The sequence below is a fragment of the Poeciliopsis prolifica genome, unplaced genomic scaffold, assembly GCF_027474105.1.
Source record: "Poeciliopsis prolifica strain line A6 unplaced genomic scaffold, Auburn_PproV2 SCAFFOLD040, whole genome shotgun sequence".
Taxonomy (NCBI): Eukaryota; Metazoa; Chordata; class Actinopteri; order Cyprinodontiformes; family Poeciliidae; genus Poeciliopsis; species Poeciliopsis prolifica.
Window position 1 is genome coordinate 3,184,375 of NW_026562415.1, and position 288,358 is coordinate 3,472,732.

Consider the following 288,358-nt stretch of genomic DNA (forward strand, 5'->3'; position numbering starts at 1 on the left):
TCATTTTCTTAACCATCAAATATAAATTATACATAGATATCTAATTGAAAATATAGGTATGTTGATATAGATATCTATGTCTCTAAAGGTATCTATATATAATTGATATAAAATGTATATTTGATGGTTAAGAAAATGATTTGTGACTAAATGATGGCAGAGGGGATCTAGGTCTTTGACGTCAATATGACGTATAATTCGGGCTTCGAGTTTGCCACAGGAACGTCACGTGATGCCAGACACCTGATTGGCTCAGCTGGTCATTGGTCACGTGACACTTCTTCGCATTCAAACTCCGAATCTGACGTCACAGAATGACGTCAATGACCAACAGAAGCAGAGCCTTTGAATGTTGGGCCTCTGAGATCATTTGGTCACAAATCGTTTCCTTGTCTTTGCAGTAAATGCTTGCAAACACAAAGCCCATTAGAGAATTAATGGGCTTTAAGATTGGTTTATCCTTTCTTAAGTTTACAAGCTATGCACTGCTCAGGGAAATGTCGGGCCTTGAAAGGCCTGTTTGACCCCTGATGACCGAGGGGTCTGTGTCATGGGACTATGGTCACATGACACAATGGGATGGGAAATAAGCTTCCATACCTAGGTATGGAAGCTTATGGGAAAGCATAACTTATGGTACATATATATATAGATATATCTATATATATGTATAGATATACTCGGGACCTTGAGGAAACCAGACAGAATCTGCAAGTCTCGACTTTCCCATTTTTAATCTTCTGTTTAGTTTTTTTATATATGTCTGTGTGTAGACATATTTAAATTTTGTGAATGCCATTTTTATACTTTCTGTCACTCAAGTTGGAGAAAATGTAAAAAATGTACTATAAATCCCAGAAATACATGTGTTTCAATTCATGAAACACATGTATATGTTGGCATATTAATGTTGCCTAATATGCCAACATTATATGCAGTTTCTCTTACTTGTATCTGTGTGTGATACCAGACGTCATCAAAAAGGGATGATTAGATGACTAAGATATACAAAGAGGATAGTTTCAAAATAACACTAACAAATGGAATTATAAAAAAAAATCAAAATAAACCAAAAATAACAACAACAACAACAAAACAAATGCCTATTGTTATGGTCTGGCTCTAGTACCATAACAAATACTTATTTTCCACCATATTTTGCAAATAAATTCTTTAAAAATCAGACAATGTGATTTTCTGAATTTTTTTTTCTTCCTTTGTCTCATAGTTGAGGTATATCTATGATGACAATTACAGGCCTCTCTTATCTTTTTAAGTGGGAGAACTTGCACAATTGGTGGCTGACTAAATACTTTTTTGCCCCACTGTAGTTGCAAAGGAATTAGATATTCAAAAATAAATCATAATAAAACAAATACACACAAGGCAGGTAAGTGGAAAGTTGTTTGGTTTTTTGTAAAGTACAATCATAAAGTCATTCTTAACTACGATTGCTTATGGTCCTAGAATTTTTTTCTCCTCCATACATGTCAGGAGCATGCTGTCATCTCCTCAAATATTGAACTACCAAACGTATATTGATGATTAAGAAGAAGCTTTATGCTGACAAAACCCAATATCACAAGAACTAAAAACATTATTTATGTTGAATGTTTTTATGTTATTTGACCATTTTGATTTTTTATTTACAGATCTCATGTGACAGATGCAACAGGCGGTACCGCCAAGGCTCAGTTAAGTTCCCACAAAGTCACACAGACTACGGTTTGTTTATAGATTATATGTTTACACCAATCTACTTTTTTACTGACTTTAGTTCAGTGCATTTTTAGTTTTTACATGTGACATAATTTTTCCTTGACATAAATGGTTTTCCAAAAATGACTTATGAATATTCTTTTATTGAAATAAATAAAATAGTGATTTAATTGTTATGTTAAACCAAAATAAAAATTGTTTGTACAAGCTTTACATTTAGCAAGGTTGCATTGACAGATTTATTTCCTTCTGTATTCTTGCAACAGCAATAATAAAGGAATGACTTTTTCTACATAATCAGAGTGATTCTATTGTAAAACTCGTGGGTGTCCAGATACTGTGATTCTCCTTTGTAGAATAATCCACAGAAACAATCGAGCTCTTTCTCAGTGTCGAACATTTAATTTCTTCTCTGCTGCTTAAGCAGTTGTCACTGAACGTCTGGCCCTTTTCCCCATAGGGTCCTTTCAAAATAAAACATTTCCAAAACATTTGACATTTTCATAATTCCAATTTCAGTCTTACACTTTGAACTACTGCTATGAGGTTTATATCAATGGGATAATATTTTAGGAAAATAGGGAGGGCATGCAAACATCGGCAGGCTAATAATAAGCTGTGCAGGCTCAGAAATTAAAATGCATCCCCAACATGAATAGACTAGTCTACATACATCATCAAACACATTATGCAATTCCATTTCTATGCAAATGACACTGAGATTTACACCGAAATAAAACCGAAAGAAACTAACTAATTCCAATGTTTTGAAAAGCTGTGGAGTGATTTTTGACCTGAAGCTATCCTTCAATTTGCACCTTCTTTGAGTTGCTGGAACAACTCACTTTCATCTGTGCAAAACTGCAAAAAGAAAAAAAAAAAGTTAAAGTTAATCCAATATGGAACTCAACTTTAAATTGAGTTCAATCTCAATTTGAAGTTGTTTGGTGACCAAACAAATAATAAAACAGTTCTTGTTTTTTCTTATTGATTGGCTTTCAATCAGTAAGAAAGAAAATATTGATTAGGAAAATTTTTAAACTAAATGGTTTCATGACTAATAATATAAAGGATGTTCAAATAAATATAAACGTATACCCACTGCATTATTTATGTACTGAAAGACTTATCCTTTTGAAAATAAAAGAAGAAAAAATTCACAAAATAATGTAGATTTCCATTTTACATGTTTCTGTCTCCCATACTTTGCGTTCTGGACAAAAATGAAAGTAAGTTTAAAGCTTTTTCAGATTCTGTAACATGAACTCACAAATAAATTATGTACTAGAAATGCAGACTAATGCATTCTATAGTCAATATTGGATCAGGAAGAACCTCTTCAAGCACAAGAAAGTATAATGTAGCAAATATAAATGTGAAAAGAGACAAATGTTCCAAGACATTATTGGCAACTGGTGATACAACATAGCTTATGAAAACTTTCATTACCTTGGGGCATTCAGTTTTAGACTATTCTAACTAGGGTGTATTTTAAGGTATTATTGTCATTCTTTTAAACAGTCTTATCACTTCTTCTATATATCCAATATTGTCATATCAAAGTACCAGTTTTATAGTTGTACAACTTCAGAGATTACCTTTTGCTGTCATCCTTATGTTTAGAGTAAGTTCGTTTTCATTCATCCGCATTAATTAGGCACAAAAAAATCTCTTATTACTTGTCTTAAAAAGTTATTTTTATTTTCACTCACTTTATTTATTTATTTATTTATTTATTTATTTATTTATTTATTTATTTATTTATTTATTTATTTATTTATTTATTATTTCCCTTTTCCTTTTCCTTTTGCATGCCTTGTTGTAGGCTTAGACGGCCACTGGGGGGCGTTAGTCGTCACTCTCTGGTCCATTGTTTCTGTTCTGCACCGGCGGGGCGGACAGAGTTAGAGGAAAATGGCGGACGGTGTGGATCATATCGACATCTACGCCGACGTCGAGGAGGAATTCAGCCAGGTATTACGGCCTAAATTACCACACGTGTTAGGGGACGTCGTATTTTTGGGTTTGTCAGCGGTGTTTTGATGATATTCCCGTCGAATTATTATCAAAATAGCTCGTCTCCGAAGTAGGCCTCTTTCGCCATGCTGCAAGCCTGCAGCTCGGCTTCAGTAGCTCGTCATTTTAAATATAAAGCGATCGATTTGAACATGTATTTTTTGCATACGTATTAACGTGCAACAAAATATTATTGTTTTATCGTAAACACTTTGGAGCTCAGTGTGTATTATTGGGTTTATGGTGCAGCGCACGTCAGGCCTAGCCATGGTTCCCGCGACTAAAGCTAAACAAAAGCAGTTTCCTTAGCTAGCTTCGCACTATTTCAGGCGAGCTATTTAGTAGCGCTGTAGTTTTATTACTTCAAGCTAAATAAATATATTCTTCCGTGAACAATTCTAGAAAACACTCCACTTAAATTGAGTGAAAATACATCTGGCTGTAGCTACGCGCTATTAGCATCTCGTCATGTTTCCTTTTATACACACGCCCCTTTTGTTTACTTCTTCCGTGGTACTTGAAGAGACACCACTAGTTTTATCTAGATGTGGGTTATCTACAAAATGTTTTGTCTGTTGACAAAAATGTTTTCGATACGCGGATGTCTCCTGTACATTTAAAACTAAATAGTATGAGCTTTTCGACCATTATGCCTAATTTTTCTAATGAGGAGAATGCCTTTAAAAAAATAAAAAAAGATATTAATAGTGTGAGGTTTTGCTGTTTTCTTGACATTTTTATTCTAGTTACTGATTTTTTTTTATTGTTGATTCTTATTTTGGGATAACTCTGTTAGACTCCAGCCTTTGGAGGCCATTGTCCAGCAGCATGTGGATTCCAGCACACCTGAACTAAATGACAGGATTAACCCTCTCATTCTGTGCTCTTAATGGCTCAATTTTGTGATTCAATTTTGTGTTGACGCAGAAACTCTTCTAAAAGTTGCAATAGCTTCTTTCCAAGTTTGAGATCTTGGAGAAATAAGTGAATGGGGGGAACCCAAAACTGTATGATTTATTTGGTCTTTCATTGGACATTTTATGCCAACAATAGATCAATTTATGCTCCACCTTGGGACGACATTTAATTCTTTATATAACAATATTTGATCCTAAAATAATTAATTTGCTGCCAGAAAATGTGGCTTTTGTGATTCCTGTAAATTGAGTGTTTAAGTTTGAGCTGGTATGGCTTAATTGCTCCCCATGTTTATATTCATCTAATGATGTTTTATGACAGGAACCGGAATACCCCCCTCATGAGCAGATCGATTTGTACGATGACGTAATATCCCCCTCAGCCAATAACGGAGATGCTCCGGAAGACCGTGACTACCTGGACTCGCTCCCTGCTCCAGGGGGCTCCGAAGGGGGGAAGAGCGCCCCACCCAATGTGGTTTACACCTACACAGGCAAAAGGATTGCCCTGTACATAGGAAACCTGACATGGGTGAGGAACTATTACAGCTCAGATTTATGTTGAACCTCCAAACGTTTGATTTGTGTCTTGAATGAGCCCTGGTATGCTGACAATGCTGTCTTTTGTTTCGCAGTGGACAACAGACGAAGACCTGACAGAAGCTATTCGGTCAATAGGCATCTCAGATGTTCTTGAGATCAAGTTCTTTGAAAACCGAGCCAATGGCCAGTCTAAAGGGTGAGCTCGTTGGTGTCTGATATGTGATATGTCATTAGAAATACTTTGAATCGAAGACGAGTTTTCTTTAAGAAACCATTTTCCAGGCGGTATAAGTCTACGTCCTCCTTTAAATGTTCCAGGTTTGCCCTGGTGTGTGTCGGTTCAGAGACATCGTCCAGAAAGTTAATGGACCTATTGTCCAAGAGGGAGCTCCATGGCCAAAATCCCATCGTCACCCCATGCAATAAACAATCTCTGAGTCAGTTTGAGATGCAGTCACGTAAAAGTAAGTTGGCCATCTGCTCTCTTGGCATGTCTTAACTTTATTAAATTTTGTTTTAGGTTTGTAAAATAATCCTCTATTTGTTTATGAAGTCAATTGGGACGAGCAAATAGAAATATGTGGATTTGTTTTTATCTTATCTGATTGCACAGGTACCCAGTCGGGGCAAATGTCTGGGGAAGGTAAAGCCGGCCCTCCGGGCTCAGGCTCCCGTGGCGGATTCCCGATGGGCAGCCGCAGCAAAGGCAGGTTCCCTGGACCCCCTGGTCCTGGAAATGACCGCTTCCCCGGCCCAGTGGGGCCCGGAGGCCCACCACCACACTTCCCAGGTTGGTTTTGAGGGAAATACTAGAGGTGGTGTTAGGTGTCGAAAACACTTTATTACATGTGTTTTACTAAATGTAGGGGTTTTTTTATTAAGAAAAATGAAAAAAAAAACTTAAAATTTTGCAGTCAGTCCAAAAGATTCAGCCTGATTAGGTTGGCTTTTTGTCACAAGGTTCTGCTCAACAAACACCCTATTACTCAGACTTGCATGGACTCAAAGTCACTCGTACAGTTTTAGAGTTTTAATTTGTATTGCCAGAATTGTGTCTGTGCTTTTCTTAATTTAGATTGTTCTTTGTCTGTCCCACTCTGCCTCCAGTTCCACTTTCCTGGCTGCAGCCCTTCGCTCGCTGACTGATTCCAGTTCCATTTCTTAACTAGCTGTTTGCTTAAAGCTTAACTTGGCGTCTTTTAGCTCTCCACAAGTCTTGTTGCCTGCATAATGCAAGAAGCAGAAGACATGATTGTAGCGCTTTTTTTCTCCTCTCCATGCAATCCTTTTCATGCCTCATCTATTGCTTATTAACTGTTGCCCCTCCCCCACTGGGATGCGTCAGGCCTTCAGTTCGGAGCCAGAAGTTTATGAAGGGAAGAGTGATGGTTGGTTTGCTTTCTTCCCCATTAGGCTCGGGAATGAGACCAGATCTGGTTAGCCACCATGATGGCCCTCTGATGGAAATGAATTTCAATCCCTTCCCGCCGGGGGGCAGGAACGGGAGCTGGCATAGCAGAGGTGAAACACCTCGATTGATCTGAATAATTTGATCAGTTATCTTCCTTCTCTGAAGACTTAGAAGCTTGGTGATGGACCTGTGGTACAAATTGTGTCAGGATAATAATCTTATTTAAGGTTCAGTTTACCAAATACACTCCCAACATACCAGTGCCTTACAAAAGTGTTTGGATCATTTCAACTTGGTCACATTTTGTAACGACTACAAACCTCAGTGTATTTTACTGCCAATTTGTCTGATTGATAAACATAACGCACTGATTTATTATGAAGTGAGCTGAAATGGATACATGGATAAATGTTTCCAGCCTCTTCACAGATCAAAATGTGAAAACTGATGACAATAGAATGTCGAACCACCAGTGTCTTTTTTCACAAGTTTGTTGTGTCCCTTACTTTTCTCCTTGCAAACTTTAATCGACCAAATATGGGTTTTGTCAATTAAGTGACTTCTGAAGGCATTTGGTGATAAATTTAAATGTCCTATTTTTATTTGGAGGAGAAAGGAAAAGAAAATTTGTCTTTCCGCTTCACGTAATGCATTGACGTTTGTGATTGTGTCGTAACACATTGAGGAAGTTTACGTGCTGTTGGTACTTTTGTAAGGCACGTTATCAAATATAAGAAGCCTTTAAGCAAGGTTTAAGTATTCATTCCAGAAATGGTTCCTCCGATGTCATCAGAAGAACCGTTGTCCATTAAATTGTATTTTCAGGATATTAATTATATGAAGCACCAGCTTGCTTTCATCTGTCTGTCATTTGTCTCTGCTTTGCGTTCTCACCCAATCAGCATCTTAACATTTATTTGAAAGATGCTAAGAAAATTAAGGCGTCCTAAGATGTTTTTGTTAGAGTTTTAATGTACTTTATGCTGTTTGTTGTTTTCCCATTTTGTGTTGTGATGTAGGAAAGACCTCCAGAACTTTTAACAACATGCTTATTTCTCCAGATGAGAGCTGTTTGGCTGTAGCCAGAGGTTAAGCAGTTTGCTTTAAGTACATCTCTTCTTCTCCTTGTTGTTCGTTATAGGTGGGATCCAGGGACCTCCTCGTCCTCCTCCGGGCCCTCCTGGCCCCCCAGGGCCTCCAGGTCCTCCACCTCCTGGCCAAGGCCTTCCTCCTCCTCTGCCAGGCCCCCCGAATCGTGGCGACAGGCCTCCCCCACCTGTCCTCTTCCCTGCTCAGTTCGGTCAACCACCACTTGGACCTCTCCCTCCAGGCCCCCCACCTGCAGGTTACGTCCCCCCTCCAGGTCCTCCACCGCCTCATCAGGGCCCGCCTCCCCCAGGCCCTTTTCCTCCTCGGCCTCCAGGCCCTATTGGACCCCCGTTGGCTTTGGCTCCACCCCCACACTTGCCAGGCCCTCCGCCAGGTGGGCCACCACCAGCTCCTCATGTGAACCCGGCCTTCTTCCCTCCACCTGGAGGGAACAGCATGCCCCCCAACGACAGCCGAGGCCCCCCAGGGCCAAACGACCTGTACGGACGGCCTCCGCCATATGATTCCAGAGATTACGGTCCTGGACGAGGGTAAGGCTAATGGAAGTCACGCTAAGAAAAAAAACAACCATCTTTTATTGGCTGCATTGGTGACTGATCTCCTTATTGGCTTTTTGTAGAGACATGGAGTCATCACGGGGTCCTTTGAATGAGGCCGAGTTTGAAGAGATCATGAACAGGAACAGAGCTATCTCCTCCAGCGCCATTTCCAGGGCCGTGTCTGACGCCAGCGCAGGTAACGAAGATACTATCAGTAGCAAGAGAGCTCAAGTCAGTGTTATCTGGAATTTTAGGCAAACAAAATATCTAAATGTTGACAAGCGGTAGAGCTAAAATAAAGCTCACAATTCAAGCAGGAATTAGGATTTGAAGCAGCTTAACCTGCCAACTGTATATGATCACCAAAAAAATATAAAGCAAAATCCACACATTGAACAGGCCTGCTGATGAATACATTTATTTATGTTGTAATAAAATCTCTTTCTTACCAATTACCTAACAGAATTTTCCAAAGTGCAACATTTCAAAGAAAATATTAACACTATCTTGGAACCTGATGCCAAGTTTTTCTTCTCAGTTGAATTGCCTACTACTTTCTGGTGTTTCCTAAATTCAGACAATAAATGTGTTTTCACAGTGCATTTGTCATATATTAAAAAATTAGATTCCCTGTTTAATGCATATCTCCCCCTCCTTTAGCTGATTATGGCAGTGCTATAGAGACTTTGGTGACGGCCATCAGTCTGATTAAGCAGTCCAAAGTTTCTGCAGACGACCGCTGCAAAGTCCTCATCAGTTCCCTGCAGGACTGTCTCCATGGCATAGAGTCGAAGAGCTACGGCTCTGTATCTAGGTAAGAACAAAACAAAGCTAAAGAAAAAGGTTTTATCTTTAAAATGTTGAGTCGACAAGCATTTCATTTCCACCAGAAGAGAACGCTCCCGAGAACGCGACCACAGCCGTTCCAGAGAAAAGAGCCGGCGACACAAATCCCGCAGTCGAGACCGGCACGAGGATTATTACCGAGAGCGCAGCCGGGAGCGCGACCGCCACCGCGAGAGGGACCGGGACAGAGATCGTGAACGAGAGAGGGAGAGGGAGTACCGGCACCGCTAGATGTCAGGGCAGGTGGGTACAGCGTGGTGCTCTGTAGCCATTTTAATTGGATCTGAACCAAAACGTTGGAAGAGGAAAATAACGGAGATATGAAGCCTTTTCCTTTGCTCACTTCTTTGATTATTAAACTCCAACTAAATTGCAGTATACCATTTTACCTTCTGATATTACATGACATAAAATGAGAAACTTTTGGGTAAAGGAAATATTAAGTGAGCAAGGAAAAGGCTTTGGAAACTCAGCCTTATGGATTCAGGTAGGTGGAAAGGTGAGTTACCATTTAGTTTTACAATGTGAGCCATTGCACATGTTGTGTTTACTGTCTGGGAAAATATATGTAATGGCACATTTACAAAAGCTGAAAGTCCTGAAGCTTAATGATAAGTTTTTAGCTTTTATTGTTCAAGCTTATTATAGACTAACATTTCAACACCAGCTGTGTCTGAAACTGATCGGTGAGCTTCAAGCCTGTTCTGCTTTTGCAAGTTTGATGTCCTTCAGCTATGAAGCTCCTGATTGAGTGATTGTTTGTTGGAAGATGCACATAGTGCTTTTATTTTATGCAATAGTCAATGTTTGCTATGCAACACGTGAACTGGAACAGGGTTGCGATTTGTATTGTCAAGTTACAGAAACACTAGCAGTCACTGGAAATTCAGTGTTGGATGTATTTGTTATATTTGGGCTTCAGAAGTTGGTAAATCATGAAGTTCACTGATCCTTTTATACGCAGATATACATTTCATTTTTTCTGAGTAGTTTCCACAGCTGAACAATATTCATCACCTGTGGACTCCTCTGTTGAAGGGATGATATAACTCAGTGCCTCTTAAGAATTGGTTTATTCTGATTGTGCTATATTGACAATGATTGGGAATGTTAAACAGCTGAGTTTTGTGTTTTACCAACAGCTGCAAGCTTAGATCAAATGTGGAGCAACCTTTAGGCTTGAATGTGAAGATTGTTTGAATTTAGACATACTTATGTGCATTTACAGACTTTAACTGTTGGTATTTGGTGTCATTTAATGCCACACATATGATGTCCCATCTGTCCTCATAGTATCTATTGCAAAATCTGCATTTAACCTGACTTGTTTTATTGAGTTAAGTGAAAGTAAAATGCAGGTTATTGGCAGGAAAACATTTTATTAATGTAGATCTGTAATAATGTGAAGTTGACCCCAAGCAATATTAGCATTCGACTGTTTGCATGCAAGACCTGATCTTGTACATGTGTCAAACTTGAGTAGATCTAATGTAGCTTTGTTGAATTTCAGACAATTGAACCTCATTGTAAAACTTTGAGGTGAAATTGAGAAATGAAGGATCCTCACGTTCTTGTCTTTCCTGATTTAATCTGCCATGTATGTTGGTGTGAAACATATTTGAGAAAAATGTGCTTGCTCCAGGTATTTTAGTGTTAAACTTATGTAAAAAGAGATGAGTTAGCTAAGTCAAATGTCACAGTTATGTAAATGTTTTAATATTTTAAATAATAATCTAATAATGTTGGTCATACTTTATAGTAGGGATGGGCATTTCAAACATCTGTAGAATGGCAAATTGGTTAGGAGAAACCTTATAATCCAATATTGACTATAGATCTTGGTTACCAAGACCCTAGAGTACAGGAAAAGTCACAGGATAATAATTATGATAAACTTTAGAGTTTTTACATTTGTATATATAAAATATAAACACAATTAAAAATAACAGACTGTACAGTGAGGGCAAAATTACATCATGACACACTGCAGTTAATTGTGTATTCAGATGCAAAAGATTGCACAATTAGAAAAACACAAAATGACTGGATGTTTTTGCATTGAAAACAGACATTTACAATAAGTGACAATAAAATTGTGCAAACAGTAGAAATACCAAGAGGGATGTAAAAACTAATACTTAGATAGTTTGTTGGAAACAGTGATTGATAGTCTGGTAGCTGATGGGAGGAAGGACCTACTATAAAACTCCATTGCTCACTTCGGATGCAGTAGTTTGTCACAAAGGAGCTCTGTTACGGTTTCCTGTTTTCCTAACATTTTGCACCCACAACTTAATATAAAATTAATAAAAATACAAACAAAAATTTGAAATGAAATCATTGAGATAATGAAAGCCATTTTTAAACTCACTCTACTTTAAGCTGATGCATCGCCCTCTTGTGGTAACAGCAACACACTACAGTCAGGGAGAGTAAAACAAGATGGAAATATCGTACAACATTTTGTTGTTAAAGCCCAATGTAATTACTGTAGCTTCAATAATCAGTGCCCGTCCCTAGTTTGCAGTCTGAAATGAATTATCCAGGTTGTGTCCCAGCATGGTATGTTGTGCTGTCATTTTGGTCATGTCATACTAGTTGAAGTGATCTATTTATTCTTTGTCACCAACTTCTCTAAGTAATTTTTACAATACATTGTTGGTGTTTTGCTTCTCAAATTAATCTGTAACATGTTGAAGCTACTCTTAGTCTTTCTGGGTCACTTTCTGATTAGTGTCACCCATGTTGTAATTGTTATTGGTTGGTACTGTCTACCAAGGCACCATTTGCATGTTAAATAACATGCTACCTTGTGTATATCTTTGCTGTAGTTGAAATGTTGTTTGTGGTGTGCTGCTGCTTTGTTTAAGAAAAAGAAACATTTGGATCTCAATTTAATAATGATTAGAGATCAGTAGGAACATTTGTGGTTTTCCAGACCTCAGAGTCAAATGCACTTGTAGTGAGGAATTATGCATTGTGTATTTAATATATACTATTGCCTTTTTATTAGTGTCCCTATTGTATGCCATGAAATATTAAGCAGGGTGATTTACATTTTGGTTTTGCTGAACTTTAGAAGCAGACAAAGCCCAACATAATATCACTTGGTCACCATTTTACTGCAATGTCCTTTTTAGTGCAGACTTGTGCTGAATCTTAGATCTTAGTATGTCAAACAACTTTGTATTCAAAGTATGTATCCTTAAATTATGCATTATTTATTTCACATAAAAGTACTTTGTGTCCATTGGGAATCCTGTTTAAGATACAAATCATTTAAATTTTCTTTTTTTATTGTATATTGGGTGGCAACAATTAAGTTTAGAAGCCTTGTTAACTGCCCCAGGTTTTTCTAACACCTGTTGCCACAAAAAATTAAAAAGTACCCAGTGGACACAAGACCTGACATTGAATGTATGGACAATAAAATGCATTTGAGTAAAGTTTGAGAACTACTTTATTACTTTGGAAATGGGCAAAACATCATGTCCAAATATGCCCCATGTTCCATTGCTACAAGCCCTTCCATGTAATATTTCAGGAAAAGAGTCAGTCGTGTTATATATGTAGTTATATCTGTTATGGTTTGGCCATCTGTTGTCAAAGTATGCTTTTTACTGTTGGTGTTCATAATCGTGAACTAAGTGTTTTTCAAAGTTTCTTGCTTTGCAATGCCTTTAGACACTTTGCCAGTATAATTACTGAAGAGGCATCGTCAATGTCCTTTAACAAAGAAGCAATTTGATCATGTCAAACCAGTCAAACACTCTAAAAATAAAGGTTGGAACCAACTTGCAGTAACAAAATAAGGTCTATGGGGAATGTACACAGTTACAAGGAGTAGCAGATCAGAGTTTAAAGAAACCCTTTCCTAAGAAAATTTGAGTTTTAAAAAAAAGTTTGGTGAAGTCTGCAATGTCTTCAAATTATTGATGAGAGCAAGTTCATCCGTTTTAAGTCCTAATGCTGTCTGGACTCTAGATCAGGGGTCTGCAATGTACAAAACTTCCACAGTGGCTGCTAGCGTTCACAGGGATTAAAGACCACAACCACCTGCGAATCACTAAAAACACCCAGAATACTGTAGATTCAGTATTCTGTTAAAAACCTTAAGGGTTGCTATATATTAAAAAAAAAAGATTACCTTGCTAAAAGCTGACTTCAGGATCTAAATTTAAATGAAACATCTGGTGGATTTATGAGTTGATGGTCTGGATCTGAAACGTTTTGTGCCCCCTGTTAAAAGGCCTGGTTTGTAAAATGTAAAAAGCAAACCAACATTAAAAGTTGTGAGATGAGGGAGACTGCTCAACCCTGGTTTGACTTTGATCTAATTGCCATTTACAAGCAGACATCGATGCACTTTTCATGTCTATCATTTGTAATGAACCTTTAATTATTCAGCAAATGATGTATTGCTCATAAAATTAGTATTGTGGGATGAACCATCTGCTTTTCCTTAATATTAATAGAACATCTGAAATCAGCGTGTACCCATGAGGTTTTAATGTAGAAATTTGAATCTTTGTCCCATAAAAGGTAAAGCTGGGATTGAAACAAATTAGGTATTTCTGTCATTTTTTATGTAACAATCTTGAAGGGCTTGTAATATTGCAGGGATATACTGACTAAATAGTTTGACTCTATTTACTGCTGCCATACAACCTCTAAGTTTTCTGTTCTTTGCATGCTGCACTTTGTTGTGCTCAGGTGTTGACATCAAGTTTTCCATCTGCTTGATTTGCTCTGTTTGATAGATCTTGATGGGAAACATGACATTTTTGCATCTCGGCATTGTTTCATGTAAAAGAAAAGGTTGTACCTTTTTAAATATCAAGTTCACAGATTTTGGTGGCAGAATGTACATTGCAGAGTTTTAAAAAGTCAGTGATTATATATGTGTTTTTTTATGTTCAAAATTTTTTTAAAGAACCAGGTCTTGTTTTTCCTCCAAAATGCTTCAGTGCAAGTTTAGGACTGGGGATAATTATTTTCTTTTTTTTTTTTTTCTGTGCTATTTAAACAAAAAATTAGTGTTGGTATTGGCAACCAGTGACACAAACACAAAATAATGCTTTATCAACTTTCTGTGATTTGTTTGGAAGTTGCAGAATGTCATTTTTATTAAATTATTAGTTATTAAATACAGTTTTGCACAGCCTGAAGTCCTGTTTCACACGATACTTTGTCTTAGTGGTCCTTTTATGTTTTTATACGCTAATTTTGTCACAACTGGATCAACAGAAAAATCCGAGCACTGGTTCTGAACGAGCTCTGAAGTGTCTTTGTTGGAAAAACACAGATCCACATTTTCAGTGTTTAGCTTTCTAGTCTGTCTACCCAAAGCTGTAATTTTGTAATGAAAAATAAAGCAGGACGTTTTTCAGAAGCATAATAATGAAGCTGATTCAAATTTGAGATGAACTACATGATTTCTAAAATCTTTTTGCTCAAGGTGTGAAGGTAGCCCTTTTAAATCCTATTTTCCTTCTTTTGTACAAAACAATTTTACAATATTGTTGGCTGCAGCTGTGTTTATAAAATAAAACCTTAATAAACCAGGATAGTTTTTGCTGTTTAAACTGTATGTAGCATGTTTCTCCAGCAATTTGCAATTTACTAAAGGCCTCTTGCAAAATACCAAAAGTCAGTCTAAAATGTTGCCTATCTAACTGGAGGTTCTCTGTCCATAAATGTATTGTCCATGAATATAGCTCTTATTCAAGGTATCGACACTAGAATATCGAAGGAACACTTTTAAATGTTCTGTTGTGTCTTCATGCTGAAACTTTGCAAATAAGCTGCTCTGTTGAAATTTGCATGATATTCTCATGTATGCGCTGGGGTTGGGTGCAATTCACAATCAGCTGAGTGCAAAAAGAAAAAAAAAAGAAGTAATTAGCTAAAATAACAGAAACGGTGCCTTGTTATCCAGCATCTGTCGTAATCCCCACACAATGCAGTCTTTATGTTGATGTAAACTTTATCACTGCGACTCAAAGTGATGGTAAATTGAACCCAGCCTCGGCGGACATATTCTGTAGCGTAGAGGTTTATTGGTGAGTGGGGGAGTGTTTACTCTTGGGCTGGCTCCAAACCAAACTGCACCCTTCGTTTTGACACCTTTCAGCTCACGTGGATCAAGGATGGAAGGAAAAGGAGGAACGCTCTCAGTACACCATCACCCCGCTCACCCTGCATGACCGGACAGGACTACAACTACCAGCTCTTCCTGCACCCCCCGTCCATGTCTCCTCTCTTTTCCTTCTCCTCCCATCCCCCTCTCTCTGTTGTCTGCCTGACTAAGAGCAGTGGATGGAGGACCCTCATCTATGTAAGGCTTCTGTCCAAATGTCTATATTCATAACTAAAGATGAAAGAAAACTTTCCAAGCAGTTCTTTTATTTTTGTTTTGTTTGAGATAAAGACTAGTATGTGTGATGCTCTTTTCTTTCTTTTTTTTGCAAAGAAGCAAAGAAACAATAAAATGGCTGTGCAACCCTAAAAATAGAAGATAAGCATCAAGTTCTTTTCATTTGTTGTTTTTATTTGGCTCGCTGTACTATGTAAATTCAAAATAGGCAAGTTTTTATAGGGTTCATGTTTGACGTTTTCTCTCTCTCTCATTCTCATTTCTTCCTGGTTAGTATGTTTGTAAATGTCTGATTTTTGAATGAAAAACTAGATGGTGTTGTAATAAAAAAAATGTTTGAGGTCCACTCATCTGGTGAATTTCTCTACATGTTTGTTTCATTTATATTAAATGTAATTTTGCACTGATTTTATTTTTTTTTATTTTAATTTTTTTTTTTTATAATCCCAAATTTCACCAAGTAAGTGATCCTTTTCCTTGACATTTTGTTTCTCTTCAAATGGATGGGATTTTTCCAAGGTAAGACTTAAGTAGAATGTATTTCCGAATGTGAACCAAAATGGACGCTCCTAGAGGCATTAAGATCATTTTTGGAAATCACGTCGTAAATTAAAAAAAAAAAAAAAAAACAAACCTGCTGCCGTTTGCTGCGCTGCTTCACATGTAATTATGCTGGATAGTTACCAAAAGTGATGAAGACAAAATGTTTGTGGTACATTTTCGTCATAGTGAGCAATACTGTTACATTAATTGATTACCCATTTTCTTTTAGTCCATTGTTGTAAAAACTGGTTAGTGTCGAATGCAAGTTTGAAGAGATGTTTACATTCACTCATTTTCATGGATTGTCATTAATTTGGAGCCTTTTCAGATGTTTTTTGAGCTATTTTATTTATTTGTTTTGCTGTGCTTTTTGTACAACAAAATCAGATTTTGTAGTCGTCCATCAGCTGCTAGCATAATTCTCATTAAATACATTTAGAAGCTCTTACTGGAAATCATTTGAATTAGTTTATTTCTAGTCACGGAGCTTTTAATCATAAATATTTAACAGTGTTCCAACCGAGGCTGAAACTAGCATCTTTACTTAAACTTCTAGCCTTTGGTCTGTTTGAAAGTGAAAAAATTTTAAGGTGGTTATCTATCCCACCTACTTGCAGTGAACCACTCCTGTAACACAATGCCGCCAACACCAGTTCAGCAAGCCATTTATGCTGTAAATAGATACATTTTTCGAGAAATTTGTTTGCTTCCTGTTATTTCCCTTAAAAGTAGTTCACTCTTTGGGGAAAATGCTTTCACGTGTATTGCTAATTCTCCAAATTATTGACATCAATTCCCATGATGAGTGTATGTAAACTTGTGATCAGAACAATATTCCATGCACCTGAAATGTTTTTAAAACGCAATGTTAAAATGGGATTGATTGCCACATACAGCAGCCTCTCTTTCACTTCACCACCCATCCTGTTGTGTTGCATTTGTGTCACTGTGATTGTCAGTTTGTCTTATATAGCTTTTTTTTTTTTTACATTTGAGGAAATGCTTTTAAGAAGTTCTGCTTTTTTTACTGTTTGAGGCCAAATTTTGAATTGCGACGAAAAATAGCTGTATTTGTTTCAATACAGATTTACTTTTTGAATTGTAAGTCTTCACGGATTTTTGAATTTAAGAGAATAAAATTGTAAAAACTGCTAATCCATGTTAAGAATCTAGAGCTGCTCCAACCGTGTCTCAAAATATAATACGTTTTTTTTTTCTTTCTTTTTACGTCACATATCCATATAGGCAGATGTTAAAGGGGGGGGGGGGGGACATTTTTGTTGTATTTGGCTTTTATTCTCCACTTGACATTGCCTACTGTTATCATCTCACCCTAATTTTATTTTTGACATAATCTGAGATCTTACATTTCAAGTGTTATCTGGGGGAAACAAAAGGACATTGAAAGATTGCTCGTTACAATTTGAGCGCAAACGTGTGTCCTGATGATGCTCTTGCAGAATGTTTTTTGTCGGTGTGTTGTATTGTGTTTTGTACTCACAAATGTTCATATTCTATTATGAGCCTGTTAACTCTGTTAATAGTAATGGAGACGGGTGTATTAGATTTTTAGTGAACGGGTAAGTAGAATTTTAAAATTTTTTTTTTTATACTTGCTTCAGAATTTGGTTAATGTTTTTATCGTTTAATTTTGACAACGGCGCTTTAATCGAAACAGAAAATCTTAAAGTGAAATTGTTAAAAAATGATTGGCTTATGTTTTTGTCTTGCTATATTGTATCTAAAGAAAGTAATCTAAAAATTTTTTTAATGTACATAGGCATGGTAAGAGCTATAAGAGAAAAATCCTTTGAGTTTTGGTTAAAATGTAGGTCAGTTTTGTGCCAACCTTTTTCCACAGCTAAAAGGTAAGTGTTGTCAGGTCTGCTTGTCCTGGAGAAGAAGTAAAGAGGAGCCTGAATGGCGGCTGCTTCGAGCAAGACCACTACACAAAACATAAAAAGTAACCTTTTTAATGTTTTCAATTTAAGTTAAATTTAACTTATTGTATGTATGGGATAGTCTTATTTGAACTAACCATGTCTAACAGAATTGGAAAGTAAGTGAAGCAATTTAAAAGCTCCGATTTTCACATGATTTGTTTCATAATACAGTTCAGTTTAGGATACTATTGGTTATTGTAAAACTTAATTAGGATGAGGTATTTGTCAGGAATACAGTGGATTCACATTGCTGATTTTTTTTACCAATAAAATTATTTTGCATTCAGTTTTTGTTTCATTTGTAATTTATCAAAAATGTCTGGAGTTTTAAATATTGAAGCACAATATAGCAACTAAGTATAGTGGACTAAATTGTAGCTTCAAGTAATGGTCGACTACAAATATAATAAATTTAGGTTATTTTTGGCAAATTATATGCAGAGTTGTTGATTAATAAAAAGCATTGAAAATATATTAATTTCTAACCCATAAAAATGTCACTGGCTTGTAATCTTAATTCTTCTGCTTTTGCAATTGTTGGGGATACTGTGAGAATGTTGTGTATCAGTCCCACAAAAGTAATGGAGCCTCTTAGTTCAAGCAATTAGAATTGAGAAAGGAGTTTGGAAACTCATACCAAATTTAATCAAATGTGATTAATATTTACTAAGAGTGTTCATACCAGAGTAAACACAACCACCACATTTGGGCAGCTTTCAACAAAATGCATGGGATTACATTCCACAGCATTATGTTAAACGAAGGTGCAAAGTCATTGTATGTGGTGTGCTCACTACTGAATGATTGTTGGGCACGAATGCAGTATGAAAGGAGTTTCAAACTGAAACATCAAAATTTGAAAAGTTGATTTTTGGATGATAGAGATTCTGAGGTAGAATTAATTTACTCGGCAGTTACATTTAAAGTTCCTAATTGTGTGCACAAGAAGTTTGAGACTCCTGGTTTAGAAAATAAATTAAAGCTTGGTAATATTTAACCAGATTCTGGTTATGAAGCAGGTTTAGGTTTGAAAACAGTCATCAGTTCATATCTCTGTAATGTCTACCTAAAACTCAAAGCCATGGCCTTCAAAAGCCAGAAATGAAGGTAACTAGAACTTAAACTCTTAAGTGTTGTTTTACTACTATCACCTGTGTTAAATTTCTGTTGATTTCAATAGACCACGTTTCTTGATGTGATAAGCGACAAAATTACTTAATAAAACGAGTTATTTTGTGGGGGTTACAATATTAGTTGTTATAATATAAAAACATTTCTGGTACTATAAGATTTTTTTTTTAAAAAAACATCCACAAGAAAATTCATATATATTTACTAAACTGTTTGGTTAGAATCGTCCTACATTTAGAAACTCGGTGAATTATTAAAAATCGTGCAGTTGTCGTTTATATTTCTTTTCATCATTATTTGCGTTGTGGTGGAACCTTTATGTTCAGCCTCCGTTCATTCCGGAAGGTGAACACATTTCCAGCGTCATTTCCGCCTATGTTTGAACGCGGTTTTGTTGCATATAATGCTCGCTAGACGCTTAAATGGCCCCTTAAATGGGTTTGGAAACGAGTAGTGGAACTAGAATAGACGTTTAGAGTCCCACACTGTTCCCTAAAACCTGCTATCGGAATACTATGTTCAAAAAGATGACTGAATTTGGACCAGATTCCGGAGGGCGCGTGAAGGTAAAGATAAAAGGACGAATTCAAATCTGACATGTTAACGGTTTGGGTTTTCTGCTCGATAAAAATACAGTCACTTGGCTCCTTTTTCTAACCCTCGCAGTGTTATTGAGAAGGGATCAGTATTAAATTGTCCATACTCAACTTTCATGGTGTTTTCCTTGCAGGGAGTGACAATAGTGAAGCCCATTGTGTTTGGAAATGTCGCCCGTTACTTTGGAAAGAAGAGAGAGGAGGATGGACACACTCATCAGTGGTCTGTCTATGTGAAACCCTACAGAAATGAGGTGTGGGATCTTTGGAAAAGAAATATCCTCAAATAGTGGTATTTACTGATGTAAAAATGAAGTTATGGAAGTTCATTGATCTTAACTCTCCCAGGATATGTCTGCCTATGTAAAGAAGATCCAGTTCAAGTTACACGAGAGCTATGTAAACCCCTTGAGAGGTAAGACAAAGGTCACAACAGAACATTTTAAAAAGATGATACGGCCACCACCGTGTATCAGAAGGGGATGTTATCACAAATAATAATCTCCTGCTAATGTTGTCATTCTTCTCTAGTGGTCACAAAGCCTCCATATGAGATCACAGAGACAGGATGGGGAGAGTTTGAAATCATCATCAAGATCTTCTTCATTGACCCTAATGAGAGACCTGTAAGTAACATATCCAAGCAGGAAGTAGAAATGTTGTTTGGTGCAGGTAATTACTATAAGAGCCATACTCATGGTTCTCAAACAGTCTTGGGGACTTGCTTTTTACATTTCCCAGGCCTCAATAAATATAAAAAATTATAAAATGAAGACTGAAAAAATGTTATGTTTTCCCCTCTTTTTTCTAACGGGTCAATAAAACCATTTTATGTCTACATTGCATCTTTATTTTTGCTTTTACCCTACAGCTCCCTCTTCCACCCCTTTTTGAACTTGTTGACTAAGCGTAGATTCATTAAGATTTTTCAAAAGGACGGCTATATTAAATACTTGTTTGAATGTCGAACAGCTTTAAATCCAGGATTAATTTGGCTCATTGGTTCTGAAACAGAATCTGGTTGAAACTGAACAAAAACTGATTTCAAGGATACAAAGAATGTAAAATAATATCTACTTCTAGGCTTTATTCCATATATCATTATCAAAGGTTGTTAATATACTTCAGTCCCTTCTTTCCCCCACAGTGATCTCCTGTAACCCCAACCCACTAAAAAAAATCTTACTTTTCTTCTACTTGCTCCTCCTTCCTTCTTTCCTACTATTCTTCTATAGTCCTGCATTTCTAATCTCCTTTTTTGTGTCATTCCTTGTATCCTGGACTTTGGACCTGAAAAGCATAAAATGTTGAAATTGAAAATGTAAGGGTTGCCTGTTTACCAAAAATATATGATTTTGTTGCCAAAGGTTACTCTGTACCATCTGCTGAAGCTGTTCCAATCAGATTCCAGCGCCATGCCGAAGAAAACGGTTGTCTCTGAGTTCTATGATGAAATGGTACAACTTATGTTCTTGGGTGTCATTGGATTCACCTCTGTGTTCCTGTTTATCAATCATGATTATTTTACACTGTGAATTGCAGATTTTCCAGGATCCAACGGCCATGATGCAACAGTTGCTGACCACATCCAGACAACTCACCCTTGGAGCTTATAAGCACGAGACAGAGTGTATGTACTCACATGTTCAATAGCAACAGCTCAAGTATGTGTTAATGTTGCTGTTTCACAGTTTCCAGAGGAAAGTGAAGGGGAAAGTACTTCACATTGCAGCAGTCTTTGCCTTTCTGAGCACGGTCTTTGTTTGTTTTCCTAGTTGGCGAACTGGAACAGAGGACAAAGGAGAAATTGGAAGCAGCAAAGAAAAGAACGAGCCAAGAAATCACTGAGCTTAAAGATAGGCTGAAAGCCAGCAGGGAAAACATCAATCACCTGAAAGGAGAGATCAGGAAGCTCGAAGAGGACGGAGACCATAAAGAGCACTGAAAGGTGTTCAAAAACAGACAAGAATGGTTTGTATTAGCCCTCTTCTCTGAATCCAGAATGAGCCTTGTTTTGGAGACACGTCATCTTGGATGTGAATCCCGTCTTTATTTGTGTTCCCTGTTTTGTTTTGTTTTTTACTCTTTACATTCGGGGACAGACTTCACTTTGCTTAAAAAAAAAAAAAAAAAAAAAACCTTCAGCTTGACAGCTCAAGTACAATCTCAAAAACAAATGAACATTGGTGCTTTTGATTTATTTCCGTCTCTGGAATAAAAATGTGTAGAATTGTTTGCAGCTTAGTCAAGAAGTTTAGTGTGATTTTTAGGGCCTTTTCTATGCACAGATATTACTGGTTAGTAATATCTGTGCATAAAAGGCTCACACCTATGAGTTTCTTTCCTTTTCTGTTTTTTTTTTGTACTAATATGACATTTTTATATAAAGAAACTCTGGTAATAACAAGACTTGTGTTTTTTATTGGTTTAATATAATTCATATCTGAGGTGACCTAATGGGGTCATCAGTCTTTAGGAGACAATTTAATTTGTAAGTTAAATAAACACATTATGCATCAATGTAATTCATTGTTGTAAAAAGAAAAAGCGCATTCAAAGAAATAGTTCAATAGATTTCAAAAGAGCAAGTGAAGTCCAGCGTGGAAGTGACCTCCCAGTGAATAGTTCAAGCTGTGTGGACAAAAACAGACATTTTTCCATTGATGTGAGTTGAAGATCCATAACATACCAGAAGCTTTAATATAATTATCTTACAAACCTTTACATTCATATGAGTGAAAAGGGAGTGATTAAATGGAATTCCTCTCTTTTAGTCAGGTCTTTTCAGAAAACCAATGTTATTTCATTTCTCACCTATAGATAAGGCAGGTTTTATAATTTTTGCAGATTAACCGAAACTTCTTAACTTCCAAAGTGAAACGTCACTATTACTTCAGGCTAACAAACAATGTCCGTTTAAACAATTCATCGAAATGCCCGTACTTTTTTGGGATAGTGTTAAAGTACTCACATTTCCGAACGTCCGTGAATGCTCCAGACAGGAAGTGTAGTAACTTTTTTTTTTGCCTGTCCGGACATTGAACTTGTGTTGCACGTAAAACTTGGTTTCGGTCCAATATTAACGCCATGAAAACGTGCAAGCACGCCGTGCGTTAGAATGGAGACCGCGTTTTTAAAACACATGCGGATATTTGTCTGCAAACGTAAATTCAACCACGCGAGTTCGCCGCGGGAATTCGTAAATCTCGTGAGACTGAGTCGTCTTCAGGTGTCCGTCAGGGGGAGAACGTCTGGGTAAGTTGGGTTTGTTGGAGGAAGACACGTCTGCTGGGCTCATTCCTGGCTCTGTGGCTGTTTTGTTTCTAGGAGGGTTTTCTTGGACTGGGCTGTCATGCAATGACGTCACACACTTCCTGGAGCACAGCTGTACAAAAAGTAGCAACTGGATGTTTGATCAGCTGACAGTGGACTAGTAACTTTTAGATTTGTTTAAAGGTTTTGTAAAAATGACTGCTTTGCTTTGCAGTGTTTTTGCTGGTGTCAGGTATTTGAAGGAGAGAAAAACACATTTATTTAAACTGTTTTTTTTGTTTTTTTGTCACTTCTTGGCCAGTTGCATACACTGATGGGAATAACTTAATCCTGATCACACTGACTTTTTTGTTTGTTTTATGTCCAGTTGTAATCTGGGAGATGTGGCTTGGTTTGGTGCTCTTGGCCATATTTACCCTGAATTCAAGTCAAGCCTTTTTGCATCTAGTTAGAATCAGATTTTTAGTGTAAATATACCCAATTGTGTCCAAACCTTTGCTGATGTTTCTATATTTTCTTTACTTTCAAGTTTGCAAGACTCACCCATTACTTTTCCAATTATATTGATAGTCAAGAAGTAAGGTTGTTCTTGAGCGCAATGGCAAACTGTAATCTGGCTTTGTTGTTGTTGGAGTAATTGTTTCTTCTCAGTCTGGGCTTTCATCCCATTTTTTTTTAGGGGATGTGTTTCACTGCAAGGAGACTCTCCAGCTGAGTGCTACATTTTCACCATCAGACATCAAATTGTTTTTGTTTGAACCAGCTCCCCCCCCCTTGATAATTGTATTTTGTTTTTGTCTATTCTTGATGACACACAAAGCAGCAGTGTGTCTGAGACGTTTCCTTTGCATATACTCCGTTAACTCAAAGGCAAGGCAAGTTTATTGGTGTAGCACATTTCAGCAACTCAATGAGCTGCACATGATGAAAACATTACATTGCAGTAATGAAAAGTTGGAACGCAGACTGCAATTAATAATGTTTTAGGTTTTATTCATTAATTGAAGGCATATTTTTTTATTTTAATTTTTTAGCTTTAAGGGACTTTGAGAATATTTGCCTTTTTTTTTTTTTTTGCAAGTTTGCTACAAGATGTATGTGATAAAACCAGATACTCCTGACCTTAAGGCGCCTGGGTTTGTTTGATACAATGTTAGATTGTATTTTTTTAATTTTTAATTTTTTTATTTTGTATTTCTTAATTCTGACATTAAATTGCTTTGGCAATGTCTAAACTAACATTAATTTATTCATTTACTTATTTGAGTCCAGTGGAACCAAGTGGGACAGAAAACAGAGCGACTCCTTTATTTTACCTCCTGCAGTGAGTTTACACGGTGGTCACGTGACCGCAGCTTTAACGCCGACGTCACAGAAGCGGAGCTGCGTACCGAGTCGTTATCCAACCGCGACACCAAATGCGCCAAAACTCAACCCGCCGTCGTAGAGAAGGACCCTCCGTGTCTTGGCCTGTCAGCGGGGCAGTAAAGTAACCTGAGGGCAGTAGAGTAACCTGAGGGCAGAGTGATGCCGCCCGGCTGTCGGTGAAACGGCGGAAAGCTGGTGGGACAGACATGGCCGCCCGGTAGAGGTTGTTCTGGTCGCGCTTTGATTCAGGTACGTTCTCTGTTCAAAGGTGTTTAGTAGTCTGGAGGGAAGCCTGACTGGATGCTGGCTTTTAAATCATGTGCGGCTCGCGCTTTGTTTCTCGGGCATCTAAAACCTTTTTGTTTTGGTGAGACGAGCAGTTTAAATATATCCACCAATTAATAATTTTTGCGAGTGTTGATGCGATGCTCACCTAACAGGCTAAAATGCAGAAACTGTTGACAGCAGTTCCCTCTCCTGACAAGTTTGTCTGGTTAATGGGTGGAGTTTTAAAACGAGTGTTTTGAGTTTGTTGTTTACTTGACCACATCTGTCTGACCACAGGTCACTCACCCACAAGGCACCATTGTTTTCCCACAGTCTGAGTGTTCAGTCCATTCATGAGGCTGAGTGCATCAGCAGGATGCTGCAGCCTAAAGGCATGGAGAGGGAAAGTGCTGTCCAAGGCTTTGCTTGCATTTCCTGTGTTCATATGTCTCTGTATGTTCAGCATATCGTGTCTTCTCTAATGCAACATGGGTGTTTCCTTTTTAGTTGTTAGGGTGTGTAGGAAACATTGAGCGGTGTGTTGGGGAGTGTAGAAAATAACAGGATAGGGTGTGAGGCTTTGATTAGACTCGCTTGGGTGTTCACTCAAAATGAGCAACTATTTCAAAATGTTGTGCAGGCTTTTCCTGAAGTTCTGAGCGTCCAAAAGTATTTACACAGTGCTTGGGTCTTCCAGAAGTCTATTCTAATTACAAACACAATATGTAATGCATTTTGTTTGGACTTAAAGTTATGTATCAATGTTAAATTGTACATAATGTAGAAGTTATTGAAGGTATTGTTGAGCTGTAGTTTTTCTCCTGGACCACATTTCACATCACAGGCATATATTTTTTGTGTGTGTCTCCATCCTGTCTGGAGGGTGAAGTTCCTACCGATTCTTCTTTGCAACATGAAGACAAAATTATGCAAAATTTCACAGTGGTAGGAAAGCGATGCAGGCAAGATATTTATTGAAATTTGCAGGTGGCGTTTTACAAAACAGTTTTATTTCAGTCAGATTTGATGGGCAGCATCAATAAACATCATTTTGTTTTTATAAATATAAACTTGTTCTAAATGTAGACTTTGTCTGCTTCCATCTAACACGTTTGCCTGAAGCAAGAATTACTTTCTGTCCGACATTTGCAGACGAGTTATTGACCGGGCACCGTTGCTAAATATCACCAACTGTCAAATCTGTTGGGTAATTCGTTGCTTCTTCAATTTCTGCTTCCAACTTCGGCGTCAGCACAGATTTAACAATGGAGGCAGACGTCAAGTTTTAACACAAGTAGGTTTCTGAATTTGAGTGGAAGTAGCATGGCAGGTTTTCATTTGGATACATGCAAAGTCTTACTGCTTAACTGTCAGCTGTAGGTAAATGAGTCAGCGGCGTGAAGGTGTAGTAATGTAATTGTCTGTGTGCTGTACTTTTGAGCAAGGCAGATACAGTGATTCAGTAGATCGATGAAGCATGAACTTGTTTCTGTGTGCTGTTGCAGATGTGTTGCTGGTAGAAACATGGAGAAACCAAGAACCTCAGACGGAGCAGAGCTGGAAGAGTCAACAGGCCTGGTGGAGGTAACCAGCAACGCTTTAATCCTGAACAACCTTGCATGGCAGGACGAGTTTCTGCTAAGTTCTCAACACTTAAATGCTTTTTAAATTGCTCTTTGCATTTTTTATTTTTTTGTCATTAAGGACGGTGATTTGCTTCAAGGTGCTGAAGGTGGGAAGGTGGATTCTCGGACACTGAGGAAGAGCAGCTCCTCCCGCTCTTCCCGTAAGAGTTTCCGTCTGGACTACCGACTGGAGGTACCGGCTCTCCTCCTTCTGTTCACCAACTCCGAACGTTCAAGTGTCTGCAGGGTTCACGTAAGTGTCGCGCTGCGTCTCAGGTGTGTTTATTTTTGAACGCAGGAGGAGGTGACGAAGTCCTGCCGGGATAAACATGGTCGCTGGACAAACCCCTGGCCAACATGGCGCTTCCCGTCGTACTCTATGCTGTTCAGATTTCTGGTGCTGGATACAAATCACAGCAATGTGCCGACAAGCAAAGAGGCATGTTAAACCCTGCAAGTCACTTTATTTTACTGTAGATAATTCAGAAACTTAAAACTTTGTTTTTTATTACAACGTTTAGAGAAAGAAGAACCAAGTTTGCGGTGCTTCGATTTATTTCTGCTTGCTGCTCTGCTGTAATAATTAGTATCACAAGCTCATCTTTCACAGCCCTGAACTAACATGCTGTTATTTATAGCTGCTTCTGGAAACGTTGCTGCTTTCATTCATTGAGGGGATTATCTGGCCTTAAAGGCTCCTTTCACTCAGCAAAACATTCAGTTCTTTATTTGCACCAGTTGTTTGTATATTGTCTGTTTATTGGACTTTATATGACAATTGTGAAGGTTTAGGAAAAAAAATCTTGGTTTTATGAACACTTAAAGTGTGGCATCCATTTCTATTCAAATCAGCTGAGGCAAAACTTTAAAGCAGCTTTTAGCTACAAGGTTTTGTCCTCTGATAGGTTTTCTCACAGTATTTAGCTGTTAACACTTACAATAGGTGGAAAGATGAGCTTGTTTAAAGTGATGCTTTTTGGTTTGGTCAGTCTAAGTTTCTTCTGTCCTCTCTGCTGTTCCCACAGGTCCTGGACAGTGAACTCCCAGTATTGGAGCCCTACTTTGTCCAGAATCCAGACGCGTTGGACTCTCATGCTGGAATGAGGGTGACCTGGCTGGGCCATGCTACAGTTCTGGTCGAAATGGAGGGGGTCAACATCCTGACTGACCCTATTTTCAGCCAGAGAGCATCATTTCTTCAGTTCGTGGGGCCCAAACGATACAGAGGACCCCCCTGCACAGTGGAACAGGTTTGAAGATCTTTGATGTCTTGCCTTTACTTTGTGAACAAACAGAATCCTTTGAATGAAACCTCGCTTTATTCACTCCTCTCCTACAAACAGCTGCCGAGGATCGATGCCGTCCTCATCAGCCACTCTCATTACGATCACCTGGATGCTGGATCTGTTGCCAGCCTTAATGCACGCTTTGGAGGGGAACTACGCTGGTATGTGTCCCTCATGGTCCCACACCCAGCAGCTTGTACAGCGTTCCTGTGAAATACGATGCTTGTTTTAACAGGTTCGTGCCCCTGGGCTTGATGGACTGGCTGGCCAAGATGGGCTGTGAGAACGTGATGGAGCTGGACTGGTGGGAGGAAAACTGCATCCCGGGTCACGACAACGTCACGTTTGTCTGCACTCCCTCTCAGCACTGGAGCAAACGGACAGCGTGGGACGATAACAGGGTACTTGATGTTGTAGTGGGTGGGGTCTGCTGTCATAAACCACACTGATAATCTAAGTGCTGTGATGTTAACGATGGACAAGTGAGCAGAAATGTGTGACAGAAGCACTTTATTGAAGAACGGAGAAGAAAGATGAAACAAAAAGGGCAAAGCTCCTCCATCTCTCCATGGAAATCTTTCTTTCATTTTCTGCTGCACTAAAAACTGCCACCATTGTCGCCATTTGTTTCTTTTCAGTCTTTATGGGGTAGCTGGTCTGTTTTGGGTCCCAACCATCGATTCTTCTTCGCCGGCGACACAGGCTACTGTCCGTCCTTCCAGGAGATCGGACGCCGCTTTGGGCCATTCGACTTGGCAGCAATCCCAATCGGAGCGTACCTGCCCAGGTAGAGAAGCTCCCACTGCCACACCGCAGAGCATTAATGAGCAGTTAGCAGGACTTCTGTCAATTCCTGTCGGTTTCTCAGGGATGTGATGAAGGGACAGCATGTGGATCCAGAGGAGGCGGTTCAGATTCATCAGGACCTTCAGGCCAAACAGTCTGTAGCCATACACTGGGGGACCTTCGCTCTCGCCTATGAGGTAAGATATGAGAAAAGATGAGTTCACGATCACAGTGCAGCACTAGTGATCTTCCTGTGTAGAACAAATACTGTAATTTCCAGACTGTTAAGTGAACCTGAATATAGAAAAGGTGAATTATTCACATTGTGATCCTCAGTGGTGCTGCTGTTCAGTTCACTTTAAGACTAAATGAGATATAGTTTGATGCCACAAATGAGGCCAACTGACTTAAATAGTAGCTAAATGAGACGGGAACGTCAGGCAGTGTTGTCACATGTTACAGGATCATAAACCTCAGTAAGCTTTGTGACTCAGCTGAGCTCAGTAAGCCGGTAATCCTGATCTTCACCACAGCCTTCAGGTTGTCCTGCTGCAAGTTCAGATAAATTAGTCAACAGGACCAGGAAAGGGATTTTTTTTTACCTCTTTCCTACACTATTTTATTTTTCTCTCCTACAGCTTTCCATGATTTAATCGGTTGAAGTTAAATTCCAGCAGCACAGAAAAGCTAAACTGGGGTTCTATTAAAATTTCTGACTTTCCCAGATAAATATTTTCATCTGTTTCTTAATCATGAATTTTTGGCAGATATTTGGTCTATTTACTGAAATTTTACTGGTCACTGTAAAACACTGACCAGTGTTTCACTCTAAACACTGGTCAGTCATTAAAGGTAGTGTAGAAAGAAATAGTATTTTTAAGTCTTAACTAATATGGAAATATTGTTTTCATAAATGCCTGATTTTTGCAGTTCAGTCACTTTTTATACAAACTCTGCCATTTTTTTTCTGGGTGTAATAAAACAACTGGTCATATAATTTAAGTCTAGACTTCCTCACCTCGTCTCTCCTCCATGCAGCACTACCTGGAGCCGCCGGTCCGCCTCAGAGAGGCCCTGGAGCAGAGAGGACTGAAACCAGAGTCCTTCTTCACGTTGCATCATGGGGAGTCCCGGCTCATCGCCACACAAGACAGAGACGTCTTCGATTGACGTCTGCTAAAACAAACCGTGCTCCATATCAAGTTCATTAAAAGACTGAAGATTTGAGCTCAGCCTAAGTAAAAATGAATGTTTTATGGTGCAGACATGAACTGTTTGTACAACAGTTTGTTAAAGGATCCCACTTTGATGTAAGGTGATTCACCTTGAGTCATAAGATAAAATACTATAGACACTATTTGTTAAAAAAAAAAAGAATCCACTGTGAGATTTATTGCAGACATGACAGGAAGAGATGACTTACATGCTCTTTGAACCCTGAGGAGGAAAAATAAAACGAGTCGGAGCAGAAAAGGTTTCACAGGTCAGGAGTTAAAGTTAAAACTCATCTCTTCCCTTTTCAGATTGTGTTGGTTTAAAACTCGAGCTTCACCTTGTAACTTTAGATTCCTACATAAAGCGTGTGGTTCTTTGAGATGAGTGCTGCCATATAGGAGTATTTTTTTGTTGTTTTTCTTTCTGAATGTGCTACAGCCAATCCAGAACTGCTGCCTGTGATGTTTACGTTCAGCTGCAAAGTCCTGATGAGACTTTTTGTGAAAAACGTGCTGATGTTGAGCTGGGCTCAACTGGAAAATGCTTTTGTTGCAGCTTCAGCTATTTGTTCTTTTTTTGTGCTGTGAAAACATCTCACTAACAGGAAGGTCCAAAGAGCCTTTCTCTACAAACTTTTACTTCACTGTCCTCTTATGGCCGTATAACTACAAGTGCATGCCATTTAATACTGCAAGAACTTGTCAGATTTGTGCAATTGGTTTTTTTTTCCTACATCTCTTGTTAGTATGTTGAATTACTTTCAACAGGTCTGTAGTTTGACTAAAGAACCATTTCTGCCTGAAATAAATAGACTGCCAAAACCCTAAAACACAAAGTTGTCAAATCTGGACTAATTAAAAAAAGTCTCAAATCTGTGAAAGCTTTAAGAATGAAAGTTTTATGAAGCTGAATTTCAAAAGTGAATGTTTTCCTTTTTTTAAAATTCTCTTTAGTTACAAATAATTGTATTTTTCTAGGAAACAAACATTTGGGTCTTCAATTGCAGAAATCAAGAGGTCAAAAATAAAATCACTGTTGACTCAGTTGAATGATGCTGCGAACACTGACCTGCTTGGTCCATCTGCGGATCTACAGGGATCCACTCTAACCTGTCCTTATGCTGTATATATTTACCCTGAGAATCAGATTGGATTGCACCATAAACTTTGCAGGATTTGAAACTATTATCATTTTCATAACATGCTTTATAAAGTCTTTTTCCCTGCTAGAAAAAAAGGCAAAAAAACAGAGCCAGAAATTCAATATTTTTTATTTTTCTTAAAAAAAAAAGAGCTCAGACACACAAAAAAGCTAAATATTCAGAGTTTCTGAAAAACAGCATTACAACATTCTGATACCTTTAGTCACGTTCGTATAAGTCAAGCATGTTTTAAAAACAGTAAATCATGCCTCTGCTTTCAGAACATATAGAATAAACAGCCGTTACAAATGTCAATAAAAACCAAACAATACTCAAAAGTATTTCTGAAGGGAAATAAATAAAATTTAAAGCATAGTGCTAAAAATACATTCTTTTCCCAGCAGAGACAAAAACAATTAAATAAGCACTTTGGTCTTCCTCCTCAAATGCTCTCGAGACATAAATGACGACGCTAGCGGTTTACAACTCGAACTTGTTTTTGAGGCTTCTTTCATGTCAGCATCCTAATCACAACTTTGCGTACCACGTAGGATTTCCTTCAGAGAATGATTTGAATTGTCAAAATAGAAAAGTGCGAGCTAGCGCTTACTTCCAACACAAGTGAGGTACATAGAAATGTGACCACGAAAAACATTTGTAACTCTACCCCATAAGATCTGATGTTAAAGTGCATATTTCTCATTTGCATACAGACGTTACTAACATGCGTCGTCTCAGGCCGGCTGCGCGGCAGAGAGGTCTGTGAAATCCAGTGACGTATATAAAAATGCCTTTGATCAACACTGAACATAAAACAGCATCTTTAAAAGGAACCAACTCTGTTCAAGAACCTCAGGAGACTGAAACAGCTGAAGTTTATCTACAAATCATACAAAACACTAAAACGAAGGTTTTGTTGCTCGTTAGAACACACTGTTTTTATTTGTCCTAAACTATATCAGGAGGTTCTCTATCTACACATGTATTGCTGTAAATACTGCAGAGGCCTGAAACAATCGGGTTTAATCAGTGATTGTTTGTTGAAGTGCTGCCGTGTTCTGCCAGGTGAGAACAAGTCGTGGATCCATTTTCTCAGCTCCACCAGACGACGCCTTCGCCGTCATGAACATGTGAACATGTAATGTCTACAACATGGGGTTTAAACTGTTTGCTGCAAATATGTGATCAGCATTAGATAGATACAGTGTCACCCCCTTCATGTTTTGCCTTCGAGTTAAAAAAAAGAAAGTAATGTGCAGCTGAGAACAGAACTTATGTTCAGAACATGTTTTCCAGAAGGCAAATGTAGCTTTGTCTTGTGTCACAGACAGAGAACTAAAACAAAAACTTAAGTAGAAACACTGAGAGGGTAAATAAATAATCTGAATTGCACAAAGTGGAAACATTGAAGTTCAGGAAACTGATATGTCCAGACTGAGACGCAGTTTCTCTTTATTGTCATGATTTGATCTTCCAAAGCTGCGGGAGGAAGAGGGAAACGGATCAGACGACAAATGGCATCAAAACTATTGGCTCTGCAGAAATTATTGACCTTACATCACAAGCTTTTCTGCTTTTTTATCAGAAACTTGCATATTCATAATTAGAATGTTTCAATACATCTGAACATTTACTGTTCCGGCATTGACTAATAATGCAAAATATAAAAATAATTCAGGTTCAGATTTATGCATTAATCTTTGGTGAAATAACTTTTAGTAGAATGCAGAGAAAAAAATGTCAAATTATTAATAATACTCTACAGCTACGACTTAATTGAGGCGTTACCTTGAGATTAAATCCTAGTAAGTCAGAAATGACTCCTGACACAGCAGACAGGATGACGACCTGGGTGATGTTGTAGAGCAGAGGGTTCATGGTCAAACCGTACAACCTGAACGGAGTGTCCAGCTCCTGGACGGAGAGAAAGATCAGACAGCAGAGTAAGAAATCCAAACCGTCTGGATCTAAGGTGAGTTATGAGGCTGAGAGTTGATACCTTAAGTAGCTTGGTAGCCAGTTTCAGAACATTATTGACCAGCGTCAGCTCCTCCTTCTTGTTCGGCTTCTTCTCCATCTTTAGATAGAGGTTGATCTGCGAGAGACGGAACAGGTCGGTGCGACTGTGGGAACAAAACCCTCTGCTGCGTCTGCAGTCTGCATTGTACCTGTTCAGTGAGCAGGATGGAGGTGTTGCTGTACTTCTTGCTGGTTTCTGAGCCCAGAGTGACAAACCTGAGCAGGAACAGAGACAAACTGGTGCACCAGATCACCAGCTCCCAGTTATAGTGGTACTCCAGGAACGTTTCATGGACGTGGAGAAGCTGAAGGAAGACGGAGGCAGATCGGTTGAGCAGAAGACAAACTTGAAGACATTGTTACTGCAACTGGGTTCCTGTTCTATAACTCAAGTTTATCTCCTCCTATCTGCCAAGAAAAAAAACTGACACTTTAAAGGTTAAAGGTTATGTTTTTCAACTTGAGTTTAGACTGTTGACCAGGGCTTCAGAAAGTGTCTAATTTTCTCACCTGGGCACAGCAGATGAAGACTACTGACAGAGTGAGAAGGAAGGCAGAGGACACAATGACGTCCACTGAGCGCTGGGGACCTCGTCTCTGCAAATTCATTCAGATTTGCGTCATGTCTTCCAATAAAACCTCCGTCAGATGGTGAATATGTGTTATTAGCCGTGTACCTTGAGGTAGGAGCGCAGCGACAGCCACATCTTAATGTTCTGAACTTTCTTCAGTCTGAAATGCGGGACTTCAGACTTCCTGGCTCTGCGGGCCGACGTCAGGTGACCAAACAGTTTGGCGAACAGCAGCCTCTGAAATCCAGAGATCAGAGGAGCTGCAAACACCTGAATAACTTTCATCGCAAATGATTCAGGACTTCATTCTCTTACCTGTTTGTAGGTCCGCTCTGCTACGCTGAGCAGGAAGAAGAAGAGCCATATAAGGCAAACGCGCACCAGGAAGCTGAGTGTTACCATGGTGATGACCAAGGCATCAGACTCAGAGCCTCCCCCCAAGACAACAGAGAGTATCTCATTGGCTGAACGCGTGGTGAACTGATCCAGGTCACAGTATTGGATCAACCTGTGGAGGGAGGAAATGTGGACATCAGGAAAAGTTTCCAGCATGAAAGGATTTTAGGAACGTTGGAGTTTGCTGTACCTGTAGACAAACGGTGTGAGTCCAAGTGTGACTGAGACCAGGTTCCCAAAGACCTGGTAGCCAATACCAGGAGAGTAAAGGTTCACCTGAACACAGAGAGCAATGTCAGCGCGGTCGACTCAGTGAGGTGTTCATTTCCTTCCACAGATACTCAGATGGTTCTCACTCTGTTCATGATCATTCCACTGATCTCCAGGACGGACATGTCGGCCTTCTTGCACTCGTTTCCCTCCCAAACGATGGCGCTCACCCTCTCCAGGCCGGGGTTGGAGCTGTGCAGCCAGGGAATATGACTCTGCAGCAAAAACAACAACCGATGACTATTTAACACAAAACTCAGAAAATGTAAATATCACCAAGAAAAAACATAAACACTCAATACACAATGTTTTATTGTGGCCTACAAAATAAACACTGACTCATGCAGCAGGCATCCTCCAGCTCATTGTTGGCTGTTTAAAGAGTTACATAGAAGCATATATGTAAAAAGTTGAGTGGAAGGAAAAAATACACCAGAATAAACAGAGTCCTGACCAACTTAAAGTTTATGTTGTATTGAGTGTAAACAATATAAAGGATCATACATGTTGAAGAAAGAACACAGATTGTAAAAAGAGTATAAATTAAATATAAAAATCCTCAGTATCTGAAAAAAAAAAATAACAGACCAGATTTCTACTACACTGACCTTCAGATCCTCCAAAATAAGAGTTAAAATGCCAAATTCTTAAAAGATATCAGAATAGAGGCACAAGTCCAGCTGTAAATATCTGGACTATATGCGTTCATACCTGATGGAAAGGGTCGTCTCTGTATTCCTTCTTAGATGGAGGACATACAGATGTTCCTCCTCCTTCTCCCTCTGCAGAAACAACAATCGCAGTATAAACCATCATGCTGGAGCCCAGTTTCCCTGAATGTTTAAACCGTCCCACCTGTCTCTGAGGTGCAGGACGACCTGCATTCTGCACAGTGCAGGAAGTCCTCCCACATCAGGTCCTCTGTCTCCGACTCATGCCGAGTGCTCTCAGAGTCCTGGGTTCTCATGCTGGAACATCTGGAGCTGCAGCTGGTGCCGGATTTGGGAACATCCTGAAAGACGAAAACCAAAGGTTGTGATTTTTAAGAAGCCGATTTCACGTGGTTTTTCTTTTCGTCAGACCGCGTGGCTTACCTCCACAGCGTAGTGTTTCTTGTAAAGATGTGTGTTTTTGCGGTTTCTGAGTGTACAGTCGCTGTTCTTTCTCTCGGACGCCCTGCGGAGGGCGCTGTAGGACGCTTCAGGATCCTCCTCGCTAGAAGCTTCATCCGATGCAGGCTCCTTGAAAGCCAAATAAAGGAGTGAGAAATGTTCCCTGATTTCTTTGTAAAACTAATGAAGTCGAGTGAATTTCTGAGTCATTACCTTATTGCCGCCTGGCAGGAGCAGCCCTGAGCTGTGAGCCGCGTGAGAGTTTGAGGGCTGGATGTGAGGGGTCCAGCACGCCTCGTCTGGCCGGGTCAGTGGGTCACATCTCTGCTCTGGGAGCTGAAGCCCCTCCTCGCTGCTGCGGTTGGTCACCCGACCGTCCAGAGACACGTAGCCGTTATCTGTCTCTGTCGATTTATCGATGGACAACTTGGACTTCTTAGATCTACAGAGGAAAGGAGGCGAGTGACCAGAGACATTCGGTCTTTATAGGACGCATCAAACACAACATTAATAATACAGAGGGTCATGTGTTATATACTGAACTGGAGGTGAATCCACATACTGCAAATATGGAATTACTGCAGGCAAAATAAATTATAGCAAACTTGTTGAATATTGGTTTTAGGAATGGGTGAACAGGTAAGAGAATTATTAAGGGGCATATATCCTTTTACAGCCAAACATGCTAAAACACAAAATAATTTTTTCCCATCTGGAGTCATGCTTACTAAACCAGATGTGTTGGCATTTGCAACAGTACAAACTGGAAATTTCACACTGTAATCACTGGAGGATTAATTGGTTCAAAAAACAATTTTACCATCGGATTATAAAGTAAATATTTCAGATTCCAGCGTAGGAACAGAGAGATGAGATTTTATGGTAAAGATACTACTATCTAAGATACTGACTACTAAGTAAGCATAAAAATTCATTAGGTAAGAAAAGGCTCTCATTTTCCTTTGTGCCTGAGCCAAGTGAAGGACAGAAGAGTGAATTTGTCTTCCATCCACCATTGTTTTAGTATAAAACATGTTTCTTCTGAAAAAGTTGTTTATAAACTTACTGAGACCGAGTCACATGACAGGATGTTTTGACTTTTACATTATTGTAGCCTCTATTTCCAGAATCTTTACTGTACTGTCTTTCTAAAATATTCAAGCGCTTAGGAAGCTGAAATAAACGCATTGAGCTGATGTTTCTTACAATTTTTTGCATTTAAAAAAAATTGTTACATGCCCTTTAATAAGAAAATCAAGTGAGATGTTCAAGTTTCTTTTCACTGGATGAAATGACACTGATGCACAAAATAACCCAAGATTGAAATCTTATTAGAGGAAAAACATGGAAGGGAGGAAGGACACTTCATTTAAACACAACCTTCATCAGCAGATTAATCGCAACAAAATTAGCTGCAAAATCCTTCAACTGCTCAACAAAACAACTGATTTGGTGCTGCAAGAAATCAACAGAAACTTTGGTTTTAGAGCAACTTCATTTCTCAGAAGGTGACAGTAAAGGATGTTGCAGCTAAAGAAGCACAGCAAAGTCTGAGGCGAGGCTGGCTCTTATTCCGTTTAAACTTTACTGCCAAATTTCACATTTTGATAAACTGCATTTTGTGTGAATAAATAAACCAGATATTTTTTTTATTCCTTTTTCCAAAGCGCAGCCTCATCTCTTTGCATCGTCTCATCACAGAAACCAGGAGAATGAAAATACACACCCAGCTTTACAGATATCATGCCAGAAATCTTGGAAGAAAGCGCCCAGGCTGTATGTGGTGCTGGCTGAATGAGAGTGTGGCGCCCCCTCCTGTGTGTTATCGGTAGTGCTAGACCCGTCTCCTTCCCTATGCACCTCCATCTGAGATGCCTTCCTCAACTTCCTTCAGTTTGGAAAAAACGGAGATTAAAGAAGAGACTTAGAGAAAAATCAAGAGGCCAGAGATGGGAAAGTCTTCAGAAAAAGGCTGAGACAAGATTTAAATCATTAAAATAGACCTTCACATCTGCAAAAGTAGATATTAAAACAAGGCATCATAAAAGTGGATAGATGAAATTTGAAATGCTTATTTTCTCCACTGTTACAGAATTAACCCTTTCAACAAATTATTCCAAAAAAGCCACTCGGGTCAAAGAAAATGTTGAACAGATCTAAAAATCTGATTTTCTCATTTTAAAGTCAAGATAATTATGTTATGATCACCGATAGGAGAAAAGGAAAAGTGTGATTTACTGTTATACAGAGTCTCTGCTTGAAGGTTCATACTGGATGTCACAGTGACGTGTTAAAAGTAACATATCAGTAAATAAAGATATCACTGAAGAGTTAAACTCATTTAAATAACAGTACCATTTCTGCTGGTTTTGTAGCCAACAAAAATCTAAGGTTAAGCAGCTCAAAAAGTGCATAAAATCATCAACATCCTCAAGGATGGTAGGCCGTAAAGAATGATTTCACAGCATGTTGATGGGAAGTTGAGTGGAAGGAAGAACTATAGTGGAAAAGGTTTAGCTCCCAAAAGTAAAAATTGCAGCCTTGAGAGGATTGTGAAGACATTTTGATATTTGGAGGAGATTTGCGAGGCATGAATTGTGGCCCAAGTCACTGATTTTGCAAACATGAGCTACAAATTGGTCTTATGCTCTCATTACTCAGGAAACCAAAGTTTGGATTTTATTTCAGCTAAAGACTATAATCAGCTGAATTAGCAGTTCGAATATTTCAAAATGTACTAAAATCAACTTTTCAATGACATTCTGATTTATTGAGATGTATTTGTAGTAATGAACTGAAATGAAACTGGCTTTAAATCTCATTCTACTCTGCTCTGATCCCCTCTGGCCGTCCTTCAAGTGAATAAAAACTGCTGAAGAAAGACAGATAGATGTTTTATCCCTTTCTAAAACAGGATTAGTTTTCTTCTGGGGTCGGAAAACTGGCAGCTGCATGCTAGAGAGCATGAAGCCAACAAACTGGAAACACTCCAAACACAGCAAACAAGCACACCACTACAAATCAAGATTCATGTTTTTAACCTCTTTATCAGACACAGATGTCCCTACATCACTTTACTAATAAATGAGATATGACTTACAGCAGATTATTTAATCAGCTGGGAAAAATTTTTGTCATTTTCTTCTTGTTATTTCTCTTAAAATCCTTTCTGTCACCCCATTCCTACAGCAGCTCACCTGCGTCTCTTCCCCCCGCTGCTGGAGGAGGGCTTGGGGGTCCTGGTGGAGACGATCTGACAGTGGACGGTTCCCAGCAGCAGCATGAGCCAGATGGCTCCGAACACCTCTGTGGCTGGGATCCCATGAGGCTGAGAGATGGACACATACAGGGCGGCTGCTGCCACTGAGGAAAACCAGGAACAAACAACGATTAGTCTGGTTCAGTTCCTTCTTCGGTCACAATGATCTCCATCAGGCCAGCACAAGACCATCCAACTGTTCATAGATATTAGTTTTTCTGCGGTATTATTGCAGAAAAACTAAACCCTTCTTGACTCTAAAGTCAAGAAGGGTTATAAACACACTTCTGAAGTATGAAATTTAGTTTTATTGTTTTCAATGTCTGGATAAGCAAGGAAAATATTCATTTTTTCAGATGTGTTCCCTTCCCCATCTTCATTCTTCTTTGATTTGTTACTTTTATCCCCTTGTCCGGCCTCCTTTACGCCCTTTTATCCTACTTCCCTTCCTGTCCCATCATCCTTTGCATCCTTCCTTTCTAACTCCACTCATCCTTTCCTTCCTTCTTTGTGTCTTTCTTTCCTTTTGGGGGATTTTTCTATATGAGAAAACATGTAGGAACATTTTTAAATCAGCATCTGACCGATCAGACACTTGCAAATAAAATCCTGCAGGAAGAGTTGATGGTACTGGTCATTAAAGAAAAGAAACATACTGGCAGCTGATCACTCTGTAAAGTTTGTTGTCACATAATGCATAATGTTTGGGGGGAAACAATAAAAAGCAACACTGTACTTTGTCTAGCCTCGTTTGGTGGAAACCAAACGAGAGCAGACCAACATGTCTGCTCTGTGACATGTTGGTGTGTTGGGTTGGTGATCGTTAATAGCTGGATGGAGACTAAAACAGTGTGTAAACCTGACTTAGGAACTAAGTCTATGTTCAAAACATCAGCAGAGTGTTTTAAAAAAAAGAAGTGAAGTGCAGCATATTCTACTCAAGCAAAGGTTGACCAATGTCTGGCTGCTGGAAGCAGATATTCTCATCCCAGATGATCAGACTACACTCTCCAGTTCCTCTGCTGTACTCTGTTTTACCTCAAAAAGGATTTTAATTGAGTGAAGGTGATCAGGCTGGATTCTCTCCACCGTTTATTCTGCTTGTCATTGCCCTGTTGAAGCATCCATTTAAGGACATTTTCTCTTCTGCATGAGGTGTCATGGTCAAGTATTGCAATGTAGTTACGCTGCTCTGTGACATGTAGAATGAGATCAGAGGTCAGAGTGAGAAACGGTCCCGCACCATGACGCCTGAACCACCGTGCTTCACACCGTGGTGGTGGGATCGTGTTTAGGTCAGGTAATGTGCCCTCTTCAACCCCAGCACAGAGGAGTTTTGCTGATATCTTTCATTAACTTTGGGTCCTAAATTTGAACAGTACTCACAGGCATCTGCAGACATTTGTTGAGTCCTGCACAATTTACACTATTGGTCTCAATTTAGTATGTTGGAGAGAAATGAGGTCAGTCCTACCTTGCAGCAGATACAGAGCCAACAGGAGAAGGAAAATGCCTTTGGAGGTGACCTGAATCCACCATCGGTAGAAGAACGGGAAGAAGACGACTCTGACGATGCCCTTCCTGGTCAGGGACGTCCACGGACTCTCTGGCTTGGCCTTGGCAAACGCTGAACCTGAGAACCAAACGGGTTTCAGCTCATTGTCTTTCAGCAAAGCACAGAAGTGTGTGACCGTGTGTTTCCAGTTTCGGTCGTCACCTCTGACTAAATCCACATCTATCAGATCTGGTTTGAGATGTCCAGTCTTCTTTGGCTTGTTCCTCAAGCCCTGCAGGGGGGAGACAGAGACACTGTTGAAGCCTCACATACATGGAAATCAAACTCTTTAAACTGAGGTGTTCACTGGTGGAATCAAGAACAGGTTCTAACCTTTATCTAGTCACTTCTAGAGGGTTTTTCAATACATTCAGCAGCTACCGGCTCTACTCAGCAGCTTTTATGGCTCCTGAAGGTCTCAGTCGTTAAAAGCGAGTTGTCAGTGTGTGTGCCAGCTGTAGAGCTGGACAGGGCCTTGGGAATACACCTCCCCCGTTCTCGACTTCCTGCACCAGTGTGTCACTTCCTCTTGTGATGCAGCAAGTTGGTTAGAGTGTTTACACACAGATTCAATGAAAAGCTGGGCTGCAGCTTTACATATTATAGAATTTGAATATACTCTTTAAAGTCTAGTATGCATGCTTTTGTATTCATGTCTGAATGTTTTTTATTATTTTATACATAAAAATGGGGGGGGGGATATTCAACTTAGCTAACTTTGAATCAAGTGTTTATTCTGACTAGCAATGAATTCTTTCTTGCTCTAGTTTGCAGAACTTTATTAATTAACAGCATTAATAGTTTTTAAATTTTGCCACAGTGTCTAAGTTGGATTTAATTGGATTTAAGTGCAAACTTTGACAAGGCGTTTCCAAAACTTTTCTTTCTTTTTTATTTTGGGAGTGATTTAGAAGCGGATATGGAAAATTGTATTTTCTGTTTACACAAGTTGTCTTAATCTGACATTTAATTAGTTTGATGATCTGAAACATTTAAATATCAAGAAAAAACTAACTGAAAACATTTTTTTTAATCATGACACCGTACATTTATTTTTGGCTCACACCCTGGATCAATTTTTATAATTGAAAAAAAAAGTGGTTAGGGTCAGGCTAACATTTGCACAAACTTATCGCGTCCTGTTATCAGTCACCAAAGAGATAATGGTCTCTTTATCTAAAAACAGCTCACTCAACAAGCTAAATCACTGTTTGCAGAAAGTAATGAGGGTGTAAAGCTGGCAGGAGCTGATCAACAACTTCCAGTTAGATTTACTGCAACGTAGTGCTTGATAAAACCTGCTGCTCTGCGCTATTTAAAGCCTTAAGCAAATGTTCCCACACTGATTAACTCAGGAATATCAGTTTTCTGTGTCATTAATAATCTAATACTCTACATTTACTAATAAAAATTGCTATTAGCTTTATTTGCTGAAATTTATTAAAATAAAATGTAATTTTTGATTTTGCCAGCAGGAGGCTTTTGGGTTGAACCGTGAGAAAAGTGTAAATCATAAAATGTTTTCTCTTCAAACAATAATAGCTGTAAGTGAAATAAGGAGTTTTTTGGCATTTACATCACAAATTAAAGGGCTCTAAAGCATCAACTATTCTGCCATTTACTTTTTAAACATCTTATTTATTTACTTATTTACTTTTTAAACATCTTATTTATTTTATTTATTTTATTTTAATAAATAACCAAAAGAGCACATGTACAACATGTACAACATTCTTCACTGAAACACCTCTAAAACTAACAGTGGAACTCTTCACATATTGTCTTATTTTTAAACATTTGTCAATGTTTGATAGCTTGAAAACTGCAGTAACAATAACGGAAGATGTATTGTGCTAAAAATAGAGCCACAGTAAAGTTACATCAAACAACTTCTCTAGATTTATGAGTTTTTATTACCCTGTAAACAGCTTAATTGCCCCTTGGTAAGGGTGAAAAGGAGACAACGCTGGTGCAGGAGTGACAAAGTCTGCCAGCTGCAGACTTCGTCAAATGTTTGAGAGAGCCGAGCCAAGGTCAAACTCAATCCTGTGAGAGGCTCTTCAGGTCTTTGTGTTTTAGAGAAGATGGTGCAACGGTTCACTATCGCCACAAAACGATTTCATTCTGAATACGGTCCTGCAGCACCACAGTTACGCAACAGACCTACAGCACCTTGCAGATGTTTTCATACTTCCTAGCATTACATCCACACACTTCTGTGAATTTTACTGGGATTTTATGCAACAAATGACCACAAAGCAGGACATAATTATTAAATTAAATGAAAATCTAATAAAAGAGCACATGTACAACATTCTTCACTGAAACACCTCTAAAATTCTGTACAATAAATCACCTTTCAAAGACATATCATTAGTAAACCAGCCAGAAAAATATGGCCGTATTCAAGTATTTTCGAACTGAAATGAATTTAGAGAAATGTGTTGAGAAAGCTTTTAGTTGCGTCTCCAAAAACCTGATCTGTTAGAAGATCAGAAGAGACCAAAGTGTGGAGGAAAACTGCTACTGCACATTACAGCACAAACACCATGGTGAAACACGGTGCTGGCAGCATGAAGCTGCGGCAAAGCAGGTCGGAGTTGGAGATCAATTCTGGACGAAAAACGCTCCAGCAGGACAATGACGAGTTAAACTCCTGATCTGAATCAAACCGATTCACATCCCAGATGGCTAGCAGCTGTTTGAAATGGGGGGGGGGCTGCATAGAAAAGCATGCCACACTTTTCAGATTTTTATAGGTCAAAATGTTGAAACCCATCTATCATTGTTTCAATAGCCAATAATGTAGCACTTGATCCTGATAAAACACAATGAAGTGTGTGGTTGGAATGTGATTAAATAATTTAGCAAGGCACCATAGGAGGGGCTGATTCCCAGCAACAAGATGAACTTTCGTGCACAACACACACACACACACACACACACACACACACACACACACACACACACACACACACACACACACACACACACACACACACACACCTTTCCCTTATTACTCTGCAGTTTAGGCCTTTAACTTGACACCATCGTACGATCCTCCGCTATAACACAGTTTTAATTACACAAACACACAGCATTATTCCTGTTATTAAAGAGAATAATATTTTCAGCACAAATGAAATGTGCTGCTTTTAAATTAACAGATAGAATAATTTCAAACCTCACTATTCTGGTAAATCATTCGTTCCACTTCTCCTCTGTAACCTTTGACCTGTCCTCTGTGCTGTTTGACTATCGTTAAACTTTGCTCGGCTGACACAAACCAATTCAAGAAAATGAAGAGTAAGATTTTTCTTGTGTGTAAATTAAAATGACCGGAACACAGGAAATGTGCGATCCTAAAACATTTTATTTCATTTCAGTCGTCTGTGGCATTTAAAGAAAAAAAATAAAAATAACTTCAATTGATGCCGCTCTGACTCCATGACTCATCATGCTGTGATCCCACCCAGACAACAACGGCTGCATGTTAACCTTCCTGCAGCCATTTTTAATTCATCAATCTGAACGCAGGATGGGTTAGTGTGCAACACTGCAGCTGACGTCAAACCAACCACATTCTAAAGCTCTATTGCGAGGGTGAGAGGACATGCACAGTGGGGCGCCCTGCTGCGTACTCACCAGAGAAATAAACTGCAGAGAGGAGGAGGGGAGGATGGACGGAGGAGGAAATGGCGAGAGAGGAAAGAGTTAAAAGAAAAGCACCGGAAAAGAACTGATGGTGCAGCGACATGGAGTCAAAGGAGTGAGAGTCAGAGAGCGGAGAAATAAAAGCAGACAAATGAGTGGAGACTGAGAAAAGGCAAAGAAAGACAGAAGATGAGCTGGAAATAAAGAGTGAGATAATTAAATATAAAAGCAACAGACCTTTATTTCTCTTTGCTCCACCGATTTCTCCCAAATCTGCTGGTCATAGGCTCCAATCTGCAAAGATAGGCAACTCTGTGAGTCACAAGGAAGAACGCGCTCTCTGTGTTAACCATCCAAACAACAACATTGTCAACGTACAACACATTTCAATTTGTTCAGCAAAAAAAAGAAAAAGAAATGTCCCCTGATTCAGGGATTCATGACAAAAAGGGAATGGTTACCAATTTGGTATAAAATGTGAGATGTAGGATGACACCACCTAAGCAGATCGCTGCACTCATGCGAATGAGCTTGTCACCCATTCATGGAGTCTGGGTCAAGCTTTGAGCTCGCCAGTGGAAAGTCTGCATCATTAATGAGTCTTCATTAAAGATTGATGGAAAGAAGAGAGAGGGGTCAAGGACAAGAACACGAAGAAACAGAAGGAGAGGAAAGAAAGTTCCTCTAATGTGGGATTGTTGCACTGCAAGATGATTTAAGGAATGCAGGCAGCAGTGAAAGATGTGTGCATGCTAATTTTAAGCAATAACTAATCTCCAGTAATTTATATATTGTTCAGCTGAACTAGTAGCCTGGATGGTTTTGATCTTTAGCTTTCTGGAAAATTCTTAAAATGTTATAAATATATCAATTTGTTTTCCCTGTAAGCAGATGACTCTACTGAAACTACAATAGGTTAAAACCAAATGTGATCATGTGTGAATATGAGTAAATCAGGTGTCAACTTATCACAAAATTTAAAAAAAAAAAGAAACCAAAAAATGTGACTTAACGTCACAAAAAAAAAAAAAAAACACCAAACAGCTATTTACTCGTTACTCTTTTTTTTGTACTTTGAATCTTTGGTGGTCAAAGGAAAACTGCAGCTTTAAGAGGTATTAATTAACCAGCTGCTTGACCGCAGTCTGAACCTCCACCTCTCTGCAAAACATTGTGATTGGCCACAAATTATAAATAATCAGACTCTCATTTCCTTCTTCAAATAGTTGGAGATGCCACTCATTATTCAGCATCTATATTTGTTATGACCGAAAAGCAGAAAAATGTCACACTTTTTTTTAATAAATCAAACCAGTATCACAAATTGCGTGTTTCCATCTAGCAGCCTTGTTAATTACAAGCAAACTACATTTCTGATGAAATATTGATTCACATCAATTCATTCAAAATGTGAGAGCAAGACTTCAGCAGATAACAGGAAGGCTGAATGAAAAGAGTGCAGCAAAGTTCCTCTATTGGATTGGAGTTTAATACTGAAGACAGTTTAAAATAAATTAGTTTTGTCTGTTTTAAATTAGTAAAACCCTGTTGTGCTTAGATCTGAGTCGGAAATTGTCTGCAATAGTTTGCTCAGCCCATATCCATTAATGATTCAACATTCACTGTTTCCACTCAGCATGAAAACTCTGTCGCATAACCAGCTCCACTCCCAGATCTCACACACTGTAAGTGGAAGGCTACCGGCAGCTCTGTGCGTTCATCACATCCTGGATGTTGCTACTGGATTTTCCTGTTTAAGGTTCTACCTGATGATTTTCATGACGCTCGACTCAGCCAATCCGACGTGAGACAATCGACAGCCAGGTCTGCAGGTTATTGACACGATGCCAAACCACTGCATCAAACAAAGCAATTCTCCAGAAACGCTAGAGAATCACACCCCAACAGTGCACTTTAAATCTACAGATATATTCTCTTAATGATAAAATCTAGATACATAAGTACACAATGTGAGATGAGCAGAGAATATGGAGTATGTTGTGTGTGGAAGTAGAGGACAGATAGAGGGCAAACTTGACCAGACTACAGAGTATGCATATGAAGGAGGGGCTTTGCTGAGGACAGTAAAAAAAAAAACAACCTAATGTGTCATTTCATCATAAAGTCATGAGGTAACTGAGAACTAAAGTAAATCCTCTTATCCTCACACACACATCCCTGCATCACTTTCAGCTCCTCTCAAAATAAAGGAGCCCTTTGCTGCCAGAGACAGCATCTCTATATAAACAGCAGCTTAAGAGGAAGCTGAATATTTTAGCCCTGATCAAGTCAAACAAAGGATTGGTGTAGGTCCAAAGAAGATAAATCCCAGGCTTCAGTGATTTGAGAGGCAAAACATCTGCTGAAAGTGAAAGAAAGACGACCAGGCGGAGAGCGGCGCTGCTGCAGCACGGCTGGTGGCTTTATGACACCAGTTGGAGGGCAGAGAGAGAGAGTTGCATAACAGCTGTCTCTGAGGTGCGCAGGAACAGGTTTACTGAAAAATAAGCTCTTCGACGACAAACAGAAAACATCAAGCAAAATTGCCAGCTGTGTTTAAAACGAGCCGATCACCGAGGTCTAATGAGTTTATTTTGTGGACAAGAACAATCGAGCATCAGGTAGAATAATCACGAACGTGCATTTTTTTCCAGCGCAGACATGCATCATTTTCACTTTGATTCACTTCTTTTCTTTTCTAAAGACTGTAACTAATTTTAGAAAAAATGTTTGTCTGTTATTGTGGTTTTGAAATCTACAGAAATTGTCCATGTTTGTGCATCCAAGTGTCCCTACCCAAGTTAATTAAATCAAAAAGTAAATCATGACATACAATATAAAAAAGTACAAAAAAAAAACAGTAGTTCTGATCTTTTATGCACCTCTCAGTTAAAACACTGTAAATACAAACATATTTTGCTGTATTTACTTGAACTGTCCAGCACTTTAGTCAACATCTGTTTCGTTGCGACATACATAAATAAATTGTGAGCTGTTTTTAAAAAAAACTGTTCAATTCTCAGTCTTGTACACTCAAATTAAACAATATCTCATATTGCTTGGATATAAGGAAAAAGAAAACATTCCTTGCACTTATATGGAAAGTAAAACAAACAATAAGTTTTACCCAACTGTTTTTTTTTTTTTTTGCAGCTGAATGAATCATAACAAATATAAAAGGCCCAAATCAACATTCCCATCATGAATAACAAACGCTTCAGTGCCATGTGGATGACCTCTTCTTCCTGCTTCCTTTCAGTCTTAATACCTCCTATTGTCAATCAGTCACCCATTTATTCATATTTCCATGTGTGTGTTAAGGTGTGGTCACATGCTGTGGGAGCATGTGGAAATTTCACACTAATAAAATGCAATGATATTAGATTATAAATGCCTTTTGCTGAATATACTTCTCATGTCAAAGAAATTAGTGTTTTAATTGTTGTGTTTAGAGCTAAAATTAATCATAAAGTGATTAAATATAATTACACAAACAAATTGTTTTTATTATTAAACTCTAAAAACTAATTTCCATTTTAAAACGGAAGAAATTTGACTCCTAAAGTTGTTTTATAGACAAAACATGTAAACGGAAAACAACAGCATCATAGTTTTGTTTCTGTTTTCCCGGTTTAATGATTTCCTGAGAAATCATAAAACAGGAAGGATGAAGAGAAGCTGAAGTACAAAGAGTAAACCACATCTGACATGATTTTCAAATTTTTGGTGTCATTTATTTTCACTTGTACATTTAAGGATATTTTATTGGTGGAGGAGTTAAAAGCAGTCAAGAATTGGCTCTCTGTGTTTGTGTAATTCAGCAGAACCCACGACTGAAAGCTTGATACTTGATTTGTAAAAGTTCCTCTCTGGTCTAAATTTAAACATCCTCCACAAACATCCCACTGAATCCAGAGAGAATCTTCACACCAACACTTTGGATTTATGTAAATCCATTAACATTCACAACTCTCACCCACAGACTGAAAACCAAAGCTGTTTGGCTTCACTTCACTCCTCAGTCTTTAAATTCTTCAGACAAGCAGAATATTTCGATAGTAATTGTGGAAATTAAAGACATACTACCAATCAAAACGCTCACAATTATGATAATTCATCTCCAAAATAAACTGAGAAAAGGCTTCACTGCTTGGCTGCACAGACATATTGCTATCTGGCACCCAGCAGACTCAGAGTGCATGACCCATCACTGTGATCTAAGTCTGTAGCCTAAGAAAAACTGCTTTCAACATAGCAACGATTCAAGTCTATTTGCAGCAAGCGTCCAGACAGAGTCAGGAATACATTGTGACTCATCACCTGTGGCGCACACAGAGGCTGCAGATGACAGAATCAGTCTGAAATATGAAATGAACTATTAAGATTATTGACCAAGGTATAAGTCTGAGTAGTCTGTATAGCCCAGTTCAACATGCCAGGCTATGGATCTTCCAATTTACACACCTAACTAATGGAAAATACAGATAACTTGATACTTATGTGACAGAAGTTTGTTTAAAAGGAGCTCAATTAAATAATTCAGCAGTTATTCAGGCTCTGCAGGATGATTCACTGAGCTACATTGCCTCAATTGTTCTGAGTAGGTGTGTGTACAGGTGCCGCAGAACATACCTCCTGTATTTTCCACATGTGCGGGCAAAAGATGTCTGAGTAGGACAGATTAGCGCAGCCAGACTGCTGACTAGATTTATGCAATAAAAGCAAACACTATGATTAAACCTTAATGTTATGCCATGTTATTTCACAAACAAAAATACAAATAGCCAACCATCATGGAGTCAAAGGGAGTTTGAAAATAAAGCAAAAATATTTCCCCCCTTTGAAAAACAATTTATTTGCAAAAAAGAGTTAGTGCTCAGAGGTTTCCTGCAGAAAACGTCATGAATTTGATTTATGACTCATTCAAAATATTTTGCCAATGTTCTTTGTCTTAATGTTGGCTGACAAAGCAAAAATCCCTCACCAAATATCTCAAACCAAGCTTCTCCATCTCCACCTAATGGACCCCTGACATGTTATTGTTTACATTTGGAAATTTTGCACATGTGCACAATTCTGGAGGGCAAAAATACTACTCTTTTACACGCCATCTATAGCTGCACTGCTGCACCAGAACCAGGTTTCACTCAACTAATGAAACCTGAACTAATCCTGCACCACAAAAAATGAAACAATGCAAAAAAAAACCTGTTGAAGCAACTGATAGCAACGCCACGACATGTTTCAGGATTCAACACCAATAAACGCTCAAAAAACAGAATATTTGTTTTTTAGTCTTGATGTGTAGTTTGCAATTATTATTAAGTGATCTTTGTGGTCGATTAGCTAATTCAAACACCTACTTTACTGATTATTTGTCAAAGTTTGGGGTTTAAGTCGCCTGTTTTTTTTGGGTTTTTTTTAACTGCACTGAATTTCCATCACATCTACAGACATGTAGGTGTGATGTAGATGTAGACAGTTGTCAAAGCAAAGCAGGAATAATTGAACTACTTCCCTCTCTCTTGTGATTTTTTTCTTAAAACTTTTCCCACCTGTTGAGGCTTGCATAGCCCTAGGGCTATGCAAGCATGAGAATTTCCTAAAGGAAGTTTTTTTTAAAAATTAATCTGGCATGGCTTCAGCTCTTCATGTATCCTGTTTCTCTGCATGGCCAACCCAGCAAACTGAATGTCAGTCTTTGCTTTCCAGCACCTGCCAACAGCATGCTGATCACAGCTAACTTTACGACGCCTTACCTTGATCCACAAACATTACTTTTGTTTGCATTTTATTCAGGTGTTCAAGGTGGGGAAGATGACAAGCAACTGAGTGACACATCTAGGAAATAAACACCCTGACAACAGGTGTTACTTTTTCTTAAAAATGTTCATTCACTCTGACTCAGTGGCTGTCGTCCCGGGTGATGCTTCTACCCAGGCAAGCTTAGTTTGACACGAAACTCACGTAACAAGATCCACTGAGAGTTACAGTATCAGCTAGATTACATGTTATATTATGTAATATAATTTAGGATTTCTCATCTAAATTAAATTCTCACTGTAATTATATCAAGACAAATTAAACTTAAGCAAAAATGCAGTTGGAGAAAGCTGTATTAGAGAAAACGGTGCATATAAACTTGTAATTAAAGTCTTAAACTCGAGAGTTATGTTTTGTTTTGGATGGTTTAAAATACAAACGGGACCTCAGAGAGGAGAAAGGACGGAAGACGCAGGCAGAGGTTTCAGAGTAAAACCAAGCCGAGCAAAGAAGAGATAGATGAGGCTGGAATGACAAGAAATGCAGATGAGAGTGTAAGCTGATGAATGCAGGAGGAACGGTGCAGGAGTCCAGCAGAAGATCAGATATCCGAGACCATGGAAGAAGAGGACATACAACACCAGCCTGGCACACTCTGAGCCGGACGACCCGAAACGATTTGGCTTTCCGCATGTGTGCAGATGGAAAAGGGACAGGAAAGTCAGCAGCAACCCATCTCTACGAAAATGTTTTTGTCTAACTTCAACAGTGGTATACTTTATTGCTTGTGGTCAAAAATAAAGTGTATTTTGTCCAGCTAACATAGTTCAGCAATAAGATACCACAGCTTTGAGAAAAAGATCAAATGTTCTGCACATTTTTGAAGCAAACTTGATTTTAAGAGCACATTTTCTCTGCCTCGTGCTTTAAATCTGAATATCTGCCATGCTGTCTCTGCAGACTTATTACAAATCTTACAAAAAATAATTTTCAAATTAGAAAGAATGTCTGAAACAACAAAACGACTTACCTTTTTCTGGTACCAAACAACAGCATCTTTTACTTTGGAAGCCATTTACATTTCTTTCTCCCGCCTAGGGCATCTTAGGCTGAAACCACAGAGAGACACAGAAGAAGACAGCAGAGTGAGTGGCGACGTAATGAGGAGGCAGAGAGGACGGCTGAGATCTACACCTGGAGAGAAGGTGTGTCTTGAGATCTAAAAAGAGTGAGGGAGGAGAACACACTCATGTATTTCCTAAATAAAAATGAAAAGGTTTTCTTGGAGCAACTCCCATCTTTCTCTGAGTAAAGGTCAAAATGTCTAAACTAAATGTCTAAAATTTACATGTACCTTCACCGACAAAAAGGAGAATTAAAATTCACTGGGAAACATGTAGAAAAAGAAGAGGTAGAGCAACTCATTACACGCAACAAATCAGACTTTTTCCAATAAACGTAACAGTGGAAGTGCAGCTGTTGCCCATGTGATTAGCAGCTACACAGAAAGCAGCTGAAACACGAGACAGTGAAACAAAGAACATGCTAATGATAGCCTACCACTCTAGTTCACTGGTCTATATGAAATCAATATCAAAACTGACATTTTCAAAGACTAATTGTATGAAGTAGGTCAATATTTAAAAAGAAAGCTATTGGCATATCAACAAAATATCAGTACTAATGTGATTTCACTGAATTTTAAAGCTGAGTTTTCAAGCATGTGTGTTGGTTTCTCAAAGTTTCTCAACAAGTTATCTGTGAAAGAAGCTGCAGTAGTAACATCCATGGGTGAGACTTTGTGATAAATTATAGAAATAAAACATTACATGAGGAGACAATTCTATAATTAACTTTTTCCAATCTATAAAACAGTAGTCAAAATTTTAAGAGAATTGAAAAAGGTTTTCTGCCTCATTTTGATGAAAGGTTAAATCAGGAATCTGAAGCATTTCCTCAACATCTCATGTGTGAACATTTATGAACTGTTTGCTTGTAATTTACAGCTCATTTGTCAGAACGTGAAGCTGATGTGAACTGAACCATTAGTCACACAATTAGTTGGAAGTCTGCTACGTCACCTGAAGCTCTGAATGTTGTTCAAAGACTGTCAAACCAGAAAGTCAAAAACAAAATTACTGACACCTAACATTTGGTTTCTGAACAGCTATTTCAGGGGTGTCAAACTCCAGTCCTCAAGGGTCACTGTCCTGCAGTTTTTAGATGTGCCACAGCTACAAAACACTGGAACGAAATGGCTTAATTACCTCCTTCTTTTGTAGATAAGATCTCCAGAGCCTTAATGACCTAATTATTCTACTCTGGTACAGCAGAGGGACATCTGAATGTTGCAGGGCAGTGGCCCTCCAGGACTGGAGCTTAACACCTGTGAGCTAGATATCACAGAGACTACATCCATATTTTATAGATAAACAATAAATAGGGCTTCAGTTTCACTTAACTCTTTTTTTTTTTCAACAAATATTTCTGTATTTTATATAGATGGGAGAAACTTGTCACTTAAATGCATTGAAGATGACACACACAAAGTCATCTTTTTGTGTAAAAAATAAATGGTATTAAAAGAATATGAATTGAATGTTTATTTTGACATTGCTAATGCACACACACATATACACATATTTATGTTTTGTTGAAACATAAGGTATCTCTGATTCATTGTAGCAATTCTCTTTCATACCTTCGACAGCTTTTACATTTTAAATCAGTTTGACATGAAACTTATCTTTTATTTTTTTTACTTTTGTTTATGATTTTGTCTGGTGTGCAAGTAAATAAATAAAATGTATTATTCTCATCAGTGTAGGTAACGTATGAATAAAAGATGTGGTTATTGAACAACTGTTCAGATAATACTCAGAGGTTTTTGTGGTTAGCCACTATCCTTTCCTTCATAGCCTGTCTTAACCCCCCTTCCTTCCTCATCTTCCTTTGAGACTCTTTGAATTTCTTTATTATTCTGTTACGCAAGTCTGGTATTGTCTGGCTGAGTGAAAGGCTGGCCCTGAAAGCAGAGCGGCTGAAGGGACAGTTTCCTCTTTAAGTTAAAGGTATTTCATGTTATTTTCAAAATTATTGTAGTTAATGACAAGGGGGAAAACTAAATTTGTTCTTTTATTGCACTTCTCCCAATAGTACTATTTTTAAAATCAGTTCTCGTCCAATTCAAGGTTTGTAAAGTAACAAAAGTATCTCTTGTGCTTCTTTTCTCAGAGTTGAACTCTTGGCTTCAACATATTCAAGTGAAGACGTCCTGTTCTACATGTGAAAACTCGACAGCGCCACAGTCAACATCTTACAGAGTGCTTCTCTGTCAGTACTGAACAATTTTGCTGCCTGTTTTGAGGGGCTGCACTGCCCAAAAGCGGCAACATGTGCAAGGGCTAAAAATAAAAACCCCTAAGATTATCTCATGAGGCAGCTTGGTGACCATCTGCAGCCTGTGGCTCAAAGAAATGAGAGATCAGTTGATGCCAGCGTAGAGTGTCGTCCAACTACCAAACCACAAAATGCCATGTTTATATCAGTGATAAAGCTATCACTTCAGAGGCCTGCTAGTGTGAGCGCCTGATGTGTGAAAACAAACTAAACCAATGTAAGAAATGTGTGAGAAGTTGAAACTAAACTGTTCAAGTTTCTGTACACATGCATGCAGTGTCAGTATGTATGCATGCTGTAAGTTGCTCAGAGACATTATTGGAAACAGGAAGGAAGTCTCTCTCTCTCGCTGACAGCTAGAACTGCCATCACACCTCCCTTCATCCGTCTCACCTAACATTTATTTACATGCATGATTCTGAGGCAAATCGATGCAAAAAGAAAGAGATTTACTATCCCAAAACAAGAACTAAGTTGACAGAAATTATTTTGTTGCCATTTTGACAAGCGATGACTTAACATAATTTTCAATAAACTTCTGAAAGGAAATGCGATTATATAAATCAAATGAACAACAATTGCTCAGTCATTCTGTCTTCATCTGATATTTAATCAACTGGTCCAGCAACAAGTAGAACAAAACAGAACATATGACAAAATCCTCTGATAGTATTAAATTAATTAAAAGATTTAACTAAAATATGAGCATTATTTTAGTTAAAAATCCTAACTTCCAGCATTAGCACATAAACAAAGTGGTTTTGTTTATGGTTATAGAAATAATTTGGCAAAATTGAGGCACAAATCAGAAACTAGTTGGAGTATCAGTGGAGGTCTTTAAATAAAAATGGATGTAAAGATTATAAATTTAGAATTATGTGGTAAATTAACTATCAGAAGTTTAAAGACCTTCGTAACAGTTTTAAATGTTGAAAAAAAATTCTATTTATATTAATTATTGTTTTGCTGCAGGCTAAATTATATTTGCCTTCAAGTCTTTTACCATCTTTCAAGTCAAAGAAAAATTGTCCGACAACAGGATCTTAAAAAAAACTCTAAAAACACACATCACCATGAGGTATTCAGGAAGTACAGCCATGTAAACAAACCCAAATGAGCAACACCCGACCATTACTGGAGTATGACACAAACTCTCAGATTGGCAACTCTCTGACCACAAATCCTCCTCATGCAGAAACAGTGACAGGAAAAACAGCGAGAGCCTCTTTACTTAAAGCCTTTAAATCCTATTTTCAACTTCACTGAGATTCTACACACATTGTTAGACAAAAACAATCCCAGAGATGCTCATTATTGCCTAATGCAGCTTCAAACATCAGCCTGAGTTTGAAGTGATGAGGGGTAATTACCTCTGTGATGAAGAAACATATTTGTTAAAACATTGTTTTCCAAAATATATGAGGGTCATCCTCTAGGATTATCATGAAACGCAGCTTAAAGAACCGACACAAACAACACTTATTATCCTAAGATGGTTACAAGAGGAAAATCGCACAAATTCAAGAAGTGATTTATAACAAAATCCTACATTTATGAGTCAGCTTTAGGCACTGATGCAACAAAAATCTGTCTACAGCTAAACTTATTCCAAAAACAGCTCTTAGAGAAGATTTTCCATATCCATGTTCACACAGCCTGCAGCCTTGAATCTTGCCAAATCTGTCTGACCAGCAGTCTGTCTGAACTGACCTATTTACAGAGAGAGCAGTCAAGTCGGACAGTCTGCTCTAAATAGGCCATGGTTTAAATGAGGGTTATTGTGCTCATGGCATGAGTGTCTGAACGCATGCAAGCAGCCGGTGTGTGTCCAGAGGTAGGTATGAATAATGACTAAAAATGAAAAAACAGATAAGCCCAGGGGCGTTTGTTGTTTTCCACTGGGCGGCTTGCCTGCACATTGATACCATAAAAAAACAAACACCTCGCTGAACACTCAAACATTGGGATTTTCCATGAATCAAGGACTAAAATGAATTCACCGTAGCCAAATCAGAGCCATGACAGTGGGTGTGGTAAGTGAGCATGGGTGTAAATGGGTGTGTTCGTGAAAGCCATGCGCCACTCAAGGGTTTTGCTTTATACAACTTCCAATTTCTTTCTTACCTTAATACAAAATGGCATTGCCCTACCCTCTGCAGCTGTAACAGCTTCATATCTCAACAAAATGCTTCATATTCGTTGAAGCATTTCGTTCACAAAAGGAGAATTAATGGTCAGATGTTCATGGGAATATCTGACCATTCTTCCAGGAGAGGTTTAATGAGGTCAGGCACTAATGTTGGACGAAAAGACCTGGCTCATAGTCTACGCTCCAGTTCCCCTAGCTGGTCTCAGGCCAGCCTTAATATTGAGTAGTGAGGGAATTTGGCAAGTTATTTCACCTTTGGCATATTATCACTTAGCTCCAGAGAGTAACACATTCTTTCATAAACGTTTGAACTGTGGCCACAGAAGTGGTGACTAAGTATTATTACATAATTAGTCAAAACATTATTAATCTACTAAGCCTGGCTGTCGCAATAAACAATCTTGTAATAAATTAAAATTAACTCCACAATTTCTATTCATATATTTAATATAAGTTTACAGAGACTTTATAATCAATTTAATTTATGGTTTTGCAAGTGTGTAGTTTCATTTTTTGTTTGTTTTGTTTCTTTCTGCTATATTAAAAAGTTGTTTACGTTATTTGGCTGGCTTGAGCTTATCCAAATGCAACAACACCAAAGTGATAAGCTTACAGAACCAGGTTGTTAGCAGAGTGCATCTTTTGAATGTACAAAAACCCTCATCACTCACCTGCTGTGGTTGTCAAATTAAAGCTACAGCAGTTTCAGATGTATTCAGCTTGATAGAAATACAAACTGATGTAAGTGAGGGGCAGATATCCTTCATGAATCTGCGATCTCGTGGTGTGTAACACAAGCTTCTCCCCTCCATCTCTGCTGGGTGGAGGCATGTATGTTACAGCGATTTAGTATGTTGCCTCCCAACAGGAAACCCGAAACTCCAGCCCAGGAGGCGATTAAAGGTCAAAGGACTGGTAATCGGTTTAAGAGTGTTTATCAGTAACAAGATGATGAAGACCTGGTTTGCATCGAGCAAGAAGATTCTCCTACCACCATAACTTACACCAAATGATCCAACAATGCACTTTAACATTTGTAAAAGTGGGGAAGAATTCGACCGCTGGCTGCATCACAAGGACATGATTTTTACGCCAGCCAGGCATAACCAATGTTTTCAAATCGGCTCATCATAAACTCACCGAAGCAGGACAATTGGGATTAGAGAAATGCAGCCTCCCGTGATCAGTCCTGATTTCTCCCGAGACATTCGGATGCCTCACCAAGCTGCAAAAATTGTAAACAATAGCATAACCAAGAGAGAATGCAAAGCAGCTAGCAGTGCACAAAGGTCATGTAAAACTAGACTGCTGCAGTTTGCTGGGCAGGAACCAAGTAACCGCAGATGAACTGAAACTTAAAAAAAGGTTTCTGCTGCTGCTGACTGTAGGCCAGCATTTGCAGACAAGTGCTAAAAATAAGAGCCCTGAGTTTGCGTCTTATGTGCGCTCCCAAAACAGGAAGTTTGTTTTCTAAAAGCACACTATTATTCCTCCATCTGTTTCCGTCAGTTCTCGTAACGGGTTGCTGATGTGTAAGCAGAAAGGTTCTGAACACATATGCCTGCGTGTAGGCAGCTGACATCCTCATAGCAACAGATGAAGCAGCTAAAACATGCAGCAGCGGAAAAACAAGAACAGTCTGAAGGGTTTGTGGAAGAACCAGGACTCACTTCTGGTCTGGCCTCTTAGCTGAGTGACGGTTTGTCCTCACGACCAAAGAGCTGCACAGAAAAGAGAGAGACAATTTAGGAGCAACGCTCTTGTTGTACATATGTAAATACTGGCAAAAAGATTTCTGATCCTTACAAACACGATTACATCATAATAATAATATATATAAAGGGAAATAATTACAGAGCTTCAGTTCTTCCATCAAAATCCTCATGTAACAGAAAGGTTTGACAAATTTATCCACGTAAAAACGTCATACTTCGATCAATATTCCAGAGTTATTCATCCTTTATCTTCATTTTAAAATGTGAAATACAAAAATTTATAATGAATTGTTAGCTGATATTTCTACAATGAAAGAGCTTTAAAAAAGGAAACTGCATAAAACAAGAAAAGAAGGCAGAAAGAAAAAAAAGGACAGGAACAAAAAGAAGGAAAGAGTCACAAGAGAGGAAGGAAGTAGAAAAGAGAAGTAAAGGAGGAAAGGAAAAAACTCAAGAAAGGAAGGAAGAATGGTATTTAAGGAAGGAAAAGAAGGCTAGAAAGGAAAGACAGGAGGAATGAGACAAACAACAAAGGATTAAGAAAGAAGGACAAAAAGAAAAATTAACAAAAAGAAGATATGGAGGACATAGAAAGAAGGGCAGCACTTGCAATAAAAGGAAAGAAAGGAAGAACAAAAGACAGAGAAAGGATACTTGAGTTAAATTTTGGGGGACGACAGAAATGTCCAGTCTCCTGCAGCTTTTAGTTTGTAGTTCAACACACCTAAGAGAAACAGCTGATCCCAGCTCAGTATGCAGTAAAGGAGTAATAAATATCCAGCTTTTTAAGACCTAAAGTGTCTCCTTTTGAAGTGGCTGAAACAGGAGTTTACGATTCCTTATTCTTTGTTTGTTGTCTACGTTATACTGACCCAAAATGACTTAAATTAACGCGCTGAAGGTGGTAAAAACTGAGGCTATAAATGTAGTTTCATAAGTGATGCCAATTGGCAACAGAAGTGAAGAAACGGTGACTCATTTCAGAAAGAGTATCAGAGTTATGCAACGTCTCCTCGTCATATGGAAAGGAATAAATTAGCTTGTTTGAATGAACCAAAAACAGCTTTGCACTGATTACTTGAAGAAGTTTGTCTGCTTTTCAGGACATTGCGAGCAGATACAGGCCAAACCAATTATAGCATTAGTTGTTATTAGCTCACTGCTACCAAGAGAAACCCCACAAGTCCTCAACAAATGGAAGAGCTCCCGTAAACCTACAGTAGGTCAAATATTTAGCACCGCTCTCGAGTTCACTGGAAACAGAGACCATGTCCATTAAACCCTTGACATGCTTCCACATTTGCAAGCTCAACTCATTTGAACTTAATTTGCATGCCAGTCTTAGTTAGTAAACAAATTACACCTCAAGGGTGTTTTTCAGATGTCAAAACAAAATAAAACCAAATGATAAAAAACGGCATTTAAAAGTTTGAATCTGCATCTAAAATTGCAGCTGCTCTGTTTACTCAGTCACTGCAGTTTCATATAAACTGTCAGTGCAAAACATGCAAGAAGCCACTTCAAGATTCATTGACTGGATGTAATGTTTAATCTTGGGTTGGAACATTGTTCTTACATTAACTCTGAAATGCATTTCAAAATGAAGTGTGATGAACATTCAACCAAGAAAAATAGCAAATCTGTTGGCTTCTAGTCAATGAATGGATTCATTAACTTCTTCTTTAACCAACGTAAAGAGCCACACAAAATCAGGATTTTTGCTGCAAATATTCCTAAATCTGAGTAACAAATATCCAAACCAATAAATGAAGACAAAGTTGGTTATAGAAAAAAAATGTAGAAACACAGATATTGTATACATTTTGGATGTATACAGTAAGCCTTGATTTTCACCACGGGAAATCTAAAATATGATCCACTAACAAACAAAACTGAATTAAAAAGAAGATGTAGACTCTCTTAATACACAGGTCCTTTTTATTGCCACCAGTTCTATGCTTTAAAATACCTGTGGTGTGCCTGAAAGGGAAATATAAATAGGGATGTCATTCCCAGAACTTACTCCTGAAAGCAAACTAAAGTACTTATTTTTCTATTATTCTCCACAGTCATCGTTTTGCTGATTAGATCAGACTGACACTTGATCTGCTTATGTCGAGTTTACTTTGTGGGATTATGGATTGCTGCAGACAAAAATCTTTCATCCTGACAAATTTCTAATTAGATCTTAGCGTTGCGTTAACGTTGGGTGTGACACACTTAACAGCTGATGTACGCCTCTGACAGCTAAATTCAGATTCAAACATATAGCAAAGCAGAAAACTTTCTAGGAAAATTTGCTAAATGCAACGATCATTTACTTTTTTCCAGAATCCAAGCATTAAAGGAGAGCTTTATTGCATCTCCTGTCTGGAAGTAATGTTGTTTTGGAGTTTCCAAGCCAGAGTACCAACTTGAATCTGAGAACGTGTGGAGGAACTAAAGATTAGGGCAAAGGCAAATTTGACTCTCATTTCCCAGTTTCATTATCTTTAGAGAGATACCAGTGACCAAGTCAGATTTCTGGAAGGTTGACAAGATTCCCAAACCCAAAATGTTCGATAACATGAAAGCTAAAAAAGGTAACCCTGAGCCACTGTGCTGTACTCTCTTCAGCCTTCTTCTTAGCCAATATAGGTCTCTAACATCTTCCTTCAGTAACTACTTCCACAAAGTTTCCCTAACCGTGTATTTTTGAGTTAAAAAATGTTTAAAGTTGACAGGAAATTTGAAAATATCACTTGATAATTATGTATTATTGAAAGATTAATACCTGAATGCCAACTGTAAAGTCTTAAAAAAATGCAAACATTTTAAAAAGATTTCAATAGATAAGCAAGGTTATCTATTGCCAGGCTTATAATACACTGGGGGAAACTCTGGATTTAATTAGTAACAAGTAGAGAATGTTGCATTTGTGTCCCATTTGTTAAAGTCACCACATTTGATTTGGAGATGGCCTGGTGGAGACGTGTTTTCCATAGAGTAAAAACACGAGAGCAAATAAAACAAGACTCAGGTTGCAACACAATCAGAATCCACTCCATAGTGAATCAGAGCATCAAGGCCAATAAATGTCACAACTCAGAATGTTTTATGCTTCTGTAAAATATACAATTGCCCAGCAGGCAATTGTATATTACCTGCTGGGCAATTTTTCAGTGGAAACACCTCTGTGCTTCCACTGAAACAAAAAATGACAGCAGTCCTATGTGTGATGTAACCATACTGCAGCTGGTGACGTAACCAGCTGCAGTATGGTTACACGGCTAACGACACAAAGCACACCACTTCACCATCTTCTGAGACAGAGGCAATACAAAGAGTCCACATTAAAGTACAACATATGAGCACTCATTTTAAATGCACTGACGGATTTTGAGCCCTTTGACAAACTGATGCACTGCTATGCTGACAGACAGGTACTACTGAGGACAACTGTCTCAAATATTTCCGCTCAAAGATGCAGACTCTCACTTCTTATCTACATAGTGTCATTTTTGACAAAACATGCTTGACCAGAGCATGAACTCTGTAGGAATACAAATGTTGACTTTTCCTCTGGTGTTTAACCTGAACTTAGTGATTGAACCCTATTGTTCGGTCTTGAAATGCTAAGTTTCCCAATAGGGTCAGAAAGTACCAAAACCTGAAAGATCTTTGTGCTTTACTGTAGAATATTAATCTCTTTTTTTTCTGTATTTGCATACAGAGCAAATAGAGCATATTTTACCTGAAATATCACATATGTTTAATAAAATATTTCCAAAAAAGGACTCCTTACAAAACTTTCTAAAGGGGAAACAGTCACATCTGCCAGCTGTAGCTCCAGATCATCTTGAGAACAATTGTTTCTATTAATTTCATTATTTTTGGAACAAGATTGTCATGTTAAATTTGGTCTAATATTAATATTTAATACATTTGTTTAACAAGACAGAAAATAATATTCAGGAGCAAAAAGAGCCATTTTAGATTTTAAAATGTAGGACAAGTATGATGAATAATTAAATCTCCAGGTGAAACTGTGAATGACATATCTATGCACTGATATGTCATTCACATATCTTGTGCTTTTTTAACTAAAAGACAATGTAGAAAAATAAAGCTCTACGTTGACTTCTTCAAAATGACGAGAGAAGCCGCACCTTTTTTCTTCATTAGTGCCTCTATAGATCTGGTGGTGGAGACATTTCTGTTCACACTGAAATTTGGTGTGATATTTCCTGCGTCAGTAAAATGCACCAACTTCTGCACCATGGACAGAGCTACACAGCTATGCTGTTAATCGCACTACTAGGTAAAATGTCAGTGTCTCAAATGAGATAACTCATCCTTCATATGTCAAAAAGTGAAAAACAAGTTTTTTTGTAAATATTGATTTAGCCAATGGAATTGGAAACACCCATGTATTAAACATACTGCTAATTAAAAAGCAAATTGTTGGGATTAAACAGCAGCTCAGGAGCTTCCTTGTCTTATCAAAGTAGATAAGACATTCCTTTGTCTTATGAATGGAAGCCAAGCATATTACTCTACATGCATGTCAGTCTTTTGTTGAGTTACTGTTGAAAAGTGTTCATGGAAAATAGTTGTAGTAGAAGTCACACACCAGCTCCAATACATGTCTGAACCAATTAAGACAAACTACATTCCAGACCAGAGCTGCATCATCCTGCAGCTAATTATTTCCATAGCAGTCAAAAGTTTTAAAAACAAACTGGAATCTGCTCAACATGTTCACATCTATTTGACAAACTGTAAACATGCAATACTTTTATTTTTGACACATAGAATGATAAAATAATGGCAAAAATAAGTCCATACAAGGTGCCCACATTACTGTGGTTTTTAATTACGCATCGTTTCTTGTGGTTGTATTTTATTTTGGATATTTAAAAGAAAAATGTCCAATTCCAGTGTGGAGTCTTCTCTACAAAGTAACAGTTTGATAGTATTTGAGAGGGTCAACTTGAAATATACTACTTGAAAATGGTTTCAAAATGACAATATTACTGTAATAATTTTTAGTTACAAAGTAGTTACATTTTAGGATATTTCAGCCCACTGTGCTGCTATTGCTTGTGAAATTCTTCCACAAAAAGAAGTACAACCCTGGTAATCTGTGATTCAACGAAACAGGACCAGGCTGGTTTGAATAGTCTTCAACAAGTGACATTCTAATTAAAAACCTACATTTTGTATTTACTTTGGTTATCTTGACCTTGTTTGGTGTTAAAATTTGCTTGATTATCTGAAATGTTTAAGTATAAAACACAAAATATTTTTTCCCAGTCAGGTCTATAAACATAGGCTTAGGCTTAACCTTATTTTTTTGTGTGTGTGTTTCTATGGATCTTGTGGTGGAGACATTTCTGCTGACTGACAGTCTTTTTGATAAGATATTCTCTGTCTCATATACCATTCAAAGGAGAAAAATTCACCAGTGCAGATAACGTCTGACCTTCCTGTTCTCAAACCAAGTTCATTGTTCACTTAGGACAGAGACACATTCAACATATTTACATATTTAGAAACTTAACTACTCGCTAATATACTCTGAATAGATTTTTGTATGAGCCCTTAAATACTGGGTAATGCATTAATAGCGTTACATGCTCGATTTTGGTAGTTAAGTACTCCAATCTTTTCATGTTAAGTCCAAATACAATGGTTTAACTTGTATCACATAAATACTTATATCAAGCCAAAAGCTTCAATAAAATAGAAAAACCAATCTTTTCTACAGCTTTGATAATAATTTAACATGTTCAGAAAATTGGATGCAAAACGCAGGATGCATCTATGCTTCACATTGTTAAAGTCAAAATCTTGGCCCATCATCTGAACATTACAAGTGAAGTTTAGACTCGGCAGATTGCAGGATTGATACTTGATGCTCTTTACAAACCATCTGCTCTGAGATCCAATGAGTTTTGTGTTCCTGAATGGTTTTCTGCACTGGATTCCTCAGTTATCGAGCTGTTGTTGCCTTTCTATGATCTTGAACCTGTCAGACCATTCCGCTCTGCTGCTCACAAGATATTTTTTTCTTTCAAACCATCCACTTCAAACAGGAGGGATGATTAAGCATAAAATCCCTGCAGATCAGAAGTATCTGAAATACACAGCCAAATTCAAAGTCACTTAAATTCTCGTTTCTTTCTCCTCCATTCTGATGTTTGCTACCTGTGTGCATAAGAAACTGGATAAAGCACTGCCTAATTCTACATAAAGTCTTTGTCCGAAAAATAAAAACTAAACCTTGTAATTCAACATAATTTTTTTATCATGCATGACATGCATAGAACCTTCTGTATTGTGCAATGGCAAAACTGTATCTTAAAAAGGACGCATTGCTTGGTTTACTGAAAGCAACTACAGTTGAGTGAGCAAGAAATATTTAAACCCAGTAAGTCATCCATCTCCTGCACCATGTTGAAAATAAACATAACCAGCAACCACAAATCAGCCACACGGTTAGTGTTTTTGTATTAAATTGAACTAGTTCCGCATTAACCCTTTATTATCTGCTCTCTGCATATGTAGCCGATTTTAAACGTTTAGCTTAAAGGGTTAGTTGGATGATTTCAGTGCAGGAGGGGGGGAAGGTCGTGTTACTGCATTTTTTCAGTGAAACAAAAGATCGTAACCTTTGTGGTGCTATAACGGCTTGTCAAGCAGCTATTTTTAAAAGCTAATTACCATGTATTGGGGCGCAGAAACTGTTTCCCACCAGGGTTCTTTAGCTCAAGCCGAGCTACCCGGTTAGCTAAGCCACCGGCGGCAGCCACAAAGAGCCCGCACAGCTGCACTTAAAATCTCTCAACGAGCATAAGCTCCGTCTTACCTCCTTTTCACGCCGCAGTTGTTCCAGGTCCAACTCCGTCAAACCAATACCTGTGCTATCTGACGGTAAACTGTGGTTCAAAGAGTTAGCAAGCTTTTCCCACTGTCTGTAGGAGATGCTCAGAGTCCTGCTCTGTGATGTTTGAAACGCTAGCTTTTCCCTTTCTAACGCTCAGTGTGAAAATACTACTTGGAGCATACTACCGTAAAGCTTCGTGAAAACGTGAATTTACATTTTGATCCACTTAAACTTGGCCATCAGTTTATACAACGAATTGTATGAATTGAGTCGAAACAATGTTTAAATGAAAAGTACAAATCCCGCTGTTTTTGCTTTCAGTAGTTGCGCGTAAAATTGGATACAACAATAAACGTATGAAAAACACCACCGCCATCTAGTGGACGTCTAACCTAACCACAGACTGTGCGCCTCTACAAAGCCTTTACGGTTTGACGCAAAAATGGTTACACATGTTCTAGAGATGCAAGAGAAAACGGCTACCGTGAGGGCGTCCGACATATTGTGCCTGGCACAGCTGTTTAACTTCGCTTTGAGACCAGGGTTTTAGTATAAAAGAAACATCTAAGTTTACGCATAGAAAGTAAACAATTGATAAATTATAAAATGTAGAAAATTTGCTCATTTTAGAACTAATGGTGACCATTAAAATAAATTAAAACAAAAATGAAAAATATACCCAAGAACTAAATTTAATTAACCTAGTTTTAAATGTATTAAGTTCGGCTATTTTGTCAAAAAATATTCAGGAGTGGCGGCACAATAATGTTTTCAAATGTACCAAATTTATTTGTGGCTATAATAACAACCAAACCGATTTGCAACTCAAAACATGGCGGTGACGTTGACGTACGCCGTTCAACTTCTAAACTTTTACGTCTACGGAACGTACGACCAACGTAAAGGAGGGGGGAAAAAACAACCAATCGTATTCTTGGATGGGCGGGACAAACCCGAAGATAACGGGACTGTGGTCATTATTACTGTTGTGGACGATAATAATCTTAATATAACTGACAGGCAACGACATTATTTTGATTATCTATGTTTGAGGCGCAGAGAGAGACAAGAGGATGCTTGACATTGAGTTGGGAATACACTAATGTAAGTCAACTAATGGATTAGCACAGTGCTATTTGAGCTAGCCGATAGCAAACCGTTGCTTACAATGAATGGAAAGCTTTAATTGAATACATTTAGATTCAGTTTGCACTGTATCAAATAAAGGTATTTTTCTAGCAAGACTGTAACTGACAGGCTTATTATAGTAAAGAAAGGATCCACTGTTCTTCTTAGCTTCATACAATTCTACTATAAATAATAAGCGATGATCATCATTGATAAAGCAGTAGCTTTTTGCGTGTTTACCATGGATTTATTTCCTCCTCTGATGTGTCCCTGCATAGTGAGATGTCTCTGGCCCAGAGGGTGTTGTTGACCTGGGTCTTTACCCTGGTGTTCCTCATCATTCTGGTGCTCAAACTGGATGGGAAGGTAGACTGACCTCTTTGTGTTTTAATTTTAGATTCAACAAATGAAAAAATAATAATAATTGTGGTGTGTTTTTGTATTCATTTGCTCTGATGCAGTACACCCTGGTAGAATTACAGAACAGGTATTTAACAGCTAGTCTGAAATGGTTGCAGTAGCTTAGACTTTCAGATGGGCTCGGAACTAACCTTTGACTAGACCATTGGTATTCTTGGATCTAGACCCGATCCATCATTGGACTGTTTAAACCTCTACCTTTTTCTACTGAGACTAAATATTCACTATTAATACATTAGTATTAATAGTGCAGGGTATACCAGTGCTCTGTAGGCTGGTATACCCTTTTCACTGGTTACTGGCCTCTCTACTGCACACTGGGTCACTCCTAACTCCGGAACCATATAACACGAGAGGTTCTGACAGTCAGTATCATTGGATCAGCAATAGCCCATGGATGTGCAGCGTGCTGATCCCGGACGAGCCCCCACAATCTGTTACAGGTCCCGAGTGTCAGGACTGCTGTGACAATACAATAGTTATATTTGTTTGGATTGGATTTTATTTTAGGGTATTGGAGTAAAGGAGCCTGAATACAAATGGGCACCACACTTTTCAGATCTGTACTCATTAATTTTCCCTTTATTTCACAACTATTCCATACCTTAATCATGATTGTCTCCTCTTCCTCACTCCAGGTGCAATGGAACTGGTTCCTCATCTTTCTCCCAGTCTGGGTCTTTGACGGCATCCTCATCCTCATGCTCGCCGTCAAGATGGCGGGGCGCTGCAAACTCGGGTACGACCTGCGCAACGGCTCGTCGTCCCTGCGCCTGCGCACCTGGTACTTGACCGCCATGCTGCTCAAACTGGGCTTCTGCCTGACGCTGTGCGCCAGGCTGGAGAAGCTGGCCGACGTGAAGCTGACGTTTGTCTGCATACCGCTGTGGACCATGCTGCTGGGAGCACTGGTGGAGCTGGGGCTGAATATTTGTCCTGAGAGAAGAGAGGCTTGAAGCAGTGCAGAGAACAGGCCTCTGAAAGAAGCTGCTAGTTGATCAATCAATTCTTTATTGAAGAGCAGCTGTTTGTTAATCTACTGTGAAGCCAACACTGAAAAAAAAATTCTTATGATCAGTATTGTTTTTTTTTTAGTATTTAAATTGTTTACTTTGTAATTGTTACATGTCCATGCTTCTTTCATTCCTCAGCTGGCAAATTTGGGAGTTAGCTTATCTGCTAGCAACCACCATCCTGTCATTTATCCTCTGGCTGCTCATGGATTTCTACAAGCTCCTTTTTCTACTCCATACTTAGTAACACGTCTCAAACTGTCGCCCTCTTTGCATGCAGATTGAATTCATATTAAATCCTTTCTACCAGCAGTTTATTTGTGGATTGGATCTCAGTCGAATTCATTCTTGTACCACTAATGTTTATTTTGTGCCAACAATTGCTCCAAACACTTTTTCCCCCCAGTGTATATATATATATATATATATATATATATATATATATATATATATATATATATATATATATATATATATATTTTGCACTTTAACTAAAAAAAAAAGAGAAAACACTGTTTAAGACTGTATGCATGTGATGTAATTAATAAATGACTGATTTCTATTACACTGCGTGTTTTTTGTTTTGGTTACAGTTCATATTCATACTTAAGAATTTACAAATGTAGGAGGCTCACTTATTAGGAGATGATAAAGCTAAACAAGACACAATCTGAAATAGTCTGAGGAGGAGGAGGCACACCGCCAAGAGTGGCTGCCCTTTAAAGGAAACTTCAGCTCATCTGACGTGCAGCCAGATGAGAAAACATGCAAAAGTTTTCTCCAATATTACACAACACTTAAACATTCATAAGTCGACAGAAAGATAATAACTGCAGCAGGAAATGATTCTCAGCAGAAATCTGAGAAGAAGGGAGAAAATTTAGTTTTGTGGTGAATTTGAGCCAAAGCAAACCAGCACTGAATTATGTAGCCACAGCATGAGTGTGTGTGTGTGTGTGTGTGTGTGTGTGTGTGTGTGTGTGTGTGTGTGTGTTGCCTGCCTGAATCACAGTGGTGGTCTTTGTGATGCAGACTGCTGGTGGTGGGTGGTTGCATAACAGCTGTAAAAAACATAGAGGCAGTAAACAGGAGAAAAATAACCACAAAGCAGACATGCATTGAAAAAAATCTATTTGTATTGAACATTTTTTTTTTGCTAAAGTGTTAAGTTGCTTGTTATGTATCTTCTACAAATATGATCTGCTGCTGCCATTCATTTTCAGTACTTTCGTTTTTATTTCTGCCTGGTTGAGTTATTGAGGGTTTTATTCTCTTTCCTGAACAAAGCCAACAACAGACCTGTTAACTGCATTTGTGTCCCACAGAGAGTAAAAATGTTATTTCTCTTAGAACTGGACTATTTGTGATCACTTGTTCTAAACTCACATTAGTCATTCACTGTTTATTAGCTGTGTGTGAACTGATACCAGCTGGTTTGTGGAGTTTTATGTGAACTTTATTTTTATTAACATAATCTCATTAACAGAGAACGCTGATATGTGTTTAAGGTCTTCTACTATCAGTAGGTCTTTTGCATTTAGCTTTTATATCACATTCCAGTGACGCTGGCAGGTCTATGGTATTAGCATATAGCTACATCCAGCCTTTTGTCTGGGTGTGCAAGCCCAAGAAGATAAATATGTCATTTACTCTGATTACTTTGCTCCTGTAATCAGACTAAATGCATCATTTTGTTACGATTTTAACTGAAATACGACTTAATTGGATAAGAATTTGATCCTTTTTTTCTTTTTAAATTGTCTTAAAATTGAGGATTGCAAACGAGAGAACAGAAACGTACAAACGGTTTTTATACTTTGAACCTTTTATTAGTTAGGTTCATATTTAAAGTAGAAATCACACTACAAGTTTTTTTCCTCTTTACAAAAACCTCTTATGTACACTACAGTGCTGACAGCTGAAATAACTAAAATGACAACAAAAAAACAAAACAAAAAAAAAAACCAGACAAAAAAACGTTGATATAAATAAATCCTGTGAAAACAATGCTAGCCCCTGAGGACATCTGTTTTCAACCAAAGGTGGTGTTACAATTGTACAAAAAAATAAAATAAAAAAAGTTCCTGTCATGTTTCTGTAACATTTAAACCCAAAAAGCACAAAACGAGTTGCAGAGGGCCTTACGACTGTTGATCAAGTGCTTCGTTATCGCCTTTATCTCTCCAGAGTAAGGTCGCCCAAATTGGGTCGTCTGAGGCAGGAAAGAAAAAAAAAAAGCTAAGGCGCCATTCTTACATTTATCTGGATTTCGCAGGCTTGTGGTGAGACTTAAGAGGAACAATTCAAACCCTTCTTTGAGGGTAGCAACCTTTTAAGTCTTCCCTATTTGAAACATAGATATTTAGAGGCTTTTCAGCTGATGTGGGAACCCAATTTAAGGCGGTGCTCTCGCACTTCAGAGAGAACTTCAACTGCGACTCATAAAAGGAAGAAACTCCCTGCACTGAGCGCCTCTGGACCACTGAGGAGTTCACAGTTAATGACAGGCACTGGGGAAATGTTGAGGGCTACATTAGCAAGAGGGCTGTACTCTAATATAGACAGTGAAAATAATTTAAGAAAAAAACACTGGTGACAAAAAAAACAGTTGCTGTCATTGTTTCAACGTCCGCAGATGTAGGCCGCACCCAGGTCCCTTCAGTCTCTGCCTGATCAATAAAAATCTGAATACTGGCAAAAGTAGACCGGTAAACCGACAAATAATGCTTTGGGGATGAGCTCCAGACTGATAAAGTGTCAAAAAATATAAAACGAAGGACTGAATACATTTTACATGTCAGTCTGGGAAGAACCTGAAATATCCGTTAATTCATAAGAATCCAACACTTCATCAGAAATATCCGTTTGCAAGCAGAAGGAAATAAATGTGTTTAGTAAGTAAGTGATGCACACATGAGAACTGTTCACCAGGCACGGGTCGGCAACGATTATTCCTACTGCCTCAAAAACATCATGTTGATTATTACAGCTAAAATCAAACCTTCATATAAATTTGGCATTTACTTTAACACTTAGACAGAAAAATCAAATCTGAAAAACTTTGTAATTTCTTTTCTTCAGTTTTGTTTATTTTGTAATTGCAAATAATTTCCTGGAGAAAGGTGTTTGCCTTATAAGTGTGCAGCAACAGGTGTCGGAGGGGGCAGCAATGTATAACTCTATGTTCCATACAGCCAGAAAAGAAATGACTTAAAACCATAGAAACACAATAACGGTGAGTTTTAATGCAGCCGTTTAATCCTCGGTTCCACTCTGTTAACCGGCCCGTGCCTGGGTTTGACCTCCTACGTCTTTGTATTGCTTTCTGAATTCAGTTTTCTAGTATCCAGAAGTCTGAATGTTCAACAGGAGCTTCAAATCTGCAGAAACATCAGTCAAAACGTTTACGAATCGACTGCGTGAAACTAGAAACCCAGCAGGAAAACCATTAAAGTGAGCGTTTCTCTGTTTTTCTCTTTTGATGGAAGTGTTTTCCTGAGACCGTCTCGGCTGCGGTTGAACACACTCCTCAACCAAAACTCATCTAAACAGCCAGAAGACATTAAAAATGACATTAGCTCTGCCACTGAAGGCAAACGGTCCGACTTTACAATTCACACGGAGCCTCCAGTTGAGTAGATAACATTCCTTTTTGAACCAATGAAACGCTTGAAAAGTTTAGAAACATCTATTAATTGCACTCCTCATTATTATGTTCCATTGTCCACTTAAAAACATGAGTAAAACGACAGACACAGGTTTGTTTGATATTTAGCGGGTTATTGCTCTAAACACAACATGGTGGAAAAGTCCAGCCAGTATCCGTGTCGACTTATACCGATAAATACAGAGGACGAAATGATGCAGTATTGCATCAATACACAACTGAATTAAATAAACCCCCTGAAAATGGAAGCATTAGCTGCAAGTTTCAATAAAAAACAGTTTAAAAAGCTCTTTTAAATAAATAAGTTTTCTTCCTATGACTGATGGTGGGCTCTGTTGGCTCCGGAAGGATGAAAACAGAGCCGGACAACACACCTGCACACCAGGGGCCTCGTTTGAACCATGACCTTGCATCATTCGGGGTTAAAAACATGGGTTCACCCTTCACTTTCTAAAAGCAACAGCTTCCTGCAAATGAAATGAAATGTGAAACAGTTTTATACTTCAAGCCTCAGTAAAATCTGAGCCAGTTTAGTGCGGCGGGTTTAAACAATGCCTTTCATGAGGATTTGCACCCACAGAGTGAGACGTTTTCTTACGTTAGACTCATAAACCTCAGTGCATTCTACTGTGACTTTAAAGATTTGTTTTTAAAAACACAAAGTAGTGCATGATTGCGAAAAGGGAAGAAAATATGTCCTTAAAGGGTTTTGTCTGCAACCGTTGGCTCCGAAGCCACAACTGACTATTTGACTAAAAATGATTTTTTTTTTTAAATGCAAGTTTTAGCTGTTTTTCAGTTTCATTCTGGAATAATTGTATTTCATTTCCACAACAGAATGAAATTAAAGTAGGACTGAGGGCAAAAGTGGCTCTTTGTAAAAGTTGCAGACTCCCATATTAGAACAAAACTACCAAACAAAACGAGAGGGATGAACTCCTCGCCCTCCACTGCAGGACACGGTGGAGGAAGCAACATGATGTGGGAATACTTTTCTTCATAAACAAACTCCAAAAGCCTTCCAGCTGTAATTGCAGCTAAAGGTAGTCTTAAAAGTTTTAAAATTGTGTAGCATTTTTCTTCCATTTCAAGATTATAAACATCTTCCTGCTGGTCCATCCTATAAAATCCTGGTAAGATGCACTGAAGTTTATTGTTGTACGGTTACAAAATGAGAAATTAAGAGTACAAATCCTCATGAAAGGCATCATGTTTTAGTCTCACTCTGCTCATTAACAAAAAAAAAACTTTACTTCCTCCCACCTCACTTCCTTTTTACAGCTTTACAACAGCACAACCAAAACAAAGCCTCCTACATGTACAGTTATTTAAATTTACCATCGGTATATACAAATACGCCCACAAAATCTGTTTCTGCTCGTCGTCATGCCTCGGGGGGAGTGGGGAAGCTGGAAGGGGAGGGCTGAGGCAAGGGGGGAGGCGGCAGGAAAGGGGGAGGGAGCGGCGGCAGCGGCGTGGAGGACGGGGGAGGCGGGGCATGAGGAGAGGTAAACGACTGCGACAGAAGCAGCTGGGGCTGCACCGGTGCTGAGGTTTGATACTGTGGCTGCAGAGGGTAAGAAGCGGGCGGCTGCGGGAGGAAGGACTGATGAGGGAGGAAGGGGTGAGAGGGGAAGCCGGGGTGCTGGGGAGGGAAGAAGGGTTTGGCGAACTGGTGGTGGTAGGAGAAATGAGGCGAGAGCGACTGGGAGCTGGTGAGGGGGGCGTTTGGCTGAGATGGGGAGGAGGAGGGAGGGCCCATGAAGTAAGGCTGAGCCTGTGTGGTGAGGCTGGACGGGTGGCGGGGGTGCAGGTGGCCCAGCTGAACCGAATGGGGCGGCGCCGCCTGACTGAGGAAGGAGTTCATTGGGCGCTGCTCATGAGGACTGGAGACGGGCGTCTGGGGAAGGACATGAGGCTGAAGGTGGGAGTGGGGGGGGAGGAGAGGTGGGAAAGGAGGGGAGATCATCTGTGGAAGGTACTGCTGCATGTACACCCCTCGCCGTGTCACATCTGGCGCCAGATGCTGCTGCACATCGACACAAGTCCTGGAGTCTGAATCTGAGCCGCGAGTCCTCGTCTCCGAATCGGAGGCGGTTTGTGTCCGTGTGTCCGCCGCCGGGCGGTTCCAGCGCTCTGCCGGGGCGGAGCGACTCTGTGTATCCGCCGCAGGTCTCCCCTCTGACGGCGTCCTGAAGTCAGACAGTGCCGGCGTCCGGGCGGAGTCCTTCGTGCGGGAATCGTCGAGTTGCTCCGTTTGGGAAGACGAAGGCAGCTGGAGGGACGAGGAGACACTGGAAGGAGGAAGAGTTTTCACGAGAGCCTCTGCTGCAGACGTGGGACTCGTCAGAGCGGAAGAGGAAACCGACGGAGACGGGGAGGTAGAAGACACAGTGTGCGAGGAAGTGAAGGCGGCTCCCGGTGGAGGGGTGGATGGCACGTGGGCGGAAGACTTGGAGCAACCGGAGGGTTTCTGAGGCAAGGAGGAAGACGCCGTCCTGATGTCAGGGTGACTGTAGAGGTGAGGTTTAGCTGAGGCTTTGGATTTCACATCCTTATGAGGAGAAGCAGGGGGAGGACGATGAAGAGGAGAGGGTGATTTATTCTTGCAGGGAGGAGTAGCTGGAGCTTCTTTCGTCGCCTTTTCAGGAGGAGAAACCCAGTGAGGTTCTTCTTTCCTTCGCATCGCCTCCTCTCCGTCTCTGCTGGCATCCGAGATGTCATTTGAGGGTTGATACGACAGAAGACGATCATCGCCTTCTTCCTTTTTATCAGTGAGCAACGGCTGTTTTTCTGCCACATCCACCTCCTCCTCTTCCTCCTTTATCCTCTCCTTCTTCTCTCCACCCTGCTCCTCAGCCATCGTTGTCTCCTCCTCCTTCAGCCGAGCCTTCTCCTCCTCCTCTTCTTCCTCCTCCTGGTGGTACTGCTGCAGGCGTACGTGCCACGCCAGGCTGCAGACGGCCGACACCGTCTTGAACTGGTGGACCACGTTGCGGGGGATAAAGTAGATGTCGTCGTGGCAGAGCTGGATGCGGGCGTAGCGGATGCCCTCCCTCCGAAGCTGGTTCAATTTGGCATCGTCTACCCACTGGACGCACTGCGGAGAGGACGAAGAGGGTGATTAGACACAGGATATTGAAGAGCTGCAGTCGAAATAAACACAGTCACTCGATGCAAAAAGAGGAGTAAAATGTCATTTAATCAGCGGCTATTTATTTAAAATGTTTCAGTTTTACCCAGTCTATATTTGTTATTGTTGCATCTTGAACTTTGACCTTAACTGAGGCAAAAGGAACATGCTGTTCCTTCCATGTTGCTCTGGCTTTTTTTGATAACCTCCTGGATTTTTTAAAATTTTTTTATCCTCTCCTGGAATAATTTAGCTTATTTCTTACTTCTAATCATCTAGCAGTAAACAAGCGTTTGTGTTTACGTTTGGGAAATCAGTTCAATTATGATTCAACAAGATTATATTTAAACAAGCAGCCAGGTTGCTTTGTATAGGTTTTTCCTGTCAAACTGAGAAAATATCATTTAAAAACAGCTTTTTGTATTCAATACATTATGTTTGATATTGAAATGAGTTGAATGATCTAAAACATCTAAATGTGACAGAAAGCAAGAACAAAATAAAACTGTAAGAGGACAAGATGTTTGGTTTTATAATAAGGTATAAAAGCAAACATCCATTTCAACAAAACTGAAACAAATGATTTGCATTTTGTTTGAAGATGAGTAGCTTTTCCTGAACTTTTAGTTTTGTTGTAATGGTTTCTGAAGCTTTTTGATTATTGAATCATTGATTATTGTTTTGTTGCCTTTTTCTGCACAAGTCATTGAAGTTTAGTAAGCTTTCTTGGAAAAATACGACACGTCTGGAAAGCCACAAATCAAAGCAGCAACCATCTGGTTATGTCTGATATCAACTTTCCATCTCACTCGGTCTTTTTTTAAACCACTGACCAACATGATTATGAAAGTCTCCTCACGGTATCAAAGCGGAAATGATTACACTTTTTCCACCAGATGGCAGCATTGATCCTCTGAGTTGTGTATCATTAACGCTGCAAGGGGACACATTCTGTCTATCTGGAGATGCTGCTGTGTGGTCATTTATTTGCGGTTGTGTGTGAATGAACACCTGAGACAGCGGCGGTTCGTACAAGTCCAACTGCAGCCTCTGAACGACGTAAGGGAAATCCCCAGCATGGAAACAAACAACGTCTTTGGTTACATGAGGCTGCGCCGACCTGAATAAGGCAGAGAGGGTAGGTGGAGGAAAGCTGAGCTGATTACACTATCTGTCATGGAGTGAGTTGTGTAAACATTGAGCGTGTGTCACCTCCAGGCAAACTGCCCTTAAAGGTGCATTTTTTTTTCTCTACCTTTCTACAGTGCAGACAGCCTTCAGCACTCCCACGGCCGCCGTGGTCTGGCGCTCGAAGCCCTGGCCGATGTGGTCGGCGTGGGCGCGGGTCCGGTCCTCGAACAGAACCTCTCTGGGCTCACTGGTCCGGGGCATCGACTGGAGCAGATTCTTTACCTCGTTAGTGGAGCTAAGAAAGAAAAACAAACAAACAAACAAACAAACAAACAAACAGTTTTAGGCCTGCTTCCCTGAAGTGCAAATAAAAGGTAAAAGTGAGTGGGATGAGCTTTGTTGTCTGCTATTTTATAACAACAAAAAATAAACATTTTCAGGTGACAGAGGAAACTCAGAAAGAGTGTAGGTCTGGCAGTCGTCTGGTAAATGTGTGTCAATGTGTTTGATTTCAAACAGTGTGAAATACGATCATAAATAATGCATAATTGATTATTATGTCTTGATTTATATCTGGAATGTCCATAAATAAAATACTAAAAGCCAACTTAACCATATTTATTTGCTTTTGGATCAATCTGCAGATACAGAATATACATATATAAAGAATATCATCAAAAAGTTACTTTATCTCAGTAATTAAATTAAAAAGTGAAGCTTGTAAATATACAAATTTGTTACTGTTTATAATTTTGGCTTACAACTAACTAAAAGAAATATTCTTATTGCACTGTGTGTGATGTATCTCTTAGTTAATTTCTTTTAAAAGTCACATTAAAGTAAGTTACCTCTTGGTAGATATTTTAATTTGTTGAGCTGCACCATTAAATTATTTAATTCTGTCCATACAAAACCCTTCAGTGTTAAAACTTTACAACTCAAGACTTATTTTATTATTAACTAATATTAACCTGACAGAAAAATGTTGGGTTTAATATTATAAAATCAAAGGCAAATGCATGTAATAGGAAAAAAGAAATAACACTTTGCAAAAAAATAAGGGTAATGCATCCTCTTAGTGAATAAAAATAAATAAATAACTTAATGTAGAGTAAGAACAGCGAACCAGTAGTATAATCTGCTTTACTTTTACCATTCACATTACAAATAAGATAAGGCACAAGAAATGCAGAATATGTACAGTATGTTTACACTGGATTTTGCAGGATTCACCCCAGAACCTGACGAGTAAAAGCATAGAAAAAACGAGCCATTCCGCCGAACAATAGAAGTACTGCAGTCAGCTCCCTGCTAGATCAGTGACTCACACCAGAGCTGCATTCAGGTTCAAACGGGAGGCTGAACACGCATGCAGGAAATCTGCGAGAATCCTTCAAGAGCACAACACACAGCGCACGCATACGCACAGACCGACGAACAGCTAGACAATCCGTGCTGTGCTCATTCATTCAGAGATAAGAAGAAAGATGCATGAGCTGGTGGAGAACGGCGGGAGGGAAAAAAAAGAAAAAAACTGAGATGGAGGAAAATATTGCAGAGCAGAGGGGCAGATAAAAGCGAACACACACAGCTCTGAGAGCATGCGTGCGTGCACGGGTGTGTGTGTGTGTGTGCTGACTGCAGCCTGACAGTAATAAATGTAAAAGCAGGAAAGCTGATAAGGGAAGCAGCCGGGAAGGACTGCAGAGAAAAAACCCCAAAACATTTAACTTAAACCCTAAAATACCCTCTGCATGTGAGGTCCTGTTTTTTGTTTCCATGCATGAGAGTGTGTTCCCCGTCAGGATGCAATTCTGTATATCTATGGCCCGATAACGTGGGGATCAGGGGAAGAGAGGAGTATCTGAGGCACAACTGAGAGCGCTGTAACAGTATGGAGATGATGAAGAGGAGGAAGAGACTCGGGGGGGTAAAAGAATCACAAGATAAGGTGATATGAAATATGGTAGGAATGGGCAAGAAGGGGTATTGGAGTCAAATCCAAGAAAAATCTTTACCTATCCCATTTTATTCCCAACAAATTTATTAGTTGAGAAAAACAAATCTGCTTGCATTTTTGTTAAGTATTACTGTTATGCAACAACATTTTTGTGCTGACTGTATTTTATTTGATAAAACACAGCTATAGCAGAGTAGAGAACAGAGAATGGGTATATACTGTTCAAAAATTCTAGTGTGGACCGAAGAATCCTCGTTATCTCTACCACCTGCTGCTTTCACTTTTCATTTGGCCTAAAAGGAAGGTTCCAACATTCTTCATTCATATAAATGCACAAAAAAAAATAATTAGTAAAATGTGGCTTTCATTCATGGATATAAACTGAGCAAAAAGTTACCAGTTACAACTTTTACCGTGGCGTAATTTCCACTAATTACATGAAAGAAGAATGAAACGAGTTTAAGTTTATTTGTGTCAATAAGACCAGGCAGAAGGCAGTAAAAGTAAATGAAGGATAATTTAGCCATCAATTACAACAGTCCTCAGACTAAATATACTTCAGGCTTGTTCAAAAATGCGCATGTGTAAAATCCTTTGCAGTTAAAGTTAATAGAAAATAAAAGATCAGACTATTTTAAACTTCTGACTGCAGGGCAGTGGCTTTATTCTGGAACGTTATACTTAAACATAGACATTTTAACTAAACTGTAATATTAATATTGAAAAGGACTGCGGCTGTCGTTACCGACCAATAATGCAGTCAGGACGCCCATTGACTGAAAGCTGAGGTATTTGGGTTTATTTTCAAAGTGTGTCACTATAATCAACTCAGATTCTCAGACAGAGAGTCTCAGCGCTGTGAAAAATGCTCCAAGTCTTGACCTTTTCACCGAAACCGCCAACCGAACAGCACGAGAGCCCACGAAGCCATGCAGTTACTTCCTTCAAAACAAAGTCTAGAGAAACCACAGCCCAGGGCTAACTGCCAACACGATCACATTCACATCTTTTTCTGCACTGTACCACTTTCCAATATTACTTGCTTTTCTGAAACATTTTTTTTTTTTTGCAACAGCGGCTGCATACTGATGACATTTCCAATATATGAGCTTTAGCATACACTATCTGGGTTCCTGAAAACACCTGCATAATAGCTCTGCTATAAATCAACTTAAAAGCAGTAAGAGGAGGTCAAGAGGATGAAGCTGAAAAAAAGATGGAAACAGAGAGATAGTGCTGATGTTTACACGTCGCAGGAGGACAAGGACAGAAAGGAGAAAGACTGGAGGAAATAAAAGAAAACAGTGGATGTCAGTTCTTAATAGTAATTAATAAAAATTTATTATTTCTTGGTGGAAAGAGACAGGATATTCATTAATATTACTGGTAATAAGTTATTGTTTTCAAAGGGAATATCAGCCTCATGTATAAAGTATACAGTGTTTTATTAGCCGACAGTATTTTAAGCACAGTTAAGTGCTTCAAATGAAAAACAAAAATACAACTGAAGAATGAGGTGAAATAAATTGGGTTCAACAGGAATGAGTGCAGTGTGTGTGTTGCCCCCTGTTTGCCTCCCAGCTAGGAGAAGCAAGAGTCTGATGCAACGATGATCTCATTGGAGCGGTGAGCCACACACCGCTAACATCACAAACGTAAACACTCGCTGGTTTCCACCCGTCTTGCTCACAGACGCCGCGCGCTCGAGCATTTGAGACGCCGCCGATACGCGAGCAACGGCGACACGGTGACACAGGCAAGCGGAGAGGGTAATTGCCTCATACATCCCTTCTCAACAACAAAGCTTCATGCTGTTACCGCGGCTGCTGCTTGAAATTGGTAAGGGTTTGATATAAATGTGTGTGTTTTCTTTTGTATGATAAGAGCTCTCAAGCACCATGGAGAGTACAGAAGCGAGTCGGCTCAACAAGGTAGAAACAATGCATCTCAGGATTATTGCAAGGGGTTCCAGCTGGACTCACCGCTTTCTTTTAAAAGGAGACTTTGGTATATCGGCTACAGGTATCATCTGTTCTCCTGGTCTGACCCACATTATTGGACCGTCGTCGCTCTTTGTTGGACTCATGTTTCTGAGGCTGGAAAGCGTTCCCCATGGAAGAGTCCGCTGCATTAAAACAGGGAGGAGGAAGTAATGAGGAACAGCAAAGCAACAGGCTGATGCAAGGGCTGCAAGGAGTGATTGTTTTAGTAATAGATTAATCAATCAAAAATTGGTATATTCTGCATATCTCTCAATTGACCACTTTAGCCTCTTTTATAAAATATTAAAAATACATTATGATATGCATATAGCCAAATAACTCAGTTCTTTTTTTAAAGTAAGAAAAACTTTTTATTGCCTAAAATGCAATAACATATCATTCCTTTACAGAATTTGAATATTTGGTTTGAGTGTGTTGTTCTTTTATGACGGTACCTTTTTTTGAGTCTCTCCAGGTAACAATTATTGATTATTAAACATTAATTAATTGATTACTAAAGAAGTTGATGATTTTTTTTCAATAATCAATTCATCACAATTAATCGCTTCAGCCCTTGTTAAGACACCTTTCCAATGTTCATCAGCTCTTTTAACAGTCTTCTCTTCTATTAGTCAAATACAAGGACTGAACGTGAACATCTTTTGATCGGGTTTCAAAAATACAAGATTGACAGAGAAAATCCTAAAACACTTGGCCTGTTTGGAAAGCAACTTCACCCTGAAACCAGAGTTCCCACACTAAAACCTGGGAGTAGCAGCATCATGCTGAGGGGGATGCATTCCATCGTTATGAACAAATGCTAAAAACAATGAATCATTTCCCTTACACTTCATTCTGCACTACTTTGTGTTGATCTATTACCTTAAATCCTAATAAGACAAATAAACTTCTGTTTTCAATGCGACAAAAGGCATTAAAAACCCAGTATTTTAACAAGGCTGGATCTGGAATAATTTTTCATCAGAAGTGTATAATTAAAACAAAAACAAGTGCGACTCTAATCCACTTAAGGGTTTTAATCTTTCACAAGGTCTATGTCTTCTGATGCAGTCCCAGATAAAAACCTTCTAAATGTTTTGAGCCGGTCTCAATCCTTTTATCACTTTTCAAAGCTCAATCCATTTGTCTGCTGAGTGTTTTGGATCACTGCCACACGTCTGCTGCAGCAGCCTCACCTTCAGGAAGGGGGACTCCTCCAGCAAGCTGAGGAACTCTGGGAAATAATCCCCGACCTCTTCATCCACGGCTCCCACCAGACTGATCTGTCTCATCGCTCCGGCTCTGTACGTACCGTGGCTGTAAGTTCTCTTCACCTGGTTTAGGAGAAAGAGGCAGACATGTTCAAGATTTGACTGTGTTTTTTAAGCAAGTGGTAGAATCCTATAACAAAAACCGTAAATGTATTAAAAATACAATTATGAGTATAAATTCAAATCAAATTGCAGGACATATTTGTCTTTCAATGGAAGAGAGATGTTTTTTTTTCTTTAAATGCCTAATTTTTCAAGAGATTCTCACACACAAAACCGATCTACAGCTAAATACAATGCTTCCAGAGCTACCAAACCACGAGCAATGTTTATTCTTTGTTCCAGTGAGTTTCAGGGGAACAAACACCAGATGCAGTAAAGTCTGAACTGGAGAGAAACAAAGCTACATGGAAGCTGTAAAATCATCACTGGGTGTCAGAACAGACACTGCATGTGTGAGTGCCGGTGGATTTACTTTTCCGTTTCTGCTCCACTGATGTGACTCAGACGGTTTGGGGCTTTTCACTTGGCTGACGGAGCATTGCGTGTGTGTGACAGTGCATCTACCCGTCTCTCACAGCTTTGGCCCCTCAACAGTCCCTCTGTGTGTGCGTGCCAATGCAGTACGTGCAGCATGTGGCCTGCACGCTGTACTCTTGGCTTATTTTGGATGCGGGCGGAGTGAGTGCATGTGTGTGTGTGTGTGTCCGGGCTAGCCAAATCCTTGGCTGCGCGCCTTCAGTGAGTCACCACTTGACAACGAGGCAGAGATGGAGGTGGAGGGGAGTCAGGATACCCGGGAGAGGAAGAAACAGGTGGAGGGAAGTGAGGAGGAAAGAGAGAGAGGCTGGAGGGTGACATCACCACAGAGCAGACAGAACATGGACAAAAAGGAAAAAGAATTGAAATACAAAAACAGCCTTGAAAAAATAAAATCTTGATTTTTTCAAGATTTTGTCACTTTATAATCTCAAGCTAATTGCACGTTGTATTCTTGTTTTAAGAAAAAAAATATTTTGTACAGCATTATTTGATGTTCTCTTTTTGCTTTGCAGTCCCTGAATAAGGTCCTGGACGTCTTTTGGGCAATATGGGTCAACTAAATGTTTATTAATTGACCGATGGGACTGAGGATATGAAATTTGAATTTTATCATGATATTTTGTGGTACTCTTGTGTTAATGATAGAAAATATGATGAAAACTCTCATTTCATTATTTGGTAACTGTATGGATGTCACTGCTTGGCGCAGCCTTCATAGTGCCACAAACAATTAAAGTTGTTGAAAAACATTCCCATTGGAAATAGGCATCTTTGGGACACCACTTTCCTTATACAACTAAACTGCACACAGTAATTGCATTTAATTATATTTTCTAATGTGCTAATTAAATTTAATTTCTGATTAATTTCCTAAAATGTCTGGTTTGTTTGCAGAGGTATGAATGCAGACCAAAAAACTCAAGGTCTCTGTTCAGTTTTCTGGTGCCGTTTGAATGCATGATGTGGATGCAAACAGATCAGAGACCGCTCAAAAAGCAGGAAGAAGACTATATTTCAGGGCATTCTGGGTAAATACAACCAAATCAAATCAAGCGCTGGCAGAGGAAATGGCTTGTGGTCTTTTACCAAAAACACAACACAAATCTGATACCATTGTATTATTGTTTACATTTTGTGAAGAAGGAAGTTGAGCTCAGGGTCTTCTTCTGAGGTTTTTGTGTTTGTTCCTTCAGTGGTTCTTGGTGCAGCGGCACCACAGACAAGGGAGTGAACAAGTTTTTCAAACCGCACTGGCTGAAAAGTCTGACAAATGTTGCAAATTTAGGAATTTCAGAAAACAACTTTAATCTCAGTTTAAATGCAGCTGTTCTCTGAAAGCCTCAAAGAAGTTTGTTGATGGCAATTAGTGAACAAAAAGACCAACATGCCAGGTTTGGTTAAAAACAGAAAAAGAAAATGTTAAAGAAATGAAGGATAGGTAATAAGAGTATAAAGTATAACCCGGAGAAACACTTGAGGAGAAAGTGCTTGACAGCTGCCAGGAGCATCTCTGGGCATGGTGCCGGACCCCAAACTAAAGCTACTTAGAAGCGGATCCAAAAGAGCATTGAGTACATGTAGCCTCCAGACTGCGGTGTTTTCCACATTACTGTTTACCAACGGACCTAACGGTGTGTGTAATTTATAAACAAGCTAAATATAAAACTATCTGACTCATTCTGTTTGAGAGGCAAAAAGCAACATGACTATATGTTGTGCTTCTCCCACTTCATTAGATCTGTGTCCCAACACTGAAGAGGATGTATGCCAAGGGCTTGGAAGATTCCTACCCACCCACACGCACACACGCACACACACACACAAAACTTTAAAAGTGCCACTGAGTCAATGACCCAAATATGTTTGTACACACATGGATTCATCATAACATCCACATATGACTTCCACAGTGTGCGTTTGTGAGTGGATGTATTTGTCTGTGTCCCTGGTTTTAATTAGCCCCACTCACGAGCATCTATTTATCCGTGTTTGTGTGTTTACATGTGCATAATTTAACAGCTGAATAACCTCCGTGTCGATTGCAAAGAGCGTTATTAGGAAACACTATCCGGGCCTCAAATAAACAGATGCGGTTTACAGTCTGCGGTTTGCTCGCTGCTTGGGTCTATATTAAGAGAAGGAAAACAGAAGGAAAAGGGAAATGCGGCAGACTTCCTCTTGAGCAGTTATCAACGAGATTCTCCGGTTCATCGCCTCTGTTTACGTGCGCGCTAACACATCGTCTACTCTGCGTTTGACTCGTCTCACTTTCTCTATTGTTTTGGTCTCGTCTCTCCATCAGCCCCTCCTTCCATTTCCTTCATAAACTTCTGATCCCAGCTGGAGACATAAACTGTTCTTCTGCTTGTTAATTCTGCACCAACATCCCTTGCCCTAAATCAACTCATCCTGGCTGAGTTTACGCTAAGCCATCGTCTCACTACTCTAGCTGACCTTTCTGCAACCTCTGCGTCTGCCTGTGTCTCCCTCTTCCTCGGCTCTCAGCGTCTCTCTGTCTCAGTCATTAGGCCCGGCCCATCTCTTGACTGCTAAGTCTATTAGTCCATTACTGTGCCTGCGTCACAACAAAGCTTCAGACTGCTGACTTGGGGGCCTCACACACAACTGGACACACTTTTGGACAATAATCTCTCCCCTTGCTATCTTCAAAGTGAAACAGATGAAGGCAAAAGCTTAAATAGACATAAACTGTGTCTATTAAACACTTAAGAAAATAAACGACTTATCATTTTGCCTGTAAAGCTTTTTTTTTTTTTTTAATGGTGAACACACTTTAATTTTTCACTTAGATCATTGCTGTCCTCTTAGGCCCTAGCAATATGGACTGAAAGTAAAGATGTTGTTATTCCGGATCTGATTTTAATAATTTTCTCTTGCTTTCTTTTAAAAAATAAAATAAAATAAAAATCACATGACAGGAAATAATTTTAAAACGTGTTTTTATTTCACTCATCTCTTCTGTGATTTGGATGACGGAGTATTAGGGCCTGGCTACAAGAATTTTTGCTTAATTATGAAAATATAGTCATATTAGCAGACTAAAGACACATTAAAATCAAATGTGAATAAGCTTAATCATGCAATAAGTAATTAGAAAACATGCTTCGCCCTCATCATTCTACCACTTCCTGTCGTTTTCTTCATATCTTTGCATCCAGTTGTTAATCACATGACGTGTGTGGTTTTGTGAAATCAACAAATATTTTAACAGCTGAAAAACCACCTCAAAAACATTTTAATCAAAAGACGTGAATTTTCAGTTTCCATCCAGCAAATTTATTTCCGTACATTTGTATGGCCAATGGAAACGCAGCTTCTGTTGGCAAGCTGAGCAACAGTTGAGCAGTTTATAACTTATAACTGACATAAAGGACGCTTGAAAATCACAGTAAAATTACTAACATGTCATCCATAACATTATCAGAATGGTTGTAAAATGTTTTTAGCAGCAGTAGGAAGTTTTCTGAGTCATTGCTTTACCATTAGTAGCTGCTATAGTCAATTCGGTTCCATAAATTTTTGAATTCCCCAAACCTACATAAGTACAATATGAGATGATGATTAGTCCACCTTCTAAAGGTTGCACTGTGTTCCTGCTCGCTTATCACCTGATGTTGTGACAACATTCCTGCTACCTGTGACTGAACAAGAGACCAAATTACTTCTTAGTACAGGCACATCATGCATCAACTGCTAGGCTCTGCCTACCCTGAGAAAACGGAGAGCTGTAATCTTCTATAATCCTTCCCAGCAGTGAAAATGGCTTTAGTCAGGTACTAAATTCAAAGAACACCCGACGCACCAACTTCGGGTCCTGCACGCTTTCACAATTCGAACATTGCAAATAAACCGTGAGCTCTTGAAGCCAAAGTGAAAAACCTGCACCAGCAGCTTTTGCTTTTTCCCCTCTCTCTCCCTCTCTCCTTTTACTCCTTCCTTTCTGCCCTCACGCCATATAAAAGGCAGCAGTGCAGTCATTCATGACTGGAACACAGAGCTACTACACAACTGAGCAGAACCGTGGAGAACGGGGATAAAAGAGACACTGAAAGACTAACAGAGTGAGGCACACAATAAAAGAGAAAGAAAGGGAGAGAAAACTGTGCCCGATACACCATTAATCCATGTGTGTGTGGGCATGTTATCAGTATGCATGCTCACATCTGTGTGTATGTGCAGACTGTATATCTACATCCCAAGGTCACTGCTGAGAGGTACGAGGGAGGAAAAAAAATTAACAAGGCCAGTGGACAATGACGTTAGCCCTACAGGGAACATTACTCTGAGAAGCAAGACAAGGGGTTTAGTTAGATTATATCAAATGTAGAAAATTAACTTAGATATTCTGGGGTTTTTCTTAAAATTTTCTTAAAATTTTTCTTAAAAATTGTGCAGATTACAAATGTTTTTTTTTTTTTGTTATTGTTAATGCAGGGAAGCTCCAAAGAAAGACCAAAAACCAATAAAACGTTTAGGTTATATTTTTCAGTTCCAGTAAACCCAAAGGGAGTGTTGTAGAAAGAAAAGCCCCTCACACGCCCCCTGCAGCATTCACACGCTTCCACTCAAAAAGAGCAGGCAGGTTCTGACTGCCGACCCACTCAGGAGGTCTGAGGCAACAAAAGGCTTTTCATTAGTAAACTGTAGGCCTGAGACGAGTTGAAATGAAGAGGTGCATCTGTGTCACCGGGCTCTGGAGACCATCCGGACACCCCCCTACGCCCCCCACACACACGTTCCTCCCTTCAGCCATTCGTCCTCAAACGGTTGCGCTCACCAGGTTTCAGACTATCAACTGCTGCAGCACTCAAGCGTTTTAAATAGCGAAGATGAAAAACACCTTTTTTTTTTAAGTGGTTTTTGACTCCCAGCCTGACATGCTGTGAACCGCTGCTACCTGCATTACAGCTTTCATCTCTCACAGCCTGGTAACGCCACTTCTCATTTTCTACCATCACTTGTATTTTCTTCTTTCTTTCTACAGTTTTTTTTTAAATGACCACTTGTTACTTTTGAATTTAATTTCTCTAGAAAATGAAAGTGGGTACTTACATATACTGCATAAAAAGCCTTTTTATGTTTAATAATAATAATAATTTACCTAAATCAGTAAAGGTATTTAAGGTCAGAAAGTAAGAAAAAAGGTTTTCAGTTCTCATTTAAATTGTATTTCGATAACTCTGACATAAAAACTGTGCCCAAATGTCTATTGTATAAAAGTTTTGACATTGTTGTTACTGTTCAGTCTAAAAAAGATTTAGATCAGATTTCCAGCATGTTAATAATGCAGAACAGATGGAGGCAGATGCTTTAACCAGATGCTTAGAACCTCAACCATACAACTCGATCAAGCACTCAGCAGTTAAACAACAAATTTATTCCTTCATTTATTAACCACTTGAACGTTTCATTCGTATCTGTGAATGTATAACGAGGCGTGCATCTTCAAACCTTTCTCCAGCTTACTTGTTGGGGCTTCGGATTGATGTACATCATTAATTGCTACCTTGGGCAAGCACCGAGTGTAAAATGCCATTTTCAATAGACCGGAAACAACCGAGCCGCTTTTCCCCGAACGCAGAAGCTGACACGCAAAGAGCCCATAGAGAGAATCGTAAAAAACTTGCACCAAAAGAGCCCTGCTCAAATATTTATCTTCTAAAAGAAACCACTGCATGGCAGACAGGCTATTTCAAAAGCCAAAAAGCATAAATCGTGGACAATTTGCTCCAGTGAAGTTAACATATTACTGTATCCTGTCATTATAATTCCAATAATCTGTACAACCCTGATCACAGCTTAAACCTCTCAGTATCTTAGGTTCACATCTTGTGCCTTGAGAGGGAAACCACAACCATATTTTATATGCAATTCTGCTCATAAAATATCTCTGTGAAAACTCTTCAAAGCATGTTCTAACTTCACCAGCCAAGGCCATTTTCACTTGCAACGACATCTTCCCTGCTGCAGACCGCAACATGCAACTTGACTCGCTAAAGAGTAAATAGACATAAACAGGTCGGTGAGCGTGTGAAAGTCTTGGTCTCTCTTGGTACGACAGAAAACGACAAGCTTCAATTTGCAGGCCTCCGCCTCTTCCTGTGCCTGCAAGCCTCCATAACGTGAGACAGTTTAAAGTCTTAAATGCCGTGTTGGCATTCGTTACTCGGTTTATTTCTGCTGCAAGTGATCTTTATCTAAGTAGGACCTACACTGCTTGACTGTTTTCTAAACAAAGATCTTCTCTCCAACTAAAGAAGGAATTAAGCAAAACTATCCATGCCTGTTCTTCTGCACATTTTATGCAAAACACATTTGGAGTCTTCTCACGTTTTTGTCAAATGTTAACCACACCCCTTTGTGTATTTTACAAAGATATTTTGCAATAGACTGCAAAAAAGTGGTGCATGTCTGAAGTGAAATGAAACAGATGTGTGGTTTTAAGTATTTTGTTAGAAGACTTATAAAGTTAATCCTCTGCCTAGCTATAATTTAAAAAAAAAAAGGTTATTCTATTTGCAAAAAAAAAAATTTCATTCCATTTAAAAATTATTGCCTCTTTGTCAGTAAAAAGGTCGTGCTAGAATGTGACAGAAGGTAAAAACATTTCCGCGTCGGTCCTTTTATTTTGGCCCCGTTTGTTCTTTATTTTCTCTGAGATTGAGTTCAACCTACCTGAGAGTAGAAATTAGCCATACTGGTTGTTTCTATGTCCTTCTTTCCGAGTATTTCCATTTTGACAGGAGCCGATGGGAACTTGGTTGAAAAGTAATCCAAGAAGTCGGGAAGGTTCTTGGCTTCTCCGTGAACAATTCCCATGACGTAATGAGCTGCCTGCAACAAAACAAAGGAAGAATCTGGAATGCGATTCGGAAACGAATGATTAGGTTTTTAGAATGAAACGTGCAACATTAAACGCGCTCTTAAAAAAAAAAAAAGCAACTTGAAAGGTTATTTATTTCTCAGAGGCACTTTACCTTGGACTGGTCCTCGCTGAACGATAACGTGACAAACTCCTGGGCAAATCTCTGCCTCTGGTCCACAGAGAGAGAGGAGAGCTGAGATGCATACGCATGAGCTACCAGAGCCCCTCCATTCGGCTGGTTTTCGATGTAAATGTAGGGTGCAAACTCGAGGCCTGCCATTCCAGGATGGATGCTCTGCGAGTTGTGTTTTGTAGAAAAGGGGAGCTTTGAGTTGGAAGAGTTGAACAGCGACTTGGAGGCAGGAGGAGGAGAAGAGGGCTTGAGATTGGAGTTTTTGTTGTTGGACGTCAGGTAAACTGGTGGAGGAGACTTGAAGGGCGATGCAGAAGAGTTGTTTGTTTGCTCAGAGGAGGAGAAGGAGTTGGCGGATGAGGAGGGAGGAGGTGGTAGGAGAAGCAGGCCGGCGCAGATGGTTTGGCAGGAGCGGTGGTACATCTTCACTCTCTTGTGCTTCTCCCCGTCTTTGTGTTTCTTCTTCTTTTTCTTCTTCACTTTTTTGATTTGCAGCTCCTCCAACTTGATCTTCGCTTTCTCGTTTTCTTCTGCACGGGGCCAACAGAAAGAAAGGGAGATCGAAACTTCAGTTTTCAAATATTGATAAGCAAGTTCAAGAATTATTTTAAAGCAAAGCGCTGCATTTTAATAATTTCTCTAACTTTCTGATCTCGGAATACCGTGGAAAACAACAAATAATAGTAGAAGAAATCAAAACATCCACATTGAGCCTTTAACAATCCAAACAAGGCGACTACTTTAAACAAGCATTTGAAGGAGAACACTGAAAGAAATGAGCACTAACTATTTTTAAACAAGAGCAGACAGATGAGTCATCGCTCTCCCCAGCTGACATGCGTCTCCCCGTGGTGTACATACCAAATAAATGGAAACAGAATCCCTCGAGAAAAGCAGCTCCGACTAAGTCAGGAAACAGTTTAGTCAATATCTGAAGAGAGATTAAAAAAACAAAACAAAAAAAACTGCACCTCGGTTCATCTCCTTAAATCCCAGAAGCGAGACAAATTGGAACGTGGAAATTTCTGCTCGCCGCTGTTTGTGACTGCATGTGTGAGGGAAACAATTACCAGGTTGAATCTTCCAGTCTCTGAAGATGATTATTTCTTACTCTCATTTTTATTTGTGTGCATATATGTGTGTGAGCGACGCTGGAAGAGCATGTTCTTCCTGCCAGACGAGGGAGGAAGGGGATGCAGAATATGAAACAGCAGAGGGACAGACGGTATTAAAGAGAGCAGCAGAGAGACGGGGTATTTAGAGTACAATACTAGAGCTACTAATCCAAAAGCTCTTTAACACAAAAAACACCCCTCCCCCCTAACTCAAACTAAATATGGACACAAACAGAAACACTTCTGTGAACAGATGTGTGAACCTTGTGAACCTTCATCACACCAGCCAGATATTGACAAAAATGCATGGATCATAATCAGTCTGGTGGAGATTTCTGTTAGTATTTTCCAGGACTAAATTTAATAAACGCTCTAAAGCTTTTTCTTATCCACAAGCATTTCATTTTATGTGAATACAAAATTTTGCCTCAGTTGTTTAATCTTTTAAAGAATAAACGTCTGAAAAGTGTGGCGTGTGCTTGTCTCACAACCCAAAATAAGAACGAGTCGCCTCTCAAAGTCTGGCCGTCTGTCAGCAGAGTGGCAAAAATATTTCTTTACTCAAAAAAAAATTAAGACGCTGACCTCTACCTCTGGTCTGGTTGTGCTTTAACTAATATTCCATGTCCTCATATTTCTTACAATAAACATAAAGTTGCTTGTGTCGTTACGTTATTTGTTTGCTGTTTTCAGTTTCTGTTTGCACTAACCTAACTTCATGGTGAAGGATTGTTCGTGACAAAAGTACACAGGCTGGTGTGTAGTCCTCCATTAAGTATGACACACGTATGATCAATATTAATAGAATGACCCTTGAACAGGTTAAATCTTTGCGGAGGCTGTCTCAACCAAAACATGAAAAAATTAAATAAAAACTCTCCGTAGAACGGCCAAATAATTTCACACAGAAGAGAAGTCGGCCTTCACAGTTGTTACATAATTATACATTTCTGATTATTTGGGTTAATTAGGATCACTCATATAATTAGGCTTATACATTTCTAATCCTTAGCCAAGTCATAATATGCTGTGTAATATTTTCACATGGCTTTCCATTGTCTGACCGACTGAAACCTTCAATGAACACTATTACTGACTTATCAGGCTGATACCTATTCAGGTTTTGAGGTCTAACCTTTCATTCTGGTCAATCAATGAACAGGGCAGATAAACTGAAGATCCCATCACTATTATTTAAATCTAGTAAAAATACGTGTGCAGGTTAAGCAGAAAGCTCTGAAAGACTGACGCTGAAACTAAATACAGACTGAAAACCATTTTTTAATAAACAACCACTCCATCAGTTAATTCACTGCAACCCTCAATGTTATGACAGCCGTAATAAAACCAGTGGAGCTAGACCTGACAGGAAATCTCCTTCTGTTCCCCCTCCACCGCCTGCTTTAAAGTTAAAGCACGTCTAATGAATAACTAAAATTCCTTGTGCCACTCGGCTGAACAGTCGTGATCTGTTTAAGGTCAGATAGGTTTGCAGTCAAATCCACACACAGGCCCACAAACAACCTCAGCGGCAGTAAAAAAAAGATTTACTGTCAGAGTGGTCGTTTGCTGCTTATTGATTCCCTATCCTTTCTTCCACTGGCTGCCTCACTCGCTCTCTCTCTGTCTCAATTGTAAACTTAACACTCTTTCGCTGATTAGATTTCTAACTTTCTCCTCAGTCTCTATGTCACTTGCAGCATTTGTAGGTTGAATACCCTGATTTAACACCGCAGTACTTTCCTGCTCTTGTCCGCTAGTAAAATGTTTTTTTCCCCCCTCCTTCAAAAGATTCGAAATCTCACGGTGGATTTCAGCGTCTCTATTATCCTAAACACACATGATTAAATACCAGACTCCCGCGCAGGGTGACTGCAGGATTAGCGCTCACTCTTACTCTCGGTCTCTCGCCAGACCAGTCATCTCCCAAGTCTTCATAAGTAATGAGAAGATGAATCAACATTACGAGGCTGCACTTCCTCTCTCCAGAGAGCAGGAAGAGTGACATATTACAGATAATCTCTATGTAATTTCCATCTACAGCCAGTGGTCATGGTGTGTGGTTAAAGTGCAGTTAAGTCCTTGAAATGTCACGGCGCGGCCATGACATTATGCTATGGAAGACTGCCAGTCCGACTGTAGTTTCAGAACAAATCAAATCAATGGGAATAAAGCGGTATTCATTGAGATCTACACGCCTGTGTGATGCCGATTTAACCCTGTAAGCTTCACTCAACGTATGTTTTTCCCGACTGGGAAATAAAAAAAACCAAGAAAATATTTTTATGCTCTATTATGATACAAATAAAATACAAGTTGGCTGGGTAGTGAGCAACAATATATTAATAAATAAATATATGCCAAGTTTAGCCTTCGACAGGCAAAACGAGAGGCATTGAAATTACATAATTTTGATGTATATATGCCTATACATCATACAATTGTCACTGTCTGAGCAGAATTACTCAAATAAATAAATTGATAATATTCTAATATGCACGTGTTGTCACAGTAGGTTTTGTTTGTTATCAAATGATTGAATCTAAAAGCATGCCACCATTTTAAGATTTTTTTTTTTGGCACAAAGCTTCAACAATCTCATATTGTTTTCCTTTAGCTTTGCTGTTTTACATCAGCTTATGACTTTTTATTAAATGAAATCAAAATAAATTTTAGTTTGTTGTTGGCAAAATAGGAAACCTTTTTGCCAACAGAGGGTTTTAATGCATTGGTGAGACAAAAAGAGCAGGAGAAGAAACAAATTTATAAACCATAAGCAAAAGTGATCAAAAGCCAAACAGGAGTATTTGGTTTTAAAATCAGAGTGCAGAAACTCACAGAAAGTCAGATGGTCCGACTAAATAAATCATGAGCTCCGTTTCATCACATGGCAGGAAGCCGTCCCAAAGGTCAACCTAATGTCACAAATGCTATCCTTACACCTTCAGCTTTCTGCTGCCAGCCCCATTACTGCGAAACGTTTAGATTTTTACGGCACCGTATTAGGAGTTTTTATAACCTCTGAACATTAATCTTGGACTAATGATTAACTGCACACCATCTTGTGGAAGAAAGAGTTTGAAATATGGAGCACATTCATTCTGATGTCTGACATTACAAACATTTTCATTTTTGAATGTCAAAGTTTTGTGCTACTTTCTGCCGTTTAGGCTCTGATCTAACAATTAAATTTCTCTAATAATTAATTTAATTAGAAAATAATTATTTCAAAAGTAAATAATTGGTTTGAGGGCATTTTCAGTTGGACATCTTAAAATACCACTTTCACCAACTGCAGCTTAAACAGACGAGATTTGTTTCCCTCCCGCTCATCATTTGGTATGCATGAGTGTTTCCACCAACCTTTAATCGGCTGCTTGACTTCGCCGTTCTCTCTCTTGATCTCATTCATCACTTTGTGCTTTTTCTTCTCCTTCTCTCGTTCTTTCACCTTCTTCTGTTCGCGTGCCTTCATCTTGTCCTTGTTGGGGTTTTCTGCAAAAATGGATGAGGTGGGTTTCATTATTTCAGGCTACACAAGTTGATGCGCACTTAGTCCAGGTTAACTTTTTAAAAATTTGAATATTCCTCTTTTGTTTGCTGGAGTGGGGTTTTTTTATGTGGAAAGGCACAGCAAGGACGCTGACTAACACCCTAAGTTCCCGGCTGTGCAACGAGCCTCCACCTTTCTTGATAAAACTTCCAAGTTTGATCCGATCTTTTATTTCTCACCCTCTTTGATCGTTTGCTTCCTTTCACTTCCCATAAAAAATTCATAAAAAAAAACTGATAACTTTCTTCTTTGAACCCTGTCAGCAGAAGCAGCTGGTAAAAAGGAAGCTGTGTTTTCATACTGCGGGTAGAAGACCACAGTCTGGCTCTGCTCACTGTTTGCAGGATCAAAAATAAAAGAACCCTTGCAGGAGCGGAGAAGAATAATAAGTGAACTGATTCGCTGGTACGATATTCACACTCAAATAACGCCAAGTAAGCTGGTTACTGACATCTACCAATTTTCAGCTTGACCAGCTGACCACAAAAAATTCCAATCTTCTGTCTTTTCAGTGAATGCACCGTCTCTCCACATGTGGGAGTTGTTACTGAGGAGGAAAAGACTCTAAGGTATTACTATATCAGAATCAGTCTTGCTTTAACAAAAAGGAGCAAACATGTAAGAAAATAGTTAGGCGGTGTTTGCTTCAATTTTTTGTCATTTTGGTCATCATCATCAGGTAGAAAAAAAGAGGCATCCATCACAGTATGTCAACTCATACTACAGATGGGTAAATATCGGTATTGTCCATAGAGATTTCAGGGAAATAAATCAGTGGAGGTGACCATTTAAGATGTGAAACATTGTTTTACAGAAATAGTGTGACGTCAGCTCTGATCCAATCATAAATAATGAATGACAGCTCACACCAGAAACTGTAGAAAGAAAGAAACATTTCAAGGAGGTATCAGGATTTTAAGAAGAGTTTTAAAAAGCAGATTTTTCTCTAAAGTTTTGCCATCTACCAGAAATCTCTAATGTCTAGTAGCGTTTAGAGCTGGATATCGAATATGCTTGCGATGGTGGCAGTTTTGGTAAGCATATGTCTACTTTCTTTGCTCCTGTATTTCTTATTTGTGATTCTATTTCTCTGTGACCTTTAGCATCTGCTTCTGAAACTCTGTCTAACTGTCTAATTAATATATTAACAAATAAAATGCAAGTTCATAACATTTGGAACATATGAGCCAACAATTATCACACTCAGATTTTGAAATGTCAATATATTGTGCATCCATAATAGAGTGGTCCATCAAAATTTAGCAAGGGAAAACTAACTCCTGTGCCACATTTCATAAACTGAACATCAAGAATAAAATAAATGTCAGATCACTCAAAGAAATTAGGAAAATAAAAGCTTCAGGTTTCATATCAATTTTGCTTAACAGGAAGCAGCAGGCTTTGGTGGACGGAGCCTCAACTTTACTGCCAGATTTATACAAAAATGAACCCTGGTCTGTTCCTGCGTCTAGAAGACAGCAGCCCAGGTGGGTTACCTAAGCTCAACTACACTGAAAAGAAAAAGAGAAAGAGCAGACTGCATCACGGCTCAATACAGGGGAATTCCCCACAGAAATGAACAGAAACTTTCTCATAGGCTTCATTAATTGTAACATACAGACTTCTGTAGAAAGAAACGGCACCGTACTAAATGATCAGAAATGAATGTGCAGCCCTTTTCTGGTTGTTTTGTTTTCTGATTTTGCTGCAGCCATCGGTTCTGAAAGGGAGCGCAGCGGGCGGTTTTCACCATTCCGATGATCACAGGAAAGACGCCAGAGGCAGGCGGCTCGCAATCTTCAACTACACCACCCATTGCTCGCATCCAGCGTCTTAAATCCAGGGGAACAAAATGAGAAAATGAGATATACGCATATATCAGTGGGTTTTTGTTTGATGTTGTCTGTTGGGGAGGGAAAAAAATGCCATTTAGAATGAAAAACAGCTTTATTCTTTTACTGTCCGTGCTCAGTTTTGCTCTCATTTCACTGGTGTTCAAAACTTGTGTATTTTGCAGACATTTCTGAGCAAACCTGCTACAGGGTGACCCCAGTGACCTTTAAACACAGGAGAACATTTGGTCCTAGAGCAACATAATATTGCTACTGTACAAAATCTTGATGTAGTAAACTAATACTGACAAACAGCTTCTTTCAGTTTCAACGTCTGACCATCAATATTAAAAAAAAGCCTTGCACTTTTTTCTTTTTTAAACAGAACACAAATGCATGAAAGAAAAGAAGCACTATGCTTAGTTTAACGGGAGACTCAAACAAGCACAAACACTGTGTACCCAGGAATGCTGGGAAGTGTAATCCATCAAGCCTGTCGCATTCTTAAAGTTATATAAGTTTTTTTTTTTTTTTTTTTTAAAGGAGCTAAATGAAGACCATATTTTTTCCAGAAGGTCCATACTGTGGATCTGTCAACACCATCTCAGCACACACATCGCCCCTAAATGAAACTGAATTTATTCATAATAAAAAGGTGCATGAAGTCAGATTTTTGATTCACAAATAGCTATAGGGCAGAAGATATCCTTTATTTCCAATGAAAGCAAGCCGAGTACACAGACGTCTTATAAAGGAAACCCCCACATCAATATGCTACTTCTGGTATAGCAAGTCCAGGCTTCTCAAAAAAATAATATCTAATAAGGGAAACTAAATTCAACCCAGGCGTAGACTTTGTCATAGATGTCAGAGAAGTTGCCAGAGTAAACAGACTTTATGGGTCCATCTGTTTTTGTTTTTTCCAAGAGTCAAATATGGAAAATATTTCCTGAGCAAAAAACAATACATGATACCGGCAGCATGTTGATGAAGCAGCAAACTATAGCTTCTACCGGAGCAGACAGCATGGCTAACGAACCTGCTAGCATAAACTTGTTGTGATGATTTGCTTTACAGAGTGGAAAACAATAAAAAAATGTATATTCTACACAATAATCACTCAAAATTTACTCTGAAATTTAATAGCTGTTTTTGATGAGCATATGTACTTTTAATTGTATTAAAAGTAAAAGAAAAATGTTTAGGTAACAATTTATATCACTTTAAAAGCATTAGGAATATTATTTTTTCTTTTTGTTTAACAATTAAATCTCAGTATAGATATGCTTTACATGTTCTTGGTCACAGATTATGTGATAGTCTGTGACCAAAAAATATTCTGAGACATTCTGTGACCTCTTATTTAAATCTGTTGAGTCATCTCATACTGGCCAAGGTCACTATTAGACATTTACATCAACACAAAGTAATTTTTTAACTTCTAAATAAGCCCTTTGACTAGCCAAGGTACAAACACAAGTCAGATTTAAAGGGAAAACTAACAATCGACAGTGGGCTGAGGATGTTTTTAAAGCTACTTAAACATTAATTATTGCTGCTTTTTTATTTGCTTAATAAAAGAGTAAAAATTTGCTCCACTTCTTTCTTCACAAAATTTTGATTTGTTTGATTCTGAGAATTGTCTTAAAACATTTACATTCACTATGCCGATAACAACCAACCCTTTTCTGTTGCAGAACCAAATGCAGTCAGCAGTCGCTGTTCCTTCAGGGAAGCACCAACACCAGCTAACACTAATAATATTACTTGATGACCTGATACTGCTTGGATCCTCATAGGAAAATTCTTGACCTTCAAGAGAGAGTGCAGTGCAACTTTAAGAAAGTGTTTCTGAACCTATTCGTCTCCATGCTTAAACTACATCTGAGAAAAATGTTTAAAACCAATGAAGGGAATATTACTAGAAAATAATAGTTCATGTTGCAAACCATAGATGTCAAATGAATAGCATTAAAGGAAATCGTTACCTTGTTTTTAAAGCAAGAATACACAGATGTATTCTGTGTATTACATCTGTGTAATACACAGAATAGGGTAGAAGATATGTAGCCTAACATTTAATGTTAGGCTACATTAAATGGTAGCCTAACATTTAATGTAAGGCTACCATAAATGTTGGTAGCCTTACATTTATACCATTTTTTATCAATATTGTAGTTTTTTAAAGTACCGCCTGTAAGGTTTTTTTTTTTCTTTTTTACACCAACAATATTAAAGTGTTGCCCCCACCCCCAAAGTCTGTTTACAGCACTGCATCTTCCAACCTTTCTGGGCAACAACATCCTATCCTAGTGTCCAATTTGACAGCAGTAGTTGTTCATGGTGTGTCATGACCTCTTAAACTGACCAACTGGAAAAGGGTGACATCATGCGCTCACACACACCGACATGTGCCCACCGGATCTCCCCGCTGGAGTGAGAGCACTAAAAATGTTCATTTGTGAGCAGACAGAGGCACACAGAGAACAAAACACGGATCTGTGTAAAAATGTGTCTACCCTGTACGTTTTTCACATTACAAACAGACAGCAATGTGTTTTATCAGGATTTTAAGTGACTTACCAAAAGAATTAAATGCATAATTGTAAAGTGGAAGGAAAATTATACATTGTTTTCAATGTATAATTTGTTCTCGCTGTATACTTCACTGTCGGGATGGGAAAATCACCTTACTTTTCTCCCACGCAATTTGGATGTTGGTCACATTGTTCATCCCTAGTCCAGTTTTACCTGAACACCTTGTCGTGTCCCATTCATGCCTTTCAGCAAACTAAAAACAAGATTTATTTCCACAATAGCTCTCTTTTGCCAAATCTTCCATAGAAGCCAGATTTGAGGATGATGAAATCATCCACAATATCAACACTTGGGTTATTGTTTCCTAACCTAATCCAACTTTAAACTTCTCCAAAGCTACAAACATTCTCGAGTCGTAGGGTGAATGCCAGTTTGCATCCCACATAGGGTGGAAATCATGAGTTTCAAAGGAGATTTCTCTTAGATAAGAAATTATTTGCACTCAAGATCCAATAAAAAGCATTCATGTGACTTCATATTTTAGTCAACTATATTGACAGTAAATTTAGTCATAAAACAACAACAGATGGATAAGCTGAATAAAACAAAACTACATATTTGTCAAAAGACTGACTAAAAACTTAAAGTAAAATGTGTGACTCAGAATTAATAAAAATTATATTCACTCTAACTTGAATAAATGTGGAAAAGTAAAAAGTGAATGAATACTGCTATACTCTGGCACTCAACCTGCCACTAAAATATAATAAATAAAATATAATAAATAAGCTGCAGAGTTGTTGTTGCAAAAACAACGTGGATTCAATATTTAGAAAAGCTCATATTATTTTGGTAGCCTTACATTTAAACTCAGCTTTACAATATTATGCTTGGCCAGTCTAGACGGATGCTCTAGCACTGCTTTTGTACACTTGTTAAGATAAAGTAGGAGATTGATTCAACCAATGACATGATGTAGAATAAATAGAAGAGGTTTTTTTTTTAATTGAGGCAAAATTAAAATAAAACCTTACAAATATATTAAATTACTTTCAACATGCAATGGTTAAGTCATAGAAGGGTTGAATAGTTTATTTAGGTGACTATATGTGACAATGTTATTGTTGCTTCTCAGAAAGTAATACTTAACAACACAGTTGCCCGTGGTAACACTTTAGCAGTAAATCCAACTAATGTGAAACAAACTGTGCTAATTTCTAAATTAATTTTTGCCACCTTCCTAATTGTTTAAGCCGTCTAACTGCTCGTCAATACCGCCTGAGGTTACAGAGGGGGGCGTGGTGCACTACCAAAACAACACTTATCCCATAATGGCGGGCGGCTGTCATATTGTTTTGACAGAATGAGCGTGAGCTCACAACTCGAAATAAAAATAAAGCTTAGAACGACAAAAAATAAACAACTCGGCTTGAGTTCTGGGTCGACATTTGGTCTAGTTTAACTATAATTGTCGTTTCCTACTAAAATGTGTAACATTGTAGCCATACGTCGTAATTACGTAACTATTCCGCCGCAGCACGAGAGCGGCTGACTATAATTCCAACTGCCAGGTCGCGCGACGGACCGATGCTCTTTCTAGAGCTGGAGGGTTCACGCGCGGGTGAGCGAGCGACAAAAAAAAAAAAAAGAAAAGAAAGAAAACTGGCAGAGCGCAGCCCGTAGACACGTCGATCAAACTGAGTTTAAAAATCACTAAACAGGTTGTAAACATTCCCCCTGGCGTTCCAATGTCGACTACGGAAGCGCCGGGCTCGTTTGTGTGAGATTTCACGAGTGGTGATTTTGAAACGGGAGCTAAAAGCGGGACTGCTGGGATAAATGAAAAGGCAGACACTCTCTGGGTCAGGGCCACATGTTCAAACGGCTGAATCCACCAGCCAAGAAGCTATAAAAGGGCACAACTCGAGACCGCTTATTAGAATCATGAAAGTTCTGGTGCTGAAAGCCGTAAAAGAAAATTAGAGTGGCCTACCTTTAGATGGTAACAGGACATCTCCATTTTCTCTCTTCGCCGCAGAAACGTTGTTAAACCCTTTAATGTCGTTGCTGTTAGTAACATTATTCCCAACTCCGGAGGTCACCAACAGTTTATGTTTCTTTTTGTCCTCCCCGCCTCCTTTCCTTTTTTCTCTCTCCTCCTTCTGTTTATCTTTACACTTGGTTTTCGAGGAAGGCGCCTTGTGGAGGAAGAAATCGTTCTGTTTAAAGACTTTGAGTGGCTGGGATCCGTCGGTAGCAGGCACCGGAGGCTTGCTGCCGCTCGTCTTAACCGGGCTGAAGCTCCATAAGCCCGCGCTGCCACTGCTACGGTTCTGCTGCTTGGTGAGCTGCTGGGTTTTCTTTTTCCCGCTGCCGTTGCTTCCATCACCGCCGTCCTTGCTGACTTTCTTGGGTTTAACGCTCCTCTCCTCGACTCGGACCTTCTTGGATGGCGGTGGGCTAAAATCTCCGGAACACTGCGGGCGGCTGTCAGCGGCTCCCTTCGACTCGGCTGCCTTACCGAGTCCGTTTTTGACCGAAGCTCCGCCAGCGGAAGGAGAAGCAGTAACACCCGGAGCTCCGGAGAGGTGAACAGAGCCCTGCGAGTCAGCCATCTTGAGGCTTCTCCCTCTATTTACTCTCTTCCCCAACGGCCGCCGATGCTGCTGGGGGTTTTTTTTCCGCGACGTGCAAGCTATGTGGGGGCGGGGCTTCGCCTTGATTGACAGGTATGGAATCGGGGGCGGAGTCTAATTATGACTGACAGCAGTGGGCGGGGCTAGCCTGAATAAATAAGGAACTGTTTTTCCACATCATTGAGATATTAAAGTAATCTTAACATCTTAGACACTGAATGATGTAAATTGCCTCAAGTAATTATAAAATAAATGCATTTACAACTACATCAAAACTCAATTTAGTAAACTATTTTTGATTTAGTAAAGCACATTTTGCTACATATTGATTTTGAAAATGATTTAGAAGTCAGAGCCTTTACACTGAAAAGAGTCTAAAAGTGAATCTTGACTCATGATTATTCATCCCAGTATAATTAACACAAATCAAGCATAGGCTGAATTTCCAAATTCAGTAGATGCAAAATGCAGTTTTCATTTTATGTATTAGATGGGAGAAAAGTCCAAATCAACTTGGTCCAACTTTTCCTAGTCAGAGTCCTGACTTAAATCTGACTGAGATGCTGTGGAAGTATGTTAAACAGGTTGTTCATGCTTAAAATGCTCTGGCGTGGCTGAAATAAAACGATTCAGCAAAAAATTCCTCCTAGCTGATTTAAAAGACTCGTTAGCACAAAGTGGAGCAATCGCTTTCACATAGCATCAGGTTGGTTTGGATGTCTGTTCTCTCTTGACAGATGCCAACCAGTCTGATTCAAAGCATTACTCTAAAATAGTTTTAATTAAGTCAGTGTGAATGTGGTCAAACAACAGCCTGTTATTAAAATAGTAAACCGCATCAGACGTTGAGATTAGATGCAAGCATTTCCTGCAGGTTTTCTATTGTCTACATGTTTTCAATCAGAGCTGACACAGTTTGCAGTGTCTTCAGACGCCAGTGCATCCTGGTGCTACAGCCACACATGCTCAGCTGAAGCTGGTTATATTTATAACATTACATAACAAGTTAAAACGCTCTTTGGGGGAAACAGAGGTGGCCCAGTTAAGGCAGCAACCGGGCTACATTTGAAACATTTTTAATTCATATTGTGCCAAATAAAATATCAGAGCTTGGATCAGTCCCTCTGAATGTTTTTCCCAGAAAGAATGGTGAGGTTTTTTTGTTTGTTTTAGTTATGCACACAGTTCAGTCTCTATTTAGTGTAAAAAAAAAAAAAAAAAAATGCACATTTGGGTAAAGCTGTGTAAGATTATTCCAATAGTTTTATGAATTATTCTTAATCATTAAAACATACAGATCAGGGCATTCAATAGTTGTGCATTTGGATCACAACTCTTAACCTCTAATGTATGACTGTAAATAAGAAACATTAATGATTTCCGGATTCCTGATGAAGGATGCTGTTCATGCCTAATTAATTCCCTGCCCTTAAGCACAACCGACCCTTCATTTTCACTAATTTCAATCTAAATGAGATGTTATCAATTTGCACGAATGCAATTTCTCTTCTTTCAGCAGAATTTAGTTACAGTAATGCACTTAAAAAAAGATGGATAGTCCATTAGCAAAGGCTCTAAAGGAGCATGTGGATCAGAGCTCTATTGTTTAGCACTAAGAGGTCATGCGTTTTATAATTTTATGTCTTGCGGGGCACGTTGCCAGATTTTTCACTAGTGGTGAGGCCGATTCAGAATTCAGCGTGGGAACTGTCCCCCTCGCAGGTCTTCTTGACCCTTTGCCCCCCCCCACCAGTCCTTGCCAACCTAAGCACTGCAAAGGGTCTAACAGTGAATCTTGTCTCATGATTATTCATCCCAGTGTAATTAACACAAATCAAGCATAGGCTGACTTTCCAAATTCAGTATTTTTCCCAGTTGAAATCGCTTCCATTTCCCTGACTTAAAAACAAAAAAAGAAAAAAAAAATGTTGGAATGCATTATGCAACAAGAAAATGTGATAACTATTTTGTTTGTGAAAATAAGCTCTGGACGACATCTTAACCACACCCAGTTTAAGGATGACTTGTGGAGTTGAAAATTATGATCTCTTGTTAACGTCTACGAATTAGCCGTGCCTTATCTCTTTTACAGGGAAAAAAGCGCTTGAAAATATTTCTAGGAACAAAAACAAGCAGAAAACTGAACACTGTTGCACTTCAGAGAGCAGCCAGAGCACAAATTAACCAGCTTTTGTAAATATGTTAGACTTATGTTACTCTTTAAAGAGCAGAACGATAAAAAACCTTAACTATTTTTGCACAATTAGCACAAGAAAAATATTACAGAACAAAATGTTTCTTGAACATTTTTGGCTAAATTATTTTATGGCTTGGTATTATTTTATATAAGAGAATAAATTCTGGAAACTCAGCGCAATTTTCTCTTTCTAATTTTGATGTTTTTTCCCTTTGCCCATAAAATGATTTCCCTTCAAGCCTGCGTGGAAACACCATGGTGTCTTCATGACAAATGTTCATTAATCTCCCTCCAACAGTTCACTTGTGATCCATTATCTAGTCATCATATTGTAATTTATTCGACAGAATTATGACTTCATAAGTCAGAGTGAATTATTAAGTGTCTTGTCCGCATCCTAAAACGATTACCATCCACGCACACCGTTATTCATCCAACTGACAAAACCTGAATGAGAAACGAAACAAAAACAGGAACATGTTTACTTTAGGTTCATCTTTACTGATTGATTTCTGCAACATACAAACATTTGGGTCTGTGTGTGTTTTTGTGTTACGGTGGAGCAAGAGGCAGCGAATCAACTCGCATTTTAGTTAGACGACGATTGAAGGAGAGGCTGGAGAGGATGGGAGGCGTTCTCGCTTAAAGGCACAGTTGGGCTCCTTTCTGAGTTTGAGGTTTGCATAAATGAGTGAAGCGGAGACAGGAAAACGAGAAAACGAAACAGTTAAATAGCCCGTGTCTCTTGTCTGTGTTTTCTTTTTCTGTAACTCTGAACGGCCAACAGCTTGCATCTGCTTAATTGAAGCGATCAGTACAGTATCACAGCTTTAAGAAAAATGTAAACCCTAAGACGCCAAGTGAAAGACGAAAAAAAAAAATAATGTTATCGCACAAATTAACTGAGGGGGGAAGTGGAGATTTTATCAAATGGAGAAGCTGAGTGAGCATGTGGGAAACAACTTTGTGTACAAAAATAACTTTCAAAATATCATGTACAAAAACAATGAATTATTATTTCCATCAATAATGTTATTAACATTAATACAATCTTATCCAGAGCCCATTGTAGTCATCGTTCAGGGCCCAGTAGGCGGTCTGTCTGTGCTTCCTGCTCTGCCCACCAGTTAAAACATTTATTAACCTGTTAGCCATAAAGTCTGAAAACAGCAACAACAACAAAAATTAAACCCTGAACATGTTCACCATAAGATATCAGAATAACTTACATTATCTAAGGGGGAGGAATCATTATCATCATGCACTGAACTTCTTACATCTTCTGTTAATACAAATATTTAAAGAATAGCAAAAAGAAACTGGAAACATTACATATCTAAACTGCTCTGTACAGTTCTTTATCTTTATAGAAAAAACTGTGCATATACTATATAGCAACTGTTGCTAAAAAAAAAAATAATAATAATAATAATAATTAAAAAAAAGGTCCTAGGTTTTTATAGCTGCTCCTGGTGTGTTATAGGATCATTAACAGGTACAGGGGTTTGCCTGTGTGTGTGTGTGTGTGTGTGTGTGTGTGTGTGTGTGTGTGTGTGTGTGTGTGTGTGTGTGTGTGTGTGAGAGGAGCAGCTGGCCGTTTAATATTTCTATCAAATCCCAGCTTCAAGTGTTTCAGGTGTAACATTCAGACTCTGAAACACAGATACATCGTGAGAAGCCATGAGGAGATATTTTTAGGAAAAGGACAAAAACAGTAACACGATTTTGGCCGCAGCTACTGACACCCCTGGTGAAGATGTGGAAAAACTGTTCAAATGATAATAATAATATTCATCTTTTATTAGAGAAACAATTTCTTACAGAGAAATGTTGAAAAGTCCAGCATGTAATGTCAGTACATTTGTTCAGGGAGGGGACCAAAGTTAAGATTGTTTTTAAACAAAGTCACAGCTGGAACAATCGTTGGTCCCTCTTTCAATTAACTAAATGCAACTTAAGCATGTCATAACTTACACTTTACCATTATTTTATAATTTACTAAGTTTCTATTAGCTCTAGAACAGTGATCAGAAGCATTTCAGTCAGGCAGGATTAATATTAAGCTTTTCAACATTAATCAGTCCAGGTGGGTTTGGTGTGAAAGAATGAAGATGCGGTTTTGTGCCTACTGTTAAGTACAGTGGTGGATTCGTGATGCTGTGGGCCCGTTTCTCTTCCACAGACAGTGGGAATACTGAAGAGAGTACAAAACAACTAGAGGTCTTTCTGTTAACATTAATTAATAGCAGATATTCTTAAATAAAAATCAGATTTCAGTGTAGGATTGTGCTAAGTAGAATAAAAAATGAATTTAGTTTCAGGCTTTTGACACATCTTTACCAGGGGGCCCGAAAAGTGAAACCAGAAACATACATTTTCTTTTTTCAGACTTTAAGTTCTAATAAATAAATGATTGATCTTTTCAATTTTGCAAACGACTTATTATGAATTTTCTGCCGTTTTAAAAACTCCCCGTCAATCTTGCAGCCCAAGCTACATCTAACCGAGTGGTCTGAAAGATTCAGTGAAAAAGAAGGAAAAAATAAAAATAAAAATACTTTCTGTACTCGTGTTTGTCACTCAGTAGGAAATAGATTAAAGCACATAAGAAAGAAAGCAAATTCTCACACATTAGTGACTTAAAGTCAGATTTAAGGGTAAAATCAAGCTCTTTGAAAGTAGGTGAAGGGTGTCATTATTCCACAGCGTAATTAGCAAATCCTGTTAGCAAACCGACGCCAACAAAACAAAAAAGGGCATAAAAATGGAAAACAGTGGAACCCAATAGAAAAACCACGATAAAGTTGGCGAATTACTGAACGGTGGTAAACCCTCAGTGCTCCAGTATCTATCCTGATCTCGTGTGAAGTAGCACCAGAAAGAAGAGACAAAGAGAGAGACAGCAATACAAAAGAAGTCGGAGAAAGTACCCAGGCAACCTCTGCATACCCAACTGAAAAGGTTGCATCATGAGTACGAGATTATCCAAGTTCGCTTTGAAGATTGTTCGTTCAGCAGGAGGCAGCAGAACCACATCTGGGACAGAGATCTGCTTCCCTGCTCTCTAGCTTTTCCTGATGAAGTTGCTTTTCTTCTCATTTGGCTTGAAACTAGTTTGAAAGTCTCTTAGATCTCGCTTCATTTAGTGTAAAAAAACAAAAACAAGAAGAAACAGAAGAAGAAACTAGGCTCTTCTTTTAGCCTGCTATCAGTTTAACAGAAAGAAATCCCACAGCTTCTACGAAAGTCAACAATGTGAGGAGCAAAAACTTAGGAATAAAAGTCTCTTATTATCTTTTCCTGTGTGCCTGTTCTTTTTGTTTTGTTTGTTTGTTATTTTTTTTGTTGGGCCAACCAGTCAGGACTCCGTATCCTAATAGGGAAAGCAGCCGATGGTGGATGGATCCTTCCATCATGTCCACTTCACAGGGGGATCTCGAGGACCTTTGGGCTGAATGCAGCGGTTACCGAACCCTGAAAGGAGAAAGGCTCTTAGCTGGGATTGCTTTTCTTTGGACGGAATAAATGGCATCCGAAAGTTTCCCTCCATTCTGCCTGCTCTTAAAGCCAAATATTTCCTGCACATGCGGTCCAAAGCTAGATTTCCCTTCAGCAAAGGCAACGCCACACATCAAAAATATGTCCGTCAGCAACATTCTCTGCAAATGTGCTGCGATTCTTTTTTTTTTCCTTTACTCTCGTACCCCTAAATTCGTATTTTGTCACATTCCAACCACAAACTTCCAATGATTTTTACTGAAATGTATGTGGCAGACCAACACAAAGTAGTACATAACTGTAACGCAAAAGAAATGATGAATGGTTTTCAAATGTGTTTAGTTTTTTTTTTTTCACAAATAAAAACCTGAAGTGGTTTGGATATATTTTAGGAACTGCAGTGTCGCTGAAATTACAGCTGCAAGTCTTTTAGGTTGCCTCTCTACCAGCTTTGCACATCTAGAGACTGAAATAAATTAGTCAATTTATTTTTGTAAAATGGTAGGTTGTATGGCGAACCTTTGAACATCAATATTCTTTATTTAATTTAGGTCTGAACTTTTGACTGTGTCATTCAAAAACACTCATATGTTTGATGCTATTCTGCATTGCACACCAAGTCCAAGAACAATATGGAAAAATTGAAAAATGTGGAAAAGGAATATGAATAATTTGTGCAATCCACTGAAGCGACCAGTACGTAAAATATATTAATGAAGGTTGACGGCACACTTACCCACCCAGGTCTACTTGGCTAACTCCTGCTGTGCCGCCGTCTGATGCAGACACCACCGGCGATGCCTCACAACAATCAGAGACATCTGGACATAAAAAACAAAAGACAAACAAAAACAGATTAATTCAAACCCGCTAATACAAATGTTTTGACAAGCTTCGCTTGAGACTTTTCAAACTACTTAAAATGTGGATAAAGCCACAAGCATTTGCAGTGAAGATCCTTCATGCTTCTGTGAGACGTTCTTCTGTAAAACGTTGCAAAATTTAACAGAGCTGCTATAAGGAGGTACGTCCCATGAAAGACGAGTGCAGATTTAAAGTTTTAGATTCAAAGTAAATTAGTCAGACTGGAGATATTTTTATCCGATCTCAGTTACTGCTTGGGGTCGGATCTAGACTTTTATTTTTTGTACGTGATTATACAGAAAACCTTTCCTTCCTGTACTGTATGTCAGCTGCAGTCATGGTCTTAACCTGCTTTTATGAACTTTTATTATTTTGTTAATCTAAGCAATTATTGTGCTTTTGTACCCTTTACAATGACATTCAGAGTGAAACAGAGACTATATTAGCTGCTGCATCTTCATGCAACTTGTTTTGCACTACGCTGTTTCAAAGTGATCTCCAGTTCACCAAGGCAATACCTCCCTGGTTTGGGACTTGATGGGACCAAATAAAAAGAAGCCTCTTGATTTTCTTAAAATTAAATTTGCACTCAGTGAAAACACTTCCACGTCGAAGAGTAATTCCATGTGGATGAAGCCGCAGACCTCCACCAGAACCACTGAAGCAGTAAATTGGCACCAACAATCATTAAACAATCCTCACAGCACTCATTTTTATTGCACCTCTCTGCAGAGTTGTTTTATCTCTCCCTCTTCTTTATCCGCTTTACTCGCACTCTTTCTCTAACAGCTGCCCCTGACTACTGCTGTCATGATTATCGCTTGGCGGCTAATTCATGAAAGCTTTCCATTTCCTTCTCCGCTCACCTCTGTGAGCACTCGGACAAACCTGGAAGAAGCTAAACGGAGACGATCGTTCCTGTACACGACGAGGCTAAGAGCCAAAAACAACTGAGGAATGAGGGAATCGAGGTCAACCAAAGTGTTTGTACCTTTTTGTGAGCAGCTCCATTCAGCTAAGGATGATGTTTTCACTTCCAGAGGATCTGAGAGAGGAAGACGATCGGTCAGTTTCAAAGTTTTATCCACGGACACGTTAAGAGAAAAGAGGAACATGCTGTCACACACTCATTCCACTCATGCTACTTTCAGATTTTACCAACCATCTAAACTTTCACTCCGAAGTGGATTTTAAATTCTTTGTCTGCTGTCCCGTCATATAAACCCACGTTGAAAAGATGTTCCCACAACTTCAGTTCATCTTCAATATAATTTATTGCATTTTTTTTTTTTGCTATAGACCAAAATAAAATGAGGCATAACTGGAAGATGGAAAGAAAAGGCAGTTTTCTTTTTTAAATCTGCAATTTGAAAAATGTGGCTTCCTGTTCTGTCCCCTTGACTCTGATACACCTAAATAAAATTCAAATAAGACATCCAGATGTCTTCAGAGTGGTCTACGACAACCCCCAAAACACCAGTGACTGTAATCAGGATTCCTTCACAATTGCAATGTCAAAAAAAAAAAAAAAGATTTTTTTCAATCTCAAACCTTAAAAGTGTCTGGAAATCTATGTGTTTTTTCTGACACCATCAGGTGTCAGAAATCCAAATTAATCAACGCCAACTAAGCAAAAGCTACTATATAAAGTTGTGTATTGTCCAGAAATCTTTCTCTTTTAGACAATGAAAAACTCCAAAAACATAAAAAATAAGTGACTTTGTTTTATTCCCATGTCATCTAGACATTAAAAAGTGTATTTCTATACTTTTGCAAACTTTCAGAGGGCATATAAACCATTTACTATAAAATCTAAACCATACTTTTGGGACTTGTTTGAAGGAAAAACAAAAAACAGCGTATCTATTTTCTTTTATTTCACAATGATGCCCTACTTCCTGTTAGTCCATCACATAATGTGGGCTTAATGAGATAAAACCAGAAAAAGTGTTTGTTGTGTGAATTCACTGGACTTGTGGTCAATCCTGCCCTCTAGTGTTGCAACAGTGGTAAAGACTCAAGGAAAACCACTTCTGCTCCGACTTGTTCATTTGGATTTCAGCACATCACAAAACATGAGGAAAACATCAGTACCTTTTCACACACACTGCTAAAATTAATCACGGATTAATCACAACCCAAAGAGCGTCAGCCAACCACTTGGATCTTTGTCAAGCACGACTCAACTCTTCCGTGTTTCAGCCTCACAGGTTCATCCAGCTCGGGAAAAGATGGCCGACAGCATGGAGGCAACCCAGTAAATCTGCGCCACCACAGATTTACCCACCTGACGACTGTGACCAACACAAACGCACCTGTGGCCAGTATGAAGGACTCGGGGGTTCTCTCAGGGAGAGGGGGAGGAGAGTCGTCACTGTCCCAGCAGTCTGGGTTAAGAGGTCAGAGGGCAAACGAGAGGGAAAGTCAACAACTGGCCGAGAAGAAAAAAGAGAAGTGAAAGTAATTTGCTGTGATTTAAAATGCTGCTCTTGTTTCCAATATAATTTATTATTCCAGAGGGGTTGTGACATAATAATAATCCAAAGATTGAGTGCTACAGTGATATTTATGTGTGTTTTCTTTCACCCTCCACAATATTAACTTTCCAAAAGAAAAGCTCTTCCTCCACCAATATCACTGCTGTTTTTGAGGCCTGGATGACAAGCAGTTCACATCTTAAAATTTTATGCCTGCACACTGTGTAGGTTTGAAATTATATTAATTTATTTGTCTGTCTATCATGTTAATATTTTATTGATGTGTGTTCCGGATTAGTCGACACATTTATAGCGAGGCTGCAGATTTACTGCTGCTCTAGCTGGGTTGTTTGATGAAGAACGAGTTTGAGGTTTCACCCGCTGGCGAGAGCCCATATATATTTCTTGAACAGAGCATTTTCGATTTGAGGGAGAAAATGTAGCTTTGCTGACACTACTTGATAATACATGTCAAAATGAGCCTTTGATTACTTTATTATGGAAAACCACAGCTCAGTTCTTTATTCACTTTTGCCACAGACGTTACAACTGCTTAAACATTTGCATGTCACTCCAAACATAAATATGCTCAAAGGTCAATTACAAGAACAATAGTTGTAACATAACTGTACATAAACAATTTTATATTTAATTTATTATGATCTGCAGGCTCCAGCTGTATTTAGGCACTACACTGGATTTTTCAAAGAACAAAAATGATCAGAGCTAGTAAGAAATTGTATTAATCTTCTTAAAATTGGTCAAATTGAACAACTAAAAGGTTTAATAAATGCTAAGACATATGTTTGTGGACCTGGACTAGTATTTACAATAATTTCTAGTTGATGTAAATGATGATTTCCTAGTTCAGTGTCTTCTGTGGATTTTAGTCATAATAATAAATATGTTAAACAAGTAAATCACAGTGAATATGCTTGTTTAGATTAAAATATTTGAACAGTTGAAGTCATATTTTTTCATGTAGAGAAATAAACCTTAGAAAATCTGACATCTATGCTCATAATCTTCAAGTTTCTTATCAGTGCCAATCCTGATTAGAGCGTTTGAAGTAACTTACATCTTCTACTGTTAGTTATGAATTCAATATTAAAGTTCATCCAACCACCACAGTGCAGCAGCTTGCTCAGCGCGCCTCATTGACAAGCAGCCATTAGATCATTGCAACAACCAAACAGCCGCCGTTAGCCAGTGGTAAATAAAACCGCCGCTGCTGAAAAGAGTGCCAGAAAGCGAAGCAGGCCAAGATGCTCAACCTTATCAGCCCTCGTTACAACAGCGAGAACAAACATCTCCACCACCATAAACCAGAATCTTAAAGTAGAAATAAAAAAAAGAGAATCAATGAAAGATCAGGAGGAATTTCAGCCTTTAAACCACCAATTGACTGAACCCACATCCTGTCGTCATGGCAGCAGAGGACAAAACGAGCCAACAGGGTGACCCTGCTCTGTTCTGCCCCGCCGTGCACAAATGTGCCACCGATCAGTATCATGCAGTGTTGATCCTTAGCCATCCAGCGTGCACTCCGGTTCACACACACCCACAGGATTTCTCTCATTCCCAAACCAATCGCTTGGACAAACACAGACAGGAGGGACGGAAAGAGGAGGGAGTTTGGACAGATGTTTGGCTGCAAATGTTTGCAGCATTCCTTGCAAACCAAACCAATTAGTGAGAAGTCATGCTTTAAAGCAAGACACATGGAGTAATAGGGCTGCACATTGTTCCCACTGCTTTTTCTTGTAATTTTCCTTCATGTCTTATGAGTCTTTTTTTCTTTAACTAAGTTAAGAGAATTTGTTGACATTTACAGTATCTTGCAAAAAAATGATCCTTGAATTTTCTCACATTTTCAAGCAACTAAAGCACAAACTTGAGAAACTTAGGAGACAGACCAACACAAAGTAGTGCATAAATGCGAAGTGGGAGGAAAAGCAATTTTATAACAAGAACGCTTAATACATTAAGACTAAAGAATGATATCAATTTGTTTATTAAACTTTAGATTTTTAATCAAGGTGAAATTACCATTGACAATTTTTATGCAATGGAAAATGTTAAGTACGACAAAGTATTTCTATTTTAATTACCAAAACTTTAATAACAATATAACTCCAGATGCTTTTACTGAAAAGACAATGCCGCACCCAAATCACTTTTATTTCATTTCTTAAACTTGGATAAATTTAGCAAGCATAGTGAAAGAAGGTGACCCAAATCCTATTCTTATATTTGCTAAAAAAAAATTATTTAACCATGCCTAAAAGAATATTAAGGCATGGATGCTTAATATAGATGCTTTTTCATTAACAGAGAAGTTTTGGATCTACAACAAATGACATTCCTTTTCAACAAAAAATAAATAAATGAGTATATAGTATATATATAAACTAGCAGCTGTAATATCAGTGAGAAATTCACACCATGTTTTCAGATGTGACATTTTCCTTCCACTCAATTATTATTATTCCCGTCACAATAACAAATTTTGCTGGACGATAAATTATCCCAGAAATTATTGTGATAAATTACAGCATTGCCATTTTGAGACCATATTCAACTAATGGCATATTAATGCAAGTACACCCAGTCAAAGATAAAAAAATGTAATGATTTCTAAACAACACTTAACTTAATAGTTGTTCACTTTAGGCAGGGAAAACAGCCAAAGTAATGCAAACTACTGGGTGTTTATCACAATGGCGGCTTTTCAAATGGAAATGATCATTTTAATTCATCATGAAATTAACTGATTTATTGCTTATTTATTGCGACAGGCTTAATAATTATGCAACGACTTGAGTTGGTCTATGACACAAAATTCTAACAGAATACATTTCAATTATTTAATGTGAAAAGTGTGTAAGTGGACAAGCAAAAGGGTTTTAAGAGAATTAGGAGAGAAATTAGAAAATGCAAACAGCTTGACATACTTGCTGGGCTTGCAGAGGGTGTTGAGATGGTCTGTCCCGCGATGGACATGGGCAGCACCTTTCTGACGGTCTGCTGGGTTTCCAGGTGAGGCGAGGTGGTCACGATGCCTGTTGCAGTGGAGACATTTTTATGATAACCCTCCTTCAGCTCGGACATCTCCTCGTTCCCCTCCTCTTCAGAGTTATCGGAGTGCAGGGGGTTGGTGAAACTCAGGGCAGTCCTGACAGGAGTGGAGGAGGACGATGACGATGAGGAGGAGGATATGTGGGACGAGGAAGAGGAGGATGGAGCGGCTCTGTCCGAGGAGGACGAGGAGGAGGAGGTTTTGGGAAACGGCTTTTCGGGACTGTTGCAGGAGTGCGTCCACGTCGCGTGGCCGGGTTTCGCGTCTTGCGTCTTCCCCTTGCTGTCTCTCATCACGGGAAGGTGGTTCGGTCTGGTTAGGACGCCGTCGTCCGAGTGGCTCTCTCCGCATCCGCCCGACCCCCCCTCCGTCCCGGAGTCCTCCGACAGAGAAGAGCTGGACGTCAGCAGCGTTTGACCGGACCGGGCTTTGAAGGCGTGGGCCCTTTGCAGCGTGGAGCCACTGTTAGTCGAATTGTTGGCTCCCGTGGAGGAGGTGGAGGTGTCGAAGCTGCGAGGTCCTTCCTGCAGCGGCACCTTTTTGATCTCTATGCTGAGCTTCCTCTCGATCCGAGGGGCACCGCAGCATTCGACGACCGGCGACAGGGGCGAGGAGGGCGTCGGAGTCTGGCTCGGGCCCGATTCGGACTTTGTCGACATTGACAAAGATTTGTTGTAGTTGTCGTTGAGATCCAGGTGCGAGACCTGGGTCTGCTGATTCTGGCTTTGTACATTCAGATCTCTGGGCTCTGATTGGCTGGCAGGTTTGTTGAGACTGGATTCGGACTGGTTCTGCTGCTTATTCACGTCTTCGTTCTGTAATCAGCAAGAAATGAGACATGTGATCTCTATTCCGAAAAAAAAAAAAAAAAACATCCAACAAAGCAATTTTTGATTTTCTTATTTGATATGGGATGAAACAATCCTGGATTTAACTTGATAAGTAGTTTTTAAAAAGCACAAATAACTAATTCTGGAACTTATTGCTTCTTTTCTAGGAAGTCTGTTTTACAAGAGCTTGTTCTCATTTTGTACCATTAAAAAAAAAACTACAAATAAAAGCTAATAGGAAAAACAAGAACAAATCAGCTTTTATGGTGAAGTCAGCATTTGTTTAAAATCACTTATCAAGCTGTGAAACAGTAACAACTTAATGTCAGTCAGACTTAAAGACAATCAGTCAAACAATTACTAGAGCAAAACCTAAGCTGCTTTGTTTGAATTCATGACTGCATCTCATTCAGGAATTATTTTGTTGATGGGCCATTAAGTTAATCTGGTGAGAATCAGGGGACGGAGTGTAAAAAACCCCAAATGTGGTTCATGGGGACTTTAAAGACAAATACAAAACTTTTCTGTGACACATTCCTACAGCACACATATTTTAATAAATGGTAATAGTTTAGTATGTGGTCTATTGTTGTTTTTTTGTTTTTGTTTTCATTTTCTGCCTCTGGTGTTTTCCAACCACATTCCTATAGTTTATGAGATCTACACGTTGTAGTTCCCTCATATCCTTGTTTAAGCTGAGCCACGGTAGAGTTTCTTATTGCTTTGTGGGAGAAGAGATGAAAATCAGACCTTGAGGGAATTTGTTCATTTTCTTAAATCACTTTTTATCCAAAGTGATTTAAGAAAATCACTTAAATCACTTTATGTAAATAAAGCCTCAGTCATATAATTTCATTTTGGATGCACAACAAAGCTTCTACAAACAAACTTAGTGTTCAATTAGCATAAAATTACCACACAAACAGGCTTCATAACTTTTTAAATTAACTTTACTGAAATGCTGTGCTCTCTGTGAGCTTTCGCACGTAAAATGAATGAATAAATAACACAAATATATCTTACCTCTTTCAGGCTACGCTGTGTGGTATCCAGGACATGTATGACTGGTTTGGGATGGTAGCGGTCGTTGTCCTGCCGTACGTTGGTGACGGTGGGGAAAGCAGACGGGGGAGACGGGGTGAGAATCGGGGGGACGGGGTGAGCCTCGGGGGGCTGGAGAATCTCCTCCTTAACGTCACCTTCCACCTGCGAACTACACCAAACCACAGAGGAAGTAAATGATTAGTTTCTGGCAACAAAGTTGCTAAATGTAACTATCATTCCATTTGTTTCACAAACTGTTTAATGGGAAAAATAATATTCCTCGGATGTGATATCACCACTAGAGGGCAGGCTTTTAAAGAGTCTGCCACTAAAGTCCAGAGTTGCTCTGCTGAGACAAATTACATGTTCCCAGATTTCAGGGTTCGACTCTCAGAAAGTTTCAGCCCATATTTTGTGGATTTACAGTTAAAATAGTATTTGAGCAAACTGAAAAACATCCTCAGAATCTGATTTATTTCTCTTTCACAAACTTTACATTCATTACCTGCAAAGAATAAATAAATTAAAAAATGAAAGAAAAAGAAATCTCTAAAATGCGCAAGTAGTCATGCAGAGCTTTAAATGTTGCACGGATTCAGCTGCATATAAGTGTGAATCTCACACAGGATACAAAGTTACACACCAAGGCTTCATTCCACTCCCCCAAAACAGGCGTTTACATGCTGGTGCGCCTGCAACGGCAGCGATGCGGAGAAACAACGAAAGGATGTGGTGGTGTGCTAATTCAAGAGCACATGACTGAGGCTAGAGCTGAGGCAGGAGTGACTGCACATGATGCTGCGTGGATCAAAGGCAGACAGACAGAAAGTCAGACAGGCTAGAAGCACAAGGGGATTTCCTTTCTTTCTGTGCGGCAGTCGAGCCATAAAAGCCTTTGTCATTAAGCCTAAATTCTGGAGTACAGCTGTCACTGGCTCATTCTTTGAAAGAGGCTGCGAACTGCTGAGCTTTTCATTGTTTATTTGTCTCTGTGTTACACTCAGCTGAGGCACGCTGAAGCTGTTAAACATTGAAGAAAGTAAGCCCAAGAGATGTTTCGCTTTCTTTTGTAAATACGGTAACAGTAGAACGTGGAGTTATTAAGATTTGTTTTTGAAGTGCAGAGCTTTTCGAGCTGTAATAATGTCCTGCTGAATCCCAAAAGTCACCGATTGGAAACTGTAGCACATTAGGCTAAACATTAACCTTTTAATTTATTTAATAAAGAAAAACTACCCCAGAGGAGATCTCTTTTTTTTTTTTGTATTTGTTGCCTCGAGATGCAAAAATTATGTTTCACAATAACAATGACGGCTTCCACTGACACTGACTGCTTCTATAGGGATTTGGATTATCTGTATAAACTGCACAGGATTAAACTTGAAACTTGAATGATTTCTTGGGGAAGGAAATTATTCTGTTCTCTAGAAATGAGCGGCACCAACATCAAGACCTAGACAAGAAAACGATTCATTGAATTAATCATAATGAACCTGTTTCTGAAATAATCATCAACTAATTTAAGTAATTGATCTATTGCTAAGAGGCCATTTGCAAAACAATAAATAAATAAAAACATACTCAAAGCAGTAATTAAGCAAAAACCATACAAATAACATTTTGTATTTTTGAAGTCAATAAAGTAATGTTACGTTGCTGCCTTTTAGGCAATAAAATGTTTCTTTCCTTATTTCCAAGAGGAATTAATTAGAATCGTTTTCTAACTTTCTAATATTGTATGAAAACGACTCAAGTGGTTCAATGAAAACTCTATAGAATGTGCCAATTTTTTTCAATCGGATAATTGTCGGAATAATCGATGGAATACTTGATTACTAAAATCACGGTTGGCTCTAGCCCTGCTTATTATTATTATTATTATTACTAGTCCATCAAAGTGGTCTAAATAACCTTTACAAGCCTTCTCTGGACTTCAGTTCCTCTTTCAATCCGTACTAACTAAATTGCCCCCCCCCAAAAAAAAACAACAACTCAATGTCATATTATTAAGAAAGGACAACCATCAGCTTATTGCCTTCAGTATCTTTTTCAGAATCATAATCCATATCTCATGATCTCAGTTCAGGTTTGGAATACTAGACTGATAAATCACAAACTTGTTTATTTTTTGGCATTCACCTCGACAGACTGAAGCAGCAGTCGCTTTCCTCATTAGAAGACAAGTGGTCTAACTCCAAAGAAAAACTGAGAGAGATTCAGAAACCTCAGAGAACCACTGAGAAGATCAGCTTAAAAGGTTAGGAAAAAGGTTTGGCTGCTTAGAAGCGGAATGTGAAGTAGCGAGGGACGATTCAAACACTTCATAATAAGATTAACAAAGGCATCTGTTAAGTAACTCCTACATGTTACTCCATCCAGCTCCTCTGCTAAGTTCTCCTTCGAGAGCGCGTTGCATTTTAAACAGTGGCACGGTTTCTGCTGCTCACTTTCGCAGACGCTCCAGATGGGAAGGTTAGAAAGACGTCTGCGTGTCCCCCGTTGCATTTCAATAGATTCACACTGACAACCAGGAAAAGTGGCAAACAGTACGTCCGGGCCACAGATATTTAGGTCGCTCCGTCACTCTCAAGAGCCGGACAAGTAAGGCCCTTTCTTTCAACATTTAAGATTCTCTGAGTGAGAACTGAAGAGCTATTGAGGACTAAAAGCTGAGTGTGTGTAAATAAGCACGTGACAAAGCCATGACTCCATTCCTTTACACTTCCTGCTGTATCTCCCTCCATCTCTCTCTCACAGACAACTATAATTTCCCTTAAACACACACAGTCACCAAAGTGACCCGGTGGGAGTGCGGCTGGCAGAACGTGGCTTATCTGGATAAAAATAGCTCGTACCATCAGCAGATTAGGCTTGCATAAGTTCTTCACATCACTTCTTGAGAGACAGAGGAGGCATACTGAGATGTCAGAGTACAAGAGGCATAAGAGACACCCAGAATACCCTCTTCTGTCCCACTTCCAGGAAATCTTGCTCTCTTGGCTGCGTCTCAAACTTCAAATTTGTGTGTTTTAATAAGAACAGGAAAGAAACTCTTCAGTAAACAGCTCACTTACAGCTACATCCTAAAATTAGGAGCTCTGGAAAATGTTTCCCATCAAACCAGTTGGTTAAAAAAAAGGGGGAAAAAAATACAGAAAGTAAGAGTAGAAGAGTCTGAATTTGATAAGAGAAAGCAATAAAAAGTAGATCGGATGCTGTCCTATTTGTGAAACTAGAACTTTGGTTGATTTTGTTTACCTCAAAAAAATGGTTGGTGGTAACGGGAAAATATTTTTCTGACAAAAGAAACAGCAGAGACAAATGTTTGTGAATGTGAAATTTCTCTAAAGACAAAATCTGGGCCTTTACAGTGACTTTCACTTTCTAATGTGTACTTTGTACAAAAACATCTGCTAATATCCATTGATGTTTTTAAACTAAACTAAATATGTTTTGCTCATAATGAGCAGTTGCTCTTCTGCCTTGTGCTTTTTTTCAGTGTCTGAGCCACATGAATGACAAGTTACAAAACATGAATATTCTGACTTTTTATTACCAACATGTAATATTATCCAGATGTTACGATTTAGGTTGAAAGAATGTAGACTTGCATTAGAACTTGAGGGCTGAGGGAGACAATGAACATAGTTAACTTGTTGTGACTTTTAGCTGCTTCCCTTCACTGGTTTTTACAAAGCAACTGGACAGCTTGTTAATTTGAAATATTATGGGAAACAGATGCAAGGAGAAATGTGGGATCTAATGATGATACTGGTCAGATAATTGATGGACAAATCGCTATGTCAGTTTTCTCCTTGGGTCAAAAACTAGTTCTGCACAATTCCTATAATTTATTTAAATCATTTTAAAATATTTTTCAACTTTGAAAAATGGAAATGGAAATTAAATAAACCACTGTAACCTGCCAGCCTGATGCTAACAGAAATAAAAGCCACAAAAATGATGGCAAGACTTTAAATTTAGTCGGCGAGTTTAGACCTAAGACACCATCTTCAACAATAACGAGGCTGTTTTGCTGCAGCTGCATGTGCAAACAGTGAATTCACTAAATGCCATAAATGATCAAGCAGAGAAAGAAACACCACCCAATATGGTGCTAAGGCAAACATTTCTTGTCAAAACTTTATGTAACAAGATATGAAATGATATATTGCCTCCTGGCAAGAAGACATCCTCTCAGACATTAAAGCTTTAGTACCGAGGCAACTTTTAGGCATCCTTCAACCTTGTTAAAAAGTTGTCAAGTGTTATATATGGCTGCAAGTAAAGGGGGGAGGGTAATGCATTCTGTGGATAGACTGTAAGAAATGGAGCAGAACCCCTGGTGGGCACATACTGCACAGCTGAAGTAGAAAAATGTCAAGTGAAGGAAGGAGAGGGGGGGAAAATGAGCAATAAACAAGATGAAAAAGAAACAAAGAGAAATAATATATTTATATATTTAGAAAAGAAGATAACTATGTATTTTTATAAAAAAAACATATCAAAGAGTTAGTGTCTGAAACAAAGCGTCTGGATGCGCTTTAAAGACTTTTTGTTTACAGAGAAAGATGAAAAGTTTAACTCGCCTTGGGTTGTGTTATATCCAACGTTATGTAGAGTTGCACAGTGTTGCAGCGAGTTGCAAAATGATTTATAGATACAACTTTGCCTCTGGTAGCCATAACCAGCCAAACAAAAGCTTACTCAAAAACCAAAGGCTGGCTGCATCTGTGGGCTGATTGAGAGCACAGGAGCCAGGAACTGCTTCTCTTTCGTCAGGTCATGTATTCGTCGCTGACGAAAACGTACAGTATTGTGATTTATTTTTATCTCCCAACATAACACCACCTCTGCCACGTTCGACAGCGTTCCACCTACTTATCAACCCGGGGATGAACCTGTTAATTTATCTCTGTGGAGGATGAATGTGACTCGGTTTATTCTTCACGCCGTTTAATGGTTGAGTTTAACTCGTTTGGAAAAATATTAACAGAAAAACACGAGAAGGATGAAGTATTACCTGCGAATGCGAGGAGGTTTAGGCGGTGGAGTGTCCCATCGTTCCTCGTCTGACTGAGTGCTTGTTTTCTCCGGACTGCTTTCATTCTGGACAGACAAAAAATATATATACAGGATTGTTTTTATGAGGGTTTTATTTCTTTTCTCAATAAATACTTATAAATAAGACATTACTTATAAATTACAGATTTATCCTCAACTAAAATCATTTTTGTTTCCATTATTCTTGGCTGAATTGTGAATGATCTTTCAGTTGAGTGTCCCAACGTGGCTGAAAATAACTGAAGGAAATCTGAGTGTGTATGGGTTAAATTTCTTAAAATATAAATCAGAATTTCTCAGAACAAAATTTATGTTTACATCTATTTAACTCTTCACTCTCTTAATGTGAGCCGCCTTTCAAAACCACTTGTTTCTTCTCCAATTGGACTATCAGTTCTCTCAGCATTAAGGTATTTCTCTCTGAGAGGTTAGTTATCCAGACATTAGCAACAGACTGGAAAACCGAAAAATGCTTAAAGTTAAATAGATGTAAACATAATCTATTTATGATTATGTATTGTTATAGGATGGCTACCGTCCAATAACTATAACTGTTCAAAACTGAGTGATAAAATAAGTTATGCTACACAGGGCTGCCGTATGGGGGGAAAGTTAGGACAATTCCAAGGCCCCTGACCAACAGGGGGCCCTCCACAATTTTTTTTTTTGCTATTAATGTGATGTTTTTAAGGGAATAAAGACTGTTTCTGTTTAGTGTAGAATTATTGTTTTGGAATCATCCACACATCAATCCTGAATGTTTCCGGACACCGCTGTGAGATCCGGGGAGGGTAAATTAAAATCTGGTGGCTCAGAAGTAGCGGAGGCATGTGGGAGCGTCACTGTCATCAGGATGTGATCTCTGCAGGGAAACAGTCTGATCAGCTGTTTCCAGCAACATTGTTTAATAACGTGTGATAGAACTTCATATTTTCCAGTCCCTTTTTCTTTTTATAAAAGGTAAGACAGTATCTTATGTTTAGTAAGATTTTGGTTCAACTTTGGAGTCAAAGATGCACAACGGAAAACAGATACTCTGTATTTTTAAAGACTGAAAGATTTGTTACCCTTTCCCAATGGACTGGTGTCTCTTTTTAGAGTCAAAGTGCATCGATATCAGAGCTTCCTGAACAGGAAGTCATCTGGTTTTCTGCCAGAACTCTCATCATCTGTGGTTTTTAGACATTACAATCTTCCTATTGTTTGTGGAGAAGCAAAAACAGTTGTTGAAGAGATCACTGCGGAGAGGACTCTGAGCAAGTTGTGATAGTATTGAAATCATGTGGTAATCTTACCAAACCCTGCAAGCAGACATTTTGTCAGATCTCACATTATGTCAGCTTTAAAAAAAAAAGAAAAAAGCATGATAGGGTGCTAAAAGAGCTTGAACTTTTTCACATTTTCTGACATTAAAACAACCATCCCACCTACATAGCAACTGGGGTTGTATGTCCTTGTCTTACAGAAGGTATTGCATAATTGTAAAGTGGAAGACAAAAAAAAAAAAAAAAAAAATCATATGATTAAATTGTCAACAAATAACAATCTGAAAAATGTGGGCTGCATTCATTCCATTTTATTCCGTTATCCATAAATAAAACAAAGTTTATTTGTTATCCACGTGTTGGCTTACCAGAAACCAGACATTTTTCTGGTCAGACGGACAAAAATGAAACTTTTCTTTGTGCAAACAGCTGTTTTGCAGAAAAATCAGAAGAGCACAAAGTTCACATTTTAAAACACAACATGGGAGCATGAGAAGTTTTCAGTAGGGAAGCGGGTTTATAGGAAGATTGTGTGGAGTTACAGGTTTGAAAATCACCTATAATCACCTAGTTTTACTCATCTCGATTTTGTGAATTTGAGAGAAGTGTTGAGAACTTTTTGACTCAGTATTCCCTCTGAAACAATATGAGATCGGTTTGTATTTATGTTTTCGGGATGATGGAAGACAGCATGAGGTCAGTAGTGGCAGACAGAACAAAAGTTTTTGTTTTCCAACAGAGGAGCTGTTTGGCATTAGCCTGAACGAAAAGATATTTTTCCTTCAGGCACAATCCCTCCTGATCTTCTGAGTTTTTAGACAGCACTCTCCTCCATTTCTCCTTCCCTCTATCCCCCCTGTGACTAATTATTTGGCTTCTTCCTACTCCAAGTGTTACTCAACCACATCCTGTCTCTCAAACACCAGACGAAATCAGTACAATGTGAGCGTGTCGTACCATGCCATCATGTATCTGCGTGCTGGTGGGGCTCTCCAGAAGCTGCAGTTGTTTCTCAAAAAGCTGAGCGATTGCTCTGTGAACCAACTCATACTGCTCCTAGACGGAGAGATAAAGGCAAAGTGAGGGAGGCCAAGCAGACGAATAAAATCTGAGGAAAATGAAATGTTGATGATACAATTGAAAAATTCAGTGAGTCGGTATAAATTAAAACACTCATTCATCTTGAATGTTTCTCTTAGTAAGGGACCATGAATCTAAAGCATCTTAGAAAGAAAAAAAAAGTCCCATCTGCACGGTATGAAAATTTATAAGAAACGAATTTGGAAATACTGGCATAACAAGAATATCATTCAAACAGCCTAGAGAAAAAGTCAGACAAGAATCAGGAAAGAAGACCGCAGCAGACTGAAGCAAATCCAGTCTGTCTTAAAATGAAAGAAATCGATGTAACTGGGTCCAACTTGCCTTATACCAATCAATAATGTTATAATAATAAAATCATAACAAGGGCATTTTTTCCTAAATATTGATGATCTGCATAAGGAAAAAAGTGACCAGTATGAGATAGTTTTGAGCTAATGAACTAGTCAGAAACTAAAATGAAAAACAAAAGAGAAAGAATCCGCTCTTCGTCTACGTCAATAAAAAAAGAAAAAACGAAACAAAAAAGAAAAACAATGTGATGTTTTTCATTCAACAAATGCATATTAAGCACATTGAACTCCAAAAGCACTTCGATGGCAAAGGTAGGAGTGAGGGGAGGATGCACAAAATATGTAAGACGCGGTTTGTTTGTTTTTATTCAAAGAGTTAGTCCAACCTCAGCAGATGACAAGAAGCCAACAACATCAAAGTCACGAACCACCAGTATTACAGATCATTTGAAATAAGTCTAGTGATCATTTTAAATGTTCTGTAATATCTTTACTAATCACTTCATCACATTTTGTGACATCAGAAGTGATGTCATGCCCCTCTCAGGCGAGAAAAAAAGAAATAATTTTGGATGTTGTTAGAAAAGAAGTGAGAACAAACCTTTGTTTGAACAGCAGAATGCCGCTGCGTCCTCATCTCTTGGATCAACCGGAAAACGTTAAATTGCTCTGGAATTTTCTAGAAAGGACACAAGGTATAAAAACGAGGACAGATTGGACCGGACATTGGATTTTAAGGTTAATGTGAAGAATACGTAAAGATGGGTGTGTTGCAATGAGGTATGAAAGGTTCGTATTTGTTGCATACCCCAGCTTTCAGGAGGTTCCACGTGTAGTCAATGGCACAAATAGCCCCCGTCCTCCCACAACCTGCACTGCACACACAAACAGATCCCATCAAAGAACACACTCACACACAAGAGATTTAATCCTACAGCTAAGATGAAAACTCTCCAAATGCTAGCTCTATTTTCTATAAGTTGCCAGGAAATATGCACTCCAAATGCATGTTTCAAAGCACAGCAACACCTTCTGCAGACAGGAAGGCGACAGAAGCTATAGAGGCTAATCGCTGCTTATGTATGAAATCATAAAACCTGATCTCATGCTGTCAAACAGCTTGCTGTGACTCGAAAGAGCCGGCTGTCTCCACATCAGCCCACACAAAGCATCTTCACAGAAACAGAAACGCAGCTTTGAGTCCTGCTGTGTGACACAGGAACCCGGAAACGTCCCCAGGCTGCTCATTACAGCTTATTACACACACATGGAGGCAAGCCTGTGCGCTTATGAGTAAACACATGTGCAGCAGTGAACTTGAACGCTCAATCCGTTCATGCAATCTCTTTAATAATTATCTGCTCTTAATAATTGCTGTTATTTTGATCAGTACAATAGTAAAAGATATTGTGAAATGTCTTATAATAATCACAAATTTTGCTACTGCCTGAGCTTACCTGCAGTGAACACAAATAGGAACGTCATCGTTCTCCTGGTATTCCCTCATTAGTCCGATCATATCCAATATGGAGTCAAACGACGAGGGGACATCGTGATCAGGCCAGTTGATGTAATGGAACTGAGATATCCTCCGTGTTTCCTGCAAGACCACATTTTGAAAATTTCTTTTATTATTTTTTTACTGGATGTATGTAATAAACTGAAACAAAGCAGAGCAGAATTTGTCGTTTTTTTCATTTTACAACAAAAAACCCAACTAAAAATCTGAAGAGCAGAATGGGTGTTCAGCTCCCATTAGCCAACACTTTGTAAAACCGCATTTTGCTGCAACAGCTGAAAGTCTTTCAGGGTATATCTCTGCCAGCTTTGCACATCTGGAAACTGAAATTGTTGCAGCTTCTTTACTAAGTATCTCAGTTAGAGTGGATGGCGAGCATCTGTGAATGTCAATTTTCTCAGCTGGTTTTAGGGTTGAACTCGGACTGGCAGTGCGTACGCCCGGCTCAAAATGATTGCCCTTTAAGCATTTTGCCATGAAGACCAAAATGTTCAAGTTCAAAGCATTGTTGGGGAACAGAAATTGGATTTTTATTTATTTTTTTCTATTTAATCGGGCGGTGAAAGATATTCTTTTGAGCCACCTAGCTCAACCTAAACATTCTAAATTTTGATAAAATTCCGTTTTTGTTTCTTTTTTTCCAAGAATAGACAGGCGACATAAAAAGTGTTCTGATTCTTCTGTTTCTCAGTTCAAGTTTATTTTTTGTGGTTCAAGTTACTAAAAGTCAACCTCCGCCTCAGTTTCAAGTCTTTAGCAGGAGTGTTTTCTCATGGCTGCCCTGTATGTAGCTACACCCACCTTAACACTTACTCTGACCACTTCCTGCATAAAAAATGCATCCGCATGATGCAGCCGCCACTATGCTTCATCATAGAAAGTGTGTGCATGGGTTGATGCAGTGTTAGTTTTCCACAACACACACAGCCTCTGAGGCCTTCACAGAACAGCTGAGCGTCTACTGAGATTATGCAACACAGATTGACTTTTTACTGCTGTATTTAAGGCGACTGATTACACTGAATTTTATTTAGGAGTGTTAGAGTTAAAGAGGCCCAATAGGAAAGTAAACAGCACTTTCAGGCTTTACTTAAAAAACATAAATCTCATCCTTTTTGTTCAATTTTATAATTAAGAACAACTGCAATACACAAACAATTGAGATCGTTTGTTCTTTTACTACTTACGTTATTATACTGCAACGTCAAAGTCCTGATAAAGTAGTCTGTTCTTTGCTGCTCGGATTCCTTGAAAACAAAGGTAAACAACATTTTAATATTCCCTGACCGAAGCCACACATCATAACACAATCTGGGAGATGAATGATTCTCTTTATTTCAACACACGTCTGTAATATCGCACATTTCTCGACTTACACAGGAGATTCTGAAAGGGCCGAAACTCAAGGGCTCCTCATCTCGTGATGGAAAATACCGCTCGCATTTTTTCTAAAGCAGAACAGAGAAGCCGTTACCACAAAGGGAGATGCCGCTGCTTCCTGCACACACAAACCTTTGTAGTCTGAAGTACACAATCGAAGTGACAGGCAGAACAAAGGCAGAGAGAATTAAAGCAGAAAAAGACAAAACTAAATTTTGACAAGCAAGGACTCTCAACTGTTGAAGAATGTTTGGTGAGGGAAAAACTACAGACAAGACTTGTGATTAATTTATATATTGATCAGTTGTTGTTTTTTTGTTTGCCTTCATTTTCTCTAACACAAATATTAAATTCAGATTTTATATAGTGACATAACTGTTCAGATTCTTGTCTTTATTAACATTTTTTAATTGAACCGAAAAGCAAAGACAGAAATCTTTCAACTATCCTCTTGAAATGGTCTTCTTCTTTTATGTAATTTAAAGTTTTCTTGCTTTAATTAATCATGCATAAAAGCTATTAAAATATGCATACGCTGTGCTTGAACAGATTAGAAAGATTTTTCAAATCAATCTAAAGAAACACAATCAAATACACAAAGTCTTTCTCCCACGGCCATAAGCTGCTTATTTAAATATCTTCTTATCAGATATGAGCATAACAGTGTACCATGAATACTCATGAGGAAATACGAGCAATTTATTCCAACCCAAATGTGGATCAATTGAAATTTATTCGAGGCTATTTAAGAAGCTTTTTATTTTTTGTATAAAGACGTTCCAGTACATGGCGGAGAGACAAAAACATCCACAAAGAAACGCTAGAAAATCTGAAAATCTTCAAGGATAAACAACCTTCAACAGTAATGCAAAAGAATGAAACCTTGGAGGGAAAAAAATAATTCTTTTAGATTTTGTTGAAGGTTGTGCAGAGACAGCGTGCTGCAGCTTTGATGGAGGCAATAAAAACACAGATATATGTGCAAACACTTTGCCTGAATTGACACGAGTCACAGCCTTACCCTTCCCATCTCAAATTCTCGGCAAGCCATTACAATAACCTGCAGAGACACAGACAGGAGGAATTAATACAAATCAATACATGCACAAAGCTGAAAACTGCATGTTTGGTAAGAGATCCTTAATATCATCTGCGCATGCTGTGTTTGTGCAGGTTTTAATACGAGGAAACAGCTTCCAACACATTTCATGATGCCTGTAATCCTGAATTATTTTAATCATAAGTTTCCCAAACACTGTTTAGGAGGTTGCTACAACTTTACAGAAACATACATATAAATGAGTAAATACACATAGAAATATAAATACAGATACTTGAAGTATTCAAATAGTTAATAAAATATTGTGATCCTCGTTTGGCCCTAACACTGAAATTCAATATTGCTGCTTTGCCCGCCCGCTCATTTTTAAAAGCTTTCAAACATAATTTCTTAACTTTGTTTTGACCTACATGAACCTTCACGTAGACAACTTTGAGACCATAAACCTTCACACAAAGTAACACATTTGTGGCTTCCTGATCGTGCTAAACTAAAGCGCTAAGTCGGTTCAGAAATAATTGTCGACTTAATTTGATTGTCTCTTGTTCAAAAATGAAGATACTTGGATGGATTAACTCTGAATTTCAAATGGATATGAACAAACAAATAATATATAAGAACTGGACACAAGGAGACTGGAATATTTCACACTTTTAACAGATTCTAAGAAACACATTTTGTGACTCATAAAACCTTTCATCCTTTTGTTGACCTATACGTATGATTTATGATTCTCTTGAGAAATTTCTTTTGATTTTGGTTTTATTTTAACAGATTCCCTTGAGAAAAAAAATATACTTTTAGTTCAGACATATCATTTTGACTCATGATAATAATTTATGTTTAAATAAAAAACATTTCTAAAAGCAGGAATCTGGCCTAAAATGCCTGTTTTTACTCTGGTTCATGTATTTTATAATCTTCCCAGCACCTAAATAACGACTCTCTTCTACGGCGGAACACACTCACAGCGACATTGTACTCCCAGTTCATCCTCCAGAAGTCGATGACCGTGTTTGGGAGCGGACCCTGAGTTGCGATGTAGGCTTTTGGGCCATCAACACCCTGCATAAACATACAGTGGAAGAATAAATTAAAGAAATCATGGTCTGAATCTAAACTAGTTGATATAATCTACATGATTGTTTACCTTAATAAAGTTTGCGTTGATGTAATCTGTGTCCTGATTGGTTGTTTTTAATGTCAGCTTTACTCTAGTGTGGTCGACTGTGGGAAGGAAAACAAAAGTGGTTTAATATATTTATTTATTTTTAATAGTGAGCACAACAGCAATGACAGAATAAGACAGGAGGTGAAAACGGTCAAATGAGGCCACGAGGTTTTATGCTCGGTTTCAGAGAAAAAAAACAACAACAAAAAAACTCATGGCTATTTATGGCAGCATCTGTGTGCTGGCGTGCGTGTCTGCATCTGTTATGGATGAACCAGTTCTTCCTTTGCCTTATCAGCTCATTCACTAAAAGCTTTAATGAATGGATGGGGAGAAAGGAGAGGGTAACAGAGGATAAACATATTAAGGAAAAAGTAGGACAGACGTTGGGTCACATAAGCTTCCCTGAGGTTGTTACGTAGAGAAACAAAAACATCTCATGACTTGTAAAGATGACCGTTTATTCAGTACACAGAACAAAAAAAAAAAGAATAGATTTTCTTGTAAAATCTTCATATCATCCTTGAAATGTTTGCACTAATCTCTAACCATTTTTTTTCTAGGAGCTCATATTATCTCCGATGAAACGTAGATTTGTCTAGTCAGGCGGTGACCTTTAAAGCTGAGCTGATAGATGCACAAAATTTTAAAGCTGCAACCGTTGCAGGACACAAGGTTGCAGAGATTGTGATTGCACTGCGACCGGATGAAAACTACGAGCATTATTCTAATGGTCTAATGCCCACATCTTCCACACACACAAGCAACAACATGAATGCATATATACATGAGAAAGGAGGGAAATCTACATTAAGAGCTTTGTTGAGGGGTAAACCACGACTTACATGGCAGTATATCTTTGTATCGGTTCTTCTTCACATTTTCTTCCCGCTCTCCTACATTGGTGGGATAGATCTTCTCCGTTCTGTACTTGGTTGATAGCCGCCGCAACCGCTAAAATAAACGAAACAAAAGAAAGAAAAAGAAACATTAGTGGATAATAAGCACTGATGCTGCTCTTACAGAAGGGATTGCACAATTCTTAAACTAAGGTTCAATCGTCTAACCAAAACAGTCACTCAAACATTATGGTTATATAAACCACAGAAAGACGTGGTGAGGCTTTTAAGGCTTAGATCGCTGTACCAGCTGTCAAGCACGATGCTGGCAACATCATACCGAGGGGCTATTAAGGTACCAGTGGTACTGGTGCATTGCACAATGTGTCGAATGCCATTTCTGATGGGAAGAGTATTCTTTCTTCAACCTCTTCAGAGGCATTTAACTAAATATTGAGGAGGTTCTATGGACACTTGTGTTTTCTTAATTTTTTTCTTCATTTTAATATTTGTCTTTGTTATAAATCCTATACCTGGAAAACTTGTTAATGTTTTCTAAAATGATGCCACGTTGGTAAAGAAGATATATTCGCAGGTTGACCAACAGAGTTGACCATGTGGGTTTGAACAGTTAAAAAAAACATATGCCAAATCCATCTGGCAGTGCCAAACAGCTTATTCTGCAGCTGAGTCTTATGTGATGGTGTTTCATTGTATTTGGTGGTAACAGACACAAGAAAACATGCTGGCTAATTAACATTTTACTAATTTAACAAACAGGGTGCAAGAGAGCCGAACACAACCACAACAGACTAGTTGGAGGACAGAGAGGACACAGAACCTCATCCTCATTCCTTACTACTTTGAGATTTGCCACCAGTGATGACTAGTAGCATTCGTGTCGGTAATCTGTGCGTGGCAGAGTATGACAGACAGAAATCTAAAAAAGGAGCAACTTGTCAGCTCATCTGTATCAAAATCAGAGAACACAAGCAGCCTGCCAATGTGATTGTCTGGTAAAACTACAATTAGCCAGAATACAAAGGCATTGTGCTTCATATCTGTCCTTACAGGAATCCTGCTTGCAAACTTGCATATTAGTGTGCATTTGTCAGCTCTGACATCGCTGTTAATACTGCCACATCAAAGCTTCTTCAAACACACTCCCTTTTCTCTTCGTATGACGATGCATAAAGTTCAGCACGGAATAATCTAATATACGCTGACACTGATGAAGACACATTCGGTTAATGGGAAGGGAACAATTACACAGTCTCTCAGCTGACAGGACAAAACTTAGCCTGACATCTGTAAACACACTGGCCGAGAATAGAGTCTTCCAGCAGTATGACAATGTTTTATCATTCATGTCACACACATTTCAAAGAGCAGAGCAGTATAATTTCTAAACGATCAAGCTCTGAAGCCAGGGTATTCTTCTACCATTTATAGACATCAGTCTAGTATTCATGTGCTGTGATTTGAGCTCTGTTGAAATCAAGGTGACCTCCGTCAGGCATTATGCCTGAAAGCATTATTGGTACAAAGATCGTACATTATCTACAAATTCAGCAGAGGATGCCTGAACAAAAAAGGTCAGTTTTCTGAACTTTTTAATTAAAGAGATTATTTTTACAGAGGGAAAAAAATATGTACAGAGTAATAAACATGTTTTTTTTTACTGCATATTAGGAATTTTGTCAGTTCTATGCATATGTTTCAATTATTTGAAGCAAGTGTTTTGTTCAATCCATCAATAGTTGTATGTATGTTTCTCAGAAAAGAGGGAGGGCTCATTAGTCAGCAGATATCTTAAGTGTAATATTAACTATCTGACTAATAGTGAAACTATCTGATGTTGAGAATAGAGGCAGAGGAATAAAGGGAAGTAGTTTTGTAGCATTGAGATTTGAAAATTAAATAATGCCAGGTTGTTGTAATTTTGTGGGTCGTTGCATATTTTTCTCATGGATCATAGACACCACATTTGTACATCTTGACTAAACGGACAACCACAGTTTGAAGTGTTTAGCATTATATGGCATCATGTGCCTTCTCCAAAACTCCCTAATAAAAAGAATGCACCAAATATAATAAAGACTGGGTTAGGATTGTCCCGTCTTCCACAGGAGCTTGAAGAATGAACACTGCTGAATCAAAAGCAAAATAACAGTTGACAGGACTCTTAGTACTTGTTTCCTGTTGCTTTCTTCGCCAACCTATCACAGCAGTCCCAACTACATGTTCGCGACGATGGTTTCTCAAAATCTTTGTGAAATTCCTACAATATCCTCCAACGTCATCAGTTTCAATCTTAATTTAAAGAAGCAACAACCATCAGTAAATGACTTCAAAAAATGCAAAACCTCTTCAAGCATTCCATGCTGCTCAACAGGATATTGTGCCGTTCCTGATATTGCTAGAGCACATCTCCAAGAGCCTTGGAATGAATTATCTTAAAAAGGAAGAGTGTTTACATGCTGAAGTTGGAACTGGGCTCATAATGAGCACAGAGGTTTTGTGTATGCTGAAAAGATTCTAGGAACTGTCTTGAACAACACGGAGAACGTTGCATTCTTACCATCAGAGACCCTTCATTTTGTGGCTATTTCCTTTTTTGTTTTGGTGGAGTCTTTTCCAGTTTAAAGGGGGTCTTCAACAGAAAAGAAGATATTAACACAAGTGATGCCAAACTATTTTTGCCAACACACAGAGAGGCTAAATAACAAAACTTCAGCTATTTTGGACTTAGTAAATCAGTGGTAATTCATGCCTAAAACAGGGTTTCCGCAAGTGCATAATAAGCCTGGCGGGCCACCAGGCTTTACTTGTGCCCCCACCAGGCTGAGCATTGCTTATTTATTTAAGTCTTTTTAAAATGTTTGTATTTTTAAAACTTTATAGTTGGTGTTCAGGTATTCATCTTCCAATTTTTCAATAACACTAAATTATCAAGTGATATTTTCACATTTTCTGTTAACTTTAACCATTTTTCAACTCAAAAACACAATGGATGAGTGATTCTGACCCAACCACCAGGTTGGAGTATAGCAAGTGTTCTCGGGAAATTTTGCTAAAATAACCATTTCCACATTTAGTTAGCATTTTCAGAATCTGGTACATCATGAGAGCCTCTGGAACATCACTGTAAAACTTTTAAATCACGCCGACTTAAAAACCTTGAGGAGTCATGAAAAAAAGTTGTGTTGAGCTCCAATAACCTTCATGTAGTATCATTCTCCGGGGTCCTTTTTATCCTCTCAGAACTTTATTTTCTTTGTGAAACATTAGGCATATCTGCATCTCGACTGTCTCTCCTCCTTTCCCTTACTTAGTGAGTCTGAGAAAGTTGGCGTGGGCGTTCAGGCTTCTGAAGCCTTGTGTGAAAAATGGCCCCACCTCTGCTTCTTGGCCCGGGCTGCAGGCTTTCCTCCTGTTACTGACGCGGACATGTACTGCGAATTTCCTGAATTTCCCCAAATCTCCAAAGACCTACCTCCTGTTCCTGTTTCACTTCTCCAACTTCTGGACTAATTTAGGTTTCTTTTTTTCTTTTCTTTTTGAAAAAAGTGCTTACAATGAGCTGCTGAAAACTCACAACCAGTTAATACCAGAAGCACAGAAGTGCCCTAAAAACATGATGATCTTTGCAAACCACAACAAAGAGACAAGCAGCGACTGAGGGAGAGGAAGCCAAAGAGAAAAGGGAGTTTGAGGTACGCAGAGTGAACGTGGGCGGCAGCACAGCTGTGCGTGTGTGTTCATTTATGTCTGAGTGTGGGGTAATAGCATTACAGCTCCTCTGGCCTCATGTGAATTACATTTGCAACAGAGGTCTGCTTCTGTGCTGGGCTACAGCCCGACAGCATGCACACACAGAAATACACAAACAGCAGAAAGAAAAAAAAACCCTCAAGCAGTAATGATGATAAGCAGCTTCCCTTTGTAGTAACATTTCACTCCATTTCCAGCAAAGTGAAGAAAATAACACAATTTCCTCATTACAAAAGTAAACTGGGGCGCATTCTGGCACTTAAATGATGGCTCATTTTGGCTGAAGACCACAAAACGTCATCTGTGAACACAAACTAAGTCATCTGTGTTTTACGGGTGATTTTTTGAGATTACAGAGTTCAAATGACCACTTTGTACGAGGAGTGAAACATTTTTAGTCTCGATGTTCTCACTGAGTAAAGAAAAAGTCAAAGTCACTCAAACCTAGGTTTAAATCAGTAAGATGTCAAAAAGTATGGCCTCTTCATTTCTTTTTTTTTTATCTTCATAAACTGTAAAGAAGCAATATTTCCTTATAATCCAGCTAATATCTGGATAAGAAAGAAAACATGCTGCAATTCTTCTCCAGTCGTCGTTGAGGGTAGAAATGAACCAACCATGAATTTTCATCCCAGTCTTTTCTGCAATACATTAAATATGGGTAAGCTGTATTTCATCAGCCCAGACAGAGGAGAAATATTTTCCAAGAACTTTATATATTTTTTCATGTTCGCATGTTTTATACTGCAATGATATGTGAACAAACCAGAAAAACATGGCAATTTCTTTCTAATTAGCGAGATGAATGTGCAACATTGAGTCACCATTGTCCTGAACCCTCTCTCTAATTACTTCCTTTCCTTCATCAAATACTGACACGCACAAGGACAGACTCGAATAAAAGGGGAGCGTGTTTATCACGTACCAACTAAGAAGGTAGAAGTGATATTATGAAAGAAAAACATCAGGAAAAGTATTTTGATACAGAAGAAAAATAAACTGAAAAGTTGAGGAAACTCCTGCTAACTAAACTAAATTACCCTTTCCTTTGCAGCTATTACTTAATTCCCACACTCTCAATACACACTATTAGCATCCGAAGGAGTATGAAAAGATAGAAGGTAAATAAGTAAATATTGCTGCTATCAAGAATTTGTCTTTTCAACCTTTCACTGTGCATTAGTCCCCACCAAAGGGCAACAGCCAACAGGCTAGAGGAGACAATATACTGACCTGGAACAATATTTCCCACTCTAAAATGGTATTTTTAAACATAAGCACCCCATACCATGATGCTGCCACCACCACGTTTCACTGTAGTGTGAATAAAGTACGAGTTTTCATTCTGGTCTCATCTGAACCCTGTTAGATGGATCATTTGGTTTCATTTGACTATTTAATAGTGTCAAATTAAAGAGCACTGAATAAACATGAACGGCACTCTTCTCATTTAGATTATTAAAGCCGATGATCCGATAGAGTTTGGACAGCGATAAGAAGAAAGTTTAACTATTTTCACCTTTGGAGATGGACTGTGCCCCTGTTTCTACACGTTTCCTCCTCCTGTTTCTGTTTTCTACTTCCTCTCAGTCAGAGAAGTCACCAGCATGACTGAGTCGGTCAGTTTCCTGTGAACTCACAGGGAGGAGCCCACACAGGGGCCAACAACAACTTCAGAGACCCCCTTCCGGGTGTTTGTGACTCATGCATGTTAAGAGAAATATTTCAGACAATGACTTGGATGACATGACTCAAGGATGCCAGAACAGTTACTGGATGAAAGGGTTAGAGCTAAAGGAGGTGAGCTGAAAGAGATGATATTGAATCTAACCTAGATTCTACTCTTCTCTGAATAAGCCATCATCTCTGTACTTCCCTGGCACAATAAATAATTCACACACACACAAACGTACACACACAGAAATACGTTCCGTTTCTTGAACCCAGCACAGAGCGCTGATCGGCTGAAAACGTGCTCTTCCTGCAGAGGAGGTGGGGAAAAGGTTTTCGACTGCGGCCAGGAAGTGGGCTCGTTGAGCGCGGGTGGTAGAAAGCCTTTACCGACGGTCACCTTCCATGCACACACACACAAAAGCTAAAATAGGTCAGCCCTTACAATGCTCTCAGAAAAATCTATCTGCCACGCCGCAAAAGCATGCGGGGAAAAAGATGCCCTGCAACAGCGCAGAGACTAAAAGGGTCTGCCTCCTGCTTTTTCCAGAACCAGTCAGTGGTGGTCTCTCTCTTTCTCTCTCTCTTTGGTATTCACCTGAGCAACAGGAACGTCAATGATTTGACACAAAGCTGCAAAGTGCATCCTGAAGAGTGTGAATGCTTAGCATTCGCGTTTCAAACTGAATAAAGAACAATGCATTAAACAGGAGAATACTGCGTCAAAAAGGTTTGACAGAAAAAGTCAGACGCTTGCTGGGTTTTTAACAGTGAGGTGAAGGTGTGTCCTGGTGATCTGTAGGGCCAAAGGCTGAAGCCATCTGTTCCATAAGTGGAATAAGCAAGAACCAAAGATGGATCTTCATTTTTGAAGTTATATTCCATGTTATATAGAAATATTTTACCCAATGTTTAAAAGACAAGAAGAATCAGGCAGTAAGGGTAGGTAATGCTTGTTAGCCGATTTACAGAGTAAAGATTTCTAAGCCACGAGAATGACTCTTCCTACAGGCCAAGTCTCTGCAGTGAGATCCCAGAGAAAGAGTGTTCTCAGTTTGTATGAAATGTAACTCAAAACAGCCTTTGCTGCGCATTGCTGGTCAGCTGGCTTCCCTTCTTCTCTGCCCCTCTACAAACTGGACATTTTTTCAGTTGAAAAACATTGACAGTCATGTTATGGAGACCATTGATGCGCCTTTAATTGCTTTTATCAACGTTGTTTTGACAGCACAGTTGGCAAACTACACATAGCCTATTTAACAAGCTAACATACAGTTTTTAAGGAGGTCAAGGGTTAAGACGCTTTGTTTTACCTTTCAAAGAAGTCTCACTTTTGGGCAACATCTGCCACCCTCATGCAAGAAGCTATTGCAGAACTGGAGAGCTTCCTCAGTGACAGACTGAGGTGCTCAAAAGAGGAAACAGTTGACCATCTCCAGCCCTGAGGAGCCTCATCAGTTTCAGAAGTTTTCCTGCTTTAACACACCCAGATCAAATGAATGGTATTCTGGCAGGGTTCTGTAAAATACTGAGGAGGGGAACTCGGCAACTGATTGATCTGTGTTGGAGCAGGGACACATCTAAAGCAGGCAGGACACATCCTGGAGACTGGCTTTGGACCAGCCTGGACTGGTACAGGTATTCCTTCAGACGCCACTCATGAATCAAACGCATTAAGTCTTTTGGCTTATAAGGAAACAAATCCAAAAACGTGAACCCTCCACCCTGTTAACCAGCATGAGTCAGTACTCCGGCCTTTGCTAGCTGATGATCTCTCCAAAGATGACATCAAACAGACTGGATCAGTCACCAAACGGGTAAACACACGCTCACCAGCACACACTTCATCATGGAGCTGTCATTTCCATTTAATGACAACTGGCCAATATAGGTCAGTGGAGCACAGGCAGCATTCACACATGCACACGCACTGGCTATAACAGCTTGTCATTCAGTGACACAAAGCAGAATGTGATTTCCTTTTATCAGCCACCAGGCTTCCCTTCCTTTCTGTCTCCCTTTCGTTTTCTTTTCTCAGCCATCTGCCACAATCACTGTACGCAAACGTAGTTATGCAACAGACAGCCATGTGGCTTTTCTGGCTAAAAACAGGATCTCGGACCACTTTGTTTAGCGAGTAACCGCGCAGGCGACAATCGCAAACCCCAACGTCTGCAACTGTGACAATTGATGCAAACTGTGGTCAGATTAAACTGAACTAACTTTGGCTGCAGGAAGCACCTACACTGAACTGAGAGCAGTCGGCTCAGCCAACCATTTCGGCCAGGGTGCTCACTTCCTCAGAAATCTGTCAAACGTGCATGCACTGTCTGTGTCCTGCTGTAAATCCAGACAGCCACAGAAAAACTACTCACTGGGCTTCCTAAGAGGTCAGAGGTATGGAAGGAAAGGAAGCAGAAGAAGTCAGATGAGCCTTTAACAAAACACAGTAAAGATGGAGTAAAGTAAAAATAGTTATTTTGTGATTCTTTTTTGTCTGAGCTCTGCATCTTTAAAGGTCTGACGTGACAAAAAAGTAATCCATGAGGATGATCTTCAGTTTTGCTTTGCAGATTAATGTTAAAATCTCTGAAAAAATATGAATTATGTCCAATTTTGTAACGAAAAGTCTAGACGCTGCTGCATTTGTTAGCTTAGCGGCTTTCTAGTGAATCAGTTCCAACATTATGTATCGATTCTAACAATGAAAAATGGATAAAATTACTTTTTTGGGTGAAGGCACATATTTGTTGGATAAACAAAATCCTATGTTAAGAAATTATTATTTTCAACAAACTCGCCACTCATTTTGATCCAGAGATTACTAATTAAAATATCCGAGAAAAAAAAGTGACAAAAAAGTGACAAATTAGAAAAAGCTTGAGCAATGTTTTTTTATCAGTTTTTAACATGGAATTTATTTATTTCACTGAATAAATGAAGGTAATATAAAATTAGACGTTTTGTTTTTTAACATGAGTGCCGACAACAAATGACCAGCTTCAATGACTTCAATTAAAATGTAGTCTTCATTGTATGTCGGCAAAAAGGGTTAAGTGGTATTAGTGTGGATATAATTTCCCTCACTGGATCCAGCCCTGCAGCAGGAAGCAGATGTGGACAAACCTCACATAATCCCAGTCATCTGGGACCGAGGGTCATTGTGTGTTCAGTGCGTCCAAGTTTGTAGTTTTTGCTTCCCAGCTGAAAGTTATTTTAGTACAAAAACTGGCAAGATGAATTTCTCAAATCAGATTGTAAATGTACCCCCCACTGTGTTGTTGTTGTTTTGTTTTTTTTTATTTAAAGATAGCCCATTTTGAATTTAAAGTTTGCTCCTTGTCTTCACATACAGCCAACACGACTCATCTATTGAACCATTTCCTTTCACGTAAATCACATATTACCAGAAGGCGGCATCAGTGGAAATTTCCTGTGTGTGAGCGTGTGTGGCCTCCTTATCTTGATCAATTAAGTTCTTCTGCCATGTCGGTGGGTCAGCTCGCTTTCATCCACTAAAGCCCCTCTCACTCACACACATATACAGAACTACAGAGCGGAAATACTGTGTTACGGTTTTTCTCGGAAGCAGCCGTCTCCAAGGCTGCGTATTGAGTTGAGTCGTGGGAAGGGTTTGGGTGAGAACCAGGGAGACTTGTGACACCAGAAGAAATTAGGAAGTCGTGTTTCATGGTGTAGTAACAAGAGGCGGGCAGACAGTAGTCGCCACACACAAACGCACCGAGGACCAGCAGCCGAGCCCTGCGGTGCGCCCCTTTGCACCCACGCACAAAAACAAGCTCATAAAAGCTCAGACGAACAAACACAGCTGGATTCTCATTTTCTGAGGGGATGCAACCATGCAGGCGCATTTTACCAGCCTTACACCAGCCTTACACTGCACAAACAATAAAATAAGTATGCACAGCCAAAGTAGAGCTGCAAATATGCTTTGGAAACTGATAAATGTTTTCATTTTCTGGGCTAGTTTACATAGGATGAATAAAGTCCTGAAACGCTTAGCAATTACTTACAGCTACAAATATCATATTGTTCAAATTTTATGTGATGAACCAGCACAAAAATTAAGTGGAGAACTGAATTTTAATTACAAATTAAAATCACAAATATGTGGTTTGCATTTGTATGTACACTCCTTTACTCTGATACCGCTTAATAAAATGGAGGTAAAAGAGGTTTTTGATATGGACTTCGAGTTTTATCACAATATTTTGCAGAAATGTTGTGATAACGATAAAAGGGAGTCAATTTATGGTGACAAAGAGAAATTTATTGCGATAAATGATAAAATGATAAATGCTCACCTATTACAAATCTCGGCATTACAAAATAAAATATTTTTCTGAAATTGTGCACTTCTACTCTGGACTGTATGTTTCTGAAATAAAATACAACACAACTTGAAATAATATACTTTAAAACATGTGCAGGTGAGGTGGTTTTTGGATTAAGTGCTGGAATATTATGAAGTCTAAGTAAAATATTCTGTAAAAATACTAAGGTTTGAGTTGTACATCTAAATATAAATCAATGCCTTGTTACACAAGACCAAATGGCCCAGTCAAGGAGCAGAAATAAATATGATATAATTTCATCCTAATTCTCAATTATGAGCTATTTTATGTGTATACAATATATAAAATCCCCATTAAACACACTGAAGACTGTGTTTGTGAAGTGATAAAAAAGCTGGGAATTTGAGGAGGTATGAAAAATGTTTTAAACTATAATTATTTTATAGATATTCTTTTTTTTTTTTTTTTATTGTTTTCTAAACCAATCAAATCTTGAAAAAGCTTCATCAAGTGTCTGGTTTGTGCTTTCTGAAGCACCAAGCCTCAATTTCGGCATGCCTCACTGATGAGTCTAAAATAGACCCGCAGCATGCCGAACATCCTCCAGGTGGTAAATGACTTCACCAAAAGTAAATCCAAACCAGTCCGACTTCTTCATTATCTACTACCATATTTTCTTATCTACTCTGACTCACAGCTGCACAAAAAAAATTGTCACCTTCACGCTTCTATGCACTCAAAACACAAACTTGCATGACAAAGTTCATGCAAAATTAATAGACATGCAAACCCAAAAGAGAATTTTATTAGAAACTGTTACCACACACTTACATAAGCTTATGTTCGACATTTTCACGTTTCCCCTTTTCTGTATCCCATCTAAGTTTCTTCTATCTACCAGACAGGACACTTCTCAGAAGTGTGTGCTTTTGCACGATTTCGCTTTCTTTGATGTGCTGATTTGGAGTCATCAGCATGCAGAGGTGTGGCAGGAACACACACTACTACTACTACACACACAAACAGGGGCTGAACTCCTAAACCCTGTCTAGACTGCATTATCGAGCTCCACTGTAGCTACATATGCGCTTTAGTTAGCACATTTAACAGTTGGTAAGATAATATCAAAGCTGCAGCAGTGACACGACGTAAAGGTAACAGCTCACAGATCTGTGCTTCTTTTAGTTTCTGGCTGTACACTCTGCTTCCTGTCTTTTCTTCAAGCTCCTCTGACTTCTTGAGTGAAAATATTTGTGGCTTCACCTGCTGACTAAAACACCTACACAGACACTTTTTAAAAATGTTTATAAAATGAAAGACCGAGTATAAGTACACCTGAGAGTAAATTTGTGTAAAAAAAACACAAAAAAAACTCAGCCCTCACTTGTCCCAGTGCACTCAGATGAAATCTTTTTTAATCAATGTTGCAGTTCTCTTATACCACAGATAAGCCCAAAATTACATGAACAGCACACAGCTGAAATTTAAAAACAGTCCGAATTCAACTCAGATCAGTCGAATCACAGCCACATTCAGGTTCGACTGTGTGCAATCCAATTTGATTGTAATTATAGAATGATTAAAGCCAGTTGACGACACTGTATAGAGCAAAGTGGTAAAAAAAAAAAAACTACTAAGGAAGTTCTCCTAATTTGTATTAAATTACCTCCTTAGAGCTCCTATTACTCCGAGCTTTAACACAAGGTGGCGCTGATGTGCGTTCACTGTTTGTCAGCAGCTATTAATGCAACAGAAGAAGAAAAACAGCAGCAACAGTTTAGCTATGGACTGCTATCAATGGAGATGTTCAACAGATTTCTTGCATATTCAAGAACAGCACAGGTTCTAGAAATATAATTATAGTCACAATATAGGTGAGCGTAATATCACTATCAGAAAAGATGGATTGGACACAATGATTTTCAGGGCATACATTTCAATTGTTAGGCTCTCAAACTCGAAATATAAACAGCATATCTGGTCAGCTGGATGGATAACTACTCTATTTCTACACCAAAATGTATTTTTGTGGCAGAGCTCATGGAAATCTTCCTATTACAAATCTCAGCATTACAAAATAAAATATTTTTCTGAAACTATGCACTTCTACTCTGGACTGTATGTTTCTGAAAAAAAATACAACACAACTTGAAATAATATACTTTAAAACATGTGCAGGTGAGGTGGTTTTTGGATTAAGTGCTGGAATATTATGAAGTCTAAGTAAAATATTCTGTAAAAATACTAAGGTTTGAGTTGTGGATTGTTGCAGTTTCTCCAGAAAATCTGACAAGATTTTAGTTTTTGTTTCATTTTTATTCCAACGTATCACTAACTATATAACATCAATAACTTTTAGTTGTCATTATTAAATTACATATTTGTGAGATATTTTACTTGTATATGAGTATTTTCAATATAGTTTTTTTTAGATGTTTTAAAATAATTTTATCTACTCTTATCCACTGATACATTCGAGGCATTTTAAAACAATAACATTTGCTCAGCTTTTTGCACACATCGCTAAGAGGCTAAATGAGTTGTAACTTTATGTCCTGCGGTGGAGCATGGTGGCCTCTTTCTTTTAGGGCATTTTTCACTGTACACATTTCCCAGCTCCATCTCAGCATCTTGGAGGTGTTTATTAAACTCAAATTCAATCAAATTGGACTGTACGAAAAGCAAACGCAATATGGTTTGCAACCCAGCTCAAAACTCAAAAAGGAGAAGCTGCATGTTCATTTTCCCCAAAGACTCCTCCATGCAGAAAAACTGCAAAGGTTAAAAAATGTTTGCTGCATAACTTTTAGTACTTTGAAGGAGGACACCCAGCTTAAAGATGAAAGGTAACCAAGACAAAATGACTGGTGGTGAGTTTTGCGGTAACTGGGTTCCCCCGCGAATGTGCGGCAAGTTGGACAAGCTTTGCTGGAGTCATGTAATATTCAGGACTTTCTTATGCTCAAATGCAATTTGCCTCAGGATATTATCTCCAGCTCCCCAACATCCAATAAATTGTGGTAAGACTGCGTATTATGCTAAAGCTGAAGATCTGCATTGTTTTCAAGTGACTTCAGATTATGCATCTATCGATATTTTCTTGTTTTCTACTTGATTCCTTCCTTCCCCAGTTTTTGACACTTCCTGTCTTCCTTCTTTCATTCCTCATCTTCTTCCTCTCAACAGTCCTTTATTCCTTCAGCCCACCCATGTTTCCTTCTTCCCTTCCTTCTGTCCTTGATTCTTTTTATTTTTCCCTCCATTCCTTCCTTTCTTCACTTCTTCCTTCTTTCGTTAGTCATTAACTTATTCATTTTATTCCTTTCTTCCTTCAGTGCTTGCTTCTTTGAATATTTCCTTGCATTCTTCTTTTACTTTCCATTTTTAACTTCCTTCTTTCTTTCCTCATTCCTTGTCTCTTTCTTTCTTCTTTGTTGGATCCATCTTGTGGTTTTTGAAAGTCTGATATTAAAAGAATTTGGTTCGTTTACTTAAGTCTGAAACAATGAATGGCATTTGGACATAGAAACGATGCACAAAAACTGTGATGGCCTTTTCTCATTTTCACTGCTGAAATATGTGATTTAATGAGACATTTTAGTGAAACTTTACTAAAAATATTTTAATCTAATCTTGAATCCTTTCCCAACATTTTGTTAGTGTTTAGTTAATTCATCTAAAAAAAATTTTAAAAAAAAAGAAGAAAAGTAAAAACGTGTCTCTTTCATCAGCCAATTTGAAAAGTCATGGGTTGACTGAGCAAGTTGATAACTTCCTTGTGCAACTAGTAAGATTGCTATTGTTTGGTTTTGGGGAACTAGAACTCCACAGATGGTCCATTTTTGCAGAACCGGTGTCATGAGACCGACTCCAGGGTGCAGCAGTACGTGTTTTGTTTCTTGCACAATCAGTATTTTCAAGATAACCCGAAGCAGAGTGGAAAGGTAGTACGTCTCAACACACCTCTATATGGATAAAATAATTGTGTCACATATATTTTACTCAATCTATGTAGTAATCAGTGGAGCCACTAGTTCCAGAAACAAAGTTTTATTTAAAAAGACGCTTCTGGCTAAATATGTTGTCCTGAGAGGATCACGCTTATTTGTAGTTTCTTAATGACCAGTAGCAAAACATCTTATCCTAAATATTTCTGAGTTAATGCAGTCCAATAAGTACTTTGAGATATTTGGAATGAATACAGTCAACATATAGTCATGCTTTGAAATGGCCAAGTCAAAGTCTAGACTCAATTCTAACTCAGAATTGTCACAGACCATCCACACTGGCTGAATTTAAGCTTTAAACAAAATTTTTATAAATTTTCGTCTGTGGATGGGCAAATCTAGTAGAAGACTTCGTAGATTTGTTTTGATTTTATTAATTATTATTATTATTATTATTATTATTATTATTATTATTATTTTAAAGATTTTATTTTCTTTCAACTTCAATTCACGATTATGAGCAGCCATATCAAAAAATACCCCAAATGTTGGTATTTGGTGGTAATATTGGTATCTATAGAGAAACATAATCCTGACATTACAAAATGAACACCACATATTTCCCAAGGGATCGGATGCCACAACAACAGAACTGAGCTGTACAAAACTTGGATTTGTAGCCAAACGGGAAAGAAATATGTATCCATGCTGCTCTACCAAATTGCTGAAAAAGCCCAGCGAACACAGAGTATAATCTCTGACTCCTTGCCACACTGGAGCCTGTAATTATGCCTATAAAACACATTCTATATATAAACAACAATAGACAGTTAAAGTGGGAGTTACATCAGGGTGTTCTGGTGACTCACAGTGCAGAAGGAGTACACCCCATGTGCTTGTGGCGTTAGACTTTAAAACTCGTCCTTCACAGCAGGCTGGAGCTCGGTAAAACGGACTGCGACGCGAGGGCCGTGGCCGGTCAACCTTTGCGTCGCTCTAATCGGTATGCTGGCATACAGCCCACCTGCATTCAGTCAGAACAGGTTTTCTCGATTCCTGGCTGTGTGAGCTCAGTCACTTTCAGAAACCATATATAATAAATAAAAAAATTTAAAGAAACAAGATTTGCCTGAAGCTGTTTAAGTTGCGAAACTTCACTTGAGATAATCTGGTTACTGTAACGGCAATATAACGGGAGTTGATGCAAAAGCAAGAGAGAAAGCGTTCCTTAGGAGAAACACAGTAACCTAACAGAAAACAGGAAATAAGACGCAAAGGAAGGTTTGTGCAGAAACACAACTTCATAAACAACATATCCCTTAGAGAATCGCCAAAGATATTTGAAAGCAGATAACTTAACAAGGCATGGAGAATTGTTAAATATGTAAATGTTTGGTATATTGGTGGTAAAATGAGAAGCAATACACAGAGAGACCTCTGACACCACCCAGCTCCTAACACCAGTTTGTCTTTTTCAAAGACAAACAGTTCTGATTCCAATTTGTTGGACTCTTAATGTGCTGATAAGGTTTCACACTGCAAGCTATGTACAAAATGTTATGAAATAGGCCAAGAAAGAATGTTGCAAGCTCCAGCAAGCAGCGTGTGCACGAAGCAGGGACGTAAGGAGTGTTTGTTTGCAAGTGTAGACAAATACAAGAAAAGTTTAAATGCTGAGGCTGATTAGCCCAGACGACACTTGAAGATTTAGGGGGAAAAAAATGGATTGCTATAAAAAAAAAAGAGTACCGACTGAATCCATTTGTGTTTCTAATCCCTCGCTACACTTAGTCTGAATGCAAACACGCCAATTAAAAGTCTTCTACCACCCATTTAAAACAAAATTCTTAAGGCCTCAGAGGTTATTATAGAAGTGCCATTCATGCTTTTCAGCTACTTCACAAGCCCAGGGACAAGGAGAGGCCTTACTTAAGAGTTCAGATTTGCAACATCCAGAGATGCAACAAACACAAACTTATTGCTGCCTGTCTGTGGTCACCAGACAAACAGAATAAGATGTTGAAATCACCAATAAACTATTGTTTCCAATATCAGAAGAACCTTCCACGCATACAAGACAGATAGCTTAATAATTAATTAGTCATTTGCTCATTTATTGAGTGGAAATAACTGGATTGATTTCACTTCGCGTGTCAAATTCAGAAAGGGTGATTTGAGTATCCTGATTGTCTGTCAAAGCTCTACTGTCGGACTCCTCAGGCACTTTTAGAACTGCTGTCGTCAGTGAAGCCACCGGGGCTGATACGCTGAGTTTTGCCTCAGGTCGCTGAAATGCTGAACTGAAGTTGGCCAAAACTCGTTTTCTTTCAGCTCAAGACCTCCCAATTCAGATGAATGTTTGTCTAGATGACTAGAAAACGCAAAACACATGCATCGCAGGTTCTTAAACTGCAGCAGTTTAAGGACCTGGGATACAGGAAGAAGATCATCCTCGTCAGACGCAATATTACAATCTTTTTTATTTCATTACATTCCACAATTATCTATTGAGCCTAATTTTGACTAATGGTATTAGACTATAAATGGGTTTGATGTCATATTGCTTGTTAGACCGACTATTTATAGAAATGCTCTCATCAGGCTTGTCTTGTTAGATATCGATTGTGTTTGACGTCTGACTTGCTGTTAGATGCAGTTTTCTGTTACAACCATAACAGAAAACAAATATGCTAAATGTTCTTTAATATGTGTAAATGTAGCAGAAAATTTACTTCAATATCTCTATTTACGTAGATAATACGTAAATAGGCTCCCCACCAAAAAATGGAAGCTGCTTGATGCATTCACAGACCAAATATGGTGGGAGCTTTAAGTTTTGATTCATTTGACGTAGAGGAGGAATGATTGCTCTTGGAATCAGATTATTTTATTTTGATTAAATGTATATTTTTTCCATGCATTTTGATCTATTAAACTCTCTCATTTTTCTGTAAGCCTTTAGTCACGTATTAAATGTTAAGACTTGGTGGAGAAATCTTAATCTACTGTACGTAATTCACCTTTCTATTCCAATCCAGTCACTAGGAAATTGAAATTAACAAATGTGCACCCAATATTCTTTTTTAAATGATTACAAGCGAAGGCATTGCACTGTAACCCAACAATCATGATGATCAGACAGACAGTCAAAGCCACAACAACACAGCACTTTTAACATTAGCTTAGCTGCTCCAGTAACACCTAAACATTAATAGAAAAAAAGTGGCCTGGTTGTGTTTTTTTCTTATTTTATTTTTTTATTTCTGAAAAGCAGAACTCGGTGGTTGTTCCTGAGGTTTGGGAGACAATGCAAGGCCGCCATATAAAGACTGGAAATGGGAGGAAAAGGAAGAGGGCAGTGTGGCCGCCCCTGCCTCACCTCCTGGGGGATACAGGGGAACCAAGAGACGGGAAGGGGAGGCGGTGGGACATGGAGGAGGTCCTGTGTGAGACAAATGCCAGATAGAGACGTCCAGGTTTGTGCTCCTGGTAATTCTGACCCACCATAAAGTCGCTGCCGAAGTTGTCCTCTGCCCTGTCCTCGTCCAATTCGCTCATGGCCTTCACCCTCTGGATAAAGTTTCTCAGGATGCCGGCTTGGTCCATCCTTCAGTCCTCTTCTAACGTTGCCTTTTCCTTTAAAAAAAAAATCCCCCAAACTAACAAGGTGGGGATTAATATAAAAAAGGAGACGGGGGGGGTAATAAATAAAAATAAATAGGCTTCACGGGTCCTCCCAGAGAGTCATCGTCGGTCCGCTACACAACACATTTTTTTCAATCATCGCCCCATGTTGTTCCTGCCTTCCCTTCTTTCTTCTGGACTGTTTTCACAACGACAGCACTGAGTCCTGAAGAAAACCGCCAACCGGCTCGGCAGCCCCGCAAACAAGTTCCTAAACGCTGCGCGGTGTCAACCGTAAAGGCTTGGCGGTACAAGAAACGAAAAATAAAGCAGAACAGGACCCAAAAATTAGAACCACACCGGTCCGGTCAGTATTTCCACCCCTCCCTGTCTACCTCGATTGCCACATTCACACACTACTGCCTCCGCTGCTTGCTATTCCGCTACTGGGGGGAACATCCGGACAGGGCACAGCCAACAAGAGGTAGGCCCGCCTCTGTCAGGAAATGACCGCCTCTGATTGGTTAGTGAAAATGCAATGTTGGAATTCCATTGGATAAAATGGATGCTGCTCTACTAAATATGTACGTGTGATTGGAGAGAAAGCATGTCCGTTGTTTTGACACGTATTAGTGTCAGTGCTTTCAGAAAATAATGTGAAATAAATAAATAAAAATAAATACACACTAAAGAAAATGTGAAGTATATTTACATCTACAGTATTTTTAGACATATTTATTTGAATATGTTGTTAAGAGTACTTAGTTTAGCCAGGCTTCTTATTTTCTAAAGTAAAACGAATAAAGTGAAAAAAATTTAAATTAAAATAAAAGGTGAGACAGCAAAAAATGTAAATAATGCAACAATTAATTTTGCTTCAAAACTTATTTAATTAAATATGCTGCCAATGTTGAAATGAGTAAAACTTATATCAAATGGAACAAACCACCACAGACCTAGAATCCAAAACATTGGTTTCACAGATAACGCTTCAGCATAAAAATAAATTAACATATAACTGGCTAAGAAGCAAAAGTATTTTTGAAATACTTTTTGATACAGAATTAAATATTTTTAATTCTGGTGATATCCGCAGTGATAGTAATTGACACCTCAAACTATGCAGCAGTAAATAAACATAAAAACCATCTGCAAAGCACCACAACAATTCATGTTGTTTTTCTGCAAAAAAAGAAAAAAACATACCTAAATTTTCGGGAGAACAAATATAGACATCATTTTGAACTGGAAGGGAAATAAATAACTAAATGGTCTTTAAACATTTGTACAAATAAAAATCTTTGCTTCCTTTACTGTAAAACAATCGTTCAGCTTAATATGTGATATTGGAAAATGGAAAAAAAAAAGTTCTGCCCATTTAATAAGACATGGCTGTGCACTTAAACTAACAAGTCAAGCAATGAGGTCATTAATCATAGAAGCAGCCCAGAGTCCCATTCTCCTTCTGGAGGAACTCCAACAATCCACAACTCATTTAAGACAAGGCAACTATTGGTTGGCCACTATACACACATTGCTGTGGAGAAATCCTGTTTGGCACAAGAAACGTAGAGAACGGAGCGAACGTGGAAAAGTTGATCTGGTCAGATGAGAACAAATCACAGTAATTTGGATTTGGATGAAGATAAATAGATGAAATACACAGTTCGTCTGAAGTAAAATCTAAAAACAGTGGCAAGACTTGAAGACAAATTGTTTTCTCTGAATCTCTCCACCCAGTCTGACTGAGGTAGAGATAATTGGTGCAGAAAAACTTTTTAAATAGATTCTCATGCTTATAAAACCACATGTTTAGGGCTGCAAATTTGAGATTTAAGATAACTTACAACTACATGATTTACAATAAAGAGAAGCACATAATACTCCATAATGTTGCCATTACAAAGGACTTCAATAGACTAAAATGCCGCAGGAATTGTCCTTTGGTAAACACATACAGAGACACACCAAAACAAGGAATCAAGCAACTTTGTTTTCCTTTAGTTCTAGCAGCAACGGCAAACAAACCCATCCTTTCACTGCAAGTGAGAGCGAAACAGAGAAGGGACGCTGCTGCTGTGCCAGCAAACGTATTGCTCACACAAGCTTCTTTTTGTTGCTCTTGTCTTCTAACTTATTTGCTTGTTATTCCAGTACATATTCAGTCTTTGTTCTTTTTTTCTTCTCCCACTTCTGCTTCTGCTCTGTCCTCATTAGGCCTCTTCAGCAACAGACTGGACCAGCTCAGAGAATTTAAATGTACCTCCGTTCCCAGTATTTTTTATTTATTTTATTTAATTTTTTTAGAAAATTAACTTTTCTGGTGAAAAAAAACAATGAGAAAGCATTTTTTCCATTTTGTCATATGTATGCATCTCATGGATGACAAAAAAAAGCAAGAATGAAAGTTTTATGACTTAATCTTTTTCCAATATCTCTAGATTGCCCAAAGTCTTGCTGTCTTTCTGTTTTAAATAAATAAATCAAATTAAATCTTCTCTCTTTAGCTCACCCACTTGGTCTCAGCAGGATTGTAGTTGTAGGAGCATCAAAAACGGCCAATTTGTGTCTAGTAAACCATTTCTGGGTTGATTTATTCTGTTATTCCAAAGAGTTTATGATCCCATGCACTATAACAATGTTCCCTTGTCCTTTAGAAGAGAAACCATCCCACAGCATTACAGATCCTCCACTTTACCTATCATTCTACATCCGATGATTTTCTACATATGCATTTATTTTCATTTATTCCATGTCAGACACAGGTGGAAAGTTTGCAATGAAAGAAATAAATCTTAGTCTCATCTTTCCAAAGTACAAAATTAAGTTGAGATCAAATTTTTGGAAAGTTTGCGTTGCTACCAACCAAAAAGTGCACTCTTGTTTTCTTAAAGCATAGAATGTTTTTCCAAATATTTTCGGGGTTGCGGATATGTTTGACCTTGCCTGAGATAACTGAGGTTTTCAGTGGTTTAGAAGACATTGGTTCTTTTGTGACATCCTGAATTAATGTCGTAATCTGGTCACTCTGATTCTTGTTTGCTCTTTGTTTCATCTCTACTTCATGTTCACCATGTGCCTCACAGTGAATCCAAAGATTTAGAAATTTGCTTTGTATACTTCTACAAACTCAAAGATAACTTTCTAATCTTTTCCCCTCTCAATTCAAATCTTGCTTTGTGAAATCTTCTTCACCTTGTTGCAGGGGGTTTTGATCACTTCAAGAAGACACAATAATAATCTTTTGCAGTTAATTACAATTAATGATTTAATGAGAGTTACATAAGATCCCCTCCTTTCAATAAATCAAAATGAAAATTGTATTTTGTATATATATGAAAGGAATTGCGTGTCAAGTTTGTGTATAAAAAGTCACTTTAGTTATCCAAATTCCATTCTGTGTACTGATGAATAAATGCTTCAGCAAAGTCAGTCTTCTGTGTGTTTTCTCTAATAGATGCATAAAATGACCTTGTGACCTTTCCTTCTTTTCTCAGCACTGGCTCTGGTTACTCTGTACTGTATCTGACCCTGACCTTTGATCCCCACGTGGGAAAAAAAGGGGCCAGAGGTTAATTATTTCACATCGGGGGTCATTTACATATCATCTTATTATTTCCGTCCCCTTCCTTAAACCGTTTCCTCTCTCTGAAACTACGGCTGTGCTTTCTAACTTTCAACACAGCACACTGTCTTGCTCTTTAATCCCCTCTGTTCCCTCCTTTTATCTCCGCTTCTCTCTCCTCATTTATCCTCCTCTCTTTCTTTTTTTTTTCTATCCTCCCTCTCTCTTTCTGGAATGTGCCGTTCAGAAGCAGCTGAGTGAAGGAATGCTGCTGTAACAAGCCCATGCATAACCCTGAAGGTAGGGAGGCTCCCTGCACTCGCTCACACAACACAAATAAGAAAAACCTCCCTCCTCATGACTCTCTTCGCTTTAACAAAGATTTCCACTTCCTCACGGTCTGCTCATCCGCGAGGACGAGAGGAGCATGATGATGCATGTTGGAAAGCGGGGTGAAACGGGAACGTGTGGTTGGCACACGCAGTCGTGTAGTAGTGTAAAAAAGATTTGCCCCGTGGGCCCTTAAAGGAGAGGAAGGTTACACAACCAGACCAAGTCCCTGCCTGCTTCAGATATCAGTCAGTTACTGGTAACGGCACGGGCTCGTATTAATATGAACGCTGTCATGCTTTGTGACTAATAGGTCCTGCAGCAGCAGGTTGGGTAAGAATAATAATAATAATAAAAAAAAAAAAAAAGATTGATAAAGCAGCAGAAAATGCATCTCAGCTTCATTGTCAGAACTCATGATGTGGAAATGAGTTTCATTATTTTCCTTTAATCTCATCTGTTTCTGCAACACTGCACTTTAAAAGTACAATTATCAATAAATCGGAATATTATTGAAAAGTTCATTTATTTCAGTAACTCAATTCACTAAGTGAAACACATTGAATAATAAACTGCAAACAGGTAGCAATTAACAATTAAGAATTGTTAATTGTGAAATATAAATACATTATAATTATTATCATGATGTATAATAAAATTTTATTTCAGGAGCTGTATAATTACAACTACTGAACGATTAGATTAGAATATTGCCATGTACCAATAAAAATAATTTTTAGCACAGAAATGTTGGCTTAAAAGTATTTTTGTCATACTTGCTTGAAAATTATCTTAATGTGTGGTCTTTTTTTTTCACAATTTATCATGTTTTACCAGATTTGGCCAGAGCATCTTTAAAAGGCATGCAGCATAATCTTATTTTTGAAAATTGCTCTGTGAGGTGTTCAAAAGCTTGAGGTGTTTTAATTAATTAATTAACTGATTAATTAATTAATTTCTGCAAATCATTCTCCTTGACCTGCCTGCTGTGTGTCTGAGCTTTACTCTGCTTCTGATGCCTCCAAAAATTATATTTATACACAAGTAGAGACTGTTTACCAATGAGTTAGTGTCTCAACGCTACCAGATGCTTTTTATTTTAATGAGGGAGCAAAGGAACCAGAGCACAGAGGCATGCAGCATAATCTTATTTTCTCTTGACAAATAAGCATCGGTCACATAAAGTGCACTGAATTTTATGGCTGGAATGTAAAAAAGGTTTACAGGTCTGAATATTTTTTTTCTTTTCAAAGCACTGTATGATAAAAAGGCAGAAAAACTGCTTTATATATATATATATATATATATATATATATATATATATATATATATATATATATATATATATATATATATATTTGTGTAGTTTTAAAGTTAGAGATCCCTTTGAGCACATTACAGCCAGAGCTGAATTTGTATTCGCTGCGGCCGCAAACCAAACACCAGCTCGTCCAATAAGAACACTTGTCAGAATTCGTAAAACTTTATCAATCCAACTTAAAGGCAGCAAGGCAGATTTATTTCCAGCAGGCTTTTGGTCACTCTTTTAAAAGAAATGTCATCAGTCAAGTCCTTCAAAAAAACACTCTTACTATGATCGCGCTCCATTCTTCCGAGATCTTGTAAGCTTGTGTGCTTTTCCAAAACTTTCCCCTCGTGAAAAAAATACATTATGATGTTTCTTTAGGAATTTGTTAAAGTGCTTATGTCATGTTCTGCAGACATATCTTCATAATATTCATCCTGGAAGGTCTCTGGATTGTCTAAACTTGGCTTTGACTTTTAGATACGTCTGCATTATGAAATCTTATATTAACGGAGGAGCATAAGCCTGTCTACTTAATTATCCATCCATCTATTTCCTTGACCTCCTTAATGTTGTGCAGGGTTCCATGTGGTTGGAGCTTTCACCCTGTAGTCATCAGTTTAATTTCATCACAGCAACTTAGAGAAGATGCTTATGTTGAAAAAATAAAATAGAAGATTAATATAAACAGAATCCGCAAAAGGTGTTTATATAAAAAATAGTGCCTAGTATAGAGAAACAAAACTGTCATAATCTTCTAAATGGCTCAAAATGTGAATTCATCACATATTAGAATCAAATCAACTGCATTTTTTATTTAGTTATTTAAAAACGGCAGGAGATTGTTGTCTTGCACCTAAGGAAAATGTTTACAAAGAGAGGTGAAAATGAACAAGGGCATCGAAATGTAAAAATGTCACGTGTTCAAACAATATTAAGTGTGTTTCATTTTAAGGGATAAATCTATGAGCTGGCCTCAAAGGCAAATGTGACCAAGAACATAGCAGAAATTAGTTAAATTATATACAAATGCAAGTTTATAAGGGGTGAAAAAAAAGAAGACTTATTTAGATCAGTACTGAAACTGTGAAGTCAGAAATGTTGCTCTTGTGCTACTTTGGGTTCTGACCTGACATTAAAACTATTTATTTTTGAAACATAAAGTCATTTAGAAAGTCATTTCCTGCAGCCAAGACACTGATTGGTCATTGCTTCTCCACAGCTCTCGACAAACAAAACGTAAAAAATCCCATCAGACGTCTCTTTGAGAGCATTATCGCCTTCGGAGTGGTTTTCCTCCTCAACAATTTACAATTATACAAAAGGCTGTAAAATCTCCATTACTTCTCAGGGCAACACAATGACAAACCACAACAGCTACCATTGTAGTCATTACCTCATGGCATGCAGTCACACAAACAGTGAGTTACTTGTTTTTGAAGACTAGTACATTACCCTAAAAGAGAGTCATGTCTCTTTTTAGTGTGTTTGTGTCTTTACAGCAACACCGCGCACTCACACACTCTTGGCTTCAGCCAGGCGGTGGTGGTTAGATGCTCTGTCAGATTTAGACCTGTAATTACTGCTTTAACTTCTGCGGACTGTATATTTGTGAGTGTCTGTGTGAAGTCGCCAATCTAAATATACTTTTAAATGCCAGCATGTAGCAGGTTTACTGTTACAGTCCCAACAGAGCCTCTTCACTTCGACCACTAATCAATTAAAATGCCAAAATGCTTCAAGACCATGTGAATGTGAACTCTAGTTTTGTTTTTAATTGTCCATTTGCACCACTTAGTGGCCAATGTGAGATTTGTTTACATTTCAACTCCTGGGATCTAAATTCTGAGATCCTCTCATGTGGAAGATAAAACTACAAATAAGCAGCAACTTTTTAAACATTGAAATGTCAATGGGGAAATGTGTGCTATTATTAGAAGGACCAAGAAATAACAACAAAAGAAAAACAAGCAATGAAAAAAGGGGAAAAACACCGAAGTTGGCATCTGATTCACCCTTCCGACGTTAAGTGAAAACAGCGCCTTCAGAAGCTTCAATTCGCATGCTAACTTCAGCTCATAGAGTAGCTCCTCAGTTACATTTTCTAAATTAAACTGTAACCCAAATTTTTCTTGTTCAACACGCAACAAGGGTTAGTATTTACATATGGATAAGATGAAATATCAGGCAGGTAAAAATATTCTAAAAAGGTTTTAACCTAACTTCCATCATTACCAGGTAAACAACCCAGTTTGGACAAATCAGGGATACAATTTAAGTAAGTTGTTTCACCTCTCAGGACAGTAATCAACACCATCGTCTTCAGTCAGAAGTTGCAACACAGACTGCTGCAGAAGATCCTTCCTGCCAGCCATCAGCAGCTACAATTGCTCTGTAAAGAAACTTTGAATTTAAGTGGACTTGACGGATGGAAAGACTTAAAGGCGAATAAAAATAAGAAGAGATTGTTAGATGGAATAATTGAAAGCAGAATAGTATACTTTTTTTTTTCTTTTCCTCGCTTTTTGCACATTTGGTGAGTATTTAAATGATGTTTCGCTCTTTTCTGAATGCACAGTAACCTTGAATAAACTATGAATCTCTGTAGCAGCAACTTGCAAAAAAAGTAAACCACAAACTGGCAACTCATGTTTGTTTTTAATGAATATGAAAAACTTTGACACATTTCGTGGCACAAATGTACTGCGATAAGGTTTGGCGACATAATTAAACCTATAAAATACATATATAAATTAAATAAATAAAATTCTGGACAACGTTAACTCACACTGAGCACAGAACAAGAGACTCGAATGTATTTCATTTTAAGGACGTGGATTTCAAACGGTATAAACATGTGCAGTTGACGTGACAGAGTGGGGGCAGGAATTGCGATGAAAAAGCAAGTTTGTGGCGACAGGTGATTTGCCGATTTGTGTTTTTTTTTAACTCACGTGTGCTTGGATTCAGTCTCTTTAGGTTCAAGTAAAAATTAATCACTACAAAAACATGTTCTCGCCGAGGAGCGCTGCATTCGGCTTCCTTCGAGTCCTGAGCGCCTCGTGTCATGGCTCTGGTTTTTATTTATCACAAGACACTCAAGAGAGGACACACACACACACACACACACACACACACACACACACAATTTCAGTGTGATCTTGGTCTGTCTTTCTAAAGAATGTCAAAGTATTTAAAGTGTGTACAGAGAGATTTTCTGTAAATATCTCAGCGTTAACGTCTCTGTTCGTCTGGATGACGCGCGTTCATCTGCGGCTGTTTCGTCATCACCGTGAAGAGGAAGGATTTTATGACTCTGCAACAAGCAGAAATATAAAGTAAACAGCAAACACAAGCTGTAAAATAATTACAAAAAGCAATGTGGATTAGCTGTACCTATGACTTCAGGTGTATCGTCAGTCAGCGAATCAGAGTTCATCACATACTTGGTGCCAAAGATCTGCACCAACTGCTCAAAATATTTGCACTCTTGTTTATCCCCTCTGAGTACAGGAAAGAAAGGAATAATTATAAGTAGTAAAAAAGCTTGGTGTGGTGGATAATAGTTGTACAATAGATTCTGCGCTTACTGTCGTCCCTCTAGGAACTGTCTGAAATTGGCCCTCAGCCTCTTCACCCTGGACTGACACTGTTCAGGGGAGCGGAGGTAGCCCTGGCTGGCCATGACCTGAGATATCTGCTTGTAGATGCTTTTGTTCTTGTTGCCACCCTTCAGATTCTCCTGGATCTCAGCGCTCCCCCAAATGTCCAGCAGGGCCTCCGTCTCTCCGTCCCCCCAGGCCATCTTGGAGCTGTCGGCCAGCCAGTGGTTACCTGAGGCTGTCGAGGAAGCAGATAGAGACAGGAATGTTTCTCTGAGGAGCAACGTCGAGTTGGCATAGTCGTGATGGAATATGCAAAACTTTACTTGGAGGGTGGAAAAAGGCAATTAAACAACAAATAATGTGATTTAATGACTTTCCACATTGTGAATTTTACAGGCTAGACAAAACACAGAGCATGATTCTGAAGTGGAATAAAATTATGCATTTGCATTTTTATTGTTACACATTAAAAGATAGAAAAATGTCTCATGCATTTGTGTTCAGAACCCCGTTTTGCTGCAAGTCTGGTGTCATGACTTTAAAGTCCTTGCATATCTTTAGACAGAAATATTTACTCGTTCTTTGCTAAATCTAAACTTTCAGAATGAACAATGGGGTTTTTTCTTAGCTGCGTTCTGCATTTGTAAGAAAAATTTTACATCTTAAAAATCCATACTTATCTACCGAGACTTCTGTTTAAAATATAAGACACTAAAGTTCACTCTGGATTAGTAGCATATATTTCTACCGTCGCCCTCTGTGTAGAATAATGAAAAAACAGAGACTGGAGGGAGGAAAGGAAGTCAAACAGGAAAAGGAAAGACACAAGGTAAGAAAACAGGAAGAAGAAATTGTATAAGAAAGGAAGAAAAAAATCTCTCTCTTTTTTGAAAGACAAAGGAGAGCAACGACAATTTAAAATACAAAGACCAGAAAAAAAGTGGTATTGGACTCAAATCTGGGAAGACAGAAACTTTTACACTATGAAGTAAGGAAAAAACTCTGAAGATGCTAATATTTTCTATACATTTATTTGCCCTTTCTTTTCAACAAAGTGCAACGACCCTGAAGTTGCCCTGTCAATAGAGTGGAGCGGATCTTATTTATAAAGAGCGCAGAATTCAAATTAATTCCTCACCTTTCAGATTGTTGTTTTGTAAAACATTTGAAAAGAAAAACATCCTCACAATCACAAATATTCACTGCCAAGATACTAGTCAGAAAAATGCCTCCATTTTACCTTTCGCTTGGTGCGCTTCAGAGGCAAGCTCATCCGTTTCGTCTACAGTGAACGGGTTGACAGCAGAGTCGTCCATGTTCAGGTCCTTCCGAAAGATTTTGTCCATTTCATTGAAGAATTTGAATTCTTCCCTGGATTTTAAGGAAAATAAAAACAAAATCATAAGGAAACAACTTAATAACAAACACATCGTTACAGTTTGACTCACTTTTCGTGGACAAAGCTGTATTTAAGGCGCTTCATGCGGGTGTAGCATTGCTCGGTGGTCCTGATGAAGCCGTGGTTGCTCAGCTTCTCTGAGATGTACTCAAACACGTGTCGGTTCTTCAGGCAGCCCCTCAGGGTGAGCTGGACGCTGTCCTCGCCCCAGATCTCCAGGAGGGTGCGAGTCTCGAGGTCGGACCAGGGCGTCTTTCTGCTCATGTCCGTCAGGATGTGGCTGGTCGAGGGCTGCTCGTCTAAAACAAGAAAAAAACCCAGAACGTTTAAATTTTTTTTTTTGTCGGTTAATCAAGAAATGTGAACAAACAAGAAGGTGACGTCGCATTTATACGTACACATTACAGGATCGTGGTCCATTAGGGGCTCTACGGCTGCATCGGTGGTCGAACTGTCCACATCTGCGAACGACAATTCATTGCCAAGCACCGGGGCGAGAAGGTTGAAGTATCGAAACACTGCCGGCCGCCCTCCGTTTCTGGAAATCGTGAAATCCTTTTAAATGCGCAGGAAAATGAAAACGATAAAAGAAGCAAACCGCTCTGGTTCTTGTACCTGCGGCTGTTGCAGTAGCGCCTGTACGTCTTCTTCAGCCGTTTGATCCTCAGCTGGCACTGCTCCGCCGTGCGCAGGTAGCCGTAGGAGGCCAGCTTCTCGGAGATGTCTTCGTACACGTGGCCGTTGCGCATGGAGTTGTTCAGGCTGTGCTGCACGTCGTCAGCGGCCCACACCTCGACGAGGGCCACCGTCTCTTCCTCCGACCACGGCGTGTTCGCCTGTTCATCTGAAGACCCTGCAGGCGGACAAGACGTCCAAAAGTCTGTGGGACGTTGCTGCTTGTTCTGACGCAACGAGAAGGCGTGGACGTTCAGAGGCGGTACCTGGATCCATGGCAGCTTGATCGTCACGCTCATCAAACTCGTCGATGCTCAGGGCCTCCTGGCCCAGGATCTGCTCCAGCTGGTGGTAGAACTTGTAATCCATTTTTCTTCCACTCCTAGAAAGAGCAAAATGATTTTTTGGTTTTTGTCTCAAAAAAATCTGGGGGGAAAAAAAAAGTATCACCGTATTTTTCCAAGTCGAGATGAATTCAGAGAAAGAAAATATGAATAGAAAAAAACATTTAGATTTAGGTACTTCAGTTCCTAATTTACTTTCCTTCCTCGTAGGAATAATCATTTAATACTTCATTTTAATGTGTTAAATTTCTTATTATGATCTGAATGTTTATTTCCCAATAACTTTCAATTAATGATATTCATTGTCAGGAAATTTTTCTTCCACCTTTGAATGAGAGCATCAAAAAACATAAAGAAATCAGAAAGTATGATTAAATGCAAATACTGTGTGTAGTTTCTTTCTTGTCTTTTCTTCCAGTGTCTGTCTTCTCCAGCCTCCATATAGAAAACCTGACTGCAGATGCATCATAATGCAGACATATCTACCATAAAGCTACAGTAAAGATTAAGTTTAAGATTTTTAAAGGACTGAGAACCCTGGACGAATTTTGCGTAGCAATTTGTAGGACCCCTAAAAAAAGGTTTAACAGGAGAACAGAGAGGAAGACCTCACTTCTTCCTGTCGTAGGACTGCCGGAAGTTGATCCTCAGCGACTTGACTTTGGAGCGGCACTGCTCTGGGGTTTTGGAGAAGCCGAGGTCGTGCAGCCTCTCCGAGATCTCGGCGTAAATGTGCCCGTTGTGGATGAAGCCCCTCAGAGCCCGCTGGATGTCCACGTCGCCCCAGATCTCGATGAGAGCCAGGGTTTCCTCGTCCGACCAGCTGCTGGTCGCTGGTTTGTCTGCCGATAGCTCTGGGGTCTCTCCATCTGGTGCAGAACAGGCAGCACTGATTGTAACATTCTGTGGCTTGTTGACTCCATGCAAGTAAAACCTAAGAAAATTCACCTCAGTCTACAGTCATATAAGAGGTGAACGCCAGACAAAGTAAGCAATTTTAATGAGACAAACCCAACAAGCCTGCAGGACTAAAAAGGAGCCGAGAGATGAACTCAGTGAACTGAACTGAATTAGACAAATGTTTTATTTTATTTTAAATCAATCAGCTTGCTTTGGTATGAATTGCTATGCAGACCTATAATGATTTTTTTTCATTTTAATTAGTTTGCAAATAAATAAAAAAACTCAAATCAAACCGCAGGATAATAACGAAAAACTGAGTTCAAATAAAAGCCTCAAACTTCTGAAAGGAATCACATAAATATTGAAGGTAGCTTCAATATTAAATGCAATGATGTGCCATAAGACCTCATGTTTTGTTTGTAATCTATTATAGAGTTGAAAGTCTCTACAAGCTGCAGTAAACCAAACATTGTTATTTTTGTCTGCTCCACAAAACCCAACCCTACAAATCCACAAGGCTTCCTTCACAAAGTAAGATTTGCTCCTTAAGTTAGAAAAGACACAGCCTCTCACATTTAAAAAGAGGAGCATTTGGTTGAAAGTTAGCAGGTTTTTCTGTATATTTATGAGGATTTTAAGAAGCTCCAACTAGAATAAAAGCAGCACTTTTCAAAGGAAGCAGCTTGCGTAAAGTATGTGGTCACCTGAGAGTTGGTGGTAATTATGGGATTGCTGACCTTTCTTGGCAACAAAGCAGGAAAAACAAATGATGTGGAAAAATTTGAGCCGGCAGCAAATGCAGCACAACCTCAGTGTATCAAGGTCACGAAGTTCAGTGTCGTAGAACAACAGAGTGACGCTAGTTTGTTCTCTTTAGCTGGATAGGACAGAAAGCAAAGAGGTGGCCTACCTCTCTCTGTTGCAGACTCTCCATTGGAGTCTTCTGATATTTCAATAGAGTCGGTTATGATGGTGGACGACGTTGACGGCTGCTTGTCCAGAATCTGCTCCAGCAGATCGTAGAATTTAAAGTCAACTCGGTCCGTCCCAGATGAGCTGCGGATATAAAACGAAGTCATGAGCGCCCACGTAACAGAAAAAAACAAACAAAATAAACAATGAAATCACAGCGAACATTTCAGTTGTTTTTACCTCATGTTTTCTTTACACTGGCGGTAGGCGGCTTTCAGCCGTTTGATCCTGGTGTGGCACTGCTCTGGGGTGCGGGAGTAACCGTTGGCGTTCAGCTTCTCTGACACCTCTGTAAAGATGTGTCCGTTGTGCGGGTAACGCCTCAAGCACTGCTGCATCTGAACAGTACAGCATCTTTAGAAATGCGGCTTCGAGACGCATCTAAACAGCGTATTCAGTTAGTCAAAAAGTGGGTTTAGACCAGTTAACCGCCTGGTTTCGCAATGGGAGTAACGCAGATCTCGCATGAATAAACTGGGCTCTCTACCTGAGGGTCGCCCCAAACCTCCAGGAGGATGATGGTCTCTTTGTCGGACCACGGCACTTTCTTTCGGTCCTCCTGAACTCCCACAGCGGACTCTGGAGTCACAAACATTAACCTGGGATTATTGTCAGCACGTATGTTAGCAGCTGCATCTCTCAGTCAGGGTGAACCGGTTTGAATTTTCCATGTAGAAATGACTTTAGGGAGAAAGACTGTTCACTAGTGGAAAATATTCTGGATTGTTGACATTCCTTCCAGGAGCGGAGAGTCCCAGCAAATTCCACACGTAGATCAAAATGCTGACCAGTCAGAAAATTTCCAAAAATAATCAGAGTGGAGCACACAGAGTTACTGCTGTAGGAAAAAGCTTTGTGAGAATCTAAGCAAAGTTTGCATTTGCACTGTTGCTCCTAGAAGAAAACACCCAAATGCAGAAAAAATATTTTTTTTGATGCAGAACTTTGGAAATAAACATTGCAATTTCTGCTTCTCTGTAGGAAAACTGTGGATTTTAGGGAGGAATGCGGATCACAACTTGGATCTAAAATAACATAGATGGTTTATTTTCAACGTCTTTTGATCAGCTGTTGTGTAAGAATGATTTCACATCCCGTCAGCAACTTTCAGTATGAAATCTGGTTCCATTCGACAACTTCCAGCTCTTTCGCTAGAAGAGTCCTGACAAAAGAAAAACAAGCTCTGCTGGTAATGCCGTGGTTGAAGAGGTCAAAGGTTAAACTGCATGTGGAGGCCCGTGACAGCCAGAGACTGCTTCTCTCTGGGCTGTTCTGGTGAAAGCGCTCCAAGCTTGTCTACGTCAGCAGATGCAAACAAACAATCCTGGGTTCACCACCTGGAAACCGGCAGTAGCCTTCACTGAGAAGATAAACTGGAGAAGACGAGCAAGCTTCAGTAAATCTCAAGCTGCTCTGTTTGTGTGACTAAAGTGCCGTGAAAAAGAGTTTTCTCTCCTCCAGATTTCTTCTGTTTCTGCTTTATTTTCAGGCTATTTTAAGCTGAGTTTATATAAAATGTAGGGCTAAAATATTGCTTTCATTTATTAAAGGGGGGAAAAAGTTATCAAAAAGTAATGACACGAAAAAGTAGACAAGATCCAAACTAATGCTTAAAAGAGAAGGTAAGATTCCCTTGATAAGCAAGTAATTCAGTGGGTGAAGAATATAAATCTTACATTATTATATTATCAAGAAATTAAATTTACCAACAGATGAAATGGCAAGAAAATGGGACAGAGGAGTGCTGTCCCATTTTCTGCATGTTTATTAAAGATAATTATAAACCTTTTACCGATGTTATGGTGACTGAAGGAAGGAAAGTCGCCGTCATCGTCCTTCATCGACATGTCGTCCAGCTGCATCACCGACTGGAAGTCCTTGACTAAAATCCTTCCCAGCTCATTGTAAAACTTGCACTGAACTTGTTCATGTCCTTTCAAACTAGAAAATATTAGCAGAAGAAAGGCACGTTTAAATATCAAAGAGAACGTCACATGTGTTCCTTTCATCCCTCCCTGTGTGAGTGTACATACTTGTTTTGGTAGCACTGCCTGAAGCTGGATTTGAGCCGTTTCAGTCTCGTCTGGCATTGCTCCGGCGTGCGGGAAAAGCCCAGGGCAGCCATCTTGGTGGATATGATGGAGAAAAGGTGTCCCGTTCGGTTCCCCCTCAGGTCCTGCTGCATTTTGTCGGTGCTCCAAATGTTGATGAGGGCCAGCGTCTCCATGTCTGTCCACGGCACACTTCGAGTTCCTACCATGACGAAAGCAGTTGGATGAAAACGACGGATGAGTTCTCAATTAATCCTGTGTGGCTTACGACAGCATGGATTCCACTTCAACTTTTTTATTTTCAGTCTCCTCCCAAAGGCAAACGTCAACAAGGGAGGGTTTATTTATCTGTATCCATTTTCCCCTATCAACTCAGATGAGTATTCCTAAATTGGTGGAGGATAAATGTTCCCAAAGCTTGATTCTGCCACCACCATGCTTCACCCTATGTTCAGGCTGATGTGCCCTTTCTTCAACATATTTGCAAAATCCCCTGAGACACATGCAGCAAACCTGAAATCAATCTTCCATTTCAAAGGATTTCTGAGATTAAAACTAATGATATGAATGCAACATTGTACCGATTTCTAGTTGCCCAGAGTGTCCGATGAACTGCAAGTCTTCTTCCCCGTCTTGGGTGTCGTCGTCGTCGTCAACGACTTCCTCCACATCGTAGGTTATCTCAGGGAGAGACGAGGCGGATGAAGAGCCGATGATCTGCTCAAGCTTTGAGTAAAATTTATGGTCCGGCCTCGAGTTCCCTCTGATGGTAGATAAGGAACGAGCATTTTTAATTCAGATCACTCACACTTTCTCCAATGCTTCATAAATGAAAGAGGAGCACTACTTGAGGCTCTGGCGGAAGCATTTCTTCAGTCGCTTGATCCTCGTCTGGCACTGCTCCACAGTCCTCATGTAGCCCCTCTCGGCCATCTTCTGTGCGATTTGAGTAAATATGTGGCGGTTTTTCAAGCAGCCCTTCAAGGCTTGCTGCACCGAATCCTTCCCCCAGATGTCAAGCAGATGGAGCGTCTCTTCATCTGACCAGGGGACCTTTGAGTCCATCAGAACGGGGAAGGAACGTTCCTGAGAGTCTAAAATTAGACACAGCCTGTTCAATAGCAAGTTTATTTAAAAGTCTAAACTCTGCATAAATAAAACGGCACAAACCTGTATATTCTCCCCATATGGAGATCAGGGGAGATTCACCTGAATTCTCGTCATCCACTGAGGAATTTCTGCAAAAGTGGGGAATATAAATTTCGATAACTACAAACGTGAAACAATATTTCATGTGTAATTTAAGAAATTAACTGAGTATGTCAGTTTCTCTTACAGAATGGCTGAAGCCTCGGCATTTTGCTTCCTGGGAACGTCCACGCCTCCACTCAGCTTCCTCTTTCTTGAGCTCTGAGAGCCCAACAAGCTGTGGGTGCTCTCGCTGGCCTCTGAATCCGAGTCCGCCCCCTCGTTGGAAATAGTGAGGTCAATGGTTTCGTTGCACGACCGCGTCGAGCTCTGCATTTTCCGTTCCTGAGAAGTGGTCATGTTCCTGACCTGCAGCTGCCAAGCGCCGGACTCCCGCTCCTCCCTCAGTCTCTGTCTGAGCGTGTCAGAAGCCCTCGTGCTCGGCTTCTCTTGGCTGCTGGTGTTGCTCGCAGCTCCAAGATGTGCTGGAGAGGTTGAGTCGTTAGCTTGGGCAGGAGACTCGGTGGCGGTTTTAATAACAGGCCTGGTTCCAGGAGGCAGCGAGAGGGAGGAGAGGATGCAGTCATCCATTGGTAACAGTTCTGGATCTGCAGGGTAATAATAATAATAATAATAATAATAATAATAATAATAATAATAAAAGAAAAAAGTGACCAAAGTTTGGTTGAAATTTAGTGTTTCGCTTTGACAAATTAAAGTCCCACCTTTTTCTTCAAAATGGCCGAGGTTCTTGTGGTGATCAAGTAAAGCCTTCATGTCATCTGGTGGGAAAAATGTTCGTAAACAGTCTTCAAGAAATGTAGGGACGTCTGTCAGCAAAGCTGCCAACTGAGAAGAGAGATTACATTAGTGCATTTATCACGCATTCACATTGTTTTTTTTGTTGTTGTTGTTTTTGTACAGCTGACAGAAACAATTGTTTTGCAGCTTCCAGGATGCCCAAGACCACGAAAACATCACTGGATTGTGAAAGACCATCACAGGACTTCCATCCTAAGCGTCTGTATTAAGAGGTTTCTTTAAAATTAGCAAAATCCTCTACAATCTAGTGGATCTAATTTTATTTCTAATGTTTCTTAATGCGGTCGTAGAGTTGATTTAGATGCACTGCATTAGCTGAACATTTAAATTGCATTTAAAATAATCTAATTACACTTAAACAGCCTAAATTTAAAAGAGAAGTATAATCACTGTTGCCAATTTAATGCAGTAATTTCCTATGTTGAGATGACTAACAGGCTTTGTGATTGTGTTTTTCTCTAGAGATTCTCTGCTAAAAAAAGGAAGGATTATGAGGAAGAGTCCACTGGGACAGTGTGGCCGATCTGCTCCCAGTTAACCATCCTCCTCCTTTCTCCACCTGAGCCCTCAGTACTCAGGATACATCGCACAACTGAGCGCTCAATTTTGATTAAAAGGGACAAAAATGTGTTATACTTGGCTTTGGACCATCAATATATTGGAGTCAAATGTAAAATGCCGAAAATGTGTTTAATAAAAGTGGCTAATAATGTCTTCTATGCTCCAGATGAAGCACCTGGTTGAAGTCTGGAATAGGCATTAGCTCATCCAGTCTTGATATGAACTCCCACACCAGCATCTCGAGGGCAGCGTCATACTTTGGGCCGAAATACACCGGGAAGATTTCCTGCAACAGAAACGAGCATCAAGTCAACAAGAGGATTCATTTTGGAGAAACAGCTAACAAGATTGCTATTTTTTTAATTATTTTTATTTAGCTCCAACCAGTGCTAACCAGGCTGCAGAGTCAGACAGATTAAAACCAAACATCAAAGATATTAATCGGTTTAACAAGGAGGACATATTCTGAAAACTTGAATTTCTCTGAATCTACTTAACCATTTATAGTTTAACAAGAATAAACATTGCAATCAGGAGTTTCAGGCAATTTAACAAGAAGTGCAGCATAGAGTATCAGTGGAGGATTTGACCTTTGCTTCCCATGTGAACGTGATGCTTAATCAGCAGTGAAAAACCAGGAAGAAAAACCATCAAACATTTGGTTTTGCATCATTCATATATTCTGCTTCATTCATTCATACATGGACCTTTTTCTAAATAAAACTGTTATGAAGAATGAGAATATTTACAACCCAATGTGGTGGTCAACTCTTAGTTTTTTGGTGTAATTGTGTGGCTTCAGTAGTATTACGCTCTGGGCTCCAAAATGTGGCCTTAACAGTCCAGCGCTCTATAAATCATCAGTGCGTGAGATGGAGGAATGCAGAGCGCACATAAGGAGCAAGTACCCACTACCCCTGCAGTCAGCAGAGTATGTGTGCTACGACTGCTGTAATGAGATGATCATTTTAAAAAAGATGTAAATTTTTTACAAAGTTTACTTTAAATGCTTCACACTGGATTCACTCCCGGCTCCATTTAAGTGTTAAATATCCAAGTCTAATCTAAAAACATGTCGAAGATAGATTACTGTAAATTGTTCAACTGTGCGTTTTAGCTGCTGGAGGTCCGATGAATACGGATCATTTTCATGTTGTGGTCTAAATTTAATACCTTAAATTCTTGTTCATTCTCAAAAACAGTGTACAACTAAAAACATTTCCTGAAATTTTGCAACCCTAATGAGCCATATCAAAACAGAATGAGAACATGCATTGAGTTTGCTCAAGCATTGAACTTCAGCAAACCGAAGAAAGCATGTGATGAGCCAGGCGTAACTTTAGAACAGATATTAAAAAGCTGTAACTGTTTTAGGTAATATTACAGTCACTTCCTTAACATGCAGAAGCAGCATATTAACCTGCAGAAAGTCCAGTCGTAACAAAAACAAATATTATCATTTTTTTTAAAAATGTTATTGCAACTGAAAAGCACTAAAATGTCAAACGTATCCATACCATTCATTTAAACCAAATGCAAACTGAAACATGTTATCCGCAAATGTTGACATAAATGGAACAACAAGGAAACAAAGTCAGAGATCTTACTTGGAAAAAATATTTTCTCTCAGACGGATCTTCAAGTAACGAGTGCACCAGCTCAACAAAGTTCACCTCAGACTCCTCCACCTGGTTTATGGTTAGCTTAAAAAAGGAAAAACAACAACAACACACAGATATGGCATATGTCATCTAAGTTTAAAATTGCAGATGTGACTCGACTAACTGGGAGTCCTGGTTTGCTCACATGGTGATCCTTGGCTGTGCTGACCGGGGCTTTTATTCTGTCCAGATGTGGCTGAATGGTCTGCATGTCCACTGGGTGATCTCCTCGACAGAGCTCCAGGACCAACTAAAATGACACAAGGCAGGTCATTTTACCTTTCATAAAAGGTAACTACAGAGAATATAAATACAGATGTATTTAAAATTAACAACACAAATACAGCATAAAGAACCAAGTTGATGCTGATTTTGTGTTTTATTTAAAAACAGCATCAACAATGACATAAAAGCAGTATTTATTATGCATCATTAATCAAAAAAAAAACACTCTACTGACCCTGGCCCTGAGGCCCAGGATGAGTTGAGCCCTCTGACTGTAGCTCATCAGCTCCGGGACCAGCTCCGTCACCATGGTAACAAACTCCTCTAGCATCCCATAGTGATCCACGAGTCCCCGCTGCACAACTTGCCACACTGCAGCCGACAGGAGCTGCAAGGGTGGGGCCAGGAGCCGCAGATAACGGACGGGGAGATCATTACCTGGAGACAAACACGACGGCACAAACAAACACCTCGAAATATTTAAAGAAGTTGTGTGAAACACCCAACGGCTCAGCAAATTACTTAGAAATGCACATGTGATCTTTACACATTTTAATTCAAAGGGAAATAATGATAATATCTGAGTCAATTGGCTCAAGATATGTTAAATGGTGGAACTAAAATCCAGCTTTACACAATGTTTTTTTATTACTTCTTTTAATTACAAAATAAAACCGATTGTCTTCAGTGTGTGTCAAATATTAAAATGACAACATCCTCATACATTTCTCCGCCACTCTGTGACCTTTAACATTTTGGCACAATGTCATTAGTGTCAGGGGTGAGCATCTGCTCCCCACCTGATGACATATTTGTGGTGCACCGTGCATCTAAAGTGTCAACGTTAGCAGACAACAACCAAAGCGAAACATGGTGGTGGCAGCGTCATGTTGCGGGGGAAGCTGTTTTCATTAGAACGAGGATGCATGTCAGATTGGGTGAGATAATTACACAGAGTGATCCTGGAATTCAACCTAAGTCTGTTGATGCCACACATATACATATATGCATGCAAGATTAAAAGCATATCGGTATGTAAGTCAGACCTAAATACAACTGGTATTTAAAGCTTGCAAAACACTTGTAAAAAGGGCAGAAGTTCAGCTACCAGCAGGACAACGACCCTAAGCAAAGGTTTACTCATGGGTTAGGATGGCCCAGTCAAAGTCCAAACATAAATTAAATCCTGGATGAGATTTGGAAAAAGCTTTTCATGGAAGCTCTGCGTCCAGTGACACTCAGCTCAAGCCGTTCTGCACAGAACAATTGACAGTTTTTAAGTGCCAAGCCAGCAGGAAGAGCCTGAAAAGACTTGCAGCCATGGTGGCAATGGAACATGGTTTCTCCAAAGTAATGATCCGGTGGAGTCTGAATGCAAATGCACATCACGCGTTTCAGCATTTGAACAGTGGAAATTTGAAAAGCATTACTCAATTCGCCTTCATTGCACAATCATGCACTACTTTGCCTTGGTCTGTCAAACGAAAACCCAATAAAAACAGACTGAAATTAGTGTTTGTGACATGAAAAACAGCAGAAAATATTCAAGACCAAAGGATGCTAGCAAGATGCATCCACTGATGGTTGCATCCTGAGTCTTCAGCCTTCTCCGGAAGCCTGAAACGATCCATGTAGGAGCACAGCACGCATAGGTGAACTCACATTGGAGAATTACTGCGTAAAATAATGATATGACAGCATCAAGCACAAACTCATCCGACTGTTGTACAGAGGGCTTCATAGAGCTGTTGGGCTTTTGGCACAAATATGGGAGGAAAATAAAAAAAAAAAAAACCCAATAATGCTGTGATCGGCAAGGAAGGAAAGAATATGGCACACAAATATTCAGCCAAACAGATGCGTGCCCCAAGGAGGGGTGGGAATAAAACAGTATTCACCTCCCATCACCATAAGCAAAGACCGGATTGCATTATTCATAAAAAATAACAGAAATGGCAGTGATGAGACCAAAAGCGTTTTTTTTTTTTTTTTTTTTTTTTACTCTATTCCTGTGGATCTCGTGGTAGCCGGCAGTCGCCAGCACGAAACCCAGCACAACAAAACAGTAAACGTTTGGATTATTTAGAGGAGGATGCACGCACCTCGGCTGTTTCCACTTTCCGCTCCGCGTTTTATTTCCATTTAGCAGCTGACCGAAAGGGAAAAACGCACGGCCCTGGATCTCGCCCTCGGGTTGTGGTTGCTACAGAAAATGAACTGGGTATAGGGGGCGGGGGAGAGAGAGACACAGAGAGCAAAGCCTTATGAGATAGCTTTATAAATAAATCCAAATTTTTTGATAAGTGTGTCAACCATCTGCGATCGACAACCCATGAAAAGGAGGTGCGCTTTTTTCCGGACGCATGAAAAACCTCCTGGATTTTTGTCCTGGACTCGGATTATGAGCAGAACAATGGTTCCTGGTCTCATCCGCCTCAGTCCAGATCATGGCAAACCCTCTTTCCTGGTTGGTTGACGAAGACCGGATCGACCGAGCAATGCTGCTTACTTACCGCCAGATGGCGCCAAAGGCTCTTTTTTTGCCAGCTTTTATTCGGGCGCTATAATCAAAGTCAATAAAAAGCCTAATTAAATGAGCTAATTAAGAACAAATACATAAAATAACTTAAAAAAAGAAAATTGTCTTTAGAAAAGTCAATTTTAATGTGGCAAGAAAAAACCCCCACAAACATATTGAATAGTAATACTTTTATAAAATAGAAAAGGTAATCAGTTTTATGATCTGCTGAGATGTCTACTTTTAACTATCTGAAAAAAGTACGTTTTTATAGACATTTAAAAGATACAATACTGGAAATTGGGGAAATGTTAATACTAACTATACAACTCCTTAAAAGCTGAAAAGAACGAATAACTTACTTGTTTTTATTTTCTGTAGATAAAACACAGTATAAAAGCCATTTAGTAATGTCATAATGTAATGTTGCGAACTTATACTAAACCGAATCAAAAGAACCATGTTAAAAAGTGATGATTAAAAACAGACAAAAAGTTAGTGGTATGTCATTTTGACACAAGAGATGGCATTAGTTTGGTTGTACCGTCAGTGGATATCGGCGCCTCCTGTGTTGTGTACCAGTTGATTTCAGATGGTTGGAACTATTTTTCATTTGATCATATCCTTGGTATCAACCAAAAGCAATCAATATAAAAATAGGTCATATAATAGGCCTCCAAGACACAACCAGGTAATCATACAGTATCCAGAGCAACCAAGAACAGAAACGACCACAAAACGTTTTGCTGGAATAAAGAAGCAATATAAAAAGCATATCAGTGCAGTGCTGATGAAGAAAAGCATCCCCACAGCATGATGCTGCCACCACGTGAAGGACATTTGCTACGCGGACGTACTTCCGCGTAGCAAACTGAAAGACCATGTAGCTCAATATCCTCTTGAGCCAAATGGTTCGAATCCGAGGAAAAGGTACGGAATTTCCATCACCGGTCCAAGGACCTCCAATTTCCAAAAGGCAATAAGAGCGCGTCGCCGTTCACACGCTCTGCGCATGCGTTCGATCCGTGAGTCAAGATGGAGGACACGCCGGAAGCAGCGGTCAATCGCAGCCCACCCAAAACGCGCGGAAAGACGTCGTGAAAAGCCTGGGAGAAGAAAAAAGGCATCCGGGACGCACGGAGACGTGTAAATAAGCACTGCAGCGAAACTGAATGACTGCTTTCCACCAGTGGGTGACAAGCAGAGAGAAGCTGCAGCAACAGCAGAACTCAAATACAAACATAAATGAACTGCATGTAGTTAATGTGTCGTCCTTTTAATTAGATGAGATGGATATATGGCATCATTGTAGCTTGATTCGTCCACTCTCTGGTGACATGGTGAATGCAGAAGGGAAAAATAAAGTCAAATTCTATTTAAAGATTACGTCTTTAAAAAAAAGCACGGGGACTAATACTTTTCTTTTTCATCTCTTGTGACTGGACTTGTCAATGAACCCTCATCTTCAGTCTATGATAAAACCTACATCTAAAAAGATGGAGGGTTAGATGTAGAGGGGTAAAGGCAGAAATGATAATCTAGCCTGCCTCTAACTGGTTTGTTCTTACAAACAGCCTGCAAGACAGAAAGGGGATTAGAGTCTCCATTCAAACACATTGGTTCAGACGGTCATGACGTCAATCTGTGGCGTGTGATTCGGAGTTTGAATTAGATTTTTGCCATCATAATACATTATTTTCCCTGTGACAGAAAACATTGTAACAGGGAAATGCTTATTGCTAGTATGACAATCTATTTAGTATCTGGCATCTGCAAATAGACTTAACCTTCTTCTCTGCATCACAGCATCGTTTAGGAGAAATATTTCTAGGTATAGCTCTACATCTATATCTAGGTTGGTCTTGGTGTGTTGTCGGAGCAGAAATACGTTAAAGCGTTGTTTTTAAGGGAAAAGATTTCTGGCGCCTGAAAGGTCGATCTGACCCGGTTTTATCTGGAAAGTACAAAATGTTGGACCAAAACTCGGGTTGGAAAGTACGCTGTTTAGACAGATAAGAACCACTATTATTATTAATTGACTTGTTTTGCAGTTCTGAAATGGAGCAGATGTGGAGAGAAGAAGTCAGTCAGAAATTCGTGGAAACTCCAACACACACTCAGTCAATGGGCAGCCAGAATCTTGACGCAAAACCGACGTTATTGGAAGCTATAAGAATGTCTGTAGACAAAGAACGGAGAGATTTTTGGGAACTTGGATTTTGAGACTTTGAGATTTGAGAAATAATGTTTGTAATGATGCATCCGTGGTAGAAGATGTAAATAAATCTCCCGACCCGTCGTGGCTGGCAGTAAGAACTCGTCTCTGTGGTTTGTTATGTTTATCTGTATATTTGAGAGTTTATTCGCCTCACAATTCTACAATAGTGTTTATTAATTAAAACTTAGCTTTATTTTACTGATCCAAATCTTTATGACGGCAAAGATTAACCCAGTTCAAACAAAACACGGTGTTTCACACGTACCGAATCAGGTCAGCTGGTGAAAACTCGAGCTCTCTTTTTCCAGCTTGTTGTCATTTATGGGAGCGCGCGCTGCTTTTCTTGGTTTTTATTGGTTGGCTGCGATGCTCGTCTTCTTCTCTGTAACGTTAACAGTAGTGAGCAGCTACCGTAAGTGCTATTGTTGCGCGCAATACGCTTTTTACAACTCCCTGCCGATCCGGTGGAAAAGGTGCACTGAAGTTTCCGGCCACCGTAATAACGATGAATTGGGAACTTTTTTTCCCCCTCATTCATAAAATGCTAAACTCGGGAACTTTTCCGGGGACGACTTCAACCTGGGCACATGTCACATAAAACTGGGACTTTCCCCGGAAATCGGGGACGTCTGGTCACCCATAAAGGGCCTACATTAAAATATTGTATGCAAATAGAAATGTGACGTCACAGACTGACGTCAATGACCGGCTGAACCAGAGTCCTTGAATGTAGGCCGTCTGCCACCATGACTGATCCTTTTTCTGTCTTGCAGGCTGACTGTAAGAACGAACCTCTTGGAGGAAGGCCAGAATATCATTTCTGCCTTTACCCTCTCTCTACATCTACTTTTTAGATGTAGGCTTTAGCATAGACTAAAGAAGAGGGTTCGTTGACAAGTCCAGCCACAAGCTATGAAAAAGAGAAGTATTAGGGACGTGGCCTCTTTTTTTTTTAAAAAAGGCCCCTCGAGTGGCAAGGTCACACCTCGTAGCTTTTTTGTAAAGACTATGTCTTTAAAAAAGCACGGGGACTAATACTTTTCTTTTTCATCTCTTGTGGCTGGACTTGTCAATGAACCCTCATCTTCAGTCTATGATATAACCTACATCTAGAAAGATGGAGGGTTAGATGTAGAGGGGTAAAGGCAGAAATGATAATATAGCCTTCCTATCTGGTTTGTTCATACAAAGCCTGCAAGTCAGAAAAGGGATTCGAGCCTCCATTCAAACACATTGGTTCAGACGGTCATGACGTAAATCTGTGGCGTGTGATTCGTGGTTTGAATTAGATTTTTGCCATCATACATACATTATTTTCCCTGTGACAGAAGAACATTGTAACAGGGAAATGCTTATTGCTAGTATGACAATCTATTTAGTATCTGGCATCTGCAAAGACTTAACCTTCTTCTCTACATCACAGCATCGTTTAGGAGAAATATTTCTAGGTATAGCTCTACATCTATATCTCAGTTGGTCTTACTGCACTTCACTGAAATGAAGTTCAGTTTGGCATACAGGAATTCATTCATTTGAATTCTAGTGTATGGCAGGCCATTGTAACATAAATTCGGCTCTTCTATTACATTCTGTTTATCTCAAAATACATTTTGACTGTCCGGAACAATAAATTAAGATATCTGTATTTACATTGTGGCTAGTAAGAAAAGTAATTCAAGATATCTTCAATTCTGACGAGTCAAAATTCCTCTTTTTTTTTAAAAAAAGGCCCCTCGAGTGGCAAGGTCACACCTCGTAGCTTTTTTTTGAAGACTATGTCTTTAAAAAAAAGCACGGGGACTAATACTTTTCTTTTTCATCTCTTGTGGCTGGACTTTGTCAACGAACCCTCATCTTCAGTCTATGATAAAACCTACATCTAGAAAGATGGAGGGTTAGATGTAGAGGGGTAAAGGCAGAAATGATAATCTAGCCTTCCTACCTGGTTTGTTCATACAAAGCCTGCAAGACAGAAAAAGGATTAGTGGTAAAGTTTTAATTTTAACTCTTTAGTACATTAGTTAGACATTTAACCCTGAGTAACACTATCTATTAGACATTCAGTAGAAACTTACTTTGTAAATGATGGCACTGAATACCAGGTTGGCCTGTTCTGTACTGTAATATCCAGCAATCTGGATGTGTTAAAAAGAAAATCTACTATATCTTATTACATGAACTGCATGCAATACTTTTTCCACCTTGCACTTTGAATAATTCTACATACTGAAGAAAAATGTGTTAAACATACTGTTATTTGTATTATTATGTATGCCCAACCTTTTATAAGCTATCTTCGAATGAAAGCGACATGTAAAACAAAAGTATGTTATTCCACGTTGAAAAATATTTTATAATTATGGGTAATGTTTTGAAATAAATGCATCTTATAAAATCATTGCCTTTTATCAGAGATTTTTTAAAAGTTCCAAATAATATGTCCACCTCTTTAGTAATAGATTCGATTAGTAATAATCTTAGATAGAGCTCTTATGAAATTGTAGAAGTGCTGTGTTAGTGACAGCACTCACTAACACAGATTCACATTCAGATACTGGATGTGAAGCAGTTTATCTGCAGTCAGTGAATACCATTATCAGATTTAACCGTACAAGAGTTTAAACTTGTTTTTTTTTTAATCACTGACCATAATAATAACATGTCCACCTCTTTAGTATTAATCTTTGTGGTGTATTTACCCCCATGGTTTACCCGAGTTGGTACAGTCCTTTGTATTCAGAGACGTATAAGTTCTCTCTCTACGGTTATCCCGGACGTAGCACAACAATAAAGAGAAATTTATATAACTCAAGCCTCCTCTGTTTATTTAGACACTACAATAAAAAAAAAAAAAGATTGCGTTTGGGGCAAACCGGAAGTCCATCCCAAAACCAACCTGGAAGCGACGCCACTCCAAACAAAGGTTCCATATGAAGTATTTGTTATATAAAATAAACACCTAAATATTGTGGTGGCATATTTTTCTAGATGCGCCACATTTAAGTAGTTTCTTATTAGCGAAACACTGACATACCAATGTCACTTCTTCAAAACCATTCCTAATTTTATTCATATTTTATTTTATTTTATTTTTACTGTTTTATAAGTCATTATATTTTGCCAAGTGAAAAAATTCTTTAAAGCTGACTTCTTTTTGAAAACATGTACACTTTGCTGTTTATTCAAGATGCATGGCTAAAGTCTCGATACATTTTAGTTTGTGTTGAGCTTTTTTATTTTCTCGTTTTGTTCGGTTGGTTTTAATGTTTGTGTTGCGAATACTTTGAGGTTGATAATGTATCTTATATTAAAACAAAAAAGAACTTTATGAAAGGTGCTTCATTTATGTGAAGGAGGCTCTGTGATGTCACATGACGCAGACTGATGTTTTTGTCCTCTTTAATAATGTCATGATATTTACCTAACGTGATATAGATGTATAATGTTTATGTGTAAATAGATATTTAAATGTACATCAGCTCTTGTGGCATTTCCTGACAACTTTGTGCAGTAAACATAATATTCAGTTTGGGAGCAATGTGAGCTGAATTGTCAACTCAGATATTTAAACATGTCATTTTGACTAGTCATAATTACGTTCGCGATATCTTGCATTATGATTACGGATACATGTCCCATCATATGAAACATCCGGTGACGTCATTTGAGATGTCTTGAAAGGAATTTTGACTCGTCAGAATTGAAGATATCTTGAATTACTTTTCTTACTAGCCACAATGTAAATAGAGATATCTTAATTTATCGTTCCGGACAGTCAAAATGTATTTTGAGATAAACAGAATGTAATTATGGATCGTCAGAAGAACCAAATTTATGTTACAATGGCCTGCCATACACTAGAATTCAAATGAATGAATTCCTGTATGCCAAACTCAACTTCATTTCAGTGAAGTGCAGTAAGACCAACTGAGATATAGATGTAGAGCTATACCTAGAAATATTTCCCCTAAACAATGCTGTGATGTAGAGAAGAAGGTTAAGTCTATTTGCAGATGCCAGATAGTAAATAGATTGTCATACTAGCAATAAGCATTTCCCTGTTACAATGTTTTTCTGTCACAGGGAAAATAATGTATGTATGATGGCAAAAATCTAATTCAAACTCCGAATCACATGCCACAGATTGACGTCATGACCGTCTGAACCAATGTGTTTGAATGGAGGCTCGAATCCCTTTTCTGTCTTGCAGGCTTTGTATGAACAAACCAGGCAGGAAGGCTAGATTATCATTTCTGCCTTTACCCCTCTACATCTAACCCTCCATCTTTCTAGATGTAGGTTTTATCATAGACTGAAGATGAGGGTTCGTTGACAAGTCCAGCCACAAGAGATGAAAAAGAAAAGTATTAGTCCCCGTGCTTTTTTTTAAAGACATAGTCTTCAAAAAAAAGCTACGAGGTGTGACCTTGCCACTCGAGGGGCCTTTTTTTTTAAAAAAAGAGGCCACGTCCCTAATACTTCTCTTTTTCATAGCTTGTGGCTGGACTTGTCAACGAACCCTCTTCTTTAGTCTATGCTAAAGCCTACATCTAAAAAGCAGATGTACAGAGAGGCAGAAATGATATTCTGGCCTTCCTCCAAGAGGTTCGTTCTTACAGTCAGCCTGCAAGACAGAAAAAGGATCAGTCATGGTGGCAGACGGCCTACATTCAAGGACTCTGGTTCAGCCGGTCATTGACGTCAGTCTGTGACGTCACATTTCTATTTGCATACAATATTTTAATGTAGGCCCTGTATGGGTGACCAGACGTCCCCGATTTCCGGGAAAGTCCCAGTTTTATGTGACATGTGCCCAGGTTGAAGTCGTCCCCGGAAAAGTTCCCGAGTTTAGCATTTTTATGAATGAGGGGAAAAAAAAGTTCCCAATTCATCGTTATTACGGTGGCCGGAAACTTCAGTGCACCTTTTCCACCGGATCGGCAGGGAGTTGTAAAAAGCGTGTTGCGCGCAACAATAGCACTTACGGTAGCTGCTCACTACTGTTAACGTTACAAAGAAGACGAGCATCGCAGCCAACCAATAAAAACTAAGAAAAGCAGCGCGCGCTCCCATAAATGACAACAAGCTGGAAGAAGAGAGCTCGAGTTTTCACCAGCTGACCTGATTCGGTACGTGTGAAACACCGTGTTTTGTTTGAACTGGGCTAATCTTTGCTGTCATAAAGATTTGGATCAGTAAAATAAAGCTAAGTTTTTAATCACAAACACATCAAGACGACAAACAGCTACAGAATTATCCAGAGTGAGAGAAATAGCAACAGCGTGATAAATCATCGCAAAGGAATGTTTTGGAATTAACTGGTCATCATCGGGTCGTGTTTTCCAAGTGTGAAGCAGTGCATAAGTGTTCCAACAGAGGGTGCTGTTGTTTTCTGTAATTGATGGCACTACCGCAATTCTGACATGTTTGTCCTGCCGGGGACACCGTAGTACCGGGTATTTTTGCGCGAGCTGTTGAATTCCTTACGGTGTGTTCACCGCCTGTAGCAGCGGCTCTGCTAGCCCGGTGTAAAATATACATTAATATACTAATGTTTGCCAGCCAAGTACAAATGACATTTGAGTCCTGGTGATGTTTGGTTATTTTGTAAAAAGAAAACGATTAAATGCTTACGGTGTGTTTACTGCCTGTAAGGTGGACGAAATAAACGCGCCAAAGTCTCCCCACAACGAATCGCCTTGTGTCTGATTCCTCTCCTGCTAAACACATTTAATATCTTATATATAGCATTTTAAGTGTTTCTATTTTCTATTGTTTTTAGTTTTTCACATAATCTTTTCTGCTCTTATTCTATCTTGACCTCTCTGATGGCTCTTCAGACAGAAAAGGATTTTCAGGTCCAGAGATGAGCTCATGCTGGTGGACTTCCTGACCAGAATTCACTCATCTCAAACACACACAGTGTCCTCACATATCAATTACACACACACCTCACGTTTTTATCCACATATGTGTTCTGTACTGTAATTTTTTTAATTAGTAGATTTTCTTTTTTAAAAGAAAATCTACTAGATCTTATTACATGAACTGCATGCAATACTTTTTCCACCTTGCACTTTGAATAATTCTACATACTGAAGAAAAATGTGTTAAACATACTGTTATTTGTATTATTATGTATGCCCAACCTTTTATAAGCTATCTTCGAATGAAAGCGACATGTAAAACATGAAAGTATGTTATTCCACGTTGAAAAATATTTTATAATTATGGGTAATGTTTTGAAATAAATGCATCTTATAAAATCATTGCCTTTTATCAGAGATTTTTTAAAAGTTCCAAATAATATGTCCACCTCTACTAAATCGAATCTTTAGTAATAGATTCGATTAGTAATAATCTTAGATAGAGCTCTTATGAAATTGTAGAAGTGCTGTGTTAGTGACAGCACTCACTAACACAGATTCACATTCAGATATTGGATGTGAATCTGTTTATCTGCAGTCATTGAATACCATTATCAGTTTTAACCGTACAAGAGTTTAAACTTGTTTTTTTTTAATCACTGACCATAATAATAACATGTCCACCTCTTTAGTATTAATCTTTGTGGTGTATTTACCCCCATGGTTTACCCGAGTTGGAACAGTCCTTTGTATTCAGAGACGTATAAGTTCTCTCTCTACGGTTATCCCGGACGTAGCACAACAATAAAGAGAAATTTATATAACTCAAGCCTCCTCTGTTTATTTAGACACTACAATAAAAAAAAAAAAGATTGCGTTTGGGGCAAACCGGAAGTTCATCCCAAAACCAACCTGGAAGCGACGCCACTCCAAACAAAGGTTCCATATAAAGTATTTGTTATATAAAATAAACACCTAAATATTGTGGTGGCATATTTTTCTAGATGCCACATTTAAGTAGTTTCTTATTAGCGAAACACTGACATACCAATGTCACTTCTTCAAAACCATCCCTAATTTTATTCATATTTTATTTTATTTTATTTTTACTGTTTTATAAGTCATTATATTTTGCCAAGTGAAAAAATTCTTTAAAGCTGACTTCTTTTTGAAAACATGTACACTTTGCTGTTTATTCAAGATGCATGGCTAAAGTCTCGATACATTTTAGGTCGTTTGTGTTGAGCTTTTTTATGTTCTCGTTTTGTTCGGTTGGTTTTAATGTTTGTGTTGCGAATACTTTGAGGTTGATAATGTATCTTATATTAAAACAAAAAAGAACTTTATGAAAGGTGCTTCATTTATGTGAAGGAGGCTCTGTGATGTCACATGACGCAGACTGATGTTTTTGTCCTCTTTAATAATGTCATGATATTTACCTAACGTGATATAGATGTATAATGTTTATGTGTAAATAGATATTTAAAGTACATCAGCTCTTGTGGCATTTCCTGACAACTTTGTGCAGTAAACATAATATTCAGTTTTGGGAGCAATGTGAGCTGAATTGTCAACTCAGATATTTAAACATGTCATTTTGACTAGTCATAATTACGTTCGCGATATCTTGCATTATGATTACGGATACATGTCCCATCATATGAAACATCCGGTGACGTCATTTGAGATGTCTTGAAAGGAATTTTAACTCGTCAGAATTGAAGATATCTTGAATTACTTTTCTTACTAGCCACAATGTAAATAGAGATATCTTAATTTATCGTTCCGGACAGTCAAAATGTATTTTGAGATAAACAGAATGTAATTATGGATCGTCAAAAGGACCGAATTTATGTTACAATGGCCTGCCATACACTAGAATTCAAATGAATGAATGTATGCCAAACTGAACTTCATTTCAGTGAAGTGCAGTAAGACCAACTGAGATATAGATGTAGAGCTATACCTAGAAATATTTCCCCTAAACGATGCTGTGATGTAGAGAATAAGGTTAAGTCTATTTGCAGATGCCAGATAGTAAATAGATTGTCATACTAGCAATAAGCATTTCCCTGTTACAATGTTCTTCTGTCACAGGGAAAATAATGTATGTATGATGCAAAAATCTAATTCAAACCCGAATCACACGCCACAGATTGACGTCATGACCGTCTGAACCAATGTGTTTGAATGGAGGCTCGAATCCCTTTTCTGTCTTGCAGGCTTTGTATGAACAAACCAGGCAGGAAGGCTAGATTATCATTTCTGCCTTTACCCCTCTACATCTAACCCTCCATCTTTCTAGATGTAGGTTTTATCATAGACTGAAGATGAGGGTTCGTTGACAAGTCCAGCCACAAGAGATGAAAAAGAAAAGTATTAGTCCCCGTGCTTTTTTTTGAAGACATAGTCTTCAAAAAAAAGCTACGAGGTGTGACCTTGCCACTCGAGGGGCCTTTTTTAAAAAAAAAAAAGAGGCCACGTCCCTAATACTTCTCTTTTTCATAGCTTGTGCCTGGACTTGTCAACGAACCCTCTTCTTTAGTCTATGCTAAAGCCTACATCTAAAAAGCAGATGTAGAGAGAGGCAGAAATGATATTCTGGCCTTCCTCCAAGAGGTTCGTTCTTACAGTCAGCCTGCAAGACAGAAAAAGGATCAGTCATGGTGGCAGACGGCCTACATTCAAGGACTCTGGTTCAGCCGGTCATTGACGTCAGTCTGTGACGTCACATTTCTATTTGCATACAATATTTTAATGTAGGCCCTGTATGGGTGACCAGACGTCCCCGATTTCCGGGGAAAGTCCCAGTTTTATGTGACATGTGCCCAGGTTGAAGTCGTCCCCGGAAAAGTTCCCGAGTTTAGCATTTTATGAATGAGGGGAAAAAAAAGTTCCCAATTCATCGTTATTACGGTGGCCGGAAACTTCAGTGCCCCTTTTCCACCGGATCGGCAGGGAGTTGTAAAAAGCGTATTGCGCGCAACAATAGCACTTACGGTAGCTGCTCACTACTGTTAACGTTACAAAGAAGACGAGCATCGCAGCCAACCAATAAAAACTAAGAAAAGCAGCGCGCGCTCCCATAAATGACAACAAGCTGGAAGAAGAGCTCGAGTTTTCACCAGCTGACCTGATTCGGTACGTGTGAAACACCGTGTTTTGTTTGAACTGGGCTAATCTTCGCTGTCATAAAGATTTGGATCAGTAAAATAAAGCTAAGTTTTTAATCACAAACACATCAAGACGACAAACAGCTACAGAATTATCCAGAGTGAGAGAAATAGCAACAGCGTGATAAATCATCGCAAAGGAAGAATGTTTTGGAATTAACTGGTCATCATCGGGTCGTGTTTTCCAAGTGTGAAGCAGTGCATAAGTGTTCCAACAGAGGGTGCTGTTTGTTTTCTGTAATTGATGGCACTACCGCAATTCTGACATGTTTGTCCTGCCGGGGACACCGTAGTACCGGGTTTTTGCGCGAGCTGTTGAATTCCTTACGGTGTGTTCACCGCCTGTAGCAGCGGCTCTGCTAGCCCGGTGTAAAATATACATTAATATACTAATGTTTGCCAGCCAAGTACAAATGACATTTGAGTCCTGGTGATGTTTGGTTATTTTGTAAAAAGAAAACGATTGAATGCTGACGGTGTGTAAACGCGCCAAAGTCTCCCCACAACGAATAACCTTGTGTCTGATTCCTCTCCTGCTAAACACATTTAATATCTTATATATAGCATTTTAAGTGTTTCTATTTCCTATTGTTTTTAGTTTTTCACATAATCTTTTCTGCTCTTATTCTATCTTGACCTCTCTGACCATGTGGCTGATGGCTCTTCAGACAGAAAAGGATTTTCAGGTCCAGAGATGAGCTCATGCTGGTGGACTTCCTGACCAGAATTCACTCATCTCAAACACACACAGTGTCCTCACATATCAATTACACACACACCTCACGTTTTTATCCACATATGTGTCCATTCGTACACAACATTCACATGTGTACAAAGTTTGTTGGTATCTTCTGTTAAAAACTGAGAAACCCACAGTGGTCACTGAAACAACATGAAACTGACAAAAGTGATAAATGAAGATTTACTGAAAATTAACCAATAAAAAAATCTGACATTGTTTTGAATTGAGGTTGAACAGAATAAGAAAATACAGACTACGATGACTGCAGTTGCACAGATTATTCTAAAACTTAAGGTCCACAGGACTGGAACCATTCAACCTGGCTGTGGCTGCAGGAAGAACATAAATGACAAACTCAAGAGAATCATGATATGAATGGTTACTAAGAAAGAGTCCAGAACAACCAAGTCCAGAAAGTAAAGGTGAACTCCAAGGTCAAGGTGGGCTTCATGTAAGATGACCAAGGAGGAAAGCAAATAATTAAAAAGTGAGGCTGGAATTTACCACAGAGACCTTTGGACAGAAGAGACAAAAGGTCCATCAGCTCTAACTACCATCATTTTAATTGAGCCAGAATCTATATCAGGTACTAGAACCATTACTACTGTGTGGAGAGAACGCTCCTGCTTAATAAATATGTAAACCATAACTGTCCGAGTTTCTTCATTTTATCTTGATAAATTTGCTTTTTCTCTATCACTGAGCGAGAAATGTCCAAAGATTTAGTCTTGGAAATCTGGTCACCTTTAAATCAAATGAACATTTCCTGTATGTCAAAATGAACTTCCTTTCAGTCGTCAGATTATCCTACCGATGAAAAAGTAAAAGGTCCAGCATGCAAATAGTGCTGTGACGTCACCTCCATCTGATTGGCTCATCTGATCACGTGATCCTGTTGCATATTCAAACCCCTATTCATACGTCACAGAATGACGTCATCACAGTCTGAACCTGAGACCTTGAATGTCGGCCCTCGCCACCATTTGGTCGCTAATTTCTTTTCTCTCTTGCGGATGTTTGTGAGAACGAACCAGTGAGAGGCAGGCGAGATTATCATTTCTGCCTTTACCTCCCTCTACATCTGCCCCTCCATCTTTTTAGATGTGGGTGCTATCATAGACTGTAGAGAGGGTTCGTTGACAAGTCCAGCCACATGAGACGAAAAAGAAAGTATTAGTGCCTTGGCCCTTTTTTTTTAGAGACTTAGTCTTTAAAAAAAGAAGTGGTTTGAGTTTGCCACTCGAGGGGCCTCTTTTTTTGAAGACTACGTCTTTAAGAAAAGAGGCCATGGCACTAATACTTTTCTTTTTTGTCTCATGTGGCTGGACTTGTCAACAAACCCTCTCTACAGTCTATGCTAGAACCCACATCTAAAAAGATAGATGTAGAAAGAGGTAAAGGCAGAAATGATAATCTAGCCAGCCTCTAACTGGTTCCTTCTTACATCCTGCAAGACAGGAAAGGGATTAGTGTTAATTTTAACTCTTTAGTACATTAGTTAGACATTTAACCCTGAGTAACACTCACTTTTATTAGACATTCAGTGGAATGTCTAATAACTTTGTTTCTGACATTTATGGCCTGTTCTGTACTGTAATATCCAGAAATCTGCATGTGTTAAGAAAAAAACAAAGATTAGTGACCAAATGATAGCAGAAGGCCTTCATTTAGTCGGTCATTGACATCAATCTGTGAAGTGTGATTGAACTTTCTTTTCAAAGTAATTGAGAAAAAAGAAGGAAAGGTAATGTCAGATCCTGGAAGCAAAATTGGACGGAGCATTTAAAGGTCCTATAAATGTTGTACATCACATTCTTGTTTTTAAACTTCATGCTGTAACTGTCATTTCTTTTGACAAAATGTCACTCTTTCATTTTCTTCAATTATGCTTAGCTGGTATAAATGCGATTTGTAAGGAAATGCTAAATAAACTGTTGACAAAACCTCCTTTGTGGCTGTTGCGCAATAAAAAATTTTCATTTCCAAATGGAAAATGATCCTAAGCATCCAGTGAAAGTGATTAAAAAGTAGTTTAAGGATAAGAAAGTAAATCCAAGAGAGAATTAGTCGACAGATCTGAACAGGCATGTGAAAGTGAGGTGGCTTACAAACAGTTCTCTGTCAAGAGGGATGAACCAAAATCCAACAAACTATGTTGAAGAGTTTGTGGAAGTAAACTCAAAGCAATACATTTAAGAGGTTAAGCTAAGAAAATACTGAGGAAATATGCAAACTTCTGATTTTGACAAACACACATTCCTCAGATTTCTGTGGCATTTAGCAAAAATAAATAATGTTTGTGAAAACTCTAAATGAATAAAGTTTCAAGTTCTTGCATTTTCCTGGCTTGAGTAGTACAATTCACTGAGATGGATTTTAACGGATGAATCAATGGACGCCAATTAATACACTTTGTTTCTGACAGAGAAATATTAACTTAAAGTTTTTACAGACTGATGCAATGAAAACCATTCTGAAGTTTGATTAGACTGGGTTCTTGTTATTTGCTGCCAGTTAATCACTGCAGCTCCACCAGAATAATGATTAAAAGCTGTCTGTTAATGATTTAAGCAGGCACAGGAAAATATATATATTACATTTATGACCATTTTTTTAACAAATAATGAACGCTGCGTCCATCTTTTGTGTTTCTTTTTTACATTTATCCAGGTGCTGTTTCTAAAGCACAGCATGTCATATTTCTGCCACTAGAGGGAGACATACACCTCTCTGTTCTACAATGTGCAAGGAAAACTGTTCCCCATTTTTTATTAACGATGCCCTCGAAATCCATTAAGATCTTTTCATTAAGATGTTAACAGTATTTCACATTCTTACATTAACAAGACCTTTTATTTCCAGTCTCTCGTCCTCATTATCTTGCTTTTGTCGCTGAGCATTTCTCTGAAATTACAGTGCATCGCATCACACTGCGCTGCAGTCTTGGCTCGGTTTTAATTAGATTTGGAGCAACGTGGATCCTGTTTAACCGAATCTGCGTTGGACCTGCCTTGAGATGAAATTTGTTTTGAATAAATTAACTGTTTAGAAGTGAGGCGCAGCCGGCTGCGACATGTGTCTACATTGAGTCTGGTCTAAGCCCACTGGCATCAGGCTGCAACTGAACAATAATCAGGATCTAATCTGCAAACGGCAAACAAGTCATTTGTAAATGTTGTTATCTCAGGGAAGGATTTCATCATCTCTGAAGTATTGCTAAAAAGGCCACTCAGTCCATTAGTGTGACTGAATTGCTTCTAATACCTCAGAGAGATGAATTACACTGAGAGGTGAATGTGTAACCAAAACAATGACTTTGTGTGGTTCAGTCACAGCAATAAAACAAAGGTCACTGACATCCCCATCCAGGACGCCTCGTGGACATTAGGTAGTATTCACTGATGGAAGATAATTAAGTGAGATAACCCTTAAGGATGGTGGCTGATTGTTGTGGAGGGACTTCCAGAGGTATTTTGTATGTGCGTGAGCACATGAGCTTTGACTTGGCAGCAGACACAGGCCAGGTGGATGCTCAGCCAGCCAAAGACCCGTTACTTGCTCAGGGGGCCTCAAACGTGTATATATGTGTGTGTGTGTCTGTGTGTGTGTGTGTGCAGGCGGTAATTACTTTTCTCTCCTTGAGTGGATGTTTGTGTGTACGTGGAGACGGGGGTGATTAGAAATGGGTGGCGGGTGGAGGTGCTTGTCAGAAGTTATCTTCCCATCTCATCTCATCATAGGCTGTCTGGCGGATTCCCTCGATGGCTCAACAGCCCGATGCTGCGGTGCTGCTGTCAATCGGGCCGTCAACGCCTGCAGAAATCGATGCCAATCTCCCTCGGTTTCTATTTTTAACTGAGGCTCAGCACCCGGGCCTTTGATAAGGATGCTACATTCTTTAGGCGGCCGCCGCCCCTTTGCTGAGGATGAGCACCCCCCCCCCCCCCACTACCCCAATCACCTTTCCAACCTCTTTCTGAGGCCTGATAAGAGGCAAACACGACGGAGCTTAAAGCTCACATCCGCCCTGACAACATGAAAAGGGCTTTTATGCTGCAGAAAATGGTTATTTTCGGCAGCGCAACAAGTACTGGTCTGACAGGTTAAAAATGGGAAACACAAGCCTGATTTTAAATGGAACCTTTGATTCATTCAAATGACAAAATCATAGCTTTTGGATTTAATGCCTTTCATTTTGGAGGTCAGTCACAAAATAAAAGGAAACAAAATCCCTGAATAATGGTACTTCATGTGGAAATCACTAATAAAATTATTTCTGACCCAATTAGTTGACCTGGATTTTAATTAGGGGTTTCTAAGAAAGGTGGCTAATCGCTGCCTTTTGCATTTGGTGATGATTAGCATTTGCTAACTTCTTTCTTCCAAATTAAAGTTGTGTGAGATTTTGTGTTTGGTTTATTAGTTTATTAGAAGAAAACATTAAATATGAGCGATTGTACTGTGATAAAAATGTGAAAAAGATCAACGGCTATTGATACTTTTGGGACACACTCCAATTTTTGGGTGATAACAAGGCTAGCTTACTATTGCTACAGTGTTTGCAGAACCATGGACATTCAAATAACAATAAACTTTCAGTGCCCTCAAAGACAGTTTGTCTTTCTGTCCACAAATTGATTTAGTTTCAGTAAATCATTGCCAAACATCAGGAAAGCAAAGACCTATGCAACACCGGCATTAATATGTGTGGTGTTGTCTTCTCATTAGAGCAAGATAATACTTGTGGAATCTACAGACCATTTCAACTCGGTTTGGGAGCTTTCAGCTTTCTTCAACTTTCCTCCCCCTTGACATTTAGCTTCCTCCCTTATTGTCAGTGTTTAAATCTCACCTTAAACAAATATCCGCTCACTGGCTTTTTCGGAGATTAGGCTTTCTGTTTAATTGTGTGGGTTCTTTGTTGCTTTCAATCAATATTTCCTAGCAGCCTCTTTTATTGACTTAGTGGATTACCACGCTAAACTTTTTTATGGGTTTGTTTAACAATAATAAAACTAAGTACTCGTGTCTTTTAGTTTGTCTTATTAATCTGTGAGTGCTTTGGTCAGTGTTTGTGATTTAAATGTACAACAAAGATAAAAATTATTTAAAAAGATGCCATCTGCTAAAGGTTGGTGATATGGGACTTAAATAAAAGTTGGCAACAAAACGCTGACTTATCGGAAAGCAGGAAAACCAAAGACAAAAACAAGAGAGTGGTTTGGACCAAATAGGAGGATAATTACCAGGAGGATCTGACAGGCAGCAGGAGAAACATGGAGGTTTATATACAGAAGGGGGAGATTGCTGGATAGAAGGCAGGCAAGGTGATTTACTAATGAGAAACAGCTGTAAAGGAAGCAGACATTGAGAGAAACGCATGGGAGAGGATGGCAGAACATCTGCAGAATCACTGACTTTATTCGTTTTCATAATTATCAAAGTGGGAGTCGGGCGCTGTTGACGGCTATGACCCGGGTAATGAGCAGTTTGAAACGGTGGTCGACCAAAACGCCTGCCTTGGCACCGGCCGCCTCATCAGGAGACAAATGGTGCGTAACGACATTAAACATAAACTCAAAACGTATAAGTTAACCTTCTTGTGGCTCCCAGTTCGGTGAATGCAATGCCACTGAACTGAAACGCCTCTTGTTCGTCACGATGTGCTCATCTTGTGCACACAATGGGTGTCCTTATCGTCCGTGCACACGTCAATGATCCCTTGAACCATACATCAAGAAATATATGGCTCAACATTCGACATATCCCTGTTGTGAATATTCACCCAGCTCAACAGAGTTTGTAGAACATTTTCCGTTTCCTGAATATCTTTCTGAACATTATTCATCCTCCAGTCCACCACACCCCGGAGGATGCCAGATTACTTTTTCCCCTCAATTGCACCGATTCCAATTTTCCGTTGCTTATTTGCATTTCTAATCAATGCAAAGCGGGTGGTCATGTGGACAGTGTGAAGTTGGAAAACAAATTCTGCTGCAAATCAAAGATGGAATTGGATTTGAAGTTCATGAGTCGGTGCTAAATTAACAGGCAATTTCAGTGTTTATTAAAGGGTCTGGCTCACATTGGACCATCTTCCTTCTGATAATGTTTAAAACACGGTGCTCTTAACTATCTTCTAAACCATCTTCCTTCGGCTAGAGCGCTGCGTCAAGATCCTTCTTGTGGTTTTTATTCAGGAGATAAGCAACAGAAAAACTACATAATTAAAGTTGTTTGAGATGTTTGGACAGAATTCCTCTGATTTTGGGTCAGACGCGGCCGGTGCGGTGAGCAGCAACTGCGTAGGCAGAGCATTAGAAAACCAAGGGGCCACTGATTTGACCTTTATGACGCGGTGTGTTTTGGCATCGCATCCCTGAGTGGACGTTTAAGATATTAAAACGTACATTTAAAAACTTCATTTGCCGTCTCTAATTGTATTTATTTATTTTCTTGAGTAAATCTCGTCACGCTTCAGTTTGCGCTTGTGTACTTTTTGGCCCCCCAAAAACTTGCTGGCAGATCTAGATTTCAACATTTTCCTTCTAATTGGATGTTTTTGTGAAGGCAGGATTAATCAGCCGCGGGGTATTTAATGTTGTTTGGGCAGCTGAGAGGTAATACAGCCAAGCCATTAACATATCATTAAAGAGTCCTAAACACTGTAATTGCAGCCAGAGAGCTGACTCTACACTCTCATTAAGTGGACTCAAACAGTGGTCGTCTCATCGTGATGGGCTCCAGCGAGATGTCGGGTGTGTGTGTGTGTGTGTGTGTGTGTGTGTGTGTGTGTGTGTGTGTGTGTGTGTGTGTGTGTAGGGGGGGAATCTGTGGAACTCAGCACGTCGTTGTCACAATGAGATCTCGGCAGGTCACGCTGTGAGAAGATCATTTCCAAAATGTCATGTAGACCTTTAAAAGGCACAACTTTTGTAAATTGGAGGCTGCAAAACAAGAACTCCAGCTGATTCTGCCCTTCCTTTCCCCCACCCCCTCTTTGAATTGGACTTCTCCAGCAGACATGCATCGTGTCCAATGAAATGATCTATGAAGTGATAATCTACCAACTCAGATCAAAGAAGCTCAAGAGTTTAAAGAAAGCGTTAACTGTGCACCACAGTTACTGGAGTCCAGATGAGCCTGACTTTACAGATATGACTTGAAAACACTTGTTGCACCAAAAATAAACCATAAAAACTTATCTTGCAAAAATATTCAACCTGACAGCAGATCGTATGGCTTTCTCTTACAACGAGGGTTAGTTTAACTTAGTGCACAAATACTGACACTCCTTGATATTCTTGAAGTTTTGGGAAGGAGAAAGAAAGATAAAGACTGAAACTAAAGTTTTTCCAAACAAAACACAGCCAAAGATTACAGACCTATTAACCACTACCTGATTCAGCTCCACCAGATTTACTACAAACCTTTTGGTGGCTTCTTTTTCCACCCTGTAAGATTACATAGGCGGCCATGTTTTGGTAGATTTCCAGCCGATGGACTGAACGATGCTCTGGATATCGTTTTATAATTTCTCTCTGCTTTCCGTTTTGCTCCCTGACCCACCTGGTGAGCAGCTGGATGTTTCTGATGCGATCAAAATACTTTCAAGTGGACACCATTAGGCAAATGATGTCTAAATGCAACGATTTGAATTGAATATTGCTACATGTAATTCCATGAGTGCATTACAAAATAAAGGCGCCATGCTTGCAGCACCCTGTGACGTTGCACAGATGACTCACGGCAGTCAAGCTGAAAGATGGAGTTAACTCTAAAGCCGGGGATGATTTGCAGAGCCTTCATGAGACTCTTTCACTTGCTTCTCTGAGAGTTTGGACTGTGAAGCTCGCCTACACCAGCTGCCTGTTGTCTTGGGGATCGCCTCACACGTCTTCTTTTTTTATACTGATGAAATCAGAGGAAATCCACAGGCTGCCCTTACACTTTTTGCGTCTTCTCCGCTCACAAATTTCCAGCGACGTGCCTCTCCTCTCCTCTATAAACACTGGCAGCGCTCCTCATTCCAATTAGAGGAAGTCCAAAGAGGTTTGTTGGCACGCAAGCGGTAATGAGATAATGCCTGAAATTTGGGAGAGTGCACAAAAGGGAATATGTAATTAAAAGACAAAGTCTGTCAAATATTGACACAGATGTGTCCTGTGATGTGGAACTGATGTGAAGGATGAGTCTACATAATTAAGCGGCTTTTCAGAATTTCACAGATTTCCCTACAAAAATGAAACTCCCGAAGATCAGATAAATAAAAAAGATTAAATAAACTTTAAAAATACATTTCTTTAGTTACATCTCTTGAAATATACATCTGATGTGATTTGACGTAAAAGCGTTCTAGTCAAATTCTGCAAATAAAAGTTTAGCTTTAATGATTAATACATTGAATAGTATTTTAATATCAAGCTACTCCACAGCTTTACTACAAGCTTTAGAGGAAGAGCTTCATTCAGTTTATTCTCTGAACTAAAGGCAAAAGTTAAATGCAAGACTGGAAACACTAAGAGACAAAGAAGCTAAAGTTACACAATCAACAGTTCCTTTTCAAATGCATCCTGAGCAATTTCACTTTTTCACAATTACAAGTGAACGTCTTAAACATCAGGCATGTGTTTGTATTCAGCCTCCTTCTGATATCTCTGCATAAACATCCAATAAAACCCAACAATCAGGCAAGTAGTTTTAATCAGGGAAGATATTTAAAGAAGCTCTGGGTGAGCTGCAGAGATCGACAGCTCAGGGTGGAGATTATGATGAGAGGACAACTATTAAACCAGAATAATAGTTCCACAAAGCTGTGATGATTAGCTTTCCTTGTCAAAATCGTTTGCAAATGAATCGTTAGATCTTTCTTATGAGATTATTCTTCTCACCAAATCAGTCTAGAACAAATATCAAGCAGAGCTTGAAATTTTAATGAAAAGTCATGTAGGGTGACTGCTGCTGAGACAGATTTCTGATTATTATCTTCCATTTCAAAGTTATTAGCTCTTCCACAGATGTCTCTTCTCCCTCCTCTTTTTTCCATTTCAGTGTGATCACTTCTTTAACTGGCTCTCTTTCGATTGTTGGACCGATGTCCGTCGGGCCTTTCTGATATAGTTCAGCAGCAATGGCATGTTGAGTCTTATTGTACAGTGTGACAAAAGTTACCTTCAAGATTGTATCACATGGAGGCTTCATGGTGCGACAGGCTCTGTACTATTGTTGCACTCTCAGTATTCACCAGTTTAAATCTTTACAATCCTGGCGTTAACAGATGAAGAAAGCATTGTTAAAAATCGTGTCGTTCAAGGTTTGCCACATACCACACTGGATGGCTGAGGCTCAGTGGGAAGAAAAGTCATCTTGCAATCAGTTGTGGGCTTAAGTCCTGAGGGTTGACCCATGACCTTTGGTAAGGCACACGACCACAAGTCGCCTCCTATTTTGTATGTCAGTGTTTGAGTCTAATAAATGAGAGTGCAACTCGGTGAATAGGAAAGTGCTTTGGGTGTGTTTTGTAAGACGTCTACCATGCAGAACAGCTGGCAAACTCAATTTAATCTGGTCAGATACTTAAAATGAATATTTTAGTCATCGTGCAAACGTTTCGGCAGAAAAACGAGTTCTGCACATCTTCCTATGGCAGAGGACAGTTCTGTTTCAAAATATGGTGTTTCTCCTTATGCTGTGGAGATTATATGTTTCAGAAGGAATGAAGCTAAATGCAGAGGAATCCTGGAAGAAAACCCATTAATGGCTGCAAAGGCTTGAGGATTGGGCGGGGTCATCTTTCAGCAGGACAAAAACCCATTAGAAAGGTTCAGATCAAAACAAATGCTTCTTATAAGGATGCTAATTCAAACCTCAACTCCTTTCACAGATGCACTCTTTCCAATTTGATGGAGATTGAGTCATTTTGCAAAGACAAACAAGAATATTAGTCTCTGAATATACAAGCCTGGTTGTCCCAAAAGACTTGGAGCAAAAGTATTCACTTAGTTGATTTTTGCATCCAAATAATCAGGAAGATGGTGAAAGATTTTTATTGGTACCTACATGTAAGATTGAAATAGCTAAATGTGCAAGAACACTATTAATATTCTTTGTGTTGCTGCGTTCCTGCTCACATTCTGTGCACATAAAACAGATTGCTTCTGGTATTGCAGTGAGATTTGAGTTAAACTGCTCACCAAAAAAGTTTGTGATGCCTGTGCATGCTTTTTTTTTTTTTTTTTTTTTTAGAAAAAAAGGGACAAAAATATACCATCTGACAAATGAAAAAAAGAGATATACAGCAGGTTGAACTGGCATTATTCATAATTTATTGAGCAGTAGAGAGATTACAACTGGGAACAAATGCGGCACAGAAGACAAAAGAGCATTATTTATTACAGAAAAATCAAAGCAGAGCCTGAAGCAGGGTGGAGATAAAGTAGAACAACACTTGTACATTAAACCTACTGTACACAAACACACCGCATTATTGCATCTGTCAGAGGAAAATCCCATTACACCAGAGTTAATGATTTCCACCTGAACTTGAGGAATCGGCGACCTTGCAGAATCTGATCATGAGTCACAGAGTCATGAAAGCCGTAATTTGGAAAAAAAAATGAACAGCTGTCAACATTAAAATGAGCCCAAATGCTGCCTGTCTTATTATTTTGACATTTGAATGTGAGGTTTGCAGTCTGGTTGGATCATAACCGAGAAGCGAACCCTTGAGCAAGACGAAAAGACAGGAGCGATCTATTCAAACACCGCTTCCCCTTTATGAGCCTGTGCTGCTGTAAATAATGCAGGTTCTTTCCCATAGACTTCATCACTGTTGATTCCCACCTTTAGATTCCCATGGAACCCCACAGGGTTAAAAATCGAAGCCTTCCTCTGCCTTCTTTAATGTCTTCCTTCTGTTCAAATATTCTCTCAGACCACCTCACGACTCAATAAAGCGGGGGGAAAAAAAACCCTACGTGGGAGTGGAACCTGAAAAATAAATTAAACAGATAATGCAGGCAACAGAAACTTGTCAAGCTTCCTCTCTGAATTTTAGATCACAACATCTTACAGCTTGAAAATAAATCATTAAACTTCGGCAGAACTTATCTCGTTTTCATCTCAAATTATTATGCATCTCAAATGAGCGAAGAAGTGATGTCCCACAATTGCAAACATGTGTCAGCTTCTTGTAATATCCAGGGATTAATAATTCAGCTCTTGGCTTCAGCCTGTTTAGACTTTATTCAGCTTGTGTGCAAGGAACGCAGGCTGGCAGCGTATTTCGCAGCGAACACAAACAGGGAGTTGACATTTAAACCCAAACCCTGCAGCACACGAATGAACCCAGCAGCAGGATAATTTGAGTTTCTTGCTTAATTAGTTGACACCAAGTTCAGCCCAGGCGAAAGTTACTGCGGCGCCATTATGTGGGCGCCAGAATTTGTACATAATTTAGGAGGAAAATGAAGGGGGTTGCTCCGAGTTGATTTAAAGTTTCCTGCCTTGAAGTTTTAAAGGGATTGAGAAACTTATCAGGAAAGCTGGTTGGAAAACATTCAAAATCTGGTGCTTTAAGGTTACCATCTCCTTCTATTTTGAGTGAAATGTCTAAACCGCTTAGAAATTTACTGTGAAATACAACAAAATCTGGCACTTTAGACTGCGACCCCTTCAGGTCTAACAAAACAGACCGAGCTGGTCTCCTGCTGGTCTCTTCAGGCTCCGGCTTTTTCAAGGAACTCCTTGTTCAACGTCTGCTTTTTAAAAAAGATCTTTTGTTTCATCTGTGTTGTCATCAAAGGTACAAGCATTTCAGTCAAAGAACACTGTAATATGACATTACATGTTTGAGGCAGGGTCAGTGTAACTACTTTTCTACATTACATTTAAATTGTGATTTTACAAGCTATCAATCACTCAGGTTTGAGACAGTTACAAAAAAAGATTCGGTTCAAAAGTACATTCAGTGAGGGTGCAATCAGAGATGCAAGAGCTCTAAAACTACAAGGGTATGGAATCTGTACTTTATAGATGAGCAAAAAAAGTTTGAAATAATATTTTTATAATTTGGTGGCTCTACATAACAGGATGTTCTTTTGCAGAACTCGTTACTTTCCACAAACTTCATGGTATATTCCTGCAACGTCAATAAAAGTTATCTTTTACCTTCCCAGAATTTAGAGATAACTTTCTGGGACCAACCAAGTATCTTTGGACAACATTTTTGAAACTATAATTAGGTTCCAGGATATGATAATACCTGGTAAATTCAAGAAAAGTACTTGACAAGTTACTACTCAGAAGGACCTTAGAAACCAATAAATACCTAGTAAATGATGGAAAAGTGTCTGATGGACGCCTGCTTTCGCCTGCAGAACTTATAGTATTGACTAATACGCCGCGCTACAGTCTGAAAACCTTTTAGTGCTGTTAAAGAGGGATATGAACCTTTTCTGCGCAACTTAACAGGGAAAAGGCAAATATATTCAGACATTATTGAGTGACCTACCTGAGAGAGTCATTTTATTTCGAAAGTGGTTTTGAGATCTTTCAAGCTGCAGTTCTGATCAAGGACTGCAGGGCAGAGAAGTGAAGAAATTAATATTGAATTGGAGACACAAGCAGCCAGCATGCAGCTGGGGAAAGTAGGTCGGTTAAGACAATTCTGCACTGAGGATTGATTTTTCAGCTGAAAGTTTCTGTGGATTTTTCCCAAAATAATTTAAATCTATAGTTTTCACTCCAATTTGAACCAAATTGTTACTCCAGGCTAAAAACAGCCCCGCTCTTCAGTGAGGTCCCTGAACTATATTTAAACCCTGTGTGCTTTCGGGATAATGGGCAGGACATTGATGTGAACATGGCAGCTGTCATATCCACAGGAAACTCTCTGCATGTGTTGGCCAGCATGTCGAGCACTCACCGCGTGTTTAGTGGCTTCTACTCCTACATGAACCCATCTACCATCACGTAGGAATAAAAAGCCATAAGACACAACAGCAATCTCACAGGAGGGAGGGAAAAGTGGGAAGGAAGAAGGAATACTAATGGAGGAGTCCACATAGCTGCTAAAGGAGGGAGTTGTTCTCCCAGCTGGAAGGAAGAAGAAGGCTGGAAAGTGATCCCCAGGAAGCAGAGAGAGTGGTTAAGGAGAAAGTTAATTTCTAGTGGAAAGGACAGAGGGGAAAAGAGAGAGAAAAGGATCATTCATGAGGCAATGCATGATTATTCAGAAGGCTGTGTTCCCTGTTTGTCTTTTTCTGTTTGTTAATGTGCAGCAGATGAGTTTGGACTGCAGGCATTTCGCGTTTCCTCTGTGTGTAAGCAATATTTGATGCGTTGAACTCAACCTGCCCAAACGATCCTAATCAAAATCCATCTGCTCTGGTTCCAAAAGCTCACATTTTCCAGTCAAACCTGCCATGTTTCAAAAAGCTTGTTTGGATGAAAACCTTGTATTTATTCACAGTTAAATTTATGCTTCTTAAAACCAACCTACTCTAATTAATATCCATTTTATAGTCTGTGCTCGCTTGTCTCCTGTGCAAGAGGTTTGCATGCAAAGGGGGTTACAGTATGATGGTGTGCATGCACAAGTCAGGCACATCCGGATAAATATGTATGACTCCGCGGCAGTAGGTTTCCTGCTTTGTATGCTAATGATCTAATTCAAGTTTAATTTTGCAACATAGGTACGGTGAGGGTGGGGAGGTGGAGGAGAGCTGACGCACCAACGAATGACCTCATGAGATAAAGCATTGGCAATGAGGTAAAAGATTACATCTCATTAATCCCACTGCAGTGAGAGTGGAGCTTTAGATGCGGACCACAAAGACTGCAGCTGATGATACAGGCCATGAAATCTACAAGATTTGAGATAAATGTGTGCGATGTTCATCATATTTTACCAAGTTCAATGGATATTTGGGAGAAAATGGAACAGAAAAATTTATAAAAAGAGAATCAGAAAAATGTAAAAAGGCTTAAAAAGTCAACTCATGAGCTCATATTTTAGATATTGGTCATTTTGGTGGATACATTTACTGTATATGTTAAAAAAGCAGATCAGATTGACAATAAGTGCCACTTGTTGCATAAATCAGTCATACTGATGCAATAAGCGACCATGCATAAGACATATTGGTGACATGTCGATATGAGATACAACTTTTCAATTAAAATGCAAATGACCAAGTTTATTAATTAGGTGTTTTACTGATTTGATCCTAAATTAACCTCAAGCAAACTATCCTTCTTTTAAAAGGTCAGAAGTACATCATTATTAACCCAGTAACTGATAAATCTTTCATCCCTTTGTGTCACAAATTTAGATATTTGCATGTCATTAGAAGACGACACAGCTGTAAACCAGACAATAGTTGGTTTATACTGCGCTTCCAAGAGATGAACACAACTTTGTGCAGTTTTCAAAATGGTTTAGATTTAGAGGTTGATAAAATATGTATGTTTTTACAAGCCAGTGAGATGTGTGGCTTAAACAACAATGGATTCTACTGAAAATTGTCAGGAAGAAGCCAACTCAAAACACCCAAAAAAGCCCTGCTCCTTAGAAACAAAACAAAGAAATAAGCTACCACCTTTCTGCACAGCCCTGCACTTTCCCTGAAGTGTGTTTGGTGAAAACATTTGTGTTCGAAGGTTATGTCTCTGGCTCCAGCTGTCACAGGTCTCCGCATCAACTCCTTGGTGGAGGCTGCAGCAGAGGAAAGAGAAAGAAGAGTGGAAAGGTGAGATGTGCACGCGCAAGAACACAAGATGAGGAATGAAATCTTTATTACTGCATTGCAGCTGGTTATTTAATGATACAATTCTGTGGGTTGGTTATTGAATTACGGATCATTATGAGTGGCTGGGATAACAATGCACAGCCTGGAAGAAATTGTTGCCGTGCAGTTTAGGCTGCCAGTCTTTAAAGGCCGTCTGTCTTTAAAAAGTGCTTCTTCCTGAGAAAATCTCAAGTCTTAAAGGGCTCCCGCTGGGATTTTTGCAGCTCACTGACACTTACAGCTTCAAAACAGACATTAACCACAAACCAATTATGTCGAGCAGCAACTACTTGTTGATGACTCGTGCAGTTTAATGCGCCTAATGAAAAGTTAATAGCAAGCATGCTTAGAGATTTCCGCACCTGCTACCACCTCCACTGAGGTGAAAATTGTTGACAAGCCAGCAGTAAAATGGAACAGTGTTTTGGCCAAATTATTCAAACCATCCACTGGATCAAAATGGCTCCGGCTTTCACTTTGTCATCTGAAAACCTTCTGGGAATCATTCGGGGTAACCCTCCACACAATGGGCTGTGACATCTTCATTGAAAAATGATTGATTGGGCTGCAGGGAGAGGGGGCTGTTTGAGAAACGGATCACTCAAACAGTCAAGCTGCAAAGGCCCAATAATATGATGAATGATCTATTTATGTAACAGATGAGGAGAGACTTGCATGAAGATTAAAACGTTTAGGTTTTTTGACGTGTACCACTCAGAGTGAATGGGTTAGAAATTTGAATAATACGTCTGTGTTCTCCGTCAGGGAGCAAGTTGGAAATGAATTTGGGTTACAAGAATGCAGCGTGGCTCATTTGTCACCACCTGTGTCAGTGCAAGAGGAGAGCAAAACGGTCCTAATGGATTGTGATGTAAGCACACTTGTGCGAACTTCCTGTCCAGAAGAGTCAAAGAAAGGCCATTTTAGGGCTTAAAAGCAAAAATTGTGTAAATATCTGATTAATTGATCTCAATTGTGGAAAAAGAAGCCACATTAAATCATATCAAAATTGCTGTGGGAAATAGTTTTTCCTCACTTGAGGCAATTGTGCTGCTGTATCCATGCATCATAAACGGACCGTTTAACACTTACAACTGCAACTGTATGTAAAGATAAGCCACTAATCACTTAACTAAACAATGTCTCCATGGATCGAGGGAAAGTGTTGATAGAGTGACCCAATTTTTCACACACAGCATCTATAATTGATGTGCAATAGATGCAGCCGCCTTAGATCTGATAAGGGGCTTGGCTCTGATGGATATCCAGATAGGCTTTTGAGGGGGGAACAGATGTAGAGTCGTGCATCAGAGAGGGATGGGGTTGCTGGTGATCGTTTCCACCCTGCAGCGAACAAAATAGCCCTCATATATCCCTGTAATCTGCATTAGTGCCAGAGCACCAGCCAGGAGACAGCACAGAGGGGGATGAGTAATGGGCTACTGCTGATTTGGCAGGGCTATATTACACCTCAAAATCTGAGGCATGCCCAACTGGTGAGAATATGAAATGAGGTTGTCACAAATGACCATCATCCCTCCCTACTGATAGCTGTATTTATTAGATAAACCCGAAAACATGCTTCAACTTGAAAACTAATTTCACTTTGTTCTTATGGTTTAAACAGTTTAAGGGGCCTAAATAAAATAGCTGCTTTTGGAGAAAGAAATTTGTGATGTTTAAGTTGTTTACGCCATCACTTTATAGTCCATTACGTAGTGATTCAGCCATTTGGTGGTATTCAAGATTGTAAGTCTTGCAGACTCTAGCACTTAGTGGTGGAATCTCCCTGAACACAAGAAAAAAACCAGACATTTCACTCGATGAGATTGAAATAGACTACGATGAGCAGAAACTCTGAGTTGACAACAAACAAGTCCAAAGTTTTAAGATTTAAGTGATGAAGCTGGCCCACAATATATGGACAGACCTTACTCTGTTAACAAGATGCTAAACTTTAGCAAAATTTAAAAATATATATAATAATAAATAAATAAATAAATCAGACTGAGCCCTTGGACTTAAACTTCCAATATGTTGAGGAGAAGTCTGATAGGCAATCAAGAAGTTGAAAAAATGTAAAGACAAGTGGACCATAATGACATCCCAGCCTATATTTGGGAAAAGAAAGCACCCAAGGTATGTTTCTTAACTGAATAGTTCAAGATATTCTGTCTCAAGTCTGTCTAAAGTCTCCAGACTTGAGGAGTATACCATTTTCCGTTCTTACCCCGGAAGGAAAATGGTAACATTAGTGACTCAACTGTCAATCAACCTGCCAGCTCTCCCCCTCCATTAGTGGATCATCAAGTGGGATCTTGGCAGTGTTGTCAACATTATGTCTAACCAATATGCATTCATGAACCAGAATGACATATGCCATCTACACACACTCGCTGCTCATCGATTAGCACTGGGAAAAGTGCAGACAGGTCCACATTAGCTCTCTGGTCCTAGAAAAGGCATTTCATCAGATATGGAGAATATCCAAACATATGGTCACTTTGTGGGTGATTTTCTATTACCTTTGACACAAACCCAACAATGGGATTTAAACTACAGGAGAATGGAGACCGGTCACAAATCACATGGACAAATAAAGATTTGAAATAAATGAATAGGATATCAGTAAAGTTGAAGAAAAGATGAAAAGTAAAGACACTTTATGAAGCTACACTTCAGATAGTCACATACTGAAAGCAACTGGTTAGTGGTTAAAAATAGACTTTAAATCAAAATCAAACTTATGTCCATATTCTGAAAACAGATTACATTACAGCAAATCTTCAGCCAGACTATTAAATTAATCTCAGATTAAGTATAATATTCGAGTACATACATTATGTATGCAACATGTAATTAGGATTATTAGTGTTTAAAATAACTACACAGTGCTTAGCAGATATAACAAGTGTTTTGGAAGCCAAATAGAGAAAACATATTCTATTTTTTTTTTACCAACTAACACTACTTGTGTACAATTTTTCAATTTGGAGGCGACTTAATGCACAAAAACACGGAGACCACCACCAGAAAATGCTGCTTTGATAAAATTGAAGCCTGTTAAGGTTTGTGCAGATTCTGTAAAAAACACACAAACATCTAATGAACCTAGAAAAACTCAATGAGCCAAAGAGACTCTTATTAGAAAAAGGATGGATGTTTGCAAAGGCTTTCAGAATGATTTTCTTAAGGATTATGTACTATACAGAGAAAACCAAAGTAGTGCTCTGCATTAGTTTTTGTACAAGCAGCAAAGCTAAATGTATACAGAAAAGATTCATAATAGGCTCTATGCTGCATTGTTGCTTCACAGTGCCATGTATTAGAGGAATTGAATTTCAAACTTGATGATTGCCAGTGCTTTTCTGAGCAAAATGAGTCACCCAGAGTTAAAAAACAAGGATTCTGAGGGAAGAAAAAGAAACAAATGACAGATTCTGTAGTAAGGAGTTTGAACTCAAATCCAATTTTAAGTCTGGAGAAGCTGAAAGGCACCAATGCCAAAAAAGATCCCTGTGACTTTTCCTTTTCTATGGCTTTTTGAAAAATTTTAGGAATGATTATAGTCGTTTTTCAAGTAATTCTTTTCAGCTGCTGAACAGAAAATGATGAATATCAACTATTTAGAAAAAGCTCTTCCATGCAGATCATCTGTTTATTAATTTTAAATAAGCATAGATCTGATAATTTTTGAAAACCTCTCCATTTTTCTCTAATACATTATTACCTTCGAAGTAGCCGTTCATGTCCAGGACTCTGTATGAATGTGGGTTTATTAACGAACCAACGCGCCTTTGGCATCCGTTACTTGCTGCTGTGCAACTCTAGCTGGCACCAGCACAAAAAAACATAGAGCCAGCAGAAAAAATTAACATGGCTGCCCAGCAGCTGCGGTGGAGAAAGGATGCTTAAGAAGTACAAATAAAGTCATGAAAAATAGCTAATTACATGCCACACCCCAGAGGGAGAAGGCATTTATTTACCTCCCATCTCTGCAATGCTTGTTGTGGAATAAGCTTTTATAAATGTTATTTTTTTCCAATAAATGGTTGTAATTGAATGGGTAAGTTTCGCAAAACCAACTTTGCCTGTAAAATAAACATCAGAAATTGTCCCATTATAGTTAAATATTTAGTTTTAAGGGCGTAAAGTAGCAGCATATCCGAGGCACAGTGTGAGGCATTAAAAGCTTGTAATGGCTTGTAACAGGATATGCTTACTTGCCATGTGAAATTAAAGCATAGATATTACATCCCTCGGGGCCAATCAAGGAGTTATGTGCGTATTCTGCTGGGATTCTAATATACTGTGAACTGTGTTGTTTCTCTGTGCATGAATTTAGTTTAATTTGCTTTCATAATTCATAGCTTCCCACATTAATAAATTGTGGTGAGCGCTTACTTCTATTTACAATTAAAATATCTAATATACAAAACACACTGCTCAAGGTAGACTGTTTTTTCTCTCCACTCTGCTAATGTTGTTATTTGACTCCACACTGAATGGAAATTTGATTATCGGGAAGAGACAGATTGCATGCTGCAACATAACAAATGGTGCGAAATCGTCAACTTATTCATCAGACGAGAGCAAATTGTTTAATTAACTCTAGCGCTAGAAAACAACATATGGTGGTATTCATTCTGGTTCGTGGAGTGATGTGCGGCACGGCTGTCTTTACTCTTACTAGTCAGATTTCTGTCTTTTCACAGAATACACCATGCTTTCTGAATGGGTTTTCATTATCTATGTGACAAAGCGACAAAATAGAAATTACAGAAATAAAACTGTAGTGAAGCAGAATCTGGCTTGTGAAATGAGCTCACGAAGATGAATAGCTGCATGATGGCATCCATTTAAAAACAATCTCTAATTTAAGTTCAAAGAACTTTCATTCAAGGACCAGGTATTACAAAAGGCAAGCCTCATTGAGCTTCAACTTTCAGCAATTGCAAGTCCTGATGACATTAAAGCAGGGGTTTCATTAGCCTATGGTTAGGGGGTGTGTGTTAAACTCCTTTGTTAATGACCTTTACACTCCAAATAATAGTTCCAACTCTCCACTGGAGCCATTTCTGTACCTTTTCTGTTCGACCTCTCTACAAGAAATGCTTGCAAAACTGTTTTTGTCAAACTGATTAAAAGATTAGGTTTCATCTTCGTGCAATGATGAACACAGGAGAAGCTGGAAGACGTTTAGACTATGAGATGTTTTGTTGTTTGCATTTTGTTCTTGATTAGTGATGAACATAAGCTTTACACTTAATCTCACCTCTATGTTTGAGGTCAATAGAATCCAACATGTTGGACGTGTTATAATCAAAACATGCACCTTAATGCTGTTGACTAATGCAACCTGGTTCAACAATAGTGTTGATAGATTTGATAAATCTTTCACCTCTTATCTTTCTGGTTCTTTGCAGGTTTTTGCAGAGTAGTAAATCTACAAAATGAGTTTTCTGTCTTGTTGCTTTCTGCCCCAACTGTGGCCATATTTTTCTTTGTCTAATATATTTGTTTTATTTGCAAGTTCCTCGTTTGGCTTTTTATACTCCTGTAATTCTATTTCAAATGAATTCTCAAGTGTTTTTGCTCCAGGGCTAAATTTTCTTCATTTTTCGAGATCTGATGGAGTTTCTGGTTTAAAATAGTTTATCTAAAGTACTTTTATTGAGAAGCCAGAGGAATTGCCATAATAATGTTTATTTCCCCCAGATGCAAGGATTAATGCATTGCTGTCTTTTCTCTACTCGTTACACTGTACTGTATGTCAGCTGGCTGAAAGAAAGCCAATAAGCATTTCCCCTTGCTTATAAGAAATAGATTTGGGTTATTAAAAATATTTATGGTTTCAAAAATGATTAGTGAGTGCCAGTTTTTTTAATCTTGCATATATGCTGCACTGAACAACAAAATGTCAGTGAATTGGCTAAATATAAACAAATCCAAAATGTGCCTTCTTTTTCTTTTTTCCCCTAAATGTTTTCAGATCAAATTTCTAATGTTACTGAAGCATTTAATGCAAAGCTGTGTCGTAAAGGAAAAAAGGAAAATACAGACTGCTTGGGTCGAGCAGACCCGATGATGAAAACCTCATTACCACAGAATACAGTTACAATAATTGAACTAGGCTGATCGGTTTCTCAGAAATCTTCACTTTGATTCCAGACCTGTTTACACTGGGGCGGTCAGTCTTTGTAGAATAGGCAATTAAATAACTTAATAATGGTCTAAAACATTGAAACCATCCTCTGACACACACAAGCCACCATTATCTACTTCAGCCATATTCCTTTTCTGAATTGTCATAATTCTCTCAGGGCTTTCTCTCTCCAGCTGAAGCCAAAAGGAGAACATTTCCATGAAGGCAATGAGACGCTCATAAGCCAGGGCCTGAAATGATTTTTTAATATGATGACATTTTAATGAGGACTGAGGAGTTGGCTGGTTTGGCTCAAGGCAGCACCTCTTTATCAGTGACTGACATGGAAGGACGAATAAAAGCCTCTAATAGAACAGCGTCATCTCTTAGTTTATGTCTTCGTGTAATTCAAACATATGCAGCAACTGATGCAGATAACAGCAAACACTGTTTTAATTTTATATTCAGTTTAGTTAAAATTCTAGTTAAGACATGAAAAACAGTTAATTGCTCTCCCAGGGGATTTTGAGTGTATCTGGGAATGTTAAGGTTTGGTTAAGAAATAAATTGTTATATGGCAAGACTATTCAGTTACCACAAATCAAAGGAAATTTTACATATGTTTATTGTGCCAAAACATATGTGCAAGTAGCTTTTATTTCTGATACAAGTGCTTTTCTCATATTTTGAATGTGTCTGAGCTAATCCACATATTTTAAATACCTAAAGGATTTGAGATGTGAAGGAAAGTGATCTGCATCAATGCAGAACAAACATCTGCATATCAAAGCATGAGGTCTAGTGATGCTTTTATCTAACTGTTGGTGTTGTGTTTGCTTTGCATTTGCGTAACTTTCTTTCTAGTAAAACTTTCATGTCACGTTTTTATTTTCTACATGAAGTTTTTTTTCCTGTTTTTATCTTCCCCTTTATTTCAGTTATGCCAAAGTTGAAGGGCTCTTGACGAAGGTTCTTTTTTTTCCAAATCTTCAACGACTTTTTTTATCCACACAACAGCATTGAGAATGAATTTCTGTGACATTCCTTAGCTACTCATCCATGTTTTCTATATTAGAGCAAGGGGGAAGAAAGCAGAAATGAACCTTGTGACTTCTCTTTAGTGCATCTTCTTTTTCTTGTGTCATGTTTACATTCGAGTCCTTACTCTCTTTGCTTTTCTGCTCCTTGAAAGCAGAACAGCAGCTGGATAGAAACTCTGAGCCTGATTGAACATAAAAAAGGTCTAAAGTTGTGATCAAATTCTTAACTCAAATTGCCTGAAGTGCCTATTTAGATAAAAGATATTAAAAAAACATATTGCATATTGCATATTTAGAGACTATAAAGTGTTTTTTTATGTTCAAAAGCAATGGCACACCCTTTGAGAAGATGACCTTAATCAAGAAACTGTAATAAAGCTGAGACATGTTGAGAATGTCTCGAAAGTTGAAAGTATACATATTAGCGACAAAATGTGAACATTTGATGTCTGCTTTAAATGTGCCTCTCACTCCCACCATGCCCCCTTATGAGTTTTCATTCAAGTGAGTGTTTTTTAATATGGTAACATTATGATAAGCAGCAAATTAGTGTCTGAAAAATGTCACTCTGAGCTGCTGTCCTTCCCACATTATGTTTGATAAGCACAAGACAACTTCAAGTTCGTCTTTTAAATGAGGCTTTCGCTGTGATATTCTACAAGTGAGTGGTCAGACTCTGTACAAGGTCGGGGAGAAGAGCCCCCACAAGAGCCCCCCACAGAAGCTGCACAAAACCACTTCTCTGCCTCCTTCCTCTTTTAACAGGCAAGGTCGTCTCAAGCCGGCAACGCCTCTGCAATTAGCATGCAGCCTGTGGCGTGGTCTGTCTGGAGAAGAACACGTGAGCAAGTGATGGTTCTCTGCTCTCCTAATGAGATGCCAGTCAGCCAGTCAGAGTGGCCCTGTAGGGCATTAAAATTAACAAAATAAATAAATAAAAGGAAATGTTTTTTTTTTAGGTATATATGCACCCTATTACAGGGGTGGTTGAGGAGAAGACTAAAGTGTGCGCAGTTTTTCTGGACAGTTAAAATGTCCATGATTCACACAATAGATGGTAGGCTTTCAAATCAGTAGTCTACTGTGATGCTCTGCATTCTCAGTACTACACAGAATCTTTAAAAGCCTTTCTATGCTAGAGATTTTGATATAAAAGCTGAATCTAGAAGGAAAAGACTGAACTGGATGGCTTTGTCACCTGCAGTGACATTGTGTTATTTTTTCTCTGTTCCACCAGCTTTGTCTCTTGATAATGACCTTTCTCCACTCAGTATGTAATACAGACAAGTCATGGCGCTTATTCAACATAGGAGAAATGCTACATTGTTAACAGGCTGATGGCTTGCTAAAAGCACACTTGGATTATGCGACCTGAAAATTTTTTACATCAGAACCTTCTGCTATACCTTCAGTTGTGTGCGTTTCTACTGTGCGGTCCAAAACCCGGGTTGTTAATACAAATTACATGTGCTGATATCTTACTGCAACTGTGAGAATTGCAAATATGACTAAAAACCTTGAAATTAGTCTAGCTTGTCATTAACATCAGATTGTTTCACAGTAAATATGAGTAAAAATCAAGTGCTGTCACCTCAAACTTCATAAAATTGCACCGATCCTAATATGTGGAAAAACTTTATTGATTTTTAGTAATAAAGTCATAACATCTATAACATCTATTTCACATTATAACTTATATAAAGTTACCTCAGGTCTTTAGGAAAGTTGCAACTTGATCTTTCAATGCTTACTTCTATTATCTACTTTTAGATACACATTACTTGGTAGTTATGTTTTTCAATTTTACTTTGAAACAATTTCTTCTGCTTCCACTGCCATCTTAAACCAGAAGTCTGCACATCACTTACGTCTTGTAAGAACTGTAAGATAATGATATTTATGCAGCTGTGAGTTTAAATGCTATTTTTACAGGCACTATATTTTTATTATCTATTTTTAGCAAAAGGTAAAAGCTATGGAAGAGTTTAACCTGGGATTTGATTGAAAAATAAAAGTTTTGCTCCCTCAAACCACAAATTCAATTCAAGTAGCATTACATCTCTAAAATTTGAATTTTCACTTCTAATTTAATCAGAACTTTGAGCTACAAGACTTCATAAGATAGTAGAGACAGATATCCAGGTAGAAAATGTCAAAGCTTGTATCACTCAGCAATCTAATGTATGGAATGTGTCTGAATTTGGTTGAAGACTCTTAAGCAGGGCAGCAGAGTCTATGAAAGCATGTCACTCAGCTCTGAGTCCCATTTTCTGCACAAATACACCGTGTGTTTTCAAAAAAAATTCATAAGCAGAGATTTGTTCCAACAACATATGAGTTTAGCGTGTAAAATATAATCTGCACGCTGATACAAATGGAAGTCGAAAAGCCATTTCTGCTCCCTCATCTTGGTAATGCCATGAAGCGTGAACCAATTGGAGCCAAGCAGCAGAAAAGAGATTTGTTTTAGCATTCCTACTCTCTTATCATTATTGTCATTCATTTCATTTTCTCGCTTGGCTTCAGATTTACATATCTATAAATATTTGGTCCAGGTCTTCATAAGATCTGCTTTCTTTTGTCACTATATAAAATGTAATGAGCTGCACAAACTTGTAATGGGGAGTCTGAACATTTGGACATAAAGCAACATTTGACAAGTCCTTTTGTCCCACAAAATGAAGACATCCAGAGCAAACACCGTCATGTCCATTGGGGATAAAGTATTTCCGCTGTAGCAGTGCTTTGGTTGGCTTTTAAGAGCACACCTACAGAGCCTCTGTGCAGATGGAGTTACTTAAATGCAGAATGTACTGATCCTCGACCTTGCAGGAAGTATATATAAAAAAAAAGCACAAAGAGCTTTTCCCTACAGGGAGGTAGTCGTTGCTTTGTTCCTCTGCTGTACAAAGCTGGAAAGAATCAATAGAAATTCAGAGGACGAGGGTTCATCTCTTTAAAACAAAGATATAGGGGAAAACAAATTTTTTTTATCTATGTATAATGCATTTCCTTCTTTTTCTACAGGTAAATGTAAAAAGTAGGACTAACATTTTTATTTAGTCTCCTTCATTCTGATGCACCACATACAGTGCAACTGCCTTTTATGGTCATCTGACTGTCTACCAGAGTGCATGTTAATCTCAGTGAAAATGCAGCTGTTCTTCAGCAGAAAAACAGGAACAGTGGATTGGAAGAAGGATGGAGGCAAATACAGGATACAGTACTGGATGAAAATCTGCTACAGGCTCTAAAAAAGAAAACTACAGGAGGTTCAACAGTGGGACAATGATTCTAAACATGGAAGAACTGATATCAAAATATATTCATGCGTTAGAATGATCCACTTAATGTCCACATCTAAATCTAATTAAGAGACAGTGGAAAGTATAACATCTATGTTGAAAGTCATTTTCCAGTCAAACTAACTGAGCGCGAGTTTTGCAAAGGAAAAACAAAACGAAACAAAAAAACAGGCAAAAAAAATAATTAAATAGCATGTAGATGTGCAAAAGTGAAGACTGAGCCTACTAGACTTCCAACAATAATTCCCAAAACAAGAAGATTTGAATAAAAACTTTGAAAACATGTCGATCATATTCTTTGTGAAAACAGTTTCCTTCAATTTCTAAATAAAATGCTCATTTGTTTTGGTGTAACAAATAAAATCCTAACATGCATTCAAGTTTATTGTTGTAACGTTGCAAAATGTAGAAAAATTCAGTAAGTATCTATCCATAAACAACTTGAGTTAAAAGCGTGGTGCAGTGACATGCCTCACAAAGCCTTGCTGCCTTCTAATGGCCTCCCATTTGTAATGGCATCCGTATAGCACCGCTTGACGAGCTGCCAAAGGGGGTGTTCTGTTATTGCGGAGCCAATCAGCCACTAAGTATTTGCTGGCTCCCATTTCCTTCCTGCTAATGTGCGGGCCTCCCTGGTGCTGTGGCTAAATCGACTTTTTACGCCTGACTTGTCGCCCCGCAGCGACGCGTGGAGAATCCCAAAGATGCAGCGTCCCGGGTCCAGAGAGGCCTTCTGCGTTCCCGTGGATACAAGCAGGGATGTGGCTGGGCGCCTTATGATGCTTTCACTGCAAAAACTAAATTATGGAAGGAAATGGGTTCCTGTGATTATGATGAGGCTGATGTGACCTTTGCAAGAGCATCATAAGGCAGGGATTGCTGACTTTAATGTGTCTTTGGATCCTCTGTGTGTGGGCAGAGTTCCTATTCAGCTGTAGATCAAATGCATCTTCCAGAAACACTAAGGTCAAATTTGTTAGACTATCATTAAATGTTTAATATAGCTTGTTTCAAAGCAGCTCTGTGGTGGCGATGTAAATGTCAAGCTAATCCTGAATAAAAAGCCAATAATCTTGACCAATGGGATTTGATGTGGAGCTAAAAAAATATTCTCTGATGCAATTTAGCCACATCCTTTTCCCATGTGGGGTTATTTCTGTAAAGCCCTTTTTTTCAGAAAACTCAAACTCCATATTGTATTTCACTGCTCTATTTATTGCTCCATCAATTTCTTTTTAAGTAGGTAAACCCATGCTGCTGCAGGATAACATTTAGCAGCTTAGTTTCACTAACAGGTGTTTGCACCAGATATATAGTTAGTCTCAAAGGTTTTCAGTGTAGCAGCTCAGCAGCCACTTTGTTAGCTCAGATGAAATCCAGTGCAATCCAGAACAACAGCTCTTCCATAAATTCTGCTTTAATCATTCGTATGGTTTAGAAAGAATTACCAAAATGATGAAATTTAACTGCAAGAAGCCATAAATTTATAACCAGTGAAAGTATTTTTAGACAGTGTTAGGCTTCTTCAATTAAAAACAGGATTTCACATGACTTCTCTGTAAAAAAAAACTGATGTAAAGTGAGAGGATATTTGCAATGCTGACATGTATTTTTGGCAATTCACCTTTCGCGATGAGTTCTAAGTCTTTGAAGTTAGCAAGCTTGTTCTCATCACCATAATTTGTTGTCTCTTTCACAGTTTTGCCATCTGAATCAAGACCAGGCAAGTGCTAACGACCTGTATTTTGGACTTTTGGCCTATATTTATGTAGCTGATTTTGCTTTTATGTGATAGTAAAGGTGAAGGTTTGTAGAAAAACAGAAGGCAGTTGTAGAATGTAGTTGAAGGTTAGTTTCCAAAAATCCCTCAACAACTTTCCCAGAACTATGAGGGTGCTTTCTGGACTCAGAACCTGCCAGAAAAAGTAATATAAAAATACCTTGTAAGTTATAGAAACATCTAACAGTAACCTCTAAGTTTCAAGGAACTCTTGTTTAATACTGAGCTGAAAAATTTGCTCACAGAGATTTATTGACCTGCTGTAGATTATGCTTTGAAATGGAGACATTATTCAAGGATTAACTGCCCATCCCGTTATGTTTTTCAACTGTAAAGTTTCATTATGGAAGGGCAGTGCTGGTATCAATGTCAAATTTTAGAGTCTGCGTGAATAGCAAAGCAAAAGGTGCCCTGCAGATAACTGGGACAAAAAGCCCTTAAGAAAGTGAGCAGCAAATAAGTGCAGAGAGATGCGTGTCCTCAAGAGGTCTGCACGAGAATGAGCAATATGTGAAAGGTAGTCGCAGGCTAGAAAGCTCAGGCATACTTTGCCCCCTGTTATCGGCCTGCGCAGATGTGCCTGAGCCGTCTCTGCAGCGCTCCCATTCGCCACATCCATCACAGACGCGCACCTTGGGAGACGGAGACGACGGTGCGAGTGCCAAACCCACCATCTGCCGTCGTTTAGAAATAAATGACAGGCCCAAACCTGGTGGGAGCCCGTCTCCTTCCACTGCCAGCTTCGCTGCGGCAGTGATGGGTCCGCCCAACCTCCCCTTCCCTTCTCCCTGAAATCGATGTGAGGGACCCCTGCCAGTCACGCCGGTGTCTGCTTCAGAAAGAGTGGATTTGGTCTGAAGCACAGCCCTTTACTCAGGGGAGCAGGCAGGTGGAACAGCATGGGGAAGCCAGCTGCCTCCCCACTGATTACAGCAGCCAACATAAAGTGTTGGAGGGATTCGAGGCAGATCCTATTGCAGAGCCTTTTAAGCTCCGGTTCATATTATTAGAGCTTTATTAATGTGAACTATCAGCTGTAGAACCAGAGGGTATTATGGGCTGTCTATTCCCTTTTATTTATATTATTTATATTTCACATAGAGAAAAGACCTGTCAACACTAATGTTTGCGAAGTCCACAACAAAAATGTGCAATTAAGCAGCTCCCCCAAAGCAGAGATTAGGGAAAATTACCCAAAGTAAATGGATAATTCAGCTACTCAGAATGATGAATGATACTGCAAGAATCGTAAAACTAACATGCAGACATAAACCCCATCAGAGTGAAAAACTGCAACTTGGAGATCATTTTGCCTGCAACACAAAAACAGCCTTCCTCCGCTGTCTTTAACCTCCTGTAGTGAATAATTTCCCAAATCTGTTACTTCCCAATAGTAAGAACACAAAAAGTACTACTTCTTCAGTGAGTTCTGGCATGTGACGGCTAATAAAAAGTTTGTCTCCAGAACAGGGACGTGAGGTAGACTTTATTAATTTTATGGGTTTGGAAATGAGCCGTGGTGATAAGGCTATCACTCTCTTATCTGGGGGATGGTGGGGGCGTAATTAAGCCGATAGCCGTCAATGATGAGGAAATAGTATGAAAAAAAAAAGCCTAGGGATATGAGGGCGGAATCTATAGGGCTCGTTTACCAGAGGGATGATTGGAGCGGCACTTAATTGCCACCTTTTCTATTTTTAGGGTGGGAGGTTTTCTCACAAGGCTTTCACCCACACTTTTCCTCACCTTTTGTGAATGTGTGGTCAAGGTCAGATTAGAGGATGTTCGATTGCCTGTTACGTCAAAGTATTATGTGGCAGGTTAGGGTGAAAGCACTCCCCCAGACTGTGAAGATATGTGGGAGATTGAGGTCAAGAGTAGGTGGAGAGCTGTGTAATAGCACAAGATATTGTTGAAGGTTTGCTTAAAAAGTTTCATCTTTTGAACTCAACCAAGGGCTTTGAACTCTGGTAATTGTCTTCTGGAAAATTACCTGCCTTACCAGTCACTTTTTACTGGTCTATTGGCACCTCAGTGACAACAGACAGTGACAGAGACACAGCTTGTTCCAATTTCAAAGGTGTCACAATTTGAAAGGCATTTTCTGTCTGTCAAAGATCTTTCACTTGATAGGTTGGGTATTATCCCCCTTTTATTTGATTTTTAAAAGCTGTCATGGCTGCAAATGTATGATGTAAGTATTTAGAGCCCTCCAGTGACTCCCTGTCAAAAAAGCAATTAGCAACAAGTCTCGAATCTTACTGACATTACTGGAGACCTTTGGAAACTCATGTAAAAGCTTGAATGGCTGGTATTTTTCTCTGTGCTGTCCATTCCACCATCCTAAACAACTCTCATGCACCCCACCGGTGTAACAGTGCATAAGTCATGTTTATTATGTTCTAGCAGTCCTTTCAATCTCTGAAATTAGTTTGATTTTATTATGTTTTTTTTTTAAAGTAGAATGTTTAGAAGGGATTGGAGATTTTGTGGCACTTCTTCCATTACAGTGAGCAGACATAGCTGATCACATGATAGATTATACAACAATATATCCACTTATCTGGAAGTTTTTGAATGAGAGTTTCCATTTTTGAGAGAAGAGTTTTTATATTTAAACCATATCCCAGCTGTTGGAAAGATCTCATCATATGAGGGAATTGTATTTATGTTGTTTATGTGGATAATTCGGGTGGGGAAGTTAAGTGCAGAGCAAGCTATGTACCTTATTACGGTTAACAAATGCGTATACCAACAAGGTTTCGGTTCAGTTGAACTTTTCTTCTCCACTGTGGTTGCATGAGAAAACTGAATGTTCCCAAACTGCAAAGTGTAACAAAGTTGGGAGTCTTTTTGTTTTGTATTTGGGTCACTTTTTATAGTTGCCATACAAATTAATTAAATGGTGCACAGAAAACAAACATGGTAGTCTAATATTAGAATTGGTAGAGATATTTTGTGTAAGCATGACATAGTTGGTAGCATAACTTACCAAGCAATTAGAGAGGTAAAAGTAAGAATAAGCTTTGCTCAATGTAATAAATCAAACAGCTGTCTTGCAGCAGTTAACACAGGTGAAGGTATATTTCCTCAGGGCTACCAGGGGCTTAAAAAGTTTCAAAACCAATGAAACATTACATCATATTGTTTTGTTATTACTATTTCATGAGATGTCAGAAAGTCCAGGAGTGACTGAACATTTGTCTGGGACACAAAGTCCCATCTTCCGACTTGCAGAAGATGTAGGTGACTGACAGAGGGCTGCTTCAAACACACAAAAACATTTTGAAATATTTCCAGAAGTGAAAAAAAAAAACAGGCCATTAAAGTGTCGAAAATATGAGTGCCACTGCTCGGGGGGAAAAGCACAAGCACTGATGATTAACCTACTCATGCATACATAGATGAACATGCAACTTTCACCAAAAGTGGCAGAAGTATCTTGTTCTTGTCACAAACAGTGATGTTGGAACTGCTCATATTGTGCATGTTACAGCCATTTTAGAAAAATGATTTTTGTTTTGGAAGAAACTCAGATCTGACTTTTTGTATTTGCTGTATTTAATGTCAATGTCAATGGTCAAACAGAAAACAAGTGTTGGACCAATATCATCTCCCTTGTAGCCAAAATTCTTCCAAAACCAAAGTTTTTCATTTTGGTTCCAAGTCTCTGTTCTCAGGAATTTTCTCTTGCTTGTTTATTTTTTGGTGCTACTAGGAACTGTTCTCAATCTGCAAAATTATTAAGGATGATTGTGAATGCAGGTATGCTTGTATACCTGCATTGTAAAATAAAAAAAGACTTTTATCTAACCTTTTACAAAAAGGGTTTGTTACAAATAATTTTGTATATATTTTTTGTGTATTACCATGTCAACCATTTTTACTTATGGTAATAATGTGAGATCATAATCTAGTTGTATCAAATGTCCCAACATTTCTGATTGGGAGTGGGTTTTGCTCTTCACTTCCAGTAGAATAATCAATTTTCTTAGATTATTCAGTATTTTGTCTTGTTTGATAAGAAAATGCAAAACTTAAACTTTGCACCTGCATTACTTTAGAAAGTTCCAGCAAAGATGCTGCACTAATGAAAATGGTGATTTCAACTTTAGTGTGCAATTCTTCTGAACAAACTCTTTTCGAAGGTAGCATTTGTCCTGGAATTGTAATTTCCTCAGAGAGCACCAAACTTGGTTAGGATGACTGGAAATCACCTGCACATGATTGCACAATGTGAAGCAATGCTCAGAACTAATGAAGACCTTTGTGCAAAGCCAGATGTGGGAACACTCCTGCGAAGCCACGTGACATCCGTGAAACATCTCGGGGCTGCAAATCACCAAAGCCTCTCCCCGTAAAAGCGTAATCCTCGGTCCTCCGACGGGGCACACGGGAGAATGGAGTTTTATCACATTCGTTGACACACTCCTGTGTTTTTGCCTTGCATCCTTGGGGGTTTATCACTCCTACATTTCATTCCATTATCCGGAGCACACCAGGCCTGTCCTTGGAGCAACGGGGAACAAGACATCTTGTCAGGGTTGCAGAACAAAAGAAAGAGCATGTCGAGCAGCGGATTAGACCAGGCGGAGAAACAGGGGGTGCAGGGAGGTGGGAATTGAGAATCAAGGGAAAAGGGATGCAGAAAATAAAGTTGATAGATGCATAGGAGTGGGGTGAAAATAACAGAATAAAGAAGAAAAAAAAGCATCAACGTCATCTCGCTTCTACTCATATTTTTCGAAATCAGATATCTTTTAGATTAAACTCACTGCGGCGAATTGGTATTTAGTTTACTTGACATAGAAGCACGTATTCTTTCTGACGCCTATCCACTGAATTTGAGGCATTCAAGCTTCAAACATGACTTTGGCCGCTAATTATTGGAAAATGTTGGCAATTACCTGGAGTATGCTTCTGTTTTTATTTTCAAAGTTTTACCGATGTAATTTTGTGCTGAACCACAGCAGATTTGACTTCACCATATGTGCATAACACACACAAGTGACACATCAGCCCACATCCAAAACGCTATAAGGCACAGACAAGCGCATGCGGCAACCCCTAGATCCCACACTTCATTACCCGCTCTGCCATCCCTGACTGGAGTAAATCGATGCAGAATAATGGCCAACACACTCATCCCTCTTTCTTCCCCAGCATCCCTCCATCCGTCCTTTCCTACCATTCATCTAGCTGTTTTCACATTCACTCTTGCCTTGTATGCTCAGAACATTATTGTGCACCAGCACCAGTCTTCCCCATAACTACCCGTCTTTTTTCTTCATCTGACCATCCATCCATCCCCCTTTTTCCTCTCCATCTAATCTGTCTGTTTTCATCACCGCTGCGGGTCATTGCTCTTATCAGGCGAGGCGCCTGTAATGCTGCCATCGTATATAACATGTCTGTTGTGATCACTGACAGATTGGCCGCGCCCGCATCCACGATAACGAGGATAATAAGCTCATTTTCCATTCGGGGTCTCTGTGTTGCTTGTGCCCGTCGCAGCCGCTTCCTATAATTTGAGTGTGCAGCATCTCTGGGGAAGACATCGTTATTAGTCCGGCGAGGATTGTCTCCTAGTGTTTAAAATTCCATTTCGTTAGGGATGTCAGTTTATATGCGAGTAGATAATTCGCCGCTGTTACACTTTGTAATGGATATATTACCTTCATTTAACGGGCCGAACTGATGGGAAATAAAAAGTGACGAGAAAGGTGAAAGTTTCTCCAAGACGTCAAACTAACTCATGAAATAATTTATTGTGGTTAACGACCCATTGTAGTCTTGTTGTAAACAATTAAAGATGAGCTCTGCTGCAAATAAACACATCGGATTATTTAATTCTTACAACCACCATGAGATTTCTCAAAAATTCTTGAGCAAAAATGAAAAAAATGAAAAATCTGAAAAATTTTAAAGCTTTCAATGTCTTCACTTGAAAAAAACAACAAAAAAACAACAATTCTTCCAACTTTTTTCAATATCATGAAAGCAACATCTGTCCTAATCTACTATAATACAAGGACACAATAGAAATAAAATCACTAACATTATCAGTCTTGAAGTGGTTACAAACCATTTTTAAGACTATGGGACTCCACTGAAACGATGTCATATACATTATCTTCAAACGAAAAAAACGTTTTTGGTGAATCTTTTGGAGAACTTCCAAGGAGCAACTTGCCAGAACTTAGTACATTTAATGAGGCCATGCTTACATCTAGCATCAAACAGAGCAGACTTTAAGCTGTAAAAACTAACAAAAAAAGTATACTTTTTAAAGTGATAGTGTTATAAATAAAATACCACATAATACCCATCTACAGCAAGTCAATGTAAAAAAGTAGTAACTTCTCTTTCCTTTCTTTCTACATCCTCAGAAATACTGAATAATTTATAATCCATCTTTAGGATTACAAATTAATCCTAAAGATTAATAATCCATCTTGGCATTTCAGGATATTCTAGTGACTAAACAATGACAGAGGTTTGAAAAGAAGGCAATAAAAGTGCTTGAAATATTCAAGGGAACTGTGATAAAGCGAGGCAGGAGCATGAAGAGGAAGACGGCTCAGTGAGAAAAATCAGAGATCAAAGACTCAACCCCCCCCTGCAATTTTTCACATGTTCAGGTTGCAGAGCATTCCCGTGGCCCACATTGAAACTGATGCGTAGAAAGTATAACGGGTTTGGTGGAGTTGGTGCACCAAACAAATCCATCAGCCGACTCGCACTAAAAAAAAACCAAAACAAAAAAAAAACTGTGGTACGATGGCAAACGACTGGGAAACAAAGTAAATGTCAATCTTGAATTATTAATGCTTTATTTTTGCTTAGTAATAACTTTATATTGTTGGAGTCTATATTATTAAACTAGGGAGGAGTGAGAGAAGGACTGTTTACTCAAGTTTATGCTCCACTTTTCATTTAGTGTTTAAACAAGGTGAGCAAATTGAATCAATAATTTTGATTGTTTTGTGAGGAGGAAAATGAAATTTTAAACACGAATGTTAAGCAAACGGTTGAGAACATTTCAGTGGTCAAACGTTTGGGACAAAAAGCAAATGTGCTCCAAAAGATTGAATAACCCCCAACAAACAGGTTATGTTTGAAGATGTAAAGGCTGGAAAGAAAAAGTGTGGTACTTCCCGATATTAAAAATGGATTCTCTCAGTTATGGTGTCCTACTTTATTACACTGTCACAGAAGACATTTTAATGCATTGCAGGAGGAAAGGAAAAACTACAAAGCTGGATCACTGTCATTATTTACCATGTCATCTGATGGGATCCAAGTGTTATTCTTTAAAGGTCTCACCACAAATTAAAAAATAAAAACACCATCTTACTGCACCCTTGTGCCAATTCGTATCGCCAATTTGGACCCATTTGCTTCTATTTAAATCCTAATTACTTTCATTTAGCACACGTAAAAAAAACTATTCATATCTGTGTACCTAATTATTGTATGTTAGAGTAATTATTTTAACATTAAAGTATAAATCTTTTTATAATTTTGTTCTGTTAATTGTTTCTGCAGTTCCCAAAAGAATGCTTCGTCATACAAAATATTAAAATGCACAACTGTAATTAGGCCAGTTGACTTTATTAAACCAAATCTACTACAGTAGCTTCCTGTAAATATTTAATGGAGTAAAATAACTACATTCATGTACACTACACTTTGTATAGCATATAAAATGTTATTTTAAGCCAAATGCATTACAAAATGTTCCTAATCTGTGTGTGAATTTACTCATAAGAAGTGCAAAATGTCACCTGGCAGAGGACTATTTCAAAACCAAGATGATAATTTTCTGCTAAACAACTTTGAGGGAGCAGTTTACAATGACCCTTTCCTGTTCCGACATCACCGCCTGCACACCAGTGCAGAAAACAAGTCCCAACCTCTGAGTGAGGTTGGAGTGGAATAACTTGACTTGTCCTGACCTCAACCTGACGGAGCATCTTTGGGATGAATTGGAGCAGAGACAGGGTTTCTCATCAAATGTCAATGCCTGACCTCAAAGACTGCTTCTGAACAAATGATCAAAAATATTTCCACTAACAAATCTTGAGGGAAGCCTTTACAGAAGAGATGAAGCTGGCAAATGAATGTGTAGTTTTGGCAAAGTAATGCTTTTACTGGAGACAAAAGCACATTTCATTAAAGAAAACTAATCACTTCCAGAAATGTGGAAAGCGGCTACATATGAATTGACATGGACGGTATGAAACATCTCATTACAAGTGTTCAAGTTCCACAGCTGAAAAAGCCAGGTACAAAATGAACAAAACTGTAAAGTTATGAAAAGGAGTGAAATGACCAGAAATCACAAGAACTGACTGAGGCTTAATTCATCATTTAGAAATACTCCCTTTTGTTCTAATTGTGCAAAATGTCCTGAAAATATACCTAGAGATAATTACCACACAATAGCCATGAATTTGTAAAGTTAAAATAGGTTTAGAAAAATAGATGGATTGTTGAGAAAAAATGTTTTATTTTTTTCGATTATACATCTGTTCTCATTATACTCAAGTTCACCCTTAAAATATGAGAATGTAACTTGTACATTTTCATGGTGGACAGATATGACTAGAGACAACAGTAGACTGAGTGGACAATAGAGGATTACTTTATATCAGTCAAAGTGCTTATGAAACTGTAAAAAAGAATCCATCATAGATGGCTTTACCAGCTGTCTCTTGTTAGAAGAACCTTAGAAATTAACTTTAAATTGAAATAGGATTATAATAATTTTTCCACAATGCTGCAGATGAAATAACGGCTTCTGTAATGCCAAAGAAAAACTACAATTTTGTGTCTGTTAATATAAAATTAGGCTGGTTACAGTTTATTTAAGTTTACCATTTCATGAAAAACTATTAAATTCATGCTTTTTAATTAACTCTTAACTGTGGAACTTCAATATCCCTCTCTTATCTGGTAAATAAACATGCACTAGCTCATTTTGGGAACATAAATGAAGTTAAAAAAATGAATGAAGTGTGATTGAGTTTTATTTTACTTTTTTTCATGTGTTTGAGTTTTGAACTAGAGAGATCCATATTATTTCCAGTAGATGCCACCAGGTCCAACACAATGCTCCTTTAAATTTATGTGCCTGAACTGTAAGTAAACGTGCTTAAGTACTCAGTAAGCCTGCATTAAGTGGGATTTCTTCCACCAGGCAATATCTGCATTTGCAGGAAGAGTTTGCTTGGTAAGGATAAATGTTGGATAAATTGTATAAAACTCGCTGCTGCATCATAAATAAAAAGGCCAATTAACATTTTGCTGAAACAGCTAAAAGATAATTCTCACAGACTATTTTGTAGCAGTTATTTTTTATATTTCCGCTTTCTTAAAAATTACGGTCTCACTAAAGTCATCTAAGAATGATAAAAGAAGTGAAATGTTAACTTACCATAATTATGAGAAGCTCAAAAAATAAAGCCAGGGTCATCCTAACACAGTTGCTGCCTCGTTTTTGAACCTCCACTTTTTCACTAAAACCAGACCTCCCTGTGTTTGACTAATTGGATTTTTGTTCTTATCTTAGAAAATCATGCTCGCACCACATTTCACTCACATAAGGATTTGGCAGAGTAAAGTGAATATAGACTGAATTTAATTTAAGCACCAGCAGTCAAATATTTACTTAGAGCTCCTCAGGGCGAGTCTGCCTGAACTTAAACCATCTGTTCACACGGCAAGCGGCTCAGGACTTCACACTCCCTGGGTCCTAGTAGAGTTTATGTGACAAAGCAGTGCATGTGTGTTAGATCTAAAAGATCTTGGATTATTGTTCGTACTTATCAGCAGTGAGCAGATAATTTTGGATAGAAACTGTTTTCTGCAGCTAAGCTATCAAGCTACATTTCCGACCATTGGGTGAGCAGCAGACGGGAACCTCTTCATTTGTTACCTGGAGATTGCAGCAACAATGATTTCCTCAGCAGGCAGTTATCAGCTTCCTCAAAACAGGAAGGATGTCATATAATAAACTTAGCTCTGATGGAGGAGAGCTATTTGAGGTCACGGCAGATATGTGTAAAAATAGCAAACACAACTTTGGAGAATATTTCTGATAAAGAAGGCATCCAGATATGGGGATAAATTATACTCATACAGAACCAAGGAAAATCATTTGTATCTCTCGAACTAACATTTTGTCACTTTGTAACTGCAAATAATGTGTTTTATTAGGTTGTAGCCTTCATATGTGAATTTTATGTGATTTCTCAACATGGAGGAAATGCAAGGTCTGGAGAATTATCACAAATAAAAAGCTGTTTGTGTGGCATCAACACAGCACAGCAAACAGGTGAAGGTGTGGAAAATCCATCAATAGAACAACTACAAAGCAAGAAAGGCAGAAGATATACATTTTTTTAAAATAAATAAATTATTAAGAGCTATAAAAAATGGCAATAGCAAAAATGGTGAGGATTTATTTTGGATAGATAAGGCTTAAAGTAAACAGTCACACACGCAAAACGTGTTTAAAACATGATTCAAACTAGACTGAACATGTTCTCGACAATGAAACTTGGTGTTCCTGCAGTCGTTCGAAGTGATAAGAACTAAATTTGTTTAAAAAAAAGATCTGTGTACAGAGGAAAGGGGACAAAACCCCTAAACACACAGAAATGCTCCAATAGAATATACTATACATGTATATTCTTGTGTCAAACTATTCAAATCCAGTTGAGAAGCTGAAAAGATCTGTAAACTGATGTTCAGATGCTCTTATTCCAATCTGAGAGTGGATCCTTTTGCAAAAGAAGAACAGGCAAGAATGTGTCTTCGGTGTGCAAAGCTGAAATTGCAAAGCTGAAATTGACATGCCTGAAGACCTGGAGCTATAACTGGAGTGAAGGGTAGTAATACATACAATTGACCCACAGGAGAATCATTTCAACAACCTTCTGCTCTCAAATTTCAAATAAACCTGCATCATTTCTTTCCAACTCAGAGCTTCACTTTATTTTGTTCTGCCACATAAATTACATCAAACAAAATACACCTTGAATAAGTATTCAAGGTTTACGACAAACTTTAACCCCGTACTAGACTGGACCCAAATCACATATTTCTCATCTCATAAGAGCAACATATGGATTTAGTCACAGTGAAGATAAAGGAGATATGTGGTAGATGGAATGGAGGCAGGAGGTGAGACAGAGCAAACACTGCGGCAGCAGCTGCTCTCTGCAGTCCACCCATTAAAACGAGAGGAGGTGATGATCCTGTGGACCGTAATGAACACCTATTGCTGCTGTTGGTGGTTCAGCAAGATATTGTTACCATGTATTTTTATTAATTTCAATCCTTCCCCGCTTTATTTCTCGTGGAGTTTTCTGTTTAATTGTTTATCCTCCGGTGAAAGGGGCAGCGTCATGTAAAAGTGGTGTCAAGTCAAAAGACGGGAGACAGACGGGCAAATAACGTGTGGAAAAAGTGTGAGCATTTCCATCCACGTCCCACTCCCGCCGTCCGCCTTCCAACAACCCCCCCTCCTTTACAACTTTTCTTTGGGGGCTTCTTATAAACCAACCATCTATCTCCATTATGGCCCCGAAATTGCTATTTGTCGCTTTGCGGGGAAGAAATAATCAATATGTCTTGTGGGGGCAGCGAGCGCATTAGAGGAAGCAAATTGATGTCTCTCGCCCCAGCGCTCCTCACCCAGCACACTGCAGCAGAGCTAATGGGAAGGCTCGCTGGCTGGCAGACAGGGAACCAGTTTGTGTGTGTGCGCATGTGTGTGTCAGTGCATATAAGTGAATGAATGAACGAGTGGTCAGGCAATAGGGAATTTGTTCATGCAAAGTGAATGCCAGCGCTGTGGGTGTGTATTTGTGCGCTCATGTGCTTGTGTGTTGTGCGCTTGTGCGTGTTCTCTGCCTACAGAGCCTTATCTGTCCCAGCCATCCGGTTTTAGGTCTTTGGGCTGTCAGAGGAAGATAGCCCTGTCACTACCGCCGCATCCCCTTTTCCCTGAGAGCCTTGAAGGCTTCCTATACCGACTGACACTTCCAGAAAATCCCCACCTGATAAGAGCATTGCAGCTGGACGTGACTTACCCACTAGTCTATCCCCTCTGTGGGGATTTTTATTTCATTACACTTCTCTATCTTTCTTGATCAAAAGTGTGTGCCACACTTTTCCAGTGTTTTTGAAAACACTGGAAACCATCAATTTATTTTTTTTCCCATCTAACAACAATTAGCTGATCGGTTCACATATGAAGGCTACAACCAAGATACAAACTGAGAAACCTGCAATCAACATGGGCTGAAGAGTTCAGCATAAGCCACAAATGCAACTTAAATTTACATTTATCATTTTTGACATGGCTTTACTTAATTGTATTGCAAATTAACAGATGAAATTTAAAGACTGTGCCAGAATAGTTACCAGAAGCTGATTTGCCAATTCACAAGTTTAACTTTTACTTGCCTTCGAGATCCATGACAACAATAATAAAGGTAGACAGATCTTATCGTAACAGCAGGTCTCTCCATGTGCATCTCACCATGTCAATTTATTTCTAAACAGAGATAAAAATGTGAAGGGTTAAAGATGCATTCAAATTTCATGACGTGCGCCCCTGCCTTTTTTTTTTTTTTTTTTTTTGGGTCTCGGGCAAATGCAAAACCTCCCAAAGTGACACCACAGATAGAGCAATGGAATAACATCACTGTCACCGCATTCTAATTTGACAAATAAATATGTAAATGGTCTGTCTGATACTGTGAAACCCAGTGAATAAATTCATCTTTCTGACATTCTGTCTCTCACAAACACACACACAGAAAATCAATCTTTGGCTGTGTCATTGGAGTGCTCAGATGGCTTTGTGTCTCATCTCAGACTCAGGACGAAGGAGGGTGGGGGGCATCACAACAGGATTCCAGATTATCCATTTATTCGCTGCAGAGGGCATTAGGGGCCTGTCAGTCCTCATTTACCCAGCCTGCACATACTCAGGACTTGAGCCGTGACCATAAACACATTTAGTGCTCTTCTACCTGAGAAACAGTCACAAACTGCTTCTTAAAAGGTGGCAACGTATCATTTGTACAGCAAAAAATGACGTTCCCAAAATATTTCCATAGAAATCGTCAAAGCAGAGAAGTAATATCCCTCACATGAGCATGAAAACTGCATTATGATGGTAAAACAGGGTGGTGGCAGTGTTGTACTGTGGGCATGCTTTTTCAGCAGGGCAAGGGAAGATGGGCGATCTTGAAAAAACCCCAGTTGGAGATTTCAAAAGACCTTAGCAGTTCACAAATACAGTGGGACAGCGAGAAGTTGGAGAAACGGAGAGGTGCAGTTGCTATGCCATTAAAATATTACTAGTCTAGGCAGTTTTACAAGCATTTTTAATGAATGTCTGCTGAATGGCTGCTGAAAGTATTATACAAGTATAACCTTTGTTATTCAAAGTTCTTGTGAATGTTTGGAAATCCCTCCCAGACCTGCCCCCTCCTACATAAAAAAAAGGTATGTAGATCTCTACATTTGTAGCTTAAGTATTGAATAAAAATAAAGCAATTTCATTATGTCAAAGCAACATATCCCTAAATGTCACAACAGGACTTATTGATGGGATTTTATTAGTTTCTGCAAACCTTGAGGCAGGAGATACAAGCAAAGTAGATCAATTCCAGACTGGTTTCTTTAGATTATACAGGATCAATAACATGTAAACAAAGATATAAGAGTTGCTGTTGGGATTTTTTTAGAAAGAGTAAATACATTTCTCTCTTTTTCTAAACCAAGAGCTTGGCAACACCCAGAGTTTTTCCTTTGTAGTAACATCTTAAGTTCAAAGTAGTGCTGTGATGTTGTTTTTACCTCACTTCTAAGACATCACCTGTCAGTCAAACACTGCCCCCACTACTGGGTTGTTTTCTTTGGATCCTTCCTTTGAATAAGTTTTCGTGTGGATTCTTAAGCTTTCCTGGCGTCTGCCCAGGGTTTCCATATGTTCTTGTACTCGAATGAATGCAAGGTGACCTAAATGAAAATCCATCACTTTATTATCTTAATTGTATTTGTCTGAGACACTTCAAAAAATATTTGCAACATTTCAGTCATTATCCAAGATGGATAATCTTTGAAAAACTGAGGAAACCTCATGCCAGTCAATCCATCGTTTCTTTTTTAGTAGTATTTAAATATGTTGCCCTATTACAAAGTTGTGAGATCAGATCAGAAATGAGTTTCTACTAGCCTAGATTCACAAAAGAAAATATGTTTCTATGCATTGGATTTGATGGTAAGAGAAAATTAAATTGTAAATAAATTGTTCATTTGTGTGTAAAATCTCTTCTGTATCCTCAACAATGTAACACAGCGGCGTTGGTAGAAATAATTCCACTTGCAGCTGCATGTGACAAACAGAACATTTGTGCCGTGCTGCAGGTTAATTCATGGCTTTGATGGATGCCGAATGGAGGCTGGGCTGCGAGCGCAGAAGAAACCGTGGCAATTAGAAAAGCGCCGTGTGTGAGAGAGTTGGCTGCCGCATGCACCGCTGGGCATAAATGAGTCTAGCAGCCCGGGCAACATAGGCAGAGCTTTAACACAACACCACAGACATGCCTAAGACTCCCATTGTGCCTCTTGCTAATCCATTTCCATCCTAACAAGCTGCTGCCTTCGAACTTAGCCATCCAACCACAAGCCTGTCCACCGTCTGCTGAGCTTGGTGCAGCTCCAGTTCTCTGAATTTCAGCAGCCATTTTAAGCTCTCACTGACAACACTTGTCCTGTTACATTTTATGTTCTATACTAGCTGGTACATATTATAATATGTGTGGTAATTAATGAATAAAATCGAGAAGCTTTAACGCATCTGCACATAATGTACGTTCACAAAATGCCTCGGGATGCAAAAAGACCAGTTTCCTTTGCTGTCCTCTGCATCACCTTTAGTTTCTTTGTCTGCATGTGGATTATCGCTGTAATTCCCCGATATTCATGGTTCACTTGGAGCTCAGAAGACTCGTTATTTTGCCGGCAGAGGAATAAACAGGAGGTAAAATGTGTGCCTTTAGTTTTGCACTAATAAAGCAGCATTACACCGCTGAGAAATCAACGGTGCATTTTCTCCACCATGCTTAAAACTGTTGAGACACTTGACAGCACTATTTATTGTCCTCACAGCTGAGAATGTTTCCTCAGGTGAAAGAGCTAAGTGGCTGACAAATGTGCAAAATTAATACCAGCTCCTAAGCTTTCAGAGCAGGCTTCTCCCAGAGAATATTTTGGCCAATATCTCCAAGGACACGAAGATCCTGAGGTACCGTTTATAATTTTTCTAGCTAAAGCAATTGATTTGGGGAGATGCAATAAAATGCGCAGAGAAATAATGAAATTACTTTAAAAGTTCAGTGCAGTTTTTTGTTTTATATAATATTTCAGCTTGTTAATTTGGTAAGGAAATGTTTGAAACTTCTTAACACTTCTGAGGCATTGTTTACAATTGAGTTAAATCTGCAAATTGATTTGGGAAAATATACTCACATGCACCATTTGAAAGCAGAATCTCAATTAAATGATCTGCAAAAATTTGTACAGCCCTAATCAAGATTATAACATTGTAAAAAAAAAAAAAAAACTGCTATACATTCTCCATAAATTCACCATCAACTCTTTGACTATAATAATAACTGAATCATATTTGTCACCACCATCCCAAAGATCCAGGTCAGTTTTCATCATATTGTATTCCACCTCCAATGTATAAGTATAAATTTTTTTTTACAGCTGGAGAGTTTGAAATAATTCTAAAATTAATAGCTGTTTATATTTTTATGTGCAGTTTTTTGATCTATGGTTAAAATCTAATCAGACGCAGAGTTGGTTGTGTTTCTCAGAGCATGACTTATGCCCACAACAAGTAAAAAAAAAAGAAAAAAAAGATTAAACTAAAATTAAATGAAGGAAGGCTGGGTCCTAAATTGCATTTTCTGCACTATTAGTCATTTCTTTGTGCAATCTGGCATCTCTTACTCAAATAGACTGCAGACATGTCTCTGTAAACTTAATGGGAGAAAATGAGCCATGTTGGTAAAGTGTAAACAGCCCTTAAATGCTCTGGAGTTCTTCCTAAAATTAATGTTTTTCAATGTCAAAATGTCTCCTAAGCCACTGTTTTAATCATATTGTTCCACTAAATGTAGAATTTTAATGAAAAACTGAAAATTTAATAAAACACTCGTTTGAAACAGTTAACAGAACATATTGTTGCCTGAAACTCCACAGCTGTTTGTGGATCTTTGAGTCCCTCTGAGTCGCTCTGCTCAGCGTAATGCTTCTTGGCACAAAGGCAGACACAATAAATATGAACTGAATAAACTCCAGACAATAAAAAGGCAGCACATCAATAACGGCTCGCCTCAGCTTAGCAGGGGGGCTTATTGGTTTAATTCTCAAAGTACACAAAGATGGGAGACTGCATTAGAAAACAAACAACCAAAGGGGGATGTTTGTGCGCCTGAAATCCAATCTAGCACAATTTTCAACACGTACTGCGGACTTGGTGCAAATATTAACACTGCGTCTACTGGAGGGCAATCTGGCTGTCACCATATTGCTGTGTTTTTGCACACAAGAGCCAATAAACAGAACTGAGCAGACGCCGATTGTTTCCTCGGTTGTTGTGCTGCTGCAGGAGAGGTTGTTGTGGTAATGAGCAGCGAGTTTAGTGGCTTCCACCCTCGCTGCTGCTGTGCCTCAGCTGGTCTGTGCAGTGTACTGGAACAATAGTGCAGCCTGTATTTTGTTTCAGTTGAATGTCGTGTTAGTAAGAGTCTCGTCACAAGAACGGAGCAGCACAGAGCATCGCACACATAAATAATGCGTGCGTGCATAATTTCATTATTTCTTAGTGGCAGCACCTTTGGTTTCCAGGTCCTGATTTTTCACAAATTCATAACGTTACTTAGTCTGTTTTTTTTTTTTTTTTTTTATGAGGGAATGTTAGTGAACATTACTTCACTAAATATCTGTTAAATCAAATTTTAGGAGAAAAGCAGCTTAATTTAGGCTTTCTCTGATCCACTTGTTTTTGTTGCAATCACAAAATTTAATGTAATTGTCCTTCAGTACAAGTTTTTATAATTTCAGAATGCCTCGACTCAACTTTTAAGTCGTTTTTGGTTATGCCGATTTGTCATAGCGTTTCACAGACTTGATCATTACATATTCAAAGTAAAATGATCAATTTTTATTTGTCACATTCTTGTGTTCTGCAGAGCTGCTTCATCTTAACTACAGACTGCAGACAATAAAAAGGCAGGTACAAAGAATGTTTTTGAAAACTACTTAAAAAAAAACACCTGCTACTGTAAACTCCGGATTTGTTGATGTGTAAAACTTTGACAAATTACTGTGTGTGTATAAGAGACAAGCAGCTCAACAAAACAGGAGCAGGCCATTTGGGAGAAATTAAGTCATGAACATTGGTTGGTGACATTTTAAAGTTGTTAAAAGTTTCAAATGTTTACTGCTGTCAGCACTGCCAACAGGAACAGCAGTCTGAAATTTCTAGCTGAGACAGTGTTGGAAAACATGTTGGCAGTGTCGGAAGCCAACAGGCTGCCAGCGTTAAAAATCCTACATATCTACTGGAGGATGGAGTTGTTAGGTTCAAAATAATACATTTAAGCAGCTTTTTGTATCTTATTGCTTCTCTATGAAGCTCAAAACTAATTTCTCTCTCAGATTTCTTGTATTGTAATGATGCAAAATGACTATCTTGGTATTTTCTTCATCTCAAATAAGCATTTCCAAAAAGGGACCCACTAAGTCACTGATGGGATATCCCAGCCCTGGAGTGTCAACCTCCGTCCATACATTTAAGGATAAAGTGATGAAGCAAATATGACAAGTTTGCATCTATGGACATAAATATCATGGAGGTCTGCCTGCTAAAAACATGCAGATTTGTGACCGTGCTGGCAGCAGACACCACCATTGAATATAATAGTCCGTTTCAAAGGTTGACATCAAATACCCAACAGGAAAACAACAGGAGTCAGATCACAATCAGAAGAAAAACTAAAATTCCTGTTTTCAGAAATGATGCTTTGAAAACTAGAACTTTATCTATTTGAATAATTTACATCTTGAGGAGACACCTGAGAAATCCTCTCTCTTCGGGATAGACTGAAGAGAAACAAACTGTTAGATTGTCATTGCAACTACATCTCTGGATGTCTGTGGTTTTCCTAAGCTAAAAATAGCATGTGAACATTAAAGCAGAATATAGTCAGCTAAAACAGAACAATTGGTTCAGGATCTATGAAGGGACCAACCACCTGATTTGCATAAAGGATTGAAGGAGAACGTCCATATCAGGCTGAAGCTAAATTGTGTAGATTTCGTTATTGGATACATTTTCATTTACAATACGTCCTGCTACTTTAAAAAAAAAATAAATTGTATTTATTTTACATATTGGATTAGTTGTCTGAGATACACAGGTTTCTAATAGTTTTACTCGACTAATTGTATGGGTATCCATTTTTTTGCTAAATGAGTGAATTGTGCTGACAAACCTGAACCTTCTAGTAAAGTTTCAGGGACCAAAACTAAACAATTTTATAAATTTCAAAAGACTTATTTGAGAATTTTGATGTTGGAACTTTCCCATTTAGGACTCAGTTTAGTTGTTTTTATACCAGCGTCCTAAAGTGATGACCTGGAACATTTAACCACTACCTGTATTAAGTTAAAATGATGAGGGGGTCCAGAAATAGACTTGGTTACATTTAGAAAATGCAATTCATCCTCTCTTCATACTCCAGAAAGAGAAAAGTCTAAGTTACCTTCAGTTCACCCTTTTCACATAACTATAGAGCAGAAATGCATCACATTATGACCTCTGACTGGTGAAGTAAATAACACCAAATATCATCACACTATTTGGTGGATGGGATATATTAAACGCAGGAGAACATTTTGTCCTAGAAGTTGATGCTGAGAAATGTGGCTATATAGTCATTACCTCAGAGTGCCTGTGCTGGTCATAGTGCTGTCTTATTGGTTTACCTGTGATAAAAAGTAATAATCAATGCAGTTTTATAGTTTTATTAAAACTGATGGTTTTGCATTAATTCATCTTTACTCCTAGCCAGTTGCCAAACTAGCTTCTTTCTCGGACGCCCAGAAATATCAGTTTACCAGGTATGATCAGGTACATCATAGTAGAATTGTCTCTATAATCTTGCCCTGTTGAACAGATTACTTTCCCTCAGCGATAATGTGAGGCCTCTATCTTAGGTGAGAGCGGTGACGTCTATTAGATCTATAAATCATGTTAGGTGAGGGATGAGGGGGAGAGAAAGGGGCGCAGCAAGAGCTCAGGGTTGTAAATCTCATTACCTGAGACTGCTGCCGACCCCCCGCCGCATCATCCCGTCCTCAATCTCTCCCATTATCAGCTGACCTTGACCGCAAACACAGACACTTGCACTCAATCAGGGCTGCCATTGGTAAGTGTGTTTATCTGCCGTATTTCTATCTTGATATTCGGATCGCTGCCTATATTCACTGAGGCACTGGGAATTTCGAAGCGAAAATATCAGTTTATTCTCGTGTCTCACATTTTTCAGCTGGCTTAGTTTAATTTAGCAGATATGCTTTTGCTCTAAAGGGGGATGGATTAATTTTTTTATGTTTTCACAATATTTCTCCATATTAGACAGGTGTTTAATTTTAATTTAGTGTTAAAAAAAAACTGCTTTCTTTTTAACTGCAAGGAAATTTGGCAGATAAAATTTTCCATGTGGATTTTTTTTTTAGGTTTTGATTTGTTGATAAATTAAATATAATCCTTTTAACCAAAACAGACTACACCTAAATAACTTCTGTTGCTGTAAAAACGCTGATCCATAGACCTGTAAGAACATCATGGTTTATTTAAATTCTAGTGTTAAGACATTAACTTGCAAGTATAAAATGCTCCATATTTATTAATCGACCATATAGTGATTCCTAAACTCCCGAATATAGAAAAAATACAAAATCTTACTAAGTACTTTTGGCTTAATTTTGAGAGTAAATACTTGATAAAACTAACTTACAAGGAACTTTTCAGTGAGATACAAGAACTTCTTTTAAGACAATATTTGCTTAATAATGATTAAAAAATATTAGTTCAACTTTCAGATCATTTCACTTATACAAGTGAAATAATCTGGCAGTGGAACTAGCACTCCAAATACTGAACATCCTGAAGTTAGTTACTGGTAAGCATCTATATTAAATAAATTGACTAATTTTATCATTATGTCACATGTAATGATAAATAACAGAACTTAAATCATTTCTTTAGCAGTGAAGACACACTGCCATTTCACAGGATGCCATAATCATCCCATGGAACGGCAGCCAAACTTGATCACAATGAATTTAATGCAGTATAAGATGAATATAATACATGTTGTGTACATGGTGCCACTCTCTGGAAAATACGCATTTGTTCTATAATTTAAAAAAAAAAAAAGAGAAAGGAAAAAAAAAAAAAAAATTTTGTTTACCAAAACTTTAGAAAAACAAAACCAATGCAGGTCAAACTGGTTTCATGGTCAAGCAAATGACAAACTGAACAATTTGCCTGAACTGTTTAATTCACTTTTTTGTACCAAGAATTGGTTTATCTCAATGGGCCATAGAGGTATTTGAGAAGCTTTTAAAGAAACTTTGGTATCAAGTAAATATTTAGGGTCTGTCAGATTAAAATGATGTTGGTTGAGCGATGCCAAATCAAATGTTTTACAAACCAAATAGCCCCAAATATCCTCTTAGTTTTCATGTAAATAAATTGTAAGTGACAGAAAAAGTGTAGATTAGTTTTATAAAAACTGAATAAGCTGAAACTATTTAAATTCTTAAATACTTGATTTTTAATGTTAATAGGAAAAGTGAATCGACAAATGGTGAAAAATGCAATTGCGTCTCAACACTGGCAACTTACTCCGGCCCTCAGACCATTTATTCACGTAAATTCAATCATTAAGATTTCAAAATAATCCTGCTTTATTGCAAGTTCATTTTGTGTGTTCCTAAGCATTTCAGTGGACTCATCAATGATCTCTTAGTGTCAATTTACTTTGAGAGGAAAATACCACACTTATCATGGATTAGTCATGATGAGCCATTATTGGTCCAAAAACAGATACAGCACTGCATGGCATTTTGCCTTTGATTCAAATACATTTTTGTGCTTGTTTTCTTGGTAGAACTGACAACACGCTTGTGCAAACAATTTACCACTACTACTGTTTTTTCTTTTTTTGTAAAGCAGTGACTTTCACTAACTGGAAAATGTGTTTTCAGAGTGGAGGTAAAGAAAAATATGTTTTCTAACAAGATGAGAAAACATTCCACCCACAGCCACAATCTTCCCTCCAACTTTACCCAAACGGCAAATGAAAACAAAACTTTGGCTCCAACAAACTTAAGCTGCATTCAACTAAAACATGGGACTTGAAAGTCACTGACAATGGTCTGATTGTGCACATCCAGTGCATGCAGATGGAGAAGAAAAATAAATGTGGGAACATTCTTTCAGTTCGATTTTTAAACTTGCGTGAAGCAACAAAAAGCTAGAGAAACTACAAATAAAATGCTTTCAGGTCACAGAAGGTGAATGTCTTGTTGTATAACTCAAGCCTCCAGCGGTGCCCTTGGTTTGATCTCCTGCTGAGTTCTGACTATCTGCACCAGTAAAACGGACATAATGAGTGTTAGACGTTTCTAAAATGACTCTGGCAGTAACTGAAACCTCCATATTTGTTTGACATTGCTGGTCTTTCCTGGTTTTTCATCCTCCTCCCCAACTCCCACTTTCCTTCTAATTTCTCAAAGAATTTCCATTTCTAAACAGATTACAAACCATAGCATTTTTGCTGTTAAGAATATATTCCAGATAATTACATCAGTCTCCTGAGGAACAAAGGAGAATGTCCTTCGACTGGCTGCAGTGATTCAGAGAAAGAGAATCGAATAATAAACATTTAGATTAAAAGCATCCTTATGAAGAAGAATTCATTCCCAGTTCCTCTTCCTTACATCATTTCCTCAACCCTTTTTCTGCTTCTTGCGATGCATCTTAATAGGTTTTCATGCCTGAAGCAGATTTAAGGCCGTGAAGTGAAAATGTGCCGCATTGTGCTCCGTATCTCTGGCTGGCTCAATAATAACTCATATAACAACACTCCTGGCTATCACACAAGCCCCAAACTGTCACCGCTCCACCGCCGCGCCTTTGGGAAGGCAAGTTCACCGTGAATAATTTCACCACAGCAGCACAGAGCTAGGCTTGCCCAGAGGAAGACTCTGAAAAGTACATTATGTCTACCCGGAGGCGCAATCCATGGGTTGGTGACAGCTTCACTCATGTTTGATAGGTGAGGATGTGCACAGTGGCAATCAGCTGTAAATCCATATGTGCCACACTACAAAAAAAGAATATAACCTGGGGCTTAAGAGTTTCACACTAATAAGTGAGTGGATTCAGAAAGTCTCATCAACTTGGCAGGGATGTCTCACTGTAGCTCAATGACGTGTGAGGCTCGTTTTGATCATTTCTTCTTGCATTAGGGAGGATTTGCAGTGTTCAGTGCAGATGCAAAGATTATTAAGGTCAAAAGGAATTTGCAGAAACTTTATGGCATTTCCTCATGCAGACTTCAGGGAAAATAACATCCATCTGATTTGGTCTGCAGTATCACTGTGCATGGAGTGCCAGTCAAATGTTTGGGGAGCAATAAGACAAAAATTTGTGTTTTCTACTGGGAGTCAATTATAGTGGACCTTCTAAGTTCCTGAAACTTAAAGAACTCTTACCAAACCCCCATGTGATGGGAAAAGTGCTCACTAAGCATCCCAAAAGGTTAGTGACAAAGTTTCCCATGTATGAAATTCTCTAGCTGAAAAATAAAGCAAAAATGGCTGAACTTTTTTTATTTAAAACAAAGTACTGAAACAGTTGCAATGTTTTTATCTCTAATTTCTATGTGCATACATTACTTGTTCATACATTACTTAAGCAAAAACATAAGCTGATTCCAGTAGCTGGCAATGATAAAGAAATGTATGCCAAAATTTAAAAGATTCTGAGAATGACTAAGCAAAAGATTCTTCTAGAACAATTTCAGATCTTTTCTTTGGTACACTCTACGTGTTTTTGTTTTTCCACTTCTTTAGCCTTTGTTCCTAACTGAAAGTGGTTTGTCGTTTAGTGTCTTGAGCACAAAAATCAAGACTTGGCATGTCATTGTTTAGCAATCAACAAACACGGTCCACATGTAACACAAAATGCACCATGTTCCATTTTGTGAGAGTTGGACTATTTACATGTACTGACAGGCAATTATTAAGGTCTGTGGGTAGAACTACTACTAAAGTCAACTTTATTTGTAAAAGCACACTTCAGCAACAAAGCAATTCAAAGTGCCGCACAAAGACAAACAACAAGAAACAGTACTGTACTCTGTAAATGCAAACATAATTTACCTTCTCTGCATTTTCCTTCAGCAGAGCGTTATTGCTGTGGTTTTTCACACAAACTGGCTCCAAAGTAATTATCCCTGCAGCATGTTTTATTGTGGACATTATTGCTGATGCCACAACTTTACCTAGTCCACTGTTCAAAGCTTCTAAATAATTATCTAAAACTCCTGCAGGGTAGCAAACATTGATAATCTGGTTATAAGCAGCCAAGAACATTTGGATTAATATGAATGCACAGTTGCCTTGGCACAAGAAGGACTTGGGTTCGAATCCTAGCCTGCGGTCTTTTTGCATGTAGTTTGCATATTCTCGCTGTGTATGAATAAGCCTTTAGGTGTGCATGGCTGTCTGGCCTGTGCGCCTCTATATTGTCCAGATGGGCAACCTTTGCAGGGTGCACCCTGTCTCTTGCCCAGAGTCTGAGCGAAACAGGCACCAGTCCATCACGAACATTTGCTGGTGCAGATGTTTTTTTTCAAAGATCTGCCCACTGTTGGCAGAAAACATGCAAATATTGTTTTCAAATTCCTACTTTTCTTAATTCCTGTAGCACCTAGTTCTGCTACAAACAGTGTGATTAGTTTGTAGCTAAACATAAACAATATGCACACATTCAATTAGATAGTTTATTTAAATTTATGACCTATGATGTAACCACCAGCGTCAGTAAAATTTTAGTAGAAAAGCCACAGTTTTTGCTCCTGCTGCTTTTTGCACTTACTTGCAGGGAACCATCTTGCTTGGTCACAAATATAATTAGTTGTACATCAAATGAGAGAGAAAAGTTTTTCTTGAAAAGAATCTGTGCCACCAGTCTGTGTCAGATTTGGATATTTTTCCGCACGTTTTCAGATGGTGAGTCCTCGTCTTCTTTAGACTGGTTATGTTTTGTGCTGTACTCAAGAAAAAGACAGAATCAGTACTACATGATGCAATTTCTTAAAAACTAAGTAAGCCAGGTAACATAGGTGAGAGTAAAATTTGCAGATGCTTTATTTTTCTGTTCCTCTGTCAGACAGATACCACAGGTGTCCTTTTTCACTCTGATGCAATCTCCGAAGAACCTCATGGCAAAGCGTCACAGCATTGTTTTTTTCTCTATATCTGCTCCATCAGAGTGTAGCAGGCCTCATTAGTGTTTGGGGCCCCTGTAGGGTCCCCTGGCCCCACAATCACCCGACCAACCTCCAGTAGCCCCTTAGGCGCCGAGCCACAAACAACAAATCACTGAAACAAAAAATCCCTAATGCCTGAGTCTTTCCACTTCAAAAACACAATTATGCTAATGCCAGGAATCATTTGCCATTCCAACTCTGATTTAATGCGGCCTTTTAGTGGAGAAAGCTAATTAGAGGCTTTAATTAACATGTGCGATACAAACTGAAGAGAAATGTGAAGGAGCCTGTCTATCACGGAGGAGCTCAGCGAGAGGGATAAAACGGAGGGAACGCCAGGAAGGGGAAGTCTGAAAGCAATGCAAATGAGACAAGGGAGCGCCACGGGGAGGCGTGGATCTCTGCTGCAACAACGGATTCTGTAAATATCACTGTGACCCGTAGACGGAGTGGAGTCATCTCATTAACACAGATGGGAAGGTGTCAACCAGAGATTGGCCCATGAGGGTCAGTGCCGACACGAAGCAACCTGAGCTTACCGAGCGTAGCATCATTAAAAACCCTGACAAAACACGAGATTTAAGCCTGTGCTCTCAGAGGCTCACATCATCCTCTCCTGTACAACTATCTCCGGGAGAAAATTCGTTCACTTTGAGATTGTTGCTGTCGTTGCTTTCTGCATCAGTCAGCCCTCGCTGATTTGGGCATTCTTACGCATAGCTAGAGGGTCGGTGTTCTTGTCATTGTATCTTGCTGTCCTCCACTGTTTACAAACAGGTTTTCTTCCAGCCTTGTCCTGTATTTTGCTCCATCCATCAGCTCTGAAGAAAACAACGCAGTAGCATGATCCTGCCAATACCATGTTTGATAATAAGGATCCAGAAGTGTATATCACTTTGCATTTAGGCCAGGAAGAAGTTCTGAGAGCACCTTCTTCCAAGTGCTTGCAGTGTTTTCTATATGACATGTTTCAAACTGCAGGACTTCTTCCGGCCACTCTTGTATTTGAGAAGTGCACGTCTGATGGCTGCATTTCTGAAATATGTTCCCACATGAGCAATGAATCTCTGCAACTCCTCCAGAGTCATCATGGCTTGCTTGACTTTCTCTGATTATCGCTTTTTTTAACCACACTACATGTTCAGGTGGACCGCCATGTCTTGGTAGGTTAGCAGTTGCGTCATACGCTTTCGATTTTCAGGTGATGGATTGAATGGTTCCATTTGTTCACTAATGTTCTCCAAAAACATTTCTCAGTCCTTCTCAAAACTGCTGTATTTACACCAAATCATTTTGAAATTGAATAAAATGTATGTTTGTTTTTGAATCAGCTGTCAGACGACACCTGGTGCTAGATTTTGTCTAGAATATCATGTTATAAAACAAATTTTACCTCCACAATTTTCTGTTAAACATTGACAAAATGTGGTAAAGTTCAGTACAATAAATCAAACTCCCCAAATGTGAACACTATCCCGAATTCATGGGTATTTCTCATATTCCCTTTCTACTTCATTCTCTTGGTATCAGGTTATGGTTTACTTTTCCCTTAAACTGCAAGTTCCAATGCAATTCAGCATTTCGGTTCAAGTCTGCATTATACCTACAAAGAAGGCTCAGTTTATTAGTATATCTCTGGCCTTTTTCTGAAAACCACTTTCTCCTGAAAATAAACTGGGATGCAGAAAATAAGGAAACTCAAGCACAGGATGGAAGCTGTAAATAGAAAAGCTATACTAATAAATAAAATCTAAGCTTTTATCCTTTCTCCACTTATTGAAAAAGCTTTGCTCAGGCACTGTGCTTTTAATAATGCACATAAAGATATTTAAGGGTTTTATTCCTTTCCCATTTTTCATTTTTCCTGGCTAAAGTACTTTGAAGAGGCTGTTTTTTTTGTTTTTTATGTGGGGGAGTTTCATTAAAACACATTAGGCAAGCAGCTGTGTAGGTTGCAATTTCAATGCTTCATGTGCTGAAGAAAACTTTGGATAACTGTTTTCTCATTGTTGCTAGAAAATGATTTATTTTTCTGTAATAGGTTTTTGTATAGTTAAATAAGGTATTTTTCAATATAAAAGCTGCAGTTTTGTTTAATGACTTTATATGAAAATGTTTGCTTTTTGTGTGTATTGGGAAATTATACAATTACACAGTAATTTCAACATGGTGCAGAAAATAGTCACTGTGTAACATTTAGGTCAACTGTGGAGTCAGCCGCATTTCCAAGGAGTCAAAAGTATAGAAAAAACTGAATAAATTAAAATGTGCACAAACTAGATTCCTGGTAACTCAGTTAATTTGTGTCCATACCTAAATGAAATGAACTGAGAGCTTTTGAGAAGTGAGAAACATGGGAGTGAAATTTTAATATTGATGGTTTTGCACATAAACTGTACAGGCAGCGTTAGAACCATGTAGTACTTTACAGGATCACATTACTGGCCATTTTGACACATTATAGCTGGATATTTTTGGCTGCATACTTCATCTCTTGGATTGTTGTTATCAAGTCTCAAAGGAAATGTAGAACAATGAGACTCACCTGTGTGTCCTGGACAGCCAGTCTCTTCAGGTTCAGTCACAGGAAGCTCTCTCGGTACAGCTTGTTCTTGTGATCTGCAAGAAGAACATTTAAAAAAAGATTCAGTACATCCAACAGCTTTCTTCCTTTTTCTCAATCCATTTCAGATTTTTTACAGTTCTTAAGCATGCATCAGTTCTTACAATTTCTTTTGATACAAGGCATTGTTTGTTTTTTGAATAAAGAAGCTTAATCAGAAATAGACTGATCAGTTTTGAGGTCAAGCAGCCTTTTAATTTATTTTGACCCGCTAATATATTTTCAGCAGATGCAGTCTCCAGAGATTTAGTCCTACACATGTAATATTAATACTTCGGTTTTACAAATGGACCCATGCTGGCAATTAGCAGATTAATTTACACTGCGAAAACAAAACTTGCTTCAAAATAAGAGTCTTCATATGCTGGATTGCATCAAATCAAATGTTATTTGTAGAGCACCTATCAGCAACAAGGCATTTCAAAGTGGTTTACATCATAAAAACACAAAATTATAAAGTCATTGAACACACAAACAACATGACATTTTGCGCATCAAATTATTGATTAATTTTTGATGATTAAGTTTCAAAAGCAACGCTAAACAGCTGATTTTTTTTTAGTCTCCATTTGAAGGCATTCAGTGTTTCAGCTGTTTTGTAGTTTTCTGGATGTTTGTTCCAGATTTGTGATGCATGGAAGCGGAATGCTGCTTCTCCATGTTTACTTCTGGGTTGCATAACTTCCCTGTGATCAACAAAAAAAATGACTATTGACTTTCAAAATAAAAGTAATTCCCTTTAAAATAAGAGATTTGGTTATTATTACCCTTCAGTTAGTCAAAGCTTGTCATCAACGAGAGTGTGATCTTAGATTTCAGACTTGCAGATACTCTTTAAAGTCAGGAAACTGGTTTTGATATACTGAGTTATCAATGGGCCAGTACCAGTGATTAACACTGGTTTACTGGTGCAGCGATAAACCAGTGGTATTATGGATTGTGTAAGTTTTCTTTAAACTACTGAATCAGGATTTGTTCTTTGCATGTTGATCCAATTTCATTTCCAGTGGCTGAATTGACTCTACTGCAGTAAGGAAAGGTAAATAATTAAAACTTACCAGTTTTTATCCAGCAAAAGGTAACATTTATCTTGCTGCTTTTCATTCATATGCAGTTAATGAAATATCTAAGTTTTCAGAATATCACAAAGTAAATTATAAAATGTACAGCCCTCTTACATTCATGGAAAGCATTTACAGATTTAATCATTCAAAAAAACATATTGTTTAATGTTAAAAAGGAGTACTCAAATCCCTGAATATAAGTATTTGAAAAACGAGACCTTCACGGGAGAGCATGAGCAATAAATACAGCAAATTCTTAGTAAACAGTACTTTATACTTCTCATAAAGAAATCAATATAATTCAGAGCGATGGAGTTGGGGGGGAAAAAAAACAAAACAAAACAAATGGAGGTGTTGCTGAGGCTGGCATCAGAGGGCCCTTTATAGTAAACTTGATTAAAAGAAAATTGCTTTCAAGTGCTCTCAGCAGGCCGGGAGGTTGAGTGGGTGTGCTCTTGTGAGTTTCAGGGTGAGGAAACAAGATGAAGAAATGCTTTGAAATTGCCAGAGGAGAAAAAAAACCTAAACGTAAAAGTGCTGGTGACACTGTGCTGCAATATCAGTCATTTTTATCATATTAACTATGTTTTTATATAATGTCCAGTGCACTCAAAGCAAGCTTTAACTTATTTGTGTTTAAATTTTCTCGTGATGTTTCCGTTGGAAAGCTTGAAATTCATCTTTTAAATTTACATGGAAGCTTTTTTGTGCCAAATACTTGATAAGAATCTAATTTCTCTTCTTTTCCTTTGGCCAATACACAAATGGAAAATATAATTTATGTGTCGATTTTACCTTTTTAAGTATTCACCTAACAAATGTCAAAGGAATCAGTGTCTTTATTCCTTATACTGTCAAATGTGAGTAATTTATTCTGGTTTTAATTCAAATTGACATCAGAAAATCCAATACTTTCTAATTTCCATGAAAGCATCAGCTAATTGGCTTTTTAAAAATGGAATAATTCATCCCTTTGGTTTTAAAGTAGCACAATTTTGGAGAGAATCCATCATGGCAAGAGGGAAAACTTTTTGCTCTAGTACTCAAATTTAATTTGCTTTTGATTTGATTTTAATATATTTTCAGGTCCCAATGCTCATTAAAAACCCATTGTCATCGCCTCTGGAATGGCGCACTATGAATTTTGCATCACCTGACTGCGTTTTAAGATTTTCTTAAAGTTAACATTTTTATTTTTAGAAATCTGCTTTACTTTGATGCAGCTCTATTTGCTCAACTCAGCAGTTTTCAAAGGTCTGCGGAAAAATACTAAGTTTTACTTTTACTTGTGCACAGAGTTAGATGTGCTTGAGATTCTAAATTGAAGAGAAATCAAAAAACGTAGAACTAGAAATCTAAATCTAAATTCACCGTATTTAAAAGATAATCTTTTATTCCTCACCGACAGATTAAACTTTTACTGTTTTTGATTGGGATTACCATAATTAGTTTTTCTTAGTAAATGTCAACATAATGAAAACATGCAGAGTTTTTTTAGTTTTAAATATTTGGTCAAACTGATTTCTAAACTACATGACTGAGTTAAACCTGGCTGATGTCTTGAAGTGTTCCTTTATTGTTTCCACAAAATGTACTTCCTTCATTATGGCATAAATTTTGTCAAACATATCAGTCCTTTCTGCAGCCACGCACACAACACGATGCTTGCATCTGGTTATTTCACGGTTAGGATAACGCTCCCATGTTTTCAAGGCTCTCCCATTCCCTCCAAATGTAACAATGTACTATAAAGAGCCAAACTTAATTTAGCTTTTATTAAACTACAAGATTATGGTCTTTAAATCTGCAGCATGCAACTTTTACACCATTTGTTCAAACTGCCACCATGTCGTGACAGTATGAGAGAGATAATCTGTGAAAGCATCGAGCTACTCCACCTCCTCCATTGCCATCCATAGAAACGTTCCCAGTCAAAAACAACCAATCAGAGCGATTATCACTGTCAATCAATCCTGATCAATGTGCTAATAGAGAAACAACTTCTAAGTTTCGCCATTGTTTGGCCATGTTAACTAGCTTTAGCATTTGTGGCAGCCTAATATGTCATCAGACAAGGATGCAGTGTGCTTGATGTGGTCCTACTGAACATAAAATTTTATAAACTATTCTATAAGAACATAAAAAATTTGACAATTTTCTATGAGAAGAAGTTAAATCTTTTAGATGATTCTTACTGATTTAATTAATTCAGTGTTGAGAAAAGAAAATGGTTTTCTTTTTATTGAGTGCATGTAAATATCTGGTCTCAACAGTAATTCAAAAGAGACGTTACATAAGAGAGCTTTGGTGCTGTAACCAAGTCGCATTTCAGTAAAATCCTGAGACATTTTAGTAAGAAATTATGTCACGCTGAAACATTTTCACAAGCAGTATTGTGCCCAAAAATATCTAGATCTACAGAAAGACTTGGAAAAAATTAGTAGCAGCAGTGTTTATCTTCTTTAGATAACGAATAACTAATTTGCTTGTCAGTTATTTACAGTGGAGGAACGTTTTCAACAATACTTCCCAGAAACATTTAAGTCATTATGACTTTAAAATAAAAGAAAGTTGTTCTTTGTCATCATTAATTAAATACCTGATTAGATGCTGTAAAAAACAAACTTAAATGTTCATACTTGTATGTTTGAATTCAGATGAAGCTACCAATCCAAGTCAGAGATCCACCAGTAAATCAATCAACTTTCTTTTGAAAACAGATGAAAATCATTTATAATCAGATATTTCCAAAAAGAAAATGCAAAAGTAAAACAGCTAATATGGGAGTGGCCTTAATTTTCTTTGGCACTGATTGGCTTTACCCTCAAGACTCAAAATAAGAGAGACTGTAGAAATCAGGTTCTGTGGTAATGCAAAGAAAATTTCTGCTAAACGGACCAATGCGCATTGGGGTATAAATGGTGTTTGAACACAGTTCTGATCATTTTTAGAGGAGATCTCAAGTATTTGTGGATTTTAGCTATTCACAGGCAGCTGTGGTCCCCAACCTCCACAAATACCAGGGGTCCACTGAAGCACGGAGTGGTATAAAACTCATAATGACTTGCATTTAATAGTAAACCATTCTGCTGTTCAGATTAGTATGCCTTTAGGTTTGGTGTTTCAACATAGTCTTATTTGCATAGCATCAACATCACCCTTCTGGGAGAAACAAGATGCTACAGTTTAAATGCAATTCAAAACAAGTTCTGAGACTTTGCCTTGATGAAAATGAAACAAAGACAGAAAAGTTCAGCAATAGTATGATGTCACTTCAGTTCACTGCCAATAATTGAGAAAAATCTTGAACTCATGGAAGCACTTTGTGGTAGACAACCAACCCCAGCAAGAGGACCAATCTATCAGAATATGGATATAAAATCTTAATTGATTTGGGTGATTTCTGATTAAATTAAGACAAGATTAGGTTTTCTGCATCCACTTCACCAGAGCCAGGTTGAAGTTAAACTCTGCTCCTTTGCTTTACAGTTTTTCCCTTTACAACTGTGCCAATTAGTGACCAACAGCAATTTATGTCTGGCTTGGACCAAGTATTCATATAACCCGAAATCTGTATTCACTTAAAATCTGTAATCTGTGTTTTCTTCTTGGTGAGTGAATGTTTTCTAGTCTGAAACGATGTGAGACACAGCTGACAATAGCTTGTGGTGACTTGGCATTCGACAGAGTATGCAACCCACAGACAGACAGAGACAAGATGGGACACTTCAGTGACCACGCTCGGATGGTAAAATCCCCCGGTCCGACAAACTCATCCCGCACGATCGATGGCTGCTGTGACAACAGTCCCTCTCGTCACAGGCTGGAGAACAAGCTGTTGTGAAGGTCTGAGAATGGAAGATAGGCCCCCGAGGGGAGGCTTGATTTACAACCCCAAGTCGAAATGGAAGCATCGCCCACAAGCTTCAGACGGCCCTCTAGCAAAATCAGTCTCCCTCACCCTATCTGTCTGCCTGCCTCACTTGTCCTCCTTCCAATGTCTCTTTGCCTGCATACCGACATGCAGGAAAGAGCTGAAATGACACTCTTTTCTTTAAAAAATGCACACGCACAATCCCTCTGTATCTTTACCTTTAGTTTTGTGGATGGTGAAATCCTGGATGTCACCTTTAGCTGATTTTAGTCTTTTTTTTTTTTTTTACAAACTTAGCCAGAGGGGGAAGCAGCTTGTCTGAGTCTGACAGATTTAATGCAGGGGATGGAGCTAAATTTAACATTTCATGTTCTTGTGGCCCACAGAGGCAAACAGTGAGGGACACTGAGGAGGTTAACTGCAACAGTAGACAAAATAACAACCTGCAGGATGAAATAATGCAGTGTTTTGTGAAGGAATGTGTCAACTTAAGACAATCATACAGAACAATATATAAAACAAAATGGATGTCCGCTGTCTGGTGTTTAAGGAATCAGAGCATCCCTGCTGTCTCCATGACATTATTCCTCCAGGAAAAAAATGTCTGGTTTGACATTTCTGTTTTAATGTGTGCTTTGCCTTTTTTTCCCTTTTTTTTCTTAACAGCATAGAGATTTTCATATTGAAAAGATACCAATTTCTAATTTAAAAAAAAATTTATGTCTTACATTTCACTTATCCAGTTTATGTGAGAAAAACCATGTTGCAGGTTTATTAATACAGCATTATTTTTGAGTAAATTAAAAAAAATTTATGCATTTAACTCAAAAATAGTGAGTCTTTGTTGTTGGGATCAGTTCCATCTCTGACTGACTAATAAATTAAAGATAAAATGGAGTCAAGCTGACACTGAATTCAGCTTTTACCAGTCTAACTGAGCCCTGTCATGAACCTGTGCACTATTTGACCATATACCCTGCTGCTCTTTCAACCCCGAAGTCCTTCTGACATGCAGTTGCACCCCCTCCTACCCTTGCCTTCTTTAATCTGCAGCTCAGCGAGCAAAGAAATCCTCTCGCCTCCATCTCTCTTTCTCCAGAGCCGTATCAATATTCATGGGTCTGCCGGGTGCGTTTGTGCGATGGCTGTCTCATTAGCCTTTGATCCCCCTTGCGCAAGGCCTGTCGGAGCGTTGCTGCGCCAACAACAGAGCGAGCGTTTGAAGTGCAGAGAGAACATCTGCTTGCATTGATCTCCATATACTTTCTTTGCCGTTCCATACGCAGATCCACACATACACAGCTGCAGGCACATGAATACATGCATCTACTGTACTTTGCTTCAGCCTGGGTTGTCACACTCTGCCAGTTTGTGGCATGTAATGCAGTAAACAGTTTACAAGGAGGAATTCATTAGCTTAGCTGAGGATAGTTAATGTGCAATAAATCTGCTACGTGCTTGCCTCAAACTGGGAACTACATTTAATTTTATTAGCTTTAGTTTATCGTTTAACTGCTTTTGATTTGAGCAAATTGGCTCTATATCCAGGATGCCTTTCTACTGGGGGCAGCACAAAATCTTGAATAGGAAGGAAAATTAAGTCTCATCTTCACTGAGTTTTTCATAAATTTATGAGTCAACACCACTAAGTTCTAATCTGGATCATTTTAAATCGCTTCTCAAAACTCATTTTTATTCGTTGGCTTTTAACTGAAGCAATTTTTTGATATTCTGTTTTATCTACTTGTGTTACTGTTGTTCCTGTGCAGCACTTCGGTGCAGTTTTATACCTGTTGTGCTATATAAATAAATTTGACATTGACATTGAACTAAAGAGCCATTTAACAATTTCTTACAAGAATCCTGTAGATTTTATTCTCCCTAGTTTAGAGTGTGGACTGACCAAATCTGAACTGGATTATTTCACACTATATATATTTTAAAAGTTTGAGAGATTTATGAAACTTTAATTCTTTAAAAATCCAAACTAAGGGCCTTTTTAAAAATACTTTTCCGGAATTGAGACAGCTTTAATGTAAGGCAAACTTAATCTCAACATGTGGACAAGTACAACTCAGAATAAATGATTCTCAGTAGATCATAATTTGCTTTGTGAGATGGCACAAAATCTGGATTCCTCTATCAAAAATGGTTGAGCTGACCAGAGCAGCATTCATGCAAGAACCCACAGTGCCAGAAACACTGTCTTTTGTCATTTTTGAACAATTAATTTCAACGACTTATTTACCAGTGATAGTAGAATAATTTCTGCATTCGTCTTTCCAGGTGCAAAGCAATCCAAACTGATTTTATTAGTGTGCGGAAAACGTTACTGGATGAAAATTATGAATGAAATCCTTTTCCCCCAAACAGGTGGTGATGCCAAGTCACTACATTATGCAGAAAGCACGAACAAGAAACTGGTGTTTTCAGTAGTGGGGCTTAGAATTCTGCTAATTTACATACTTATTTGCCGAGACTACAAACAAACCCACATTAGTCAAAACATTGGAATAAATTTGAGTAATGAGATTCTTTGAAGGGATAACCCTGATTTGGTCTGTAAAATTTCCTTCAACATGTTGACCATTACAGAAGTAACATAAAAACAAACAGGTTTGGTACAATACCTGCTACCTTTCAAAGAATCAGTCGTATCACACAAGCAAAGGGCTGCATATTGCTGCGATGGAGGATGTGACTGCATGTTAAAATATTTAACAACTGAAATTTTCATCCAAGCAGCCTTTTGTAGTTTAACATACTGTGCAGTTCAAAGCACCAAATTTGCCTCAACTTAGTTTTTGCCAAACTCATCGGCTCTGCATTGTTAAATAATTGTCTGCAGTGTAGCTAGAAAACAAACAGTCCAGTTAGTATGACATCATGACATGTCCGCAAAGACAATCCCTGCACTTTAACACTCGCTAGTCTCCCTCTGAATTGGGATCTACTGAGAGTAAAACGGTTAGAAATGGAGTGCGAGCTCGTCTCGTCTACAGCCCCCTTGGGAACAGGTTTCCCGATCGATACGACCAGTGTGTGTGTTATAACATTAAACTGCCCTTAATGGCACTAATGAAGAGAGCTGCTGACAGATACTCTGAAGCCAGGGTCAGGGAGGCAGCCTGTTAGCACAGAGTTCATTAGTTAAAACCTGGTTTTTCTGGTCACTTTCGTTTAGCAAAAATATAAAAATTAGGTATCGAAAACATTAATTTCGAAAAAGGTGAAAGTTAATTGTGCTTTTCTAGTATAGTTGAAATTCTATCTTACTTATTTGACAGAACAAATGTGGAAAGAAAATGACAGAAAAAAATAACCTATAGCACAAGTTTGTTAAGAGATCAACTCTTGTCACAACAGGTCAGTGTAATGACAAGAACTATGACTGCAGGCAATGTTACCTTTCCGTAAATGTCAAGAAAAGTGTTTCTCAGCAGAACAGCATCCTTCAACAAATGGGAACCCATTTTTATCCATCTATTCACTCATGCATACAGAAAGAAAGACATCTGCTAGTGGAAAAGCTATAAACTCAGCAGGATCTTTGTAAACACACCGTTTAACACTCAGCACCAATGCCTTCATAAAGGAGGGCACAGGGAGGAGAAAGGAGGCACTAGAACATAAGTGAAGAGGTAACATACCTCGTAGTGACTGGTTTTCACTTCAGGACAGCTGAAGCGGGACTGCCACCTTCACTCTGCGTCTTCCCCGGCAGGAAGAGTTGGGAGGAGAGTTGCTCCTTCTCTTCTCCGGCTCGTTCTGCTACTGTCTCAGCCCCTCTCACTATCATACCTCACTCCTTCCCTCCCCTCGCCCGCCCTCCTCTTCTACTCCTCCCCTTTTTTTCTAACCTGCTCCCTCCAATCTCTTCTCTCTCCTCAAATTTGATTGTGACAAAATAGTCTTGAATTACCACTCCTTCTTCTACTGCTGCTAATGAAAGGATATTTTATCTTTTCTTATTTCAGTGGCTTCAATGCACACTGATCAAAGATAGCTCACCAAAATGTGAGATTTTGCTGATTTTCCTCTCTGGGTATTTCAGAATTAGCAAAAAATTTAATTTTCTGCTTTGTTGTCTTCAGGTTACAACACCGCAGGTTCAAAATCACTAACAATTGTCGGTACAACACGCCTACAGTTTAGAGTCCTTTTTCTGAGAGATGCTTCCCAAACCTGTTGCTGCACACTGCTATTCAGCTGATTGAAAGAAGATCGCACATTTCTGTCACTTATAGGAAAGATCATTTTAGCAGTTTTGAAAATATCTTTGGTTTAAAAAAAACATTCACTGAGAGGTTAATGATTTAAAATAAATAATGAACTTCATCTAAAGGACAGAAAATAAATCTTACAAGTCAACACGGAAAAATCAAAGAATGAACATTAAATTCCACAGATGGAGATAATGCCAAAAAGTTTCACTATGCCATCTCTACAGTTTAAATCACCAAATAATTCCCATCTTTGACCGCTTTTTTTTTTAAACTGACAAATATGAAGGTCATTCGACATTTTGACAGATAATGCAATGTTCTGTTCACTTGATAAAACAGAACAGAGTACATTGCAGAGGAAACTAAAATTCTGAAGCAAGCCTCCTTGAGACATTTTATTATGCATAAGCAGGTGCAAAATTCAGGAGCATGTGGGTGAGGAGGAAGTTGTGAGACCGTGCATTCAGGGCACAGTGGGTGAATCATTCAACTGCTTAATTTTATCGTTTACATTTAGTTATTGTGGCCACAGTCAGTGGTTTTGACCACGGTGTAAAAATGTTGCATGTATTCAGCTGTGCACAGTGAATTCTCTGTTAAGTACTGAATGCATTATCATAATTTTAAAAAGTGATGGGATATTTTTGCCCATGACTGTCAAAATGATAAACAATGTAAAAGTCAAACACAAATTCTGGTTTCAAGTGTGTTGATTGTTACCAGATTGTTAAAATCTCTTAAGTCCAAGTTCTGCCCCTCCCAGGTAAGAAATATGCTAGTTTGGCATTGGACAAAGTAAGACTTAATGTTTTGTTAGAAGTATATTGTGCTAAAGTTGTACATTTAGGGGCTGACATAAGGCACAATGTAGTTTAGGACTGCTTCTTCCACAACTGTTGCCACACACTGCTGATCAGCAGGCTGCTACACCTTTTCTGTTTCGTAGAAAAAGCGACGTTCAATGAGTAAAAGTATAGATCCTCATTATAGGAAAACTAAAGAAGCACCAGGTATCGCATTTAAGCTAAAACTATATATGATGAGAAGAAACTATTATGTCTGCCTTGATAATTAACCATTGAAACAGGTTTTCAGACTCTTATTGCAGGATAAAGGGAAAAGATAAAGTTCTATGCAAATATCACATTTACTAAGAAACTTAATTTAATTGCTTTTTTATGAATTATTGCCTAATACCATGTTACAACCAAACACGCAAATGTGAAGGTTATGATCATCATAGTATTTTAGTAGCAAAAAAGAACAAGAATTACATTTTAATTAAAAAATTTTTCATACATTTGCTTTAATTAAAAACAAGCGTTGAACGTATTTTAGTTAAGATCATTGTTCTAGCATCTTATCCTACCCCATAATTATTAACTAAGAACATGCAGATTGAAGAGGCAGAACCAGGAAAATTGAGATTTTATTATCTTTCTGCTTTAGATTTTGTGTCTAAATGAAATTAGGCAAATATCACTGTAATGCTTATGTAAAAATCCTGTTTGAAAGGATCTCAAACAAAGCCAGATTTAAATACCTAAACGTCCAGGGTTTAAGAAATTTCAGAGTTTGTAAAAATCTAGAAGCTAGTGTGCCGATTGTGCACACAACTGCTGGAGAGGGTGCAGCTTCACCTACAGAAACAAAAGAAGTACTTATAGCACAGCAAGGCGCAATGGATAAGAATACACCACCCAGTGGGGCACCTGCAGTTTCCACTTCCTTCTGAATAACAAATTTGTTGCTATTATTTTCTTTAAATAATAAAGAAAAGCAGCTCTGCAGCAGATGACCACCCCTGGATTCCTCCGCATCGGCCAGCTCCCGTTCTTTCTCCTTCATCTCTTTCTCCCCCTCCTTTGCTTCCACAGACACTGCCTCTGCCCCTGTTTCCATAGTGACACTTTCCCCGACTGGCTCGACATAATCAAGTGAACGGGGTGGGGGTTGAGGGTGAGAAAAAAATCGGAAGTTAGGGTGGGGGTGTGTGAGGTGGGCGCGGATGGAAAAGCCAAGTTGAGAAGGATTAAAGAAAACAATGAGAGATAAAGAAGCAAACAGTGAATACAGAAAATGTCAATAAGGATGGTTTGTCGGCAGCAAACAGCACGCTGGGCTCGGGTCCATCCCTGGCTGGTGTCTGCGATGGATCAGGTGTTGTGGAAAGCCTTGGCATATGGCTAAAATAATTATGGTGCTCATCAAATAACTAGATGGCCACTTGTGCTTTGCGACGATGCTCCCACCACAGCAGAAATGAATTATCGAAGAGTTGATCAATCTGAATTTTAATGTGACTGGTGCTCAGCACGGGTTTGCTGCATGAAGCTGGGGAGACGGAATAAACCACGTTGAATGCTGTGATAACATTATGCACAACATTCAGGGGCATTATAAGCAATTCTCCTTTAGTGTTTTAACTAACCCATCACTATGACTATGCAGTGTGGGCCTATCTGTTGGTTAGGCCATCTGTCTTATTGATGGATGTTTAATAAATGTTTTCCAAATGCATCACTTGATCATTAATCTAAACAACTTTGAATCACTAACTTTTCTTGCAACAATGTCATTGAATGGAAATCTATGACATATCTGGTCTACTGAAACACAGACTATTAGTGAAAGTGTATAAAAGAGAATCAAAGTACAAAGTTAATATCTTTACATGCTTAGATTAGGCGACAGGGTAACGAGAATGTCTTCAATACAAGTTATAAAAAAAGTATTTATAATGTTCTCATAAATGCTTTTATTCTCCATCCAATAGGAACACTGCCTATTCTATTCAACAACCCAAAATTAATAAAATATCAAATTTGTCAGTAAATACAAAGAGGAAAAATATTATGCCAGCTGGACATGCAAGTAGTGTTAGCAGCCAACATCCTTCTGTGCAGTCAAGCAGTGGCTCTGCTGCATCGCCCTCTTTGTAGGATCTCATGTAAAATGTAAAACCAGCCTTCTGCTAGAAAGCAATCAAGAAGTCAAGCTTAAATAGATAATCCTCATTTTATGAGGTGGGATTCTGGTAAAACGGCGTTAAGCAGTTAATATCTTACCTGCAGTGGATAACTCTCAACATCTTTAGTACAGAATTAATCCAGATTTGTTGTGACTGGAAACCAAGATTAATAGCAGGTCAAAAGGGGCCAAGACCAAAATGGGCTCCTATCATTTTATCAGAACTGCAGACTCAGAACCAATGTGGTGGTTCATGAAAATACAATTTTTTTTATGTTAAGTCTTGTTTGCATTGTGCTTTAATAATTTTTAAAAAGACAATTGTTTACATAGAAACTGCAGGAAGTGTACAAGGCGGTGTGCCACCAATCACCTTCCTGTGTGAGACACACTGACAACAGAAAAGACAAAACATTTCTGGTTAGAGTAATCCAATAATAATAATTTTTTAAAATTACAATTATCTAAAGGCAGGTACAATAGTGACTTGTAACATTTTGACAATTTTGTTTCAGTTCAATATGCAATGGAAAAAGAAACATCATTTAAATTATACAAACTCCAAGTTGTAGATGTGCATAAACTTTGCATGCATCAGGCCATTTTAATTTGATTTATGGTTAAAACGGAAGCATACACCACATACAGCTTATTCCTCATCATCAGTTCTCTTTAAATATTTCAAAACAGACAATAATGGTGCTGTAAAGCATCACACAACTCCAAAGGTAGCTTTTCTTTTTTTCTTAAAGTCTGAAATATAAAATTATTGCTGTATAAATAGCTGTACACATTTGCAGGTGGTGGTCACATTTGTATGTCTTGTCCATCCTCATAGTAACTTCATAAAAGTCACCTTGACATTCAAATAATCTCATTAAAAGGCTGTTATCAGCTGTTATCGCCTCTGCATATATATGTAATCAGCGTCCTTCTCAACCATCTTACTAGCTCATAATAATCACTGATTACTATAGCCAGGGAGTTCATATCAACAAGCTGAAGCACTAAAGAAGTTAGCAAACTTCCACCCAGGAATATGACGTTTATAGCTCCAAAAAGTCCAACTGGTTCTGATTTTATGCTGAGGCTCAAGCATTTAGAGCTAAACCTTGAGGCAACAGTGCCATCTCAGCAGCACAATTAACACCTCATCCTTTGTTATTATGAAGGACAAAAATTAATCGAAACATTACAAATGTATTAGAGTGTTCAAGCTCTAATGCATTTTTATGAGTTTGTATGGTATAGCTACATATTCTATGACCATTAAAGGACTTTTTTTTTTTTTTGCAAAGTCAACTTGCAAAACAGAAGAAAAAATGGATTCTGTAGATGTTTTTCAAAATGTGTTGTAAAATTTAGTGTTATCACAATGTTAGACAGACATGAAGCCCAAAATGGTTTTTGGCTGCTTTGCTATCACAACAACTTGATAATGTTGAAACCAAGAACTCTTCTGTCCACCATAAAATCCTGAAGAGACTTTGCCTTTAGTTATGAACAGGCCAATAGAGAAAGGAGTGGCCTATTGAAAGACATTTCTGTCTGTTTTCTGGCTTGAAAACAGACAGAAAAAAGAGAAAACAAGAACTTTGCAGGTTCTTGTTGCATCACAATGGCTCACTTTTACTGCTTCAGAAATATAATTAAGAGCTAGCAGAAGAGCAAAAGTCAATACAAGAACTGACACACCTCCTACTTCTACTACTAATTTATCCTCTTATGGAGTACATATCGGCTTTAAAGTAAAGATGAACTTTAAAGTTTTGTTTGAAAACAGTCGCGCATATTTAGCAAACAAGAGCTAACGGTTAGCTTACCCAGCCTTCAAAACTCCTGGAAACGGCGTATCATCTGTTGTCCCAAAACTGCTCTATCTAGTGTCCATTTTGAAATTAGTTGTATTTTTTAAATAAATAAAAACTAAATTCTTCAAATATCAGTTTCCCGTGTTCCTTCCGAAGTCATATTCTGTGTTTCTGCGCCAAAACAAAGTCCACAGCTGAAGCTGTAAGACTAATCAAGCCGTTGAGATTCTCAAGCGGTGCGTTCACTGCTTCAGGAAATTGGAGCTCCGTTAGAGCATACCATGTATCTCAACCTGTCCGAAATTTGAGGATTTATTAATTATTTTTACCTTTGCACTTGACAATACGGACTTCTTATCCACTTGGCTTCTTGCTTGCAGTCAGTTAGTGGAGAAAGATACAATATAAACAGAAACGTCCGACTGAAGAAACACCAATCAGTAGTCATTAGTCCTTTTAAGAAGAAAAAAACTATAACAAGAATAGAAAAAATGAAACATGTAATCAACAACAGCAAATAAAAAATGTTTACTAAATACAAAGAATTAATATATATATATTTCTGGTTTATTTGTGTGTTTTATCTTTCTTTTTTCTCTTCACAATGTACTTTCTCATGGAAGTATTGTAGCAAGCATGCTGATAACGACAAGCCTGGCCATCAACATGTAAGTCAAATTCCATTTGTAGTTCAAAAGTTTTACTTTCAGTGTTTCTCTAGACTCTCTCTCCTGATTTGATCATCTCTGCAGCTCTTCCATGTATCCACAGACCTCCTGGTTGCTTCTGAAAGCAACTGGTTAAACTTGATCTTATTTAGACAAAATACGAAACACTTAGCAATAAAGAAATGAATACTTTTCCAAGGCAGTGTCCCAAGCTGTGAATATTTTGTGCTCAAAACAGGACCATTAAAACTTCAAGCTCGATCTGTTATGTTCTGGTTTTGTGTAACTTTGTGTTCTCCTCTCCCATTCTGTTTGCTTCCAGGACATAACTCTGCAAGCCCTTCAGTATATCCTGCAGATACAATTGTATTATTTTTGAAGAAGGGGGTAATGTACCCCAGAGGAGGGTGACGAATTGGGTTGTTACAGATCATCATTTTACGGCATTAATCACCACTGAATGGGATTACAGTCAGTCGCCTTGCTTCCAGCGTGATCAACGGGCAGCGGCAGCATGACGTGTGAATCATCTAATTCTCTATCGATTTCCCCGGCAGCTGTGATACGGCCTGCCCTCCCCCCAGCAGGAAGGTCAGGAAGCGGGGTCGGCTGCCCCTGGACCCGGCGCAGATTTAGAACCGTGATTAAAGTGAAACTTCAGGGAGGAGGCTGAGGGTTATGGGGATCCAGTGTGGAGTCGCAGGGGACCAATTCTTTTCCACAAGGCTCTTCTTGTGGTGTTGTGCTCAAGGAAAACTTTTAACACAGAGAAAAGAAATGAAATGCACACTTCATGTTTCTCCAATGTACTAATAAGACAGATTTTCATCCTAATGTTATGTTTTTTAAATTTATTGGCTCACATGTTGCTAATCGGGGCTTTTATTCGCTTCCTCGTGTCACTTTTGCACATGCAGCACAGAAAAGGGAGGGTAAAAAAAGCACATTCTCTCATTCTGTGAAAAGCAAATTAGATGTTGGGCTTTCCCCGAAACCACCATGTTGGCAGCATCCCTGTCATCCAATTTGGTGATATCCCTGCCTAAAAGAGCATTTTCTCTCCGAGCACAAACTTGTCGGGAAGATTTATGTCTCACTAACTCTAAATTCCAATCTCAGCCCGTTAGTTATCCCCGGCTTTAGTTTAGTTGGCAGAATGACTGACAGCTGGCTGATTGGGAAGCCGTGGATTTCTGTGCCCTCAAGTCAGATTCTGTGGGGATTCGACCAATTACCGCTCAAGGGCATCAAGACAAGGCGCGGAGAGTTGATGCCGGTGCATGTTGTACTCCAACCCCTAATGGTGTTCGTGTGGGCCAGAGGGTACAGTAGGACGCAGAGGAGCAGACATTACGGCAACACAGCGGAGCTTGGCATGTTATGTCTCTCGTAATTGGGTGAGAAAGACGATCACTATCAGGCCGCAGAAACAAAATTGGGGGGGAAGCAAAAGGTGGATGACAAGTTTGATGAATAAATTCAGCCAGCTAATACATTCACCAGAATCCTTTTATTAAAAAAGAAGAACAACTCTTCTGTTATGATTCCTTCCGTTCTGTTTTCTTTTTTTTTTTTTTTTTTTTGCCAACCTTGTGTCTTTTCTCCCCTCCTATTTTGAAATGCAGCTTTACCACAAAGACACCCAGAGTCTCTCATTCTGGAGGACTTTAAGCATCATTAACAAGGACAGGCTTAAAAACTCCTGACATAACAGCTACATTGTCAGAAATATGATAAAAAATCAAAGTTTTGCAGTGAAACCAGTCCAAATACTCATCAGAAGGAACAAATAATAATAATAAAAAAATTTAAACTTGAAAGTACGTGGACAAGTACAAAAAAAAATTAATATAGAGAGTTTTCTTTAAAAAAGTGTAATCTTTTTACATATAATAAAGCTAATTCCCAATAAATAATCTATAGTTTTATTTTTGTTTGGGATTTTTTTTTGGTCAAATAACTGAGAGTGGTTCCTGAACCTGAAGGCTCACAGGGTAAGAGGCAGATCATAAGGTAAACAAACCCAGAGTGCGCTGCTTGTTTTTGTCCGTCAGGTTTCCCCACCAGAGCAGCGGTGGGCTTTATTTGAAGCCTTTCTCCCCAAAACCAATAAACAGACTCTGAAATCAGCCGAGTTCCCCTTTGAAGCACCAGGTTTGTGTCTCGGCTTCAGATCTCTGCCGCGCACTGACTGCAACAAAAAACCAAAACAGAAACTAACTAGTTTTGATATAATTTAAACTTCATCTACACCACAAAAATGACAAACCCCGAAATTATTCTCATCAATATATATACTCCTTACCTCATAGAAGAGAAGGAAGAAACAGAACATAGAAGAAAAACAAAGATTTTTTCTCTTTTTTTATTTTTACCGTTACATAAAGAAATGAGAAATTAAATGACATTTCAATGAATGTGGCATGAATGGTTCCTCGGAGAGCTGTAAATTTAGAAACAGTCAGCTGCAGAGCCATTCTGTATGGTCTTAAAGGTAACTCAGCATGAGACCTTTTTAGATATTAACGGGTGACGCAGATGCAGCATGGTTGCACTGCATCGCCCATTAATGTAACAATACAGTATATATGCACATCAAAGAGTCAGATTTAAGAATGTCATTGGATCATTGAAGATTCGACAAAAATAAATGAAACTTTCAGAGACAACATTCAATTTCTGGAATCGACTCCCTGAAAACACAGAGATGAGCGGAAATTATAGCTTTTCCTTCCACTTCGCAGCTGAACACTCCTCTGTCTTGGATCAAATTAAACATTGAAGCTTGTGGCTGTAGTGTAACACAATGAAAACCCCCCCCAATATGAACAGGTGTGAATATGTTTGCAGCATTCTGTACTGGTGAAGCTGTGGTGTAGTGTTGAGTGGCCTGTTATAAAATGTGTGTGTGTGTGTGAGGGAGTTTCTGAAGATGGCACACAGACGCAGAGCAGAAACCGACTTGTAAATGATGTCTTTCATCTCTCGACTTCAGATGTGGCTGTCATCCACTTCCATTATAAAGTGAGATGAAGTGGCAGGAGGGCGAGAACAAAGGACGCCGTGAAACACGCACACACTCAAGAGACACACACCTCGATGGCCAGGTTGGTCGAGCCATAATTACAGGAGGAATCGCTCATCTTGAACTTTCCCTGTAAGATCGAAGGACGGATATTCGAGTGAGCCTGGAAGGCGAACGAGCTGCTCCCTCAACAAACAACACTGTGGCACCCTCGAGGAAGCCACTTAAACCTCAGCTTGCTCCAGTGGAGCTGCTCAGTGGCCGACGGCAGCAGACTGTGGCCGCACTAAGCGAATGTCTGCAAGAATTTAAAGCAGGAGGCTGAAAAAGCAGCAGCAAAAAAAAAAAAAAAAAAAAAACCTTCTGGGATATTTAAAAAAAAAACTCCCAATGCAGGCATCGCCCAGACAAACGGCAATTCACTCGTGGCAAAGCCACAAGATGGAAAATAAAAGTCTCTTAGGGAAATTCAATTTTGAAAAAAAAAAAACAAGTATTTTCTTATATCAGTTGAAGAGGGTTGATTTGGGTGTAAAATATTGAGAATAAGCTCTGATGTTTCCAGTTTTGTCTCAGGCTGTAGTAAGGAACTGACTACATACTGAAGCAGCTGCTCGCCAAAGCACACATTTCCTTCGTTGATTGGGTAAATTTTCTTCATTTTCCAGAAAAGAAATTCCCTTACATATTGAAGACAATTATCGCTTTTTTGAAGAAATATATTAAGCGAGAACATTTGCCAGAGGCAGCCAGTGCAGAACAGTAATCTCCCCAATTACCCAAAAACTTGGAAGAAACGTTCAACACTTTCACTGTTATTATCTTTCTTTGCAGAGGCTTAGTCTACAACTTCTGTCGCTGCCTCACTATAAAAACAAGATTTTATGAGGTATGGCAAAACATGATATTTTAATGGACAACTACAGAGAGTTGTGTTGCACCCTGTCATTTGGCTACTGGCACCTGATTGGAGTTTACTACCAATTTATGTGTGCACATTCACCGGCATTTCAGAGAAATGGACCACAATAATGTCAGACAGGTGTAAAAATGCATTTTTCTGGTTGCTTGTTTTGCTTTTGTTTTACCAAAACCCATCTGCAAAGGCTTTCTTATCTGAGGCAAAAAAAAATAAATAAATAAGAACAAAACCCAGGAAAAGAAATGCTTTGCAGCAGAATTTCGTAAAGCTTCAGGGCAGAATGGTTAAATAAGTTTAACAGGCGTTTGCTTGAGGATAGAGACAGGGAAGAAGGGGGGAGTGGGTGGTGAAGTATTCACCGGCAAAACTGATCTTAATGAGAACTGCATGCAGAAGTGGATAAGCAGCACTCTTCACCTTACGTACCAAGACCTTGGCTGCTGAGACGGCTTCATTAAGCCCACCAGACTATAGACTGTCACTCCTGTGAATGGCCAAAGCAGCTGAAGGAATGGGAAACAACAACACAGTAATAACGTTGACATTTACAATAGGCGTCGGGTATCATATCCAATTTCTCCCTGCACACCCTTAATTCCTTTTTAATTGCTTTTCTGCGTTGGTTCCGGGATAAGGCCGTCTCTCTTCATTTATGAAAATGGAGAGATGGGGATTGTGCAAGGGTATATGTGTGTGTGTGTGTGTGTGTGTGTGTGTGTGTGTGTGTGTGTGTGTGTGTGTGTGTGTGTGTGTGTGTGTGTGTGTGTGTGTGTGTGTGTGTGTGTGTGTGTGTGTAATGGACAGTTGATGGTGTGCTGGGGGTGGAGGTGTTAGAAGTATCAGAGGTATCGAATGCTGAGGCGGCTGCGTTGCCAGCACGGCTCTGATAATTGTCGGAAGTCTCAAACAAATCAAATACTTTGAAAAAGCTTTGATTAAAACTACAAATCTGGCTTTATTTGATGAAATGACGGAAGACTTAAATGATTAGAATACAGGCTGCATGATTAATTATATAGCTGCATGCTGCTAAATGAATATTAATTCCTGAAGCTCGTCCGCAAAGGGTAAATCACGGCACTAAAGAGAACAAGGACACACAATACTTCATTTTTTATATTCTCTGCACCAAAGGAGACTGAGCGGAATATATTGTAACATATGCATATAATTATAATAGACATAAATTTTCTGATTGATCTGGATGAATCAATCAAAGAATTTAAAGAGTTTGAAACTTTAAATTCCCTGACAACTTTTTAAAAGTTTTTTTTCCTTCCACGGAGTTGGAATAATGGAGTAGCTTTAAGGTCAAGTTGCGGTATGCTTTCATAGGATGTTTGGTCTTGAACACAATAGTTCAAAGTATTGACATGAAGGTAAAGTAAAGTGTTAATATTGCCATTAACTTTTGAAGTGCACATTTTTTGAGGCATATTAAGAGGATAAAATGCAAAAAAAGAGCAAAAAAGTTTAACAGAGAATTTGCAGACTGAAGGGAACCTCTACGCAATGTAAACCAGTGAGCTTATATGCTTTTGCGCAGAACTATGTAGGATCGAGGCGAGCTTAATCAGGTGAATGTGGAACAGCTGTGGAGGATCACAAAACTTGAAGGCCAGGTTAATATGAACAATGGATACAAAGAAAACTAAAAACCAAGGGAGGAATATTCACCCATTGAAGAGAATAAACAAAAACACACAGACAAGAGAGTGCAACAAATAACTAAAACACTAAATTAATTAGTTGATACGGAGAGACAACAACAAACAGGAGGGAATGAACCGAGTATGGCGAGACCTTACGAATATAAATAAAATAATAAATGATCAGAAAACAAACACAAATGAAAACTAATAGCTCAACTCCACGGATCACGACATATTAGGGGATGTACGCGCTGTGGATCCAGAAGCAAAGCCCACTGCACCACATAACTTGGCAACCCTGGAGTTACTTTTATCCAGCAGAGTGTGTGGTGGTTAATCAAAGCCCATAATTTCCATAATTCATGGATGCCCATCTGTTTGCCACCTACTCCTATGCCCAGTGCAGCATAAACAAACTCAGGAGAGGGGCCAGGGGGCTATTTAATGACAGCATCCGCCATGGCTCACACTCTCACACAGCAGAGGTAGCATCCTCACTCACACACACACACACTCACACACACACACACACACACACACACACAATGAAGTCTAATGCATCTTCTCGGGTGAACCATAATTCATTTTAAAACTAATTGTTTAATCTTTCTCTGGTGCAATATTTGCTCCACAACTTACACGCAGTGGTGAAGTAATTAGGTTTAGTGAGCTTTATTGTGTTGCGCCTTTAAAAAAGCCCCATATTAAATCTCAGAGCTTCTATTTACTGTGATGTTACTGTAAATGTGTCTCTCTGTTTCACATGTTCCATTTCCTGAAGTTAAAGGATAAGATGATGCACATTATGTGAAAAATTACTTAATCTCGATCTGTAATGTGTCATGTAGGGATGCTAATTCATTGCATGATGTTGTGTTCATTGTTTTTATTTTAAAAATGTGACTATGCATTCAGAAGAGGCCGGTTTTGTCAAATTAAAAATACCTTTTTTATTTATTAAGCCTTTATTTATGTAATAAATGATGTTTTTTGATGTGATTTTCTCAATTTAAATGTCATGTTTTCATTAGCAGAAACTTGAAAATCATCATAATTAACAGAAATAAAGGCTTTCAAGCATCTATATTGATGTAGTTCATCTGTATAAAGTGTTTGACTTATTGATAAAGTTCCTAAAATAAATGAGCGTTGATAGTCTTAACACCCATTTAGACCTTGTGTCTCAGTAAGATTACATTAATCGTTAAAAAAATAAATAGTAGAAGTATCTAGAGATGCTAAACAAGCAGGGAAGTTTTTCAAACAAGGAGAGCAACTCTGCTGAGATAAACAGGAGACATAAGACGAGGTTTATATGGAAAGAAAAAAAGTACACGCTTGTAGGACAAATTCTTGCCAAATGTAAAAGATTTCCCTGGATGGAGTTTCAAAAAAATCCTGAAAAGTACATTTTGAAGATCACAAACAGGCTGGGAGCGAATTAGCCGCCGCTAGCAATAAGTTGCTGGAGGCCGAGGTCTGCTTGTGATGACTTGAGGACAAAAACATCCTCAAAAAGGCCTTTCTTCTGAAATTTATGAAGCTCCAAACATGCCACATTTAACACTTGTAGCTGTTTGGTCATTGAAGTATTTCCACCTGCTTTCATTGCCTTCTGCTCGCCTCTGCTGCAACGCTTCAGAGAGTCAGCGTTTCATTGAATTGGCGATCAAAGAACCCGGAGTCCAGAAATGTAACCGAATATAGACGCCGTGTTAATTTCTTCTTAAAATTGTAATGCTAACATAGGAGCTTTCACCACATAAGCCATTAAAACATTCGGAGTACATATTTTTAAGACAATGACATTAGTTCAAATAAAATCAGTTCAGTAACGTAGGTAATTATAAAACGAAACATTCAAAATGTTTCTTTAGTGATTAATTCTTCTCGCTGAAGAAATGTCTGAGGCAGTATGTTTGCGTCAAAGTCAAAAGACTGAGACTTTTTATCAGCACAGATCCAAATATCAAATTGAATTTGAATATTTTTAAACATGCAAACTAAAAATGACTAATTTCATTACTGTAAACCTTAAAACAGTGGCCCTTTCATCCCTGCTACATTAACGCTAGCTTATGAAGCTAAAGCAAACGGAGGGAAGTCAAACTGCAGAGAATAAACAGACAGAACGTGTTCAAAACCACAATGCTCATTCATTTTAAGCTAGACACTCTTTGTAAAGCCACAAAACTCCAGAAGTTTGAGGTGCATTTGTGATGACGATCACAAATTAGTCAACTTGAATTTGGAAAAGAGTCGGCTGTGGTCAAAAAAAACCTGAAGTTCACATTTATGGCCTTGAATCTTCAAGTATCATCTGGTGTTAGAGGGTCACAGATGTAATCAGAGCCCCTGTGACCCGACGGCTGGGCTCGATTTAAAGTATTAAAGCTGGAATACACAGGGGAGATACAGAGACAAATGACTTTTTACACCAAAAACACTGAAGTTCTTTAAACTTTGTAAAGTACCACAAGTGTCACTTAAACTTGAAATGAATCTGAAATTGGATCTTTTTCTCCAAAACTTTTTTTTTTACTCACAATCACAGCGACAGCTCGCTGTTTTCCACTCCATCCCCCCCCCATACACGCCGCCGCATGGCCATTCTGACAGCTGCTGGACTTCTGAGGCGCAGGTACGCAGGATGCTGTGGCTCTGCTTCCTCAGCTTCAGAAACGTATTAAAAATTAAGCCGTTTTCAGGCCTGTCAGATTCAGAAACGGTCACTCTTGCTTTTTACCTGCTTTTGATCTATTTTTGATGCACGGAGTCAGGCTTTCCTCTGCAATAGAGCTGGGAACAGCGGGAAACGAGCGGAGACCTTGTCTTCTCAAAGTAAATCAATTTCCAATGAAGATTAGATGGAGTCTCGTTTTTTAATTGGGAGTAAATCATGGGCGAGCGGCCCACACAGATTGTAATCCGCCTCATTTTTCCTGTAACTCCATTATTACTAAGGCAGTATGGCCAACTGCCCCAGGGCCCCAGATCCGGTGGGGCCCCCGTAAGCCCCGGGTTCACCCTGTGTCAGCTGGGTTTGGTTAATTGTCTGATAGCTAAATCCCTTCCTCTGGTCAAAACAGCAGTTGTCCACCCAAAGATACATCGACGCAGAGAAGCCTTATTTTCTCACATTGAAGTTGTGCACTTCAAATAGAATCGCAGCTCTTATTTTTATTGTATTTAGATTATAAACATACTTTAATCTCTATTTGTGTTTCTCCTATATTGGGAGATTCCTAAGTTTCATGCTAACTTGTTGGCTTGCCGAGGAATAGGCATTAACTCTTAAGTTCTGGTCCCCTGCATCATGCAGTAAATCACCAAAACCTTTATTCTTTATTCCATCTCTACACTGATGAAATCTGCAAGCAATAGTTGTAATTTTATGTAAAAAAAAAAAAAAAAAAAAGGTGATATGTGATGAGATCACAGCAGGGGAAAAAAAGGCATTTTAAAAAAACACCACTTTCACAGAAACCACCGCTTAACTTCTAAGATATAATTTGTTTCGTAATATTGCATTATTTCATACATCTGTTTATTTGGAGTCCTTATTTTATGGACATCAAGTAGATTACAAATCATGTCTATTTTACTTATACCTACCGGTTTTTAGTAACGTGTTAGACGGTACTCAGCCTAGTTTTAGCAGCTTCGGCATCGCTTCAGTGATTATCCAATAGGAGGATGGAACCAATTTGGTTTGTTAAATCCAGGTGGCAACTTTGTTCCCCACAAACAGTGTTTATTTAAGTCAGTAACTGAGGTCAAAAACACAAAAGTGGCTTAAATTCTATGAATTAGGCTTCATTTTCTGAAGCAATAACACCCGTTAAACCAGGAAATGTGACTAAAAGTAAATGAAGTTAAGACAGTTTTTAAAAACAAATCTTACATGAATAACACATGAAGCAATCAGACAAGAAGCATGGAGTTCAGAACTAAGCAGCAGTTTATTGATTTTTGATCATTTTGAGTTGTTTTTCCATATATTTACATAACTCTTTTCAACATGACGGTTTTTTTTTTAAAGATATTTAACTAAACCATAAAAGTAAAATTGGATAATCTCTGGAAAATAGAAAAATATAACCTCTACAGTTACAGGTGTTAAATAGCAGATATATTTAACATTTTGAACAATCTGCTGGATCACTAGTGGAACAAGTCAGCGTGGGGTAAGGGGGCGTGGCTAATAACCAGGGGGCGTGGCTAATGACCGGACCCTTTATACCCAAATAATAAAGCTAATGATCATTTTACTTCACAACATAAATATGCCTGCAACCGAGGAGCTTCAACACCACAGAAAGCAACTATGTCATTCTGAAATCCATCTGACATGAAGTACATCAAACCAAGAGAGAACAACAGAAACGTCACCGCTGTAGCACCGACAGAGAGCAAAGAGGATGTTAGCCTGATGTTAGCTCGGCGGCTAGGCTGATACAATTTCCAGTCAGTCTACAGTTAACTCTCACTTTGTGAATAATCGCTGGTTCATCTTCAAGACAGGAACAAAATATTTGTCTAGTTTTTCCTCGTCGCTCCATGGAGCTTCACTCATGTTAGCTTAGTATGTAGAAATGCTCTAGCTAGCTCGTTTGCCATCTGTTGCCAAGTGACCGATGATGACGTTTGGTGGACGGGGTGACAAGCTTTACCCAGAATACACTTGGAGACAATAAGGACTAAATTTGTGTGTCATAAAGTTAAATTAAATGAAGCCAGTAATGAAGAACAACATTTTATTCAATATTTTACACCCACTATGTCACTAAAATCAGTCAGTCTGGTAAAGTTTTTAGCAAGCATGAGTCAACAATGACTGGGGCAGCCTACTATTTAATTTACTGGGGCAACATTTTATATGCAACAGGAGAAGGTCCACCCTGTCCAGCTCTCATCCTGATAAAGGCTTGGATCCCTGAATGCCTTGGATGCCTCCCATCCGGGGCCCACCGCCTCTCCAAACCACCTCGAAGCTCCGCCCCTGTGCTGGATGCTTCAAGAACAGGACAACGCCAAAGACCCTTCATTTAAACCTTAACTCATGCTGTTCACTACATTTGTGCATCTGTCATTATACATTAGGCACAACGTGAGTGAACTTTCAGAATCTTCTCCGCTGCACAATAATCACTTATATCATGTCAAGCAAAGCGACTCAACAACCCATCAAACTCTTGACGTCCCCATGAGAGCAAACATTCGATTTAACTTCTCAAATGAACCGAGACGTTGTGAAAAAGCGTTTATCCGTAATTACTCTGCGTCCGTTCTCGTCTGGCTGACTCTGCGCCTTGAAATATCCCTGGGCCACGGCGTTCCTCAAATAGCTTTTAAGACCTGGTGATGGCTGTTTCCGTAATGGCTCCATCATCTCATTTGCGGGCTGCGCTCTTATTGCGCAGCGCCTCGGATGGCACAACAGAAGCCAATTATTGGCGATGTCTTTAAGCTTGAATCGGAAGGAGGTGGGGATATATATATATATATATATATATATATATATATATATATATATATATATATATATATATATATATATATATATATATATATATATATATGCCACGATGGTTGACTTTGTTATGTTTCAATGCAACACAAATCTCTTTTTTCCATTCAGAAGCGTTATTGTTGTCAAATGGAAACAAAAAAAGCATGAAAATAATGAGGAGATTTTGCCATTTTTCTGCTGATCCTTTGTTAAAAACCAAATGCTTGTTAGCGATTAATTGGGAGTCCAAATAAAAAATAAAAAAAACATTAGCATGCACACACAGTCTATTGCCTGGCACTCTGCATATATAAGACTTCAGTCCACTGTAAAAATAGCCTGACGTGGCACGTCAACATCCCCCCTCTCAGCGAAGCACGTCATTATTTAAAACTTTCCTTTCATTTCAGTCTCCAGCTGAGACTTGTGCAGCAACAAGAACAATCATATTCAGTCGCCAAACAATTACAGAAAGGTTCGACTAAAGTGGGAGTGTGAATGTCTTCTTGTTCCAAACCAGGCGGAAGGTGGACCTTTTCCGCGCCTTTACGCATTCACAGCACAAGTGTGAGGGTCTTTACAAAAGGCTCATGTTGGATTTCCAGCTTGTCAAATGGAGTAATTGGAGGGGGAAAAAAATGAAATAAAAGCTGAGGTTGTTTATCACTGTGAAAGAAACTGCAAAGAAATTTCAATCTCGTGGATGAGTAGAAAAGATTTATGGCTGCACAAATTAAAAGCGCTCTGAAACAACAGAGCTGCATCGGATGAATACTGATTCATAGCTGAAGAGTGTTACGCTCTGATGTGTGCGCTCCTGCCACTTTAACACTCAAATAAAGCAGCAAGCACAGTGAAGAATATCCTCATTTATAGGGACTGCAGCAACCAATATTGTATAATTGGCCAGTAACATAATAATTTGGTCATTTTTAAACAAGTCATTAACACAATAACTTGCTAATGTTGTAACAGGTTATGACATTATTGGCTGGTTGCTACTTTTTTTTTTTTTTTTTGGTGTAGCGATACAAAAAATGAAACCACTTTAACCATTAATGGAAAAATATAGGCATAGGCCTAAACATCTGGGATATAAAAGATATTTTTGTGCGTCAAAACTTGCATGTTTTATTTATGAGTTATTGTTGCATCCATCAGTGGTGGCCAACATTCAAACCTCTCGCTCAAAATCTACAACTTTTGATTTCTAGCATGTGAATTACTTTGCTAAAATTAGTAATATTTTGAATATTTTATTGAATTTGACCATATTTGCATGTCATCATCTGGAAGTAAAGAGACACGCTGGTGAATAAGCCGTTACTGACTATTTATTAAGTACCCAATCTGGTAATAACTTATGTTATTAACAAGTTATTATAAATGGTCACAATAAAAACAACTTTTGGCTTGAATTAAGTTACCTGCTGTGGTTTCATTACAAGAATGGACTAAAGATGATCAAAAGAAGCCCGGAGACATTGAAATATTGCGAAACAGCCCTTTAATTTAGCACCTTTAATTTAGCAAATGTTACTATTAGCATCAATAGTGACTCATAGTTAGTGTGTGGCTATATCACCTTACAGTGGTTAAAATATGATGTTTCATAGATTTTATTTTGCTTTACTTTCTTCCTGATCCTGTTTGGTAAATCCCAACTTTTACATCATGAGACACTGAACAGTGAGCATAATGTTTGTAACCACAATTACCACAAAAGGCTCAGAACTGTTTCCTTTCCTACTTCAAATTAAAAGTCTCAAACCAAGACAAAGACTGTTTTAATATATTTTCCGATCTCATGCAACAATATTCTATCAGATCCCTGCTTACTTCCTGTAAAATCAAAATCCCAACGCACTATTTGCCTGGATGCGCAATCTGGACATAGAACTCTAAAAAATGCATTATTTGCATTTCAATCCAGTTTCAGAAAATCAGGGGCTGGATTTGATTAATTTTGTGGAACTGGATTCGCTACACACACACATAGAACCTTTTTTAAGGAAAAGTTTTACACATTTCTCATTTTTTTATTCCATTACTTCCCAACAAATCCTATTTTTTCTGTGACAACAAAATAATTAAGTAATTAGTGTTTCACTCAAACTATATGTACATATAAAAATTTATTTTCTTGCACTAGCTTTGGTTCAAATAAGACATCTTTATTTTGTTAAACCATTAAAAATAAAATGAATATATATATATATATATATATATATATATATATATATATATATATATATATATATATATATATATATATATATATATAGTGGCACTTTTACACATTCAGATCTAAAGTGCTGAAGCTTTTTTTATATATATTTATATAAATAATATAACAGTGTATGTATGTGAACACAAACTTATAAAACAACCTAAGCTCCAAAGATGACATCCATTCAAATTACTTTTAGTCGCCTGAATAGTTTGTGTTTGTCGCCACCTGGTGGCTATTTAGTCAACACTGATTGTTCGATTGATTTTCTATACTTTTGGTACTCTGCTTTTCACCTCCTATTTATATTTATAAGTTGGATGTTTTACCTCATACTTTAAAAACTTAGTATAAGGCTACTTTATATCCACTGAATCAATATAAAAATCTAAACCCATATATTAAAAAAACACTAGATGTAAAACACACTGACATCAGGTACAATCAGCAGTCTCCTGGATTGCTGCTGAACATTTTTGATTTTTTACTAAGTTTATATGGCATTCAGAAGGTACCTTGAGTTCTGCTTTAACATTATATTTCTTCATGTCTGGTTTTGTTCATATGGTTTTTATTTTTTATTTTTTTTTACCAGAGTAAGGCAATCAGATATGGCTAAGGTTATAGCACAGATGTGCATGCTCATGCATCTACTCTTACCTAAGTCTAAACTCCTGAAATTCTTGTCATTTAGAGTCAGTCCGAAGCAGCTGCTTGGAGCAAAAAGTAAAGATCTGCTGGTTTGTAGCTGTTTGTTTTCGTTACCTCATTATGCAACAGCACAGGCGGAAATCTCACTCATGTCTCAGAGTTCAGACAAAGGTGTTGTACACATGACTTCAGTTTGTCTCCCAGTCAAAATGGCTGTGAATCTGTAACACCAGGCCACCCGGCTGTCTGCGTCGGCCGTGCGGAGTCAGACGTAGATGCCTTCTGGGTTTAGACCGGAGGAGACCCTGCTCTGCAGAGCGCGGAGATCGCTGGGTAACAGCCGCGACGAGCCCAGCCGTTTCAGGGAGCCACACTCCACATCTGTAGATGCAAGAGTTGATCAAGAACGCTCAGTCTTCTTTTTGTTTACACAACTAAAGCTTAAGTTAAATCGCTCACAGACTTCTGCCTCATCTAGTTACAATCTGATTATTCTGTTATTCTGGGTTCGTCCACAAGGTGGCACTGAGTTTCTATAGATAAAACGTCAATAGTGTGTAAACATCACAGGAGCCAAAGAGGTAATGAGCTATGAAATTGAAGTTTTATGAAACTGACTTTTGCCTTAGATTTGTGTGTGTGTGTGTGTGTGTGTGTGTGTGTGTGTGTGTGTGTGTGTGTGTGTGTGTGTGTGTGTGTGTGTGTGTGTGTGTGTGTGTGTGTGTGTGTGTTGTGTGTGTGTGTGTGCTTTAGGTTCCTGGGCTGGTGCTCACCGTTGTTGTCTCCTGTGGGTTGAGCGGGCAGCACCGTGACCTTGGTGCCAGTCTGCTGGATGAACTGCTGCAGGTTGACCTGCCGCAGCTCTTTAGTTAGCTGCTCAAGCTCCTGCTCTTTCTCCTGAGGTAGAAAACAAAACACCGTGGGAACTAAATGAACTACCAACTTCTTCATTTTTCTTCTTCATTGTAAGGCTAACTTACATGCAAGATGTTCATATAACTTTGAATTTTTTTCTTTTTTTTTGTGACATTCCTAAGGGTGTCTTTTACCGTAATGCATTTCTTATCGCGTTAAAATTTTGATTTATTACATAATTATTGTTATCACAATACTGTTGTGTAAAATATGATGTTAGAAAACCCCTAAAACTCTCCGTATTATCACGTCTATTCTTTTTGTGATTGTTGTCCTAAAGAACTATATTGCTGATGGCAGCATGTTTTTCAAGAGACGTATTTGTGCTAGTAGGGTTTTAAACTTGTGCCATGCAGTTATAAAGTTACAAATAGTTCTTATCGTGACAAGAGTATTGTATTGGAACTATATCAGGTATGAAAACACAAAGTGCATAGTTGATAAGTTCAAAATTCAACTTTTTAACATAAAGACACACACTATCAAATCTTACTAATGTCATTTCACAAGAACACAGGCAAAAGTGGCTAAATTGCATCATTTTTCTAACACTTCATAATTTATCATAAAATTACCACTGTTCTAAAATTATGGTTATAAATTCGACCAGAATGTTTGAAATCTGCTCAAAATCCCTCAAGCCGTAACCCAGTTGCGACAGCGGGTTGCCAGAAGGTTAAGCAACCTCTGGGAAGAAATTGCGTATTTATTACGCCCCGCGCTAATCAGCCAAAGAATGCTGTTAATACCCTCCCCTCCTCTTCTTATTACCTCATACTCCTCACATCACAGCAGACGCAGTCTGTAGAGGAAAATTTCGTTTCATAAGAGGAGGCGCAGAAGCAAAAATCCACTGCACATCCCAGCAAGCATCGCTGCCTGCAATTTAAGGAGCTCAGACTTCTGCGGTTCCACCTGTTCACAGATCACTGGCTTCTCTCTGCAGCTCCAAAGTTATCCTGCATTTTCAGAAAAACTTTCACAACCTTTTCTGAAAACTTTCGAGGCCATTTGGAGCATCTTGGGTTTTTTTTATTTTTTAGGTTTTTTTGAGGCAATAAAAGCCTGACAGTTTTGAGGCTGGAGCGCCAAAAAAAAAAAAAAAGTCTGATTTAAATGAATAAAATGGGAGCTGACCTGGAGTGTTTTGCCCGACTGGCAAAGCGAGCGCTCCAACGCCTTGCAGCTGCTTTCCAGCCGCGCCGTTTGTTGGCTCTGCACTTCCAGCTCTGCCCTCACTTTCTCCAGCTGGGCCTGCACCTGGAATCAGGAGTTGAAGGAAAACACTCATCAAAAGTTTGAAGGAGAAGCAAGTAAAGGGGTTTGGTAGCTTATTAACTTCTACTGGGTGGTTAACAACAAAACAAAAAAAAGCCAAAGGAAGTCGAGATTAATAATATGTCATGATATTAAAAACTCCTGCTTGGGATAAACCTTTCATTTGTCAGGTGTTTAGTTTAAACAGGACATTCCTTTCTCTTTTCGGCTCGGTGTGTGTTTGGAAAAGCAAGATGAACTGATTTGTACCTCTTCCTCCTTGACCTTCAGGTTGAGCTCAGCCTCCTGCTGCAGTCGCTCCTTCTCTAGTCCTGCCTCCATACTCTAAATAAAGCAGCAAACATCACTGCAAAGCCTTATGGAAACAGTCATCTATCTCAGTACGCCTCTCTTGCCTTCTAGATATGTTCCCTCTAAAATATGTTTTATTGGGATTTTAGGTTTTAAACCAGCCCACAGTAGCGACCCATAATTGCAGGGGTGAAAGTGCGTAAATAGTTTTCAACATTTTTTTTTGATAGGTCTCTGAAAACAATTATATGTTTTTGCATTTAAAGCTGGACATGGAGAAGTAGCATTCAGTTCCAAAAAACTGCAAAGATGCTGAAACACTGCAAATTGGATTTCTTACATTGCAGGACTCCTGCTGTTTGCAGGTGCAGTAAGAACGGCGGAATCACGCAGCTCCTCTGTATCGAAGGGCTCACCTGAATGCGCGCTAAGTACTCAGAAAGCCTGCTTTCGCAGTCGCGCACGCGGCCCCGCAGCTCGACGAGCTGCTGCCGCAGCTGCCGCTCGCTCTCCTGCTCGATGTGGAGCTCGTTCTGCCAGAACTCATCCTCCTCCGCCTCGGCGTCGTTCCTCCTCACCTGCTGCTCCAGAAGCAGCAGCTCGTCCTCCACGTTTCCTTCCTGGTAAGTGGAAAAATAAGTGGAATTGTTGCGCAATTTTTTTTTTCTTCACGGAAACACTCGGCTGGCCGCTGTCGGTCTCACGTCGCTGGCCTCCTCCCAGTCTCGCAGCTCGGCCTCGCAGCCCTGCAGACGGCTCTCCAGGGCCTGCAGCTTGCCGCGCTGCAGCTGGACCAGCCGGCTGAGCTCCCTGGCTGGACTCCCAGGCACAGATGCCGTCCCACCGCCTCCAACTCTGCTCAGGTTCAGACTGACGCCCCGCTGCTGAGGCTGTTTGGCTGAGAGTAAAAACAAAGTTACAAAATAAAAATCACACAAATTTTATATCTGTTGTAAAAAAAATGAAAGAACACCTTCGGCGTCTTTACTTTTTCCAAATATTTCCCGCAGTCCTCTGGCTCCTCCGCTGAAGGTCAGAGACTTGCGTTTGGGTTCCCTGCGTTTGAGCGAGCCGTCCGTCCCCGCGGGCCGCAGCTTGGCTAGAGGCGGCAGGCTCTGCCGGTACAGGCCCCGCTCCGGGACCCGAGCCAGCCCTTCGCAGGTCGGCCGCTCGCTGACGGAGGGGCCGGTCCGCTGGAGGATGAGCTGCACTTCGCTGGCATACTGACCCCACTTGTTGAGGGACACCACGGGGTTCTCATGCGGGGCCAAGTGGCGCTCCGTGTCTCGCCATTTCTCGATCAAAGTGTACCTGCCGGTGCGTCCTGGGGGGAAGAAAAGCGAGTCAGAATCTCTGGCATTATTTAGAATGTGCTTTATTACCTTTTAATATTTTCAACTGGAAGGATGAATAAAAATCAACAAAAATTGTTGAAATTCCACAAATAAAAACAAGAACAATATAATCTGTATGTATCCCCCGTCTTTAGCACATTAAAAAAAAAACAAATGTTGACTAAAGTGCTGCATAATTCAGTGAAATAAAGACAACAATATTAACATGAAACATATATAAAAGGTCAAAACAAAATGCAACTATACTTTATAAATAAAACTCAAACTGCTCAAATGAAGCATAGATTTAAAAGTCTCGACAGTCTCACTGATCTGTTCCAAAGTTTAGCAGTCGACTTGTGCATAATTTAACCTCAGTACAAATACATGTGAACAAACATAATAAGGTACACAGTAGGTCAGAGACAAAGATGTATGAAAGTTTGAAGGAGGAACAATTTTGACAGATTTCGATCCTGAAATTAAAAAAAATGTCAAGAAATCCAGTTTAAACTGGTTGTAATTCCAGCAAAAGGTGGTTCTGCGTAGTGAGTTAAGAAGGCTGGATATAAATAAACACCACACTTGTACATGAAAGTCCGATAAAATTCTGCTCAATGAAGCTTGTGGCTGAAACGCAGAAAAGGCTTAAGGAGGCTGAATAGTTTTGTGAGGCGGTGGACATATGAGGCCAGACCGGAGTTTAGATAATAACCTCTGCTGTGGCGTCAACAAAATCCAAATAAACTCGGAAAGCCGGGCGTGAAAGTCGAATTCGCACCGTGAAAAGAACAAAACTTGGTCAATAAATTCTTCCACGGCTCTCCCACGCTCGTGCACCACCAGCGCATTCAAAGCGCTCCACCAGTGTTGACTGAAAGAGTTTTTACGGTGGGAAAATTCGACTCAACAAGCAGCGATTGTGAGGGGCTGGAGGCTCAATGGTGTTGCAGTTTGTGTATGTGTGTGTGTGTGTGTGTGTGTGTGTGTGTGTGTGTGTGTGTGTGTACTCTGCATTCTAGCCTGTACACATGTAGATAAGAGCAGACCACTGCCTGTTTCACCCTCAACCCCCATCCTGCACAGTAAGGATCCTTGTAAAAAAAAAAAAAGAGAGAGAGAGAGAAAGAGGAGCATTCATCAGTGCAGCCATTCACATCAAAGTGGTCCGGCCGCCTGAACAAAAGGCAAAGAGGACACAAAGGACAGTGAATGCCACACATCTTGCTGCTCTGCCACTTTGACAGGCCTGTTTGAGCTCTAATGTGTCTAAAGGGTCGGCGAAAACGAATCGGAGAAATAGGGAGCCGCACAGAACAGCTCGCATATTGTCTGTTAAAGGCAGCATGCTAACTTATTTCACTGCAGCTCCTTGTCAATAAACCAAGAACTGCTGCAGTATGACTCATCTCATTCTGTAAAGGCTTATTTATGGGGAAAATATTCATGCCCTACAGTTACCTCTCATCTTTCTGCAATCCATCACCCAGAGTCAGTCTGACAACTTGCCCACCTGATATTAAGCGCATCGCAGAAAACGCAAATTTATCTCACTTAAAACGTAATCTAAATCACACGTCATGTCCTGTCAAATTGAGAGTGTGTGACAAAATATCTCTCGTTTTGTACGAAGCATTGAACTTACCAATCGCTTGTGCCAAAGCGATGACCACTTCCTGGCAGGTGGTGAACTCTGTGACCCCGCACACGATGCGCTGTACGCCGTCCACCCAGACTTTCAGCTCCATGGGCTTCATCCAGAGGCCCTCATTCCTCCATTCCACCAGGGGGAGCTCTTAGTGGTTTATTCTCACACCCTGTAAGCCAGCAAGTGAAAACGACACTTAGAATTATAGCAAATGTGTGTAAAAAGGCACAATTCAATCAGTGGAAAGTTAAAATTTGCTTTTATCATCTTTATTATAAGTCAGTTTATAATAGTGTCAGAGTCACTTGTCAGAGCTGTGTAAAGGCTAAATTTTTAAAATCAAACTTTTTCCTAGCTTAAAAAAAGGAACATTTTATGATTAATCAGTCACAAAAACAGTGTTGATACTAAAGGAGCCCTATTATCACTTCAGCCTTAATGATAAACCAGCTAATATGAGCAGTTATGACAATTCTGACCAAGAAGGGGCCCGCCACAATTTTTTAACATTTTAATTTCAATTTTTGTTCATGACAATAAAAAAAAATGGAGCAAGCCTTTAAAATTGTGACGCCTTTGATGGGTCAGATAGACTCAAAAAGCATAGACAAAATAGACAAAAAGATAGACAAAAACTTGGGGCCCCAAGTTTTTGTCATGGGGCCCCAAGATTCCTAGTGTCGCCCCTGAGCTTAACTCCTAAGATCAAAGCTCTTTGGGCCACAGCGAATTATAAAACAAAATCAACAAGCTCGTTTCCTTCCAGTTATTTCCTAAACGACTTTCCAACCACTAGAGAGCCCGGCTATAAGCGAGCTGAGAAAAATCTTGACGTCGACACTTGTTCTTTGGAAAGCGGTTTCATTTAATGCTCCCGATGAACAGTCACAAAAAGCACCCCTGTGGTTCAGCAATTGTAGCTGTGTAATAGAACCGTTCCAATATATTTTTTCATTTGCAGGCACTCGGTGCTGGAAAAAAAAGAAAGAAAAAAAGAAAGAGAGAAAGCAAGAGCGTACGGACACAAAATGAGAGCCATTTTCAAAGTGCTGACACAAGCATCAGCAGCGGGGCGGTCATTACGAAGCTGGCATCGCCTCAACAGCAGTTAAAGTGCAGCGGCCTAATGCTGAGTGGTGCAACCTCACTGAGCTGCAGAAACGAGCCATCAGTTCAGCTCTGATTGTTCAACGCTCATGTCGTTTGACATGGAGTTAAAGGCAGCTTCCATCTTCATCACAGCTGGAATGGGACCACTGCCCACCTCCCCCCGGTAATTTAACTGCTAGATGTTCTCCCGGTGAGGCGGCATTGTGCCGCACACCCTGCCACACGGAATAATTGTCTACGAGGTAAAAACAGATCAAATCTGATCTCAGATGCCAGCTGTGATCGAATGAAAAGCATTAACGCAAATGGTTTGCAACTTTTTCATGTTAGAGTCATAAACTTCAAAGTGTTTTATTGGTTTTACAAGATTTTCAATAATTTTTTTTGTATAATAAAAGCAGAAAAGTCTAGCTTGAATTTGTGCTTAACCTCCTTTGTGAATCCTTTATAGAAATGCTATTAAGAATTTTTTTAAAAAATTATTCCTCTGTTGTTGTACGGGGCTAGTTTTCCTTTCAAAACTTGACATTTTCATACATGCACTGGGTCGAGCAAAGAACTACTAGAGTCCTATTAATACTACTTTCCACTTATCTGAACATACATAAAACAATATAGCTTTCACTCAAATCTCTGAAGGGGTGACAATGCATGAAGACTAGTCAGAGTAAGGAGAAAAAGAACTGAAAGGTGAGAATAAAGTTTTGTTTTTCACCCGAATACAGTTCGTGTTTTCGGCCAAACTGCGGCTTGGAGGATCATCAGTGTTCCTGCAGGTGATGATGGCTGACATGGTTGTGAAAATGGCGTGAGCAGAGACCCCAAGCGGACTTTTCAGAACCTTAAAGTTCACGCTTTGATTTCATCAAGACAACATTTTCAAAACAAGCTCGACTTGTGTTAATACTTTGGTGAGAGACTGTTCAACTTTGCTCATTATAGCGACCAACTCTTTGATCTGTGGCTCCGGATTTAAACCGTGTGGCTTTTCCAAGGACACTTTGGCATGCGGAGGAGCCGAGAGATCGGCCTGCCCGCTCTTCAATTAGAGCGCAACCTGCTCGACCATCTGAGCCGCATCTGTCCAAGGTGAAAGCTCAGACCAACAGCAGGACAAACAAAACGAAGCAGATGGCGGATGTTTCAAAATTAGGCCAGGAAACAAGTTGCGACTGCGTCAGCTTAAGGCATTAGACGTCGAGGCTTTCACAAAGTCCAGCTCTGCTCTCCTATCATTTGTGAAGTCACACTTTGTAGCATTCACACTTCCTGCTCACATGCTGCACCAATGTGATCGTTCTCATGGCAAATCTCCAAATCCCACTCAGCAAATGACATCTGCCACCAACTTGGGAATGTAATCTCTCATGAAACTACACTTGGATGCACACGTCGTTTTTTGCGTCGAGACGAGAATTCAAACTGCTCTGTGCTACAATCTGCAATGACAAAAAAGAGCCCAACAGAGCAGAAAACAAAACTCCTAATCAACGGCATCAACAGTAAAATAATTGGTGTTCTAGTGAGACTGAAATGTGAAAAATAAATGTTTTTTTTATTATTATTATTTATTTTGTTGTGTAAAGAAGGACTAGCAGGAATGCCTTTTCAGGAATAACTTACAAAACAAGAAATAATATAGATAATGTCCATAAAGCTCACTGATAGTCAATGGTAATGAACTTCAGCAGTCATAACTCTAACATATTGATTCCTCACTAATACGTCAATGCTCTCTATCATCAGTCACACTTGAGACCAGAAAAAGACACAAACACACCTTTTTCTCCTCACTATTTGAAGTAAAAATTAGACCAAGTTTCTCTTGTTATAGATCAGTTAGAATTTCCAAAATTATTTCTATATTTCTATAAAAGCCACAATAACACCTGGGATTCACTGCTTTCAAGAACATTATGAGGAAATACTGAAGCAGCGTCTGAAGACGTCAGCCAGGAAGTAAAAGGTTGGGTCCAAATGGGCCGTTCAACCACTATAAGCATGCAGCCAAAGTAAGTGAATTTTTGGTTTCCACAGTATAAAATAATAGCATGCAGGTTGTTTTTTTTTTCTACCTGTATTGGTAACTTTGCTGCTGAAGGTTTGAATATTTCCTCATTTCAGAGACGTTTACCTTCATCTATAGCAGCGTTTCCACAGGTGGATGGAAATAAAAAATAAATAAATATTCAACCAATTTCTAAAGTTAGCTTTAGCCATGCAGGACAGAAACCTGCTGGAGGAAGTTATAGATGAATATTGATGTTTTTGAGGATGTCATACTGATATTTATTGGTCACTAGATCCAATAATTACATTTCCTCACACAACTGATCGTGTGAGGAAATACAAAGTAAACATGGGCCGATTCCCAGTATCAACAACTATTGATGTTTTAAAACCTTTTGACTTCATAGTTGCGAAAACGTACCGTCATACCTGATGTTTTTCTCCATCTCACAGTGAAGAAACACTGCCCTGTCCCCACCTGTTGCTGCACTCTGCCAGTAGGCTGCTATAAAACGAAAAAAACTACTTTCAAATCGCAAAAGCAAACACATCCGACATAAGTTGCGAGAAACCAAAGGAGCCGCACCCGCCTCAGTTTTTCATTCGTATATCGACAATTTTTCTGTCTAGTTTCTAGTGATTCTTCTTTCAGTGTTGCTGTTTCATTACATCACAGCACCGCTACTATGAGGGAGACAAAAACAAACAAAGGGAAACAACACAAAGCTATACAAAGTAGAACAGAGTCGCAGGCATTGTGCAAAATAGTAACATCAATGTGCCCACAGCCCCCCTCCTATTTGCCTTCTTGCAAGCGAGGCAGATGTTCAAATGTTCTGGTCCAAATAAGCAGAACTAAAAGCTCCATGTTCCTGGATGTCTGTGTGACTGAGTTGTCTGAACAACTTAAGAGACTCACAATGGCTGATGTCAGAAGAAACTAGTTGAAACCCACAGGCTAACGAGGCTTTGACCTGGAAACCCTAAAGGTCAGGCTGTTAAAGCCGAATTCTGTCCTAAACTGATCCAGGTGCATCGACGATGGACCCGTCTGCTTCCTCGTGGAAATGAGCTTCGATTTTTCTCTCCCCTGCCGGGAACGCGCAGCTCTCCAGTCACTATGGAGACTATTGCTACGCCTCGGCCGCCTCCGCCACTCGCTCCCTGCAGCCGCCGGCAACGCAGCGGCTCTGAATTTCCACGATACCGTTTCCATTTTCTTCCTTTATGGCCTCGGCAGCACTTACTTTGATGCTCCCTCTGCCAGCGTGTAAATAAATAAACCATACCAAGCGAGCCTGTATAAATTAGCATCCTGCGAGGGGGGGGGGGGTTCTATTTTTGGAGCCGCTTCATTGTAAATGCGCGCTCTCATGTTTTGGATCCGCTCAGCGGGTTGTGTCCAGACCGTTTTGTCAGAACATGTGGGAGAAGTGCTGCAACCGTTTTAATAAAGCGTCAGAGTCAGCGCTGCATATTTCAGCTCCACTGAACAGTTCATGCACGAGGAGGGGGGTTACCTTTCAACCACAAATAAGAAAAAATAATAAATATATACATATAGAGTCACTCAGCGGTTTGAGATTCTTACGTCAAGTAAAAATACAAAGATAACATACAGAAAACTTTAAAAAAACAAACCTCTAAGTGTTTTCATTTTCAACAGAAAAGAGATTACATCTACCACTGTTAGAAATAATCTGATGTATTTTTATGGCACCATTTATGATCAGCTGAATTTGAGCAGAATACCGATGAGGGTTATGTTTCGCTACATTTAAGAGCCAAATTTGTCTTCTCAAACTTGCTTTCCCTCAACACCAGAATTGAGCAGCAACAAGTGGGGGAGGGTCAGTGTTGCATTCCTGTATTCTCCATTCAGACAAAAAAAAAAAAAAAAACCTCTCTGGAATCTACTTAAAACCACTCTAAAGTAAGACCAAAATAAAAGCAAGACATGCTGCAAATGTCCAGGTCAGGAGTCCTGTCTCGGACACTTGTGTCCAAATAGTGAATATGAGGTGACGGCTCTAATGCCGTCCCCATGTGTCAAGTATTCACTCTCAGCACCCATAAATAGCAATAACCTTCATCTCTGGGAACAGATTTTTTTTAAAGTCAAAGGCGTCGTTCTGTGTGTCACCGATGCGATTTTTACGCATTTTGTGCTCGAGTGTCGCGCTCACTGCACCCATCCACAAGTATTGTTTTCCAGCATTGCTAGGATAACAATAGAGCAAGAGATTTAGAAATCTACTTTAGTTTAGAAAAAAAAACCAACAATTTATTCAGGGATGTTTACAAGGTGCACGATTCACTTATGTGCTAAGAATCAATTGAAGGGATGTACTGAAGGAAGTAGCCGGTGAGTACTTGTACTGTTACTAGCACATATCAGAATCAAGAGAGGACATGAAAACAATGCAAAGTGTTGAGTGTCATTATTTTCATGACATCAAGAAAATTGCAACAAAACGGAAAGTCTGCTGCTATCAATACAAACCCCTCAGTCAGGCAGGTTTTGCAGCAGCCGTTTTGTTAGCGACATCAGGAATATCCTGCTGTCTGGCCTGCAGACCACAGAGCTAATCTTAGTTGTGACTCCAGTCTGCCTCCCCTGAAGCTTCATTCCCGGGATGCCACAGGAAGGCTGAGCCCAGGAGGAGACGCGGCACACCGAGGTTGGGTCACTTATTAGATTAGCTAAAAAAAAAACTCCCAGGACAACTAATTGCAGTTAAAATCGGGCTTTAGTTGCAAACCTAACACTTCATTTCCTATTGTCTTGAGCTCCCCGCTCTCTCTGTCTTTTGCTTAATTAAAGTTTAACAAACTCAGCGATTGGGGTTGAACTCCTGACCCTTAAATTTGACACTCCAGTGAAGCAAAAAGAGAAAAAATAAATTGCAAACGCCACAGCAAACATCAGAATTATGATGCAATCAGAGGACAGGCTTTTTTAGATGAGTGCTGGAGCTCAGAGTGTTTTGGAGTTTGTGAGGTGTTTGGGGGGCCTGCCGAACCGAACGGCGCTCAAACAAAAGAGCGTGCTGCAATGTGTGCGTGAGCCCACATGCCCGGTGGCATGACTGGACACAAACAATCCCTCGCCATAGCAACCCGGCTCTGGCTTTGTCCAAGCTTTGTGCACGAACTGGGAAAAGGAGGCCAAACAATCTGCGACAATCAAGAAGCAAGCGGCGCTTTCCTGTTGCTTCCTCTTTGTGTCCCTTCAGCGAGGGGGACGAGAAAGAACGGCGGTGTGAGCCGCAGCGGGGTTTCTCAACTTTACGGTTGGGCGAGGTGGCTGGATTCTTGTCTCCTGCTGCAACTCATGGAGCAACTGTGTAATCCCTCCAAAGAAGATATTAATAACTGACTGTGGAGTAATTCAACTGATGTATTAGTCCAGGACACGATAGCATTTTCTACGTGTACGAAGGCTTACAGTCTGGACTCCAACTCTGATTTTTTACTCTGTTAAACTTGTGGAAATTTAATCCCATTCATCCATTCATCCTGCTTAATCTGTACGGGGTGAAGGGTGTATCCCCAGTGTTCAACATCCACTGATGTTGTTGACCTAATTAGGTTTCCGGATTAGCAGATGCTCTAATTGACTGTAATTGGAGCTGGCAACTTTTGAGATTGATCAGGTGGATGAGTGAAAATGTGATCTCATGTAAAAAACAACAACCAAAACACAAATAATGAAATAACAAAAAGGTCAAACCTAAACCTGACAGCAATCGTGCAGGCAGCCAACAACCCCAACTTACAGTCTGTTCAGCCTAACAGTGTAAGAAGTTCCTCTTGTTCAGACTGTCATGTTCAGTGCCATGCTAGTGCTGCGCCGGTAAAATGGCAGCCAGAAACGCTAATGTCAGCAGGTGTTTTCTATACAAGGAAATTCAATTAGATATGGACCCTTGTCCAGAGACACGATGTCACTTTCCTTGATGGAGTGTCCTGGACTCAGTGGTCCCTTCTCATACAGTAATGCACTGATGACTTTGTGCTTTAGAGTTGGCAAGTCGCCTCCTCCCACTGTAGTATCCTCCTCCTGCCCCTCAGTGTTACATCTACTGCAATCTTTAAATTATTTCCGCTCAGTGAGGCTTTTTCTCTCTCTGGTTTAGAGTTTGTTAAAAAAAAAAAAACATAAAAAATGTCAATGGCTGGAGACCAGCAGGCTTGGACAAACATTCCTCGGAGGTGCTGAATGAAAAGTTTCAGGAGGTGATCAGCCTGGAAAGTGGTGCATTCAGCCGCCGTCGGTCAGCTGCGAAACACAACGCGTCGTGTTGATTCTAACTAGAACGCACATGAGGGCAGCGTTTCGGGTGCGCCGCGTTAAGTTACTGGGAAGACGTCACGATCGCCACATCGGAGCGACGAAACCGCCACCATGCAACCTCAAAAGTTGAAACTAATCAGATTGATGAAGACAATAAGCCTGTAAGTCTGGCGGCTTAGCTGACCACGTGATGAGAGGAGGGGGAGGGAGTCTGATGAAAGACAAAGATTTACTCCAGTAATTCTGTTAAGACTTTTTTCCTCTGCAGAGGCTCAAATCATACAGGCAAAGAACAGGACGGATGATTTCTTCCTGTCCTGAAAAACCTACCTTGGTGTCTGATTCATAGTCTATTACATCACCTGACAGCTGAAAGCAAATAAATAACTGGTAATTTGCATAACATAACATTTACCTTTATGATTGTGAATTTTTTTACTTTTGAGAAGTACCCAGAAAACATCGCTAATAATGCTTAAGTTGTGGTTGAATATATAAATCATGATGCTACATATGGATACTGGACATTTCATATCATCAGAAGCTAAATGTGATATTTTAAATATGGGATACAAGGTTATTCATATTTTGAGTTTTTAAAAAAATCTTTAAAGTTGAGAGGAAATTTGAAAATATCACTTGTTAATTCTGTATCATTGAAAAATTGATAGAAGAACACCAACTATAAAGCCTGAAAAAATGCAGATATATTAAAAAGACTTAAATAAATTAGCAATGGTTAGCCTGGTGGGGGCACAAGTAAAGCCTGGTGGCCCGCCAGGCTGATAATACACTTAGGAAACCCGAATGCATTATGACCACAAGCTCAACACTGTGTGTCAAAGCAACCCTTACCATTTAAGGAACTAGCATTCCTTATCACATCCACTGCCCTAATATTCTCCTTATGCTTAGCATAACTTCTAACTTGGGGTGCATTTTTAACCAGATTTAAAAAACAAAGGTGTTTGCTGTAAGTGATGCTTCTGATGCATCACTTATAAAACACAGACAGCAGTACATTTGATTGAAATAACTCTATGCCGGTTGCTCTAGCTGCTCACTTTGCTTCTGCTCTGGGCCGGCTTGGCCTCAAAGTGCTCCTACTACCAAACACACAACTGCTGGCTGTGATCAAGTTGCCTTCCAGGCCCCTTGTTTGCTCTGCTGTGGGTCAATCACTCAAGTTAGGAAAGTTTTGATTAAAACCCACTGCTGAGTGGGTCACACACAAACCAATCACCTCCACACTCACTGTCCAGATCAATGACGGCTCATTGATCTGGTATGTTTGTTCTGTCCAGGACACATGGTGTCTTTACTTCCTCCTACAATCTCTGGAATATTTCTCTGGACTTGTCGCTCATATAGGAGCAGGACAAAAAAACAACAAAAATATGAAAGTATGCAACAGCTGAACAGTGAAACTAAACAACACAGCCTGAAAGCCAAACAGTGTGTCCGTTATGTTTTCACGCAGTGCGCGAATCTCAGCCGCATACCTCCCGCAGCTCGCCGCCTGTCGGAGCCTGTAGAGGAGCCGCCCCGGCGCTCCGGGGCCCCCGGTCTGCCCGAGTGAAATTCACCGCTTCCTGTGGCGTGTGGAGCAGGTTGAGATCCCGGCTTCAATCCGCGCCTTTCCGCTCCTGCAGGAGTTAACGCTGCGCAGCCTCTTCCTCCTCCTCTTCCTCCTCTTCCTCCTCCTCCTGCTGCTCTGTGAAGCCGTGTGGATGTAAACACCACTCGGTCCGTCCCGACTTCGGACATCCGACACGAAGGCTGCCCGGATGCAGCATCCGCTGCTCTGCCCATCAGTGGCGGGGACGCGACTGGTGAATTGGATCGGAACATCACCGCGCCGCGCCGCCGCAAGGCATGATGGAGCTTTTTAAAGCTTCGCCGTGCTGGAGGTGAACACATGGACGGACCCAGATCGGCTCTGGTCCAACGCAGACACGTTCAAGATGCTGTAGATGCGATGAACGGGGGGAAAAAAGAGACTTTCATCACCAACAATCACTCAGTTAAAGGATGGATTTCCTCAGCAATGTTTTATTTTTTTTTTAAATTGCAAAGTCTTTAAGAAGGCAATTTAGAAAAAAAAACCATCAGTTTTCCTCTGTGTTCCTGGATCGATGACGTCACAAGAGGCACAGCTATTCAGCCAATAAAGGTGACATGGAAAGAGTGAGCTAAAGCGTCACTCAGTGCATTGAGTTTTTTTTTTTTTTTTTAAATGGTGGTACAAACACTTAAAAAAACACATACAAGACACCCGTAAAGGTGCAAATACATCATCCAAGCAGGTTTTACATACACAAATACAAACTGCTGCCTCTTCTCTGTCCTCACTAAAGATGAAAAAGATAGCATTATGCTTGTGGATGCATTCCAGAAAGTACATGTTAGATCTTGCAACAGAACTTCAATTAAAGCTGCAAGCAGCCTCGAACGGCCCTCGCAGCCAAGCGCCGCTCCGGCCTATTGCCACCGCGGGGTACTAGCAACCGTCGCCTCACGTCAGCCACCACAGAAGCTCTCACGCAGTTATCAGCTCCTGCGCCCGCACCGCGGAAGCTGTTGCTCAGTTTCCATCAACGCTGGCCACGTGCTAACACAGAAGTTGTTGCGCAGTTTCCACGCCCGTCCACCAGGCGGTACGCACTGATGCGTTTGGAGGCGCTCCTTGACGATGCAAAAAATGTGGTGCAGATTCATTGGTTTAGCGAGGAAATATAGCTGGCGGATTAATGTAGGACGCGCAGTCAAGCCAAAATATATTTCAATGTTGTTGTTCTCTAGAGGTCAACAAAGGTCATACGTATCCAATTTGGCGTCAGTCGGAAGATCCACGTGTAATTTACAGCCGATCATATGCACATGGCGAAGTACTACAGTTCGTCATTTTTCATCATTTTCAGCTGTTTCTAAAGCACTCTATTTCATTGTTGGAGTAATTCTTACTGAATTACTGAAATGGTTTGTAAGAAGTCAGAAAACGCTACATTTACTGCATGATTTAATTCAACAAAAATTATCTGAGACATTTCTATCCTTTTAGAAATTTCATGGCAACGCTCTCACAAAGTTTTCGCGCCCATCCGCCCATGGATCTGTCATTGGTGGAGGAACACTGACACCTACTGGCGAAATACTGATATTGTTGTTCATCCTGTTTATCTGCTGTTTCATTTGTGGAGCAATGACCCCAAGTGGCGAATTACTGACATGGTTTATAAACACCAAAAATAGGATCAAAATCTGAACTTCAATCTAAAATGGCCGACTTCCTCTGGGGTTTAGACCATGGCTCCAAGAGACTTTTTTGTAAGTCCTGACATGGTACAAACGTGTACAAAGTTTCGTAATTGTAGACTAAAGCATGGCTTGGGGCTGATCATTTAAAATTTTCTAGGGGGCGCTGTAGAGAAATTAGGCCACACCCTACAAATATTGTGATGGATTCTTGTCAGGGAGTGGATGAAGATCCATCCTTGTGAGTTTGGAGCAGCTGCGCCCAAAAATGTGGAATTGAGAGCCAAATGTATGGCGATGGCGTTACAGGTCACTTCGTCACGCCGCCACGCCCAGCTGCTCCATCGAAGCTGGTCGGGGTTGGAATCCTCAACACACCAACATGTCTTCTGTGTCTGGGCACAGTTTCATGTTGATGAGGTCAAAGGGGTCAGATAGCGACCGTTCAGAGTAAAACATGACACTTCCTTTTCTCAGGGGGCGTGGCCTAAGTGATGTCATCATTCGACCATAGGGTATTGTAGGACACCCGATGATGATCAATCACAGTAACTTTGGTGCCTCTGTGAGTTTCTGTGTAGGAAATATAGCAGTTTATGTTTTTATGGCGTGTAGGTGAACTTTGACCCCTGCTAACCCCCTTTCAGCATTCTCAAAAACTCACCGTTTTGATAACTTTAGATGGGACATGCCTTATTAACGGACTGACCGAGTTTGAAGACGATCAATCAAAATCCCTAGGAGGAGTTCGATCAAATACGGAGGCTGTAAACGGCAAAAATGGGGTCAAATCTGAACTTCAATCTAAAATGGCCGACTTCCTGTGGGGTTTAGACCATGGCTCCAAGAGACTTTTTTGTAAGTCCTGACAAGGTACACATGTGTACAACGTTTGGTAATTGTAGGTTAAAGCATGGCTTGGGGCTGATCATTTAAAGTTTTCTAGGGGGCGCTATAGAGAAATTAGGCCACGCCCACCAAATATTGTGATGGATTCCTGTCGGGGAGTGGATGAAGATCCATCCTTGTGAGTTTGGAGCAGCTGGGCCTTAAAATGTGTAATTGAGAGCCAAACGTATGGCGATGGCGTTAGAGGTCACTTTGCCACGCCGCCACGCCCACCTGCTCCATCGAATCTGGTCGTGGTTGGAATCCTCAACACACCAACATGTCTTCTGTGTCTGGGCACAGTTTCATGTTGATGAGGTCAAAGGGGTCAGATAGCGACCGTCCACAGTAAAACATGACACTTCCTGTTCTCAGGGGGCGTGGCCTAAGTGATGTCATCATTCGACCATAGGGTATTCTGGGAGACCCGATGATGATCAATCACTCAAACTTTGGTGCCTCTGTGAGTTTCTGTGTAGGAGATATAGCAGTTTATTTTTTATGGGGAGTAGGTGAACTTTGACCCCTGCTAACCCCCCTTCAGCATACTCAAAAACTCACCGTTTTGATAACTTTAGATGGGACATGCCTTATGAACAGACTGACGGAGTTTGAAGCCGATCAATGAAAATCCCTAGGAGGAGTTCGATCAAATAGGAAGGCTGTAAACGGCAAAAATGGGTCAAAATCCAAACTTCAATCCAAAATGGCAGACATCCTGTGGGGTTTAGACCATGGCTCCTAGAGACTTTTTTGTAAGTCCTGACAAGGTACACACGTGTACAAAGTTTCGTATTTGTAGGTTAAAGCATGGCTTGGGGCTGATCATTTAAAGTGTTCTAGGGGGCGCTATAGAGAAATTAGGCCACACCCACCAAATATTGTGATGGATTCCTGTCGGGGAGTAGATGAGGGTCCATCTTTGTGAAATTGGAGCAGCTGCGCCCAAAAATGTGGAATTGAGAGCCAAACGTATGGCGATGGCGTTACAGGTCACTTCGCCACGCCGCCACGCCCAGCTGCTCCATCAAAGCTGGTCGGGGTTGGAATCCTCAATACACCAACATGTTTTCTGTGTCTGGGCACAGTTTCATGTTGATGAGGTCAAAGGGGTCAGATAGCGACAGTTCACAGTAAAACATTACACTTCCTGTTCTCAGGGGGCGTGGCCTAAGTGATGTCATCATTCGACCATAGGGTATTGTAGGGCAGCCGATGATGATCAATCACAGTAACTTTGGTGCCTCTGTGAGTTTCTGTGTAGGAGATATATCAGTTTATTTTTTTATGGCGAGTAGGTGAACTTTGACCCCTGCTAACCCCCCTTCAGCATACTCAAAAACTCACCGTTTTGATAACTTTAGATGGGACATGCCTTATGAACAGACTGACCGAGTTTGAAGCCGATCAATCGAAATCCCTAGGAGGAGTTCGATCAAATACGAAGGCTGTAAACGGCAAAAATGGGGTGAAAATTTGACCTTCAATCCAAAATGGCTGACTTCCTGTGATACTTGCACTATGACATTAATTGTAAATTTTGAGCATCTTGGGGAGCTCTACAAGTGTACCAAATTTCATGTCTCTACGATGAAGTAAGTGAATAGCAAAGGGTCTTTTGAAAATTTCTAGGTGGCGCTATTGAGCCATTTCTTGTGGAATTTTTGCGACGACTTTAAAATACGTAAATTTGAAACAGGCTTAAGGCCTCCGCCAAGTTTGGTGAGTTTTTTGAATATGATAAAGCCCCGAAAAAGCCAATTCATTTGGAGGGAGAATCGTAATAATAATTAAAGCTGCAAGCAGCCTCGAACGGCCCTCGCAGCCAAGCGCCGCTCCGGCCTATTGCCACCGCGGGGTACTAGCAACCGGCGCCTCACGCCAGCCACCACAGAAGCTCTCACGCAGTTTTCAGCTCTTCCGCCCGCACCGCGGAAGCTGTTGCTCAGTTTCCATCCACGCTGGCCACGTGCTAACACAGAAGTTGTTGCGCAGTTTCCGCGCCCGTCCACTAGGCGGTACGCACTGATGCGTTCGGAGGCGCTCCTTGACGATGCAAAAATTGTGGTGCAGATTCATTGGTTTAGCGAGGAAATATAGCTGGCGGATTAATGTAGGACGCGCAGTGGAGTCAAAATATATTTCAATGCTGTTGTTCTCTTTAGAGGTCAACAAAGGTCATACGTATCCAATTTGTCGTCAGTCGGATGATCCACGTGTCATTTACAGCCGATCATATGCACATGGCGAAGTAATGCATTTCGTCATTTCTACACCCCAATGCGGTTCGGTCAGCAGCCAGTATTCATAGAGTTCATCATGTTATCGTTTTTAGTCAGTATTCACATGATGAAACCCATATAAATTATAGAATAACAGTAAAACATACAGCAGAAAAAACATGTGACTGCCTCTTAAAAGTGGGCGGGGCTACAGTGAGGTCATCAAGTGACCATGGAAATGTGTTCAGGGCTGTTCTCTAGAAAGACAGAGGAAGTGTGATGATGCAGCTGTGATCTTGCATTTGGAAGTCATTTAATGTTGATCTTTCATGGTAAATAGTGAAAGTTTTACACTAAGCCACACCCACATGCTTGATGTTAACTACAACTGAGATCTAAATGCAGTGCAACTTTGACGTTATCGTGAAATGAGTCAGGAAAATGGTGAAGGTTAAGATGTATCAGTTTAATAAACCGCACTGTTCAGTAATAAACCAAGGGCAATGCACATTAAGAGAGCACAGTTAACTTTCAGCACATTAGAACAATAGCACAGGCTGAATCCCATCCATTAATTAGGTATTAATCACAGGAAGTGCTGCAACTAAATATTACAACCCCAATGGATCGGTAAAAAGATACTTAGCATTTTTTCAGAGCTCTTTCAAACGACATTTTAAACATCTTCTATACATAATAACAAACAACTCTCAATGTATGAAACTGGATGTATCACACACACTATTCAGTTTATTGAATTAGTAAAGCGCTTCGTTAGCATTAAAAACGTTGCAGGCCTCAGGCATTGGGTTAGCATCCTCCTCAGAATAACTGTTCCAAACATGACGGCTTTCAAAACCAGCAGGAAGGAATAAATTACTCACCGCACCGCGAGTTACGACTGTTTAAACGAACAGCAATGGGCTCTTTGCACCTGCCGCGCTGACGTCACAACTGTATACCCGAATGCGGCTCTTTTTTCCACTTTCAGAAACTATGACTGCTATAAAAGACAAAGTCGTACTTAAGACTCAAATAAAACAATACTATGTACTTTGTTTAGGTTTTCATGGATTTCCAAGCCATCCTTAATAAAGACAGCTTGTAATATTCGTTGCTACAAGTTAAAGCTACCACTTGAAGCTAACGCCGTACACACCGCTCTAAACACCGTCTTAATGAGCCATTCACAACAAGCATGCAAAAGTAATAAAACGAATAACACAGAAATCTTAAGCAACACGGCCATATTTTTCTAAAAGTAATAACTCTGAATCTGAACAGTCAGCTGAACTAGAAATCCGATACCAGAGTAAGCTCTGTGCTCGTTTTTCTTCGTCATACTTCAAGCAAAAACTCTGAACTGTAATCTGCCCCCCCCCCTCCCCGCTGCTTTATTGTCGTTAACAATAAACACACGTAATATGCTTGAAAATAAGGCACAAACAGTGTCCGTTAGAATGGCTGAGAAATCTTTAGATAATTAAATAGCAGATTTTTACTAGAAAGCTAGCAGGCTTGTGCTAGCAGTTTAAAGAAAATAAAACTCACCTTCATATCTGTGAATGTATAACGAGGCGAACATCTTAAAACCATTCTTTGCCTTACTTGTTGGGGTTTCGGATCGATGTACATTATTAATTGTTACCTTGGAAAAACATTTCAGCCGTTTTTCCCGAACGTGTAAGCTGAGGTGCAAAGAGCCCCGGTCCAACAGAGCCTTCTTGCTCAAAAGCTTGGTTCGGATTTGCAACTCCAAAATCCAAGCAAAATGTTGAGCGTAGTCCAGTTCTGTGGCTCCAAAAAGCAGGCAAAATGTTCAGGAAAACGTCGCAGCTCCAGCTGTCGCCGGCTGACTGTTATTACGTAGCGTCGATCTGTTTTCTCATTGATGGAGTACCACTGCCTCCTCCTGGCGCCATACTGGTATTGCGCTAGCAGTACCAGTATTTCGCCACAAGGTGCCAGCGGTACTCCATCAACACTGACCCCAGTGTGTTCTTACTTCACTGTGTCATAAGTTTTGCTGAATGACTTTGTTTGTATTATTTCTAGCAAAAATGAATGAATGTTTGTACTTTAACCCACAAAATAAACTTATATATATATAAAAAGTTATAATAATGTATATTTAAATAACTAATAATAACATAACCTATGGGCTGCTGTTTTCTAGGGGGCGCTATAGAGAAATTAGGCCACGCCCTACAAATATTGTGATGGATTCCAGTCGGGGAGCGGATAAATATTCATCCTTGTGAGTTTGCAGCAGCTGAGCCCAAAAATGTGGTATTGAGAGCCAAACGTATGGCGATGGCGTTACAGGTGACTTCGCCACGCCGCCATGCCCACCTGCTCTATTGTAGCTGGTCGGGGTTGGAATCCTCAATACACCAACATGTCTTCTGTGTCTGGGCACAGTTTTATGTTGATGAGGTCAAAGGGGTCAGATAGCGAACGTTCACAGTAAAACATTACACTTCCTGTTCTCAGGGGGCGTGGCCTAAGTGATGTCATCATTCGACCATAGGGTATTATAGGAGACCCGATGATGATCAATCACTCAAACTTTGGTGCCTCTGTGAGTTTCTGTGTAGGAGATATAGCAGTTTATTTTTTATGGGGAGTAGGTGAACTTTGACCCCTGCTAACCCCCCTTCAGCATACTCAAAAACTCACCGTTTTGATAACTTTAGATGGGACATGCCTTATGAACAGACTGACCGAGTTTGAAGCCGATCAATCGAAATCCCTAGGAGGAGTTCGATCAAATAGGAAGGCTGTAAACGGCAAAAATGGGTCAAAATCCAAATTTCAATCTAAAATGGCCGACTTCCTGTGGGGTTTAGACAATGGCTCCAAGAGACTTTTTTGTAAGTCCTGACAAGGTACACACGTGTACAAAGTTTCGTAATTGTAGGTTAAAGCATGGCTTGGGGCTGATCATTTCAAGTGTTCTAGGTGGCGCTATAGAGAAATTAGGCCACACCCTCCAAATATTGTGATGGATTCCTGTCGGGGAGTAGATGAGGGTCCATCTTTGTGAAATTGGAGCAGCTGGGCCCAAAAATGTGGAATTGAGAGCCAAACGTATGGCGATGGCGTTACAGGTCACTTCGCCACGCCGCCACGCCCACCTGCTCCATCGTAGCTGGTCGGGGTTGGAATCCTCAATACACCAACATGTTTTCTGTGTCTGGGCACAGTTTCATGTTGATGAGGTCAAAGGGGTCAGATAGCGACAGTTCACAGTAAAACATTACACTTCCTGTTCTCAGGGGGCGTGGCCTAAGTGATGTCATCATTCGACCATAGGGTATTGTAGGGCAGCCGATGATGATCAATCACAGTAACTTTGGTGCCTCTGTGAGTTTCTGTGTAGGAGATATAGCAGTTTATTTTTTTACGGCGAGTAGGTGAACTTTGACCCCTGCTAACCCCCCAAAAGCATACTCAAAAACTCACCGTTTTGATAACTTTAGATGGGACATGCCTTATGAACAGACTGACCGAGTTTGAAGCCGATCAATCAAAATCCCTAGGAGGAGTTCGATCAAATATGAAGGCTGTAAACGGCAAAAATGGGCTCAAAATTGGACCTTCAATCCAAAATGGCCGACTTCCTGTGATACTTGCACTATGACATTAATTGTAAATTTTGAGCATCTTTGGGAGCTCTACAAGTGTACCAAATTTCATGTCTCTAGGATAAAGTAAGTGAATAGCAAAGGGTCCTTTGAAAATTTCTAGGTGGCGCTATTGAGCCATTTCTTGTGGAATGTTTGCGACGACTTTAAAATACGTAAATTTGAAACTCCCTTTACGCATCCGCCAAGTTTGGTGAGTTTTTGAATATGATAAAGCCCCCAAAAAGCCAATTCATTTGGAGGGAGAATCGTAATAATAATTAAAGCTGCAAGCAGCCTCGAACGGCCCTCGCAGCCAAGCGCCGCTCCGGCCTATTGCCACCGCGGGGTATTAGCAACCATCGCCTCACGCCAGCCACCACAGAAGCTCTCACGCAGTTTTCTGCGCCTCCGCCCGCACCGCGGAAGCTGTTGCTCAGTTTCCATCAACGCTGCCCACGTGCTAACACAGAAGTTGTTGCGCAGTTTCTGCGCCCGTCCACCAGGTGGTACGCATCGATGCGTTCGGCTGCGCTCCTTGACGATGCCAAAAAAATGTGGTGCATATTCATTGGTTTAGCGAGGAAATATAGCTGGCGGATTAATGTAGGGGGCGCAGTGGAGTCAAACTACGTTTCAATGCTGTTTTGCTCTTTAGAGGTCAACAAAGGTCATACGTATCCAATTTGGCGTCAGTCGGAAGATCCACGTGTAATTTACAGCCGATCATATGCACATGGCGAAGTACTACAGTTCGTCATTTTTCATCATTTTCAGCTGTGTTTCTAAAGCACTCTATTTCATTGTTGGAGTAATTCTTACTCAGATTGGCGAATTACTGAAATGGTTTGTAAGAAGTAAGAAAACGCTACATTTACTACATGATTTAATTCAACAAAAATTATCTGAGACATTTCTATCCTTTTAGAAATTTCATGGCAACGCTCTCACAAAGTTTTCGCGCCCATCCGCCCGTGGATCTGTTTGTCATTGGTGGAGGAACACTGACACCTACTGGCGAAATACTGATATTGTTCTTCATCCTGTTTATCTGCTGTTTCATTTGTGCAGCAATACTGACCCCAAGTGGCGAATTACTGAAATTGTTTATAAACGGCAAAAATGGGATCAAAATCTGAACTTCAATCTAAAATGGCCGACTTCCTCTGGGGTTTAGACCATGGCTCCAAGAGACTTTTTTGTAAGTCCTGACATGGTACACATGTGTACAAAGTTTCGTAATTGTAGGTTAAAGCATGGCTTGGGGCTGATCATTTTAAATTTTCTAGGGGGCGCTATAGAGAAATTGGGCCACACCCTACAAATATTGTGATGGATTCCTGTCGGGGAGTGGATGAAGATCCATCCTTTGAGGTTGGAGCAGCTGCGCCCAAAAATGTGGAATTGAGAGCCAAACGTATGGCGATGGCGTTACAGGACACTTCGCCACGCCGCCACGCCCAGCTGCTCCATCGTAGCTGGTCGGGATTAGAATCCTCAACACACCAACATGGTTTCTGTGTCTGGGCACAGTTTCATGTTGATGAGGTCAAAGGGGTCATATAGCGACCTTTCACAGTAAAACATTACACTTCCTGTTCTCAGGGGGCGTGGCCTAAGTGATGTCATCATTCGACCATACGGTATTGTAGGACACCCGATAATGATCAATCACAGTAACTTTGGTGCCTCTGTGAGTTTCTGTGTAGGAAATATAGCAGTTTATGTTTTTATGGCGAGTAGGTGAACTTTGACCCCTGCTAAGCCTCCTTCAGCATTCTCAAAAACTCACCGTTTTGATAACTTTAGATGGGACATGCCTTATGAACAGACTGACCGAGTTTGAAGCCGATCAATCGAAATCCCTAGGAGGAGTTCGATCAAATACGGAGGCTGTAAACGGCAAAAATGGGGTCAAAATCTGAACTTCAATCTAAAATGGCCGACTTCCTGTGGGGTTTAGACCATGGCTCCAAGAGACTTTTTTGTAAGTCCTGACAAGGTACACATGTGTACAACGTTTCGTAATTGTAGGTTAAAGCATGGCTTGGGGCTGATCATTTAAAGTTTTCTAGGGGGCGCTATAGAGAAATTAGGCCACGCCCACCAATATTGTGATGGATTCCTGTCGGGGAGTGGATGAAGATCCATCCTAGTGAGGTTGGAGCAGCTGGAACAGAAACTGTGGAATTGAGAGCAAAACGTATGGCGATGGCGTTACAGGTCACTTCGCCACGCCGCCACGCCCACCTGCTCCATCGAAGCTGGTCGGGGTTGGAATCCTCAACACACCAACATGTCTTCTGTATCTGGGCACAGTTTCATGTTGATGAGGTCAAAGGGGTCAGATAGTGAAAGTTCACAGTAAAACATTACACTTCCTGTTCTCAGGGGGCGTGGCCAAAGTGATGTCATCATTCGACCATAGGGTATTGTAGGACACCCAATGTTGATCAATCATAGAAACATTGGTGCCTCTGTGAGTTTCTGTGTAGGAGATATAGCAGTTTATTTTTTTACGGCGAGTAGGTGAACTTTGACCCCTGCTAACCCCCCTTCAGCATACTCAAAAACTCACCGTTTTGATAACTTTAGATGGGACATGCCTTATGAACAGACTGACCGAGTTTGAAGCCGGTCAATGGAAATCCCTAGGAGGAGTTCGATCAAATACGGAGGCTGTAAACGGCAAAAATGGGCTCAAAATTGGACATTCAATCCAAAATGGCCGACTTCCTGTGATACTTGCACTATGACATTAATTGTAAATTTTGAGTATCTTGGGGAGCTCTACAAGTGTACCAAATTTCATGTCTCTAGGATAAAGTAAGTGAATAGCAAAGGGTCATTTGAAAATTTCTAGGTGGCGCTATTGAGCCATTTCTTGTGGGATTTTTGCGACGACTTTAAAATACGTAAATTTGAACCAGGCTTAAGCCCTCCGCCAAGTTTGGTGAGTTTTTGAATATGATAAAGCCCCCAAAAAGCCAATTCATTTGGAGGGAGAATAATAATAATAATAATTAAAGCTGCAAGCAGCCTCGAACGGCCCTCGCAGCCAAGCGCCGCTCCGGCCTATTGTCCACCGCGGGGTACGAGCAACCGTCGCCTCACGCCAGCCACCACAGAAGCTCTCACGCAGTTTTCAGCACCTCCGGCCGCACTGCGGAAGCTGTTGCTCAGTTTCCATCAACGCTGGCCACGTGCTAAGACAGAAGTTGTTGCGCAGTTTCCGCGCCTGTCCACCAGGCGGTACGCACTGATGCGTTCGCAGTCGCTCCTTGACGATGCAAAAAATGTGGTGCAGATTCATTGGTTTAGCGAGGAAATATAGCTGGCGGATTAATGTAGGACGCGCAGTGGAGCCAAAATATATTTCAATGCTGTTGTTCTCTTTAGAGGTCAACAAAGGTCATACGTATCCAATTTGGCGTCAGTCGGAAGATCCACGTGTAATTTACAGCCGATCATATGCACATGGCGAAGTACTACAGTTCGTCATTTTTCATCATTTTCAGCTGTGTTTCTAAAGCACTCTATTTCATTGTTGGAGTAATTCTTACTGAATTACTGAAATGGTTTGTAAGAAGTAAGAAAACGCTACATTTACTGCATGATTTAATTCAACAAAAATTATCTGAGACATTTCTATCCTTTTAGAAATTTCATGGCAACGCTCTCACAAAGTTTTCGCGCCCATCCGCCCATGGATCTGTCATTGGTGGAGGAATAATGACACCTACTGGCGAAATACTGATATTGTTCCTCATCTTGTTTATCTGCTGTTTCATTTGTGGAGCAATACTGACCCCAAGTGGCGAATTACTGAAATGGTTTATAAACGCCAAAAATGGGATCAAAATCTGAACTTCAATCTAAAATGGCCGACTTCCTCTGGGGTTTAGACCATGGCTCCAAGAGACTTTTTTGTAAGTCCTGACATGGTACACACGTGTACAAAGTTTCGTAATTGTAGGTTAAAGCATGGCTTGGGGCTGATCATTTAAAATTTTCTAGGGGGCTATAGAGAAATTAGGCCACACCCTACAAATATTGTGATGGATTCCTGTCGGGGAGAGGATGAAGATCCATCCTTGTGAGTTTGGAGCAGCTGGGCCCAAAAATGTGGAATTGAGAGCCAAACGTATGGCTATGGCGTTACAGGTCACTTCGCCACGCCGCCACGCCCACCTGCTCCATCGTAGCTGGTCGGGGTTGGAATCGTCAACACACCAACATGTCCTCTGTGTCTGGGCACAGTTTCATGTTGATGAGGTCAAAGGGGTCAGATAGCGACCATTGACAGTAAAACATGACACTTCCTGTTCTCAGGGGGCGTGGCCTAAGTGATGTCATCATTCGACCATAGGGTATTGTCGGGCAGCCGATGATGATCAATCACAGTAACTTTGGTGCCTCTGTGAGTTTCTGTGTAGGAGATATAGCAGTTTATGTTTTATGTTTTTATGTAGGTGAACTTTGACCCCTGCTAACCCCCCTTCAGCATTCTCAAAAACTCACCGTTTTGATAACTTTAGATGGGACATGCCTTATGAACAGACTGACCGAGTTTCAAGCCGATCAATCGAAATCCTTAGGAGGAGTTCGATCAAATACCAAGGCTGTAAATGGCAAAAATGGGGTCAAAATTTGAACTTCAATCTAAAATGGCCGACTTCCTGTGGGGTTTAGACCATGGCTCCAAGAGACTTTTTTGTAAGTCCTGACATGGTACACATGTGTACAAAGTTTCGTAATTGTAGGTTAAAGCATGGCTTGGGGCTGATCATTTAAAGTTTTCTAGGGGGCGCTATAGAGAAATTAGGCCACGGCCACCAAATATTGTGATGGATTCCTGTCGAGGAGTGGATGAGGGTCCATCCTTGTGAGTTTGGAGCAGTTGGGCCCGAAAATGTGGAATTGAGAGCCAAACGTATGGCGATGGCGTTAGAGGTCACTTCGCCACGCCGCCACGCCCACCTACACCATCGTAGCTGGTCGGGATTAGAATCCTCAATACACCAACATGTCTTCTGTGTCTGGGCACAGTTTCATGTTGATGAGGTCA

General features: G+C 39.2%; 9 protein-coding genes and 1 long non-coding RNA gene across 27 annotated transcripts; 4 read left to right on the forward strand and 6 right to left on the reverse strand.

Moving 5' to 3' along the window:
- The first annotated feature begins 3,602 nt into the window (after positions 1-3,602).
- cpsf6 (cleavage and polyadenylation specific factor 6) lies at positions 3,603-15,836 on the forward strand. 5 transcript variants are annotated; one of them, XM_055054592.1, is made up of 11 exons: positions 3,603-3,693; positions 4,975-5,184; positions 5,288-5,391; positions 5,514-5,659; positions 5,800-5,985; positions 6,609-6,716; positions 7,748-8,246; positions 8,336-8,451; positions 8,916-9,069; positions 9,146-9,344; positions 15,235-15,836. In XM_055054592.1, the coding sequence occupies exons 1-10, from the start codon at positions 3,634-3,636 to the stop codon at positions 9,330-9,332; spliced, it is 1,770 nt and encodes a 589-aa protein (XP_054910567.1). In that variant the 5' UTR covers positions 3,603-3,633; the 3' UTR covers positions 9,333-9,344; positions 15,235-15,836. The 5 variants fall into 5 exon arrangements, with proteins under 5 accessions (XP_054910567.1, XP_054910568.1, XP_054910569.1 ...); XM_055054593.1 differs by having other exon boundaries at positions 9,149-9,344; XM_055054594.1 differs by having other exon boundaries at positions 5,809-5,985.
- A 3,578-nt stretch (positions 15,837-19,414) lies between these two features.
- yeats4 (YEATS domain containing 4) lies at positions 19,415-21,854 on the forward strand. Of its 2 annotated transcripts, XM_055054603.1 has the most exons (7): positions 19,417-19,660; positions 19,825-19,944; positions 20,039-20,105; positions 20,222-20,316; positions 21,058-21,147; positions 21,233-21,320; positions 21,466-21,854. In XM_055054603.1, exons 1-7 carry the CDS (start codon positions 19,610-19,612, stop codon positions 21,633-21,635), a joined length of 681 nt encoding a protein of 226 aa, XP_054910578.1. In that variant the 5' UTR covers positions 19,417-19,609; the 3' UTR covers positions 21,636-21,854. The 2 variants fall into 2 exon arrangements, with proteins under 2 accessions (XP_054910579.1, XP_054910578.1); XM_055054604.1 differs by lacking the exon at positions 21,058-21,147 and having other exon boundaries at positions 19,415-19,660.
- Positions 21,855-22,711: 857 nt separating this feature from the next.
- napepld (N-acyl phosphatidylethanolamine phospholipase D) lies at positions 22,712-30,575 on the forward strand. 3 transcript variants are annotated; one of them, XM_055054600.1, is made up of 10 exons: positions 22,714-22,945; positions 26,104-26,182; positions 26,303-26,416; positions 26,522-26,662; positions 27,249-27,473; positions 27,567-27,670; positions 27,745-27,910; positions 28,148-28,296; positions 28,378-28,492; positions 29,334-30,571. In XM_055054600.1, exons 1-10 carry the CDS (start codon positions 22,809-22,811, stop codon positions 29,463-29,465), a joined length of 1,362 nt encoding a protein of 453 aa, XP_054910575.1. In that variant the 5' UTR covers positions 22,714-22,808; the 3' UTR covers positions 29,466-30,571. The 3 variants fall into 3 exon arrangements, with proteins under 3 accessions (XP_054910576.1, XP_054910575.1, XP_054910577.1); XM_055054602.1 differs by lacking the exon at positions 22,714-22,945 and adding an exon at positions 24,066-24,580 and having other exon boundaries at positions 29,334-30,564; XM_055054601.1 differs by lacking the exon at positions 26,522-26,662 and having other exon boundaries at positions 22,712-22,945; positions 26,303-26,476; positions 29,334-30,575.
- A 189-nt stretch (positions 30,576-30,764) lies between these two features.
- Positions 30,765-63,541, reverse strand: LOC129375480 (protein PHTF2-like). Of its 7 annotated transcripts, XM_055054587.1 has the most exons (24): positions 63,365-63,541; positions 56,470-56,520; positions 55,940-56,024; positions 51,305-51,358; positions 50,282-50,360; positions 43,726-43,782; positions 43,480-43,491; positions 39,997-40,066; positions 39,754-39,912; positions 38,218-38,383; positions 36,747-36,908; positions 35,234-35,462; positions 35,003-35,149; positions 34,764-34,920; positions 34,620-34,690; positions 33,995-34,123; positions 33,829-33,914; positions 33,558-33,750; positions 33,348-33,479; positions 33,181-33,267; positions 32,820-32,975; positions 32,651-32,746; positions 32,440-32,565; positions 30,765-32,130 (listed from the first exon to the last, which is right to left on the reverse strand). In XM_055054587.1, the coding sequence occupies exons 5-24, from the start codon at positions 50,324-50,326 to the stop codon at positions 32,110-32,112; spliced, it is 2,301 nt and encodes a 766-aa protein (XP_054910562.1). In that variant the 5' UTR covers positions 50,327-50,360; positions 51,305-51,358; positions 55,940-56,024; positions 56,470-56,520; positions 63,365-63,541; the 3' UTR covers positions 30,765-32,109. The 7 variants fall into 7 exon arrangements, with proteins under 7 accessions (XP_054910562.1, XP_054910561.1, XP_054910560.1 ...); XM_055054586.1 differs by lacking the exon at positions 51,305-51,358; XM_055054585.1 differs by lacking the exons at positions 51,305-51,358; positions 55,940-56,024.
- Positions 63,542-64,321: 780 nt separating this feature from the next.
- Positions 64,322-66,343, forward strand: LOC129375486 (transmembrane protein 60-like). Its single transcript, XM_055054605.1, has 3 exons — positions 64,322-64,486; positions 64,789-64,876; positions 65,569-66,343. Exons 2-3 carry the CDS (start codon positions 64,793-64,795, stop codon positions 65,884-65,886), a joined length of 402 nt encoding a protein of 133 aa, XP_054910580.1. The 5' UTR covers positions 64,322-64,486; positions 64,789-64,792; the 3' UTR covers positions 65,887-66,343.
- Positions 66,344-66,457: 114 nt separating this feature from the next.
- LOC129375478 (lysine-specific demethylase RSBN1L-like) lies at positions 66,458-98,395 on the reverse strand. Its single transcript, XM_055054581.1, has 9 exons — positions 97,681-98,395; positions 91,128-91,259; positions 86,629-87,179; positions 86,327-86,485; positions 79,013-79,150; positions 77,817-77,959; positions 73,999-74,169; positions 73,755-73,863; positions 66,458-72,710 (listed from the first exon to the last, which is right to left on the reverse strand). Exons 1-9 carry the CDS (start codon positions 98,300-98,302, stop codon positions 70,995-70,997), a joined length of 3,741 nt encoding a protein of 1,246 aa, XP_054910556.1. The 5' UTR covers positions 98,303-98,395; the 3' UTR covers positions 66,458-70,994.
- Positions 98,396-101,000: 2,605 nt separating this feature from the next.
- Positions 101,001-143,768, reverse strand: ptpn12 (protein tyrosine phosphatase non-receptor type 12). Of its 3 annotated transcripts, none has more exons than XM_055054582.1 (18): positions 143,217-143,768; positions 126,011-126,119; positions 125,145-125,221; positions 124,964-125,059; positions 123,956-123,994; positions 122,931-123,002; positions 122,742-122,801; positions 121,493-121,635; positions 120,844-120,910; positions 120,637-120,714; positions 119,599-119,697; positions 117,336-117,421; positions 112,292-112,481; positions 110,314-111,253; positions 107,198-107,269; positions 105,874-105,927; positions 104,759-104,839; positions 101,001-103,994 (listed from the first exon to the last, which is right to left on the reverse strand). In XM_055054582.1, exons 1-18 carry the CDS (start codon positions 143,316-143,318, stop codon positions 103,933-103,935), a joined length of 2,427 nt encoding a protein of 808 aa, XP_054910557.1. In that variant the 5' UTR covers positions 143,319-143,768; the 3' UTR covers positions 101,001-103,932. The 3 variants fall into 3 exon arrangements, with proteins under 3 accessions (XP_054910557.1, XP_054910558.1, XP_054910559.1); XM_055054583.1 differs by having other exon boundaries at positions 104,755-104,839; XM_055054584.1 differs by lacking the exon at positions 107,198-107,269.
- Positions 143,769-151,176: 7,408 nt separating this feature from the next.
- Positions 151,177-165,405, reverse strand: zgc:113263 (uncharacterized protein LOC503753 homolog). The gene is made up of 24 exons (XM_055054879.1): positions 165,046-165,405; positions 163,179-163,381; positions 162,864-162,968; positions 162,665-162,760; positions 161,233-161,343; positions 160,400-160,523; positions 159,823-160,282; positions 159,657-159,724; positions 159,334-159,580; positions 159,068-159,249; positions 158,469-158,688; positions 158,228-158,376; positions 156,923-157,014; positions 156,616-156,773; positions 156,374-156,519; positions 155,174-155,429; positions 154,483-154,598; positions 154,157-154,394; positions 153,940-154,079; positions 153,591-153,840; positions 153,383-153,513; positions 152,128-152,377; positions 151,934-152,040; positions 151,177-151,853 (listed from the first exon to the last, which is right to left on the reverse strand). The coding sequence occupies exons 1-24, from the start codon at positions 165,083-165,085 to the stop codon at positions 151,846-151,848; spliced, it is 3,897 nt and encodes a 1,298-aa protein (XP_054910854.1). The 5' UTR covers positions 165,086-165,405; the 3' UTR covers positions 151,177-151,845.
- A 22,358-nt stretch (positions 165,406-187,763) lies between these two features.
- LOC129375640 (uncharacterized) lies at positions 187,764-245,975 on the reverse strand. 2 transcript variants are annotated; one of them, XR_008607657.1, is made up of 4 exons: positions 245,769-245,975; positions 231,734-231,807; positions 192,062-192,177; positions 187,764-190,037 (listed from the first exon to the last, which is right to left on the reverse strand). It is a non-coding gene; the product is annotated as an uncharacterized LOC129375640 (long non-coding RNA). The 2 variants fall into 2 exon arrangements; XR_008607656.1 differs by lacking the exon at positions 245,769-245,975 and adding an exon at positions 240,400-240,497.
- Positions 245,976-259,866: 13,891 nt separating this feature from the next.
- rassf8b (Ras association domain family member 8b) lies at positions 259,867-275,331 on the reverse strand. Of its 2 annotated transcripts, none has more exons than XM_055054725.1 (9): positions 274,802-275,331; positions 265,880-266,051; positions 263,874-264,224; positions 263,605-263,798; positions 263,317-263,520; positions 262,859-262,933; positions 262,469-262,591; positions 261,190-261,313; positions 259,867-260,797 (listed from the first exon to the last, which is right to left on the reverse strand). In XM_055054725.1, exons 2-9 carry the CDS (start codon positions 265,989-265,991, stop codon positions 260,682-260,684), a joined length of 1,299 nt encoding a protein of 432 aa, XP_054910700.1. In that variant the 5' UTR covers positions 265,992-266,051; positions 274,802-275,331; the 3' UTR covers positions 259,867-260,681. The 2 variants fall into 2 exon arrangements, with proteins under 2 accessions (XP_054910700.1, XP_054910701.1); XM_055054726.1 differs by having other exon boundaries at positions 263,889-264,224; positions 274,802-275,330.
- Between the last annotated feature and the right edge of the window lie 13,027 nt (positions 275,332-288,358).

Excerpts from the sequence above, each read along its gene's own strand:
- cpsf6 (XM_055054592.1), top strand. The coding sequence starts at position 3,634 with ATGGCGGACGGTGTGGATCATATCGACATCTACGCCGACGTCGAGGAG. Across the intron at positions 5,392-5,513 it reads GCCAATGGCCAGTCTAAAGG|GTTTGCCCTGGTGTGTGTCG; the intron begins GTGAGCTCGTTG and ends TAAATGTTCCAG. Across the intron at positions 5,986-6,608 it reads CCCACCACCACACTTCCCAG|GCTCGGGAATGAGACCAGAT; the intron begins GTTGGTTTTGAG and ends CTTCCCCATTAG.
- yeats4 (XM_055054603.1), top strand. The coding sequence starts at position 19,610 with ATGTTCAAAAAGATGACTGAATTTGGACCAGATTCCGGAGGGCGCGTG. Across the intron at positions 20,317-21,057 it reads TTGACCCTAATGAGAGACCT|GTTACTCTGTACCATCTGCT; the intron begins GTAAGTAACATA and ends TTGTTGCCAAAG. Across the intron at positions 21,321-21,465 it reads TTATAAGCACGAGACAGAGT|TTGGCGAACTGGAACAGAGG; the intron begins GTATGTACTCAC and ends TTGTTTTCCTAG.
- napepld (XM_055054600.1), top strand. The coding sequence starts at position 22,809 with ATGGAGACCGCGTTTTTAAAACACATGCGGATATTTGTCTGCAAACGT. Across the intron at positions 27,911-28,147 it reads CAGCGTGGGACGATAACAGG|TCTTTATGGGGTAGCTGGTC; the intron begins GTACTTGATGTT and ends GTTTCTTTTCAG. Across the intron at positions 28,493-29,333 it reads CCTTCGCTCTCGCCTATGAG|CACTACCTGGAGCCGCCGGT; the intron begins GTAAGATATGAG and ends TCCTCCATGCAG.
- LOC129375480 (XM_055054585.1), bottom strand. The coding sequence starts at position 50,326 with ATGGCTTCCAAAGTAAAAGATGCTGTTGTTTGGTACCAGAAAAAG. Across the intron at positions 34,691-34,763 it reads GTCCTGCACCTCAGAGACAG|AGGGAGAAGGAGGAGGAACA; the intron begins GTGGGACGGTTT and ends TTGTTTCTGCAG. Across the intron at positions 32,566-32,650 it reads TGGCTACCAAGCTACTTAAG|GAGCTGGACACTCCGTTCAG; the intron begins GTATCAACTCTC and ends CTCTCCGTCCAG.
- LOC129375486 (XM_055054605.1), top strand. The coding sequence starts at position 64,793 with ATGTCTCTGGCCCAGAGGGTGTTGTTGACCTGGGTCTTTACCCTGGTG. Across the intron at positions 64,877-65,568 it reads TGCTCAAACTGGATGGGAAG|GTGCAATGGAACTGGTTCCT; the intron begins GTAGACTGACCT and ends TCCTCACTCCAG.
- LOC129375478 (XM_055054581.1), bottom strand. The coding sequence starts at position 98,302 with ATGGCTGACTCGCAGGGCTCTGTTCACCTCTCCGGAGCTCCGGGTGTT. Across the intron at positions 91,260-97,680 it reads TGTCCTGTTACCATCTAAAG|AAAACCCCAACAAGGACAAG; the intron begins GTAGGCCACTCT and ends CCATTTTTGCAG. Across the intron at positions 74,170-77,816 it reads TCTCCTTTTAAAAGAAAGCG|CTCCACTAACGAGGTAAAGA; the intron begins GTGAGTCCAGCT and ends TTTCTTTCTTAG.
- ptpn12 (XM_055054582.1), bottom strand. The coding sequence starts at position 143,318 with ATGGACCAAGCCGGCATCCTGAGAAACTTTATCCAGAGGGTGAAGGCC. Across the intron at positions 120,911-121,492 it reads CCTATTTGTGTTCACTGCAG|TGCAGGTTGTGGGAGGACGG; the intron begins GTAAGCTCAGGC and ends TTGTGTGTGCAG. Across the intron at positions 105,928-107,197 it reads GTCCTTCATACTGGCCACAG|ATCCTCTGGAAGTGAAAACA; the intron begins GTGCGTTTGTGT and ends TTCCTCTCTCAG.
- zgc:113263 (XM_055054879.1), bottom strand. The coding sequence starts at position 165,085 with ATGGAAATAAAACGCGGAGCGGAAAGTGGAAACAGCCGAG. Across the intron at positions 159,581-159,656 it reads CATATGGGGAGAATATACAG|ACTCTCAGGAACGTTCCTTC; the intron begins GTTTGTGCCGTT and ends GTCTAATTTTAG. Across the intron at positions 156,520-156,615 it reads CAGTGTAAAGAAAACATGAG|CTCATCTGGGACGGACCGAG; the intron begins GTAAAAACAACT and ends TTATATCCGCAG.
- rassf8b (XM_055054725.1), bottom strand. The coding sequence starts at position 265,991 with ATGAAGCCCATGGAGCTGAAAGTCTGGGTGGACGGCGTACAGCGCATC. Across the intron at positions 263,799-263,873 it reads AAAAAGTAAAGACGCCGAAG|CCAAACAGCCTCAGCAGCGG; the intron begins GTGTTCTTTCAT and ends TTTTACTCTCAG. Across the intron at positions 262,592-262,858 it reads TGAAGGTCAAGGAGGAAGAG|GTGCAGGCCCAGCTGGAGAA; the intron begins GTACAAATCAGT and ends TCCTGATTCCAG.